The sequence below is a fragment of the Chelonia mydas genome, chromosome 1 (assembly GCF_015237465.2).
Source record: "Chelonia mydas isolate rCheMyd1 chromosome 1, rCheMyd1.pri.v2, whole genome shotgun sequence".
Lineage (NCBI taxonomy): Eukaryota > Metazoa > Chordata > Testudines > Cheloniidae > Chelonia > Chelonia mydas.
This window is the reverse complement of record NC_057849.1, coordinates 195,592,505-195,836,297: the sequence shown is the minus strand read 5'-3', so window position 1 is coordinate 195,836,297 and position 243,793 is coordinate 195,592,505. Positions and strand designations below refer to the sequence as shown.

The window sequence follows — 243,793 nt, the reverse complement described above, 5'->3', positions numbered from 1 at the left end:
ATATAATAATGATATTCTGCAATTTCCACAGTATGCATCCGATGAAGTGAGCTGTAGCTCATGAAAGCTCATGCTCAAACAAATTGGTTAGTCTCTAAGGTGCCACAAGTCCTCCTGTTCTTTTTGCGGACCCAGGTTAGGCGTGATCTAGGTCTCCATGGAAACCGGGACACGCAGAATTCTCGTCTATTTTCTCACGATACTTCAGCCCGCCCTCTCATTGTTGCTTAGGCAACGGAATAGCGAGACAAGTTTGGCCCTTTTGACCCGCCGTCTTCAGCGCTGGGCTCTACGGGTGAGTGAGGGGAACTGCGGCTGGTCGCTGCTACCATGGCAACGCGAGTCGCCGCGGGCTCCCGGCACCGTGCGCAGGCGAGAGAGGGGCCGAGGGGAGGGGGCGGGGCGCAGGGTGTGGCGCCCGAGGCACGGGGCGGTGATGAGGCGGGCTGCGGGCGGGAGCCGGAGCCGGAGCCGGGCGCAGAACCCTGGAGTCCTGGCTCCTATTGCGCGGAGTAGAGCCGCCCCCCGAGCTGCCTGGAGCCAGCCCGACCCCAAAGGTCAGACCGGGGAACCTGCCGCCTCCGGCCCCTGCGAGCTGCTGCTGGGCCCCGCGCCCGCTCGCTGATCGGAGCGTGGCGGGCTAGCGGGTGCCCTGGCGATGCAGGGCGGCTTCGCTCCAAGCCCGCGCCGCGACCCGGCCGCGCGGTCCAGCCCTTGGGATGGGCCCTTGCGCTGGCCCCTAATGCGCTTAGCCGCGGGGCAGAACTAAGCGGCTTATCTCCGACGCGGGGGGGGGGGGGTGACTGGCTCCTTTGCAGCGTGAACATTCATACGGTGGAGAAAGGTACGTTGGACAGCCCCGCGGGGGCTCCCAGCACAGGGCTGGAGTCTGCTGGAGGTGACTGAGGTCCCTGCTTGGCTTTGCATTGCTACTCATGCCCTGGGCAAGCCCCTGTCTGCGCTCCGTGCCTCAGTTTCCCCACATAGGTAAAATGGAGTTGGTAGTATTACTCTACTTCGCAGGGGGGAATACTTGCTCTTAATTTGTTAATGAATTTGTTGCACGTTGCAATAGCTTGGGAGGAAGGTGTTATAAACATAGTGTCTTGTGATTTTATTTCTAGGAGCTAGAAAAAAATGTCTGAGAGGCAGACTGGAAGTGTTCTGTCCAGAGCATTACAGACTTTACAACTGCTTTGTATTAATGAGGCAAATAAGTTAGCAAAGTCTACCAAAGGGTTAGTCTCATGAACTTAATGCAAAATTATGGTAATGATTAGTCTTCCCTCTACACCCTTTTGTTCATACAGAGTAATCTTTTTGTTAAGACCATAACTTTTTTGTTTTGTGTACTCTGTGTGAAATGTGATAGAGTTTAGGTCGTGCTTCGAACTTTGCAACTTTATAAATGTTGAATTTCTTTCTTTTTGTGCATGTCAAGTCCCTGCCATGATTTTATTTTTATTTCTTAATTGGATTACGGTGCTAAGCAGTGTACAAACATATAACAAGACAGCCAGTAATCTGAAGACCTTACCATCTAAAGCCTCGTCTATTCACAAAACTTTTGCCAGTATGTCTATATTGGTGAGAAGAATAAGTTATACTGCCAAAAGCACACTTTTGCTTCTATAGCTGAGTCATAAAAAAAAATCACACCTGTAACAGGCATAACTAAGCCAGCAAAACTTTTAAATATAGACCTGGCCTAAGTGGAGAGCTTTTACAGCTGAATATGGTGGTCTGTGTATAACTTTTTTGTTTTTTTTTTAATGATTATTATCCAACAAAATAAAAACAGTTTTATTTACTTTACTATGCTGATTGAGGATTACAGTACAATAGAGACAGAGAAGTCTCACTAGATAATCCAGTTCACTCCTGTGCAAGGGCAGGGTACTAGCTAACTGCACTTGAGGGAGAGATCCTTAGCTGGTGTAAGTCAGCCTAACTCTAGTGAAAGTCAGTGGAGCTATGCCGATTTACATCACATGATGGAGAAGAATAGAACATATTGAATGAGTAGTGCACTGTTTTTATTTGTTCTGTTTCTTAATTTCTCAAGCCGTTTTTGTCCAAGTATAATAAAGCACCATACGTAATTTGGGACCGCTTAGCTCTCAAAGTTCCTTCCCATCCTGTCTCTGATATCCTAGTTCTACTAACCCATGCTCTTTTCATGTGTACCAGCTAGTTTACAAAGTACTTCTACCCTATGTTGGGGTCCATAACTCATGAATATGCAATTTGTAATAAGATGTTAACATGAAATATTGGGTTAGAAGTTTAATGGTAAACCCAGGATGGGCAGGGATGGTGTCCCTAACCTCTGTTTGCCAGACCTGTTCTGTTCATTCCCCCTGGGGCACTGGCATTGGCAACTGTCAGAAGAAAGGATACTGGGCTAGATGGACCTTTGGTCTGATCCAGTATAGCTGTTCTTCAATATGAGACTATGACTAAGAATTAACTTATAGTTGAATATTATTACTTTGGTTGTACTTACCTAGTAAATGTAAAATTACCCAGAATAAAATATATAGTAGTAAAGCAGTATTTCTGGTTATTAGGAATAGAAAGTTGAACTTAATAATGAATTAGTGAAGTTTATTAAGTATATAATCAAAATTTGTGTGATAACATTCCAATATTTAAAGCAGAAATAGATAAATTCCTTTTTGGAAAAATTTTTGAGTAAACAATGAATATTGAACTCCAGAATTAAAACTTTAAGAAAGCTGCACCAACATATCACAGAATGTGAAAGGACTATTATAACTATATATAACTTTATGAGAAGAATAAACAACACAGTTACTAAAAAGACTTTAAATTGATTCTGTTGATGAGTCAATGACTTGAGAAAGGACTGAAAGATAGACTTTTGCCAGACCACAACGCCCTCTCCTGGGCAAACACAAATAGGGCAGCTCTTCCTGACCTGTCATTGAAAAGACAGATTTCCAGCAATGTGATCAGCACGTTGCTCCCCCAAAATTTGCAACTATTCAGTGGGAAGGTGAACTATCAGATCTGACCATTTTTGGATAGGAATCCCCTGCATCCATATATTTCAATGGGAAACAATACCTATAAAATAATTGGACCTATGCCAGCCAACGGTAGCTGTAACTGTACCAGCAAGGGTACCATCTGCCTACCAAAAATCAATGCTCCTACTATAAAGAAGCTGCCTGGTCCCATGAACTGTTGTCACTTCTAGCTGAAGTGAGTCATCTTAGGGTAAGTCTAACATTTCATCTCCTGAGAGAGATGTACTCTTTTTAATTGAGTCTTTCATGGATAACATCCTTGGGGAATATTCGGTCCCAGGCATACATTTCTACCAGAAACCAACCTTAGGAAGGAGGTTGCCTTCCTAAAGAAATAGACATCACAAAAATCCATCTTGCTCAAGAGCTATCAGTCTCCACACTGAATGGTGAGATAAAACAATCCTGCTTCAGTACAGAGACTGGGGTAATCACTGTTTTCCCGTCAGCAAACCCATAGGTGAACTCTGGGCTCTGAAGGAAGACCAGAAGTTCCTTGGGGAAAGAACTATGTTGCTTTCCTATATAATCAACCAATTGGACCAAATTCCCGTGTTGCATAATTCCAGGTTTAAAACTTCCATTGGAATATTGCCAAACTATTCTGTTCCAATAACTGAAAGACAGATTGTGAATAAATCCAAAGAACAAGAAGCTTACTGCGGTCAGCATAATAGAAACCTAAATTCCTTTCCATGCTAACAACCAAAAACTAGGTTCTTAGAATTGTGAGAGATAAGCTTTGCTATAGCACCTAAAGCACTGTTTTAACTAGCACTGTATTAATGCACAGATACGGTTGTATTCTTATTCTTTTAAGGCTGATTTAATCATTGCCCATGCTTATTAAAAATATGTTGGCTACTCTTTAAAGATGTTAACAAGGTGAAACTATAAGCATTTGGTTATATGCTTTAAACTCAGCCTTTGCTGTGTTACTAGTCTGCTGCCTTTTATTCCAGTTTGAACTGCTTTAAAGGCTTAACTACTTAAACCCCTACTCTGACTGCCTTTATGTCTATTTCCCTTTCATGCCTATTTTGCCAAACTAACAGGCACTGCTGTTGCCTGTATCTGTTTGAGTGAGCAAGTGACAGGTAATTTCTGTTTCACCCTCCTGCTTCAAAATCTGCTGTTCATGCCGCTGTGTGTGCAGAGAGAGAGAGAGAGAATAACTTTTCATACTCTCCATTTCATTTAAACTGTAGTGTAGTCTGGACAAACTGTAGTTTGTCTATACTTGTACTGTTAAAAAATGGCCCTATCAGAATTCATTCTAAAATTATGAAAACCTACTAATTGCTGTCTTTGTTTTAGTTTGAGAGAAACCTCAGACTGTGAATGAAATTTCTTTGTCTAACTGAAGCTCTGAGAGCAAGTTGAATTTTGATATTCCTTTTGTGTCTTAAATTTCCAGCATTCACTCTAGACTTAAACATTTTCACAAAACATCATCTTCCTTTAGATAAATTAACTGGGACTGCATTGTTGCATCCAACATTGCCTCTTAAAGACACCTTACTTCACCATTCTTGACTTAAGTCTTAACTTTACACTGCTGCATTTCATGGTAACTATATCTTTTATGCCTTTCATCATCTCCTAATTAACTCAGCTTAATCCTTATGCTATTGTAACTATTCTATTTTGCTATTGAAATGTTTTGTGAAAATTGTAACAGTAATTATGCATGTGCGTACACTAAATATTAATGTTGTGCTTACAGTGGTCATATCATTTGAAGTTATTCTCTTGACTCTCCCAGTCAGTTTTAAAAGCATTTTCCTGAGAGTATTCAAAAGAAGTTACTACTTGGCTTTACTAAAGCTTGTTTAATTTAAAATGCTAAAATTATATTGCATTGTTTTATTCAATTCCTAATTCAGTTTAAAGACTGTGATATAGCTCAAGTATGTTAGTTCATAGAAACCTGGTGGTGTGAAGTGCATTTGCCTGCATTTATTTTGTGCTTCAGTTGCCTCACTCAAATCTGTATGTACCCATAAAGTACTGTTTCTTTAATATGATTTTGAGTTATATTAAGGATTTGTAGTGCTGCCTTTTTCAGTCATGCTGTACTCTTTTAGTTGATTTTTCAAAGTGGTATTGTATCCTAAATGACTAATGGAATGACACAGATGTTTAATTGTGGTTATTTGTTCAACTTATACTTGCTTTGTAGTATTGTTTCCTTTGACCTAGTTGATGCTTTGATTTTTTTTATGTAGTTCTAGAATGTATACTCTATTTTAATATGGTTTCTTTTGTGTAGTTAACGTATTGTATCACTCATTTATTTACTTTTTATGTAATCCTTACCTGCTCATTATTTTTGAATAGTAATATTTTCTTTTATTTTTACTTCCATTACTAATTTTAATAAAAACTTTTCATTTATTTTAAAGTTGTTTCTTTGGTTGGTTAGTTGGCATTTTTTAATGCATGAGAAAAGAGTTCTTGGTGGTAGAATGTGGGACAAATTAATAGCTCTCAATAATTCTATTTTTGGCTTTTGTATTCCCTGAACTACTCAGATGAGAAACAATTAGTTAATAATTCCATCCAATTGTTTCTCTCAATTATCAATTTTGATAGTTTGGTAATCAATTTTAAAATTACCTCATGCTCAACTCTTTGAAAGACATGTTTTTACTCCCACACCTAAATCCTGTTGTTTAAGCTGGAAATGGAGGCATTTCTAAATACATATTTTAAATGGAACCAGTTATTTAGAGTTTGATTCTACAACTGCTTTGGATTTAGGACTCTCACTGGTTCCAGTCAAGTGTCTGATGTATCAGGCTCTTCTTGTTTTGAATACTCTGCTCTATGGGAAGCTATGAAAGGTCTCTTCTAGGACATTGTGCGCCCCAGTTTGTTGCTGTGTTGGCTTTAACCTGTGAGAATTGTTTCAGTACCTTCTTTGAATGAACTAGTGGTGCCTATGCTGGTAACATGTTAAGGGAATAAATATATTGCCACTGCCACGGGCAGGATTGCCCTCCCCAGTATGTATTGTTATAATAAATGAAACATCTCCGCTGCTGTTTTTATAGCTATTGAGAGAGAGAGAACAACAAAAAAAAACTGGAATGGAAGCAGTAGGAGAGATGTTATCTGGTACCAGCACTGTAGGTATACTGCAAAATTGGTCTAATGGTTAAAGAATAGGGACTAGAAGTTAGGAGATCATGGGTTCTCTTCCTACCTCTGCCAATGATGTTCTTTAAGACTGTGGATGAGTCAGCTTACTTCTCAGTGCCTCAGATCCCCATTTTACAGGTGGGAATGAAAATATCTCCCTACTTCACGGGTTGAAAGGCTAAATCCATTCATAATGGAAACCCCATTGGGAGCCTCTCTTGTAAGGTGCTATAGAAATACAGTAGCTAGGTGGTGGTATTGTCCACCACTTTACCTATATGCCACAGGTATCAACAGTATATTGTTGTGTGTCAATAAAAATCTTATGAAAATAAGGATATTTTCCCCTCTTGTAGCATTGCTGTAACACAAAGCCAAAATGAGTGACAAGAAAGACACTAATGACTTAAGAGAGGCTGGTGATTCAACAGAAAGTGCAGAATATGAGGATGATTTTGAAAAGGATCTTGAGTGGTTTATTAATGAAGAAAAAGAAGATGACGATGACCCTGGGGAAACAGAGGTATTTGATTAGGAAAATGCTAATTATTTTACAATAGACTTGCAGATTTTTAACAACTTGAACCCCACATACGATCAATGCAAAGTTTGATTTGAAATATGTATGTAATTGTAAACATGCTGATATTTAACTAGGAAAAGGGTATTCAGGATTCTAGTTGAAAGAGATGCGGTGTACATGGCTTTTCCAGTTACTCAGATCATTCCGGTCTTTAAAATAGAAAAGCCAATATTCCCTATAGGGACAAAGAGAATGTGCTTGGATCAAAAGTACTTTTTCCATTTCCTAGCTGGTGGTCTTGAAGCATTTGTGCAACTCCCATTATGAATTTTTTATGTTGCCTCATACCACTTTGCTACTCAAACTTTGGTTCATTCCAAATTACATGAAGATGAGAATATGGAGGGATGCAGTGAGAGAGGAATTAGTGCCAAAATGGAAACTGATTATGAAATTCATTATTTGATAGGCTGTGTTTGGTACTGCCCTCCTACCACTCTTGTTATTCTTCTCTCCTTCCTGGCCTCTGTTGAGTGGAGGGACTGAAAGACCCTCCCCAATGGGACGCTAACAATAGAAATGAGCGCCATATCCTCTAGTTCAAGTGTAAAACCACATGGGATAGAACTCCCAAGTCCTACTGTTGCTGGGCCTTTTGGAGACCACAGCTTTCACATCATCACCTCTGGAGGCATGCAATCAGTTCTAATAGAAGGCTGAGCTCATAAGAGTAGGGCCTTTTTCCTGTAGCTTGCATCTCATCTGTGTGGTATATTTTAGCTATCTGACTGTTTTCTGTGTACTGCACCTTTGAATCTCTAAGGATGGCTATTTTGTATTCAGTTCAATGCAGACTGTAATAGGTGGGGGAGACTGTGCTCTCTCATAGCGACTTTACTTTCGTTCTTTCTTTTTTTGTTTAAGTTAACAGATCAGACTGAGAGCAAATGGTTGCTTTTTGTGTATGGAAAACGGGTTTGTGTTGCCCTCCTCTTGGCCCTTTGTAGCATAGCTACATAACATATGCTATGCTTTAGGTCTGTAATCGAGTGACGCAATTGATTCAGTCTCCCTGGCCACTCGATTACAGGCCTAAAAGTGGCAATACTACAACAAAAAAAACTTCAAAAACAGACTCCAACGAGAAACTGCTGAATTGGAATTAATTTGCAAACTGGACACCATTAAATTAGGCTTGAATGAAGACTGGGAGTGGATGGGTCATTACACTAAGTAAAACTATTTCCCCATGCTTATTTTTTCCCCTTACTGTTATTCATACCTTCTTGTCAGCTGTTGGAAATGGGCCATCTTGATTACCGCTACAAAAGGTGGGGTTTTTTTTTGTTTTTTTTCCCCCTCCTGCTGATAATAGCTCACGTTAACTGATCACTCTCATTATAGTGGGTATGGCAACACCCATTTTTTCATGTTCTCTGTGTTTGTGTGTGTATGTATATACGTATGTGCGTATATCTATATCTTCCTATTGTATTTTCCACTGCATGCATCCGATGAAGTGGGCTTTAGCCCACAAAAGCTTATACCAAATAAATTTGTTAGCGTCTAAGGTGCCACAAGTACTCCTCGTTCTTTTTGCTGATACAGACTAACATGGCTACCACTCTGAATGATACAGACTAACATGGCTACCACTCTGAAACTTGGCACAAACTGGTCTCTGGCGCAATTTGCTACTTTTCTGTTCCTGAACTTGCTTAAGCAGTCTGAGCATGCTCAGTAACATCTGCTGAAGCCTCTGCCCTTACTCTGCTCTCACTTGGAATCATGATGTGTGCTGCCTTCTTTTCATATGGACTAAAAAGGTGCAGACGGGGCACACTGGAGAGGAGGGATAGGCTGAATTTGTGCAGGAGAAAAAACTGAATACACAGGGGGGTAAAACAGACAGAATATGGGGCAGAGAGTTAAAATCAGGGATGGGGTAGAAGTGAGGTTAAGAAAGGAGTAGAGGCACTGCCAAACAGTGGCAAAGGGGAAAAACACCAGAATAGCGAGGGGCAGAGAGGATGAAAGTTACCCCAAATGGGGTGAGCAATCTGTAGTGTTTGCAGAATTAGGATATAGTTGGCAGATGGGCTTCCCCACCCCTATCCCCAGCAGGAAAGCAGATCTCATCTGCTTCTCAGGGCCAGCCAGAAAGGATAAGGAGTGGGGTGGGGGTGGCAGGGGCTCCTGGGAAGGAATGGTAGAGAGGTCCCTTGAGACCTGAAGTTCCTGACCATGACACAGAAGTTCCTAAAATACCTAAAGTAGCAGTTACAGTAACTGGTTTTCAAATATCAGTAATGTGACATTTTTTCCCCTTTTTAAAATTATTAATTATTGCATGAACATGGCAAAAATCTGTTTTGTTTGTGCTACAGAGTAACAGGTATGTCTACACTGCCCATGTTACAGTGCGGCTGTGGTAGAGCTGTGACATGGGCAGCGTAGTCACACTTTATTGCCAGCTGAGAGCTCTGCCAGTGATAAAAAAAATAACTACCCCAAACGAGGGGTGGTAGCTTGATAGCCAGGAGCACAGCTGTCTATACTGGTGCTTTTCAGTGCTAAAACTTTTGTCGCTGAGGGGTGTGTTTTTTCCACAACCCTGACTGACTAAAGTTTTGGCGCTGAAAGTAGCAGTGTAGATACAGCCTAAATATAAGAATCTTGAACAGAAGTGTTTAGCAACACTTCACAACTTAATTAATTAAGTTGTGATCAGCTCTGCTAGAAGTAGAATGCTTGAGACCTGCTTCCAGCTGAATGGTCCACTATTGGCGCAATACTGCACAATAATACAGGTCTTTAAAACTCCCTGGACACACATTTACATGATACCGTTGTAGTAGGTCCCGTCAGAACTAGGCATTTTCTGAAGTCCTTAAATACACGTTTACATAATCCATACTTTAAGCAGTCCTGGAATACTTATTTACACAGTCGAGTGCGATCTCTCAAAAAAGCAACTGCAATCAATTGTCTACTCTCCCACAGTTCTGAGAGGGGTTTGCCTCTTTTTAAATAGCAAAGTGTAAGTTTTCCCAAGGACAAAAATGTAGTCCTCAGTGGAGTTTGTAGCCTGCTCAGCACAAAGAAAGTTTAGAGGGAATGTTGGCCACAGTCTTGTCGCTGACAGGATCTCTCTCTCTCTCTCTCTCTCTCTCTCTCTCTCTCTCTCTCTCTCTCACACACACACACACACACACACACACACACACACACACACACACACACACACACACACACACACACACACACACACACACACACACACACACACACACACACACACACACACACACACACACACACCCCCCTCCCGTTTGGAAAAGCAGCAAAGGAGTTTGTTATGCAGAACAGCAGGAACATATGAAGATGTTTGAATTTTACTTAAGATCACGTAAGAGATGAATAAGGCATTCAGAGTGCCTTTTCATTAGACTCTACCAGGACTTATGGAGGTGAGCTTCTGTACGGTACCAGTAGTGTTAGAGGGGATAGTTATCTATGTAGCACTTTGTCTTCAAAGTGGGGTATAGACATTAACTATATGGTGTTGGTTTATTACTATATAGCTGTGTTTTCCCTCTGACCCCCTTTCTACTCATATTGGTTCTGAAGTGTACCATGCAACAGAGAAGCCAGCCATCAGTCAGCCAGCCCTTTCCCAATCATCGTCCTACCTCTACTTCCTTTCCTCTTTTCTCCTGTTTTGTCAAACTGCAATCCTGTTGATTTAAAAATGTCTTAAAACTCATGCATCTTATGTTTAATTAAAAACTTAAGCCACATTTTTCTATAAGTGGTACATATACAGAGAAATATGATTCCAGAGGTCCCTCATTTGTGTAAATAAGATCACAACCCTAGAAGTCATGTGCTCTGTGCAGAAACAGAGAAACAACTGAATGTTATTACCTGGGATTATTTCTCCATTCAATTGAACATGTCACATATAATATGTATTCAAGGTTTGATTGTTATGCCATTAACATTCAGACATTCAGAATTATGTTTACCACACCAGCCTTAAAGATACCAATAAAATAAGGCATATGTCCTATATTTTTTAAAAAATTCTTCACTTGTATTACAAAATACCTTTGATAAATTTCAACTGAAGTAATTAAAAAAAATCCAAGTTAATTAGTTCCCCAGTTTGTTTGCTTTTTACATTTCTCTTAGTTTGAAACGTAAGGATGATTAGTCTGGTTCACTTTTGTTTGTACTATCATCCACTTCCAGTGAACTTTAGCTTCTAGATTTTGGGCATCACCACATTACTGCAATGTTTGGGTTGCAACCACTGCAGGGGATTTTTTCTCCTGTAAACTACTTAAATTAGAAGAAGAAACTTCAGCTTTAGTCAGTCTTTTATTTTCTTCTCTTGATGAGGTAGTTGTACCAGCCTCATCTTCATATCCTGATGAGTTTAAATCCTTTCATGAATTGCTGAAGAGCATTGCTGACTCCGTTCAAATTCCATTAGAGGAATTACAGAGGACTCATGACAAATGGGTACTAGAAATTGTTACCGCCTTTCATAAAATACTAATTCACACTTTTATCTCCTACAGTCATTTCCTTGTCCATTTTTAGGAACTCCTCTACTGAGAGGTTTCTTCTACAAGACATAGAATTTCTCTGTTACAGTTGGGGATAGTAGAAACAGTATCCCCTCAACACAGAGGAGGAGAGGCTTTTATTCCAGATACGTCCTTATTTCACAGGAGGATGAAGACCCGTTTTAGATCTCAGACAGCTAAACTCCTCAGTTTGTCATTTAAGAATCAGAATGATCAGCTTAGTCTCAATAATTCCATTGCTAGTTCAAGGAGATTGTTCTCGAACTCAAAGATGCTTATTTTCACCTAGATGAAAGCACACAAGAGGCTCCTAAGATTTATCATCAATCCAGATTGCTACCAACACAGAGTGCTTCCGTTTGGCTTATCAACAGCCCCAGAGTATTCATGAAGATGTTAGTAGTAATATCTGTGTCAAAAAGGGATAAGTCTAGTCATATCTAGATGACTGGCTAGTCAAACGGAGATCTTATTGAAAAGCTCAAGAGTCAGTGCCCAGTCCTCTTCATCTCTTCCAAAATATGGGGTTCAGAATAAGAACAATGCAAAGTACAGAGTTTGTAGGAGTGAGATTGGACTCTAGGGTAGTCAAAGCTCATTGGCCTTGTGAGAGGTTTCAGACCATGTCCATTGAATAAATCAACTGCAGTCAAGTCCTTGAATAACCGTAGGATATTGTAGCTGTCTGCCAGGTCACATTGCATTATGTACCTACATAACACCACATGACAAACTCCATCTTTGTTGTTTGTATCTTTGTTTGGATGGGAAGCCCATCTAGATGGGCCCCTAGTGCAAAGAACCTGGATTCCACAAGAATCTTGGTTTACATCAACATACTTGAACTCAGAGCAGTTTACAATGCATGCAATCAATTTCTGCCAATTATTCCAAATCAGTCCATTTAAATTATGTTAGACAACACAACAGCAGTATATTACATAAGCAAACAGGGAGAAGGATATTCTTCCCTCCTGTGAAAAGAAGTAATAAGACTCTGGAATTGGTGCACATGCCATCAGATCACTCTGTCAGCAGTTCATTTACTGGGTGTACAGAACACTAGCAGGTAATCTCAGCAGGCATTTTTTCAGGGATCATGAATGACTGCTTTTTGACTAGGCGGTACAAGCCGTCTTTAGCTGTTGAGGTCAGCCAGCAGTAAATCTGTTTGTAACGGACACAAACAAGAAATGTCAGAAGTTCCGTGCAAGAAAAGAACAGAGTCCAGGTTCTCTGATGGATTGTCTTTCAATTTCAGTGGTGAGAAACCCTAATGTACACATTCCTGCCAATTCCTCTTCTTCCAAGGGTACTGAGAACAATCAAAGCAAAAGTTATTTTGGTAGCTTTGAGATCGCCACGATTATCTTGGCTTTCAGAGCTGCTTCATTTTTCCATCCGTCCTATGATTTGTCTGCCTCTAACATCTAACAGCCAGTACGTCCTTCGGCCTGTGCCGCTTCCAGCAGCTCCCGTTAGCCTGGAGCAGCAAACTGCGGCCACTGGGAGCCGCGATAGGCTGAACCTGCAGACGCGGCAGGTAAACAGCCCGGCCCGCCAGAGGCTTTCCCTGCACAAGCAGGGGAACAAGTTTGGGAACCGCTGCTCTAGACAAAGGAACAGTTGGCCTTCATGATCCATCCACCCTTCACCTGGCAGTTTGGTATTTAGATAGATGTCTGAGTTAGAGAGATCATGTTTGTCTGAAGTCCAAGTAATCCTAATCAGTAGTAGGAAATGTTCTACAAGAAAATCTTATGATGCACAGTGGAAGAGGTTTGTATCTGACTGATGTCAACTCTTACCCTTTTAGTCTAGTATATCAGAGATTTTTGGATTACATTAGATTGTTAAAAACCTGGGATATTTCACTCAGTTCTCTTAGGGTGCATCTAGTGGCCATTAGTGTATTCCATCCATCTACAGACAATTCTACTGTATTTTTTTTCACCTTAACACATCTAGATGACTGAAAGGCTAGGGAGAGTATTTCCTCCAGTGTTTAAACGTATGCTTATGTGGGACCTCAACCTAGTTTTGTCAGTCTTAATGAGACCACACTTCCTTGCTTTACCGGCGGTTTGGGAGTCACCTGCAGTGGAATACATATAGGGACAAGCACTCAAGAAACAAAAGTTACTTACCTTACAGTAAATGTCATTCTTTGAGGCGTGTTGTCCCTATGTGTATTCCAGTACCCACCCTCCTTTCTGTCTGCTTCAGATAACTTTTAAACTATGTGGATTCATGGTAGAGAAGGAACTAGAATGTTGGTTGATCCTGCACTGCCCTATATATCACTGGTACTGGGCAATAGGAGAGGTAGGGCACATACATGGGTCAGACAGGCACTGCTAGTAAGATTTGTCCGATGTCAGAGACACGGAGCACGTGCATTAACAGTAGAATATAGATTCATAGATATTAAGGTCAGAAGGGACCATTATGATCCTCTAGTCTGACCTCCTGCACAATGCAGGCCACAGAATCTCATCCACCTACTCCTGCGATAAACCTCTCACCTATGTCTGAGCTATTGAAGTCCTCAAATCGTGGATTAAAGACTTCAAGGAGCAGAGAATCCTCCAGCAAGTGACCCGTGCCCCATGCTACAGAGGAAGGTGAAAAACCTCCAGGGCCTCTTCCAATCTGCCCTGGAGGAAAATTCCTTCCCGCCCCCAAATATGGCGATCAGCTGAACCCTGAGCATATGGGCAAGATTCACCAGCCAGATACTCAAGAAAGAATTCTCTGTAGTAACTCAGATCCCATCCCATCACAGGCCATTGGGCCTATTTACTATGAATATTTAAAGATCAATTAATTGCCAAAATTATGTTATCCAATCATACCTTCTCCTCCATAAACTTACCGAGTTTAATCTTAAAGCCAGATATGTCTTTTGTCCCCACTGCTTCCCTTGGAAGGCTATTTCAAAACTTCACTCCTCTGATGGTTAGAAACCTTTGTCTAATTTCAAATTTAAACTTCCCGCTGACTAGTTTATATCCATTTGTTCTCGTGTCCACATTGGTACTGAGCTTAAATAATTCCTCTCCCTCTCTGGTATTTATCCCTCTGATATATTTATAGAGCGCAATCATATCTCCCCTCAACCTTCTTTTAGTTAGGCTAAACAAGCCAAGCTCCTTGAGTCTCCTTTCATAAGACAGGTTTTCCATTCCTCGGATCGTCCTAGTAGCCCTTCTCTGTACCTGTTCCAGTTTGAATTCATCCTTCTTAAACATGGGAGACCAGAACTGCACACAGTATTCCAGGTGAGGTCTCACCAGTGCCTTGTATAACGGTACTAAAACCTCCTTATCTCTACTGGAAATACCTCACCTGATGCATCCCAAGACTGCATTAGCTTTTTTCACGGCCAAATCACATTGGCGGCTCATAGTCATCCTATGATCAACCAATACTCCAAGGTCCTTCTCCTCCTCCGTTACTTCTAATTGATGCATCCCCAGCTTATAACTAAAATTCTTGTTATTAATCCCTAAATGCATAACCTTACACTTCTCACTATTAAATTTCATCCTATTACTATAGTTTACCAGGTCATCCAGATCCTCCTGTATGATATCCTGGTCTCTCTCTAAATTGGCAGTACCTCCCAGCTTTGTATCATCCGCAGACTTTATTAGCACACTCCCACTTTTTGTGCCGAGGTCAGTAATAAAAGGAGTGGTCCCAAAACCGATCCCTGAGGAACCCCACTGGTAACCTCCCTCCAGCCTGACATAGGGACAATGCATCTCGAAGAATTCCAGGTACTGTGAGATAGCAATTCTTTTCTGAGTTATAGGAATCCAAAAAGGCTTAGAGAAATCTGCAAAAATGGGACATGTCAATAAACCTGGAGCTCAAAAAAGCATTTGTGTTCAAATCCTCAAATATTTCTCCTTACAACTAGGACTTTTCAGACAAAATGAGCTATTTTTAACAAATATACATGGGGGTCAAAAAATAAGGAGAGCTGCTTGCAACTTTAAAAGCTGAGCCATGAACATGGCTTAAAAGTACTGATAAATCATTTTTCTTGATAACCATGAATGCATGTACAAAGTATTTTGTATTCCTTTATATTTAATCCTGTGCATTAGATCTTGACAGATACATCCAGTAAACTGAGTTTTATCTCTTTCCATTTTTATGCTACATAGTGACAAAACTGAACTTTTGAACACTACTAACACCTATATTTTAATGACTCACTTCTGAGCGCTGTCCTGTTTAAGCATGGTTGAAAAATTGTGCCTTGGTCACATACTTCATATACCAAGTCTGAAGCTGATACTGGATTTTTTTATGGATTTTATGAGGGAGCGAAAATCAAGCGTCATGAAAACTGAGTTATAACCTTATTATGTGATCATGTACTAAAAGATCCTCTTCTGATGAATATTTGCAGAGGCTGGAAGGGGGCAGTGCGCTGTGAGAGAAGCAAAGCCCTGATTAGGGGGTGGGGCTTCTCTGATTGGCGGCTTGTTAAGGCAACAAAGGAGCCAGAAGCACAGGAGCCAGCCAACAGAGCCAAAAACGGTGGAGTCTGAGTGGGAGTTCAGTGGGAGGGGGCAAGCCCCTGTTACTAAGGGACTGAGAGTGAGTTCTTGTGTTTTTGGGTGTGTCTGTGTGCATGTGTGTGTTTTCCAAATTGTGGAGGCTGGTAAGGGGTAGTGCGCTGTGAGAGACTCTGATTAGGGGGTGGGGCTTCCCTGATAGAGGGCCAGAAAGACAGTGAATGGGCCAGCCAGCGGCACAGGAGCCAGCACAACCAGCTGAAAACAGGGGAGTTTATAAGGGAAGTTTGTGTAAGTGGGTGTGTGGTATTTGGTTTTTTCTGTTCCTTGACAGAACCTTGGGAGGGAAGGCTATGACAAATACAAAGGCAGCAGTGGTAGTGACCCAAGGAATGGAAGAGACAATGAAGATGACCGGATGCTATGGGAGTATATTATTCTAGAGCAGGTACCCAAAAAGAGCTTTGTTTGTATGAAGTGCTGCCTAATAGAGCTGATGGAAGAGAAGATCTGAGGTTTGGAGATGCAAGTGGAAACTATGGTTGAATTTCGAGAGGGGTTTCGAGCAGATGATTGTGGGAAGGCACGAGGCTTAAAGGAAAAGTCAAGATTCACAGATGCAAGATGAAGTGGTAGACTGGGTATGGAAAGTGGTTAGTGGAACCATGTGACTATGAGAACTAGATAGAGGAGAAGGCTAGTGAGGGAGAAATAGAGCTCAGGAACAGGTTTGCTGAGTTGGAAAATGAAGAAGGGGCACAGCAGGCAGTAACAAGGTGGGAGGGCAAGGAAGAAAAGATTGGCTAGTTCTGTAAGAAGAGGGGAAGAGTCAGTGGAGATAGCCTGAGTTCAACGCCCCGGGAGGATGCAGGAGGACTTGCAGAAGATTGCAAGGGAGAACAAAAGACAAGAGGACTTGCTGCCAGAAGGAATAGGAGGAGGGCCAAAGATTCACTCCAACACCAGGAAGAGGCAGGTCTATGTGACTGGTGACTCCCTACTACGAAGAACCGACAGGCATGTTGCCAGAGCTGATCCAGAGAACAGAGGGGTGTGCTGTCCGCTGGGAGCAAAGATAATGGATGTGGACCTGAGGCTGAAAAGGATCCTAATAGGGGCAGGAACGAATCCACTGATTTGTCCTTCATGTGGGAACAACTAATCTTGCTAGATTCTTTCCGGAATGCATTAAGGGAGACTATGCCAGGCTGGGGAAGACGCTTAAAGAAATAGAGGGTCAGGTGATCTTCAGTGGGATTCTTCCTGTTCATGGAGGATGAGAATGAAGATGAGACAAGATTATGATGATCAACTGATGGCTCAGGAAGTGGTGGAAGGCTTTGGTATGTTTGACCACTGGGAGGCATTCATGAACAGAGGGCTGTTCTCATGGGATGGACTCCATCCGAGTAGGGAGAGAAATAGACTTCTGGGATGGAGGTTGGCACAACTGATTGAAAGAGCTTTAAACTAGGAGCTTGAGGAAGACACTTATGTAATCTCCATGCCTGATTCTAATGACCAGGATGAAAATCAAGGAAGAGAATACATCAGTGGAGAAAGGAACAGCAGTGGGTAGGATAATGGACATTAAGAGGAGAGAGAGTTGTTGTTAGTGCTGTGGCGCGTTGCTGTTCTCGGAGCTCCAGTGTCAGCTGCACTAGCAGACAGTGCAGCACGTTAATTCAGCAGACCTCAGTGTTGTTCATAAGAGAGACCACAGGCTCGGTTCAGTGGCACAAGGCCCTTGGACAGGCTTATTGTCAACAAAGCATGGTACTAGTGCCCCATAAGAGCTACAGGTACACTAACACATGTATGCCCATGACAAGGTACCCCCTCAGTCAGTACACCAGGATGCTGTCCCCTTGGTGATTACAAAGTTGCCCCTCCTATGACTTCTCCTTTTATACATTAATACAAACATGTTACGTATTATACTCCAGACATTGTTAGTTGCCACCTTTATCCTTGTTCCTGCTAGTTTGAACAAAACATTCTTATCCATTGTCCTGTCCATCATATCCTTGTCTTATGAGGGGTCAATGTGTTCTTGTACTATTTCTCTGGGATGCGTTTAGGTAGTTTTTTGAGAGATCTGTGTTTTTTATACCATTCTCTCCAGTCAGGAATGTGCTTACTTGGTGTTAGTTGATACCTAGTGTGTTGTTTTGCCAAGGCCAAGCCTACTCTGGTTCACAGCCTTTGGCTCACACTGCTAGTTATGCCTACGGCTCCAGCAAGGCGTACAGTAGTGTCAGTACCAATGAAGCCAACAGTCAGGTAGGCAGTACTGGCAGTAGAATGACTACCCAATTGGGTGAGGAATCTGGGCAAAGCCAAGCAGAAACAACTAAGATATTTGTATACCAGTGCAAGGAGCCTGGGTAACAAAATGGAGGAATTAGAACTACTGGTGAAGGAAGTGAAACCAGATATTATAGGGATAACAAACATGGTGGAATAGTAATCATGACTGGAGTCCAGGTATTGAAGGGTACGTGTTGTTCAGGAAAGACAGAAGTAAAGGTGGTGGAGTAGCATTGTATATTAATGATGAGGTAGACTGTAAAGAAATTAGAAATGATGGAATGGATAAAACAGTCTGTGTCAATATCACTTTCGGGAAGAAAACTACCAGAGGTTCCCCTGGGATAGTGCTTCGGGTATGCTATGGACCCCCAGGATCTGATTTAGATATGGATAGAGACCTCTTTAATGTTTTTAATTAAACAAAGACTACCGGCAATTGTGTTATTAGGGGAGACTTTAGCTTTCCAGATATAGATTGGAGGACAAGTGCTACTAATAATAGTAGGGCCCAGATTTTTCTGCATGTGATAGCCGACATGTTTCTTCACCAAATAGTTAGTGAACCGAAAAGAGGTGAGGCCATTTTAGATTTGCTGTTGGTGAGTAGTGAGGACCTCATAGAAGATCTGATTGTAGGAGGCAGCCTTGGTTCAAGTGATCATGAGCTAATTCAGTTTGAACAAAAATAGATCTGCAACTAGGGTCCTTGATTTCAGAAGGGCAAACCTTAAAAAATTAAGGGAATTAGTTAGGGAAGTGGACTGGACTGAAGAACTCAAGGAACTGAATGCGGAGGACACTTGGAATTATTTAAGTCAAAGTTGCAAAAACTATCTGAAGCCTGTATCCCAAGTAAGGGGAAAAAAATTGTAGGGAAGGGTTGCAGACCAAGCTGGATGAGCAAACATCTCAAACAGGTGGTTAAGAGAAAACAGAGAGCCTACAAGCAATGGAAGATGGGATGGATCAGCAAGGAAAGCTACCTCTTGAAGGTCAGAAAGTGCAGGGAAAAAGTGAGAACTACCAAAAGCCAAGCAGAGTTGTACCTTGCAAAGGAGATTAAAATTAATAGTAAAAGGTTCTATAGCCATATAAACAAAAAGAAAGAAAACAAATAGTGGGAACACTAAACACTGAGGATGGGGTGGAGATTAAAGATAATCTAGGCATAGCCCAACACCTAAACAAATACTTTACCCTTATTAAAAACTGAGCCAATGAGAAGGTTAGATACAATGGCAGGGTGGGTAATGAGGATACGGAATTAGAAATAACCACACCCAAGGTGAAAGTCAAACTTGAACAATCTAATGGGACTAAATCGGGGGGGCATCCAAGAATATTAAAGGAACTGGCAAATGAAATTGCAAGGATTTTAATCGATCTATGAATTTAAGACTGGATAATTGCTGCAATACTACCTATTTTTAAGAAAGGAAAAAAGTGATCTAGTAAACTACAGGCCTGTTAGTTTGACCTCAGTTGTATGCAAGGTCTTTGAACAAATGTTGAAAGAGAAAGTAAAGGATATAGAGGTAAACAGTAATTGGGATAAAATACAACATGGTTTTACAAAAGGTAGATTGTGCCAGACCAACCTGATCTCCTTTGAGAAGATACCTGTTTTTTAGACAAAGGAAATGCAGTAGATCTGATCTATCTAGATTTCAGCAAGGCATTTGATACAGTTCCACATGGGAAAGTTAGTTAAATTGGAGAAGATGGGGATTAATTGAGAATTGAAAGGTGGATAAGGAACTGGCTAACAGGGAGACTACAATGGGGATCTTACTGAAAGGTGAACTGTCAGGCTGGAGCGGGGAGGTTACTAGTGGAGCTCCTCAGGGATTGGTCTTGGGACCTATCTTCATTAACATTTTTATTAATGACCTTGACACTAAAAATGGGAGTGTGCTAATAAAATTTGAGGAAGTCACAATGTTGGGAGGTATTGCCAATATGGAGGAGGACCAGAATATCATGCAAGAAGATCCGGATGACCTTGTAAACTGGAGTAATAAAAATGGGATGAAATTTAATAGTGCAAAATGCAAGGTCATGCACTTAGGGACTAACAAGAATTTTTGCTATAATGTGGGGACTTATCAGTTGGAGGCAACAGAGGAGAAAGAGCTGGGTATATTGGTTGATCACAGGATGATATGAGCCGCCAATGTGATGTGTGTGAAAAAAGCTAATGCAGTCCTAGGATGCATCAGGCAAGGTATTTCCAGGAAGTGTTAGTACCATTATACAATGCACTGGTGAGACTGCATTTGGCATACTGTGTGCAATTCTGGTCTCCCACATTTAAGAAAGATGACTTCAAACTGGAACAGGTTTAGAAAAGGGCTACGAGGCTGATCAGAAGAGTAATGTACCTTATGAGACGTTATAACGTACCTTGGCTTGTTTAGCCTAACCAAAAGAAGGCTGAGGGGAGATATGATTGCTCTGTATAAATACATCAGAGGGATAAATACAAGAGAGAGAGAGAGGAGTTATTTAAGTTAAGCACAAATATTGATACAAGAACAAATGTATATGAACTGGCCATCAATAAGTTTACGCTTGAAATTAGACAGATTTCTAACCATCAGAGGAGTGACGTTCTGGAACAGCCTTCCAAGGGAAATAGTGAGGGCAACAAACCTAACGTTTATCTAGACTGAACTTGATAAGTTTATGGAGGGGATGGTATGATGAGAATGCCTACAATGGCATGTAACCAATGTGTGACTGCTAGCAACAAATATCTCCAACCACCGGTGATGGGACACTACTTGGGGAGAGGTTTGAGTTACTACAGAGAATTATTTCCCAGGTATCTGGCTGTTGGGTCTTGCCCACATGCTCAGGGTCTAACTGATTGCCATATTTGGGGGCAGGAAAATTTTTTCTTGGGGGTCAGGTTGGCAGACACTCTGGGGGTTTTTCAGCTTTCTCTGCGGGATAGGGTACGGGTCACTTGCAGGCTTCAAGTACTGTAAATGGTGGATTCTCTGTAACTTGAAACCTTTATCATGATGTGAGGACTTCAGTAACTCAGCCAGAAGTTATTGGTATGTTACAAGAGTGGGTGTAGTCTGCAATGTTCAGGAGGTCAGACTAGACAATGATGATGGTCCCTTCTGGCCTTAAAGGCTGAGTAATATGCTCAAAGGGGCATATTCAGTTCTTTGCCATGGGAGCTTAAACTGTAAATTTCCTGATTTCTGTGGTTTTAGAGTCCCAACCTCAATGATATATTATGCATGTATAAACTACCCAGTGTTAATTTTTAACTTATTAGAGAGGTTATTTCTTATACAATTTAAAAAGGAGGACTCTCTTTCTTTTTAAAATCCTGATCAGAATGAAGAGGATGTAGAGGCAAATATTGACGAAGACAATGAGGAAAGAGAAGAATGTGTAGAGCAGCTTCCTCAGCCTGATGCAGATCTGGAGGAGAGTCCACCAAATGAAGAAAAACCTGTATCCGTACCCGAAGTTAAACCATTGGATCATACATCTGATACTGACAGTGAAAGCTCCATCCAGGAGTCCAAGCTGGAAAACCAGCAGGAACTGGATGAGGAAGATGATGAAGAAATAAAGCGCTACATTTTGGAAAAGATCGAAGAAGCCAACAAGCTGCTGGAGAACCAAGAACCTCTGGATGAGAATAGAGAAAGGAAACTAAAATTCAAAGATAAATTGGTAGATCTGGAAGTTCCCCCTCTAGAAGATACGGAAGCTTATAAAAATGATCCTGACAGTGAAGAGGCTGTTTCAAGTAGGCTGTCTCAACTGCATATTTCTAATGAGCCAGGACTGGAAAGCATGTCTTTTTCACTTAATGGTGGCAAGGATGAGGAACACAAGGATGGCAAGATCCTAGTAGAGAAAGATGGGAAGTTTGAACTCTTGAGTTTACGTGATATTGAAAGCCATGGCTTTTTGCCCCCGATAAGTGTTTCTTTCACTGACATTGAAGCTCAACCTATTTCTCCTAAGTTTTCCCATTCCATTATTTTTGGCACTCCCAGTCTAAGAAAGGAAGAGCCTTTAGTGCAGCAAGGGGTAAATGCTTTCTTTCCCATTGGAGAAGAGTTTGTCTGTTCCCCTAAGCCTCCACCTAACCCTAAGTATCGCCCAAACTCAGCTATCAACATTGCAAGAAGTGGGGGAATGGGAAGAACTCCCCGCAGGGTGCAGTCTGCAAATGTTCCTTTGAGAAGCTCCACCTACGGTCTTTCACCGAAACAAAAAGAGATGCAAAAACAGATGCAACAAAGGAAAGAGAAACTAAGGAAAGAGGTGAGGGTACAAAGGAAATAACCAGAACATAGTGATCACCAGACCTTCTGTGTTTCTCAAACTTAATGGGAAATATTGCTTCTCAAAAGCCATTCAGTTGATCATTTCTTCCATTTCCCCAATGATATAATAATACTTTGCACTTATAAACCAAATCCACAAAAAACCCTCTTTTTCATTAAAAACTAGTTAAGGCAATGCTCATGCATGGAAAGCAAGGAAACGTCCATTTAATATATCCATAAACATGCCTACCCCCATCCCATTCACCATTTTCACTGACACGCTTCCTTTCTGTTCATAAGTCCCATACATCTCCATGTACAGTAACTGAGTACACACACATGCCCCACGTGCCATCACATTTCAATCCAAAACCTTAACTCTGATCTCTGTGACATTTGTTAGAATCTGTATGCTGAATAAGTATGTGATATATGGTTTTCCCATGGGGACCTGTTTGGGAGTTAAAGGTTTGCATTGAAGTATGATTGTAAGGAATGTGGTGTGTGTAGTGTGTTGATGTATATGTTGGCAGTATATGGAACTTATTTAAAGAGCGGCAGAGTCTGTTGGCGAATGTGGTGTGCGGGGGTGAAAGTATGCTAAAGAAGGCTACTGTAACTGGACACTTCCTTGCTTTTAAAGGTTTGTGTGGGTGAGTGTTGCCCTCAAGCAACCTCAAAGGTTTCCTTTGTGGGAATTACTTGCGTTTTTTATGTAGGGGTTCAATGGAAAACAACTCAAGTACTCAACTCTCAACACTGTTATGTAGGACAGCAATTTCAAACAAGACATAGGGCTTGTCTACACTTGAAATGTTGCAGTGCCACTGCTGCAGCAGCGCTTCACTGAAGGCACTCACTGCCTACACTGATGGGAGGTCTTCTCCTATCGCCATAATTAATCCACCTCCCCAAGAGGCGGCAGCTAATTCTCCTGTCGACCTAGTGTTGTCTACGCTGGGGGTTAGGTCGGTTTAACTGCATCTTTCGGGGGAGGTAGATTTTTTTTTTTTTTTCCACACCCCTGAGTGATGTAGTTCTACTGATCAAATTCCATTGTGTAGAACGGGCCTTAGACAGACCTATTTTAGTAGGCTAGATCAGTGCCTTTATTTTATAATCATGTACTAAAGAGAAGAAACTGTACTAGGAGTTCTCTTGGCTCTCAGGAAAATAATATGTAGTAGGAAAAGTAAGTTTCTGAAAGATTAAATGTGTAGCAGAGACCTCAAAAATGTGTAACAATTGTCAGTTTTTGAAGACAATTGCTAAAAGATTTCAGGGAAAAAGATATTTGGACTTCAAAGGAGTGGTATTTTGTAACGAATTTTGAAAACAGGTCAGTGAAACTTATTTTAAACCACTTAGAGCCGTAGGGTAGATCTGGTTTAAAGTGTCCTGATCCACTTCTACTGAACCTCCAGTGATTTGAGACAAAGCATGGAAGGCTTCTGGAAATTGAGGTTGTAATAATAAGGGTTAGAATGAAAGACTCCAAATATAACCTTAATCATAGAGGTGCTCAAGGCCAGTTTTCTCCTCAAGTTAGTATTGACTTGATGTGTCCGTTGATTATTCCCATTTCTCTCAGTATGTTTTAGGGCAAGTAATTCAGACTATTTGTGGTGTTTGCTCTGACGCTGAACCCCTTTGCATGTGTCAGACTAACACCTTTCTTGTAAGATATTACTCAATCCTTAATTTCACACAAGGAAGCAGCACAAAGAAAACAACAGGAAGAAGAAAAGAAGAGAGAGAATGACATGGTCTTTAGAGCTTGGTTGCAGAAGAAAAAAGAACAAGTGCAGGAACAGAAGCGAATTCAGCGTGCAAAGGAACTAGAAGGCTCAAATAGTAGAGTAAGTTAAGACCTCTCCATCCCATACACGTTAAGTGTGCTGTAGGTATTCAGAAAAATTGAAATTTACACCTATTTTGCTCAGCTCAGCATTATAAAAATGAACATAGCAAGGAATATTCCATGTTTGCCACACTGTTTTCTCTTAAAAGTGCTAGAACTGCTCACACATCAGAATTTTCCAGTTTTAACAGGATGAACTTGAATCATGCAACAAGCTGTACTCATGTGACCTTTATGGTCCTAGGATCACTTATGAGAAATGTTACTATATTGCATTTTAATATGATGATGATTTAGCTTTGCCCTATGGTGAATCACAACCAGGAACTAATGTTTGTGAAGTGTCTCCATTAGCATTTATTTACAGTTGTGTTAGCAAGCAATTTACACGCGTTACAACGCAGCCAAAAACTCTAGTCTTAGAACCAGGGCTTTGTGTCTCAGGTTCTAAAATGGGGGCAATAATACTTAGTAAGGTTGTGAGGCTAAATTCAACATTGTTTATAAAGTATGTTTCATAACCTGGGATGGAAGATGCTAGAGAAGTTCAAAGTAGTACTGTTATATTAATTTCAAAGACAAACAGCATATTTAATTGTGTGTGTGTGTATGTATGTGCGTGCGCTTTATATAGCAGGAGAACAGAGATCCAGAGGAAGCTTTCAGGTTATGGCTTAAAAAAAAGCACCAAGATCAAATGAAAGAAAAACAAATGGAAATCCTTAAACGCCAGGAAGAGTGCCTGTACTTCCTTCCAAGAACAGAGGAATGTGACAGAGCCTTTAAACAGTAAGTCTATGGCTCTTATTTTCTATGGAGCAAGGAAATCTGAATGTTGTGTCTTTCAGCAACTTAAATTATAAAATTTATTTTATAATGCAACTTTATTTGTTAAGCATCTGTTATGAAAGCTTCATTTCAAAATGTTTGAAAGGGAAGCAACATATTTTGAATGAAGTGAATTATAGTGGCTGGGGAAAGAAATGGAGGTTTTCAGCAAAGATTTGAGAACTACCCTCCCCTTTGTTCCTATGGGTGTAAGAGCTTTCTCCTGTGTTGTTCCTAACATCTGGTACAGCCTCACTCTTTCTGCCTCATTGATGCTCACTCTTCTTTCAAATTTCTCCTTAAAACCTCTCAATTTCTTTTTCCCTGTCATTATTTAATGCAAGTATTTTGGGATGCTGGTTGTATGAAAAATCTACAAAATAAGGCTGTTTTATACTATATGCCTCTAGCCAAGGTGCACAACCCAGTGCTGAGTGACTTTCACCTAGTAAAGAAAGTCCAGCTAATGTTTAAAGCAATTAAAATATCTAGATCTGATGCTGGCTGAAAATCCCTTTACTATTTTAGTTTCTCTAAACCAGAAAGCAAGATGTTGTGAAAAACATAGCTTACTGTCTAATTTTTAACCTTTGTAAAGTATGTGGGGGACATTCTTCCTCAGAATTGAAGGCAGAACTGGCCTATCAGATGTGCCATCCTTTGAACACAGAAATGGAGTCCTTTACATTCTTCACAGACGATGAAAACTACATCCCTTTTAAGCCCTGATGTTTTGGGGGGCCTGCAGTCTGAATATCCACAGATGCCTAGGGCCAGTCCTGACTAGTCTGGTGAACTCACTTTCAGTTCCTCTGACCCTCCTCCCAACCTTATTGTACTCCTCCCATTGAAGCTTTCAGCCAGTGCCCTCCCCAGCCCCCTCCCAACATCACCAACTCCTGCTGGTTCCCAGCCTGCTGATCAAGGTGCGACCCCATAGTAAGAAGTTGTATTAGGAACATAGGCTGTAGATCAGTAAAGGTTTCTGGAAACGGGACTGCATTTGCTTCAGGCAAAGGTCCCACTCTTCCTTCTCACTGCTGACACTCTTGTAGATCTGTCCCACTAGTTTCCCTGATGTGCTTTGACCCTAGAAAACAATTAATTCCTGGATGTAGCCTGTTTGCTAAGTGATGCAGTGGCTTTAGTTAACTCTCCCCATTAAGAGAACAGTTGTCTGCTTTGAATACAGCCAGAAGTGATGGCCAGTGAGTGGTCAAAAGCTTTTTTTAATCACTATCAGTGCTTCCAAACTTGTTTTTCTCCACAGATGGCTAAAAAGAAAGAGAGAGGAAAAGCGAGCAGAGGAACTGGCTGCCAAAGAGCGATCGAGGCAACTTAGGCTAGAAGCCAGAAGAGCAAAACAAATCCAGAATATCCTCTGCACCATTTCTGAACCTAAATCCTTCCGCTTCACAGACCATTACAGCTGAAGGTTTGATGTGTCTCAAATATTAGTGTCAGCTGACATACCTATTATGGCTAGAGCTGCAGTTCTTGACAGCCAGTGCCCTTTTATGGTGTTTGAAAATCTTTAAATAATGGTTTAAAAATTTTCTCTTAACTGACAATGCATTTACTACTTACCATTTATTTATTTATTTAGAATTTGAAATGACAAACCTGATTCTGTTGTGTGTATGACTCAGCAGTGCTCTCAATCCCACTGAGCCAAAGTGAGAATAAATATCCATATAGCTGTGGCAAGTTTGCTTTGCTTTAGTTGTTTGGTATGTTCATGCAGGGGACAGTGTACCCTATATTTATCTTCGAAGAGACCACAATGGACAAAGTGACATCTCAAAGAAGAGTCACTATTTCATTCTTCTGTTTCTGGGCTAACACCTCACTCGTATAGCTCAGATTACATTCTGAGCTATATCTTCTTAATGAACCCTTCCAAATTGTACTTACTGACAGGAAGTAAAAGAGGAGTTCTTTCCTTGCCACCCATCCTGGTAAAGGGCAGGGGAGAACATTCTATATCAGGGCTTGTTAATTTGAGAGTTTTGCAAGGGTGCTTTAATTTGTTCCATGGCTGGTTATGCAAGAGGTTCAGACTACATTGATCAGTGTTCCTTCTCTTCTACCTTTAGAATCTATTAATCTAATTCCGGGGTGGCCAGCCTGAGAAGGGGCCAGAATTTACCAATGTACATTGCTAAAGAGCCACAGTAATATGTCAGCAGCCCCTCATCAGCTCCCCCCCTGCTCCCAGGACCTCCTGCCTACTGGCAGCCCTGCTGATCAGCACCTCCTGATCAGCTGTTTTGTAGCATGCAGGAGGCTCTGGAGGGGAGGGGAGAAGAGCGAGGGGATGAGAAGGGGTGGAGTGGGGGCAGGGCCTGTGGCAGAACCAGGGGTTGAGCAGTGAGCATCGGAAAGTTGGCACCTGTAGCTCCAGCCTGGGAGTTGGTGTCTATTCAAGGAGCTGCATATTAACTTCTGAAGAGCAACACGTGGCTCCGGAGCCACAGGTTGGCCACCCCGATCTAATTGTTAAAGCAGACCAAGCTGGAACAACTTTGGCTCTAATTTCTGTGTCCCTGTCTTGATAATCTAAAAGTCATGCTGTTCATTCCACCATCGATGTAGGAATGGCTGTATTTGTTTTTTTAAAGAGTAAATATGAACCATTTTTCAAACAGTTTCAACTGATTTCATTCGAGTTCTTTGCCCACACCTTTAGTGAGCACATAAGTATTCATGCTCACAAGTGGTATGGGCTTTACAGTTTTTAGCCTGGTCTACACTACGCTATTTAATGTAACCTACTATTAACTGGCTGCCTCTAAACATGGTGTGTATCCATACCCAATACAGTTAACTCTTAATAACAGTGTTTCAAGCCTTGCATACACGGAACATGGGTCTTTCTGCAACCAAGTCATAGCTGTCCTGTTGAGTAGACGGGTTTCCTCTACACACACTAACTATGTCTTTATAACCTGTTTCACTGGTCTGTCTTCCTTTAAGCCACCTAGAGTGCAGTTGAGTGCTCTGACTGAGGAATTATAGGATGATCATCTAGATTTTCAAAAATGGACTGCTGCATGTGTGGCTAGGAAGTATAGTTGGTTTGAGACACATGTTGAAGACCTGTTTAGTAGACACAATGCAACTGTGTGTTAACTAATTAAAACAAAGTTATTGTTAAAGCCTTTAGGTGTGTCTACCATAATACAGGAAAAGTTCCTAAAGCACCATTTAATTTGCTATACTAGCTAAGACTTAATGGGAGTTGATTATTCCACTGGGAAAAAAGTTAGGCTTATTCTTTTCCTGCTTAAAATGCGAGGCTTCAAAGTGTAACTGACTTATGCAGCTTTAAAATTGTTTGAGTGGTAGGGGAAGAGTTAAAGAATCTAACAGTTCGTTTAATGATGGTGAAAAATGCCATAGTGATAGAACTAGAGCCTCCTTTCACAAAGGTAATTCATACTCCCTGTCCACGTTCCCTTCCTTCTCAGTATTAGTGACAGACTTGGACCTGAGGAGCTAGTGGAAGGAACTGAGGCAGTCTGCATGCCATGCTTCCTTTTTATTGCGGGGAGGAGAACAGGGCATAAGAGCATTTGAATGGGCACTGCTATTAGAAGGTTCTGCTGTTCTAAGCTGCACCACTGGCACATCACAAAAGTGTGACTGTGCAGAGGTCATCTTGAACTCTGGTTACAAGTGACCAACCTTTGTTTATTCTCCCCACTGCGATACGCTGACAAATTAATATCTGTTTGAGTGTTTTCCCAATCTGCAAGGGGCGGAGAGAGGAATTTCTATCCCCATGAGGTTCACCAGGGCACAAAAGCTAATGCCCATCAGTTAGCTTTCTTGTAACTCCTGCAGAGTTCAATCTTTTATTTCTTACGCTATGTCCACACTACCGCGGTAAGTTGACCTACTCTACACAACTCCAGCTACATGAATAATGTAGCTGGAGTCTACGTACCTTAGGTCAAGTTACCCAGGGTCTACGGGAGAAAATCTCCTGTCGACTTACCTTACTCTTCTCATTGGGAGTGGAGTACAGGGGTCAACTGTAAAGCGATCTGCACTCAGTTTGGTTGGTCTTTACTAGACCTGCTAAATTGACTGCTGCTGGATCGATCTCAGAGCGTCAGTCCTGGCTGTAGTGTAGACTTGCCCTTAGATTCTGCAAAGAATGTGTGGAATCAAAGACTGTCACAAGTATACAAAATCCAAACCTTCATTCATGATAAAAGTAGGTAGAGAATGTTTATTGTAACATATTAATTGCAGAGGCCAAAGCATGGCCAAGAGTAACAGTCAAAAAACTTATGCCTTTTATACCTGGTATACAGTACTAGATTTACCAAAAAAAGTGTTAGTGACTGGTTTAGAGACCTTTTCCTTAATTACATAGCATGGCTATGCATACTGTGTCTGTTGGGGGTGGCAGGATACTGGTGTGCTGCAAGATACCAGCATGATTTTTCTATGAATGACTTTTGTTCAAAAAGAGCTCAAAAGCTCACTAACATATGGTAGAAGACTCATATCCTGTCTAACTTGTAAATAAGCAAGCAGAGAAGAACCCTGCAAGCTGTCTTCTTGGGCTGTATTCGGCAGGCTGGTTACTAGTACATACTTTGAATTTGTCTCATTAACCTAATAAAGCCAGATGAGTAAAAATATAGTATGCTCTGTCACTACTTATGCATACATAGTATTTGATGATGCAGGCCCTTCCACGGGTATAATACCTATGAAAGATTTTCATGTGTAGTATCTTGCCTCTAAGCATAGGGTAAGTTTGTTTTTAAAACTATGCACTAAAGGAGCTACATCAATCTTTGCTGCATCAGCTAGGCAGCAGCTTGGTTCTAGGAGTTAAAATGCTTCTAATCCACTTGTTTCAACCTCATGTACACACAGAAATAACTGTCATGCACATTAGGTTCCATACTCCATTCAGCACCAACACCTTTCAATTTCATTCAAGTTTCTTCTTAAAGAGGCTTCTCTACCCTTTTCCATCAAGGTAAGGGCCCTGCTGCCCCCTTCTGAACTTGAAGACCCACAATGTTAATTGCATCTGATCCTTTAACTTAATTAGGACTATAAATACTTGACCATAGCACCACAGCAAACTGAGTAACACTACACAGAAAAATTAAACCACATAGAAATGATTGTGCTTTCTATTGCCCTTTTTAAAATGAAAATACTTAAATAATAAATCAACCTTTCTCACTTTAGCATTTATTTCAACTCCCTTTTAAAGGAAGCACTATTCAGAGGTTTCAAGTGGATGCATCACTTGTCTATGTTCCTAAATAGTTTCATGGTTTTGTCTTCCCCTGAGCAGAAATCCATTAAGGTTTCATAATATTATTACAAATCCTACATATCTAAGGAGCTATTTACACTATAAATTGTGTAAATTTATGTTGTAACATTTTGGTCTTGCCCTTGTAGATGGGAGCATTAACCATATTCCAGCCTTGTAGAAGCTATGATCTCACCACAGATTGTAGATGGTCCCTAAGCATGAGAGGTATAGGAAGTAAAAAGTACATTGTTTCTAGCGTAACAAACCCCCAGGAAGATAATAGCAAAGAAGGAAATCCAAATGGATAAATCACTAGTGTCATTCAGCAAAAAGTTAGCATATCTACAGACACACTGGCTTTTTGTCTTCAGCACAATGATTTTAAAGGGCTATCAGTTCTCCCTGGCAATGATTGCAGCAGTTGAAAGTTATATTTTCATATCTGGTGTATGGGTGAAACCGACCAATGTTCTTCTTTGTAGAAAGGAAGGAGGGTGGGGAAGGCTCAGAAAAGGGAACTTCTGGTGATGCTTCAGTACAGGCAACTGGATCCAACACTCGCAGCACCTAAAAGAGAACTTTAGTATCAGACATGAACTGGATTTTATTTAATCCAAGATGCTTTATCCCTAACTTGAATTTACATACAATTGGTGGCTGCTGTTGAGGTGAATGGTAAATTTTATCAATCCTCATACCTTGGTCAGTTTTTACCTTGAACTGTAATTCTTAACATTGAGTAACTTCATATTGCAATGAATATAGATTCACAAATTTGGAATCCCTTCATCAGAACTAAAGTAATTTTTTTTAAAAGGCTATAATTAAATTCATTACAAAAAGGGAAGATTAGAGGTTCAGAAAAAAGTGACCTCTGAACTAATCAAAGATATTTGCAAACATGCTTGAGTCCAGCAATATGCCACCACTATGTGCACAGTGCTTTGTGCCTTCAGCTGCTTGATAAGCGTACTGATAGGCACCTAGTACACTCCCAGGGGTGGTTCAGTTCTAGTGGAGGATAGCTTAGTTTTAAAATAAGTATTTTGGGGCAGTTTTATGCATGGGATACTTCTATAGAAATGGTTCATACTACAATGATGATCAAACACTAAAGGGAAAGGTTAAATACTTTCTCTACTACTTTTATTATCTTCCCCAATTTTCCTTCCGCCTGTACTTACAGTAATTGGATTTTTTTTTTGGAGGGGGGGAAGCTTGCTTTGAAAATGGTATGGATTTTGCCTCCCTGTCCCACCTCCCTTGTCTTCCTCATCCTTTCCCCTCTCCCTCCTACTTCTCAAGTTGAGGCTCCCTGGTTAGTTCCCTAGCCTAAAATTAAATGTTGTCCCAATCACTTCTGGAGTGCAGCAGGTAGGCTGGGCAGGGAAGTAGTACTTTCCCTTTAAAGTCTTCCTGCTGGTTATTCCAGCCCAGCTGCTCATTGTCTCTGGAGAATTCGCTCATCTACATCTTCATTAAAACTCTACTGTACTGACCATTTATTAGGTCATTTGTTTCAGTCTTAATGTTCTAATCTCCTTGCCCTAATATAAAGCCATTTATTTTGAAATTGAATCCCCAGTCTTCAGGTATGCCCCAAAATTATAGCTGGCAGGGATACAGTCTCAAGTCCAGACTATATACTGGGGGAAAAAAAATCTATTATAGCCAAAGTCTAAGAGAAAAGGAGGGAGAAAAAAAAATCTTACTGCAGTTTCCTGGAACATGAGGAAGACAAAGAACAGAGTCCTCTATGCATGATCACCGTGCAGCTCTAAATAAGTGGTACAGAGATTAGACACTATACTAAGGGGTGCTACTGAACAGATATACAGTGGTGGTGTAGGCTACCTCTGGTGCTCTGGGGAAAGTGTGGGGACGTGAGTTTTTCCAGTTTTTAAATATTTGCTTAGGGAATAGTCTTTTAGATCAGATGTACCGAAAAAGCTCTCTATTGCCCATGCACTTTACTCTCACTCTAGATTGTAATTAGTTCTCATGCACCAGAAAGTTGCCTTTCCTGGAAGTGAACTGGAAGCTGCACCTATGCAGCGCTGATAGTGGCACAAACTGGGAGCAATAGTAAGGGTTTTACCATTTCAGCCATTTTCTCAGCAGGAGTGTTGCAGAACTCTGTTGGTGGGGAAGCCTTTTTTGGAGTGTTAGTGCCAACATTTCCAAGAAGGTGGGAGCTCACTGCTTTAGCCAGTTTATGGTTCACTGCTGCTAGCTCTGCTGTAGTGTGGGGTTGAGCACTAGGATAATAAGTCTGCTGCCTCCCCCACTGTAGAGAAACCAGCAGCTCTTCTAACAATCTGTTCAGGGGAAAATTGAATTGTTATAGTAATGAGTAAATTATACAGTGCAATCAATGTGCATGGTGCTGTACAAATAGGTCATCTTGCCCCAAGGAACTTACGATTCAAATCAGACAAGGGATATAAAAACATTCAAGGAAATATACAAATAAGAATTAAATATTGAAACAAGATTAGGACACATGGCCATTCACCAGACTGTAGCACAATAATAAAATACAAGGCTTGAGGAGCCCATCATGATTAGAGTATTTGGTGACAAGTGGTGGACTCAGTCAGGAAGACTGCGGTCCCCTACATTATCTTTTGCTGACCGATAAATCTCGAACCCTCACCTAGGGCTAACAACTCTTTTGGGTGAAGTGTGAAGTTCAGCTGATGGTTCCTTCAATCCTCAACCCTTCTGCTGAGAGACAGGGCTCCATGCATAGCAACAAAAGGGCTCCATGCATAGCAATCACAACAATGGTTTTTGTAAATACTTATCTACCAGGAATAGTGTTGAGAATTGATTCTAGGTCAGAAGACTACCTAACTGAGACCACAGTAATAAAAAATGCACAGAACATTTAGGGCAGGAAAACAAAAAGAATGTAAAGAGTAATCATACTTCTGTGTATCAATCATTTCTTGACGGAACTGGTCACGTTCACTCAACAGATCCTGAATTGCACTCTGTGCATCCCGGGTTTGGCGCTGAAGAATTGCTCTGGCATTGGTTAGCTCATCAGCCATGACTCTGCAAAAGAGGAAATCCCCAAATAAATCAGCTACTTTTAACAGGCAATTTAGAAATCCAAGAGTTAGTCTTCACTTTTGGTTCTGTTGCAGATATAGTTTTAGCAGATCAAATATTTCAAGGATTAAGAGCAGTCAATTAAAACTGATGCATACCTGGCTTTTATTTTTTTTAAACTAGGAATAGGAAATGTTTTGTAATAAGGAGGCCTTTTGGGGCTCATAGGGGAAGCCACATGGCACACTAGATGATATGAGCAAGGTTGTAAGGATCAAACCAACACAAATATCAGAAAAAAGGACCATCAGCAAGGCACAGTTGCTTCCTTCCCTCTACTCTCAACTGTGGGATCAAGAAATGCAGTTGTTTTCTTACCAGGGCTTAGTCAGGAAGAGGAGATGAAGATAAGAATGGTCATACTGAGTCAAACCAATGGTCCATCTAGCCCAATATCCTGTCTGAGAGTGCCCAGTGCTGGGTGATTCCAGCAATTGGAGGTTGAGGGACACACTTTTGCATCCCTGACCCTATTGGCTAATATCCATTGATGGACTTATACTCCAGGAATTTATCTAATTTTTTTTTTTAAACACATTTATACTTTGGGCCTTCACAACATCCCATGGCAACAAATTCCACTGGCTGACTGCGTGTTGTGTGAAGAAATACTTGCTTTGGTTTGTTTTAACAATGCTTGCTGCCTATTAAATTCATTGGGTGCCCCTTGGTGGTTGTATTATGTGAAGGGGTAAATAACACTTCCTTATTCACTTTCTCCACACCATCCACAATTTTATAGACCTATCATATCTGCCTTAGTCCTCTCTTCTAAGCTGAACAGTGCCAACTTTTTGGATCTCTTCTTGTATGGAAGTTGTTCCATCCCCCTAATCATTTTTATTGCCCTTCTCTGCACCTTTTCCAATTCTAATATATTTTTTTTTTTACATAGAGCGACCAGAACGACAAACACTATTCGAGTAGGAGCACCATGGATTTATATAGTGGCATTGAATTTTGTTTTATTATCTATGCTCTATAATAATCTAGAAAGAGATTTTTGGGGGGGGGGGGGGAAGCTATGGAAGGCACCATGGAAAATGCTCCCTGAGTGAATCCCAAAGGCTAAATTAAGTGATTTTTTTTGGACCTTTTTGTTGTTGCATAAATTCACTTGTTATTTTGAGTTGGATATACATTTGATTGTTGCTTGAAAAAAGGGCATTTCCGGGAGCTGAGACTTTATTTTATTAGAATTTGTTACAGACCACTCTGAATAAATGCAATCCAGGAAGAGGGATTCTTGTGTTAGCCAGTGCAGATTATTTTTAGTTTCTATTTGTTGGGCACAACCCTCGAGCCTCTTACATGTCTCTAATACAGAATGTGCAGATTCATAGTAAGTGATTGTTTAAACTCAGTCTCAAAACGCCCAGTGTGTGTTGTTTGATTAAAAAGTATCTATTAAAATTTTTTTAAAAAATGTGTTTTGGGACAAGTTAATGCTGTTGACAAATGTCATAAGTAACAGCACTGGAGAATAAAGTCTTCTTTTACCAAAGAGCAGGTAAAGCAAGGAGCAGCGACTGCACAGGCTGCCTCACTAATATGCCTCAAGCATGGCCTAGGGGAAGTCATCTCTGGGAAATAAATCAAGGGGGATATCAGGTGCATTCAGTTTCTTGCTCATTTATTTAGTTGCCTCTCTGCTGAGACTAACAAAGGTGTGACTGGATGATCTAGACACAGATCCCTTAGAAACATACTAATAGCTATCAGATCCCAACCACTTTTGGACACTCCCAACTACCAATTTAGAGGAAAGAGATTGTCTCTAATCCCTCAGACATAACTGAATTAAGAATATGGAAATCATGGTACATAGGTCCCCACCACCTAAATTTATAGTAACACCTTTCAGTTACTAATGACCTGAGCTGGATTCAGACTGGCAACCTCAGGTAAAAGGCTCTATATTCCATCGCTGATCCTGAGTCTCTGTTGAATGTGCTTTGTTAAATGTAGCCAACTTGTGTTTAGTCATATATATTCTGCATTCAATAGTAGATTAAATATAAATCCTAGAGCACGGCATTTGTAAAGCCTTTAATTTGGTCATACCTGGTATGCCACAGATCCTCTGTCTACTCTATTCTTAAGTCTAAATTCCATTTGTGAAAATTGTATTCAACAGACCTGCTCCTGTGTATTTTACTGTACATCTGGGATCTTGACAAGTAAAAAGCAACATATCTTAATTAAAATCTCCAAAATAGATAACACTAAGCCTCCCCTTCACTGGAGTGTCAACCCAGTCTAAAAACAAACACACACCCTCTCCAGCAATGGTCCATTACAAACGCTTGACAGATAAAAGGTGCCCTGCACCATGCTCAGAAGCTCAGCAAACTATCTTCTTTTAATCCTTTTCTGTCCCAATAAATGTTATCTTCATATAAATCGGAACCCTGATTTACTAGCAGCACGAACCCCTTTTCAGCTTGTCATATGCACAGCTAAAAAAATAAAATGTAAAGTTTATGGTATTACAATTTTAGGTGAGGACACTGAAGATACACAAGTGTATATAGGGATGAATAATTATTCAAAACTATACAGACAGTGGCTGGAAACTTAAGAAAGCAGGGCTGTGGTCGTTTAAGTTTTGCAGATCTCACAGTAGATTTCCAGTTCAGAGTAGGTATTCCTACAGCTGTTCCCTTGCATATATGTAATTTCAAAAGGGTCTTTCATTATACTAATTTACTAAGGGAGCCCTGAGACAATAGTGACACAGACTACTGTAAAACCATACCTGCTTGCTAGGAATTTGCTGCGCCACACATCACACTGTATAGACATCCGCTCTAACTGTTCAGACAGCTGAGATGTATTCCGGCCTAGGGCCTCATTTTCTAGGATCAACTGATTTTTCTCACGAGCCATGCGTTCAAAGTGATATTGCAGGTCATCCCCAACAGAAGCAATAAGTAACTTCTTCAGCTCTCGATTCACCTAGAATAGGCCAAGGGTAGAACAGCTAGCATAAGTCATATTTCTAATCAGTGTGCTTCTAGACAGCACATTAGCTAACAAAGCTTCAGACTGATTTCCCAATATGCCAGGCTTTTGTATGGAATAATTACAAGACACTTTAAGAACTGCAACTAGGGCAGATACATGTCCTTTTGGGAATTTGAAGGCCAAGTGATTTAAGCCTCATGTTTACTAAAGTGGTCAAGACATGCAACTTATTTGCTATAACTGTAATTGCTTAAATAAGCCTGTATAACTGATGTCTGAAAGAATAAGCACATTCATCTACTACAGAGAGAAGAATGCAGGCTTAATTTACAGGAGGAGTAGCCATTTAGATCTGCAGTTTATATTAGGTAGGACATGCACTCATCCGTGCCAGGGCATAACCCAACCACTAACTAAAAGGGGGTATGAAGAAACTTGCCCTATGGGTGATTTATTTGATAGTCACCACTCTGGGGCTTCTTCCACCTTCCTCTGAAGCATCTGGTAGATGCATCAGGCCATTGTGTTAGAAAGGATACTAGACTAGGTAGACCACTGGTACTCTCTGTATAGCAATTTCTATGTTCAGTAGGGAAAAATTATTTTTGTAACTGAGTTTATGGTGTTGCTCTCTGCAGAGTACTTTATACAGTGCAGCGGGCCAATTTTTCTATATTTGCATGCTCCCGCCATCTTTGTTAATGATATCAAAAAGATGCCCTTTGATTACATTTTTAAAATAATGAATGTTTCTGCTGTCTAAAACAGCAGAAACAAAATGTAGTGGGTTTTAGAGAACAAATGGTTGGAAGATAAAGCTAGACAAATTCAGAAAAAGGTAAATATTTTTGAGTGAGTAACTAACTAGTGGAACAATTTACCTAGGGAAGTGGTGGATTCTCCATTATTTGAACTCTTTAAATCACAACTGGATATTTAAGTTTGCCAGATCTCATGGTAGATTTCCAGTTCAGAGTAGGGATTCCTACAGTTGTTCCCTTTCATACATGTAATTTCAAAAGGGTCTTTCATTATACTAATTTACTAAGGGAGCCCTAAGACAGTAGTGACACAGACTACTGTAAAACCATACCTGCTTGCTAGGAATTTGCTGTGCCACATGATTAAGATATATTCTATAGCTCAAGAAGTTATGGGTTTGATGCAGAGATTACTTGGCAAGCTTCTCTGGCCTGCCTTGTGCGGAAGGTCAGACTATACCATCATACTGGTCTCCTCAGGCTTCCCAAACAAAATATAGTTACAAATCTATTGTCACAAGAACAATCCTCAATGTCTTACCTCTGTCTGTACACGTAACTGGTTGGAAAGACCTTCTTTATCCTGTAGCAATCTCCTTTCTGAATTCTTGAGCTTTTCTACTGCATTTTTTAGATCCAACAGCTCTTTCTTGGGTTCTATGACTCCATCTGACTGGCTGAAATCCTCTCCTTTATGGTGTCCCAGGGATTTAGACACCTTAGCATTTTTGGTAGGAACAACATGAGTTATAGCAGCTTTGGGAACCAGTATTCGAACAGCTTCAATCTCCACTGACTTATCACTATGTATTTTCCCGAGTTGGAGAACTCCGGGACTCAGGGAAGAGATAGCTTTCTTGTGTGGACTGTGATGGGCATGACGACTTGCATTGTGGGCTCCAGCAATTACTTCCACAGTTTTAGGTGGCTGCTCAGTTTCCATGCCATCTCCAGGTCCACGGATGGGTGACGAGGCACAGTCGGCTAATTTGGAGACAATGGGAAGATAATATATTTATTTTATTACGCCATTGAGAGTTACAGAAATTCAAAGAGCATGGCAACAACTCTGGAAGGACCTTGGTTTTACAATGCAGCTGCAAAGCAGCATAGTGCTGGGGCATTGATTCAGTTAGGATTCAGAAGGGAAAGAGAGCACCTACTCATATCAGTAAGGTCAGTAATACAAAACCCTGCCATCTAGTTTCATTTATATTTACATGCGCATTGCACAAACAAGACTATATAGATAAAAAGGTCAACAGCAGCCACTTTGCAGAAAATCTATATGAACTCACTACATTAGCCACTGAACTTTGAATTCAAAGCCAAGACGATTTCACTCCTTCACCGTTGAAAAGCATTAGATTGCTTCACAACAACTTTAAAGAGATACTGTCAGTATAATACATTCACAAGTTTTTTTCCCCCTTAACTGTGTCTAGTAATAACTTAGCTGTAAATCTTGGAAAAATTTAGAAAAAAAAATTTACTTTTCACTATTTGTGCTGTTTTACTTCATTGTCTAAAGTGAGTGTGGGGGGAGAATGGAAAGAGGAATTAACTTATCACTTCCTGTTTCTCCCGTACTCCTCTCCCCATAGTGCTGGCACGTTTGGGTTTCCAACACTGCAGAGCAATGTTTAATAAAAATTTCTGTTGATGCTGGATTTTATTAAACTGTACACAACCCTAAACTGGTTGTAAAATTTTCACTGTGTCAGACTTCCAGCCTAGAAAACAAGAACTTCAAGTACTACCACACTGCAGAGACATGGAATGGTTGATCTTCAATGATATTTTCCATTTCTAACGTGTATGATTCTAAATTGGTGAAAGATGCTTCAGGACACCGAAGACTGATGTTTGATCTTTATATCATATGACCCAATTTATGTTGTCACACTTCAGAGGAACTGCACCCTCTCCCTTGTCCACCAAGGGCACCCACTTTTAGGCTTCCACCTCTCAAACATTACCTCTGTTGGGTGAAAACCTGTGTTTCTCTCCCTTCTGACCAAGATTTTTCCAGGCTCACAGTTCTCTGCCTACACTATGGTATTCCCAGCAAGTCAGACCTGCCTAAGCAGGCCAGCATCTGTGCATTGCTTTCTCTCTGAAAGCTTATGAGCAGTTTAATTGCCAGCAGTTAAAAGTTACCATACAGCCTTTTATAAGCAAGCACATTTATTCCTAAGATAAAAGCAATGCAGTAAAAAACAATGAGTTCCTGTATGCATGCTAAAAGCTTACTACACCTCTAGTGTGATATAACACGGTCCTCAGGAACCAAAAAATCTTACCGTCTTATAGGTGAGACCGTGTTATAGCAGGGTAGGGAGAGGAACCACTCCCCGCTGCAGCTCACCTCCACTCTGCCTCCGCCTCCTCCCCTGAGCGTGCTGCCGCTGCTTCGCTTCTCCCCCCTCCCTCTCTCCCTCCAAGGCTTGCTGCGAAACAGCTGTTTGGCGTGGCAAGCCTGGGAGGGAGGGCAGGGGGAGAAGCGGAGCGGCAGCACACTCATGGGAGGAGGCGGAGGTGAGTTGGGGCAGGGGGCACAGAGGAACCGCTTGTAGTAACATGAATTCAGATATAACGAGGTAAAGCAGCCCCGCTCCTCAGAGTGCTGCTTTACTGCATTATATTGGACCGCGTTGTATCGGGGTAGAGGTGTAGGTCACCCATTTGTTTTATAGGGCCTCAGTTGGCCAAAGTCCTTCCAACCTTCCCAGGCCTCCCTTGGACAGAAGGTCCTGTCCATTTGCTGGATCAGAAAGAAGGCCCTGAGTCAGTTTAAACTCAGGCTATTTATCCATAGGACCTTTCTTTGTCTGTTGGTCTCTGGAGAATCCAGTTTGAACCAGCATATGTGAACCTCTCCAGGTGGTGGTATGTCTCTGGCAGTGTTACAACCTCAATGAATTTGCCTAATAAACGCCCCCCCCCCCCAGCACCATACACCCCCCTTCTTAATTCCTGGAGGAGCTGTGGTCACCCGCCCCCATGGAATTACATACAATCCTTGGCCCACAATGATACATAAATTTAATACAGTAAGATCTCCCAAAGATATTGCAGGAAATTGCCATATCTGTCACATATGTAAACCCAGAAATAACTCAAGAGCTCAGCTAGTTAACAGATAATAGAGAAGAGCTTTTTAGAATTTAGTTTTTTTCAAATCTAGTCAAAAAATCTGTTTGATAGAAAATTGATTTCTTGCTACTGTAAAACAATAACTGAACCGGTATCCTTTGCCTCACACAGTTAGTAAAACAGGATCTGTTGTGTTCTTCCTCTCCAATGCTAATCTCTCCCTGGTTATTAATGCCTGCCTAAACCAACACTGAGAAAAGGAGGGACTAAGAAAAAAAATATCTTCAGAGAATAAAATTCTTAGGGATTTAGAGTATTCCCAGCAAACCATGTCCATTAAGGTGCAAAAGAGTTTGACTTCTTACCATTGTTGCACAATAGGCAGGTCCAAGAACAGACCATATACATTTTGCTGTGCCTCACCACTACAGTGTGACATAAGGACAGAGTAAGAATCCTTAATTTTGAATTTCCTAGTTTTTGCAGATTTAGGTACTTTGCCTGTAAATTGATTTATGCCAACACAAAAGTCTACTTGTGCAGGTCTGTTTGCAGAAGTGGGGTCTTAATGCTTAATTCGTTATTCTACTGTAATAAAAACAAGAGAGCCAAGTAAATGCTAGACACCTATCTGCTAGGAACTAGATGAAGATCATCATCTCAGGGCACCAAAAAGCCATCAAAGGGTAATAACTTTCAGTTGTTACTGCCCTGGCCTGATCTGAACTAGGGATCCAAAGGTAAAAGAAAACATTTCATTACCACTTCCACCCAGGCTCTTTACTGTATCTCTGCTTTTCACTGCAACAACAAAGATTCCCACAACCTTTCCCCCCTGAGATACACTATAACATCTAACATACACTGTAGCTCTGTTCTGTAATTAAACACCTCTAAAGTACATACAGAATTACCAGAATGTAGATATTTTTGAGTAAAGGAAGAGTACTTACTTTTCTTCCCTAGAGATGTCATTTTTTTTTCCTTTGGCTGATGCAGCTGTATGGGAGAGAGGACGACCAAATTTAAAAAAGTTAAACACTCAGGGTGAAACAATAATTAGTACTTTAAAATGTGCCTGCTAATTTTGCTGATGTTTCTTCGGAACTCTTTATTTTGTCTCTCTGTGACATGGAGCAGTAACTCCACTGCCCTGCTCTTCTGGACAGGACCCGAGCGCTCTGTGTCTGGAAAGGCCTAGCACATTTTGGGAGCTATCACCCTCTCAATAACACCAATAACCTGATCAGAAGGCCGCCCCTACGCTCAGTTATGAGGCAGCTTGTTTTTCTTTTTGACACTGTTTGCTCCGGAAGCCCCGCAGAGATGCGACAGGCACTGCCCGGGGGAGAGGGGTGGGGCCAGGCCTGGGCCAAAGTCCCCTCTCCCGGCAGCAGCTGGACACAGGCCGGTATGAGAGCTGCCAACCCTCCAGGTTTGGCCTGGAGTCGCCAAGCGGCAAAGATTTGTGTCACGTGATTAAGTCTCCCGGAACACCGGCCGCCCCCGCCAGCACATCACGCCCACGCTCGACAGGCGGGGAACACCGGAGGGGAGGGGGCGCGCGAGGCCGAGCCCCGGAGGGGAGGGGAGGGGAGGGGGGGGAAGGAGGGGGCGTGTCGGACTCCGGCAGCACTGAGGTCCTGGAGCCGTCCCCGCCGGTAACTGCGCCCCTCCCGCGGGGCCGCGAGTCCCGGGCCCAGAGCCGGGAACCCCCAGCGACGCCCCGGCCGGGCGGCGGGCTAAAAACAAGCCCCGCGCGCAGGGTCCCCGGCGGCGGCGTCACCCAGGGGCCGCTCGGACGACGTCGAGCCCGCAAGACGCAGAGCGACCGGCCCCGCCCTCCCCGCGAGGGTGCGTGACACACTCACCGGGCCGCCACGCGCCGGGTCTGCCTGTCAGCCCGCAGAAAGCGCTTCTCGAGCCCCCTCCCCTCCCAGCAACTGACGCTCCCTCCCCGCCCCTCCCCTCCGCCACTTCCGCCACCTCTTCCGAGGCACTTCCGGGTTACGCGCGGGGGTGGAGCTTCGGTTGCCAGGAAGCGGCTTGGGCAGCGGAGGCGTCTCGCTGAGTTTACGCTGTAGGCAGCTGCACCCGAGGTCGGGAGCGGAGGGGACGGTACCATGGTGAGTGGGGGGCGGTGGCTCTTCTTGGGATGGACGTTACAACACCCCCCTCCCCGCTTCTTCCTGTAGCCTGGACCGCCCCGACCCCATGGAGCGGAGGTGGGGCGGGGGGGAGTCCTCTGCCCCTGCGGTCCCGCTCCGCTCCCTGGCACGGCTGGGCTGGGCGGGGGGTGTCTCCGCTCTGGGGAGCGGCCGGGCCGCCTGTAACGGGCCGGCTGGTCAGCGCGTGCCCTGCGGCTCCCGCAGCGGCCGGGGGCTGTTCTCGTTTTTGGCGCATCCTCTCTTGTCGTAACGTCCAGCAGCGGTCCCCGGCCCCGTGGTGCTAGGTGCTGTACAAACCCAATGCAGAAGGACGCGCTGGCCTCAGACCGCGGACCCTGTGGCCCAGCCCCTTTCTCCCTCTGGGCCTGGCTGCAGACGCGGGGTGAGGGGCCCGGGCGGGGTGTTGGCAGCAGAACTAGCCCACTGCAAACCACTCCCAGGGGGGCATGTGGCTTGTGGGTGCTGGGCAGGCCCCACCCCGGTCTCCATCCTTCCACCATCTCGGGTGAATCAGGAGCCTTGGCATCAAGTCCTGTCTTGAGCTTTGGTTTACTACTTCTCAAGTATCCTCTTCCAAGGCAGAAGAGTCGTGTTGTGCATCTGCACTGGTAAAGTTAGTACCTGTAGTTCAACAATTGCCAGCCACCAGGCAGCTGTCCCAGCCTTAAGCTGCTGGCTTGGCATGGTAGTAAAAATGCTCCAGCCCTTTCTACAGCAGAGTTGATATTGTTGCTACAACTGTGGCTGCTGCACGTTTGGTGTCACTTGCTCTAATATGAGCACCGATTTTCCTGTTGTTGACAAAGTAATTGAGGCCCAATTTTAGCCTTTAAAATGTAAGGTATGGGGTGTGCCACAAAATAAAGAAGAGGAAAAAGCAAGAAATAGTATGGCGTTAGTAATCCTGGTGTAACTCCACTGAGATCTGTTATTTCTATTGCTAATCCTGGATTTCATAGATTCTGAGGCCAGAAGAGACCATTGTGATCATCTAGTCAGACCTTCTGTATACCTTGCTCCGTGACCTTAGACAAAATTGCATCCACTTCTGTGGCTTAATTTCTCCATTGGTCTTACTTCTCTACCTCCCAGGGATATTGTGAGGCTTAATCTATTAGTGGTTATAAATTATGTTCAAATTGTCCAATAAATGGTGCTAGGAAATTGCAAAATATTATTGGGTACCTAACTGGGTAAATTTCTTGGGGTTGTGAGTAGACCTGTTGTTAATGCTTTATTGGTCTTTTAACGCAGGGCTGACCTTAAGCACAAGTAATTGGAGTTCCATACAGACTAGAAACTCGTGAGACAGTGCAAACCCCCTCTCCAAGGTGGAGGCAATTAACGGATTAAAAAAAGAAACTATTGCACTTTGATTCCATTAGTGCCTGGCGCATGTTTAATAATTCAAACAAAACTATAGAATGCTTTTTGAGGGACTTTGATGAACAAGTGTCTGAAGATTATAAAATGCTGAATCTCACTGTCTAAAAAGGAACACAAGACTGATACTGATAAGACACTTTAGACCCAATTTTGTCCTCAAATATGTATGCAAAATTCCTATTTATGTCAATGAGAGCTCTGTTTATGTATCTTAGGGCATAATTTGGCCTTTAAAGCCTACTTAAAACAGCTCCAGTTTCTCTTGTGGTCCCCCATCCTAGTCAGAAGCTTTGTTTATAAACTAAAATGCAGAACATAATGTAGGATCAGTTTTCCCCACTTCAGTATCAAAGTCATTGTCAATCTTCAAATAAATGGTTGAAATTCTGTTGGGTCATCCCAGGAGAAACATGAATAAATAAATTGTCAGCAACAGTCCTGTTACATCAATCAACATAGAAACCCGCCCTTTTGTAGCAATCTGTAATTGTTATGACTGTGGTGTGCTTCCAGGCATCCCTTTATTTGTAAGGTGGAATCAGGTAGACACACATTGTTTTTAAGAAACATGTTTTTTTTTTTTTTTAACTGTTTCCTGTAACAAAAGACCAGTTTCTCACTGCAGTCCATATTTGTTCCCAGAAGCAGAGTTACTCTGTTTACATCATAATGCTTATAAGCAAGGCCCTTGTATTATGTGCGACATTAGCCCTAGATTTTGTGTCAAGTTATGTGGGAGAACAGCACTGAATTCCATGACAATGTTAATTGATTACAAAACAATTTTGTTAAATTGGGTGACTACTAAAATGAAGGAGTCATGGGGTAGGCAGTGGCAGAAGGAGACAGAGTGCTGTATAGGGGGACAAGGAGGAAAGAGGCTCCTAAGCAGTGCCAGTGCAGAGTTGTACTCTTGTGAGTCTTAGAAGATGTACAGTAGGGGAGATGTCTGTCATGCTGAGCTCCTAAACTCTGTGGGAGAAGAGTTTAATAGCTATGCATCTGAGGAAGGTGCCTGCTGTGGTGAGCTCCTAATCCCTCTATGAGCAGAACTCCACTGTGTAGAAGGAGGGATGTTCTAATGAATAGGACACTGGACTAGTGGTTCAGTTCCCCGCTCAACCAGATTTCCTGTGCAACCTTGGGCCAATTTACTCTGTACCTCAGTTCCCCATCTATAAATTGGGGATAATACTTGCCTATCTTGGTGGGGTGTTGTGAGGACAAAAAATCCATTAATGATTGTGTGGTGCTCAGATACTATCGTGATGAAGGCTGTATAAATAGGTAGAAGCTTATATAAGCCTCCCGCAACCCTTTCCCCTTTCCAGGAGAATATTTAAATTCTTTCTGTCCCTCATAGTCCTGTATGTTACCAGCCACTCAAATACATAGTCTCCTCCTGCAGTGGTCCTGAAATAGTGTGAGGACAAGCTAAGAAACTAGATGATGTGAAAATAGCCATTTTAAGAAAGTATCAGCATTATTTGAAATTCATGCAGTGTCTTAGCAGAAAGGTAAATTGAGTGGCAGTTGTACACCTTGTAACTCATTATACACCTGGTCCTGCTTAAAAAGTGAATGTTCTGTCTGAACATCAGAAGGATGTTAATAACGGCAACTTTCATTTAAAAACAGCTTGTTTCAAGAATATTGAATTAAAAATAAAATGCTCCTTCCTGTACGTTCAGATCTTATACTCTAAACCTAAATTCATCCTGAATGTAATTATTATATCCTGAAAATCTCATAGAAAGTCGGACAGACCCTTTACTACAGAATTGCTCCCAGACAGCAGTATAAACTAAGAATTATGATAGAGACAAGGTGAGTGAGGTAATATGTTTTATTGGACCAACTTCTGAAGAAGAGCTGTCTGTAAGCTCGAAAGCTTGTCTCTCATCAACAGAAGTTGGTCCAATAACAGACATTACCTCACCCACCTTGTCTCTCTAATATCCTGGGACCAGCATAACTGCAACAAAACTGTATATAGGAATTATGATGGCATTCATTAAAACATGTATAGAACTCCCTGAAGAGAAACTATTACAAATCACACTGTCGCTGTGGAACCATGAAAATTAAAATCTTAACTGAATCAGTTTCATACTGGTTTTATTTATGATGCAAAAATATTCAGAGTATATATTGGGCCCAGTACTGCAGTCCTTTCTAGCAGTACATTAGGATTTGTGTCTTTATAAATTGTAGAATTGGGCCTATAATTTTGGTGTGAACAAAGGGAAGTGGAGGAGCTCTGAAATATTCTTTAAATACATACCTTTCTATGCTAATGCATTGGTTTAGAGATCAGCTAATATCAATAAACAGTTTGAAACATTGCCATCCAGTGGCAAAGAGAAGTAAGTCAGTTACATCGGGGGATTTCATTGTCTACATGTGTGATCTGCACCTGTAGTAAATTGTACAGTGGTGAACACCCTAAAGGAATCGTCTTGTGCGTCAGCAGAAGGTTTGAATATGGTGTTTGCTTGACTGTTTTAAATAAATGTTTTTAATAGAAATTATACGTTTTGATATAATCTCATACAAGGATGGGTAGGAATATTAAATGCCTCTTAAAAATATAAATGTCTTTTTAACAATGTCTCTGTCACACTGTGTGACTCTAGAAAGCAAATACAGATGCAGTAGCATGCCATTCAGTAGGAGCAATTGGTTTACTCCCTGATCCTGCAAGTGACTGCATGTGACACAGTCGTTTGACATCAATGGACCTATTGTTGGGTGCAGTAGTTTGCTTGCATGCAGTCACTTGGAGGACTGGGGCCTTCATTTTCTTTACTCCTTAAAATAATAGTTCTTAGTGCTTGTCAGTTTCAAAGTTCATTGCAAACAATCTTTGCAACACTCAGGTAGGCAGATATTATCCCCATTTGATAAATGAGGAAACTGAGGTACACAGAGGCAAAGTGACTTGTCCAGTAGTACACAGCAAGCCCTCCATCCTGTTAACACTTACAGGCTTAATATTAAGCCTATGAGTAGTCTCATTAAGTTCAATGGAAGTTGGGTGCCAGCTTCCTCAGGTTCCTTTGAATATCACAACCTGGTTCTATATGACATAAAGCACAGAGATGTCAGAGTTTACTGTCTTGTCATTCTGATTATCATCTTGCTTCTTTTTTTTTTACTCTTGTAGTTCTGACTTGATTTTAACTGCAGTGATCTTGAAAATTTCTTAAGCTAGATGCCAATGTGTTACAGCAACAGTAAACTTGGAATTCCAGCTGTTGCAGAAGTCTCCAGATGGTGTAAATTGACATAGCTCTACTGAGGATCTGGCCATTTGTTTGCATCTTTAAAAGCAGTCAAGATTATTTGCATCCTACAGAACCTGTAAAAACTCTTTGTGTGACAAGGGCCAGCTTTTCTATAATAGACTTTACTCAACATTGTTCTCAGCTCTGTGTGCTTTTGTTGTGGAGCAGCCAGCTGTAATTTAAAAGGATGGCATTTTCTTTTTCAAAGAGGCTTCTTGAAAAAGGTATGAAAAGAAAAGGTGCTCTTCTGTTGCCTGATCAAGGTTTGCATCTGTGGGCTCAGCATGACTGATGTACCAGAGAAGGATCCCAATACTAACAGTAGTGTAGATATGTGAGCCGTGGCCTCTGACTCCTCCAGTTCTCAGTTAGAAAACTCTGTGACTAAATGAGCCACAAAGAGGAGTTTCCTAACTCATTGGTTTCATGACTACTCCTGTCTGCAGCATTTCAGTGCAAATGAAAATAAAGTGATATGTGCAATATGCTAAAAAAGCCATTACAGACAAAGAAAATGCCATAATTGTGGGCCTTAATTAGCTCATTGGCTGGTAAATCTTCAGATAAACAACAAGGAGAGTTTATTGGGGTCCATGCTGAACTAATGTACTCTAGTATTGCTAAGTTACCCTTTGGGCAGACAGGCCTTGTACTCTGTAGAAGATATGGCTGCTAATATCCTGGAATTTTTGGGCTGTGTAATTAGAAAATAAACTGATACAAAGATAGAGACTCCTGCCCTTGGCATCCATGCAGTTAAAAAGACAGGTGCAGGAATGCAAAAAACAAACAAACAAACAAAAAAAATGTTGTCCCATTATGTTTGTCTGATTGACCCACAGAAAACTTGTTTCAATTACTCATTTTGGGTCAATACTGCCACCCCTATGGGACTACAGTACACGTCAAGTAAAGTACTACTCTGCCTCTGTAAAGGTGGCAAAATCAGGACCCTGTGTGATGTGCAAATAACTTACTGGATGAGCCAAATCGTAGCTCAGTTTTGCAGAAGTTGCTACCCTCAAAAAAAAAAAATACATGCAAAGTTATGGCTCATCTGAATGATGTGGGTAAAGTAATTGCCATCACAGGAGACAAAGTAGACATCTGCTAAGGTTAAATCCTGTATTAACCATTGCATCACTTATAAGTTGTCTTTTGGGAGCACTGACTCCTGATGCAGTTCCTTATTTGTAATAAATTTGTCAGATCATTTTTATTCCTTTAAATCCATTTCAAGTGTTGCTATGAAGAGAAAGAGATCCAGGATTTATTGGGTGAGCCATCACTGAAAGTAAAAGAAGCTTATGGAGTTTATTAATTGGCAGTGCAAAGTCTAGACTGACTAGTTATTTTAACCTAAGGTCTGATGCCAAAGCCAAATGACTACCAAATGACAATCAGGTGTTAACAACGTTTTAATTACTGCTCTATACCCTGAAATTATCAAACCCCTGAGCAATCCACTCTCTTGTTTATTTCCCTGTTTAAGATCTGATTATCTTTACACAAAAATCAACTCTCTTCCAAAGCAGTCTCCTAACATGCTTCCTCCCTAGTAGCCTTTCACACTATGTTCATTGTGCTGAAAGTGACTTATCCCTGCTTTCATTTCTGAAGAATTGTACAAATCCTTTGGGGCTCACTGAAGGAGATCCTTGTGGACTGGAAACACCCTGTCTCTAATTTACACTAGGGAAAACCCAAGGAGGTATGTAAATAGGTCAGGCCACAGTGGTCAAGAAGGTACAGCTCTTCCTTCCCTTCACAGCTTGCTTGGGCTGAGGGAAGGCAGCTGTATTTTTGCCCCAGTCAGTTTAAGCATGTGGACTTTATTACCCTGATTAGGAGATATAAAGGGCTGGTGAGACAAAGGGCGCAACCCTGGAAGAACTGAACAGAAAGATTTCTGCTAACCGAGCCTGCTCAGGAGGGTATTAACTTAAATTTCTGTTTAATTAGCCTACTTTTGTTCAAATGTGCCTTCTCATGGAAATAAGCATTGTACCTAGTGGTATTTGCAGGACTGGGCTCTGTGATTCTGTGCTTTTGTTTTAGTGACCACTGCATAAGTGATACAAGTACTGGAGTGTTTGGGTTGCAATTTTTTATATACTGATTGGAATTTTGTGACTTGAGATCCTTTCTATATTTTACACAACTGCTTTCCCCCAGCTGCCCCCCACCTCCAAAACTTCTCAGTTGTTTTAGTCATCCCTCCTTATCCCCATCTTAATGTATAGTGTATAAACTGGGTTGGCTTGTGTTCTTTCTTGGATGAAAGACCTTCATAAATAGCAGTTGTGTGGACGGTATGAAGATTTAGAAAACCGGTGAGTGGGATGCCCCAAATCAAAGGGGAAAGAGCAATGTTATCCTAATTATGCACTGTGACTATCAACTCTCTGGATACTTACAAACTTTAAACTCATATGCACATAATTGGTCCTGCAGCTAAAAGGAACTTGGAAATAAAATAACCCTCACCTACAGACAGTGCAATTCCATATGGCTCCCAGAAAAACTAACTTTAGTCCCTTGAATGGTAGTACTAAAAAAGGCACTACTGAAAGTGATCCCTTTGGGTTGTGTACTGTGAGTTGTATAATTAGAGATGGGCGCAGGCCTCAAAACGTTGGTTACAGGAATGGTTTCTGTTATGATTGTGTGTTTAAAAACTGTTAAGGAGCATAAAAAAAAGGGATATACACGCTCCTTTTAATGGATGCATGTATAAGTCTAAGTATACATAATTCTGTCTTTTAAACACTCGAGAACTTGAGGATGTTCAGGCACATCTGTGCTTTTAACACTTGTGCCTAGATGCCTTGCTGGTTAGCACCTTTAAAATAGCTTCCTTTTAGAATAATTTTTATTTAGAACAGTTTTTATTTTTATATGGTAGTGTTGTTAATACTTTGAACTTGTGTGGTGACTTCTGAAGTACAAGCACCTCTCAGTAAAGCTTTTGTTTGTTAAATGGGGAAACTGAGGTAAAAGTGTTTAAGTGACTTGCCCATGGTAACCCAGAAAGTCCATGGAAGATGCAGGAATGAAATCCAGTAGTCCTGGCGTAGCCAATGAAATTGAAAGGTGTCAAATTAAAAACTGGCAAAAGGAAATAGTTTTAAAAGGAACTATAATTGACACATGGGACTCAGGGCCACATGACATAATTAAGGATGGGAGCTTAGCAGATATTAATATGGATAATAAGAACATCCACACTTTCATTACACAGGATAAATGTATACAAAAAGTCAAAATCATTCTGTTCCAGAACTCATGATAACTGTTATATACCTGGAGTAAGAAAGAAATTTCCCTTATCGGTTGGTTACTCCAAAACTAATCATTTCTCGCATCTTCCTCTGAAGCATGTGGTACTGGCACTTTTGGAGACAAGATATAAAGACTCAACCACATCCCCTGTGTTTCAAACGTTTTCTGGGTAAAGAGGACTTGACTGCCTGGACACCCCAGTCCATGCCACTTATAATTTCTAGAATGCTTGTGTACATTGCACGTCTAAATGTTGGCTTTATAAAGCCTTCATCTTTGACTTTCTCCTATTAACTCATTATTTTTCTAAGTATAGTTTACTATACAATGTTTGCTACTACTCACATGCTAAATATGTCTTAAATAAAGTAATAGGAAATTGGATAACACCTCTAATTTGACAATATTTAAATGAAGCATTCAGCCCCACTATGAACACTAGATGGCACTCCTTTATTTGCAGAGACATAGCTTTGATAAGGTTTGTTCAAGATATGGGTCTGTTGCCCAGTTGTATATTATGAGTTCTGTGTACACTGTCTCTATTAATTTTAACCACTTCATTTTGAAAGAATCCACTTCCCACCAAGTACTATGAAATTGTGTAAAAACAGTACTAGGTGCAACCTTGTTGAACAGGATTATCGTGCCGTTTTGCTATGCTGAAGGTAGCATGGCTCTGCCCCCATTGAGGACAAGGCCAGTTAGTTGCTGGTGATCAGAACCAAGGGAGAAACCTTTTTCTAAAGAAAAGGTTGGAGACTAGAAATGATGGGTGAAAGCTGCAAAGCTTGGTTCTAGAGCGTAACTTCCCTAGAGTTTGGGGGTGGGCACATGTGGGGTTTTATTTTAGCATGATATAGAGGAGACATCAGCCTCGTTCAAATCTGTGTCTCAGTGCACTCCAGTTTTGTGATTTTGATGGGAGGAGGGTAATTTGGCTCTGGGGCTGAGATCAGATTTGGATGGGTGAGTGTTATTAAGTTGTGGGTGATAGGTTTTTGTTTTGAGTGAGCCTGACAGATTCAATGGAAATTGAGTTGGTAATGGTTTCATTGATATAAGGGAAGAAAATTGATTGAAGAGTGCAGGGGGAGAGATTCAGAGAGGTGGGGACTCTTGCTCAGACAGGAAATGAGTTCTGTGATGGGCTTCATACAGAGGGTGATGGTGGGTGTGGGATTGTCTGGCAGGGGATTTTATTTTTAAAGGCCTGGAAGAAAGGTGTGCTGGGGAGGAAGTATGCAGAGGCAATGCTTGGCTTGAACTGAGCATGCTCAGTAATACAGCTGAAGCCGGCTGCCCTCACTCTGCCTCCCGTGATCGACAGACACGGGTTGTCTCTGGAAATGTGTATATATAGCTGCAATCCTGTGCCAAACTTTAACGCCAGTATTCATTAAATTATGTTTTGCCCTTCTATATCACTTCATTCTCATTACTAGGCTGAACCAATTCCCCCAATCTGAACATCCCCAAACTATGTGGAAGTTTGGTTCTGGAGCCCATCTTTGCAGCTTGAACACATTTCTACTCTCAAATCTATCTTTCCTCAACAACCTTCTAGAACCTTCTAGTAGTTTTCAAGCTGTGGTCCACTGAGTGCATGCTGGTCAAATAGTTCTGTTTTTAACTTGTTTCTAGCTGCTTCTACAGGTATCTAGTTCTATCATTGGAAAGAAGCTCATGGAGGCTTGTAAACAACAGCTGGCAATGAGGATGAGCCAGCCTAGCAGCTTCTATTATTATTATTTGTATTTCTGTAGTACCTTGAAGCCCCAGTCATGGACCAGGACCCTGTTGTGCTAAGCACTGTAAAACACAGAACAAAAAAGATGGTCCCCTGCCCCAAAGAGCTTACTGTCAAAGTATAAGAGAAGAGACAGTAGATAAATATAGACAGGAGTAGAAAGGAGTCACTACCAGTCAGCATGATGGGCAGTGGTCTCTCATGGTTAAACAGAGTCTTAAGCAGGTAGTTGAAGAAGGACCATGTAGCTTTGCTTGTGTTTATGGGGAGCTCTTCCCAAGCATGAGGCAGCATAGGAGAAAGCATGAAGGTGCTTGTTTTAACGCTTAACAAATAGATGAAGGTGGCTGGCATTGTGGGCTGATTGGAGGCAGAAGGCAAGAGCTCAGTAGCAAATGAAAGATGATAGTGGAGTGGGGGCCTGGAAAGTGAAGACAGACAGCTTGTTTTAGATGCAATAGAGAATGGGGAGCCAGTGAACAGATTCACGGAGAGAGGTAACACAGTCCTAGGGATGGGCTAGGACAGGAGTAGGCAACCTTTCAAAGAAGAAGAGCCATTTTTTTGTTTTTGTCGTTGACCAAAATCTTTCGAGAGCCACATCACATGCAAAGCTACTTGTAGAGTTAGAATTTATCAACTAATAATAATTGAATGTATTAAAGTTATTACTACTCACCACTACTTTTTAATGTGACTTCTGACGTTTGAATATAAACAGGAAGGGGCTCTGGGCTGGGGCAGGGGACTAAGGTACAGGAGGGGGTGCGAGGTCTGGGAGGGAGTTTGGGTGGAGAAGGGGGTTCTGATCTGGGGCAGGGGGTTGGGAGGTGGGAGGTGCAGGCTCTGACAGGGGGGCACTTACCACAGGCAGCTCCTGGCCAGCAGTGCAGCAGAGCTCAGGCAGGCTGCCTGCCTGCATGCCGTGGCCCCACGCCGCTCCCGGAAGCGGCTGGCTGCTGGCATGTCTCTGCATGCCTCTGACGGGGGCGAGGCAGCTCTGCGCGCTGCCCTGGCTCCGGCCCCAGCACCATCCTCACAGCTCCCATTGGACGGGAGCCAGCCAATGGGAGCTGCGGCTGCGGTGTTTGCGGGTGCGGCAGCGCACGGAGACCCGCTGCCTTCCCTCCCCCCCTCCCATCGAGGGGCACGCAGAGATGTACCAGCAGCTTCCAGGAGTGGCGTGGGGCCAGAGCCCTGCTGCGCCGCTGGCCGGGAGCTGCCTGTGGTAAGCGCTTCCTGGCCAGAGCCTATACCTTGCACCCCATCAAAAAACCCCCAAAAAACAGCTGCCTACAAGGGGGCAGCCAAAGAACTGCATGCGGCTCCGGAGCTGTAGCTTGCTGACCCCTAGGCTAGGAGAATGGTCTTTGGAGCAGCATTGTGAGTGGATATGAGCAGGGTAAGATGGCATTTGTCAAGGCCAGAGAGAAGGATGTTACAGTAATCAAGATATAAGACGATAAGAGGCTGGATGAAAGCTTTGGTTGGGGATGGATAGGAAAGGCTGCATCTTAGAAATGTTATGCAGAAAGAATTGGCAACATTTAAACATAGACTTAATGTGAGATTCTCGAGAGGTCTGGGTCAAAGATGATGCCCAGGTTGTGGGCCTGAGTGACAGGCAGGATGGTAATCTTGTCCTGAGAGAGGAGGTTGTAGGGAGGGCTTTGGGAGGATTTATGTATGGTCACAACAGGGTCTTAGGATCCATCGACACTCAATAAAAGACTTAAAAGTGGCAATTCTTCAACAAAAAAACTTCAAAAACAGTCTCCAACGAGAAACTGCAGAACTGGATTAATTTGCAAACTGGACACCATCAAATTAGAATAATAGAATATTAGGGTTGGAAGAGACCTCAGGAGGTCATCTAGTCCAACCCCCTGCTCAAAGCAGGACCAACATGAACTAAATCATCCCAGCCAAGCCTTTGTCAAGCCGGGCCTTAAAAACCTCTAAGGATGGAGATTCCACTACCTCCCTAAGTAACCCATTCCAATTCTTCACCCCCCTCCTAGTGAAGTAGTGTTTCCTAATATCCAACCTACACCTCTCCCACTGCAATTTGAGACCATTGCTTCTTGTTCTGTTATCTGCCACCACTGAAAACAGCCTAGCTCCATCCTCTTTGGAACCCCCCTTCAGGTAATTGAAGGCTGCTATCAAATCCCCCCTCACTCCTCTCTTCTGCAGACTAAATAACCCCAGTTCCGCGTAAATCATGTGCCCCAGTCCCCTAATCATTTTCGTTGCCCTCCGCTGCACTCTCTCCAATTTGTCCACATCCCTTCTGTAGTGGGGGGACCAAAACTGGACGCAATACTCCAGGTGTGGCCTCACCAATGTCGAATAGAGGGGAATAATCACTTCCCTCGATCTGCTGGCAATGCTCCTACTAATACAGCCCAGTATGCCATTGACCTTCTTGGCAACAAGGGCACACTGCTGACTCATATCCAGCTTCTCATCCACTGTAATCCCGATGTCCTTTTCTGCAGAACTGCTTAGCCAGTTGGTCCCCAGCCTGTAGTGGTACCTGAATAAAGATGGGAGTGGATGGGTCCCTACAAAAACTAATTTTCCCCCTGCTGATACTCTCACCTTCTTGTCAACTATTTGAAATGGGCCACCTTGATTACACTGAACTCATTAGCACTACAGAAGTGATTTTTCCCCCTTTCTTGTCACCTTGTCAACTGTTCACAATAGCCCACTACTACTTTAATTGAATTGGCTCATTAGCACTGACCCCCACTTGGTAAGGCAACTCCCATCTTTTCATATGCTGTGTATTTATACCTCTTTACTGCGTTTTCCACTCCATGCATCTGATGAAGTGGGTTTTAGCCCATGAAAGCTTATGCCCAGATAAATTTCTTAGTTTCTAAGGTGCCACAAGGACTCCTCGTTGTTTTTGCTGATGCAGACTAACACGACTACCACTCTGAAACCAAGTACTTCATAAATATTCACTAATTATGCCTTACAATCCCTCTGAAGTAGGTCAGTATTAGTACCCCCATTTTACACATTGAGATACTGAGGCACAAATAACCTGATTTTTTTTTTTCCAGAGGCGCTGAGCATTAAATCGCCGTTTGAATTCAAGTGGAGCTGTCTGTGCTCAGTTCTTCGGAAAATAACCCTTGGCAACTTGCCCAAGGTCACCCAGGAAGTTGATGGCAGAGTTCTGTTGCCCAGTCCCCTCCGGTAACCACTAGAAAACACCCTTCCTTAATTGAGAGGGGAAATAGTCTAGTATGAACTGTCTTAAGTTCTAGGAGGCAAGTGAATGTATTAAATCATTTTAAAAAGAAATCTTAATAAAATTAGCCTTTGAGCTGATTAGGATTAGTAAGGTTTAATAGTGTTTTTGTAATTCCATTTAACTTCCTTCTTTTTTTCCCTGAAGTAATTTACTTATCTTACAACCTGATAATGGGAAAATGCTGAACAGGTTTCATCATAAGAAATCCATTTCAAATTTAACTTGTGGTCCATCTGTCTTTATAATAAAGCAGTATTTCTCAAGCTGGTGGTTGTGACCGTCAGGGGAGTTGTGGGATGGGTTTAGGGGGGTCGCAAATGCAGGGTTGGTGTTAGGGGGTGGCAAACAGGGCAGTTGCCCTGGGCTCCACACCACAGGGGGCCCCGCAAAGCTAAATTATATGCCTCAGCTCGAGGTGGTGGGGCTCGTGTTTGAACCCCAGGTGGTGGGGCTTGAGGCTGAAGCATGTAACTTAGCTTTGTGGGGCCCTGGGAAATTGCCCTGCTTGCCTCCCCGTAATGTCGGCCCTGAGTATTATTCATAATTTACTTAATGATATCTAAGGTAAGGGGTCCCAATTTTTTCAGGTCTTGGGGGGGGGGCAATTATTTTTAAGTCCAAAGGGGGGGTCGCCAGCACTAAAAAGGTTGAGAGAAGATTTATGGCTGCAGAGTAGTCTACAGAATGTGGTCTGTGCTGGCTAAAATCTGGATTTAGCTAAACTACATTCAAGTTAATGTTTAACACAACTGGAGGTAAAATGAGTATTTTTAACTTTATCAAGCTTTGGGAGGAGCCCATTTGGTTAAACAGTAGTGCAGAATAAGTGCTTGCTCAATATGCCCACAGTGGTGAATAAGAGAAGTGTTGGCAACGTTGTTTGGGTAATAAATGTTTAATAGGCCATTATATACTCAGAATGTTCAAGGTAAATGCAGAATGTGTGCTCTTTGGAACCTTCATGCAAACTACTTGGTAGTAGCACTCTCTGGAATCAGCTGGCTGAAGGTCACTGTTTGCCTTGCCTCTGGTTCCAAGTAGGGCAATTCTTGCTAAAATATCTTGCAAAAGATTATTAAGAGCTGGGATAAACTGAAGAAATTTTAAATATCATATTGGACTTTAATTATAGCTTGGAACACTGTTGACAGCTATAGTTCAGGATTTGTGAATGTTTCCTTTCAAAGACTGTTTTTTCAGTTGTTGGTAACTTTCTGAAATTTTCCAAACTCGGCCTCTACTGGAGGGTGAATATTTAGTGACAAGTTTGAGTAAATATGGGGCTGTTACTTTTGAAAGTAAGGATAGTAGGGGGGAAAATACACGGTTCCCAGCATTAAAAAAAGAAAGTCTTTCAGAGTTGTTTTGAACAGCTTTAGTGCTGAAATAGTGGGAGGCTGAATGCTGAAATTTGACCGAGAATTTATAGAAGAGGAGTTCCTTTCAGGGTTACCATGAACACTAGTTTTGATTTGGCCAAGTTTTGAGCTTTGGAAATAGTTACATGCATAGTAAGTGCCCAATCCCTCAATGAAATTCACAGGGGTGCCACATAGGCTCGAGGGTCTGCCTGCAATCATCACATTCCAGAATTAGTACCTAAATGTTTAACAATGAATGACAGCAGTATTTTTAACTCTGCCCCTTTGACTCTGATTTTGAAAAGCACAAAAGCCATGTGCTCAACTTTAATCATGTGAGTAGCCCAAGTCATGGGATGAGTCATGTTTAAAGTTAAGCATGTGTTTTAAGTGCTTTGCTGGATCAGAGCTTAGCTATACTTCCACTGAAATTAATGGTAAAACTCTACTTGACTTCAGTTGAAGCAGAGTTAGGCCAGTGCTGAGCACTTTTGAAAATCTTCCTGTAGTCTTTCATTATATCATCAAATTTAGTTTTTTTCAAGTGATACGTTATAGTGTAACTTTTTTCTACAGCCTTGTAAGATGCGTCTTGTAATGTGTACAGTGAATGAGGTAGGGCTCCTGTAAAGACCTTGCCTCACTGGTGTATACAGAGCAGTGCACTGGTACAGGTTGAACCTCTCTAGTCCGGCACTCTCTGGTCTGGCAACATCAGTGGTCCGGCATGATTTTAGTTCGCTAAATGTCCGCCTATCGGGGGGCAAGTTTCCCGCTGTCCGGCAAAGTCCCGCCAATCCTGGCTCTCAGTGTTCTGTGCTGTTATTTAGCTCTAATTTACCCCTAAATATGTCTTCTAAGAGACCAGCAAGCAGTGGAAGTGTTGGTAATGCTGCTAAGCATAAGCATGTATCAATATCCATATAGCAAAAGGTGTAATTGTTGCAGAAATTGGAAAAAGGCACATCGGTACGTGCCTTGTGTGAGTTTTACAATGTAGGGTCATCTATAGTGTATGATTTGAAGAAGTTAAAAGAATCAAATCCTTAAGCTTTTTGCCAAAAGAGACAGTAAAAAAAAAAAAAGTATGAGTGTTTGTAAGATATTGAAGGAGGGGGGAAGCAGCAATTTAGATAGTGCTCTTATATATGGGTACAAGCTTCATAGGAACGAAGGTGTTAGCATTTCAGGTGAGATGATGATGGTACAAGCAAAAATATTCCACAAAGAACTTAACCTGCAGCATGAGTTTGACTATGCACAAGGATGGCTTCAGAAATTTAAAAACAGGCATGGCATTCGTCTACATTGTGTGTGCGGTGAAAAAAAAAGTGCAGATATGGAAGCTGCCGCTAAGTACGTTGACAGATTTGCACAGTTAGTTGCAAATGGGTAGTTCTCCCCAGAGCAGGTATAAAATGCCGATGAAACTTCTCTCTATTGACATTGTATGCCTAGAAAAAACATTGGCTACTGATGCAGAGGGGCCAACATCTGGTACGAAGGAGTTGAAGGACAGGGTAACTGTCCTTGGTTGTAGCAATGCAGCAGGCATGCACAAATGCAAACTCATGGTTATTGGGAAAAATGTGAACCCAAGGGCATTCAAAGGGGTGAAAATATTCCCAGTGATATACCATGGCAACAAAAAGGGATGGATAACGACAAATCTATGTCTTGAGTGGTTTGAGAAATATTTTTAATGTAGGCAAGAGCCTATTGCACCTCAGTAGGTCTGGATCCAAAGCGCCAAATTGTGCTGATTCTCGACAATTGCTCTGCCTACCATAAAGCAGAGCTGCTAGTCAAAGGTCATGTGGTGGGGTTGTATTTACCCCCAAACTGTACCTTACTGATTCAGCCTTGTGATCAGGGTATCTTACAATCCCTTAAGTGTATGTACAAGTCCGAGTTTATGCACCAATTGCTGGTATCACTTAATGATGGGAAGAGTTTGACAACATTTAGGAAAGAATTTAACCTCAAGGATATGATTTGGACACTAGTTAGAGCCTGGGAAAGAGTAACTCCATCTACTCTGAAGAATGGAAGGCACAAATTGTGACAAGCACTAATGTTCGAGGACAGTCCTGACGTCAATGATGAGTCCGAGGTTCACTGGATTTCAGTATCTGAAAACCAAAAAATTGTTAGTGTGTTAATGGAGTATGCCAGCAGTATGTCCCACCCTGTAGTGCTTGAGCTGCCCAAGGATTTGGGAGAGGAAAACTTCTAGACTGGATGGAAGTCGACAAAGATGCACAAATTGCTAGTCAAATGACGGATGAAGAAATTGTGCAAATGGTACAGCAGGGAGAAAACGAAGATAATGAAGAAGCCAGTGATGATGATGATGATGATGAGGATGTTGCACAAAAAATTTCTATATTCAGTTGGCAACAAATTTAATAGAAGGATTGGAGCAAAAACATTTCATTTCTGAGCAAGAGATCATGTCTCTCTACATGATACGAGAAAAATTCATTAAAGAAAAACCAAAATACATGAGACAAGACAAGCTGGAAGATTGGTTAAAGATAGTGAAGAGGAGCGGTGAGCAGCACTATAGAGTCAAAAATCCTGTTGCCTCCACTTCATCTACCCTGGATATATCTACAGCAGAGACCCCAGATGTAACTCAAATGTAATTTGAGTTCGCAGTTCTTGTCACATCACTTTGGAAGCAGAATTCAGGCATCATTTTAAGTGAGTAAATTATAGATTTACCTGTATTATTATCTCTTTCTTTTTCATATTTTATGTTTTTTTATGCTTTATCTACTTATTTTCTTGTGCCAATACAGTAAAATTGTGTAACAACACTAACACTTTGTTAGGAAGAGAGTCGGTAAACCTTGGCTAGGCGGCGTTGCAAGCGTTGTTCTGTTCCCCTTGGTGAGATAAAAATAAAGAGACCTGCTTGCTACAATATTGATCACCTGTGGTTCGGCACCAGTCAGGTCCAGAGGGTGCTGGACTAGAATGGTTCAACCTGTACAAGATCAATCATAGGACTGGAAGGGACCTCAAGAGGTCATCTAGTCCAGTTCCCTGCACTCATGGCAGGACTAAGTATTATCTAGGCCATCCCTGACAGGTGTTTGTCTAACCTGCTCTTAAAAATCTCCAATGATGGAGATTCCACAAGCTCCCTAGGCAATGTATTCCAGTGCTTAACCACCCTGACAGGAAGTTTTTCCTAATGTCCAACCTAAACCACCCTTGTTGCAATTTAAGCCCATTGCTTCTGAGGATAGGACAAGAGGTTAAGAAGAACAATTTTTCTCCTTTCTCCTTGTAACAACCTTTTATGCACTTGAAAACTGTTATCATGTCCCCTCTCGGTCTTCTTTTCTCCAAACTAAAGAAACCCTTTTTTTTTTTTTTCCCAATCTTTCCTCAGAGGTCATGTTTTCTAGACCTTTAATCATTTTTTAAAAAAGAATGAGGCATACTTGTGGCACCTTAGAGACTAACAAATTTATTTGAGCATAAGCTTTCGTGGGCTAAAACCCACTTCATCAGATGCATGCAGTGGAAAATACAGTAGGAAGATATATACACACAGAGAACATGGAAAAATGGGTGTTGCCATACACACTATAATGAGAGTGATCAATTAAGGTGAGCTATTATGGGTTTTTTTTTTTCTCCTGCTGATAATAGCTCACCTTAATTGATCGCTCTCATTGTAGTGTGTATGGCAATATCCATTTTTTCATGTTCTCTGTGTGTGTGTGTGTGTGTGTATGTATATATATATATATATATATATATATATATATCTGTATATATGTGTGTGTATATATATATATATCTTCCTACTGTATTTTCCACTGCATGCGTCTGATGAAGTGGGTTTTAGCCACGAAAGCTTATGCTTAGATAAATTTGTTAGTCTCTAAGGTGCCACAAGTACTCCTCATTCTTTTTGCTGATTCAGACTAACACGGCTACCACTCTGAAACCTTAATAATTTTTGTTTCTCTTCTCTGGACTTTCTCCAATTTGTCCACGTTTCCTGAAATGTGGCACCCAGAACTGGACACAGTACTCCAGTTGAGTCTTAATTAGCACGGAGTAGAGTGGAAGAATTACTTCTCCTGCCTTACTTACAACACTCCTGCTACTACATCCTAGAATGATGTTTGCTTTTTTTGCAACAGTGTTATACTGTTGACTCATATTTAGCTTGTGATCCACTATGACCCCCAGATCCCTTTCCACAGTATTCCTTCCTAGGCAGTCATTTCCCATTTTTTGTGTGTGCAACTGATTGTTCCTTCTTAAGTGGAGTACTTGCCTTTGGCCTCATGTGTAATCGAAATCTGAGGAAAAAATTGCATTATATATAGTGTGTGATCCTATAACTAGACTTCTTTGTAATGCGTGCATACAAAGGGGCAGAGGTAAGGTTCTACATACAACTTTGAGGTTTCCTGACCTCTTTGTGTCTAACTGCACAAACCGAATGCTCTTTTAAAATGAGATTTTTAAAAAACGAAACAATGTATTGTAGAGACTGTTCATAAATGCTTCATATCGGAAGTTCTGTTTGCTGTCAATTTTACAAACATATTTTCTTAACTATAGCAGATTGACACAAAAGCCGGGTAACTTGTTTAAAATAAATTGGGACGACCTGTCTTGCCAGTTGTGGAGAAAGTTGTAGGCTTCAAACGTCCTATTGGGCTCTGCACATCTGTAGTGCCTTTCATGTTAGGGTTCCAGAGAGCTAGGATAAGTGTTTGTACAGAACCCCAGCAGAATAGGTACTACCTCTACTTTTAGATGGGGAAACTGTGGCACGGGGGTGTGAAGTTGATCAGCAAATCAGTGAAATAGCTGAAAACAAACTTCAGGAGTCCTGGCCCCCATCCCCACTTCCTGTCTTTGATTAATCATTTTATTTAGCAAACCAGGATGTTTAACAGACGACTAAGTTTCTTGTCTGTTTTTGCTGAAAATTGACTATAGGGGTGTCATAAATATAAAGGGAAGGGTAACTACCTTTGTGTATACAGAACTATAAAATCCCTCCTGGCCAGAGGCAAAACCCTTTCACCTGTAAAGGGTTAAGAAGCTAGGATAAACTTGCTGGCACCTGACCAGAATGACCAATGAGGAGACGAGATACTTTCAAAGCTGGAAGCGGGGTGGGGGGACAAAGGGTCGGTCGGTCTGTCTGTCTGTCTGTGTGATGCTTTTGCTGGGACCAGGTCGGGAACGCTCTTCAGAACTTCTGTTAAGTTAGTAAGTAAGCTAGCTAGAAATGCATTAGATGTTCTTTTGTTTAATGGCTGGTAAAATAACTGTGCTGAATGGAATGTATATTCCTGTTTTTGTGTCTTTTTGTAACTTAAGGTTTTGCCTAGAGGGATTCTTTATGTTTTGAATCTGATTACCCTGTAAGGTAGTTAGCATCCTGATTTTACAGAGGTGTTTCTTTTACTTTTTCTTTAATTAAAACTCTTCTTTTAAGATCCTGATTGCTTTTTTCTTGTTCTTAAGATCCAAGGGTTTGGGTCTGTGTTCACCTATGCCAATTGGTGAGGATTTTTATCAAGCTTTCCCCAGGAAAGGGGGTGTAGGGCTTTTGGGGGGAAGATGTCTCCAAGTGGGCTCTTTCCCTATTCTTTGTTTAACACGCTTGGTGGTGGCAGCATAGGGTTCAAGGACAAAGCAAAGTTTGTACCTTGAGGAAGTTTTAACTTAAGCTGTTAAGAATAAGCTTAGGGGGTCTTTCATGCAGGTCCCCACATCTGTACCCTAGAATTCAGAGTGGGGAAGGAACCTTGACAAAGGGTAGAAGAGGAACACTTATTCCCAGGTGGTGCTTTGGCATTTTTTAAAGTAGCTTAACTTGACATGTTCTGTTTCTATTCTTTGCTTTATTATTTTCCATGCCATTTTTTAAAGATTCCAAGTCCTGGTATTTTATATAATTTTGCTGTCTCTTCAACTTTGTAGGATAGCCACCTGGGATTCTGATTGCCTCATTTATTGTGATTTATTATTATTATTTGCATTACTGTAGTGCCTAGGGCTCCCAGTCATAGACCAGGACTCATTGTGCTAGACACTGTACAAACAGAGAACAGAAAGACAGTCCCTGTCCCAGAGTTTGCATCTAAGGGCATGTCTATATGGAGACTTAATGTGTGGCAAGCTGGGGTGTAAATCTACAGCTCTCTAGCTTGCCATGCCCTAAGTCCCCCATGTGCACCTTGCTGTTGTTTGAAACAGCAGTAGATCAAATCATGCTGCGGAACTTTTAGTGTGTGGTATCAAGGTCCACATGGTCAGTCACTGTGCAGGAGCTAGTGTACTGTACATTTCCACCCCAGCTTGGACTAACTCTCTGTATAGACAAGTCCTTGTCATAAGATGAGATGACAGACGGATACAGACAGATAGGGGAGTACAAGGAAACAATGGAAGAAAAACCTAACAAGTGGGTGATGGAGACTGGCATCAAAGGCCAACTGGAGGTGGAAGTCAACAGCTCAGTAGCAAATGAAAGATGATAGGTTGAGTGGGGATAGAATGTGAAAGTGAACACGAGCAGCTTGTTTTTGATGCAATAGGGAAGGGGGAGACTGGACAGATTCAAATAAGGCGTGACATGGTCAAAGCAATGGGGTAGGAGAATGATTTTTGTAGCAGCATTGTGAATGGATATGAGCAGGGCAAGATTGTGTATGTCAAGGCCAGAGAGAAGGATGTTGCGGTAATTGAGTTGTGGGATGATGAGAGTTTTAGCTGTGTGGATGGATACGAAAGGTGGTATCTTAAAAATGTTGTTAAAAAAGAATTGGCAACACTTAGACACACCTTGAATGTGAGGCTCTCGAAAGAGAGGTCTGAGTCAAAGATGATACCCAGGTTATGGGCCTGTAGTCTTAGCATATGTGCAGTGTGCCTCAGGTGGCACGTGACCAAGATTTATCACCAAATTTGGTCCACTGGCTGGATCATTAGTTTCCCCAGTTTGGGCTGGCTGGGACAGTTAAAATGGTGGTGTCCACAGTGATTGAGAGAAAAGGTAGTGGGGTGGTTTAGGGGGGGAAAATGAGCTGTTTTGGCTGTGCTGAGCGAGCAGTAATGGCTAGACATCACAAGATGTCCGAGACTGGCCGAGAGTTCAGTTTGGTCCAAAAAGACAGGTCTCGAGAAGATATATTGGTAGATCTGTGAATCATAAGCGTAAAGATGGTGGCTGACTTTGTGTTTCTGGATGAGAATATCCAGAGACAAGATGTAGCATGAGAAAAGAACGGGATCAAGGACCGAGTCCTGTGGAACATGCAGAGAAGGTTGGAAGGTGGCTGAGGACGATCCGCTGAAGGAGCAATTAGAGAGGAAGGAGAACCTGGAGAGGTCAGAGTTTCAGAAGGCAAGGGAGGACAACATTTGAAGAATAGCCTGGTCGATGGTGTCAAAAGCAGATGGCAAGTTAAGGAGGGTGAAGCTGGAGTACTGGTGTGAGCTTTAGCTAGGAGGAGGACATTAGAGACTTTGGGAAGAGTGGTTTCAGTTGAATGCAAGGGGCTGGAAGCATCATTGGAAAAGGTATAGGATGGAATTGGAGGAGAGGAGCTCCAAACAGCACATTTAATGAGCTTAGAGATGAAAGGGAGCGGGGAGATCAGATGATAGTTAGAGACACAAGTGGGGTCAAGGATGGGTATTTTTAAGATGGGAGAGATTAAAGCATTCTTGTTTTGGGAAGGGAAGGAGCCAGAAGAGAGTGAAAGGTTAAGGAGAAGAGTAAGGGAGGGAATGAGTGTGGGTCCCAGGGAGATCAGGAGGTAGGGTGGGATCATTGGTGCAAGTGGGAGGCTAGAGGAGGAGAGCAGATGTGAAACTTTTGCATCTGTGACAGGAAGAGGAAGCAAGAATTGTAAGAGGTGAAGGGAGGGCAGGCTGAAGGGAGGGGGAAGTTCATGTCCTATTTTGTCAGTTTGTCATTAAACAGAGGGGAAACGCTCCTAGATCTATGGTTAAATGTGACCGCCTTTAATAGCCAATTAAAAGCCTATATTTTATTCCAGTGTTCTAAATTCTTACACACAACAAAATAATGAAGCAAGTAACCTGCAATGTTGGGCCTGCAATACCCCAAATAGAGAGATGGTGTTTATGATGACCTAATGCGTTGCTCTAAAAATTATTAGAATATCCAAAGTTGAGATTTGACTTCAGACTTTGCAGTGAGAACTAGGGACGTGATGAATATTTTATTAATATTACCTTTGTATGCATGTAGAGCAGGGGTAGGCAACCTATGGCACGCGTGCCAAAGGCGGCACGCAAGCTGATTTTCAGTGGCACTCACATTGCCCGGGTCCTGGCCACTGGTCCGGGGGGCTCTGCATTTTAATTTAATTTTAAATGAAGCTTCTTAAACATTTTAAAAACCTTATTTACTTTACATACAACAATAGTTTAGTTATACATTGTAGACTTATAGAAAGAGACCTTCTAAAAACGTTAACATGTACTACTGGCACATAAAACCTTAAATTAGAGTGAATAAATGAAGACTCGGCACACCGCTTCGGAAAGGTTGCCAACCCCTGATGTAGAGAGTCAGTATGGTCTAGCAGTGAGGGCTGGGAATGAGTGGAATTAGCACCCCTAGGTTCTGTTCCTTTGCTTTCCCACTGACGTCTTGCACGTCTCCTTTGAGTTCACTTCACCTGGCTGCAAGAGGGCAGAAGGCTGTTGAGCTTACTGTTTCTGGGACTGTGGGACTGGCCTGCTCAACATTACTAAAAGGCAAGGCAGATGGCACCCTGCTGGAGAAGAGCCATGGAGAAAGGCTAGTAACACCTCTGCTTCCAGCGGTCCAAGGCTATTGCTTGTGGGTCTTGCTAGAAGGGTGATCGTGGACCCTCTGGGGGAAGGATGAGCTTTACTCCTGGGGCATGCTTGGGAAGAGTATGCATGAATGATGCTACTTTTGGGGAAGGTGGTTTTAGCTCTGCCTTTGGGTCATGAACATTCTTCAGGAGGCTGTAGGTAATATGTCAGCAACCTTCTCTTCCCGGCGCTGAAGCACCGTAGTAGGAGGGGCCTGATCTGAATTGGTAGTTGACTCATAGATGTTTCATTAGGTGATGAATTTCAATTGGTTAATATACTAGGCATTTTTAGAGAATTAATACTTTGTGATTTCCCAGTTGGAGGAATGGTTCTTTGTCATTCACAGGAAGGCTTATAGGCAGTAGTGTTGTAGCTGTGTTGGTCACAGGATTTTGGAGAGAAAAGGAGGGTGAGGTAAAAAAAATTTTTTTATTGGACCAACTTCTGTTGGTGAGAGAGAAGCTTTCGAGGTTCTTCAGAGCTCTTTGTAAGCTCGAAGGTGTGTCTCTCTCACCAGCAGAAGTTGGTCCAATAAAACAGTGGTTCTCAACCAGAGGTACACATACCCCTGGAGGTATGCAGCGGTCTTCTAAGGGGTATATCAGTTCATCTAGATATTTGCCTAGTTTTACAACAGGCTACAGAAAAAGCACTAACGAAGTCAGTATAAACTCAAATTTCATGCAGACAGTGACTTGTTTATACTACTTATACTTGTTTATACCATACACTGAAATGTAAGTACAATATTTACATTCCAGTTGATTTATTTTATAATTATATGGTAAAAATGAGAAAGTCAGCAATTTTTCCGTAATAATGTGCTGTAATGCTTTGATATTTTTATGTCTGATTTTTTTAAGGTGAAACTTGGGGTACACAAGACCAATCAGACTCCTGAAAAGGGTACAGTAATCTGGAAAGATTGAGAGCCACTGCAATAAAAGATATTACCTCATCCGCTTTGTCTCTCTACTACGAAGACTTAGTCATCTTTTAGAGGCTGAAAACACATCCACAAAAAGATCCATTTAGGCTGATACTGAGTAATAATGCTTTCAAAGAAGGGTCCTTCACTTCAGCCTTCTGTTTGGAGAGCAGTATAATATGCTCAACCTAAAGCATCTCTGTTCAAAACAACAACACATTCTTTTTTATCATGATGATTTTATTTTATTATGAAGTGGTTATGTTCTCTGTTTTGATCTGTTATAGGTAGGCTTAGCGGCATTCAATTTTTATTTTTGTTTGATTTTGATTTGTAATACCAATTTTGACTATTAAGCATTTTTTCTATTTTTATCAATTTAAGTTTTCACAGTTGCTGGAAATTATGGGAGATGTCAGACAATTATTTAATGACAGTAGATGCTGAGATTTAAAATGCTAAAGCTGTATATAACCCATTAAAATACAAATTGTCAACTTCACAGGTAAAAATATACAAAGTAAATATCTTTAAATCAACAAATCATACCTGGTTGCACTATTCGTCTGCTAATCTATTTTTAACAAGCCTAATTCAAAAGTATAAATCATTGGAATTTTACTCTAAGTTCTCAAGCAGCATTTTCCTTACTCTGCCTATCTGTATATTTAGATTATTGATGGAAATATTTTTGTTGGTTTGTGTATGTGCAGTGAAATTGATGTTTACCAACATCTGCCAATTAAAAAAAAGAAATCCTTCCAAGCCTGATACAGGGTCTGATCCTGTAGACAGAAGTGATGATGAGCTGAGGAATCTATTTATTTATTATCCTATTTAAACAATACTCTATTAATAAACTGTTGCCAAGGAAGGAGGCAAGGGGACATGAGACTTACATTTTTTGGAAGTGTTTGTTTTGTTCCTGAAATATACACCATGTATATATTGATAGTGTAGCATGATCCTTACTTTGTGTAAACTGAAAAAGAGGAGGTGAGTGGAGACCTTTTAGGAGAGCCTAGAGGTATCTTCCCAGGGGAAATTAAAGGAGGAAGAAAAGTATCAAAAGGCAAAAGATACAATCTCATCTATTTCAAAGGCAATAGTACTGCTCTTCTGAAGTATTTTTATTTTGCCCCAAGAACAAGTTGTCTGGCATGGCTTGGGGACTAGGGTAGGAATTCCATCAGAGGTGAGGAAACCTTCCCTTTAATTTGTGGGAAGAATTTTAACAAGTGGATTCCAGGAAGCCCCCTTCAGCAGTTTTTTCTGTGTGTATTATCCATGTTCCAAGATCAGTCAAGATTGAACATTAAATTAATAACAACAACAAGGATATCCCACTGTGAATGAGAAATTTGAGATTGCATGTGTCTATGCCAAATATTTTTTTCAAAATTGTTTGCAGGCAAAATTCTACATCCTGGCTGCTTCTCATCTCATCACATATTTAGGCAGTATATATTTTGAAAAGGTCAGGCTCCATTGACACATTATTCAAGTCAAGTTTGAAATACTGTATTGATGATTATAAGTCATGTTGTTATAAGTAATTCCAAACGGGAGCATTCCCTTAATTGCAAATTGCTTATACTATTTAGAAAGGTATGAAACTTTGCATTTGGGAATTGAATTTCTCTTCATTTAAAAAATAGAACACTTCTACAGTGGGAGACTTGTCCCCTGCTCTTGGGGTGCTGCTGCTGCACATAGCAATTTCCAAGAAGCAGCTGATTTCTATGTCTGTACTTTTATGCTCAGGGCTTTCCCACAGCAGAGAGTAAAAGAAATACAGCCATCAGAACATTAAAATGGAGATTTTGGACCTAATCCAGTTTCCACTGAAGTCTATGGGAATCTTTCCATTGCTTCAATGAGAGTTAAATCAAGCCTTTTGATTCCTTTTAACGCTGTCCCTATTTGAAGATAACTGGATAAGGGGGTTTGGGGAGCAAGAGACAAAAATCACTCTCTTATAACCTAATAGTATTCTCTTGACTGCCAAACGGATAAATATAGGTAGAAGAGAGAATGGACTGGTGTCAAATATTTCACACAAGGTGAAGTTCCAGGTAACCAATACGAACAGAAAAGAGACTGGAAATGTAATAAAACTGGAAGATACACTCACTGCAGTGTTACATAGTACTGCACTCTTTTCCAATATTGAGAAACTTTCTGATAGTGTCCCACATGAGATAGTTGCTAAGCCGGAATTGAAGGGGTCATAGTACATGGAGACTGATAAGTAGCGAAAGTAGAGATAACTGTTCCCACCAATGCAGTTGTGAATCACAAAGGTTACTGCGCAAAGCATTATATTTTTTGTGATCTATAAACCATCAGGACAAGAAACAGTAACCTTATATTTGCTGATGGGACAGAATTGTCTGTTTAATGGACAAAGAGCAAGGGACATAAAAGATAAGATCTTAGAAGCAAAGCTGTATTGTCAATATTATAAGAAGGGGATTGTATGCATTTTTCCTCTGTTAGCCTGTGATAAGCCCAAGAGCGCATGTGCCTTCAGGAAACAGGGATCAGGGACTGGGAAATCCAGTATTTTGTTTTTCCCATTTTGAAAGAACATTTCTCACTGCTACAGCCTAATAAAGGAGAGGAGCAATAGCATCTAGTAAGCACACTTGGAAATGTTTTTATATAGCGCCTGAAAAATATACTGAGTATGTTGATAGTATAGCTCAGAGCTCAGCTTTTGTAGCTTGAAGGGCATGTGGTGGTTTGAGGTATCTTCATGTGGGAAAATATCTGTTACTTGGGGCATTGTGGCTCATTCCAAAGGCAAAAAAATGCTCTCTGTCAGTGGGTTTGAGAGCCCCAGGGATAAATCATTCCTCCCAGAGATGATTTAACACTAGTCTGAGAGGGATCAATTCCATCACAGGTTGGAAAATCACCCCTCCTTTCTATTCAGTTTGGTGGTGACATTTTAATAAGGGGCTCCAAGGAATGCAGGAGATTATGAATCAGGAGATCTGATTTCTATTCCCAACTCTACCACTGACTTGCTGTGTGACCCTGGACAGGTCACTTAAGGCCTGATACTATTCCCAGTGAGAGTTGGACCAAGCACTTAACCTCTTTGGGCTTCAGTTTCTCCATCTATAAAATGGGTATAATACATCCCAGAGGTGTTGTCAGGGATAATGTATTAATGTTATAAAGCTTGAGAGCCTTGTTTTTCAGGTGTTATAGATGGACAAAGTATAATAAAAATGACATTCAATGGTAATGAATTTGGCAACATAGCATTTACAAAGGCAAAGTAATACCTGTTGGGCCAATTAAGTTGGTCTGTATTTGCACTGATGCTTTTGAAACCAAAATCTGTCCCATTCTGTCCCATGCAATACCAGGGCACAAGATAAAGGTGAACAGGATCTGCAGAGTAGCGTTACTCCTAAAGATGAACCCAAGAAATACTGAGGTGATGCTGGTATAAAGAATAAAGTGCTTTGTGGAACCTGCCCCCAGTGTAACATCCCCCATAATGGATCATATGTGCTCTTGGAGCAAAGCAACAATTCACAGCCATGGCATCATTTTGGACACATTAATGATGCTGGACACCCAAATGGCCATGATGGCAAGGAATGCTTTCCTCTGACTGGCTACAAGATTGTGGCCCATTGTGAACATAACCTCCTGGTACTCAACTCTCTGTACTGGCTTCACAGGGAATGCAGAGCCCTATCCTAATCTGGAAAGCCCTCTTTGGGATTGGTCCTCACTACCTCTTTGTCTGTGACCGTGACCTTCCATGATAATTGCATTTCACTGGGATGATGAGACTTTCAACCAGTCAGTGCAAGAAATAGAACTTTCACAAGAGATGAACCTAGACTGTGCAAGTTAGTCCCACTCAAGCTAACAATGACCATTGGCTTCACCACTCTGAGAACTAAGTGCAAGATTTGTATTTTTAATTTTATATTTCTCTCAATAAATTCATCATGTGTGCACACAGTCACACAACAAACCCATCCTCTCTCTCTCACTTACACGTACGTAAATATAAACAAGTAAAACCTATCAACTAAACAAGTGAATTTTCCTACAGAGTGGGAAAAAATAAATCTTTTTCTTTGTCTTTAAATACCATGGGTGAAATCCTGGCACCATTGAGGCCAGTGGTAAAACTTCCATTGACTTCAATGAGGCCAGGATTTTGTCTTTGGAAGGCCTTTGGATATTAAGAGGAGAGGGCAGTTTAAGTACCTTAATAGATACAGAGAACCTAAGACTATTAGTATGCAATTGTAAAGCACCTACACAATTTTGTTGTCTTAACTATAACAAGGTTTCACTGATGGGAAAATTATGAGTAGTAGTCTTCATTGTACCATTGGGTTTTACTGGTGAATTACAAAAGGGTGGTAACAGATGTTATAAAAATATAATTTTTTTTGCAATGGTGTGTGTTTGGAATGTGGAGTAGAAATTATTAAAAGGGCTAAAAAAAGTGAGAATTTTGTTTTGAGAAGTAGAGAGAAATATGTAGGGTTACCTGAATAGTTTTTACTTGAACTGTTCACAACTAATTGATGTCACTTTTTACCTAAATCATTTAAAATATTTCATAGGATAACTGCATGGCTTTAGGGATTGGTTAAAAGCTATGAAACCTTTTGTGTATAGGACACCAAGTCAAATCTAATCCAGATCAGTAGTGACTTAAAGTTACTGCTATCTGTTAGAAGTTTGGAGGGCTGTGTGAAATAAATTGGTGTTTGTCTCTGTCTAATCCCTTTGAGACGAGTGTTCACATAAATTAACCCCCTTTTGGGGAATCCCGACAGAAGCTAAGGATTGGCTATGAATGGTGAACACTCCTTTCATCTCTACAGGATCTCCTCCAGGTCAGGGTTTGAAGCACATTGATGGGACTGTTGCGGAGCAGGTGGCCCACGCTGTACTTGCTCTGTAGATAGAGGATTTCAGTCTTCAGAACAATCATAGGACTGGAAGGGACCTCGAGAGGTCATCTAGTCCAGTCCCCTGCACTCATGGCAGGACTAAGTATTCTCTAGACCAGTGATTCTCAACCAGAGGTACACATATCCCTGGGGGTACATAGATGTCATCCAGGGACTACATCAACTGAAGTTTGCCTAGTTTTACAACAAGCTCCATAAAATGCACTAGTGAAATCAGTACAAACTAAAATTTCATAGGGACAATGATTTGTTTATACTACTCTCTACACTGAAATGTAAGCACAATATGTATATTCCAATTGACTTACTTTCTCATTTTTAGCATATATTATAAAGAAAGCAATTTTTCAGTAATAGTGTGCTGTGACACTTCTATATTTTTGTCTGATTTTGTAAGCAAGTAGTTTTTGGGTGAGGTGAAACTTGGAGGTACGCAAAACAAATCAGACTCCTGGTTGAGAGCCACTGATCTGAACCATCCCTGACAGGTGTTTGTCTAATCTTAAAAACCTCCAATGATGGAGTTTCCACAACCTCCCTAGGCAATTTATTCCAGTGCTTAACCACCCTGACAGGGAGTTTTTTCTAATGTCCAACCTAAACTGCCCTTGCTGCAATTTAAGCCCCTTGCTTCTTGTCCTTATCCTTGGAGGTTAAGGAGAACAATTTCGCTCCCTCCTTGTAACAACGTATTATGTAGTTGAAAACTTTTAGCATGTCCCCTCTTCTCTTCTCCAGACTAAACAAACCCAGTTTCCTTCATAGGTCATGTTTTCTAGACCTTTAATCGTTTTTGTTGCTCTTCTCTGGACTTTCCCCAGTTTGTCCACATTCTTCCTGAAATGTGGCGCCCAGAACTGGATACAATACTCCAGCTGAGGCCTAATCAGCACGGTGCACGAAGTAGAGCAAAAGAATTACTTCTCATGTCTGGCTTACAACACTCCTGCTAATACATTCCAGAATGATGTTTGCTTAGTTTTTTTGCAACAGTGTTACACTGTTCACTCGCATTTAGCTTGTGATTCACTATGACACCCAGATCCCTTTCTGCAGTACTCCTTCCTGGACAGTCATTTCCTATTTTGTATGTGTGCAACTGATTTGTTCCTTCCTAAGTGGAGTACTTTGCATTTGTCCTTTATTGAATTTCATCCTGTTTACTTTAGAGCATTTCTCCAGTTAGTCCAGATCATTTTGAATTTTAATCCTATCCTCCAAAGCACTTGCAACCCCTTTCAGCTTGGCATTGTCAGCAAACTTTAGAAGTGTATTCTATGCTATTAGCTAAATCAGGGGCGGGCAAACTTTTTGGCCTGAGGGCCACATCGGGTTTCTGAAATTGTATGGAGGGCCGGTTAGGGGAGGCTGTGCCTCTCCAAACAGCCAGGCATGGCCCGGCTCCTGCCCCCTATCTAACCCCCATTGTCTTCTTCATGACCATTTTATGTGTAGTATGCTCAGAAGCAATTGTAATCCTGACCGCTGATAAAGCTTCGTTATTTCCATTTTGTTATTTTAGGGAGCTGTTAGCTCTTACTGTTTCCTATCCTTAAAATAATGTTAATTCTTTCAAATTGTTCTTTACCCTGTGCTTCCTAAACTTGTGAATGAGTCTCTTTTGTGAAGGAGTGCTTGTGATTTTTTTCAAACCAAAATTACTTTTTTACCTTGCCGTGGGCACCGTGTTAAAGATGCATGCTGAGGGATAGTCATTTTTGCCATTCAGCTGAACAACCAATGATGGCCTGCAATAAATATCTGCTGAATAATAAATATAAATGATTAATAGACAACCTGTTCAAAATCTTATACAATTTACTTGAGGCATTTTAAAATCAATATCATGTTGAAATGGCTTGCAGAATTCTCATTTAAAGTGACCAGTCCAGGCAAAAAGTTGATTTGCTCAACTTTCCCATGAAGATGCTGATGACTATAATGAAAAATCTATTTTGTTTATTTTTTTATTTTCTTGTTAAAAACTCATTTGCCTGAGGAAACTTGAGGTGGAAATTTTCAGGGTTGTAGTAAAATGAAAACTGGCAGCATATCTCTAGTGACTAATTTATTTTACAGACCTGCAGTAATGAAAAATACAGCTATGTGCAGTATTAATACAAAGATGGCTCTGATTAACAACCATGTGACTTTACTGTTTGTTCTTATTCATAGATCATTATTCAGCTGTTAAAACTGGCACTGTTTGTTTAAGAATCAAAACAACATGGTAAAGGATGTTCAAAGAAGGCCACATGGAAATTCACTGCAACCTAAACTATAAAGTGACTTGTCCTGCTTCGCAATATGAGTCACTGCTAGGCAAATAACTCAAGCAAATTACTCGAGCAATTTTATTTGTTCTCTTTTCAGCATCACTATAGAGTGTTAAAGGGTTAATAAATAATACCTAGTTCTTATATGGCACTTTTCATCAGTAGAGCACAAAGTACTTTACAGAGGCGATCTGTATCATTAACCCCATTTTCCAGGTGGGGAAACTGAGCCATAGAGAGGTGAGATGAGTGCTCAAGGTCACTCAGCAGTTAGTGTCAGAGCTGGGAACACAATTCAGGCCTCCTGAGTCCCAGTCCAGGGCTCTCTCTGTTAGACAACACGGTCTACAATACTACACTCCTCATATGTTTTTGAAAACAAAGCTGCAAACTCGATAATGTAGTTCAGTTGTGGAATTATTCTTCATTATTTCATTCTTTCCCATTGCTTCTCATATTAGGACCTGATTCAGTAAAGTGCTGAGGTTCATCTTTAAATCCCATTGAATTCGCTGGGATTTAAACCTCTGCTTAAATGGCTTGCTGAATTGAGGCCTTAGGTCAGGGGTTCTCAAGACAATTTTTTTGGTGGCCTCAGAGTGTGGCCAACAACTCTTGCTGGTGGCCACACTCTCACTTTTTCCTAAAATAGTTAATCAGCTTTAGGAAAAACACAAATGTGCACATATACACGTTCAAATCATTGTAATGTATTTATTGCTAGCTCGTAAGTCTGCTGTGAAAAGTATTACTAACATACAAGTATTACTTTTCACAGCAGATTTACTCAGTCCTGCCAAGCCTGGGGACAAATTTTAAGCCCTGGATGGGGGTAGGGTGACAAGTGGGGGAGGCAGTGCGGGGCTGGAGCCTGAAGCCCTGCATCTGGAGCCTGGGGCCTGCCACTGCGCAGCTGGAGCCTGGGGATCGAGCCTGAAACCTCTCGGCCAGAGCCTGCCACCCCACCACCCCAGGGCTGAAGCCCAAAGCCAGAGCCCCACTGCCCCTGGGAAGGTGGGAACTCACCAGCTGCCTGGTCCTTCCGCATTGTGCCCCAGGTGTCAGCACCAAGGTAGGGCATCCAGGAGCGACAGGGAGCGGGAATGGCTGCTACTTTGCCTCTTCCTCCCCACAATCACAGCCCAGGAGGCTGTGGCTACAAGAAAAGCCCCTGGTGGCACTCATGTGGCCATGGTGGCCGCATTTGAGAGACGCTGCCTTAGATCCTAGTAATGTTTTTTGTGTCTAGCTGTACATATACTGCCATTGGCCAGCTTCTAAAGTGCTAGCTTTGTTGTCTGGATTGTATTTTCAGTATCTAACACTTAGTAGCATTAGCAGTGATGTCCCAGTAGGGACATCACATCATGCTGTCTTGGGAGCAGGAGGGGAAAAAGATATAAATGCAGCAAATTGCCTACCAGTGATCATTTTATTTAATGCTGATAGTTTCTGGCCCACATGCAGCAGTCTAATGACCTTCCTCTTGGGACAATTTATCCTTAACTTAAGTAGAAGTAGGAGCAGGAGCAGGACCAGACCCTTCACGCTTCTGCACTCTCTAGAAGCTGATATGCATTTGTTCTGTTCTGCTACTTAGCGGGCAGTGTTTGACACAACTGAAATGCCACTGTTTTCCAAAATTTGAAAGTTAAGTCCTACTTAGTGCCAACTTGAAAATCTTAATCTTTTATATGATATATATGTGTGTTAGACTTCAAAAAGTGTATAAAAGTGAAAGGGGATGGCCTGTTTGAGCTTTCTAGAGGGGTGGGATCCTTGAAACATGCTCCCCCTTCTCCCAGAAGTAGAGGCCGAAAAGGAATAGTGATGAACTAAATGAGAGACATTAAAAACAAAGGCATAGGGCTGTCGAAAGGAAAACACAAACGTGCCTGTGGGGGGAGTGAGAAGTGCAGGCTCGACAGCCTTGGAGTTGGAAGACCTCTGTTCCATGGAGCGACAATCACACAAGCAGTGGCAGTGTGTGCAAGTTTTCCTCTAACATGCCTCAACCTTAAAGTAGAGGGACTACTCTAATGGTGAGAAGGGAGTGCAGTTCATGTGTTTTCTACTGAGAATGCAAATGAGGGAGACAGTTAGTGGACATCTGTCCACTTGGAACCGGAGTAAAACTGACAACTTATTTCACAGGGAATACGGACACACATCAGATGGTAATGACATTAAGTTACCCATCCTCTTATATTGGCAATTTAGAAGCACTTGTTTTTTGTTCAAACCGGTTGACTAGGAAGAGCTTTCCTCTGAAGGCTGGATGTAATATGAGACACAATGACGCATACATAACACATTTTGCAGCAGTGGGAAATGACTTGCACTAGGCTACTTTGTTTGAATACCATCAGCTGTTTCAGTGTGCTGACTGTTTAAAGGACATGTTCTTTTACCAGTATCAACTGAGCAACAGTAGAACTGTTGCTTCTTATCGATGTAGAAAGTTCAAAAAGGTTGGAATGGGGCTCAGGGGCGGGTTGGGGGAGAGGGGCAGGGATGGGGGTGAGTACTTGGGGGGGGAGGGATCAGTTTATTGTAGTTCTGAATTTCTATTTATTGTAAATATTTGCATTGTTCAGAGATTGGACTGAGTTGCAATGTTCTTATCCAATTATGCACAGAGTTTGGAAGCATTTATGTTAGAGAGCAATGGTTGAGACCCAGAATCTAGACCTGAATTTCCCCAAAGATCAGGGGTGTATAGCTCTCGGGTTTTAATTCAGGTCTGTCTCTAGCAGTGTTGAATTGAAACTGTATAACTAATCAAACAGCATCCAACACCCCCTGCAATTCCAAATGTTTGTTAAAAATACTTTATTTATGAAGTAAAAATAAAATAATCATTTGAAGAAGCATATGAAATGCCTGCAGGTTTCTCTTTGTTTCCCCCCCGGTAGTAGCAAACTGATTATCTTATTACCGTTGTTGGACTACAGAACTGGTCAACAGTTGTGACGAAGTGTTACCACTTACCGTAGGGTGGCCTCTACATATTTCCACTTGTAGCATGTGTCCACCAGCACGAGAACTCTGAAACTTTTGGAAAGCAGCATCCTTTGGTATTGCCCTTTCATAGTACTAAACACTCAGAGCTGAGGTTATAAAATATGCGTGCAATCCAAAGCACCTCAGTTTCTTCCTTTTGGCAGCCAGCTATGGACGTAGGAACCTGTCTGTCTCTGGAGTTAGGTTTTAAACCAGACTTCTTGCCAATTTTTTATCTGTAAATAGTTCTTGGTAGTTTAGGTAGTTTAGGTTCTTTTGAGACTCTTCCCACATCATTGTGCAGTTTGAATCCCAAACTGGCGTTGTCTTTGTTCTGGGCTTTACAGCAAACCCACAGGCCAAGATCTGAGGTGTGCATTTTGTCTTTCCTTTTTACTGGAGTCTGTGCACAGCTAGTGCCTCGTGCCTGGCAATGCCATTCTTCTTGCTCATTCTCCTGATTTGCGGTCAGATTTTTACACCCTGAGTCAGTATAGAAATACAAACCTGGCTCCAAGCCTTCTTAATGAAGGAGGGTCTTTCACTTCTAAACCTCCTCAGTGAGCAAATCAAACCTTCAATGCCAGATTCAACCTAAGGCACCCTTCTGGACCCACTTTTGGTGAGGCTGCCACATTGAGCCAGTCAGGTGCTAGAGGGACAGTCATTGCCACCTCTGAAAATCATCTAGTGCCAACATCTCAAAATTGAGGTCTACCTATGTTCTGGAAAACGTTCAAGACTCTTTTCCTTTCTCCAGTGCCTTTGGATCCAAGGGCTCAAATGGGTAAGATTGTGAGCAGTGATGAAGTCCCGCACATCCAGCTAAATTTGGTTAATTTCAGAAATGTTGTAACCCTGCTATCCCTGCCCACTCATAGGAAATTAGTTATAGATGGGGCTGAGGTGCACAGGCCTCTTACAGATAGTAAGAGATTAAGTTATAGATTACACTAATATTTCCCTAGCCTGAGTGAATTTATCTTTGTATTATAAGGTGTCGTTCATTGTCACCACCACCAAGAGAAGGATATGTTTTCCTCTGGGCTATGTTGTGAAATTTGGAAAGGTTCTGTGGTTAGCTGTCAGCAGATAAACATTTTATAGCAATTGAAAGTGGGCAAAGTAGCAGGCCCAGATGAGTTTGACCTCAGAAAATTGAGAGGGTGAAATTGCCTCCCTAACGGTTCCATCGTGCATTGTAGGTGGGACTGAACTCGAATTTGACGGTAGCTGTGTTGTAACTGGACCCCTCAACATGATTGATTTTTTGTAGTGTAGGCAAGACTAGAACAATATGTTTTGATCATACTTATTTAGAAGGCCAACTCCACGTTTCTAAGAGGCTTCCTTTGAGATCAAAGTCGATTCAGAAGTTAAATGATGCTGTCACCCTTGGTGAGCAGATAGTAGTGCTCTTATTCACAATGCTGAAGCATGTTCACTAGTGTGTTTTCATTTGGGAAATAAATTTAATGCAATGATTCTGTGTATGACTGCTTCTTTTCCAGAGTCAAGACGACAGATTTGCTTTCATTGCAGAATGGTATGACCCAAATGCTTCACTCTTTCGACGTTACGAACTGTTGTATTATCCGAAAGATGGGTCAGTTGAAATGGTAAAAACTTTTTATATTCTCATAAGCATACTTTTCAGCTACGCAGTTTGGAAGTTGGCAAGCCGCAGCCCATAGTATGGTTTTAATTTGGAAATGGAAAATTTAGAGATTTTTTTAATTTGTTTGCTCTGTTTCTAAAATTAAACAAACTCAGGGGAACCTAGGGAGTAACCTCCTTATTTATTGATTTATTTTGTAAAGCTTGCATAGTTGCCAGCATTTGAAAATGTATCCAGAGAGAATTGTCCTAATAGGCCTGGGGTGACAATAACCTTTCCTGTGGATGCTGGTGAAATTAGGTTAACTGTATAGAAATATTTGGTCTCTAAACTGAAAATTTCCAAAATGTTTTAAATCATCTTAGCTCTTAGTGCACCCAACAGCCACACAGTTCTGCATTTTGACAACTTGTCAGTACTTGATGATAACTTGACACAGACACGCATGTCAGAGTGGGTGCTCAACTGGCCATCTGTACTGGAACTGGGGAAGCAAAAATGCCCATATATAACCTATGGTGGGAGAAGTTGTGTGTGACCTGGGATCCCAGTGGGGGCCAGCTGAGGTCACTCAGGGTGAACTACAAGGAATGGGGCAGTCAATCCTCAAGGCTGGTGGATATTTCAATACTTAAATTTACCAAGCCAGCAGAATACAGCTTCTTTATTACCTCACCGGATGCCCAGAAACCAACAACACAGTTCCCTTAAAGTAACCCAGCCTCAGGCCTTCATCCAGGTACCCAAGTCAAATATGATGAAGATTTCTGAAAATCTTATTTCATCATATAAAAGAAAAGGTTCTACCAATCCCAAAGGATCGGACACATTACCTCCCAGGTTAATGAATATTCCAGATTTTACCCAAAATCACGCTACAGCCAATTCTTATTAACTAAATTAAAATTTATTAAAAAAGAAAAGGGAGAGAGTATGGTTAAAAGATCAATATATATACAGACATGAGTTCAATTCTTGAGGTTGAGATTCATAGCAGAGACTCTTTGTAGTTGCAAAGAGTTCTTTTAGAATTTAGTCCATAGGTTATAGTCCAATGTCCAGTATCATATCCAGGGTGTACCAACTTAACTGGGATCTCATCTTGCTACTCAAACTTCCCCTGATGAAGCTTAAGCAGATTTGAGATAAACAGGATCAGGACCCAGGGATCTTTTATACAATTTCAAGCCGCCTTTGACAAATCGCAGTACCTTGGGGAACAATAGGTAATTAGGACAACTTTGAAGCGGTTCCATCACCGGTACTTAGCTATACCAATTAACATAAGGCAACTGCCTGTTTTTCCACCTTTCACAGATAATTTGCTATACATTTCAAAGAGAGATGAATACAGTGATATCCTGCGTTTACAATTCATTTAAATGCTAGGATGTTCTTTTGATCTCTGAATTATCAGAATACAGCATAGACAGGGACTGTTGATTACATTGTTGACCACTATCCATATATATGTAAATACACAAAAACACAAACATTCTCTCCCCACACGTCTTTAACGGTTGAATTTGAGTAATTTTGTTTTACAGGATGTTTAACGCTTTCTGGCTATGTGTCACACTCTGCTGTTCAGATTTTGGGATCAATTTGGACAGGTGTTGTGATGGGGTGTATGGACCTCTTGCTGATGAGAAAGGTGCCAGAGAGGCCCTGGGGGCAGGGCTTTCCCCACCCCTCCGGCTTTGTCAATTACTCATGATAGGCAGGAGGCCTGTAAAAGGGAGGAAACTGCAGTCAGGTGAGGGGAAGGAGCATGTTTGCAAAGCAGTAGACTGCTGGCCTGACTCCTGGAGCCACAGGGGGAACTCTCATCCAGGAGATCTTCACCCCAACCCTACGGGAAGTGCCGCAAACTGCCAGAGAGAGACTTAAGAAGGCCGCAAGGGATAGAGGTCCCTTGTAAGAAGCAAGGAACTAGGATCTGTGCCGGAGGCACACAATGCAAGTAACTGGGTGTGGACATGTTCTCCAATCATTGAAGAGACAAACCTTAGGGGACTCCTTTACAACTGTCTTAAAATTTGGATGCTCTTCTGAATTTATATAAATCCCAACTATGTCCAGTACCAATCCCCACTGAATCACCTCTTCTGTCAATGGGCTCTGCCTCATCTCTACCTACTGTTGTCTTTCTGAGGAAGTGGATGGTTTCTTGTTATTCCCTTGGACATATCTGGAGAGAGGATAGGTGTCAACTAGTAGGCAAATTTCCTTTTGGAGGTGATGAATGATTTGACCTTTTCATCCCTCCCTGTAAGGATTCCCCCCACCAACCTCTCCTTAACCACCCCTATGCCATGTGTGGGGCTGAAGCTGCTGAGGGCTTATTGTGGGTAAATGAGGCCTTCTAGTTCTCAGCTTTCCTTCCCTCCATTTCCTTACTATGCTATGCTTCTTGGCTGTTCCTGGGGAAAAGGGGGAAACTGGTAGAGGAAGCAGTGAAAATATTGGAGAGGCAGCTACATAGCAGGAGGAGTGGCCTCTATTGGCTGTGGGAGAGTTTGGCAGGATTTTTTTGTTTCTTCTCCCAGTAGCCCACAACAGAAAAGGGTACCAGGGAGTGCTGTGAGCAAATTGGATCTGTTGGCAAATATTCATGCTTGTTTCTCAGAATTTGACATCATTTGAAACCTTGCAGGTTAATCCTTAACAATTTATTGCTTGGAATAGTAGTTATGTAGATGACTGCCTTAATAAGAGAAGGCTTATAACTTTTAAAAAAAAAAAAAAAACCACACAAGAAAACATAGATTGTTAGCAGACATTATTTCATTTCCGCTAAACTTGCTTCTTCAGGCAAAGTATGCGTGTGGAGAGAGAGAGAGAAAACTGCAAGCTGTATTTACCAAATCTAAGTAATGTTGATCTATTGTTTACCCACTTTGTGGCTCGTCATTTTTTTTAAAATAGGGTTTATAAATATATCCAGGCATCCATGCCAAAAAATAAACCACAAACAGGTAGATGAGGAAATATCATCTTCAGGCTTTTTTCATCCATGTCACGTCGATGACTTGGAAAGGAGTGCAAAATAACTGGAACACATTTTTGCCTCTGCTAGGGTTGAACTGGGCTAGGAAATATGCAAGTGTCAGGGTTTTGAAGATTATTGATTTACATCTGAAAATACAACTCTTGAACAAGTCAGGCAATACTATACAGCAGAATTCAAGGGACTGTTTTATTATTTTACCATCTCATCAACTATTAGAATATAGGATGTCAACTAATGCAAAGGACTAAGAAGGGTTTCATTCTGAATAGTGATGAGGAACCTCAAAAAGTTCAGAGTGAGGTAGCCCACCCAATCCTCACCAAAATGAGTGCTTCTCAGAACTATTCTGACCTTTTAAGTATGCAGAATTGGCCTGTGAATTTCACAAGAGCAGGCTGTCCTGTGAGACTTCTATTGATTCCAGTCAGAATCTGGAAACGGGAGAGAGATTCATAGATACTAAGGTCAGAAGGGACCATGATGATCATCTAGTCCGATCTCCTGCACAATGCAGGCCACAGAATCTCACCCACCCACTCCTGCGAAAAACCTCTCACCTATGTCTGAGCTACTGAAGTCCTCAAATCGTGGTTTAAAGACTTCAAGGAACAGAGAATCCTCCAGCAAGTGACCCGTGCCCCATGCCACAGAGGAAGGCGAAAAACCTCCAGGGCCTCTTCCAATCTGCCCTGGAGGAAAATTCCTTCCCGACCCCAAATATGGCGATCAGCTAAACCCTGAGCGTATGGGCAAGATTCACCAGTCAGATACTACAGAAAATTCTTTTCTGGGTAACTCAGATGCCACCCCATCTAACATCCCATCACAGGCCATTAGGCCTATTTACCATGAATATTTAAAGATCAATTAATTACTAAAATCATGTTATCCCATCATACCATCTCCTCCATAAACGTATCGAGTTTAATCTTAAAGCCAGATAGATCTTTTGCCCCCACTGCTTCCCTTGGAAGGCTATTCCAAAAGTTCATTCCTCTGACGGTTAGAATCCTTTGTCTAATTTCAAGTCTAAACTTCCCAAACACTTCAGATTATCAAAAAGATTCAGTTTGGTTCTAAAAATGGGCAAAAGTTTCACAAAATCTGATGGTTGGTATAGCATTGTCGTGGAGGGTGGCACATGGTATATAAGGGTGGGAAGGGGCAGTTTTGGCTGAGGACAGCAGGCCAGACCCTTACTGTTACAGAAGTGCCTTGGGATTTTTAATATCTGCACGCAGCTGAAAGGAAACTGTTGCTTTTAAGATCTCCTCTGATGCTTTGACAGCTCACCCAGTAAACTTCATGGAACTTACTGCATTTTCCTCAGAAACATTAAATCCTGAGTTGACATTACTAGGATTTTGTACATGGTACCTTACATGACACTTTGACACCAGTATGTTGGGGGCAATGAGCATGTCAGGCCAGATGTGAGTTACAGTATGTTATGCCCCCCGCCAGCTGGTATTGAGGGGACTCCCAGTGTCACCGGCTGACAGTTAAAATGGAACAAATGTATAACAGTTGGCTTCATCTCATGACCTTCTCTATTGTACAAGCAAACTCAAAGGGTTAGAAATTCAGTGAATCTAGCAACCTCACTGGATCCCATAATACTTTTTAGGCTGTTCTAAAATTGAATAGAATTTATTTTTAATTTGCTCATTGTTTAACCACTCTCTTTAACTGCTTGGTGATCTTCCTTCTCTTTGCAGTATGATGTGAAGAACCATCGCACCTTTCTGAAACGCACAAAATATGATGACTTACACCTAGAAGATTTGTTTATAGGCAACAAAGTTACTGTCTTTTCACGTCACCTTTCCCTAGTAGACTATGGGGATCAATACACAGCCCGCAAGTTGGGTAGCCGCAAAGAAAGGTAAGAGGATGTGGTCTCTGAAGTTCCTTTGGTATTTGCTATCCACAAAACTGTTTATGCAAGTGAGTTTATCAAACTAATTGTCTTTCTCAGGAGGGATCAGAGAGGGTTTCTACAGCTGATGGGGTGGGATGATGGGAGGGTATATCTGTTGGTTTGCATCTTGGGAAAGGAGATTTGGCAAGAGAAAGCAATCCATCCGCCTGTCATCAAACCTATGATTTTTCCTGTTTGTTGTTACACCCTCCAGATCACACCTTCCCATATATGTAAACTGCTCCCCACTCCAATTCTGGAGCACAGTTCAGCTTTTGTTACAGCTGTGTAACCCCACCGATGTGCACTAATGTTGATTTCAGTGGGTAGCTTGGGGAAGAATTTCAACCTTGGTATGTGCTGGGCTTATAGGGAATGAACTTTGCAAAAGTCATTGACTGTGTCTTGCAGGGACAAAGCACAGGCCTTGTGATCCAACAGCAACTCGTTACCAAGTGATGAGTTTTATATATCAGCTTTTAGTAGCTTTTTATTGTTTTTAATCCATCCTCCACTGCTTTTCGTGCAGTAAAGGAGAAGCTGGAACATTTCAAAGAAAAATTCCAAGCCTGGGTGATGGTGGGGGCAAGAAAACTTATAGGGCTGGATCCTCAGCTGGTGAAAATTGGAGCTATGCTAATTTACACCATCTGAGGATCAGGCTCATAAGCTCCTTTCAGTTGAGGCTGCATGACAGGAGAGGTTTGCTTTGGAGAACAAATCTGGAAAAAGCCCCATGGACCAAATTCTGCTCTTAGTTATGCTGCTACATACACGGATTGACTTCTGTGGAGTTACTCTCTGAATGTGCACCAGTATCACTGAGACCAGAGTTTAGCCCAATATCATTAAGAAAAACACTCAGTACCCTTTCTAGATTGCTGTTCTTAACACTGGTAACCCAGCTACCCAGCTGGTAACCCAAACTAGTCCTGTTTTTCTGTGTTGTTTTTAAAGAGCTATAGGTGGGATTTTAAAACATATATTTTAAAACGTATATTTTAATCAAAATAACACTAAAAAGACACTGATAAGGTTGAAAAGTTGAACATTTACCATTCCGTACCCCCTAAAAAATGTTGCCATTGAGATGAATACAGTAACAACCTTCCAAAATAAGGTCTCTGGGCATGTTGCCTATCGGTTGGAATTGGAGTAGTGGGAGGGAGGGTATGAAAGAGAGAGATTGTGTTTCAGGACTTTTGGGTTATATTTAGAGTCCTGTGACATTCCTTTTTTGTTTTATTTTTCAGGAATTTCGTGTTTCATTTTATCAATTTTATCCACTCGGGGGGGGGGGGAGGGTTGGGTTGGGTCCTGCCTTGGGGGGGGGAGGGGTAATCCTCCCACTGGAAGGCTTGGGGAGGAAGTTTACAGAGTGAAACCCCCCCCCCCCCCCCCCCCCCCCCCCCCCCCCCCCCCCCCCCACCCTGCACTCACCCCATAGTGGCAGCTGCTTTGCTGCAGATGTTCAGGCTTGGCCCAGTTACTTTTCTGTCATCATGACAGAGGGGCAGCTGGGCCAGAGTTGAGTGAGCAGCATTTTATCTAGTTTTATACATTGTTTTTTGGTTTTTGTGGTGTTTTGCATTTACAAAAAACATGAGGCTCTATTTATGTTCCTGGTTCTATGAATCAACTCTGTGTTGGGCAAGTCACTTAGGCCTGGCCTACATACAACTTTTATACCAGTGTAAACTTTTTGGTTAGAGGTGTAAATTTTTACTGATGTACGATACTTGAATAAGCCCTAGTGTGGGTGCAATTACAGCAGTATAAAGGTGCCCTATAAGGGAATTGTTTATTCCACTTCTCATATAGGAATAGCTACACTGGTATAAAACACCTTTGTACCAATGTGGATGCAGTTTATACTAGGAGGATTGTACTGCTTTATATTCTTACATAATTAAAACATATTTATAGTCTTACATATTAAAACAGTACAAATGTTGTGCCTTTTAATCTCTCATTTCCCCATCTGTAAAATGGGGTTAATAATACTTGCCATGCCCATCTTTAGCTGTAGAAGAGACAGTGTTATTCAGAATGACCAAATGGCATCCATTGAAATCTACCTTAGGCAATCACCAAAGGGACCAGCAAAATCCAGTTTCCAAGCAGAGGTTGGCTTTCAGTGGTCACACAAGATTATGTTGCACGGGGGCAAGTGGCTGGTTATGGGGAGTTGCCTGTTAGGGATAGTTCTTAGTGCAGGTTTCATGACAGTGACAGAAGAGGAAAAAGAGGAGTTTTGCAAGAGAGGATGAAATGAGCATCACCAAAGATAAAGAACGTGCAACTGGACAATTTTGCTGTTGATGCACGAGGCAGAATAACCTTCACCTTGTTCTGTAATAGTCCTGCATGGCCCATACATCTAACAGAAGGAAACACTTAGACTCAAGTTCGGAAAACTTGCACATACTTTGGTCACTAGAGAAGCATGTTCAAAATTGAGTACTCCAGGCTAGACTGGCATCTGCACATCAAGCATTTTGCACTTTCTGAAACTGAGGCCTTTGTTTTTGTCAGTAAAATGAGCCAGTGTGACTCCAGACACATACAGGGAATTAATCTGCTGTGTGGGGAGAAAAACGGCTGATTTTTATATAGTCCTTCTTCTGATTTATAGTTGCACGTAAAGTTAAAACTTTCCCGTGCGGACAGTCAACTTAAGATCTATCCAGTTCCAAAAAGTACTTGAAAGTAGTTTCAGGTTCTCCACTTGCCTTTGAGTCCCCCAGCCAATTTATTTATTGGCTTTACAGCCACGTTTGTATGTTTAAATGCTTTTTTTCTTTTTCCCCCTTTCCACTGTTAACTGAAAGACCCATGCAAACAAGGAAACTGACTAGGGAACTTAGCTAAACACACAGTGCTGTCAAATGCACAAAGTAAATAAAATGGAAAAAATAGAGAATTTTCCCTCCTAATCTTTCACTTGTAGTGATCTTAGATGGCGCTTAACACTAGTTTAGTTAAACGTTTTTCAGACTAATTTATTTATTTATTTTAATTTAATTTAATTTTATTTTTAAAGAGGACCGTGTGTCTTTCAATGTTACCATTGAATCATAACTGGTTTAAAAAAAATTATTAGAATGCTCATGACAAACCAGAAATACCAGATTATTTTACTGATTTGGTAATTCATTAATGTGCTTCCAGTCATTTATCATATTTAACATTTCCTCCCCTCCACAGCATTAGATTTTGTACTTGTAATAGTCCTTCTATTAAAAATAAATACCAGCTTTAGCCACAGCATACATTGTGTTTTATGCACCAGATACCCTTCTTATGATCACTTACTATCTTTCTTTCAATAACCACAAGAGAGTCATATTCAGATTTACTGTGTGATACAAAGTAACTGAGTCTAGTTTTTAATTCTTTTCCCTTTGTTCCCAGATGTAATTGCTCCCTAATGCACTTGTGTGAACTCACATGTCAGACCCCTAAAACATAATGCTAATTAAAACTACAACTAGATCACATGTATCCAAAATCCAATCTCAGGAACAGCCCTCAGCATGCTGGATCATCGTACTTTCTATCCTGCACACCTCCATAAAAAACACACTGAAAATACTATTACAACCCACTCCCGACAGATGCTTATTTCAGCTAGTACTGAAGATAATGGGTTCACCATATCCTATTTCACTGCATGTTGCTAGCAATTAAGGATCTCCTATCAAAGTCTGAAATCAGCAAAGTAAAAGACAGATTATTCTAGGATTAAACCCCTCCTCTCTGATAGTCTATATAACTACAACAACACAAATAAAAAACAACCCTAGACAAACATGCTGAAGGGAAATACTAGCTTCAAACTGAATTGAAATTCCTGGTTAAACAACTTGATCCTTTCTATCATCTTAACCAATCAATCTTTTCTGCACCATCGCACTGTTTCCAGTAGACATGCACCTTAATCAGATCCACAGATCTGAGCATCCTGATCTTTGGGGAAGTTCACATTCGACTGTGAATTTTGCAGCTTAGGTCTATCCCTTCCTCTGCCCCACCAGGAGTGTGAGATTAATTTCCACCTCTCTTCTAACATTTCCTGTGTCCAATCTCTGTAAAAGCCTAGAGTGTCATGTTTTCCCCCACAACATCTGCAACTTTGATATCTTTTAGTGATCAGAGCAAATGGAATGGCACTTTGTCAATTTCCCCTAATTTAAGCATGTTATTTCCAGTTAGAACAAATTGTAGCGAACACAGAAGCTGTCTTCTCCAGTATGCTGGGAAATAAAACAGGCAAACTGGCAGCATCTGTCTTTTCTGTATAGATGCACTGCTATAAAGGAAACATTCAGTCTTGAATATCTTCCATTGCTGGAGATGGTGTAAGAGACAGAAGAGCCCCACTGGACTTTCAGATTCCAGGCAGTTTCTGGTACAGGCGGTAAAATAAATCATCTGTTGATTTGTAAGCTTGAGCACATTTGATGCTGACTCACTGTGAGACTAAATAATGGAAGCACACAGTGTCATTTTACAGAGTTCCTGTTATGCTGCTTATTATTTATGATTAATAATGAATTTAGTACTGACAGTGCACTTGGTGCTGTACAAAACAGAATGATGAAAAGAATCCTGGCTCCCAAGTGCTTAGAGTCTAAAAGATAATTGCAGAGAAGACAGGATGAACAGGATAGCTTAGAGGTTTTTGTTTTGATTTCTCTCATAATATAGTTCTTATCCATAAAATAGAGATAATGTTTCCTTTATTCTGCCTTTTTAGATTATTCGCTCTTTGGAAGAGAGCCCCTGTCTTTGTACAGTACCTAGCATGATGGGACCTCTAGGTATTACTATAATACAAATAATAAATAAGGATCTCGCTTTTTTTTTTTTTTTTTTTTACAAGCTTTATGCAAGAAGCACAATTTTTATGGAAGGATTTGAATAGGAAGAGCGTAGCTGCTTGTTGATCAGGGGAGGTCACTCTATGCATAAAGAGCAGTGTGAATAAACAGGCAGAAATGGAAGAGGGAAAAGGGAACAAATGGGATGTTAAAGCTTGCTTTGTTGGAGTGTGATGGGGTGGGAGGACATGATGGAAAAATATTTCAACCTCCAGCATGAAATAGTTTCACTTTATAAATCAAATAAATATATTATTTGCACTTCTATAGCCCCTTCTATCTAAGGATCTCAATATGCTGTGCATTCACCAGAAAATTAGGCTTTCACATTCTCAGCAGTAACCACATTCAGGACAGCCTCCCAAAGGTACATGGACTTTTGGTTATAAAGGATTGCCCTATTGTGAGACTTAGCATAGCTTTATGCTACCATATCTGAAGTTAGACATTTTAGATGACACAGAGATCCCATATGTACTGCTGACCATGACACAGGCAAATATTCTTCTTCTTCGAGTGCTTGCTCATGTAGATTCCATTCTAGGTGTGTGCGTGCCCATGTGCACAGTCGTCAGAGATTTTTGCCATAGCAGTACCCATAGGGTCGACTGTAGCGCCCTCTTGAGTGGTGTGCTCATGTGCTGGTATATTAGGCACTGCTGACTCTACGCTCTGTCAGTTCCTTCTTACCGCCTGTGACGGTTGGTTGGTCACAAGAGCATTAGCAGTTCTTACAGTCTATTGTGTTAGTTGTTAGGTACATAAATCTTTAAGTTGTGTGTTAGGGTAGTTGTTTAGGCGTTAAGAGTCTTGGCTGGGACTTTGTGTCAAAGCGGGACATGCCCCGTTCCCCAGGCTTTAAGCCGTGCTCAATGTGAACTAGTGACCCCCACGAGAGCTATTTAAAGTGTTTGGGGCAGTCCCACAGAAAGGACAAATGCAGGATCTGCAAAAATTTCGCCCTCGAACTCAAAGGGAGCAGGGTATCCACTTGAGGGCTTTCCTCATGAAGGCTGCACTTTGTCCTACCTTGGAGCCATCCCAATCAGACTCCATGCCCGGCACCTTGGCGTCGGCACGCAGTGCACCACTGGCACCCTCCCAGCACTGTTCCCCCTCCCTGGTGCCTAAGAAGTAGTTGAAGTCAGTGAGCCCACCGGCACCACAGAAAAAGGGGGCTTCGGGCAAAGGACCTATGTCAGGCCACGTACCTGCACCGGAGCTGCTCAGGGGTACTGCTGCGGTCAGACCTCCTAGTCCAGCCAGGGACCCACGTCTGACTCCTGGGAGCGGCATGGGGTCCCATCCCCTAGTAGGGTCATCTGTGCCTGGAGTGGGCCCGGTGGCCAAAGAGGATGTAGGCCAGCCACCATCACAGACACCAAGCCATGCGACGGAACCAACCAAAGCCCCAGCATCTATGGGCAAGCCAGTTATGGGACTGCCCCCTAAAGCAGCAGCGCATCCCTGGTCCATAGACGTTGATCCCCATCACCGTGGCCTGGGTCCCCAGTTAGAAGACACAGGTCCCTGCTGCCAAGATCTCCGCCTGCAAGGCATGGAACACCTGAGTCACAACGCCGATCCCCGTACCCATCGTACCGTCTGGCTTCCGGCCAGAGTTCACCATGGTGCAGATCTCTACTTAGTGGTCCGGCACATATGGCTCTGCTTCAGGCCCCTGCAGGCATGGCTGGTGTCAGTCTACGTCCCCAACCGACACAGTGTGGACCATGTGGTCAGGGTCCCAGACCATGGAATGTCATCACTCGGTGGTGGAATCCTGCATCAGTGTTGGAGGAGGTTCCCTTCATGGCTCCGTCCCTGTCCCTGACCCTCGTCTCTGATGCCTTGGACCTGGGGAGGCGAGCCCACCTGGGCGATCTCAGCACATCAGGTCGTTGGTCGAGTCACGATTGCTCCCTACAGATCAACATCAGGGAGCTCAAAGTGGTTCTCCTGGCCTGTCAAGCCTTCCTACCTCACATAAAAAGCAGGGTGGTCCAGGTCCTAACGGACAATACAGTGACTATGTTCTGTATCAACAAGCAAGGTGGGGAAAGGTTGTCTGCCCTTTGTCAGGAAGCCCTCAGGCTTTGGGACTTCTGTGTATAACACGATATCCATCTTGTAGCCTCACACCTCCCCGAGGTCCAGGAACACTTTGACAGATCGCCTCAGCAGGACCTTCTCGTCTCGCCATGAATGGTCTCTCCATCTGAAAGTGGCCAACTTCCCCACCTCTGGAAGATGAACTCCCTAGGTGGACCTGTTCACATCCTGGCAGAACAGGAAATGCCATGTTTTCTGCTTGATTTGGGGGATAAACAGTGGCTCCCTGTCAGACGCTTTTCTGCTCCCATGGTCGGGGGCTCTATTGTACGTCTTCCCTCTGGTGCTGCTGATTCACAGAGTCCTCGTCAAAATCAGGCAGGACAGGGCGAAGGTGATCCTCATAGCACCAGCTTGACTGTGCAGGCACTAGTTCAGCACGCTGCCTGACCTCTCATTGGTTGCTCTGTTACAGCTGCTGCTCAGGCCGGACCTGCTGTCCCAAAACCACGGCAGTCTTCTTCATCCAAACCTGGCAGTACTGCACCTGACACCTTGGCTGATGCATGGTTAAATGCGGAGGAGCCAGAGTGCTCAGCTGCTGTCCAGCAGGACTTATTGGGTAGCAGAAAGCCCTCTACCAGAGAGTCCCACCTAGCCAAATGGAAGTGGTTCGCTTATCGGACCTTGGATAAAGGCATTCGGGCTGAGCGGGCCTCGCAGCAGTTGATCATGGACTATCTTCTGCATCTCAAGTTCTAAGGCCTGTCCCTTTCATCTGTCAAGGTCCACTTGGCTGCTATTTCGGCCTTCCATCCGCCGCTGGAGGGTAGGTCCGTTTTTGCCCGGGATATGACTGCCAGGTCTTCAAGGGCCTCAAGTGTCTCTACCCACATGTCAGGTACCCCGTTCCTCCCTGGGACCTGAATGTTGTGCTGTCACGGCTCACAGGACCCCGCTTCGGGCCTCTGGCTTCCTGCTCTCTCCTTCTCCTGTCCTGGAAGATAGCGTTCCTAGTTGTGATAACATCCACCTACCGGGTCTCAGAGATTAGAGCGCTTACCTCGAAACCACCCTATACAGTCTTCTACAAAGACAAGGTCCAGCTGCAGCCACACCCAGCTTTCCTGCCCAAGGTGGTCTCGCAGTTTCATATGGGCTAGGACATTTACTTACCTGTCTTTTCCAAAGCCGCATAAATCGGAGGAGGAGTGTAGATTGCATTCTCTAGATGTCATGAGGGTGCTAGCCTTCTACATTGAAAGAACCAAGCCATTCTGCAGATTGATGCAATTCATTTTGGTGGCCGACAGGATGAAAGGTCGTCCAGTGTCTGCTCAAAGAATTTCTTCTTGGATCACTGCTTGCATTCACTGGTGTTACGATCAGGTGAAGGAGCCACCTTCGGCGATTGTCACCACCCACTCAACCAGGGCGCAAGCCTCTTTGGCAGTTTTCCTAGCCCAAGTGCCTATCCAGGACATCTGTAGTGTGGCCACCTGGTCATCCGTCCACATGTTCACGTCCCATTATGCACTTACCCACTATGCCCAAGCCGCTAAATTGTGAACTCTGAGCCCACTTCTGAGGATACTACTTGTGAGTCACCTAGAATGGAATAGACTTGAGCAAGCACTTGAAGAAAAACCGGTTACCTACCTTTTCATAACTGTTCTTTGAGATGTGTTGCTCATGTCCATTCCATTACCTGCCCTCCTGCTCTTCTGTCAGAGTTGCCAGCAAGAAGGAACTGAGAAGGCATAGGGTCGGCATCGCCTAATATACAAGCGCATGAGCGCGGCACTCAAGAGGGCACTACAGCCTACCCTACGGGTACCGCTAAGGCAAAAATCTCCAAGGACTGTGCACATGAGCATGCACGCAGCTAGAATGGAATGGACATGAGCAACGCATCTCAAAGAACAACAGTTACGAAAAGGTAGATAACCATATTTTTAAGGTTTTAATGCCTCCATCGTACATGAAAGATATGCCTGTGCTGGTTGGAAGGTCAGTAAGGACTGAGGTAAAATTGTTGGATGACTGTAACTGTGCATTTCTGTATTTCCTTTTGTGAGGCTTTTTTCTTAAGTGTAACTTTAACTTTGTCTTTTCCTAAAGAATGAAAATGCCAAATTTTTTTTGTTCTGCTTTTTCAGAACACTGGCTTTGATTAAACCTGATGCAGTACCCAAGATTGGAGACCTAATTGATATCATCATTAATGCTGGGTTAACAATAACTAAAGCCAAAATGATGGTACTTTCACGGTAAGGCTCTATTAAGATTCCCTGTAGGATTTGATTATTTTGTACCGAAGTGTATCCTCACAGTTATTCCATGTTGTTCAGAACATTAGATCTATTCCACTGAGTAGCAAAGAAAATAATCTGTTTCATAATCATATCTAGGTTTCTCACATGATGCATAATTCAGGATGTTTGTTGGGCTTAACCTGCAGCAGAGCCTGTCTCTAGGCAATCCAGTGAATGCAGCTGGCTCTGATAGAAGCTGTCTGATTGAGCCATCTGATTGACTGAAGGAGTGAACAGACTGATACTTACACTCAGTAGCAGTTCAGTTGCTGCTCAACGCATTCTTAGCCCGTAGCTGTGTTTGTTCCTGCCCTTGCCTCCACTTTCTCTAGCCTTGTTCCTGTTCTAGCCCCAGGCTGCTCCTGTTCCACCCCACAGCTCCTTCTTGACTTCTGATTCCCAGCTCAGAGCCTCGATTCCACCTTCTGTCTGTAAATCTGGTTGACCCTTAGGCTTTGGACTCTGACACCTGGCTATGATCCTTGACTTCACTCCTGGAACTGCTCTGTCTGGATTCAGCTCAAACTGGTATGCCAGAGTCATGCTGCAACCACTAGGCAAGACTGCCCACAACTCAGTCACTGATAGTATGAGGAACCCAAAAGATTGAACAAGGGTGGGTAAGTGGCTGGACTGCCCTTCAGATGGATTCCTCAGAAGCAGTCATCCCCCTGCAGGATGTTTTGGGAATCCTGCAGACCCTATGGTCCCAGGTTAATGTCTTGCAGTACAAACTGCAGCGCTACAGGCTCAAGCTGTCCCACCCATATCTGTTGCCCTGGCTTCTAGGGAGTTGGAGATTTTAATGCAGGATAAGTTTGATGGGGACCATAACAAGTTCCATGGTTTCATGAGCTAGTGCTGCCTCCTGTTCTTGCTTTGGCCCCAGTCATTCTCCTCTGACCAGACCCAAGTAGGACTTCTTATTAGTCTGCTAATTTGGGAGTCCCTGGCCTGGACATCTCCCCTCCTGGAGATTTCTAGCCCCCATTGGGACAGTTCGAAGAGTTCCATGTGTCCCTCTGAAACCGTATGTGGAAAATCCCTTTCCCAGACATTCTGCTCCACCACCACCTCCCACAGGCGCCCAGGCCAAAAGGAGCATGAGGAATGGGAAATCCAAGTCTCCAAGAGAACATGAGGCAAACTCAGACCCTTGGCTCCACCTTTTCACTGTGACTCCAGTTGACCATTCAGCTTAGGCTTTGGCCTCTGGCCTCCCGGCTACAACCCTGGGCTTTGCTCCTGGAACCACCCGGTCTGGATTCAGCTCTAACTGTTAGGCCAGACTCTTGATCCAATGACTAGGCCAGACTGACCATGACTCAATTACTGACAATGTCTGAGTAATACAAAAATGTTGTATACAAATGTTATTGGTGTTACTGTAAGTAACTATAGTGTATGCCTTTTATAAAACTGAAATCAATATCATGGATTTAAAACTCAGATAATGTTTCTTTGCCCCTAACCTGAATTACCTGACTTCATAATGCAAGCTGAGCTGCTGATTGTTGTATAATTCTATAAAGGTGGTTGGGTTATTGCCTTGCAATAAATCCATATTCTTAAAATCATAGGACTGGAAGGGACCTCAACTTTAACCACCCTGACAGTTAGGAAGTTTTTCCTAATGTCCAACCTAAACCTCTCTTGCTGAAATTTAAGCCCATTTCTTCTTGTCCTATCCTCCGAGACTAACAAGAACAATTTACCTCCCTTCCTCCTTGTAACAAACTTTTATGTATGTGAAAATTGTTATCATGTCCCTCCTCAGTCTTCTCTTCTCCAGACTAAACAAACCCAATTTTTTCAATCTTCCCATGGGTCATGTTTTCTAGACCTTTAATCATTTTTGTTCGTGTTCTCTGAACTTTCTCCAATTTGTCCACATCTTTCTTGAAATGTGGGGCCCAGAACTGGACACACTACTCCAGTTGAGACCTAATCAGCACAGAGTGGAGCAGAAGAATTACTTCTCGTGTTTTGCGTACCACACTCCTGCTAGTACATCCCAGAATGATGGGGTTTTTGTTTTTGTTTTTTTCCAGCAGTGTTACACTGTTGACTCATATTTAGCTTGTGATCCACTATGACCCTCCGATCCCTTTCTATCATATTCCTTCCTAGGCAGTCATTTCACATTTTGTATGTGTGCAACTGATTGTTCCTTTCTAAGTGGAGTACTTTGCATTTGTTCTTATTGAATTTCATCCTATTTACATCAGACCATTTCTCCAGTTTGTCCAGATCATTTTAAATTTTAATCCTATCCTCCAAAGCACTTGCAACCCCTCACAGCTTGATATCATCTGCAAAGTGTATTCTCTATGCCATTATCTAAATCATTGATGAAGATATTGAACAGAACCGGACCCAGAACTGATCCCTATGGCACCCCACTCAGTATGTCTTTCCAGTTTGACTGTGAACCACTATTGATTACTCTCTGGGAATGGTTTTCCAACCAGTTATGCACTCATCTTGTAGTAGTTCCATCTACGTTGTATTTGCCTACTTTGTTTATGAGAAGGTCATGCGAGACAGTATCAAAAGCCTTACTAAAGTCAAGTTATAAAGTCAAGATTTGGCTTTAGGAACACAGAGGCTTGCTCCTTCTACCATGGCTGTGGAGCTCCCCAGACACACCACAACCTGTGGGGCACAAGTCAGGACAGAGCCAGGACCAGGCCCAGCACCAGCCCATGCGTGGATTTTGAACCCTCTACCTTGTGTCCCCCCCATGTTCCTGAGCAGCAAAATTTGGAGAAGAGGGCATGCTGGGGAAAAAAGAAAGGTAGAGTTGGTAGATCTACCGTGAAGGATTTCCCCAAAGTCACTGCACTGCTCGTCAGCTACAGCTGTGTCATACCTCTCTACTCAACATCTCTTTGAGAGAAAAAATCATTCTCACAGGATTCTTACTCTTGCATCTTGTGGTTCCAGTACAAGACAGGGAGGAATTCCATTATCTTGTCTGCCCTCTGAGGTAGAGGTAGGACAGTGCTAGACCACTCCTCCAGTAGTCACATATTGCTGTCTGTGACTATGCCAGTCCCCAGAACCTGCCACACAGTTCCAGTTCTTGAATGCAGCCCTCTCAACCCTCCAGTCTTCTCTTAATATGAACCATTTTGTGGCCTGACTTACTTCTGCTGTCTTGGCATGTTGCTCCTCGAGCGCTGGGTGCTTCCTTGTGTGTCAGTTTCTCTGATAACTGAATCTCTGTTGAACCACTTTATATATTTTGGATTTAGCTTACGTTGAGGAAAAGAAATCCAAGCAGTTTATATGAGATGTACATTTTTATTACCTTTCGTTTAGAAAAGTTCCTTGCCTGCCCTGCAAAATTATTATTAATGAAACCATAATTGGACAGTGATGTGGGATGAATCTAAAATGGTGGCTGGGTATTTGTGGCTTTCACAAGACCCTGTACTTTTGTCCCTTGGACTTGCGCCGTATTTTTAGTGATAACATATAGTAATGTCAAAGTCCCAATCCCAAATATCCCTCTAGGATGGCTTGTCCAGATCAGCTTCAGCTTCTGTTTCCCCCTGCACCCCCCCCCCTTTTTTTTTAAAAAGGGGCTTATTGCTGCCATTTGCTTGGCAGGCCCTGTTAACTTGATTCACAGCTTTTGCAAAACCCATTGCTTAGATATGAAATCAAGGGCAGACGCCTGCTTTGATAAGTCAGTTCTCCAATCTTTTCAGCTAATCACTTCTCAAATCAGCTCATTGTCCAAGATGAATGCAACTTTCCATGTTCTACAAGTAGGGATCTGATGACAGAGAATGGGAACTAGGGTTATAGCTAGCAAGATTGGTTTTATATTTATTTAATGCCATACGAGATTTTTGACTAAGCAGTAGGGCTGAGCAAATATTTTGAAAAAATATCCACAAATATTTGTTCAGATTTATACATTATGTAGCTTAGGCTGGGTTCATGCCCCATTTCTATACACTTTCCATGAATATTCTAGTGAATTAGCTTACTGGTAGGAATTACTGCCATAATAGGGAATTTTAAGCAAATACTTAGAATATTTGTGGAAAATAGTTTTTGATTTGACATAATGAGTATTCACATGAAAAGCTTCCTCCTGAAAACTTCACTCCTCCAATCAATAAACAGAAACATACCACAAGACCTGTCCAATTAAAATGGCTCAAATTTTGAATGTCAGATACTTGCAGTGAACTATAAGCTACAGACCTGAAATTTGACTAATGTATAAATTGGAGAAAATCATGAACTGCGAAGAGTGAGAAATTAAATTCTTCAAATAAAGTCTTCATTAGAAATTATTCACCCACTTGGAGTAAGGACTGCAGGATCGGGCCCAGTGACTGTAACTGTAGTTCTTGTTTCAGAGTAACAGCCGTGTTAGTCTGTATTCGCAAAAAGAAAAGGAGTACTTGTGGCACCTTAGAGACTAACCAATTTATTTGAGCATAAGCTTTCATGAGCTACAGCTCACTTCATCGGATGCGTACTGTGGAAGCTGCAGAAGACATTATATACACACAGAGATCATGAAACAATACCTCCTCCCACCCCACTGTCCTGCTGGTAATAGCTTATCTAAAGTGATCATCAAGTTGGGCCATTTCCAGCGTCTCACATTTCTCTTTTTTCCCTCCTTGTCTTCATAGAAGTTAGTTTAAACACTGATGTACTGAAAAATGAGTGGACATGGGAAGTCATTTTAAAGATGTTACCACACTGTGCATTTGTGCAGTCTTGGTTTCTGTGTTCTAAAAATTGTGGTGATAACACAGCAATATGAGTGGAGTCATGGAGTCCAAAAATTCACAGAACTGTCTTTGTTTACAAAGACAATGTTTCAAGATGGGTAGTTAATAGAGAAGTACACAACAGCATGGTTTCCTCCAGTGCTATTTCAAGCTCCTGTCACTGGTATTTGCCTTGTCCACGAGCGTCACTGCAACTTCACTCCTCATCTTAATAGTGAACTCCTGACTTAGCCTGTGGTCTGAGCATTGTTGTTCAGCCATTGCCTGTCTTCAGTTGTGCTAGCTCTAATCCCCAAGAGAATTTGGATTTTGCCACATCATAGCCTCAGAATCTGGTGCTCTCCAGAATTCAGAATAAAGAAAGACCCATTATGGATTAGAGCGTGCACTTTTGAATTGGAGTTAAGAAGCTGCCCAGCATCTAGGCTGGACTTAGAGACCCTGCATGAATTCTTTAGCCACTCCACATGCAGAAATCCCAGTAGAGCCAACAGGAGTTACACAAATGGAGCAGCTACAGAATATAGCCCTAAAGTAGGGAGGAGAGGAGGTTGCTAATCGCAGGTGAGGATGTGATGAGAAAGTCACTGGCTGGTACAACTGAGATCTTAGTCTGGTAAACTGGTTCAATTGCATGACAAGGTTGAAAACCACTGCATTACAGCACCTCAGTCAAGTGGCAAGGAAGCAGTATGTGGCAGTTGGTGTGTACCTACAGGAAAACACAAAGCTGTAGTGAGTTTCCAAAAGTGGGGAATTCCTGGGGGGAACACTTTCTCCATGTTAAAAAAAACCAAACCAAGCAAACAAACAAAAGTCCTCCTGAAATCTGGAGAGCGCTGTGATATTTTGTGTCCTGGAACAACACTTGCAAACATTAGGTAGAAACCAGTTTATGAAAAATCCTATTGTCTGGCATTCCAGGACAACAAAAAGTCCAGTCTGGGTAAGTAAACCAGTTAGAGTGAGGCAAATTAGCTGCTGTTCTGCCTGGATGAATAGATTGACAGGCATGTCCAATCTGAGGTTGAATATGAAAACTGTAAAATAGCAAATGGTAGAAGGAAGGTGGCTATGGTGCTCCTATTTGCCCTTCGTCATAATACAAAAACATAGCTACAGTTAGAGAGTTTGAGAAGCAACACATTTAAAACTACTGGAAGGGAATGCTCTTACACACCATGTGTTGTGAACTGTAGAACTCAATCCTACACGATTCCATAGAAGACAAGAGCTTAGTAGAATTCGAAAGAGGACCCGGAGGATTATCAATTTTTCTGGGTAAAAGGAATATTCAGAGTTGCACTTGTTACGATAAAAATGTATGAGGTATGTTAATCCTGATGCTTTAGGGCATAAGCCACCCATGAACTACCTGGTATTGGGAAGAAACTTCCCACATAGGCACATTATTATATAATTGTTCATTAATGGTTCATGCAGGGTTTTTTAAAATCTTTTCTAGGAAAGAAGCAATGGATCTCCATGTAGACCATCAATCAAAGCCCTTTTACAAGTATGTACATACTTTTGAGGTTATGTTCACTTACTGTGCAGGAAAAGATTGTCCTGGAGAAATTTCTTTACCGTGCATGGCATTCATTTCACATGCCTGTGACACTACAAGAATGTGGTAAAAACAGAACTGGGCTTAAGTTTCAAGGGAGCCTATGCAAAGTTTTGTGTGGGGACCCCATCCAACTTCCTCCTAAGATGGGCCTAGATGTCCGGTGCCCAGTTCCACAATCCCATGCCCCATCGAGCACCAATGAATGCATCCACCCTGTGAGATGTGAAAATGACCCTAGCTAAAAAGAAGCATGAGAAGGAGACTCTCCAGATACAGAATATGGCTTGCAATCAGTGAGAATTGCAGAGTACCATCCAGTCGTGGATACCCTTCTGGTAGCAAATATGCAAAAGCACAAGTATTTCAAAAAGTGTGGCACCTGGGGCACATATCTTATATATGGCTGGTCTTGGACAAGATACAGAACTCTGTGTGGCTCTGCTGTTTCATATTGCATGAAACTATGAAATACTTGATCTCTCCATAAAGGCTGGATGAAAATATTTATATATTTGTGTGTATGTAGCTGTATAAGATCTTCCAGTTTCCTCATGCATCAAGTTTAATTAGGATGCATGTAGCGAAGCGACAATTCATCGGTGTGGCGCCTCCTGCTGGTCGTCTGGGAATTTACCTCTTTTCCAGCTTACGGTGCGCCCTCTGTAGGCCAATGTCTCGCCTACTACTGGCCCCGTGTTCCTCCTGGACCCCGGTGCCCTTTACCCTGGGGTTCTGCCCCAGCAGTACCCCCACACTCTGGGTCTCCCCTCCCAGTGGAACCCCCAACCCTCTAAACCCACCTTGCCTCAGTGGCTACTGCCAGTCATCGTCTAGCTCCTGTTCAGTGGGGCAGACTGCAGTCTGTAATGGCCACTCACCATTGGCAAGAGGTTAGGACCAGCTGCCTCTGCCTATTCCCAGGCTGCACCTCTATAGCCCCAGTACCTTTTGTAGGCCTTCAGCAAGGCCTGCAGCCTGGGGGTTTACCAGGCTGGAGCTTCCCAGCTCCCTTTGCCCTTCCCCAGCACTGCTCCGCTTCAGGTACCTTGCTCCCACAGCAGTGAGAGTCTCTCAGCTCCTGGCCCGCAGTCCTCTTATAAGGGCCAACTGGGCCCTGACTGAGCTGGCTACAGCTGTGGTCAGCTACTCACTCAGCTTCCCCCAGCCTCTCCTCCTCTTTCCCCAGCTGCTTCCTCTCCTGGGCTGCTTTTACTATCGGCTTCGGAGGGCAGCCCTCTACCAGGGCTGTTTTAACCCCTTCAGGGCCGGAGCAGGGTGAACACCCCGCTACAGTGCATAATGGATAAATGCTATTTGTTATTTACACATAGGCTTTATCTGATTAGCAAAGAAGGTGGGGTAGCTAATATATTCCTGAGTCTGGACCCAGGTTAACAGCTCTTATCACAGTGTAATTGGTTCAGGTCAACCCTAGTTAGGGCTTGTCTACACTGCCACTTACAGCACTGAAACGTTCCTCGCTCGGGGTGTGAAAAAACACCCCTCTGAGAGATGCAAGTTTCAGCGCTGTAAAATGGCAGTGTAGGTAGTGCTGGGAGCCATTCCCCTCACGGACGTGGGTTGGTTTTTTTTACAGCCACCTTTTTTACAGCCACTCTCTGCCGCGACTACACAGCCACGTTAAAGCACTGCTGCGGCAGTCCTTTAACGTCCGCTGTGTAGACATGCTTATGTTTTTGGTCATGCAGAACAAGAAATTGCAACTGACAGAGAGCCAAGTGCAGCACTGTCAAGAGGTTCCTGAGCATTGGGAATATAGAAATTGTCACCTAATTCTAGGAGCAGCAATCGGTTTCTGTAGGTGGAGGTTGTTTTCTTCTGTCCACTGTAGAGAAATGACCCTACGAAATGTCAGACTATAGTATAGATCCTAGGAAAACAAAGAGTTGTCATTTTTTCTTGGCTGAACAAGTCTGCTTCAATAAGTTTATAAATGAACAAGAATTCTGTCTGCAGTGTTATTTTATGGATTGCTAAACTAGCAGCAGGCTGAGAAACTGTAAGCCCTCTATTCACTATGATGTACTCTGTCTGCCATCCAGCAAAACCTGATATCTGTTGCATGGAATTTTACTACAGTAAGTGAACCAAAAAAGCATCCTCATGCTGATAAAATGTAAATTCTCATACCCAATTACATATAGCATTTTATTAGAGGTTTATTATAGTGTTTCATAAACTGGACTTTCAGATTTAATTGAAAAGATATGTAGTTAATGAAGGTTTACTGAATAGCAGAGAAAAGTAGCTATTAACTTTTTGGGGATTAAATGTTAAGAATGTTAAATTTCATATTTTACATATGTATTAAAGTAAATGGATTGCACAGTAGTTTTTTAAAGAAATATGGAGCTTTTCAGAAATTATTTTTTGTCCGTCTGTATTTGTCTATAAGCCATAAAAAATATAACCATAACAATAACTGAATTAAAAAAAAACCTCGCACAACTTTTTCATTCATTGTGCAGCATCCAGCCTTCAAACTGAATGAGGTGGGTTGCTGCAGAGATGATAGTATGCGACTGTGAACTGAAACCTATATCATGATGTATGTGTTCAAGGGAGAAGAATTAAGGTTACATGTATTCAGACTTAACTTTGGGATTTCCTAGTTTTTGATTCTTTAACCATGCATTCCTTATGTTTTCCTCACATCACCTTCTCTTTATTCAAATCTTCCCCCAATATCTGATGACTTCCATGATACCAAGAAATTGTGAGTTTGCAATACAAAAAGCAGCAAACAACTTTCTTTTCCCTGCTCTGTATTTCCCAGTATATATTGACTTCTCAGTCTGTCTCTTTCAATGGAAAGACTGCAGCAGTCTGCAAGGAAGGGATTGTCTTTATCTCTGTGGCTTGTACAGCACTGAGTGCATTGCCTGTGGTAAACAAATAAATTATAGTTATAAAATTACATACAGTATATTTTCGTCTTATCTTACTTTTTACCTTAATCACAGATGATTAGCAAGGCTAAGAGGGACCACTTTCACTAGAATTCAGTTTCCCATTTTAGTGAGGGGCAGAGATTAGAGTCCCCTCCATGTCTCACAGGGAAGAAGCACATGGTGGAGTGAATATTTTGAGGTAACACACATTTTTGATGCAAGGCCTCTCTCAGATGTGAGGGAGCAGGTACAGGTTGAGTGTGTCCCCCTCTGTGAGAGAGAATCTAATTGTCAGGATGGCAAGTACTGGATAAGAGGATTTAGAGGTGTGTAGAGGTGGATGAAGAAGGCGGAGGTCTCTAATAGGAGTGCTCATGTTGCTTTAATGAGGAAAAATGTACAGGCTGTGTAGAGTCTGTTAGAAGGACACCAATGTGTCACAAGGTGGAAGGAGCACAACTGGAAAGAAGGAATGGCTCACCAGTGGTCTTCTGCCTCCGCTGTCCCTGCCTTATCCCACACAGTATTCCTCCAGAGCCTGTGGGCTGTGCTGTGGACTGCTATCCTTTTCTATGACACTAGTGAGAGTTGAGAACCAGTCTGTAGATTTTTGTTGTTCTCTGTATAGTGAATTCCCTGCCTGCTCTATGTCTGTTTTGCAGTGAGCTTCTCCTGTTTATTACAAGTGGTCCTACTGTTGCCATGGAGATTTTAGGAGATGATGCCGTGTCTGAATGGAAGAAGTTACTGGGACCTGCAAACTCTGGCGTGGCTCGTTCTGATGCCCCGGGCAGCATTAGAGCAATGTTTGGAACAGATGGCATAAGAAATGCAGCTCATGGTCCTGACTCTTTTGCTTCTGCTGCTCAAGTAAGTTTTTTAATATATTTATTCATTATGTTCATTTGCGAAGCTGTATTTTTACTTAATCTAATGATCAGTCTGCAATCAGTACAGAAATCCCATTTATTTTTTTCATTTGAATTTAGTGCTGATTTGAATGTTCTACAGTGACACGTTTGTAGACAGTCTTTATCCACAGTGCAAATAGCAACTGTGCAAGCTATACTGCCTTTATACTTCCACACTGGCCTGGAGGGACTAACCTTGGAAAATTTGGCCAAGGACACTGAGGCTAACCCATCTGCCACATTCTGTACCACTTTCTGGCAGAATTCGATTATTATTTTTTTATAATTTCAGCAGATATTGATGTTTGTAAGATTTTTATTATTATTATTATTATTTTATTTTAGATTTTTATCGATTTAAATATTCACAGCTGCAGGAAACTATGGGGAGGCAGTCAGGCAATTCTTTAATGACAGTAGACATTGAGGTTCAAAAGGTTAAAGCTTTATAAACTGTAAAAACTCAAACTGTCATCATCACATGTCAAAATAGACCGTAAAATATCCTTAAATGAACTAATACCTGCTCTTGCTATTAATTCGTTAGTCCATTTGTAACCAGCCTGATTCAAAAATCGAAATCGCTGGATTTGACCCATAAAGTCTTACTTTGCATATGTGTAAATTTTGATTATTATCAAAGAAAATATTTTTGTTGGTATGTGTGTTTATACTAAAATCAACATTTGCTGATTAAAATGTAATCCTTTCAAGCCTATATATAATACAGATGTTTTAATTTTGCGTTAATTATATAGACTGCATGGCTGAGCAATGTAAATTCTAAAAAGCAAGGAAATAAGCAGCTAAATCATTCAACAGGCCAGCAACATTCCACTCATCCCTTCCCAACCATAATTACTTCCTTTCCGCCGCCCACATATCTCAACCATCTTCCTGAACAATCAGCAAGCACCCTGGAATTCCAACCATGTTGAGTGCTTATAGTCCTGTGTTTTGATGGTTAATATGAGTAAGAGTGACTTTCATTAATTTCATTGTACGTGGCTTTGGACTGCTGTGTTTAAGTGAGGTAAAATGTAATTTTGCAATCACTGTTTGCAATCTGTTTTTCTGTAATGTTTAGGAAAAGCCGCAGGATTGGGTGACCTCTTACAAATATTTACGTAGAAGTTAGAGTTGAAATTTGTGAGTGCATGTTGGTATTACAGATGTGTGGTTGCATATTGATCAGTATGAGTGTGTGCTGTGAAGTGAAATAAATGGGGTGTTTGAATGGCTTAACACAAACTGAAATACAGCAATAAACAGTGGCTGCACTATGTAGCTGAACAACCTTAACTCAAAGTTCACAAAGGTTTTGTGTGGAAATTTCCCATGTTTTAATAAGCTTATATCAATGTTAGCAGTTAATCATGTAGATGGCTCTCTCCCCTTTATATCCCCCACAGATACCCAGATTGTTACTCTTCTGTGCATATCCTGAATTGCCCCCAGGCTTCACCTTGCATAACCCTGCTCACCCTTAACCATCCCCACTGCCAGCTGCACCACATGCTCCCCCATACTTTGTTCCCTAACATGCCCCTCTTCATTCCTACCATGCTCAGCTTGTAAAAGTTTATATGTGTCAACATTTCTGTATATACATATTGTTACATATTATCATTGGCAGATTAAACATTGCCATAGCTTAAAAATATTGATATGCATGTGTTAGTTGAAAGAAAAGGAGGACTTGTGGCACCTTAGAGACTAACCAATTTATTTGAGCGTAAGCTTTCATGAGCTACAGCTCACTGCATCGGATGCATTCAGTGGAAAATACAGTGGGGATATTTATATACACAGAGAAAGTCTGAGGAACAGCGGGGGGAGGATCGTGTGGTGTGGTCTGGCTGAAAGCTGGAGGCATGTAGGTAGGTACAGCGGTCAGTACGTTTCCGGTATAGGGTGGTGGCCATGTGACCTATGCTACCAGCACTCCCAGCTATCTTCGAGACACCACTGACTTCCTGAGGAAACTATAATCCATTGGTGATCTTCCTGAAACCACCATCCTAGCCAATATGGATGTAGAAGCCTCTACACCAACATTCCACACAAAGATGGATTACAAGCTGTCAGGAACAGTATCCCCGATAATGTCACGGCAAACCTGGTGGCTGAACTTTGTGACTTTTGTCCTCACCCTTAACAATTTCACATTTGGGGACAATGTATACCTTCAGATCAGCAGCACTGCTATGGGTACCCGCATGGCCCCACAGTATGGCAACATTTTTATGGCTGACTTAGAACAACGCTTCCTCAGCTCTCGTCCCCTAACGCCCCTACTCTACTTGCGCTACATTGATAACATCTTCATCATCTGGACCCATGGAAAAGAAGCTCTTGAGGAATTCCACCATGATTTCAACAGTTTCCATCCCACCATCAACCTCAGCCTGGACCAGTCCACACAAGAGATCCACTTCCTGGACACGACAGTGCTAATAAGCGATGGTCACATAAACATCATCCTATACCGGAAACCTACTGACCGCTATGCTTATCTACATGCCTCCAGCTTTCATCCAGACCACACCACACGATCCATTGTCTACAGCCAAGCTCTACGATACAACCGCATTTGCTCCAACCCCTCAGACAGAGACAAACACCTACAAGATCTCTATCAAGTGTTCTTACAACTATAATACCCACCTGCTGAAGTGAAGAAACAGATTGACAGAGCCAGAAGAGTACCCAGAAGTTACCTACTACAGGACAGGCCCAACAAAGAAAATAACAGAACGCCACTAACCATCACCTTCAGCCCCAACTAAAACCTCTCCAATGCATCATCAAGGATCTACAACCTATCCTGAAGGACGACCCATCACTCTCACAGATCTTGGGAGACAGGCCAGTCCTTGCTTACAGACAGCCTCCCAACCTGAAGCAAATACTCACCAGCAACCACACAACAAAACCACTAACCCAGGAACCTGTCCTTGCAACAAAGCCCGTTGCCAACTGTGTCCCCATATCTATTCTCAGGGGACACCATCATAGGGCCTAATCACATCAGCCACGCTATCAGAGGCTCGTTCACCTGCACATCTACCAATGTGATATATGCCATCATGTGCTAGCAACGCCCCTCTGCCATGTACGTTGGCCAAACTGGACAGTCTCTACGTAAAAGAATAAATGGACACAAATCAGACGTCAAGAATTATAACATTCAAAAACCAGTCGGAGAACACTTCAATCTCTTTAGTCACTCGATTGCAGACCTAAAAGTGACAATTCTTCAACAAAAAAACTTCAAAACCAGACTCCAACGAGAGACTACTGAATTGGAATTAATTTGCAAACTGGATACAATTAACTTAGGCTTGAATAAAGACTGGGCGTGGATGGGTCATTACACAAAGTAAAACTATTTCCCCATGTTTATCCCCGTTTCCCCTGCTACCCCCCCTGCCCCCAGCTGTTCCTCAGACGTTCTTTTCAACTGCTGGAAATGGCCCACCTTGATTATCACTACAAAAGGTTTTTTCCCCCCGCTCTCCTGCTGGTAATAGCTCACCTTACCTGATCACTTTCGTTACAGTGTGTATGGTAACACCCATTTTTTCATGTTCTCTGTGTATATAAATCTCCCCACTGTATTTTCCACTGAATGCATCCGATGAAGTGAGCTGTAGCTCACGAAAGCTTATGCTCAAATAAATTTGTTAGTCTCTAAGGTGCCACAAGTACTCCTTTTCTTTTTCCGGATACAGACTAACACGGCTGCTACTCTGAAACGTGTTAGTTGAGTATAGGAGCATGGTGGTGGAGGCATGCTTAAGGAGCAGGGCTCTGATAAGTGACACGTTGGGAGCTCTGGGTGCTCTGGGAGGGGCAAGTGTATGAGGTGGGGTCTGGGTGGGAACTTGTGGAGGGACATGGGGAAAATCTGTGGGATAGTGGCACTGTAAGTGAGTGAGCGAGACTGTTGAGGGCACAGGGAAACTTGGGTTGCATATGATAGGTTTGGAGGAGACGTGGAATTTGGGCTTGGAGGGGCCGAGGAAAGGGAGTAGTGAGAGTGCGTGTCATGTTCTGGGGTCCAATCCAGACCAGTCGGGTTGTGGCACCACCTGCCCTCTTACCCTGGGTGCCTTAAATGCTCTGCTGCTGTGGCTCTCAGCCTGGACACCAGCAATCAGCAGACAAGCATTCACTGAGTATCTCTGTCTTAAGCAGCTGTGGTTTAGCAACTCAGATTTCAGCAACCTGCTTGTTATACCCCAGTCATACTCTGGTATCCACCAGCCATAGTTACTATTAGCCAACTGACTCAACACACTCCCAGCCCCAAATTTTCCCCAAACTGTGTGGTCTGCAATGTCCAGCTCTTTCCTTGACCAGTCAGAGGAATAAGAAGATTTGTTTGCTCCTCTAAGGAAACAGAGTTCACAGCTTATCACACTGTGATGGTTTAGATTAAAAGTAAAACAAGTTGATTTAAAACCCTATCTCCTTTTGTTAGTAAGTCCAGGTATGATGGATAGAGCTGGAATGGTTACAGAGCAAATCAAAGTGAAAAAACTCTTTGTAGAGGCTAAGACTTAAGAAACATACCGTCTTGGTTCAAGTCAGATTCTTACCACGCTACCTTCCAGCAAGATGGCTGATCACCCTGTTTGGTCAGGATCTCCCACACAAAGACAAAGTGCTCAGCTCCTTTGTCGTCTTAAGGTGAAGGATCACTTGGGGGTTCTTTGCCCCTCTCTTTTATTGAACTTTTGAAAATGAATCCTCCTTAAAGTTAATTGCCTCTGCTGTGAGGAAAGGGGTCATGGAGTCTGATGGAGAAGGTTCCTGACTGGTGTAATCTACAATGCAAACTGATCTGTTTCCTGCAATCTCTTCCCCCTGCCATGATGCTGAGTAGTTATCTTCTCCCCTTGATGCTGTTAAAGAAAAGGAGTACTTATGGCACCTTAGAGACTAACGCCACAAGTACTCCTTTTCTTTTTGCGAATACAGACTAACACAGCTGCTACTCTGAAACCTTGATGCTGTTGTTTCCCTCTTATGTAAATACATTCCCATTGTTTCTTAATGTACCTTGGAAGTACTTATAAGGCAGTGAAACCACATTCCTTTGTCTAGGGTGGGGGTAACTTCGATGCTGCCTGGCAAACACTTTAAGAATGTAACTTCCAATATGTTTATAATTTTGCATTAGTCCACCACATATACACCACACAATAATATTAATGATCAATGTGTTGTTAGCTTTCTATTGATATCTTACATAACACTTTTTAGGCACAGGTTACGATCTTAGCGAGGTGGGTACACTGAACTGGTCAGGCCAGCTGAAACTCACTATCAGATACTAGTAAGCCCCTTGCCCTCTTGCATTGAGATGCTGTTCGGGTCACAGTGGTTATTTGTGCTCATGGGTTGAGTCTGTAAGATTGAAAGATCCAGATGCCTTCACTTGGAAAGGTAAGAGTCAAAGTGTGGTCTGGTCTCCGCCTAAAAATTAGGTCGACCTAGCTATGTCACTTGGGGGAGTGAAAAATTCACACTCCTGAGAGACGTAGTTATGTCAACCTATGCCCTAGTGTAGACACAACTAGGTTGAGGGAAGAATTTATTACTGTGATGGAAAAACCCCTTCCATCTCTGTAGCAAGTGTCTGTTATAATGGCGTAGCTGCAGTTGTGCTGCTGTAGCCCTTGTACTGTAACTATACCCTGTATTTCTGCTCTGGCATACTGCCAGCATAGCTGAATAGCAGCTTCTGAAGAAAGAGGCTATGGAAAAAAAATCTGTTAACACAGGATTTTAGTTAGAGAAATAAGTGTGTGTTTTCTGTTGATAAGATTGTTGCTTTACTATACTTGCATTTCATTATTTTAAAATGCTGTTTTTTTGTAATATTATGGTAATTACTTTTGAAAGGCTAGCTAATTTTTACTCGTCCTATGACTGTAAATGTTTAGCTCACTATTTTGGTAGACTTGAAGATATATTTATATATCTTTCGGGGGGGGGGGGGGTTCTCTTTACCTTGTGAGTACTGGAGTTTATCTCTGATACAGCAATTGGAATTATGAATTCAATGGGCAGGTGCCATACAATGGTAGGTGGCTACATACCAGATGCCAAAGAAATTAATAATGTGCAGCTTTTAGAAACTTTCCTGGGAGGAAAGAAAAGTCAGCTAAAGCATACTGGGAAAAATCTTTTGAAAGGGAAACAAAGTTCTGGGCTCCTTTGATGATGGTTGAATTGTTCTTCTCACAGAATGAATTGCAGATCAAGTTGAGGGTTTGTCTTCTAGGCTATCCAGGGATAACATCTCTGTTTTTACAGGCCAAATTTGGGGTAATCTTAATTTAAGCATATAGGTAGGGACAAGGTTCTTGGTTTTTAGAATTCCACATAGTTTTAGTTTGGTATTCCTGTATCTGAAATGTTGGTTCTTTAAGTCATTTCTCTTACTGTTCTTTTAGGAATCTGTTTTGTATATTGCCAGTTACACGTGTTACACTTGTAAATATTTTATCTTATTTTGTTTTTTCCTGGTGTTTTGGGGACTACTTTGTTTATTTAAAGTTAACAGTAGTCAATGGCAACAGACCAGAATAGAATAGTCTTTGAAACATGCTCTTCATTATCTATAAAAGGATCCAGGAAGTTGACCCTTTGCCTCAGATAGGTGTAAATACTTAAAATAAGGGTACATTTGGTAGCAGCAAAAACAGAAGTAATTTCTTCTTTTCTATTGAAAGAGCCCCTAAATTGCATTGTTTAGCTCATTGTTTAGATAGGGATCACAAGTCATGACAGGGACAAGAGCGATGGAGTGGGAAAATCTAAGTTCAGCTTAATTCCTTCTGAAATACAGTACTAAATAGCTGAGGCCTTGTCCACACTATGAGGGGAGATCGATCTAAGTTATGCAACTTCAGCTACATGAATAACGTAGCTGAAGTCAATGTCTTAGATCTACTTATCCCGGGGTCCATACTACGTGATGTCGATGGGAGATGCTCTCCTGCTGACTCCTCTTGCGCTTCTCATTCAGGTGGAGTACAGGAGTTGACGGGAGAGCAATCTGTGGTCGATTTAGCGAGTCTTCACTAGACCCACTAAATTGACCACCAATGCATCGATCATTTGCGTGTCAATCCCCCGGTAAGTGTAGACAAGCCCTCATAGGGAACTCAAGGAGATAAGCTTTATCCTGAGCCTGTTATACAAGGAAGAATCAGATGAATTTAGTGGTAACATCTCCAGGTTATTATTTCCTTTAAAAGGAAATTAATCAAATTGACTAATGCATCTTATTGGAGGCCACGTTCAGGGCGATTAGCTAATGTTCATTGGCTGGCTGTTCTGAGCACAATGAATGAATAGCATGGAAGGAAGGCATGGAGTTGGCGGTGAGCAAAGGAAACAAAAGGAGCAATTGGAAAAGAGGCTTGATCAGAATATGTGTGACAAGAAGTCAGGTTCGTAGGGTGCTGCATTTTGGTGCAGAGCAATTCTGCTTACTCACCCTGGCAGCCAGAACAGATGGGTCTCATTAGCCCACATTCAGGAACATAAAAGGTAGTGTCTTTAAGGCAAGAAAAGGGTTTACAGAAGGCAGACAAGAAGTTCAGGCTAAAGTTTGTTGTTTATTTGTTTAAGGATAATCCCAAAATGAGTGGGAAGGAGGTCTGTTTGGACTCTAGCCTTGTGTCTTTGTGTGCCGTATTGAGAACTGAGTGGGGATTCCAACCATTCCCACAGGCAAAGGGATGGAATGTGGGAGGAGGGGGAATGAGATCAGAGATATAAATAAGGGAGAGGATTTGTGGAGTAATTTTTGTGGTGGGAGTGAAAAAGCTTGACCTGAAGGCAGAAAACTAGGAAGAAACGATTTTGGGAGAGGAGATTATGGCAGCAACATTTTGAACAGACTGAATGCGAATAGATGGAAGTGGGAAAGTGAAGAAGAAATGCTTACAGCAGCCAAGGTGGGAGATACAATGATTAGCCATGCCCTGGGTATCAATGATGCTAGAGAGAGAAGTATAAATATAGGTGTTCTTATAGCACTATCTAAATAAATGAGGCTGTGGATATCCCCGAACAATACTGTGTGTGCTAAAGATCTGAGACATGCAACTGTGTAACACTAAAATATTTTCAATTTCAATTACACCCAGGAACTGGAGTTGTTCTTTCCCTCAAGTGGAGGCCGTGGTCCAGCCAATAGTGCAAAATTTACAGACTGTACTTGTTGCATTATTAAGCCTCATGCTGTTAATGAAGGTGAGTAACATGGGCCTGATCACACTGACATTACTAATTTGGTAGAATAAAAGTTTGCAGGGTCAGGGTGTGTGTTTCACTACTGACTCAGAAGTGCTGTATAGCACAGTCGTGGCCTTTTAGATGGTTTTCTGCTGTGATTTCCATCCTCAAAAAGCAAATCATGTACATTGTTTGGATAAATTATATTTCAGAATAAGGAAAACAAAAACCAAATACAAATCTTAATGAAAGAGTGTCACTCATTCTGTAACAGCCATCTCAAATTGCCTCAAAGTCTTCATCTGAGGAGAAGGGTGCATTACACAGGAAACAGACTTATAATATTTCTCCTATATCTACTTGACATAACTATGGTATATGTAGTTTACAGTTCTTCCACTGTTTGTGTTTTATACTTTAATGGCAGTAGTTATGAAATTTGAATCCTATGGGAGAAGATATAGCCCCTGTTGAACAAAAAATACTTTATATTGTTCTTTGTAGCTCAATGAAAGCACATTGTGCCATCTGTGTTAGGGAATGCTATGTCTTTTCATCATATTCTTATTAGAAAAGCTTGATGTCCACACATAACCACAGATAGACAATTCCATATCATTCCCTAGCCTTCAAATGCAGGAGCAATGTTTATAGTATAATAATGCAGTGTTTTGGCTCTAAGGCCTATGTATGAAGAACTAATATGTGGGATATAGCAGAGATTTTCCCCAAGCAGTCTGCCGGGCACTGCAGTGTTTTAGGTAGCTCCTTTGTGAAAGTTGAAAGACACAGAGGAGGGGGCAGAAGTGGTCTCCAGGTCTCTCACTCAAGTGGGATAGCTGGAGAGCTTGCTGCAAACAATGGCTTTCCCAAGAAAGTATCTTGAAATTGCTGCTGCTAACTTCTTGCCCTTTATCTCTGTGAGGCCTTGCATAGCATCTGCTATTGAAAGCTTTGCTGTGCAGCCAAGACAGAGCAATTTGGCACCAGCAGCAGCCTGGGCTTTGATCATAGATAAGTTGGCACATTTACTATGGTAAATGTTTCAATGATGGCGAATAAAGTACATGGGAAAATTGTCAGACATCTGAAATTGAGTTTGAAATTACAAAATGAAGGGCCTGAACTGGGCTTTTTTAACTTTCACGCACAACTGTTATTTCCTAAAGTCATTCAAAACTATCTTTTAATGAGACATCAGGAGTCCCTTTCCAGCCCTCTTTTGAGTTGCTGTATCTCTTTCATAAATCTCCGCCCAGGTCCTTTTGCCCCGTTTCTTAGTCTCCATTCAGGCCTTTCTCTGTCGCTACTGGACAAATCTTGCCCCCATTTTCACCAATGTACAGGGCTCCATAAGCACTAGAATTGGGGTGGTTCCACTGGGTGTGGGTGGCAGGGAGGTATTTTGGGGTTGTACAGGATGAGTATGCACTTTAGTGTGAGTTGGAACCCAACTTTGCAGCCTGAAAGATACAAGGATTAGGCTACGGTTGAGCCAGTAGATCCATTCAACTTCTTTAGTCCTTTCCTTCCCATCATGAATGTTGGTAAGGCAGAAGCATAGCTGCTATACAGCTAAATTGAACAGCCTAAGAATATCTTCTCTGTGACTTCTCACCCATCCCTATGCGCTGGATTAGATAAATGGAATTACTTGACTTTAGACCAGGAAAACATATGAAAATGGTGGGATTTAATAACTATCTCCTTTGTAGCCTACTTAGGCTTTCCATTTCCTTTCTGTTCTCTCCTGTGTCACTTAGTGGTGCAAAAACCATAGATACTACAACCTAGAAAGTCATGAGATTTTAGAGGCAGGTTTGGGAAACCATCCAGAAGTTTAGGATTAGGCAGAAATTTGGACACGGCGGAGGGATGAGTTGCTCGTGCCATGGCGGAGCCACCTTATACGTTGAGTTTGGAATAGCTGAGCCAAAGCAACTCTGCTTCCATTGTGCAGCCTGAGAAGGAAGGAATCTTTCCTCACATGGCCCACGGGAACTCGCCCGCGCTCAGTCCACTTAACTGGGCCCATAGATGACTCGTGCCTCCTGATAGTGGGGGGCACAATCTAAAGAGGAGGGTATGTGACCGCCCCACATGTCTCTGCGCAGCGACCCCCTGCACCCAGCCCGGGGCCACCGCACCTGTTACGTCTGGGGGGAGGTGCCCTGTCCTCCTCCTGCTGTGCCTCCACACTGGCACATGTGGCTGCTTTCCCCTAGCAATTGGGCCTGGGCAGGGAATGAGACAAAGCCACTTCTCACACGCTGAAGCTGGCTGCTCTGGGTCGTTGACTCTGTGTGGTGCATTGGCTCCCTGAGAGAGAGCCCAGCTGGGGAGGTGGCGGCAATGGGCTTCCCCCTGTCCAGGTCCTGCTGCCAGGCTTAGTGGCCAAGCGAGCCGCAATCCCTTCTCCCATCAGCATGTTCCCAGCTTGCTCGGTCCCTGTTCCTGGCAGCTGGGCTCAGATGGGGGGGGGTGGCCCGCCACCACCACCTCCCCAGCCAGGATGTGTCTCAGGCAGCTGCAGCGCTGCACAGATTGGCGACCTGAAGCAGCCAGCATGAGAAGTGGCTGGTCCTGCCCCTTCTGCTCCCCACCTGGGAGTGGCTGTGGGGGGGAAGGCGCAGTGGGAGAAGGACAGAGTCAAGCAGAAATCTCAGGGGTGGGGAGAGGGCATTTGACCCCGCATGCTCCCCTATGTGTTGCCTATGACTGGTCCTGTGCCAGGCTGGACCCCCTGGGATGTCACCTGATGTGCTGGGACACCACTGAGTCAGACTATTCTGCCAGCCTGGGCCCCCTTTTACCTGGTCTTGCTGGGCTAGGCTCCCCAGCCTTTTCCAGCCAAGCACACAGGCAGGGCCACCCCCAGCTGCACAGAGAGACAGAGCTCTGCTCTGAGAAGGCTCAATTTAACGAGCTTGCCACAGCACCCAGATGTCCACCCCCTTTGGAGTAGAAGCCCAAAATTATAGGAAATTTGCCTCTTCACTCGATGTGGAGGAGAGTATGCACAACTTCTCCCTCCCCCCACACCCCTCATTAGAAATCACATCAACTGGGTTATACTGTAAATCAGAAATAAATGTATTAACTATTACAGGTGTATTTTAAGTAGTTAAGGAGGTAGAAGACAGAACAAGGCAGATTACTAAGAACATAAAACAGAGCATGCAAACTACACTTAATACATTAAAGAAACTGGTACCATGAAAGTTCTCACCCTAAATGTTGTTCTAATAATTTTCTTCACAGGCCAGACGCCCCTTCTAACGTGGGTCCAGTTCTTTACCCCAGTTCAGTCTTAGTTGTTTCTAACAGTCATCTTGGGTGGGGTAGCGGGGGGAGAACTGATGGCTTGGATTACCTCACTCCCCACCCTTAAATAGGATCTGCATAAGGCGGGAGTCCTTTGTTTCATAGTTTTACTCCCCCCACCACAGCTTCTCATGGAAAAGTACAGAATTCAAGATGGGTTTCAGTATCAGGTGACATGGTCACATACCTCTCTAGGGCCCCGTAGCCATTCTTCACAGGACGCTCAAGTTTACAGGAAGCCTAAGCTCTTTTACAATCCATTGTCTCTTGCCGCTGGGCCATCAGCACTGTCGGGCTTTTTCATTGTTGTACCTGAAGTGTAAGCAGGGGGCATCACTCAAAGTAATATAGTTGAAATATAGATACAGAGTAAATATTCCTAACTTCAGATACAGAAATGATACAGGCATACAATTGGATAATCACATTCAATAAATCATAACCTTTCCAATGATATCTCACAAGACCCATCTTGCATAAAGTATATCTGAGTTATGTCCTATTCATATCATATCATATAAGCATATTTTCATAAAGAATATGGAATGACATGTCAGAGGCCAAATCTCTGGGGAGCAGATTTAATTCTTCTAGGCCTGTCCTTTTATAGGCCTCCTTCCCCCTCCTCATGCAACCTTTCTTAGACGCTTTCTAGTCTTGGGTCTCGTTTCAAATAATACCAATATCACAGTGGCATCTCAGTTACCTTATATGCACAGACATAGTGTTTTGTATTACCTTGTATACTGTGATGAAAGAGCCTATTGTAAAGGGCTATGTGCCAGCACTAACGTTGCTATTGGGAGCCTTAACTCTGACTTTCCTGACTTCATTTTGCAATTAAGCTCTCAGCTTGAAAGTTGCATGAACTTTGGTTCCTAATAATTTTGCTGCTGTTAGATTAGCACGTTATCATGCTTTGTGATCTTCACTATCCCTTCAGTGTCTAAACATTTCCCCACTCACGCTATCACAGCAATGGGCTGGGAGAAGAGGGGGCAAGCAAACCACTGAAAGGGTTACTAGCAGGGCCGTCCCTACCCATACACAAAGTACGCAGCTGTGTAGGGCACCAAGAAATTTGGGGCACCAAATTTCCTGGTGCCTTACACAGCTGCATGATGCTCTAGCCCCTGCTCTGCCTCTTCCCCATGGCCCCTTCCCCTGAGGACTGCAGCAGGGGTCAGGCTCCCTGCACTCACCGGCGGGGGTAAGTAGAGCGACCCGGCCCCAGCCTCCTCCGCTCCCCTGGCTCCCAACTGCGCTGCTACCCCCCAAGCCTGGGAGCCAAGCAGGCTGGGGCCGGGTCACTCCACTTCCCACAGGAAGTGGCCAGCCCCCCCACGGAGGTCTGGGGCCCCACACAGACCCCCTCCCTTCCCATGGGGTATCAGAGCAGCAGAAGCTTTCAGACAGCAGTGAAAGATTGGATTTTGAGTTGTACAAGTTTTTAATCTAGAGCAACTAAAAATAAACCTTTTCAGTTTCCAGGCTTTGAACATGATTATCTAATTTCCATTAACATAATCAGCTCATTACATGTGTATAATTATGTGCAGTTGTACTAAAACACTTAAGTGCTTGAGCTTACAGAGAGCTTTCCATCTTCCCTTCCCCCGCGATCTTTGACTGAATTTATTATTTAAGATACGCTTTCTGATCCTATTTCCAATTGATTTTTTTTCTGCAGACTCCATATCATGATAGATCATTGCAGAAAAATGGCACACTTAGCCCTGTGCTGGAAGACACAGCCTAGTTTAACCATGACTGAGCCAGGGAGCTTTTCTGTGAGCTAAGTGGCTATCCGAGTCCTGAATCTAATCTCTAGTTTGCACCCAGTTAATTTTAGGACACAGTCCTTTTTTAGAAGCGGACTCTGATTACAGTAGATCATTTATAGGGCTCCTATCCAATGACAAAGCAGTGGAAAATCACTGTTGCTTTTATCTCCGGACTCACTGATCCACTCCTGACTGGAATAAAGAAACATCTGTTGCTAGGCAGCCAAAGCACCAGAACTTAGCAACAGTAGTACCTGCAGCAGGAACATGACGCAGTGATCAAAGGCATGTGATATGTAGTGCGAGTGAGAGCTCTGTAAATGTCTGCCAGGATGGAGAGAAACCCTAGGGGCCAGATAAAGGGATGACTGGGAGCTAGCTGAAGTTTAACTTCAGCCGGCAAGAGTGATAGAAACATATAACACTTGGAGTGTGGAGTAGAGATGTGGGTTTGGGGGATAGTATCATGATCCACAAAAGGATGAGTGTATCATGACATGTCTTTTAAAAAAGCAAAATACTCACTAGTTTCAGTCTACTGTCAGCAGAATACTCTGCCTGATATAGGATCAGAGCTCGGGTCCCTGGGCTCCCAGTTTGGGAGTGCCTTGAAGGCAGTGTATTCTGGCCTTGGAGGACAGAGAGTGCCTTGCATCATTCTAGCAACCCCCTACCCCTGGCTGAAGCAAAGAACTACTTTGGCTAATGGGGTGAACTGGAGGGTTGGAAGGACCATCACCATGATTCAGTGTTTTGAGAGAGATGGTGAGGTGGTGGTGGTGTGTTTGGATTCTGCAGAGGGCTTATAGAAACATCCCATTTTCTCCTCATAGAAGTGAGGCTAGAGGAAGGACAGAGTACATGGTGGCTTTCTAGGAAGCTATGTTGTTTATGTAATTGTGCCAGCATAGGAAATAGCCATTTCAATGGGGCAATAGGGATTCCGAGAGATTCACCATCCTCTAAAGTCCCAAAGATTTCTCCATTCTTTTAAAATATGTCCTGCCTTCTCCCCAGGCCGCCTCCTCAGCCAGACGGATGGTAATTAGTATAAATTCTTCAATCTCCTGGTTAGGATTATGGGGCACTGTTTAACGATAAGGTGTTTCTTGCATGTGTCTTTCCCCGTCTCCACTCTGTGCTTGGAGCCTCTGCCAGTTCAGGCATGAGAGAACAAGTGACAAACACTAGCTCAAGTTTCTCCTGCTCAGAAGTTCCCCAGTGTCATGAGATATCAGTGTGGTCCTGACAAAGCTGATGAAAGTTCCTTTTGAGCCACTGGATTTCCTGAGTGAGCTCAGATTTCTTATATGGAAGATCATTTCCTGGTGGCAGTTTTTTATTGTATAGAGTAAGTTTCAGGTTCCACCTTCTACCAAATTTTACAAAGATAAGATAGTGCCACAGGCTTGGCCAAGTTTCATTCCAAAAGTAGTGGCAGTTTTCCACCTTAATACAATACGTGTTCTGCCAATGCTTTTTCTCATGCCTCATGGCCATTCCTTTTCTTCACACTTCATGTGGAACGGCTTTCATCCGGAAGGGATTAAAGCTCTTTAGAGGCTATCTCCTCTCTGAAGCCAAAGTGGGTTCCTCTAGTTCTGACTTGACACACATTGGCAGGAGATAGTGTGTGGGAAGATTCACTATTACTGGCCATGCTGTACTTCAACAGTGATGAAAGAGCCCTTCAGTTTTCAGGGTTGTTGATGCATCAGCTTTTATCTACACACTGGAAAATTAAAAATGAAAAGTTCATGAAGATAAGAGACCAAATTTGTACAATGTCTTCTATAGTTAAAGAACAAGTTATTAAGAAATACAAAATTTAATCAGGAGTCAGTCAGGGCTAAGAAGCAAGGGAAAAATGTTGTGTTGAAAATACTTCCTCTGTTCTATGGAATGGTACACAAACAACAATCTGTGTAGGGATCCACCAGGGAGTTTGTTAGACAGAACTGTGGCAGTGTCGGGAAGTAACATTAATCACCATTTAAGTAGAGGCCAAGACAATTGGGATCAAAGCCTGGAAATGTTGCATAAATGATAGATATGTCATGATGTTCCAGGAACAGAACTGGATGAAAATGCATGGCCAAGTTCTTTAAAGAATTGTTAAATTTGATTATGATTGCAGGAAAGTTGTATTATTAATACTTAGTGGATGTTAAAAGTAAATGCAATCTCCTAGGCACTTTCCAAATGTCCAGGAAGGATGGTCCTTGCTTCAAGAAGCTCTCAAGCTAAGCATGGATAGAATAGATAAAGGTTAGGGGGGAAGAGCAAATAAGTCCCAGTAGAAAAATCAATTAATGCCCCCCAACTAAGAGCTTTGGTTTTTGTAGTGCCATGATATCGACTTTCAAGGAAGTATATAATCTTGAACCTTGGCCAAAAAGGTGTAACAGCAGCACCTAAGCCAGTGCAATCAGTAAAAAGCAGGATTCTGAATGTTGCTGTTCTGAATGGGTTCGGGGTGGGGTGGGGAGGGGGAGTGAATTGAAAGATCAGGGTTTTATAGCTACTGTAACTTAGCCATATTTCTGATAGGAATAGTGCTGTGTATATTACTGTATAATAGAGTAGACTTGAATTTTTTTCATGTATTTTGTGAAATGTAGCCTAGTTATATTTTGCTATAGGAACCAGAATTTGGAATTTTCTTACTGTCCTTGTTAAAAAATCTTATGCTTACTATTTCATAAACACAATATTTTTAATCTAACTTCTTTGCAAAGGGACAAGAAAAAAAAAGATAGTGAGAAAATAAAAACTTAAATTTGGTGGTTAAAATGTTGCTGATTTTATTTGACTATGTAAGTCAATTCAAGTTTTGCATACTCTGGGCTGGTCAATACTAACACTAAGTCAACCTAAGTTACGCTACTTCAGTAAATTATGTAACTGAAGTCAGTGTAATTTAGGTTGACTTATAGTGGTGTCTACACCACGCTATGTCGATGATTGACGATCTCCTGTCAACATAGTTTCAACGTCTCGGGGAGGTGGAGTGCAGACATCAACGGGAGTGCTCATCCATCAGCTTAGCGTGTCTTCACCAGACCTGCTAAATCGACACCGCTGCATTGATCGCAGCAGTGCCAATTTAGCCAGTAGTGTAGACATGGCCTCAGATTCCAAGGCCAGAGGGAACCACTTGGGCAATGCTTCAGACTGCAGTGTCTAACAGACACCAAGGAGAAACTCCTGCCCCCTTTTAGTCAAACCATGGCTCCATTGAAGTCAATGGTGTTTTGTCTTTGACTTCTTTGGGGTTAGGATTTCAGCCCAGAACTTTAAACCCAGAAATGCCAAGGGTTTAGAAAATCATTCAATCATACAAATGTACGACTGGAAGGGACTTTGACAGATCATCTAGTCCAGTCCCCTGCACTAAGGCAGGACTAAGTATTGTCTACACCAGTGTGTCTCAACCTTTCCAGACTACTGTACCCCTGTCAATAGTCTGATTTGTCTTGTGTACCCACAAGTTTCACCTCACTTAAAAACTTACAAAATCAGACATAAAAATACAAAAGTGTCACAGCACAAATTACTGAAAAAATGCTTGTTTTCTCATTTTTACCATATAATTGTAAAATAAATCAATTGGAATATAAATATTGTACTTACATTTCAGTATATAGAGTGGTATAAATAAATCATTGCCTATGAAACTTTAGTTTGCTAGTGCTTTTTATGTAGCCTGTTGTAAAACCAGGCAAATATCTAGAGGAGTTGATTTTCCCCTTGGAAGACCTCTCAGTACCCCCAGGGGTACACGTATCCCTGGTTGAGAACTACTGGTCTATACCATCCTTGACAAGTGTTTGTTCAACCTGTTCTTAAAAGCCTCCAGTGACTGAGATTCCACAATCTCCCTACATAATTTGTTCTAGTACTTAACTACCCTGATGGTTAGGAATTTTTCCCTAATGTCTGACCTAAATCTCTCTTGCTGCAATTTAAGCCCATTGCTTCTTGTCCTGTCCTAAGTGGTTAAGGAGAACAGTTTATCACTGCGACGGGTTTCCACAGAGTGCAACCTGGAACTGGGGTGCCACTAAGCCCTCGGTCTGTCTAGCCTGGGCTCCCTCTCACACTGTGCTACTGTGACAAGCTGCAAAACCCTCTAAGCTTTCACTTTCAGTAGCATTCACACAGGCACAGACACACCCAGCTGCAATTATGTGCAGGCTTTGGCCCGCCACTGCATGAACCAACAAGGAATGCTTAACCGGTGGGGGATAAGCTTCTCCTAAAGCCTATTTTTTTTCCTAATAGTCCATAACCTTGAATAGGCCCTACACAGCCCACCATCCAGACTGGAAGCATTTTGTCTCGTGGGTGTCACCCAGGTGTGACTACATGTGAAATACAGATACATAGTCAATATTCATAAATTCAGATAAAAAAAGAAGCATGCATACAAATAGGATCATCATATTCAACAAATCATAACTTTTCCAATGACACCTCACATGACCCATCTTGTACAAAATGCATCATCATTATGCCATAACTATATCATCATAATATTACTATGAAAAATATGGGGTGCAGTGTCACAATCACTTTCCTCTTTATAACAACCTTTTACATACGTAAAGATTGTTGTCATGTCCCCCCTCAGTCTTCTCTTCTCCAGGCTAAACAAACCCAATTTTTTTTTCAGTCTTTCTTTGTAGGTCATGTTTTCTAGACCTCTACTCATTTTTCTTGTTCTCCTCTGGAACTTCTCCAGTATGTCCACGTCGTACATGAAGTGTGCTGCTCAGAACTGGACAGTATTCCAGCTGAGGTCTTATCAGTACTCTGTAGAGCGGAAGAATTACTTCTCGTGCCTTGCTTACAACACTCCTGCTAATACATCCCAGAATTATGTTTGCTTTTTTCTTAATGGTATCTCATTTTTGACTCCTTTTTAGTATGTGATCCTCTGTAACCCCCAGGTCCTTTTCTGCAGTACTTCTTTCTTGGCAGTCACTTACCATTTTGTATTTGTGCAATTGATTATTCCTTCCTATGTGTAGTATTTTGCATTAATCCTTATTGAATTTCAGCCTATTAATTTCAGACCATTTCTCCAGTTTGTCAAGATCACTTTGAATTCTAACCCTGTTCTCCAAACCACTTGCTACCCCCTCCCAGCTTGGTATCATCTGCAAACTTTATAAGTGTACTCTCTAGATCAGTGGTTCTCAACTAGGGGTCCGGGGCCCACTGGGGGACCGCAAGCAGGTTTTAGGGGGTCCGCCAAGCAGGGCTGACATTAGACCTGCTTGGGCCCAGGGCAGAAAGCCAAAGCCCCCACAACCTGGGGCTGAAGCCCGGAGCTCTAAGTCCCGCCACCCAGCCGAAGCTGAAGCCTGAGCAACTTAGCTTCGTAGGACCCCCTGTGGCATTGGGCACCGGGCAGTTGCCCTGCTTCCTAACCCCTAACGCTGGCCCTGGCTTTTATATGCAGAAAAACAGTTGTTGTGGCACAGGTGGGCTGTGGAGTTTTTATAGCATGGTGGGGCGGGCCTCAGAAAGAAAAAGATTGAAAACCCCTGCTCTACACCATTATCTAAATATTTAATGAAGATATTGAACAAAACTCGATAGATCATCAAACCAGCTCGTTTCCTGATGGAACTAGGGATTTCATGGGACCTATCCAAATGAATGGCTTGAATAAGGGGTGAATCTACAGGGGTGAAAGCCATAGAGTAGTGAAGGTCCAGAGCTCTAAAGGACTATCTGAAGTTTGAGTGGGAAGCCACATAGAGCCGAGCTCCCATACTTATATCAGATTTTGTTCTTTAAAAAAAAAAAAAAAAAAAGAGGAAAAGAGCAGGAAATTCTTGTTTGTTTCCTATATTAATTAACCCCTGTCCTTTGTCTGTGTGCATAACAATAGGTCTTTTATAGCATGATTATGCAATGCTGGGCACGGGAATGATGTGGATCACTTGCTAAGCTGTGTGGAAGAAAACAATATACATTTTAATCTGACTAAATGTAAAGTGATGTGTAGGCCATACTTACAGGATCTGGGACCCTATCCTGGGAAGCAGTGACTCTGAAAAAGATTTGGCGTCATGCTTGATAATCAGCTGACATGAGCTCTCAGTGTGATAATGCAATCTTTGGATGTACAAACGGGGGAATCTTGAGTAGTGGTAGGGAGATTATATTACCTCTGTATTTGGTACTGGTGCGACAACTCCTGGAATACGTTGTCTAGTTCTGGTGTCCGCAGTTAACGAATGATGTTGATAAATAGGAGAGGATTCAGAGGAGAGCCGCAAGAATGATTAAGGGATTGAAAAATATGCCTTATAGTGTTAAACTCAAAAAGCTCAATCTGTTAAATTTAACAAAATGACAGTTAAGAAGTGACCTGATCAGTCTAAAAGTATCTAAATGCAGAACAAAAAATTGATAATAAAGGACTTTTTAGTCTAGCAGACAAAGTTCTAAAGATCCAGTGGTTAGAAGTTGAACCTAGACCTATTCAGATTAGAAATAAAGTGCAAGTTTTTAACAGTGAGGATAATAAACCACTGGAACAATTTACAGGAAGTGGTGGATTCTCCATCAGTGGCAATTTTTAAATCAATTTTAAAATCTGTTTTTCAAACAGATATGCTTTAGTTCAACAACAGCTATTAGACTTGAAGCAATAATTAATTCAGGGAAGTCTATGGCCTATGTTATAGAGGTCAGACTAGATGATCACAATGGTTCCTTGTGGCTTTATAATCTATGAGGTAGTCTTCAACTAAGAATGCAATCTAATAGAAAACAAAGCGAGCAGAATCTCTCTCCCACATTGCAGAAGATGCTCTGTAATAAGGTGACATCAGTTCACCTTTGGTCTATTTTGAATAGACAATAAATCATAAGAGGGACATCAACAAAACGTTCTCACTTAATTTTATGTATTAAATAATTACTTAATGTTTTACACATTTATAGCACTGTATATTAAGTAATCTTGCTAACACAGTGAGGCAGGTAAACGTTATCGTCATTTAATAGATGGGCAAACTTAAGCAGAAAGTGCTTTTTATTTTTATTTTGAGTAGTTCGCTACTACTAAGACAAGTATAACTCAGATAGAAACAACACAGAGGACAACAACTGAATCTCAAGCATGTGCAGAAATATGGTCTGTGAAGGAAGCGTAGAGAGGGGTTCGCAAATGAAGTAAAAAGAACAATGGGTGTTAGCATACACACTGTAACAAGAGTGATCAGGTAAGGTGAGCTATTACCAGCAGGATGCGGGGGTGGGGGGGACAAAAAAACCCCAACCTTTTGTAGTGATAATCAAGGTGGGCCATTTCCAGCAGTTGACAAGAACATGTGAGGAACACTAGGAGGTGCTGTCATCATCATGAATAGGTCGGAATATGAACAAGAGGCTGCTAGGCAGCTCTCCAACACCACTTTCTACAAGCCATTACCCTCTGATCCCACAGAGGGTTACCAAACGAAACTACACCATCTGTTCAAGAAACTCCTTGAAAAAGCGCAAGAGCAAATCCGCACAGACACACCCCTAGAACCCCGACCAGGGGTATTCTGTCTGCTACCCAAGATTCATAAACCTGGAAATCCTGGACGCCCCATCATCTCAGGCATTGGCACCCTGACAGAAGGATTGTCTGGCTATGTAGACTCCCTCCTCTGGCCCTATGCTACCAGCACTCCCAGCTATCTTTGAGACACCACTGACTTCCTAAGGAAACTACAATCCTTCGGTGATCTTCCTGAAAACACCATCCTCGCCAATATGGATGTAGAAGCCCTCTACACCAACATTCCACACAAAGATGGACTACAAACCATCAGAAACAGTATCCCGAATAATGTCACGGCAAACCTGGTGGCTGAACTTTGTGACTTTGTCTTCACCCATAACTATTTCACATTTGGGGGACAATGTATACCTTCAAATAAGCGGCACTGCTATAGGTACCCGCATGGCCCCACAGTATGCCAACATTTTTATGGCTGACCTAGAACAATGCTTCCTCAGCTCTCGTCCCCTAATGCCCCTACTCTACTTGCGCTATATTGATGACATCTTCATCATCTGGACCCATGGAAAAGAAGCCCTTGAGGAATTCCACCATGATTTCAACAATTTCCATCCCACCATCAACCTCAGCCTGGACCAGTCCACACAAGAGATCCACTTCCTGGACACTACAGTGGTAATAAGCGATGGTCACACAAACACCACCCTATACCAGAAACCTACTGACCGCTATGCTTACCTACATGCCGCCAGCTTTCACCCTGACCACACCACACGATCCATTGTCTACAGCCAAGCTCTACGATACAACCGCATTTGCTCCAACCCCTCAGACAGAGACAAACACCTACAAGATCTCTATCAAGTGTTCTTACAACTACAATACCCACCTGCTGAAGTGAAGAAACAGATTGACAGAGCCAGAAGAATACCCAGAAGTTACTTACTACAGGACAGGCCCAACAAAGAAAATAACAGAACGCCACTAACCATCACCTTCAGCCCCCAACTAAAAGCTCTCCAACGCGTCATCAAGGATCTACAACCTATCCTGAAGGACGACCCATCACTCTCACAGATCTTGGGAGACAGGCCAGTCCTTGCTTACAGACAGCCTCCCAACCTGAAGCAAATGCTCACCAGCAACCACACACCACACAACAAAACCACTAACCCAGGAACCTGTCCTTGCAACAAAGCCCATTGCCAACTGTGTCCCCATATCTATTCAGGGGACACCATCATAGGGCCTAATCACATCAGCTACGCTATCAGAGGCTCGTTCACCTGCACATCTACCAATGTGATATATGCCATCATGTGCCAGCAATGCCCCTCTGTACATGTACATTGGTCAAACTGGACAGTCTCTACATAAAAGAATAAATGGACACAAATCAGACGTCAAGAATTATAACATTCAAAAACCAGTTGGAGAACACTTCAGTCTCTTTGGTCACTCGATTGCAGACCTAAAAGTGACAATACTTCAACAAAAAAACTTCAAAACCAGACTCCAATGAGAGACTGCTGAATTGGAATTAATTTGCAAACTGGACACAATTAACTTAGGCTTGAGTAAAGGCTGGGCATGGATGGGTCATTGCACAACGTAAAACTATTTCCCCACGTTTATTCCCCCTCCCCCCCGTTCCCCACATGTTCTTGTCAACTGCTGGAAATGGCCCACCTTGATTATCACTACAAAGGGCGGTGGGTCATCCCTCCCCCCCCCCCCGGCTGGTAATAGCTCACCTTACCTGATCACTCTTGTTACAGTGTGTATGGTAACACCCATTGTTTCATGTTCTCTGTGTATATAAAATCTCCCCACTGTATTTTCTACTGCATGCATCCGATGAAGTGAGCTGTAGCTCACGAAAGCTTATGCTCAAATAAATTTGTTAGCTCTAAGGTGCCACAAGTACTCCTTTTCTTTTTGCGGATACAGACTAACACGGCTGCTACTCTGAAACCAGCAAATGAAGTAGGTTTTTAAAGAGGATTTTGGAGGATGAGAGAGGGGCACTTAATCTGTTACAGTGCTTGTCAAGGTTCCTTCCCCACTCTGAACTCTAGGGTACAGATGTGGGGACCTGCATGAAAACCTCCTAAGCTTACTTTTACCAGCTTAGGTTAAAACTTCCCCAAGGTACAAACTATTTTACCTTTTGCCCTTGGACTTTATCGCTGCCACCACCAAAAGTCTAACAAGTATATAATTGGGAAAGAGCCCATTTGGAAACGTCTTTCCCCCCAAAATTCTCCCAACCCTTACACTCCCTTTCCTGGGGAAGACTTGATAAAAATCCTCACCAATTTGCATAGGTGACCACAGACCCAAACCTTTGGATCTTAAGAACAATGAAAAAGCAATCAGATTCTTAAAAGAAGAATTTTAATAGAAGAAAAAGTAAAAAGAATCACCTCTGTAAAATCAGGATGGTAAATACCTTACAGGGTAATCAGATTCAAAACATAGAGAATCCCTCTAGGCAAAACCTTAAGTTACCAAAAGACACAAAAACAGGAATCTATATTCCATTCAGCACAGCTTATTTTCTCAGCCATTTAAAGGAATCAGAATCTAACACATATCTAGCTAGATTACTTACTAAATTCTAAGACTCCATTCCTGTTCTGTCCCCTGCAAAAGCATCACACAGACAGAGAGAGAGGCCTTGTTTCTCCCTCCCCCCAGCTTTTGAAGTATCTTGTCTCCTCATTGGTCATTTTGGTCAGGTGCCAGCGAGGTTATCCTAGCTTCTTAACCCTTTACAGGTGAAAGGGTTTTTCCTCTGGCCAGGAGGGATTTTAAAGGTGTTTACCCTTCACTTTATATTTATGACAGTGCTGTATCAAAATGAGAGCAAGATTGTACACTTGACTGCAAGGAAATATGCAGTAATCTCGTCATATTTCATAGATGTGTCATATATTGAAAAAGAGATAAGCCACCACTGCGAAAATATCCAATTTTCATTGGCTTGTGACAATTCTGCCTTTATTAACATAGTAGAAATAAAATGGCTTGCATAATTGGTCAAAGGAAAATGAAGATGCAATTGGAAAGGATATTCCTATGACTATACAGAGAACCAAGCCTCAGTACGTTTTCGCCCAAGGAAAAAATGCTGCAATAATGTGAGAGCATTGTATGCTATTTCAAAACTGTTTTTCTTCAAAGAAGGAAAACCATGCAGTCCTCATTAGGATTAGGTATATGCCAAATTAAAAAAGCTTTTTGAGTTTTCAGTGTGAGAAAATGTGTCTGGAAAATATTTTTAAATAAGCACTTTTTAAAAAAATATTCAGATAACTCAAAACTGGCTGAATGGATTGTTCTGAAATTTTTTCTGCCACCCAAGAAAAAAAATCATTTCTGGATTCAGACTAAGTGCAAGAAATTTTCTGCCCAGAATATATTTTCCACAAATAAGTGTGTATTATGAATAGGTCAGTGGCAACTACATTGTGAACTGATCTAATCCTAGAAACCTAGGTGCTATGATAATCTTAATAATAACAATAATAATCAGAGTCAGAATTCCTGTACTGTGTGGCTTAAGCCATGTAGATGGGAGTGTATGGAAAGGTCCGTGAGGAACTCAAAGTATTCAGCAATTTAAAAATCAAGAAATATTTGTTGGAAAATAGCAACCGAAAGAAAATGGAAGTGGGATTAATACAAATCCGTGCAGGTGTTGTAAATCAGTACCTCAGGTAATTTGAGACTTGCCTGTAGATATTTCCACTTTCAAGACAGGACAGTGCTGCTGAGTTTTTGAAGCCATCTAGAAAAGCTGTGCTGTTTAGGGTCTTGTAAGTGACCCCTCACAGATCTGAACATTTATGTCCAAGTCTGTGAAAGAGATGAGCCATCTCAATTGCTTCAGTCCCTTTTTTCTGCAGTTACCTGTGGACATAAGGATCCATTGCTCTATGCTTGGAGTATTTTGTTTGGCTTTTAGGCCAAACCTGTGTTCTTTCTAGATTACTTGTTTTAGTAATTTAGTCTTAATAGCTCAGGGTAGATGTTCATTATTAGGTTGGTTCTGAAGGACAAGAGTTACTGATGAGCAACCCTTCTCTTCTTTTTCTAAATACTAAGTGAGCCAGACATTAGAGCAAAGAATTCAATCTGCGCTTCTCTCTAAGTTTTTACAGCTTTTTTGAGTGGGCAGAGGGAGGAGGAATTTGGAAGGCAGATATATTTCAAAGCATTGTAACTGATCTTGCGGTCTTAGCCACTCCTTGCTGAAACTCAAAATATCCATATTCTGGCATAATATGGCATAATAAAGTGCCATTTATCGTCAAGGTTTTGATTATAATTGACCTAATGTAATGTAGAGAATACTGGTTTCATCCTCAGTGAAGATTAATGTCTTTAGTATATGTGAGGGAAAAAGTCTTTAAAATAAAAATCTTTTAAGCCGGGACATTGAGAATGAATTAATGTTTATATAGCACTTTGGGATTTTCAGGTGCAAGACATTAGAGAAGAGGACATGTAGCTCTTTTTAAACAGAGGTGCCAAGAGTGATCCTGGGAATTACAGACTAGTGAGCCTTACTTCATTACCAGCAAAACTGATTGAAACAATTTTAAAAAAACCAAACACCTAGATGATCAGAACATGATCAAGACTAACCCCTGTGACTTCTGCTAAGGAAAATTTTGCTTCATTCATCTATTAAATCCTTTAAATATGCCTCTTGTGAAGGTGAATAAAACAGAACCAGCTGACATAATTCATCAGCACTTCCAAAAACACTGGGACAAAGTCCTTCTCAAGAGGCTACTAGGCCGCTTGGTTTAGCGAAGCATGGCATGTGCTTAAATCTATGCTTGTGTTTAGTTTAACTGCTTTGCTGGAAAATAATGGACTTAAGTGTGTATTTTACATTAAGTATCCGCTTTAACTGGCTTTTTCTAATCTGGGCCAAAATTACGGGGTGAGAGGCAAAATATTGGATTAGAAATTGGCTAAGAGACAGAAAGCAAAGACTATGGATAAAGTGTTAATTTTTACCATAGCAAGAGATGAACAGGTGTGTCACAAGGATCTCTACTAAGAGCAGTGTTTATAATATATTTATTAATGATCTGGAAAAATGGGTGAACAATGAGCTGGCAAAATTTGCAGAGGATACAAAAGTATTTAGGGCAGTGAAGACCAGAAAAACCTGTGAGGAACTTCAGCGAGACCTAACAAAGCTAGGTCAATTGACAGCACAACAGCTGATGAGATTCATTATTGACAAATGCAAAGTAATACATTGAATAAAGTAAGGTGAATGAGTAATTCAAATTATTCCTTCCAATGTGTAACCTGTGGGAAGATACTTGGGTTTCATTTTGTGCACAGCTCAATGAAGTTCTCTGTTCAGTGAGCAGTAGCATTCAAATCTGCAAATAAAATGTTAGGATGCATAAAGAATAGGATGAAAAATAATATATGTATATATAATATTGACTGTATTAGAATACCATTATATACACTAATAGTGTATCCTCACCTTGAATACTGTGTTCAGTTCTGTTCACCCTATCTCAAAAAAGTTATCACAAAAGAGATTGAAAAGATTGGGACTATTTACTTTAGAGAGGAGTAAGAAGGAACATCATAAAGGTACACATATGAATGAATGGCAGAGAGAAGGTAGACCAGGCTTTTCTGTCCCACTTTCTCCTAATACAAGAACAAGGGCATGTTCAATGAAAAGGAAACCCAGAAATCGCAGTCTGTCTCTCTGGCATTTCCTTGTTGGGGTCCGTAGTTGTCAGTGCAAGTTCAGCATGGCTAAAACACAGCTCTCAGTTTTCCCCCTCCAAGTGTCCCCCCATGTCCTTTCTCAATCAATGTGGACAACATCACCATCCTGCTGGTAACTCAGGCCCATAACCTGGGCATCCTCTACACACACATCTGCAAATCTACCTCATTATCCTCCTTCAGATCCCTCCTCAAAACTTTCCTTTTCTATGATGCTTACAAAAAAACTTGACAATGGTTAGGTCACTGGTGTGTTGAGATCACTGGCGCTCATCCTGACCAGTATTGTCTCATTGTTGCCTTATACTCTGCATTCAGTAAGTCCGTATCTATCTGTTGCCTCTAGTCTTATACTTTAGATTGTAAGCTCTTTGGTGCAGGGACGATCCTTGTTTTGTGTTTGCACAGTGAGCACAGTGGAATCCTGATCCATGAGTGGGGCTTCTAGACTCTACAGCAATATAAATAATAATAAAGGAAATACTTTCATACAATATACAATTAGCCTGTGGAATTCATAGCCTCAGGTAAGCATTGAGGCCAAGATCTTAGCAAGAGTAAGAAAAAAGTGTATATTTATAATAATAAGACGACTATGCAGTTATATTAGTAAGAATTAAGGAAACATCCAGAAGTTTGGAAGGGATAGAAAACCTCAGTCTTCAGGATAGAAACTGACCACAGCTGATATGAGTTAGGAAGAAATGTCCCTGTCATGGGGTCCATTCACTGCAGGTGGCATTGCCTCCTGGAAGTTCTGGGCATTAGCTCTGCCAGGCCAGTGCCCTCCTCTGGTGGTGTCTCCCCTGTCATCTTCTCGCTCCAGGAAACGCAGCCTCCTCTTTGTGACTCTGCCCTCTTGTCAGATCACTCACCATTCCCCCCCTTCTGGGGTACAGTCTGTCAAAGTCTCCGTCACTCCCACAGCGACCCAAGCAGTCTTCCAGTTCACTGCCCCGCCAGTGCCACTTCCTCAGTGGCAGGTAGGGGAACTCAGGCCTGCCCTCTACTCTGGGTTCCAACCCAGGGATCCTACAATACACAGTCAACGTCTGTGCAGTCCCCAGCCTTGCTGCTTATCCCTGGGCTACTTCCTACCCCGCGTGCAACAGGCTCTCTTCTCCACCCAGCTCTCTTCAGGGTACACCCTTCCCGAAGGGCCAGGCCTCCAGGGTCCTACACTTTCCCCAGGTTCCCTCCTTCCCTCTCTACTAATCAGAGGGTGACTACAAACTTCTTTCTGGCCACCCTTGCTGCTGCCAGCTTCCTGGGTTTATACTAGACCAGCCCACCTCTGCTCAGGTGAGCTTCCTCCTAATGAGGGTTTTCTTTCCACCCTTCATTCCTCCCCCCCCACCCCTTACAGCCTAATTGGTTGATTGGGCCTACTTGAGCCCTCTCAGAGCCAGTATGAGGACTACACCCCATCACAGTCCCCATGAGCATGTTAGCCCGTAACTCGCTTCCTACTGCAGGGTTTCTTGTACCTTGCTCTGAAGCATAGAGCTGGTTGGAACACCTTCACCAAAATGTTCTGTTTTGTTGAAGATGTATTGTCTTTGGGAGATCCAGTTCTAGGCCCTGCTCTGTGATGTGATGTGAGCTGGGATGAAAAGTGCTGCTCTGAATCAGGTAAAGCAGGGGCTTGATCCTGGGTCTCCCACATCCCGGGCGAGCACCCTAACTGCCAGGCAAAAAGAAGAAAGAGACAGACAGATGTACACCCATCCCCTCTCCGCAAACACAATTCTGTTTGCACAAAAACATTCAAAAGGTTTTACTTTCATTCCACTGCCGAATGAAAACAAAACAAGCAGAATTTCAAAAGTTGCAGTGAAATGGAATTGTCATCCTCCAGTCATTTCTCCTGAATCCTCCGACACTTGAGATTGGATTAGATCAGTGGTTTTCAAACTGTGGGTTGCAACCCAGTACTGGATCACGGAATGGAAGGCACTGGGTCGTGGCGGCTCTGGTCAGCACTGCTGATCGGGCGTTAAAAATGCCGTCGGCAGTGCTGCCCGGATAAGGCAGGCTAGTTCTTACCTGTTCTGACACTGGCACTGCACCCCAGAAGCGGCCAGCAGCAGGTCCAGCTCCGAGGTGGTGGGGCCACAGGACTCTGTGTGCTGCCCCTGCCCTGAGCACCGGCTTCACATTCCCATTGGCCGGTTCTTGGCCATTGGGGGCTCGGGGGGTCAGTGCCTGCGGCCGAGAGCTGTGTGCGTGCCTCCGCCTAGGAACCAGACCTGCTGCTGGCTGCTTCCAGGGCGCAACACGGTCCACGGTGCCAGGACAGGCAGGAAGCCTGCCTTAGCCCCCCCCTCTGCGCTGCTGACTGGGAGCCGCCCGAGGTAAGCCCGTGCCCCAACCCCCTACTTCAGCCATGAGCCCCCTCAAACCCGGAGCCCTTTCCTGCAGCCCAAACCCCTCATCCCCCCACCTCCACCCCAGAGCCCTGACTCTCTCCCGCACCCCAACCCTCTGTCCCAGCCCTGAGCCCCTCCCAAACCCCTCATCCCCAGCTCCACTGGGTCACGGACATTAACAATTTTCTTCAACCGGGTTGCCAGAAAGAAAGTTCGAAAATCACTGGATTAGATGGACCATTGTTTGAGCCAATTTGGCAATTTTCATGTTCCTGTGGAGAAACTATTTTTTCCCTTTAAAAGAGAGACACTGCAGGAGTGAAATGTGTTTAACTGGGGGCAGAACATTATGCAGATGAATTAATAGAGAAAGGAGAAGGGAAGTCAGTGTTCTGACTTATCTAGATGACACACACTCCCCAACTGTTGACTGGCACTCTGTGAAAAGCTCAAGTGGGATGGCAAATCCAAGAAGAAGTGAAGGGAACATAGCATCTCTACCCATGATTGTCCAGAGTTGGGCTACTGGCTAGTAGATCTGGGAATTGACAAATCAACTATTAGATGAACATGTGGCATCTGTAAACCAGGCATGTTACTCCAGTCAATTGTTTTGCAAACATTTGTATCATCTTATAAAGTCTGATGTTCTCCACTACTCCTTTATTATATATGATTGAAAAATTATCCTTTTATGCTACAAGGTAGCAAATTGTTGAAAACCACTGCAACTAATGAGATCTAATGCCTCATCTGTTCATCTGATTAAAATGTGCTGGAAGATTATCTGTCCAGTGTTAGTGCCTAGTAACCTAATGCTGTCTAGGAGACACAAAGCTTTCTCTCTCAGTTTTTATGCCGAAGGTTATTTGTTATGCATATTTGCTAGGATTAGTGTTAAATTCCCCCAGTTGTATTTAGTAAGACTGTGATTTCTTTTGTATGTTGTCTCTGAAAATTAATCCTGACTAACCCCTAATCTGCAGCTTTGATTTGATTTGGCTTCTTACTGCACTTAAATATGTACTGTCCCTGTTTGGAGAGTCTTTAAGAAGTAGCTCGTTTCACTATTTCACTTGGATTTTAAAGTGGTTACTCTTTTAAAAAAAAGTCATAAATTTTTGTAAGCCGCTGAAATGACTGTCTAATTAATTCTTCTTTCCTACCCCATATACTCAGAAATGTGAGCACATAACCCCTTCCACTACTGCAGTTGGCTGAAACCATGGTCCTGAACAGTGGGAGTTTGCCACTCTATTGCTCTAGGGTTGCCATCTATTTGGGTTTTTTTCTGTATTGCTCCATTTATATTCTGCAAGTGCATTGTTGTTAGGAAAAGGGCATCTGTCTATTGGTTAAAGCAGGGCAGTGGGAGCCAGCACTCCGGGGTTCTAGTCCCCACTCTGCCACTGATTTGCTATCAGGCTTTTGGCAAAAAACTTATCCACTCTGGGCCTCAGTTTCCACTGCTGGGAAGTGGAGATGACAATCCCCCCATTAGAGATGTGGCGTGTGGCTTAATATCTGTTTGTGAAGTGCTCTGATGAGATGAGTTGTTATATAAGCACAGTGGTGGTGGTGGTGGTAACAGTAGGTTATTCTGCTGAGATTTTAAACTGGCCATGTCCATGGTGGATGCGAGGTCATGCAGGCGGAGTGGAGCAGCGAACTCTTCAAAATAGCACCCTCCATCCTGTTCAGCATGATACCAGACAAAACCATGACCGGTTTTATATCTGTACTGGCCAGGACAGACCTTGAAAAAACAGGACTATCCAACTTAAAAGTGGATGAATGGCCTGCCTAGCCAGATTTATAAATTTGCCCATTGGCCTTTTCAGTGGGGGACAATCCTCACCCTCTTACTCTGAATAGTTGAGGAAGCTTATCATGAGGAGGTTTTTTGGGGGGAATTCTTCTCCCAGACATTTTGCTATGGGAGAGGATGACATGGGCCAGTGAAATTAATTCCATTAGTTCAGCTTTTGAAATGCTGTAGTAATGAGTGATCTTTCTGGAATCACAAGAAATTCTGCAGCTAGGATGAAATCAGGAAGTGCCATGGGAGAAAAAAGAAAAAGAGTACTTGTGGCACCTTAGAGACTAACAAATTTATTTGAGCATAAGCTTTCGTGAGCTACAGCTCACTTCATCGGATGCATTCAGTGGGAGAAAACTACATATTGCTAGATCTGTCATGGTTCATTATTTAAAGAACTTTGTGCCAAAGGAACTGGGTTAAAGTGTTCCAAACATGTCTGAGCCCTTCTCACTAAGTAGTCTTCTTCTCCCCCACAGATGAACAAAATCTTAATAACCTTAGTAAAGAAGAAACACAAAGTTGAATGGTAGAATTCCAGTATCCTTTATTCCTCTACAACATAGATTTTACTAACTGCATTTAAAACTGGTGAGGATAAAAGTCCAGTAGAAAGCAGGTCTATGTTACCCTCAGGCCCAGATACATGATGAATATTTAAACAAACAGTGTGCATGTGCCAACCAGATAGACTGGTGAATGGCTAACTTATTTATTGATAAAGTTTAAAAACCGACATCTTCAGCCAATGGTATAACTGCTATTTCACAAGTAGTTCAGCCTTTGCTATTCCTCTGCTTCTTCCCTTTCTTCCTTGGCTCCTCCCAAAAATGTGGCTGTTGGTTGCAGGAATTTAGAGGATGGAGGATCCCTTCGTCTTTTCCCTCTGCAGCTGTCCTGTAATCCCTTAACTGTTGAAGGTAGAATGGTGACAATTCCCTACTCTGCCACAGATTTCCTGAATGACCTTGGGCAAGTCATTTAGTCTGAGTCTACACTGCAAAGCAATAGGGCTCAAACCCTGGGTCTGATCTTGACTAGGTCTTGAACCCTTCACCCCCACGGTGTCCTGGGATCCTAGGTCTGAGTCAGTCTGAGAGATTTGTTTGTAGATGGAAAGGGGGTTTGAGCTCAAGTCTGAATCTGAGCCTGTTCTCACATTGCAATGTAGACATACCCATTATATCTCTGTGCCTCGGTCACCCCCTCTGTATAATGGGGATAATATCAACCTACCTACAGGGGTGTTGTGAGGTTAAATACATGAAAAATTAGGAGGTGCTTAGATACTGTAGTAAGGGAGGGGCATATGAGTAATTAAGAGAGATTGCCAGACAGCTTCCAGACATCTGGGTTCTCTTTCTGACTCTACCTCAGGTTTCTTGTGTGACCTTGAGCACATTCATCTCTCTGTGCCTCAGTCCCCATAGGGTAGATGTTATCCCAATTTTGCCAATCTCACAGGAGTATTGTGGTGATGCATTTATTAATGTTTGTGAGGCACCATATCAAAACATACCTTGACACCAAAAACACTCTCTCCACTCATTTCTAAATGCCAAAATTCCAAACAGCTGTCCCCTAGCCAGATGCCAGAACCTCCAGCTTTCCCTCAATAACAAAAATAGGTCACATTTTGAAAATGGGAAATTTTGGGGAAATCCTGTGAACACAAGTCCCATCCCACCCCACTTCAGTGGGTTTGTTCATTGGTAGATATACTCAATAGTAAGTATTTACAAGAACGGGCTCCAGAATGGCGTGGGACCATATTTTTCTCTGTTGTAACTCCATGGAAGTCCATGAAGGTACATCAGAGATGAGCTTTTGTACACATTTAATTAATCATGTTTGTTACAGTTGTGCCTAGGGACTAACCAAAAATGGGGCCTCATTGTGCTGTACTTACGCAGAATGGTAGACCGTCCCTATCCTGAGGAGCTTGCAATCTAAATAATATTTTAAATGGCTGTTTATATAAATGGAGTTTTGGGTGAAAATATAGAGTGAAGTCAATGGCAGTTTTGCCATTGACTTCAGTCTGGCCAGGATTTCACCAATCACATTATTCATACATTGCTGCAAAAAGTTATTTCAACAACTGAATGAAAACTCATTTGGAGAATCACCTAAAAAGGATGGCTTCAAAAAGGTTATGATATCTGAGTTCTGCTCTGCTGCATATTTCAGCTTTACAGAGATAACATAAATGCTGTGTTTTGACAAGAAAACAGGTAGTATATGAAGTAACTGCTATATCTATATACCGTGAATTTCTTTAATTGTTTTGTGAATGTGTGTGTTTGTATCTCCATAGGGCTAACTGGAAAGATTATAAATGCCATCCTTGATGGGGGATTTGAAATCTCAGCTTTGCAATTGGTAAGTATCCTCATGCATTTTATATGTTTCTGTTTTCCATTTTAACTGGATCTAGAGCAAAGTTGCGTGATTGCCATTTTCTTTAATTAAAAAAAATCTCAACATAGGAACGTGGGCTGTCAAATTAAAGACTGTATTGGGTAGAATGTTGGAAGCTGGCACTTCCATGTACTTCATGTACTTCTGCATCATGTGATGCAGAATGAGTCTCTGTCTTAAAGGTTTTATACTGCTGCCCCTCATTGTAGTGTATGAGTGCCTTCCACATAAAATCAACAGCAATAACAGAGTCCGTAGTGGACTTCATTGAGTCTCTGGTGCCTCTCCCTTTTTTAGGATCAGAACTTTTGGGGGGTATGTTTTTGTTTGTTTCTTTGACTGGGTGATATGGTCATTGGAGGGTTGTTTTCATTTTGTGTTTATATTTTTTTGGGGGGGACAGTTATTTTTGTAGATGGGGTGTCAAGGTTGTCAACATTAGGATTTTTTTTTTCTTTTAAATTTATGGCTGGTGTATCGCTGATGGGTGATCTTGAACAAGTCCAAGTCACTTTGCCTCTCTGTGGCTCAGTTTCCCCATATGTATAATGGCAGTAATGATACTGACCTCTTTTACAAAGCACTTTGAGATCTACTCATGAAAAGTGCTAGGTATTAATAATAATAATCTGCTTAAAGTTTTTTTTATAAAACATTTAGTGTGAATTTAAGATAGGATTTTCCAAGTTGCCTAAGGGATTTTGAAAATCTCACCCTTAACACTTGTGAACACCTTTGAGACTGAAATCATCTATTTGGCCACAGAGCAGTTTCAGCATGGGAAGAATCAAAGCAAACGTTTCCCCCACATAACCACCACTAATATGCCTCAATCTTGATCTGGAAGGACAGACTCTAGAGTTCAGAAGGTAGTTCAGCCTCCTTGGTCTATTTGCGTGCTCATTGAGACACAATTAACAGAATCAGTTAGTGCAAGCTGAGGTGCTGGGCTTTCTAATTGAATTTGGAATTTAGAGTACAGTTATGGTCAGAAAAGGAACCGTGTAAAAATGGTCTTATTGAATCCATCCTGCTCCCGATTTATCTTTAAGTGGCATCTGCCAACTTCATGGAGAAAATACAATATTTATTGCTTAGCTATACCGGCTTGCTGGGCTGTTGAAGAATGATCTGGAACCTATCTGCCCCATGCATCATCAGCAAAAGAGTCCTTCAAAGCCTTCCTTCCTATCACAGGGGAAATCATCAAAATACTTTACGGTGTAAATAAAGAGTATGCTAAATGCTTGCTGGCTTTTTCTCCTGAGACAGTTTAGCTAACATTTTCACCCTTTTCCTTTGCATAGTTCAACATGGAACGTGCGAATGTGGAAGAGTTCTATGAGATTTACAAAGGTGTTGTTGCTGAATACACTGTAAGTATCAACTAGAAAAGAATCTACTAAAAAATAAGACAGCAATTAAGAAGAAGTGGTCATCGCTCTCTGTACTTAGAATTCTAGTCACAATCCTATCTGGCTTCTGATTTTGATCACTCCCTGAGTTGGTCCAGAATGAACTAATCCATCTGAAATTCCTCATGTATACTCCTGAGTCAGGAGAATTTTTTGTGGGAAAAGTGGAGGACCATTGGGCCAAGATATTTATGGAATAGATCAGATTGGAAAAACAGAACTGAGCTATTTCACTTTGGTAGAGCTGATGTAATGTCTAGTTTTATATTGTTGTTGAATGTCCTATTTCAAAAGTGGTTTGGCCTAGAAACTCTGTATGTATTTATTCCTTTGTCCTCAGTGGGTCCTGGGGCGTTTGAGTATTTTTATGATGGTTGGGCGGTTAATGTCATATATAAGTTAATCTGTCTTTTGAATCTCTGTGAAATCGGTGTGGTCCAGTAGGTATATTGTAACCTCAGTGGGGACTGATGTCTGTGTACATTGTAATGCCTTTGAGCACTGGCACTGAAGGCTTTCTGGGTGCAGGTGGACCAACGGGAATATAATAAGGTGACTTGTATTTCTGCAACACCCTCCCTCTGAGGATTTCAGTTCACTGTGAAAACAATAGTGAAAAGAGACTTACAATGTCCCTGTGAAGTTGTAGCTGTGTTAGTTTGTATCAGCAAAAACAATGAGGAGTCCTTGTGGCACCTTAGAGACTAACAAATTTATTTGGGCAGAAGCTTTTGCGGGCTAAAACCCACTTCATCAGATGCATGGAGTGAAAAATACAGTAAGCAGTATGTATATTACAGCACATGAAAAGATGGGAGTTGCCTTACCAAGTGGTGGGTCAGTGCTAACAAGGCCAATTCAATTAAGGTAGAAGTGGACTAGTTCTCAACAGTTGACAAGAAGGGGTGAATATCGGGAGAGGGAAAATTATCCCCACTTGGTAAGGCAACTCCCATCTTTTCATGTGCTGTAATATATATACTGCTTACTGTATTTTTCACTCCATATGTCTGATGAAGTAGGCTGTAGCCCACGAAAGCTTATGCCCAAATAAATTTGTTAGTCTCTAAGGTGCCACAAGGACTCCTCGTTGTTTTTTCCTGTGAAGTATGTAAGTTATCCCTATTTTAAAGATGGATTAAGGTACCAGCACTCCAAAGGGATCTGGCCATTTGACTTTTATGCCTCAGGGAGTACAAGAAGTGTGTAAGGGTACCTCAGGTTGATCACTTTGGAAGATCAGGACTGTAGTGACACAAGAGTTTGGTGGCAAAATAGGGAATGTTAACCAGGTCTCATCTCCCAGACCTGAGCCTTAGAACTAGGACAAAGGAGGATCTGACAAGATAGGAGAACTGAATGTACCATAGCTCAAATGTGAGCATATCTATATGGTCTGATGCAGATATCGTATACTCTGCAGTTGTTCTAATCTCCAGAGAAGTCCCTGTGGTTGCATCAAACTACAACTGCTATTCCATCTCTGCACCTCTTTCATACATTCTGTACCCCAAAATATTTGGCATGGATAAATAATTCAATATGAGAGTTGACCAGAAGGGAGAGGGAGATTTGAGAGATCAGGACAAGAAAGAAGAGATTTTGTTTAGAGTCTATTTGAAGCTAAATTTATGAGTCAAGACCTCCTTCAAGCCCTCTATGCCTGGAGCACTCAAGTGAAGGAAATGGGATTTCCCCAGGTGCAGGTCTGGTCTTCTCTGAGGTAGAGAGATATAGGAAATCTAGTCTAGCTAGATTCTAGTGTAAGAGAAGGCACTTGCACCAAGAGCAGTGAGATAGTGCCAGTGCTAGGCAACTGAAAAGGAGCAAGGAGGGAAGAAGGAGGAGCACCTAAGTCAGGATCTGTCCTCCATATATGTGACTCAGATCTCTAGGACTTTCCATCCTGTTGTGTGGGGGGTTTTTTTTTATGACTTAAAAATAATCATCATGATGTGTGAAATTTCAGGGCAGAAGTTGTTTCATATTTAAATGCCAGCTTCCTTTTCAAGGGTCTTGTCCTCATTTCCTAGGGATCATCATCGGTTATTCAGACATGGGCTTAGCATCTAACTATAAAATGGTCCTTCATGAAAGGAGAAATTGAAATAATTGCCAAAGATTCCAGCTTTGCTGGTGTTTCGTCCAACTGCCTAGGGCAGGAGTCCTTAGATAACTGTTAGAAAAAAACAAACCACAGATGATCGCTTTGTAAACACAGTTACACGTTTTGAGATGTGCCATTATGCTGAGTACTGCTAGAGCAGGGATCCCCAAACCGTGGTAGGTGAGCTTGATGTTCCATCACAGCCATTGTTTAAGAAGGTGGTATATGAACCAATGAACTTTGGAAGCAGCTGCACTAGAGCTTGTTTCATAGTAATAATACCATCTAGCATTGCACTGTAGCTGAAGGCATCTGGTCTTCAGCCTTGTGCCTCATAACGCAACCTAGGAATTTGGAATAATCTCACCCCTTGTTGAGTGCTTGTCTTCCTGTGAACTCCCTATAATCAAAGTTCTGGGGTGAAATCCTGGCCCCATTAATGTCAAAGGGAGCATGCTATTGACTTCAGTGGGGCAGGATTTCATGAGTGATCTCAAAAGGGATCTCATTGGGAAGTTGCTCTCATTCTGGAAACATAGCATTTGAATTTAATTCTCTTTGCATTTAATGTTAATTCTTACATGCTAGGGATAGGCATGATCCAGGTTTTTCTGCCACATGCCTCATCTCCTTGTTACCCTTTACTTTCTTGTTCTCTGCTTGCCACCGGGTTGACCTATGAGCAGCTCATTGCTGAGTGCTAGAATGGTGACATCTTAGCCTGTTCTCACCAGCTTCGCCCATTTCCTGTTCCTGTCTTCCCTTTTCCCCATCAGTTGCAATTCCTTTCTTTTGTTTTGTTTTAAAAGTTTCTGCTCAGAACTCTAGGTGCGCACACACTCTACAGTCTGTGTTATGCGGGAGGTCAGACTAAATGATCATAAGAACCCCTATTAATCTTGTTAGCAAACTACAAATTGGCACCAGCGGCTATAGTTAAAACTCACCTCCCCAAATTAAAACTCTCCTTAAAGAAAGAGGCAGTGTCTAAGGGAGGTAGGACTTAAAGCATGATGTAAGTTTATCAGCTAAAACGGACAACTTAGTTTATATTGACTACGTAGGTGAGGTGTTACGTGTCCCCTTTGGGAAATGCTGCTAAGTAAATAGGTCGCTCCATTCTGAACCAGCTGAAGATTCTAAGGCTATGTCTACACTATGTACCTTACGATGGTGAGGTGCACTATGTGGTTGCTCTTTGTTGCTGGGAGAGAGCTCTCCCACCTCCAACGAGGGGTGGTAGCTTCATCACCAGACGTAGCCTAAATGTTCTTCAGGTTTAAACCCAAGTACAGCAAATCGCAGTAACTTAGTCTGAAGGTGACAAAGCTATGGCTTTCTGTAGCAAGATCCATATGAGGAATGAAGAGGTTGCAACCTCAGGCTAAATGCAGAGAAATAAACATATTTTGGCAACTGCTGGTACTTGGGCATCCTGAAGAAGTTAGGGATCCAACTTACCCTCCATGTTGTGAACCTGAATAACAAAATATGGGTAAATTATCTCAACTAAGGATGCTGATTATACCTTTTGCCATTTCTTCCTGCTGTTTTCCCCAACATTTCCTAATAATTTCTTCTTGTTTGTGTTTGGATCCAACTTTTATGTGAAATACAACTCTTGGTAACACACTAACAAACTGACATTTGTTTTCATCTTTTCCTCTTCCAGGAGATGGTTACAGAACTGTGCTCAGGGCCTTGCATAGCACTAGAGATCAGGCAGCTTGATCCTCAAAAAGTATTCAGAGACTTCTGTGGGCCTTCTGATCCTGTAAGTTACTTGTTTAAAGAGAAATATTTGAAAGGCGATATTCTATATGTCAAACTTAAACATTACAGCATTGCTCTGTTACTGTATGTGTTTTATCACTTCCTTTGAAACATTTAGCCATTGGACACTGCTTGATTGAAGCTGGATGCTAGACTAGGTGGATCAGTGGTCTGAACCTGTAGGTAATCCACCGATCCTAGGTAAACAAAGTAATAAAATTACCAAAAGAATACTTATGTGAAAATACAGTGTCAAGATAAAAGTTATCTTGGTAATTGTTTTCATCAATTTTCACTGGACTGCAAAGCACTACAACAGTTAATCAAAAACAAATGGGCTGATTCTCTTTTCAGGCCAGAGTAAATCAGTGTTACTCCACTGAAGTCTGTGGCTATCCCCTGGTGTCCAACTGGTGAGAAGAAACTCTCAGGGTATGTCTACACTGCAAAGTAAGCCCATGCTTGAGCCCTCCTTGTGTCTATACTGCAATTGCGCTAATCCAGGGCTTGGACTCAGGGTCCCAGGTCCCTGGAGGGCCCAAGCTCGAGTTAAGCCGGGACCCAAGTCTGAGCCCTTTTGCTTTGCATTGTAGATGCGGCCCTGCTTGATTCAGGTCCCTGGTGTCAGCCAGAAGAATCCCACAGTTCTGTGGAACAACTTCCTTAGTTCTCTCTGTTCAAGCAATCTGCAATCCACTCTACTGAAAACGGAAGCCCTTTGCAAATGGCAGCAGCTTAGGTCAGCATTAACCCATTCTCTTCTGATCACTGATCTGCAAGCACACTATCAGAGAACCTCCTGGGTTGCAATGGAGAGTGAACTGATCGAGCCTTTTGCAAAGAGTGTTGCTTCCTGGTAATGTGCAGGGCAGGCAGTAAAGTTTTCCGACAGTGCACCACGGTCCTAGGGCTAGAGTGACCATATTTTGGGGGAAAGGGAGGATGCTGGAATGTGGTTATTTTGACTTGGGTCTGTGCACTGCAGTGTGGATGTCAGAGCCCAAGGTTGTAGCACAAGTTAGAAAACTCTTAACATAGGGTTAAAATACAATGTAGATGTTCAAGCCTAGAGTTCCCTAATACAGATCAGCTGACTCGAGTCCCACTAAGTCTGGGCTCATAGGAGATGAGTATCGGGGAGGCATGCTGGGTCAAATGCCCCCGCCCGATTTCTGCTTGGCCTGGAGGGCAGAGGGGTGGAGGGAGAGGAGCTCTGTCCTTCTCCCACTGCTCCTGTCCTTCAGCACACTCAGCCCTCGACCCTGGCAGTCAGGCCTGTGCGGGGAGTGGAAGGGGCAGGACCAGCCACTTCTCACACCGTCCGCTCTGGGTCGCTGCTCTGTGCAGCGCAGCAGCTGCCTGAGAGAGAGCCTGGCTGGGGAGGTGGCAGCAGTGAGCCACCCTGCCCGCCTAGGCCTGGCTGCCAGGAACAGGGGCCGAGTGAGCTGGAAACATGCCGGGGGGAGAGGGGACTCCAGCTTACTCGGCCCCTGTCCCCGGCAGCCAGGCCAGGGGTGTGGGGGTGGCTCACCGCTGCCACCTCCTCAGGCAGCCACTGCGCTGCACAGAGTTAGCAACCCAGAGCAGCCAGCTTCAGCACGTGAGAAGTGGCTCCATCCCATTTCCTGCCCGGTCCCAACTGCCAGGGAGAGCAGCCAAATGTGCCAGGGTGGAGGCGCAGCAGGAGAAGGGGAGAGCCCCTCCCACCCACAGGTAACTGGGGGTCAGGAAAAGCGCGGTGGCCCTGGGCTGGGCGTAGGGCGGGTCGCTGGGCAGAGGAGACGTGCGGGACAATCACATGTCCTCCCCCTTTAGATTGTTCCCCTCAGTATCAGGAGGTAGGAGTCGTCTATGCCTGGGCTTACATTACATTGTAGACATACCCCCAGTCCCCATGTTCATTGTAGGAAACAAAAAGCTTGCATTCTGTAGCCCTGCTTGTAATATGATTATTTTATAGGCTTTATTATGTATTTATTTGAGTGCCATCAATGTACATGATGCTGTACAGAACAGAGAGGTAGAGACAGTCCCTATCCCAAAGATCTTGCCATTTTTGACTAACCAGACAATAAGGTGCAGACAAAAATACACCAGATTGCATCCAGAAGACAAAATGACAATCTCTAGGCAATGCAATCAGGGCTTTGTATTTTAATATTATGGTAGGATGTTTTAGTTGTAATTTGGAAGTTTCCAATGCCCAGTATTTTATAGATTTACACTTGAAGAAGAGAACAACTTCTTTAGAGTTTATTGCTCTGTAGATTCACATTTAACATTAGAGAAGGCAAATATTGGGGGAATTATTCAAATATTTTTGCTAATTTCTAACTCTTTTTCCATTTGGCCATGTTAAATGTTCTGTTTCATGTACTCTGTTACTCTAATGTGAGCAGAGCATAACCCCAGTTATTTGACCTATATTTAAATGAAGGTCAGTCACCTCTCTCAATAGCAGTTCACATAGTACACTGCTCCTTTGGTTATCCCAAATGCCATTAATGGAAGGTTTCTAAACACTTGAACTCTTTGAAAGATTGGGGTTGTCACTTTATTTCGTTTTTGTTTTTCATGTTTATGCTGGTTTTGTTTAATCCTTGGCATGATACTGCTGATACTGGAAGGTGTCCACAAACTAGCAGTCTTAAAGTTATTAAAGATAAATCCAACATGCTCATAACACTTGTAGTTCTGTATGATGATAATGGTTATAATTTAATCTCCTGTTTCAGGGCTTCCAGCAGAGATTAGGAAGGAATTTTTTGCCCCAGTGCACAATTATAATCTCTGCATTTTGAATTTTGTTGGGTCTTTTTTCATTCTCCTTCCTCTGAAGCATCAGAGATTTGCCATGGCTAGTGAGGGTGGGCTAGGCCAGTAGTATAAGGCAGTACAGAAAATCCTTTGTTTTAGATGCCTTGCTGGTGTTTCTTGCTCACATGCTCAGGATCTAACTAATTGCCAGATTTGGGATCAGAAACGAATTTTTCCAGGTTAGATTGTCAGGGACCTTGGCTGTATTTCATCTTCCTCTGCAATGTGGGTTGTGAATTGCCTGCTAGAATCATCTCGGTATAGGGTATATCTCATCTACTCAATTCCTGGCCATCACAGGGCCTTGGTTGTGCCTCAGTCTTTCCTATTCTCTGCCTGTGGTACACCTCAGTATATTCTCCTGAGGAGTAAAATGTTTTGGTTTAACTGAAGTCATTAGGCTCAGTTTAGGTGGAATTTAATTTCATGTGATATACAGGAGGTCAGACTAGATGATCTAATGATCTCTTCTGGCCTGAAGCTCTATGAAGCTATTTATCTAAGGTCTTCACATAGCTTCCATTACCATAGTATCTGAGTGAGTCACAATCTTTAATGTATTCAGCCTCACAACACTCCTGTGAGGTAGGGAAGGGTTGTTATCCCCATTTTACAGATGAGGAAGTAAGGCATAGAGAGACTAGTTGATTTCCCCAGAGACACACCAGAAACTTGTAGCTGAGCAGGGAATTGAACCCTAGTGTCCGGAGTCCCAAGCTAGTGCTCTAACCACTGGGTCATCTTGGATATTTGTTTGTATGGTTCCTTTTTACCTGGTAGCAAAACTATGTGTAGAGTGAAAATAAGCATGATTTTACATGTATTAGAAACAGATGTCTTAGGTTTTGGACATTGGCTTCATATTGCTTGCTTTAATGGTATGTTAGAAGTACACAACATATCTATCTCCACTGTTTGATTTAAGGTGATTCTTACAATAATTCCTTATCCACATACAGGATAAATGCACAGGGGTAGAACTGCTTTCAGGAGTGTCTTTGCTTGCAATTTATCTGTTTAGTTAGGTAATGTTTGCAGCTTGTCCTTGACAAAACGTGGTTAAAGTATCAGATTTTTTATCATCCCTAATCTACATAGTCAGGGAAGCTATCAACTAAACATTGTGGTTGCAATGTCTGCCTCTGGTAGTGGTAGCAGAAACCAGAAAAGCAATTTCCTGTCTAACAAGGTTATGTACAGAGTCTTAGAGCTTCATGAGCTGATATTTTAGTGCTTAAAGAGAGGGAAAATATTTAGTGTCCCATAAATAGTACATTGTCATTCAGAGATCTGAATTCGTGTGTGTGTGTGTGTGTGTGTGTGTAAAATAAAAAAAATCTGTTTTTGTCCTATACAGTTCAATTATCTTGAACAATTAGTTTCAAGCTTCATTACTTTTAGATTTAGTTTTCTGCTCAGTGTGGGGTTTCAGTTTTGATGTGAAAATAACATTTTTTTTATTTTAACATTTGTTGACTGGGAAAGATTTAAGTGTTTTTCTTATTCTCTCATATAAATGCACCTTTTCACATTTAGTTATTATGTTTCTGATCAATGAGGTGTTTTTTGTTTAAGCTTACTGTGGTAACTTTCAATCAGCATTGCTGTCCAGGAGATAAAATCCTGGAGCAATTCTAAAATCCTGGGGCAGTGCCAATGTCCTTTGACATCCTCGGGATAGGAGGACCTAAATTGACTCTGATTTATGAAGTCTAGTGACCTTCACATGTGTGAAGAAGTTTGGTATATAAATACCAAAGTTTAAAGGCATCTGAGAACAGCCAATCAAGCATTTATGGAGCATGTTCTTAACTACTAATGTTAACAATGCGCTGTGGCATGTTGTGCACTCGTGTTCATATCTGATGCACTGCTTCCTGATATAAAAATACAACCTGCTATAGACCAAGACAAGGGCAAAGTCTGGAATTACAGCACAAAACACAAAGTTCCAGCTTGTGCCACCCTTGCTCATGTTGAATAGTCCCTTACTCCACTAGTTGTCTCGTTTGAAGTCAGTGGGATGGCTCTTGAAGTAAGGTGCTACTCAAAGCGAGTAAAGACACTGGACTCTGACCTATATGGATGTCACCTTAGTTTATCGGTGGCAAATTGTCTCTCTGATATGTAACTAATGTAATAATTACTACAAATGTGGCAATTCACATTGTTAAAGTGGGTCTTAAAGACCCTAATGATAACATCTGCCTGAGCCTGGCGTAAGCATCCAGAATGGTGTCCAGCCACGCACATTCTCTGCCAGTGGCATATAATAGTCTAGTCTTCTGTGGGCTGTAATATTTAGGTCTCATTTTGGTTGCTGGGTTTAGAGTACAGGTGCTGTGTGGAGTCGGTGGCCGGTGAGATCAGACTACTGGCCTTGAAATTCTATGATGTCAGTAAAGTTGGACAAAAACACATGAGGCCTGGGTTTCACATAATCAAAATGAGATTGTTGTTTGGACCTCACTCTCATTTTATCTGAGCCCCCAAACTCTGGGGGTGAGGAGGAGTGAGGACAAGTGATTAACTTTCAGTGGTCCCCAAAATGGAGACGGTAGGAACAGCTCTAAGTGCACAAAACCAGTAATTAGTGCACAGTGCTAAAACTGGAATGAAATGTGTGCCATTTGCTGCGACTGGATTATTTTTGGTGGCACTTCAAGTGAGTAAACTTCTGCAAAGGAAAGACTCTCTCATTGTAAAAGGAATATCTTGTTGCCATCGGGGAAGATTTCAGACAGAAAACGTGCTGTTTTGTTGTTGTATACGAGCGTAGTCTGTATGCTGGGACAGCATTGCCAAAGATTTTAGTGGATTTTGTGATATAGGTATTTGTTTACAAGGAACTGGGCTAAGACCAACCCACAGTTAAAAATACTGTAACTGACCTAACTGTAGGGATCACTGGGAGTGTAGTGGTACAACAGTCCCTTGTAAATATTTGGTAGTGTGGAGGGAAATGCAGTTACAGGGCATGAAGTACAGTCTGCACTCCAGGCACTAGGTTCTACAGATTTTTGCCCTCTGCTGGGTTTTTATTAAAGACTCACACATGTCCGGTAAATAACCAGTGAGTCGTTGCTAGAGCTGGCAAAGGGAAAAAGGTGCAGATACCCTTGTTACAATGTCTTAGACAAATGACAATTAAAAATTATCACACTAGTTTGTAAATCCACCTGTAGGAGGCAATCAAGTAGAGAGGCACAAGGATATCCTCTCCCCTTTCAGACCTAGTATTTAGGGTGCTCCTGCTAGCCCATTCATCTGTTAGAGGGCAATTAATTATTGACCTGTGGAACCCACTGGCCAGTTCCCTCATCTGTGGTCTCGTTAGGGGCCTTTCCTTGTTCTCCTGTCAGCCAGCTACAGTGGTTGCCTCTCATTGTCTACGTTGGGTTTTCCTTCACAGCCAATTGCCAGTATATTGCCTGCAACCAGCTGCTGTCACAGTCCAACCCTCTGTCTGTCTCCTTGAGCCTGATCTTCTGTCACGCCTTGGTCACGCTAGGTAACAGGTGGATACTGAAAGGTGTTTCTACAACTCCGAGAATGACAGATAGCCCAATCTTTTCGCTTCTGTTTGTTCTAGGGGGCTAGTGAGTTGCCCAATCAGAGGCCAGCAGGTTCAGTACAATGCCAATTTTAATATTTTTTTCTTCATGCTATTAAAATTATAACCCAGATTTTCAAAGACAGATGCATAAATTTGGGAACCAAGTCCATATTTGGGCATCTAAATAAAAATCTTGATTTTTTTTTTCCCAGAGGTGCTCAGAACCCATTGAATTTGTTGGAAGTTTGGACTTTGAGCACGTATGAAAAATAAAGCACTTTTATGTAGGTGCCTGAATATGAATTATGGATGGGATTTTCAGAAGTGTATGGGTGACTTGAAAGCACAAGTCCCTAAATCACATAGGCACTTTAAAAACTCCGCCTCTTAACTTTAGACACCCAAATTTGAAAATTATTTTTTATAATCCTGGCTGTAATTATACCATTTCATTTATCTGTTACTGTGGTTCTGATGCACAAAGAATAGTACTTTGGAGGCAGATTAGGGTAGACCCTAACTTTGTCCTCTTGCCACTGGTACCAATAGAATACATTGATTATGCAGCCATGTCACTTTCCTGAATCTTGTTTCCATTCGATTATATATAGTATATAGTGTCTCTGAAATGCTGTACTAGCTGAGTTAACCCATCATGTCTCAGACTGTAATAAACAACCAATCTGCAAAAAGAAAACAGAATTTAACAGTTGACTTGCAGAACATTTTCTCTTTGCAAGTGACTGTCAAACACTATTATAACTTTGTAGTTTATATTGAACTGGTCAGCCACTGTAAAGATTTTTTTTCCCCCCAGGTCTATTTGCACCCCTCATTTCCTCTTCCCACATTACTCTATCTCACAGCCACCATACACAGTGACTTCAAAGGCCCCACAAAATTCCCCAAGTCAGCTGGGAGCATTGGAGGCAGCATGCAGGATTCTTTTGTAAAATCCCTTTGTTTGGCTTCTGCAGACCTAGAAAGCTATACCCTAAAAAAGAAGGTAAGTTAACCACCAAGGCCTTTTCTCAGAAGTGTGTTGATATTAATAACATTATAGAAACATAGAAATGTAGGGCTGCAGGGGATCTCAAGAGGTCATTTAGTCCAGTCTCCTGTGCTGAGGTAGGACCAAGTATACCTAGACCATCCTTGACAGCTATTTGTCCAACCTGTTCTTAAAAACCTCCTATGATGGGGATTCCACCACCTCTCTTGAAGCCTTTCCAGTGCTTACCTACCCTTATAGTTAGGAAAAACTTTCCAACTCTCCCTTGCTGTAGATTAAACCCATTACTACTTGTCCTGCCTTCAGTGGACATGGAGAAGAATTCATCACAGTCCTCTCTATAACAGTCCTTAAAATATTTGAAGACTATCCTGTCCCTCCTCAGTCGTCTTTTCCTTAGATTAAAAATGCCCAGTTTTTTTAATCTTTCCACATAGGCTAGAAAACTTTTTATCATTTTTGTTGTTCTTTTCTGGACTTTTTTCAATTTGTCCACATCTTTCCTATAGCGTGTGGGAACTAGACACAGTAGTCCAGCTCAGGCCTCACCAGTGCTGAGTAGAGAGGGACAATTACCTCCCATATGTTACATGCGAAACTCTCTTATTAATACATCCAAGAATATTACCCTTTTTTGCAATCACACCATATTGTTGGCTCATAATTACTTTGTGATCCGCTGTAGCCCACAGATCATTTTCAGCAATACTACCAGCTAGCCAGTTATTCCCCATTTTGTGTTTGTGCATTTTACTTTTCCTTCCTAAGTGAAGCACTCGGCACTTATCTTTATTGAATTTCATCTTGTTGATTTCAGACCGATTCTCCAATTTGTCAGGGTTATTTCAAATTCGAAACCAGGTCACAATGCCATACGTTCGCTGAAATTTGGCCTGGCTGCCCTTCTGTCATGCCAGGAGGCATGCCAGCCTCCATCCCCATTTAAAAAGTAGAGGAGAAACTATCCTTTGGTCCGTTTTCCCTCCCTCCCTCCCCCCCAGCACCTATAGTGGTAAGTGCTCAAAATGTTATATAAATGAGAGAAGGCTTTGTGATTGTGGTGCATGTAACTGTGTAACTTGTGATTTTGTTTCCCATGTACTGCACCTTTAAATATTTGTCATGCAAGACAACTGCCACTCTAGGATACTGAGTTGATGCAGCATGTTGCACCAAATATACATACCAGGCTTTCATGGAGGCTTTTGTTTTGGTCTTTTTTTCTGTTTTTCTTAATCTAAAATAATCCATTTGTGCTGAAACTACTATATATGGCTGTCCTACGTTTATGGAAAAACATCGTGAATAGAGACAGTACATCACAGAGGAGTTAAGTGACAGCAAGTCCATGACAGAGCTGGGAGTAGAACCCCAGATTACCTGACTCATTTCCTTGCTTTGATAGCATGAAAATTCCCCCAGATTGAGCATAAATAACCTCAGAACATGGGGATGGAACTGTAACAGGAAGCAGCTAAAGAGACATTGCCAACCACAGGAATTTAACAGATACATAGTTCTTAATTTCTGCTGGTCATGAAGTCACAGGGACTGGTCTATGCCCCGGTCTATACCCAATCTCCTGGGAATCACCCCTTTAGTGTTCCAGGCCCCACAGACCTTCACAGTTCCACAGAGGCAGGCCGCTGGCCTCCAAGACTCCAGCGCCAACAATCCCTGTTTCTCACCATGGCTCCCTGCAGTGAATCCAGCTGAATCAGACTCCTGCGGGAGGCTAGTACTACATCCATTCAGGGCACAATGTTCTCAGTGAGTATTTGCAATGACACAGGCAGTCTTTTCAAAACAAGGTAACAATTTATTAGTCACCTGGGTACAGAATCTGAAAGTCCATAGGTTAGCACAGGGAGGCAGAAATTAAGCCATAATCCATCCTGGCCAACCCAATGCCATGATGAGCCAGACATGTTTTGACGGACTCCAACTCCAGCTCTCTCCCCCTGCCCCCTTTTGTCTCCTCTGGTCTGGGCTCCTGAATCCCTCCAAAAATACCCCTCTTCTTCCATTCACCTGACACCTTGTTCTCCAGCTCAGTTCACAAATCCCGCTTGCTGGGGTTTCCTGCTGCTAGGTGTTGATTGTTCAGTGGTTGGGGCATCTCTTTGTCTTGCTGGACCTTCTGTTTTCAGCCAGTTTTTTAATGACTCTACTCATTCCCCGCCCCCCAGACAGCCAGGTGACACAGATGACACCTCTGGTCTCCTGCCCTGTTCCAAGAGCAGTGTTAACCTTTTTGCACCCACGGGGTAGCAATGCAATGTACAGAGGGAAATTGAGGCATGCCTAGGATTCATAAAAATGTTACAGAAACACTGTGTCACCCTGCTCTTGACCCTTTGAAACTCTCTTCAAAAGCAACAGTTTCCCCTTACTAGTTTTGGTTTGTCTATGTCAGTTCCACCCCAAGGAGCACAAACTTCCATAGCTTTTTTGCTGGTCATAAACATAAAGGAAAGATATGAAGACTAGTAAGAGTCCAATATGGCTCCATCAGGAGCTCTTTAATTACCTGAACATCATAAAAGAATCTTACAAAAAGTGGAAACATGGACAAATTTGGCCTGTTTGGGTTTCTTGCCCTTCTCCCACTCCCCTCCTTTTGCAGTCCTTCTGGTGCCCTTGCTTACCATAGATATTTATTAATTGTACTATGGTATTGTCAAGATGACTCAATGAAGATCAGGACTCTGTTAAACTGAGTACTGTACGTACGTGTAGTAAGAAATGGTTCCTGCCCCCAAAGAGTTTACAGTCTAAATAGACAATACAGACAAATGGTGGGACAAAGGAAATATTATTCCCATTTTACAGGTGGGAAACCGAGTCACCAAGAGATTAAATGGCTTGTCCAAGGTTGCACAGGAGGTCTGTGGTAGAGCTTGGATATGGACCCACATCTCTCAAATCTCTGTCCAGTGTGTCTTAACCCCAAGACCATCTTTCCTCTCTAATATTTATAGATTTCCATGCTTTTGTCTCCTCTAGTCTGGACTACTGTATATGTTTTGCTTAGAACTGCCCTTGAAAACCACCTGGAAGCTTCAGCTTGTGCAGGATATTGCTGCCTGTTTCCTAAGTGTGCTGGGTCACCATGAGCATATAACACTTGTGCTTTGCACTGGCTCATGTGGTTTCTCAGTGCAATTCAAGGTGTCAGTTGTGTTCTCTAAAGCCCTAAATGGTCAGAGGGACAGCTTCCTGAGAGTCTGCATCTCCTCTTATGTCCCATCATGAATGGTTAAGAATGGCTGGGGAATTCTTACTTTTGGCCCCTGTGCATAAACTCTAGAGGACAGCCAGCATACTTAGCTGAATGCCCACATCTGTGAAACTTGCTACTTCTGACCTTTTTCAGCACCTGAGTTTGGAAGACTTCAGGGTACACTACAAGGAGTAGTCATGTAACCAATCCTTTTGTGCCTAGAGGAGTCAGTGCTGAGGATTTGATTTGGTGGTGGGTGGCCAGTGGTTTTCTGGTTGCTTTGTTGTTCAACTGAATCATCATAGAAGAGAATCAGACTGACTATAATAACTGTACAGCAATGCCTTTCTAAAAGGACATTTGTGAAATGATTAGGCCTCATTGTCTACAAGAGAAAAACATGCAGAGGAAGATCTATACCAGAAAAAAAGAAATTTCAATGTATTTGAGCACTTTCCAAAATCAGGAAGTGTAGTTACTTCTTAAAAGGTCTTATTTTCAACAATAGAATGTCAGTTACATGGTTCCGTTTTCCAAAGCAAGAAATGTTGTTTTTTTTAAAGTCTGATATAAAAATTTAGGTTTTATCATATCATGTAAAGATATGTATTAGGAAGATATTCATAAATTGAGTAAAGTTTAAAAAGAAATTCAACATTCGTATTTCAGAAAAGTAGGAAGAGGCCCATGACTATTCAACAAGGCATGGTTAAAGGATTAGAAAGCATGCCTTATAGCCAGTGGCGGATTAGCCACGGGGCCAGCAGGGCCCATGCCCAGGGGCTCCTGCCAATTGGGGGGACCCGGAAAAATGGGTGCCCCCACACCCTGACCGGCTCTGCCCACCCAGCTCTCTTGCCAGGAAGTGGGGTTGAGGCTTGGGGGCTTACTGAGCTTGCCCTGCTCTGCCCACTCACCCGGCACTCCAGCTGGGGATTGGGGTCGGGGCGCAGGTGGCTTGCCAGGTTTTCCCCGCTCTGGCCACCTGCCCAGCACTCCAGCCAGGGAGCGGGGTCAGCATGCGGGGGCTTCCCTTGCGGGGGCAGGAGTACTGGGTGCATAGAGCAGGATAAGCGCCCATGCCCTAACTCTGCTCCCCGGCAAGAGTGCCAGGTGGGCAGAGCAGGACAAGCCCCTGTGCCCCAACCCCGCTTGGCGTGCCAAGCCCCCGTGCCCTGACCCCATTTTCCTGGCAGAAGTGTGCGGGGGGACTGCAGGTGGAAGGGGTGGGGAGGGGCCCCCACTTGCTCTGGCCCAGGGCCCCACAAAACCCCAATACACCCCTGCTTATAGCAATAGACTCAAAGAGCTCAATCTATTTAGTTTAACAAAGAGAAGGTTAAGGGGTGACTTGATTATATTTTATAAGTATTAGGGATGTAAATATCCATTAAAAAAGTTAACCGTTTAAATAATTAACATTATGTCATTTAAATGGGTAACCGATTAAAGGGAGAGGGGCTGGGGCTGCTTGGGCCGACTGGGGCTGCTCCGGCCAGCCGGCCTACGTGGGCTGGGAGCTAACGGTTCGGGTCAGTTAACTGGTAAGATTAATGCTTACCAGTTAACCGTTTAGTATTTTACATCCCTAATAAGTATCTACATAGGGAACAGAAATTTAATAATGGGCTCTTCAGTCTATAAGAGTAACATGATCTAATGGCTAGAAGTTGAAGCTAGACAAATTCAGAATGGAAATAAGGCATAAATGTTTAATGTTGGGAGTAATTAACCATTCTCCATAACTGACAAATTTTTAAATCAAGATAGAGTGCTTTTCTAAGAGATAGGGTCTGAGAATTATTTTGGGGAAGTTCTATGACCTGTGTTGTACTGGAGGTCAGACTTAGATGATCATGATGGTTCTTTGTGGCCTTAGAATCTATGAATCTGTGAACAAAATCAATGAAATGTAACAGCAGCAAAGAGGTAGCTACTCTACAGAGTTAGAAGGATGGGTTAAAATGTTAATAAACATGCTGATTTAGACAGAATACAAAGCATGGATCTACAGCCTCGATGTCAGCTAGAAAGGAAAAAGAAACTATACAGCTAACCTGTCACCCAAATTTTTAATTAAAAAATACGTACACATTTGCTCATGGGAAATTATAGTACTTTGATAAGGTACTTGATATTTTCTCAGTAAAGCTGTTCTGTTTAAGTACTCAAGGATCAGTCTTGGGATCAATCTTATTCAATATTTTTATTAATGACCTTGGCACAAAACATAGCAATGTGCTAATGAAATTTGCTAATGGTACAAAGGTGGGAGGCATCGTCAATAGAGGAGGATCAGAATATTTTACTGGAAGATCTGGGTGACCTTGAAGACTAGAGCGACAGAAATCAGATGAAATTTAACATTACGAATTGTTTTTGTAGATTGGAAGAGCTTGGATTGTTTAATCTTGGGGGGGAAAAGAAGACTGAGCGGGGTATGATTGGTCTCTGTAAATAAATTAGGGTGGTAAATACCAGGGAGGGTGAAGAGTATTTAAGCTAACGGACAATATTTTCGTAAGAACAAATGAATGCAAACTGGCTATGAACAAATTCAGGCTGGAAATTAGAAGGTTTCTAGCCATCAAAAGGGTGAGGTTCCGGAACAGCTGTGTTGTTTCCCCCCACAACAGCCAAGTGCTAAGAGAGAACTGGGCAAATATATGAGTGCACTCATGTGACAGGATTGCTTGTGATGCTAGAGGGCAAGGCTCAACAGCCCTGGAGCTCACTTCTAGTTTATATCTTATTTTCCTAAACCTTGTGCTTCAGAGTTTCAGTGAGCCAGTGGCAGGACTCAGGAAGGGGACACCCCCCACCATGTATTCAAGGAGGCTTTTTTTCTTTCCTTTCAAGCATCAGGCATGGCCACAACTGGAGATGGGGCAGTGTGGGCTGGTGCTCTGAGGTGGCACCGCTTATTCGCTCTCTCAGGTGCTTCACTGGCTGGTTCTTGCTCACATGCTCAGGGTCTAACTTATTGCCATATGTGAGGTTCGGAAGGAATTCTCCCCCAGGTGAGATGGGCAGGGACCTTGGGGTTTTTTCGTCTTCCTGTGCAGCGTGGGGGTGCGGGTCACTTGCCAGGATTATCCAGGTATATCTCAATCATTTCCCTGCCATTGCAGGGGCCTCTGGCACTAGGCACCTTTGTCCCTTCTATTCTCTGCCCGTGGCACATAGTCTAGTCTCCTGAGGGCTCATTTACTTTGGTCTCATTTTGGTCGTTGCGTTTAGTGTGTGGGTGTTGGTCGCCTGGGATATACAGGAGGTCAGGCTAGATGATATAATGGTCCCTTCTGCCCTTAAACTCTATTACTCTTAACAACTGAAAGGGAGGATAGTCCTTATGGTTTAAAACACAGGATTGGGAGTCAGGAGATTTGACTTCTGTTTTCTCTGACCTCTGTGTAACCTTGGGCAAATTGCCTAGTCTGTGCCTCACATTTCCACATCTGTTGAATGGGAACAATGACATGACCCACCTGCCAGGGTTGGGAGCATCTCTGTGGCAGATACTATGAAAGTGCAAAGAATTATTAGATATATTTGAGGGCTAAATACTTATGTACTTTTATACTGTCTTATAACTGAATTGCCTGTGTGACATTTTTATGTGATGTGAAAGATGACCATATAAAAATTAGAATATATAATCATATAATGTACAATGACTCCTTCAAGCAGCTAAGCTTGTTGTCTTCCTTGTCTAGTGTCAACTAAGCTTGTTGTCTTCCTTTGCCTAATGATCACTGCTTACGCATCTACAGAGAGACACATTAACATGTATGAAAGGCAAGTATAACTCTTTGACAAAGAAGAAATTTATATAATCAGTTACCCCTTGAAACAGCACAAGTTAAATTAAAAAAAAAAAAATTTCATTCAGCCACAGACCATTGTCGGCGAGAGTAGCAAACAGATCAATAACAGGCAGCAGTTACTATGTCATGCTGTCTATGGAGGCCTGTAATGGAAAGGACATGATTGAATTGCTTAAATGTTATTTAGAGTCAAATATCTGACTCTGTCCTTTCAATTTTAATTGTGCATATGAGCAATTGCAGATCTAATGAAAAATCTGGTACAGACTGTCCCAAGGCCTATTAGCTAGGTGGTTTAATGATTTCCTTATAAGGGTAAGCTTCCAGAGTCAGATTCTTCTGATATTGCCTCTTTGTGATGATCTGATAGTACAACAGACCCATAAAGTCTACAGATTTAGCCAGTTCAGGATTCCCTTCTACCTTTAACACCTCCCTATGCTACTGTCTGCCTGGCCCCTAGTGTAGGGGGCTCATTAGGGGAAGTACCTACAAGGAGCAGGATATGACCAGCGCTCCATTGTGCTCTCTGAGTTTGCTCTAAACTACACAGTCACCAGTGTTGTGCAGAACTGCCAAAACTGTGTCCAGTGTGTATTGGGTACTGCTGAGAATCTAGACCCCAATCTCTAAGGCCTGGTCTACAGTACACGATTATGTCGAATTTAGCCACGTTAGGTCAAATTAAAACTAAATCCATCCACCCAACCAACCCAGTTTTGTCGACTTAAAGGGCTCTTAAAACCGGTTTCTGTACTCCACCTTGGCAAGGGGAGTAGTGCTAACATCGACATCGCTGTTCTGGATTTGAAGTACTGTGGACGCAATTCGATGGTATTGGCCTCTGGGAGCTATCCCAGAATGCTTCATTGTGACAACACTTTCAACTCAGATGCACTAGCCAGGTAGTCAGGAAAAGCCCCAGGAACTTCTGAATTTCATTTCCTGTTTGGCCAGCATGGCGAGCTCATCAGCATGGACGGAACGGGAGGTACTGGATCTGATCGCTGTATGGGGAGAAGAATCCGTGCAGGCAGAACTCCATTCCAAAAGACGAAATGCCAATGTCAAAATCTCCAAGGGCATGGACAGAACCCTGGGCTGGCTGAGCGGGGCCGGCGGCCAGGACCCCGGCTGGCAGGGGCCGGTGGCCGGAACCCCAGACCGACAATGGGCTGAGCCCGCTGCTGGTCTGGGGTTCCAGCCGCCGGCCCCGCTCAGCCCACTGCCAGCCTGGGTGAACGGAACAAAAATCAGCACGTGTGCTGCAGGTTGCCGACCCCTGCATTAAATGAGCGTGATGTGAGGAGGTAGGAGCGCGATGAGAGGAGGCAGGATGCAATGCTGAGGCTAATGGGGGAGCAAACTGACATGCTCAGGCGACTGATGGACCTGCAGGAAAGACAGCAGGAGCACAGACTGCCGCTGTAGCCCCTGTATAACCGCCTGCCCTCCTCCCCAAGTTCCATATCCTCCTCACCCAGACGCCCAAGAACGCGGCGGGGGGACGCTACGGGCACCAAGCCACTCCACCCCAGAGGATTGCCCAAGCAACAGAAGGCTGGTATTCAATAAGTTTTGAACTGTAGTGTGGCCTTGTCCTTCCCTCTTCCCCTCATCCAACACCCCACCTGGTGCTTCCCTCCTCACCCACCCCTCCCGGGCTACCTTGCGAGTTTTCCCCCTATTTGTGTGATGAATTAGTAAACAATGCATGATTTTGAAACAATAATGACTTTATTGCCTCTGAAAGCGGTGATCGAAGGGGGGAGGGCGGTTCGCTTACAGGGAAGTAGGGTCAACCAACGGTTTTCGTCAAGGAGAAACAAACAGAACTGTCACACTGTAGCCTGGCCAGTCATGAAACTGGTTTTCAAAACTTCTCTGATGCTCAGCGCGCCCTGCTGTGCTCTTCTAATCCCCATGGTGTCTGGCTGTGTGTAATCGGCCGCCAGGCGATTTGCCTCAACCTCCCACCCCGCCTTAAACGTCTTCCCCCTTACTCTCACGGAGACTGTGGAGCGCACAGCAAGCAGCAATGACAATTGGAATACTGGTTTCGCTGACTTTTCCTTTCACTTTTTAACCATGGTCCTTGATTCTTACACAGAGTAAGAGATGGAGAGAAGGGAGGTAAAGAAAGTGGGGGAAGGGGACAGAGCAGGAAAAAGGAGTGGGAAAACACCGGAAGCTTCTTGTATAGCACTAGGGGCTCAGAGTGAAAGTTCCCCAGGGGTGAAGGGCTCTCAACCTGCCCCTGCTGAATCCTTGGTCTAGGACTTGCTATAACAATGTCCAGCTCTTTGAGACCTAGTCAGGAAAGACAACTCTTTCTGCAGCCCCTGAGATTGGAGATTGGGATCCCTGCCCCCTACTGCAGGCTTTAGATCCTGTTCTGCTCTCCTCTGATCACCGCTACACCATCCCCAGCGGCTTCTCACATTGAACAGCTGCTGGGTCCATGCTTTGAGAGAAGTCTGTGTCCATGTCCCCATCACTATCGTGATCGCGCTATCGTCGCCTCCTCACCTGCTTTTGCAGGTTCTGCACATACTGCAGGATAATACGCGAGGTGTTTACAATGCTCACAACTGCAGCGGTGATCTGAGCAGGCTCCATGCTTGCTATGCTATGGTGTCTGTGTGAGCAATCCAGGAAAAAGAGCGCAAAATGATTGTCTGCCGTTGCTTTCACGGAGGGAGGGAGGGGTGACTGACGACATGTACCCAGAACCACCTGCAACAATGTTTTTGTCCCATCAGGCATTGGGAGCTCAACCCAGAATTCCAGTGGGCAGTGGAGACTGCGGGAACTGTGGGATAGCTACCCACAGTGCACTGCTCTGAAAGTCGACGCTAGCCACGGTGCTGTGGACGCACTCCGCTGACTTCATGCGCTTAGGGGACACACACAATCGATTGTATAAAATCGCTTCCTAAAAAATCGACTTCTGTGAAATCGACCTAATTTCGTAGTGTAGACATTCCCTCAGTCTAATAGGCATGTATTCAATGTTCATAATGTTAATTCTGTGACATATTCTACATGCTTCTGAATGTATCTTCATAAAACCCAGCCAACCAAACAAAAAAAGATAAGTAAGTTGATTTTTACCTTATGGCTATGCTGCTCATATGGCAGACCTCCACCATCTGTGGGATGGCCTGCTCAGTTATCTTTTTTCATATTGACTTTCCAAAATCATCCAGGACAGGCAACAGAATTTACTATACTAGAACAAGGGGCTTTTAATTAAAAGGTCTCAATTTCAGCCACTGCCACTTGAAAATATTTTCTTGTGTAGATTAGAACAATTAGGGAATTAGTGATGGGATATGGATCCTTTCAATTTCAACTGCTGGTTTAAATGTGCTGTGCCATAGTTTGGTAGCACCCAAGAGATTTTGCCATGTGATAGCTGTTCAGGGAAATGAGTTGGTGGTCTCAGTTGTCTTCCTAATAGGCAGGTGTCCACATGTGCAAAATCACCACTCTATTGGGGATTTGTTGGCAGTCCCAGCAGAGAGGCCAAAGACTGGTCATGGACAGTGAACTCTACTCTAAATCCTAGAGGTGGATCTTCCAAGTCATGGCTAAGGCACGTTGGCAAGGTCACAGTGTAGGGACAGCTGGCAGTGCCTCTTTCTGTGCTGTGCTTGTCTCATGGATAGAGACTTATATTCTCCAGAACATTCAGGCCAGAACCTTTCAGGAGCACTAAATCCTCTACATAAATCAATCCTGCATGGGATAGTCATTGAACTAGGTTCATTAGTCATAAAACTGCCGCAATTAGGTACAAAACAGGTATTGCATTGTGCTAAGTGTTAAACCCAACTGAGAAGAGCTGATATTAAGCATATTGTCTGCAGTGAGGGATGAGAGCTCAGAAAACTCTGCTTCCTTGTCTCCCTTAAGAATCTCTGGTGACTTATGGAGGGGAGACTGAAAATGGGGTCCATCCCCTTTTCTGCTGCAAGAATTTTTTTTGTCCTTCCCCCAGTTGCTGAAACACCTAACTAATCTATTTATTTTTCCTATACCGTCCATCACCATGATGAGCATTGTAGCATCCCCACAATAAGGGCCCTGATCCATCCAGCTTCCAAACACTCCTAATGTTGAGTACATTTAAGTAGGTTAGAGAAGTCTGCCTGAGGTCTCACAAGCCCCCTCAAAAACCTGGCACCACCTCGGGAAGCTGACTGTGCCAACAGATAGAGAACCTCGTGATCCCTACCTGTCTGTCTCAGCTGCTGGCCTTTCTCACTCATCTCCACATCACTGGATGCCATGACAGCAGGACTAGCCACTCAAGTACATACCCAGGGTCCCGGGCAGGCTTGTACCGGTTGTTCTGGTGCCCATGCTGCCATGGCTTCACTGTTATTGTAATCCAAGCTAGCTAGGTCTAAACTAGCATGTGTATGTCTACATGTGCTGCAGTCTCACCTCTGATTGCAATGTAGACATACCCAAAGAGGCTGGCTGAGATGACCAATATCCTAGATACTCCCTTTACACTCAAAATGATGATACAAAAGCAGCACATTCTTTACCTGTGTGGAATGAAATACACAGTGTTTTAAGCTCTCTGTAGCTAATATAGATCTTTCTAAAATTGTATCATTTGTATAGAATTGTACGGTTTGAGTGCTCGGCCTCAAAAAGGTTAACTATTTTTGGTAGCCTATCTTGATCTTTAACTCTGCAGCTCCAGAGCTTACTATGCATAAATGGGTTTGTCCAGCCTGGGAAGATTAGGTCATGTTTCACAATTTGCTAGCTAAGATGATGTTAAACAATATTATGCACTTTGTGTAGACACGGCAAATTGTATTTAAAAATATGGTGAATGGTTGTGGTCGACCCTTTGCTTCCCCCGCTAGATGACAACAACCAACTAATGAATTTAACGCCACTTACTTTGTCTAATCTTGGTGCAAAGTCTTTTAAAAATCGTGTTAGCTAAACGCTTTTTGAAACACAGCGTCTTTTTACTAGTGTAAACATGGTCTCGGAAGGATTAGAGAAGCAGTTGGTTTTTTTGGCCACATCTACAATAGGGACAAAGTTGTGTTTTTAACACATTAGCTAAATGCATGTTAACATCCTAGAGTAGACAAGGCAAGTTGTAGTTTAAAACTTGTTAGCACTAGCTCCGGGGTCTCAAACTCGTGGGCCATCTGTAGCCCGCGAACCTCCCCAATGTGGCCTGCAGGGCTCCAGGCCGGGTCTCTCCTTTGGCACCACCTGCCGCCCCCAGGTGATTTACAATGGCCCAGGGCCCCAGCAGCTCAGCAGAGCTGAGCGGCGTCTGCCTGCTTGCTCCGTGTGTCTGCCTGCCCTGGGGCGGACTGGAGCTGTGCCTCCGCACGCTGCGCCTGCCCCGAGTACCCCTGTGGCCAATGGGAAGCTGTGGGGGCGGTGTCTGTGGCCCCCCCAGCCCACCCCACCTTGGAGCCCCAGGTAAGCACCACACCCTCCGACCCCCTCCCAGAGCCTGCACTCTTCCTCCCTCCCAGAGCCTGCACCCCAATCCCCTACCCCAGACCTCCTCCCCGAGCCAAACTCCCTCCCAGAGCCTTAGGCAGGTTGGGGGGTGAAGTTGGGGGGGGGCGGAGTTTTGGGGGTTGGGTTCTGGGCGGCATGAGTGACATTATTGGCCAGCTGGGAGGACTTGAGGACTGGCACTGGCCCTGAGGTAAAAGGAGTTTGAGACCCCTGCGCTAGCTCCTTCTCGGGTTGACCCCTGCCAGCTAACATGTTAAAATACTGCTTTCCCTCTCTATGCTAGGGTTTTAACAAGCTTTAAAGCCACATCTTTTTTCCCAGTGAAGACATGGCTTTCGAGGGTAAGGCACAGGACTAGGAGTCAGGAGACCTGTGTTCTATTCTGTTCCTGGCTCTACCCACAGACTCACTGTTTGATTTGGACAAATATATCAATCTCTCTATCATAGATTCCCCATCTGTAAAATAAGGCTTTCCTGTCTATCAGTGGTGTTTCTGAGGCTAAATTCATTAGTATCTATACAGCATTATGAGAGATCCATTTATAGAATGTGCTTTAGAAGTGCACTCAGTATCTGGGTTAATTTCTGTCTAAGATGTTTGTTTCTTTGCTTGGCTTGGCTTGTGTTGAATTTTGGAGACATACGGGGAAGCTATGTTCTATGAGCCCAAACCCTGAGAGAGCATTTTACCAAAACAAAGTCTCTTGTGATACCAGTCCTCCCACAGAGAAAGGGAGCACTGTTTTTCAGAAGATAAGGGAAGTGCTGAGGTCACAGTGTCTAGAAGGGGGAAGGATATTGCAACAGCAGTGAACTAGTGTCTCCCTTCTCTTCAGTTCCTCAGCTAAGGATAGATGGCTGGTCACAATGACCTTGCGTTTACATAGCAACTTTCATCTAAATAGATTCCAAAGCTCCTCACAATCTTCTGATTCTGTAATTTGTTTGCAAACAGAAATGGCTTTATTCATCACTGAAATGCTCCCAGCTCTGAGTTGGAACACAGCAGTTGTGCAGTGTTGCTGTGTTGTTTAGGTGAGGAAGTGAAGAGGAATATCTAGCTGAAACTGCAAGGAGAGTTTAAGAGAGCAGAATGTAATTAACCAAGCTAGAACTCTGTTAGGACACTAGGGCTAGCTGCCTTATCTTTGCAGAAGTGCCACAGGAGATCTGTCTGTGCATAAGAGTCAATTATGATTGCCCCAAAAAGTTTCATACAGGAAGCTCACAGTGATTTATCTCGGTCAGTCACTTACTAATAATTTTGTTCTTACAGGGCTCAGTCCTGGAATGTATTGAGCATTTTCTTTCCAACATCCTTGAAATCAATAGGAGTAGAGTGTGGCATGATCAGGTGCATATAACACCTTTCACATTTGTCATTTGTGTTGCTCAGAATCTGTTGGGGTTTTTTCCAGAACAGTGCCCTGGTTACTGTAAGATGCTGAGTTGCAGTTAACACTCAGAATGTCTGTTGACAGTGAGGAATACTGTTTGCTTAGGGCAGGTCTTCACTACCCACCGGATCGGCGGATAGTGACTGATCTATCGCATCTCATCTAGACGCGATAAATCGATCCCTAAACGTGCTCCCTGTTGACTCCAGAACTCCAGCTCGCAAGAGGCAGAAGCGGAGTCGATGGGGGACCTGCCATCGTCCTCACTGCCAGGTAAGTCAACATAAGATACGCCGACTTCAGCTACGCTATTTGCATAGCTGAAGTTGCGTATCTTGGGTCAATCCCCCTCCCAGTGTAGACCGGGGGTGTCGTCGACTGTTATTATTTATTATGTGTAGCTTGTAAGCACCCCAACCATGGACCAGGATCCAATTGTGCTAGGTGCTGTATAAACACAAAACAAAAAGACAGTCCCTGCCCCAAAGAGCTTGCAATCGAAGTATAAGCAAGAGACAACAGATGGATACAGACAGACAAGAGTACGAGTAAACAATGAGACAGTACTGGTCAGCATGATAGGCAGTCGTCTCTGCAACTAGCATCCTAGCCGTTGTCAAGTTTTTTTGCAAGCATCACAGAAAAGAAGAGCTGTACAGAGGGATTTGAAGGAGAATAATGAGGTAGCTTTGCAGATGTTTCTGCAGAGCACCTCGCAAGTGTGAGGGGCAGTATGGGAAAAAGCACAAATGTGCTTGTTTGAAAATTTAACGAGTGGATGACAGAGCAGCTGATAGCCATGCAGAAGAGGGGTTGCAGATCACAGCCTTCTTCATATACCCTTTGTTAGTGTGGATTTGAAGTACACCGAAGAGGCAGGTCTGTGAGGAACTGTCACTCGTGCCGCAGACTCCTCTAGGGGGAACTCACCCACTCTGAATAGGACTTCCAGCTGCAGTGGAACCACAAGAACTGGCTAGGATATGGAATGCGATTTAGAATCAATCTACACAGGTTCCTTGGAAGCTGCAGCTGGCTTCCTAGACAGCTGCTTGTGACCTGACTCTGTGCTTGCATCGTTTAAAGGCATGATGGGATTGTCCCCAGTGGAAGAATTGGGACAGAGAGAATACATATGGGCTGAGAGTTTCCGCAGTGGAGCTCGCATACCACATTGTGCCATTGTAATAACACAAGAAATGCATACTACTGCTGTCAGAGAATCTCTCCAGTTTTTTCTGCTTAGGTTACATCATCAGTGGTTTAGAAGGGCAGAAATATGTTCCAAGCTGAGCCAGCTACCCTTCTGTATCAGAAAGAAGCAGGTGATCTCTGTTTTTCAATCCTTCACCTCTGCTGTAACTGGCAGCTGCAATACCAGGTTTCACTCTGTAGCATCAGTCTCATTATCTCTGAAACCATCAAACAAAGACATTTAAAAAACTGGATATAAAATGAGTGACTCAATAAACACGCTGTCGATGAATAATTTAGGGTGTTTCTTGCTGCTCTGCTCTTCTTTCTACTGCAAGGCAACCTGAGCAGAATTTTTAGCAGTTTCGTTTACTTATAGTCTGAGAAAATGCACGGTAACCAAACACCGGATTGTTTTTTAAAAACTGAAATGGTTGAGTGCAAGAGAACGGCATTGTGATAGGGAGCAAGGGAGGGAAAGCCCACACAAAGCCCCTCTGTGCAGATTCTGGATGGAATGGTTTTGGAAGATGCCCAGATGGAATTGAGGGGCTCTCTTTGCAGGGGAGGGGACTAGGCAGATACCTGATCTGAAATCTGCTCAGGAATTAAAGGAACATTAACCCAAAGAGCAAGGACGGTTGAGGAACTGGGCAGGGATTTAGGAGATCTAGGCTCATTTTCCAGCTTTGTCACACATCCCTGTGTAACCTTGGGCAAGTTACTTAATCTCCCTGTGCCTCAGTTCTCGCTCTGAAAATGGAGATGATACTCTTTTCTCCCACCCTTTTTCTGTTGTGTCAAGATGGGTTGTAAGATCTTAAGGCAAGGACCGTCTCTTAATATACATGTACAGAACCTAACACAATGGGACCCTGATCTATTACAAACAGTAATATTTCCTCCCAATAGCTTCTACTCCTCTTTCAGAAAGGGGCAGTGCTCTGCTATGTGGAAAGCAGCCAATATCTTCATTGTTCCAAAGGAAGACTTATTGCTGGATAGGAGGAGAAGGGGATCTCTGGGCGTGGCCCAGAATCAGTGAGATGGATCTCTGGCATCTCCAGGATATGTTCATTGCGCACCTCAACAAGGCTGCAAACTCCTTTTGAAGGGAGCAAGATGGCTTAGCTAGGTGAATCTTATAGAATTTTCTAGTAGTTCTTTCCTCTTCTGCATTTCTTTTTCTGTGTGTGCACGTGTGTGTGATGGGAGGATCGAAGCCAGAAATGACCAGACTTTACTTTCATCATCTTGGACCCTGCTATCTTTGTACACTAGGCAAACTCTGAATTTTCCCAGCAAGAGTAAAGTTTGTGGTGATTTCAGGAACAGCTTCTTTGAACTTTATGCACATACACGTGTGTATGTACAGTGAAGCAGTTTTATCAGAACTGTTTGTGTGAGTGTAAAATTTTGCTTTTCTCTCTTTCTCCTAAAATTCAGAAGGAAGAAATACCTGCCTATATTAGAAAAGGAGGACTTGTGGCACCATAGAGACTGACCAATTTATTTGAGCATAAGCTTTCGTGAGCTACAGCTCCCTTCATCGGATGCATTGCATAAGCTTTCGTGAGCTACAGCTCACTTCATCACTTATGCTCTAATAAATTTGTTAGTCTCTAAAGTGCCACAAATCCTCCTTTTCTTTTTGCGAATACAGACTAACACGGCTGCTACTCTGAAACCTGCCTATATTAGTTCTGCTGGGGTAATAGTCAGTCAGAATGCTTGCAGACTAATATTGTGTTTCAGCTGTATAGCTCCTTTTATCTGAGGACCTCCAAGTGCTTTACAAGCATTAATCAGTAAAACCCCATAATGTCCCCTGATACATAGGCAAGTATCGTTATTCATGTTTTACAGGTGGATAAATAAACCCACAGGGTGAAATCCTGGTTCCATTGAAGTGAATGGCAAAACTACCACTGTCTTCACTAAGGCCAGAATTCACCGATAGAGTTCAAGTGGCTTGCTTAAAGTCATTGTTGTATGCAATGTTATAGCCCTGTTGATCCTAAGATATTAGAGAGACAAGGTGGGTGAGGTAATATCTTTTATTCGACCAACTTCTGTTGGTCAGAGAGACAAGCTTATGAGTTGACACAGAGTTCTTCGTCAGATCTCAGGACCCAGACCTGAAGAAGAGCTCTTTGTAAGCTCGAAAGCTTATCTCTTTCACCAACAGAATAAAAAAAGATTACCTACCCCATCTTGTCTTGCTTACTGTCATACATTGAGTCAAAACAGATCTGAGAATGGAACTCAAATAAAGTAACTAATCAATTTTTTGAAGACTGAGTACATGAGGCTTGGCTACCTCTTATTTTTCTTACACCCTCATATTAGTTGCTGTTTGCTGCACACTCCCCTTTCACCTGTCAGCGTGTAATTTACACACCGTTTGCAGACCTACTGAATTCCAAATCATTGAGTTATTTTACCATTTACATCCATATTCTGACCACTTACATCTCATACAGAACTTTTCATTTACATCACCACTGAATTTAGCCCAGCAACTTGCATAAGAATTACACCTGTTTACTCCAGATCTGAATTTGGCCATTGTTTATGGCAAATGCATTCCTAAATAATACAATGGAATAACTTTGTGAGAAGTCATTTAGGAGCCAGCATTGGAATTGCTCAAGTGTAGACCAGAAAAGTCCAGGACAAGTAGAAACGCTGTCTGGGCTAGTAAGTATGTCAAGTTTCCTGCCCACAGAACAGGAAGTCTGTGGGCGGATTGAGTTATATCAGGCCTGCAGCACCATTAGGCTGCTAGTCAGAGAGAAGGTTGGCTGGAGGGAATGAGTGAGAGTGAAGCAAAGAGAACTGAACTGCCTGAGGGAAGAGGAAGGATAATAGGCTGTGTAGCAATTTTTCAGAGACTTGCAAGCTTAGGCAGCAGCTGCTGAGGTTACAATACAGAGCATGGTTTGATTTTAAGTGGGCGAATATAGCTCGCAAAAGGGACGTGGCTTTAATCCGAGTTCAAAGGCTTTCATTTTTTACCAGCAAGGCAAGCAATACTTGAATTTGTCAACCAAGTCAGAGCAGACTTTGTAAGAAAATAAACTACAGTTTGATTACTTGCTCCTACTGCTGCCAAACACAATCTGATACATTTTTCACAGCCTTGCAATTGCATACTTGACTGCTGCTCCCTGGGCCAGCCAATTTAAATTGCAAATCAATCCTTGACTCTCACACTGCTTTAAACACACAACTATGTGTGCACAGAGTTGGTTGATTTAAAAAAATGAAAAATGTCTGGAACACGTCAAACCACCCTAGTTAAAAAATTAACCTGAATCAGCAGAGGGCAATACTGAGGGCCTAAGGCCAAGTAAGTTTAATACACACAGGACAGAAGATTATGCTAAAGAATATAAGGAATTTAGATATAAACTCTCATTCCAGAATTTATGATAATCTACATATCAGTTGGCTACATGTCCGAACGATTAAAAGTTTTTAGTGGAATTTTCAGAAAGCACAGGAAGTTTTCTGGTAAGACTTGGCAGTGGGTATTAGATCTTTATTATTGATTCCCTACATGTATTTGACCTCTCTGCTGCTCATGTGGAGTGCATGTAAACAGAAAATGCATCACTTTGTCAACAAGAAGCTCCTATTACTAATTGCTCCATAAAATAGAGGAAGAGAACCAAGTGTTTAACATGGAGCCTGGTTTCAGTTTTTCAGATTTTTGAAATACTCTTCAACTGGCAGGCCAGAGCTGAAGCATCTTGGAACACCTATGCTAACACCCAACCAGATGAAAGACTTCGTAAAGACAACAAATTAGTCTCCTTGGGAAGTATCTCAGGAATACAAACAGAAAGGTTATCACTGCAGTTGCTGATGGCTAAACTGATGTCAGATCTATGCAGATTGGGAAACCGTAGCAGACTTAGATGGTGTAACCCTGTGGGATAAAAACCAGTTTAGGCATTATAGTGATTATAATAGAAGAGCATATCTCAAAACTGGTTGACCTGAATTTAGAAGGAGCAGAGGTGGATATGGGCTGCTCACATGGTGTGCAGGCCAAGTTCAGACAAACTGCTCCTCATGGTGTTGTGCACTGCATCAGTCGTAACCATTAACTTGGTATTCTGCGACTTGGAAAGGATTATCTTTATCTTAAAATGTGACCTTATTTTCAAAGACATTTCAAGTTGTTCTATTTAAGTCCCAAAAGATGACCGGAACGTCAAGCTCTTTCATAGATTGAGGCCAAAAGACACCACTGTGATCATCTCGTCTGACCTGAAGTATAATACGTGAATTAATTCTATCCCTTGCTGAGACTTCTGAGGCAACAAGGAGTAGTGTCCAGAGCAATGAAGACTATGATCAAAATTATCATTTGGATTATATGGCAGAACTAAGTCAGGATGTTGCCACTTGACGTAGAGCCATTCTTAAAGAGATCAAGAGAGGTATATTGTGGTCATGGTGGTTTTCATGATGGCCTCAATCACCACTAATATTGAAGTCACTTGCTTTTCAAGGAGATGATCTCTTGGGTTTTTAAACTTTACAAAAGCTTGAAAGTCTATTCTGGAGCTCATGGCAGTGAAAGACAATCGTGGTCATTGTGTCTTCTTAATTATCCTTGTGAATGGCAAATTTGAAGGGGCAAACATTTCTGTATTAGGGGCAAAGCAGCAAAAAATTAGATCTATAAGTAAGCTTGGATTAGATTTTTTAGTAAATGTCAGTAAACGTTAATTTCACTGTACACATACAAACCAATGACAAATATTTCTATCGATGATAGAAATGTACAGATAGGCAAAGTAGGATAAATGCTGCTTGAGAACGTCTTAGTTTGATTTCGGGTATTTATTTTGTATATTTTGCATAAGATATTGGCAATTTGTGTTTTAATGGCTATAAAGCTTTAATGTTTTGAATCTTGACATTAAATAATTGCCTGCCCCCCCATTTCCTACAACTGTGAAAATTTAAAACAATCAAAATAGAAAAAATGCTTAAATATAAATGTTTATCTGTCAAACCTTTTTTAAAAATTCAAATAGAATTCTGCCCATCTTATCTGTAAGCTTGAAATTGACATTGAACAAATCGGTGCTCGATTCATTAGGGTATTGGAACCACCATTCACCTGGAGTGAAACCACATGGTGGCCTGATTATTTTAAAAAAAGGACCTGTTGTGGATAGACCACTTTATATAGATCTTGAATGAGAAGGAAAAGATAAGTGCCTGATGTCAGTGGCTGCCTCTAGAATTACACTTAACTAGAATCTCATGTCCACAACAAATGACAATATGCATGCATGTTTAACAACGCTTTTAACCACCTGCCTTTCTGGCCATATGGGGCTAGCTCATCTGTACTGAATGCTTAATCTACTTGGGAATCTGTATTTATGGCTGGAAGACTTTATCTGACACTTGTTACAATTCTGAATTTAAAAAAAAATACTTCCTGCATTCTTAACTACAAAGCCATTTAACCTGAAGTGTTGAAGCAAAAGTAACCAGCCCTCTCATCATAAAGATGTTTGTTGTTTTCAGCCTGTTTTTGACAATTATCACTACTAAAGGCAAGAGGAAAAATGCAAAATCTGCCCTCTGTAACTCCCCGTCTCATCTAGGAGAAATGAGTCCATAGAATTTGCAAATTATTTCACACGGGCAAGGTTATTCCTGCACAGTGAAAAGACATGTGTATATATAATGGAGAGAATATGAAAATAGGTATATATAGCATGTAAAATATAAACTCTGAGAACTGGAATAAATAGAATACTTTTTGGTTTTCTTAATTAAAAATAAAAGAGGACCATACACTTGAGTGTCTCTCTTGGTATTAAAGAGGCAATAGAAATGTATTGTATATGTAACAATAAACATAGGAAGCAATAAGCATATACCTTAAGATCTGCACTAAGGACTGTGGCTATGTCTGCGCTACAGCTTATGTTGGCATTACCCATGTCATGGAGGGTTGTGAATAATCCATCCCCTTGAGCAATATAATTTACACCGACATAGCACTGCCCACACCGGCGCTTATGTCCGTGGGAGAGCTTCTCCCACCGACATAGCTACCACCCCTTGCGGGAGCTGGAGTAACAAAGCTGACGGGAGAATTCTCTCCCATTGGCTTAGAATGTCTGCACTAGCTACACTACACAGCTGCATCGGTGCAGCCGTGCCACCGTAAGCTCTGTAGTGTAGCTGCAGCTTGAATTCTGTGAGCAATGCCCCGTCGGAAATGACCACTTAGGAAGCATCCTCAAGATTTCCAATACTTTTTTTAATGTTTAACTAAAGATCAGCTGTTTTTGTGTTGTTTCTTTGTACTGTGCCTAGTATACTGGGTTCCTGATCCCAGAGGTGAGTTCTTCGGTGTTACTACAATAGAATGAAGAACTAATAATTAAAAGGGAACTGATTTTTTGTTGGTCCCTTGTTTGGTCACTTAGTGCAAATTGTCTTCTCTCTGGTCACATATATTAACTGAAGGCAATAGGAATCTATTTAGATTGCTCAAGAAGTAGTATTATTATTTTACACTAAACATACAAGCTGACACAAAACTTGACTCAGTGAACTATGATCTAATGCAGGCACAGGAAAATTAGACTTAGTACAATGACAGGTTTCAGAGTAACAGCCGTGTTAGTCTGTATTCGCAAAAAGAAAAGGAGTACTTGGGGCACCTTAGAGACAAACCAATTTATCTGAGCATAAGCTTTCGTGAGCTACAGCTCACTTCATTGGATGCCATGAGTACAATAGGTGCCATGAGTTCGTGAGAAAGATGAGATGAGAGATGTATTGCAAGCAGCCACTGTGGAAAGGCTTCCTGGAGGAAGTTTGGAGAAGGATTGGGACGTCTCAGGGTGCTAAAGAAAAACCAGACTTCCAAGCATAAGAGGCAGTATGGGAGAAGGACAGATGCGGGGCACTTAGAAGGGAGGCGTGGGAAGTGGAGTAGGAAGAAAAAAGAGCTGAGGTGTAGGCTACAGCAAGACTCTGCAGGGATGTAAAAGTGAGGACAAGGAGATTGAATTTGATGAGAAAATTGAGGGGAAAGTGCTGAAGGAATTCAGAGAAAGAAGGGACATGTTTGGAACAGTGGGAGAGGAAAATTATTTTAGAAGCAGTATTTTAGATAAGCTGGAGGGGGAAAGGTGTGAACATGAAACTTTGACTTTCAGGTCTGCCTCTGAGCTAATTCTTGCTGAAGTGGTAGCTAACATTTTATGGCTACCGAAATATTTGTAATGTCTTTCTGTCTTTTCAAGTAAAGTTAAAAAGCCTGGGGCTCTCTTCAAGCTTCTAGCAGTCAAATTGTTGTTGCTCTCTGCCAACTGGGATCAACAGTCATTTCAAGCCAGGCTTCACTTAAGTACAAAGCAGATGCAGTAAACTCACATGTGATTTTTGTTCCCTCATCAATCTCAGGTTATTGGCAATCCCAAAACGTGATCGGGTTTAGGAGGTTTTTTTTCTTAAGAGAATCTCTTGGACTTTACTCATAGGTGTAGTTTGACATCTTTGTTTGGGCGGGGCAGCTCCAGTCAGGCCAATGGGGCTGCGTTTGGGGGGGGCAAATTCTGCACCTGCCCAAGACTTACAGTTTGCAGGGGGGAGGGCAATGCCCATGACTTTATTAGGAAGCAAAACCTTGTAAATGCCATTGAGATGAAGAGTGTCTTCATCATGTGTGCTCCTGTGTCCACAGCTAAAGAGTAAAGCAATAACTACAAAGTAACCAGTAACCTAACACTGGCATACACACAGTAACAATGGGAAAATGAAGCTTCTCATCAGAAAGTGGTTTGAGCCAGATTCAATCTAGCTATAATATGGTTTAATTGCTTTTCAAATGGGTACCTGTTAACTAAATTACCATTCATATTAATATTTCAGAAGTATGTGCAGGCCTCAGTCAGGTTGGGGTTTGTTGTGCTGAATGCCATCCCTGCCTCAATCTTAGTTTAAGACAAGAAATAACAGGTGGGTGAAACTGTAGTGTGGAAAGCCAGAGTAAGAGTAGTATGAGCATGTTTTTTCAGAGACTAGCTGTGTGCACAGTTGATTGGTATGTGTATATTTTGTTAAGACAAATCAGCCATTCAGTAGCAATAGTCTCAGCTCATCAGCTACCTGACCCCTCTCAGCTGGTGGTGTTCTGTAGTCATCAAGGTGGAGGACAGGGCAGTGGCATTATGGTGGCTTTTTCAGGGAATATATTCCATGCCTAAGGGATGGAATGGAAGGAAGCTCAAAGGTGTTTGTGGGAGAGGCAGACAAGTGGGTGGTCGATCCTGCATTGTTGGCAGAGCAATAAAATAATAGAGCAGGTAGGTATGGCTGGGCTACATTGTGAGAGGCCTTGAAGGTAACGGCAAGAAACTTTTATTTGGCATGGTTGAGACAGGATTCATATGAGGTGGGGGGATTGACATGGTCACAATGATGGGACAGGTAGATGATCTCAGCAGCAATGCTTTGATTGGACTAGAATGGGGCAAGGTTGCAGTAGCCATGATGTGAGATGAGCACCTTGGGGTGGGGACAGAGAGGAAAGGTGGAACTCTGAAATGTTATGAGGGAAGAAAGGGCAAGATTTAGATATAGCCTGAATATGTTGATGCCTGAGGTTATGGGGTTGAATGATTGGGAGGAAGCTAGATGGTGGTGTCCACAGTGACCGAGAAAAGAGGATGGGGGAGGAAGGGGCTTGAGGGTGGATCAGGAGCTCAGTTTTGACAATGTCAAATTTAAAGTGAAAATCTGCTTCCTTCAGGCTGGAGGAGAGCTAGTGTAGCACTCTGCATTAGCTAAGTGTGTATGATCTTTTCATCTCTAGTGACTCGTCCATGTAGTGGATAAGAGCTTGCTACTTATGCACAGCTAATTCCATTAGTTCATGTGTTAGGTGCTTATGCATATATTGTGGAAGGTCCTGAGTTCTGTCCCTGCTGACAATCCCTGGTGGTTTCATAGTGATAGACTCAAGGAGCTCAGTCTATTTAGCTTAACAAACAGAAAGTTAAGGGGTGCCTTGATTATAATCTAGGAATATCTACCTGTAGAATAGATATTTAATAATGTGCTCTTCAGTCTATCAGAGAATGGTATAACATCATCCAATGGTTGAAAGTTGAAGCTAAACAAATTCAGATTGGGAATAAGGAATAATTTTTTAACAGTGACAGTAATTCACCATTGGGTCATGGTGGATTCTCCATCACAATTTTTGAATCAAGATTGGATGGTTTTTCTAAAAGAAATAATTTAGGAATTATTTTTGAAAGTTCTGTAACTTGCGTTATACAGGAGGTCAGATTAGATGGTCCTTTCTGGTCTTGGAATCTATGAATTACAATAGGTTCATGTCAGACTGTTTTCACCCTTCGGTTCCCATCCTAGTCATGGCTTTTCAGTCACATGCATACATGAAGTCCAAGTTGGAACTTAACTCTTAATTTTCATTTTTGATATACTGTACATATTATTAATCAACATACAATGAATTCTTTACTTGATACGTGTTTGTACTGTCTATGATGTAACATGACTATAAGGTTCACACAGTGTTAATATTTATATATTCAATAGGAAATAGCCCGTCACCTCCGACCTGGAACCCTGCGTGCCATCTTTGGTAAAAACAAGATTCAGAATGCTGTCCACTGTACAGATCTACCAGAGGATGGACTTTTGGAGGTAAGGTTCAACAATTCTACACACCCTTTTTATAACCGGGTTTTTTAAAATTAGAAAATAAACGTAACCATTTCTGGAGCTATTTAAAATGTGTTGTGTTTAGAGTAATAGTACGGGAATCTAGTGATAAGTTAAAAATAAAACAGCTGATGACTTTATTAAGAGAAATTAATTCAACTACACGAGCAAGCTGGAGGCAGCATTCTAGTTCATTATGTTGCTTGAGAACTCCACCCGTACAGTTTTCTCAGGATGTTTCTGAGCAAAGTAGTGAACCAATGTCAGAAGCATTATATCATCAGGACCCTCTCATTGGCTGGACCTATCCTGAGGTCACGTCTAGCAGTGACAAGTGCATAGGGTTGCAAAAACTCCTCTTGGTGATCAGCTTTGTTTTAGACAAAGGGGGTTCGGGAGCGGCAGGGGGCTCAAGGCAGGGGGTTAGGGGGCTCAGGGCAGAGGGCTGGAGTTCAGGAGGGGTTTGGGGTGCAGGCTATGGCTCGACACCGCTTACCTCGAGCGGCCCTAGGGTGGCAGCAGCATGCAGCAGGGCTAAGGCAGGCTCCCTTCCTGCCCTGGCCCCACGCTGCTCCCAGAAGTGGCCAGCATGTCTGGCAGTGGCCCCGGGGTGAGTGGGGAGAGCAGGTGGCTCTGCCGCGCGCTGCCCTCACCTGTGGGTACCATCCCCGAAGCTCCCATTGGCCACGGTTCCCTGTTCCCGGCCAATGGGAGCTGCAGGGGTCGGTGCCTGCAGGCGAGGGCAGTGCATGGAGCCCTCTGCCCCCCTCCTTCTTCCCCCAGGGGCCACAGGGAAGTGGTGCCGGCCACTTTCGGGAGCAGCATGGGGCCAGGGCAGGCAGGGAGCCTGCCTTAGCCCCGCTGTGCCATGCAACTGGCAATCCCGTGGGCTTGATTGAAAGCCCTGATGGGCCGGATCCAGCCTGTGAGCCGTAGTTTGCCCTCCCCTCCTTTAGATGATCAGCAGAGAAAGGGTTTAATCCCTGAAGATAAACCACCCAGAGCTGACAGGCATTTCAATATATCTAGGAGACTTACATGTATATTGTTAAACAATATGGGCCAGATTCACCAATGCACCCTTGCTGCTTTTCATGAAACAAGTGGCACAAAGAAGCTAGAGTATACTAGTGAATATGGCCCTGCTTCTCCTCAATGAATTTTAAGGCTGAAGTTCTATCTCAGTGTTCTGATTGCATGAACTCAGATGTCACTGTCATGGTTCATGATGTCCTCTGAATCCACAGTGCATTCACAGACTTAAGCATATTATTTCATAGCATGTTCATTCTTATTTTAAGCATGTGCTTTGCAGTCCATACACATTCCTCTTTTTCTAAATTACTTTTTTATCATTGGCGCATTTGCCCCCACAACATGGCTTTGCAGCTGTCAATTGTTTCTCCAATGATAGTTTGAGCTAAAGCAACAATAATGAAGACCATCAATCCAATGTGCATTTTTAATGTAACGAAACAGTGAATACTGCATTGTTTCTTTGGCAAGTGGACATTGTTTTATAAATTACTAGAGCTTTTCAATTCCTAGAATGCATACATTTCTAACTCTTCTTTTTAATCTCAGTTTTGTAATTAACTGAAAACCCAGCTAAGCAGAGATAAAAAAGAACCTCTGAAGGGTTTTATGGTCCTGGTACATACAACCACTTCATTGTCGTACCTGATGAAATGGTAGTGATGTAATATGCATTCGTGTGATCCTAGGGAAGGATTGCACTGAAAAGCTTATTGAGGATGAGATGGAGAGGGTTCGTACAAATTTCCTCATAGCAAATCCCCAAAGTCTCGGTCTTTGAATAGCATAGACTAGACCTTTATTTCTGTAATAATAATAGTAATGTACCACCTTTCATCTCAAAGTGCTTTAAATCTCTCTATATACTGTACAACTGCATTGAAGTGCAGCCACTGCTGGAGTGGAGTATAGCAACCAAATGAACACAAGCAGGAGGAAATTTTGGTCAAGACTCTGAGGCAAACCACTGATCTTACGAAAAGTGCTATGGTAATGGGTTTTTTGTGTGTGGATAATTTAGCATTTTAATAATACATTGAATTCAAAATATCAAATATTTTGGGCCTCAGACTAGGTGAACTTCAGAGACAGTGAATTCACTCTCCAATAGGAGACAAATTTGTGCGTCCCACTCATGGTTCCCCATCACTATATAGTGGAGCTGGCAGGATCTAGTCAGTTTCATACGTTTCGATGGAAAATTTGCTCACTCTGCCACTATTATGATGCTGCAGATGTTGCTGCCATGAAACCTTGGTGTGCCATTGCTGGATACTTGATTAGCTGAGAGAGACTGGACTAAATTCATCATTGGTATAACTCCACTGACTTTTATGGCGTTATGCCAGAGATAAATTTGGCCTATTGTGTTTTCATGCCAATATGAGAACAATCCCTTGTAATGCCCAAAAGGAGGAGAAACTTGACCCTAGTAGTCACTTTTCTACCTGAATAAAAGCCAGACCTTTTGGTGTAGAATTATTTCTGCACTGCATCACATCCCTGGGATACTTGTTTAGAAAATGAGCTCCCCAAATGCATCCCCCTCTACTCTGGCCACCAACAAGGCCCTGGCTTCTACAATCTGACAGTATGCAAATCCCTGCACTCCAGCCAGCTGAGAGAGGTGTGCTGGAGTGATCTGGGTACAGACATGGGAACTCCTGAGTTTCACCTCCACGTCTGTCTGTCTGTCTCTCGGCTGAGTCACTTCCAGAAATTTTGTGTAAAAATCTTGTGGCAAAGTTTTCTGCTACATTTTTGGCAAAAAGTGAAATGTTAAGTGCAACCAAGACTTTGCAAAACAAACCATAAAATTAGTGTTAAAAATAATGGTGGGAAAACTTATGAGCTTTTACTTTATTTTTTTGCCCTGCTCTATATAACTGCATTTTGGTTTGTGTTGAATAGCACATGGACTCATTTCACCTCCTGGGTCGGAACATAGGCTGCAAGCCCAGAGGCAGTAAGTCTGCCTGGAATGAGTTGCCTGTAGCCCTTGGTCTGTCAGAGTGGTGGTCTGGAGCCAGCTGTTGCTGCCCCAAAAGAAGGCAGGGCCAAATTGAGAGCATATGTGCTCATTCATTGCATAGCCCAGGCAGCCTCTAACCCAGGGCTCCTTGGTAATCGTATTTGTTACACCTCACTTGCCCTTCCCTGACGAATCCCACTTCTGGTGCAAATATCCTGTGTGCACAAGGGACACAGAGAGTGGCCTTCTGCTCTGGGGAGAATAAATTTGTCCCAGTATGTTTGTAAAAGGAAAACTTTAATCCTATGTGTTATTGACCAAAGCAGCAGGAGGAGGATTATTCATTGGTTGTATTATCCTGGTACTTAGAGGGCCCAGTCAAGACTGGGGCCCCGGTGTGCTAGGCATTGTACAGGTACATAGTGAGAGACAATCCATGCCCCAAAAACCTTACATTCTAAATAGACAAGATGGTCAGAGGGAGTATTGTGGTTCCCATTTTGCAGATGGGAAACTGAGGATGGGGCAATCCCCAAAGCCTAATACAGACTTGTGACATTTGCCCTTGTATAGCCAAACTGAGACTGAGAAGGGGCATCTGATTACCTTGTCACCGTGTCCTTAGGCATGTATGGTCAGTATTTGCTGAGTGGAAGAAGGAAGGAGACTGCTTTAGGCTGGGAGAGAGAAGAAGAACTTTTCAGCCTTGTGACAGACTCTTCAACTGATTTTTGAGTGCTGTTTAGTAGCAGGCTACCCCTGATTTCCATAGGATTCATTTAGGTATTCCTGTTTCTACGTGCTGGTTATTTTAAGATCTCTCTCTCTCTCTCTCTCTCTCTCTGGCATCTGCAAAATTACTAATAACCTCTGGTTAAAGATCGACCTGAACTGGATTTAGAGAGTGTTATTTGGGGCAGTTGCTGTTCAGCTTGCCCACAGATAGAACAAAGTACTTCAACCTCTTAAAAGAGAGAGAGATAGTAGGTAACTGAGGGCGGCCAGATCTCAGGTCATTGAAGTTGATAGCTAATCTCTCACTGACCTGGATAGTGCAGGATCCTGACTTAGTCCAACGCTGCTGGGATGGAGCAGACTGTGGCCTTCCTCCCACAAATAGCATCCCAGAGTTACAGGTGTGGACCATTGTGAGTACAGGGAAAGCTGAAATGAACTAGATCCCAGGTGTTGCAACAAACATTATTATAAAATAACTTTTAGTCAAGTTTGTTAATTCTGCACACTAACTTTTCATTGCTGCCTGGTAGTACTCTGTCTGTCAGGCTGAAAAATGAGAAAGCAGCTTAAAAAAACCCAGTTCATTGTCACTGGCTCCCTATAGTCGACCCTGACCTCTTGGCTTTGTTCTGCAAACTACTCCACATTTTAGCTAGTCACTAAGCACTTCAGAGTTAATGATTAACTCTGGTGACTGAGTCAGGAGGGTGGAGTTGCAGTTTAGCCTGAAGCATTGGCTGTAATGACAGAGAGCACATTTTCATTCATAAAATTATAACTTCTGTTTTTATTTCTGGTATAATTTGGGTGATGGGAAAAAGAAAAGGAGTACTTGTGGCACCTTAGAGACTAACCAATTTATTTGAGCATAAGCTTTCGTGAGCTACAGCTCACTTCATCGGATGCATCACGAAAGCTTATGCTCAAATAAATTGGTTAGTCTCTAAGGTGCCACAAGTACTCCTTTTCTTTTTGCGAATACAGACTAACACGGCTGCTACTCTGAAACCTGTCACTGGGTGTGCAGTTAAATCTATCTAAAGTGCTCTTCACCTTGCTGGATCAGGACCTTAATTATTCCTCTGTATATGTGTTTACATCCTTGCATGTTTGCATCAGTATATATTAATGGTGATAACATGAAGCTTATGCCCAAATAAATTTGTTAGTCTCTAAGGTGCCACAAGGACTCCTCGTTGTTTATACAGCAAGAAGTGGCTCAAAAGGTTGACCTTAAAATAAATAAATAAATAAATAAAAATTAAAAAAACCTAGACCCAATTTTGCTGTCCATTACCTGTTTGAAGTCAAGGGGTAGCACCAATGTAACTGAGGGACATGGTGCACTTATGTGGTAATGTGCTAACCAGGGAATTTTTTGACAGGTAAAAAAGCTGAAACTAAATCTTGTTTTCCATACAGTAATAATCTAAATTTTCATCTCAATTTGCTTGGCGAGCTTATGTGATATACAGCTTTGAGGACATTCCCAGGCAAAAAACTTTGCTTACTTAAAATTAAGGTTACTAAACTGTAAAACAGTTACAAAAAAATACATACCAAGACTGTACAACTAATAAAACCTAAGTGTTTAAATGTATGTTAATACTCAGTTAGGGTGGTGTAGATAAGAATGTAACTTTTAAGGTTCATACAGTCTTAAAGAAATCTAGACATGCCAACAATCAAGTATTCAGAAATATCCAGCAACCCTTAACTCTGCCCCCTCATGAGAAGGAGAGAGCCATCGACAAACATATCACATAACTTTAAGAGTTACCAGGCCCGGCTCCAGGCACCAGCGAAGGAAGCAGGTGCCTGGGGCGGCCAACAGAAAGGGGCGGCATGTCTGGGTCTTCGGCGGCAGTCCCTCTCTTCCTCTTTGGCGGCACTTCGGCGGCAGCTCAACCAGGCTTGGCTTTTGTTTTGTTTTTTCCCTTCGTTGCTTGGGGCGGCAAAAGAGCTGGATCCAGCCCTGAGAGTTGCACAAAGTCCATGACTTAAGTATTTTAGTTTGAGGTGGGAGTGAACAGAAGCGCTAGGATCTAGACGGAGACCGGGATCAACCTTTCAAAAAGTTCAGGGAGAATTTAGGATCTTGGTGAAGGTTTGGGTTCAGATAGGAAGTTTGGATCCTGATATGAATTGAAATGCAAAGCACAGGCCTGCATTTTGAGAGCATTCAGACTCACAGTTTGGGTTTGAGCCCTTCTACACACACTGAGTAATATTTTCAAAAACATTTAACTCCCATTTTCAGAAATGTAGTTATGGAGAGCCAGATTTTCAAACGTATTTAGGAACTTAAAGAAGCAGATAAGTGCCTAGCAGGATTTTCAAAAGGGCCTTGGTGCCTAACTCCTATTAAAATCATTGGGAGTTAAGTGCCTAGGTGCTTTTGAAAATCCCACTAGGCATCTATCTGCTTCTATAAGTGCCTAAATACCTTTGAAAATCTGGCCCTTAATTTGTCTATAATCAGCGTAACAGCAAACTACATGAACAGTGCACTCTAAAGTCTACTCTACTACACATTTGATCTGAGAAACAGTAGCATTTTTGGTCCTGATTCTATAAGGTGATTCTGATTTTGAGTGTCCTCTGCTCCCACTGCCTTCAGTGGGGGTCAGGAATGCTCACCACTTTGCTTAATTGGGCCCTTAATTGTCAAGTTACACAACCATTATCCAAATATACTTTGCTATTTAATATTTGTACATAAATAAGAGATATCTTCAACTTTGTAAAAGGCCAGATTCTGCTTTCATATTCAATGAACCCCTGAAATTTGAGTTATTTTGTAATTTTTAACATTCATTAAAGCTTTTGCCACAAACGCAACTTGCGTAAAATCCTCTTACATGAATAGCTATGATATGAATAGTACTATTCAATACCTAACTTTTCCCAAAACATATATTCCCCAGAGTCTTTACAGAGGGTAAAGAGCTAAGCTTTCTAAAGGGGGTTTGCTCAGGAGTCTGTATAATTAGCAATCTTTTTGAAAACCTGCTGTGTTAGACCTGCAGACCAGCACGGCAGCTTTTATTTCTCACGCTGTCACCGGTACAGTACAAGTAGTTTATGCAAATGTTCATAAAGTATTAAGGATTTTTGTAAAGCACGTCTCTCTGGAGCTGGTTCGTGCAAATCTGGGGCCATCGGCCATTCCATTGCGCCTCGCGCTTTTGTGTCAGAGCATCTCTCCACCACCTGCTCTAAACTCCTATCCATGACATCTGAAGGGATTCAGCTTCTTGGGGCTTGTCCGTGCTAGGAAAATCACTAGCCATATTAGAGACACTGCTAGCAATGATGCAGCTATGTCTATGCTAAGACATGCCTCAGAGCAGGTTGTCAGGGTCTGAGTAAAAACATCTCAACCTTGTGTAGAAAAATTAGTTTATAATCTGTTGCTACCACTGACAGGAGCAGCTTCTGTAATAAGGCTACTGATTTTTCTAGTGTAAACATGTGGACAGGACCCTGGTGGTGGTGAGAGTATGCTTAGAAGTGGTCTGAGTGTGGAGGAAGCTTCCAGTTTCTTCCAGGAAGAAGAAGGGTGGAATCTGTGGTATGCTGCAGCAGTGCTATGATTAAAAGACAGATGTCCTTATTCATCATGGGGTTCCAGGCATCTCAGAGCTCTGCCAGCATGAAAGAGCTCATACCACACAATATTGGAGTGTGATCAGTAAACACCACACTAGCATTGGTGTCCCCACTGTCCATAATTTTGGTTCTCCTGTAGCTGCAGGTTTGGTAACATAATCTGAAGCAGCCTGGCAGCCTCTTTGTTAGTGTTTGTAGGAGCATTAGCTGAATAGTATCACAGTTACCATTCCTCTCCATGTCGAGTTTACATTTTTCCAAATGTACATTTTTCCAGCTTCAGAGCTGCCTAAAGTGGGGATTGTATTGGCTTCCTCCACACCCTCCCATTCACCCTCTCTCCACCTCACTCCATTCACAGTTAACTCATCAGAGAGTTAATTGTGTTTCTCCTTGTGATCATCCTGCTCTCTGTTTCTCTTGGGTAGGAAGAAATGGGATTTTTCATTGTCTCAGGCAGGATTTCAGCCTGGATTTGAACAGAGCCTCCTCAATCCCTGTCTGCGCCTCTGTTCCTCGCTGTCCTTACCCCACACTTAACGTATCTTGCAGGCATGTACATGACCTCTTGAAGTGGGATGCCCTTCATTTGTCCACTGAGAGAGCCATTCATTACAGTGTTTTCTATTTTTTTTGTTTGTTTGTTTGTTTTAAATTTCAAGTATGCCCTGAGATCCCCAGTTGTGGGGCTGTGTATTGACAATCTACATGAGTCTTTGCTACTGACAAATAACCTTTCTTTCTCTTGCCCAGCATCCTAGCAATGAAACTAAATGACTTGGTTAAATGGCTTAGAAACCATAAGTAACACCATTTAGTTGTACAAATTGCTTACAATTGCTTGATAGACAGTGGGATACACAGATACAATTGTTATCAAGGTTCAGACAACAGAAATTCAGGTAATTGGGATCCAACTTTATAGAAATGGAAGGCACCACCTTTTACTGTGATCATCTCATAAGCTGAGGGGTGTCAGGCTGGACAGGTACTTCAAGGATGTTCCATAAATGACTCTCATCAAGTAGGTCCTACAGGTCATGTTGTTGGATATTCAAAGGAAGCATTGATCCCTTGGAGTCAATACTTAAACTACTCATAATTCTTAGTAGCCATCATGTACATATGTCACACAAGAGTATTAATGATCAGTAAGTTATTAGTATTCAGATGGTACCTCACAAGGCATATTTTGTACAAAGGTAATTACAATAGTGTATAGGGTGTGACTACAGGGGTGCTTAGTGTCACAATGGTTTTCAGAGCTGCTGTGCAGCTGGAGATCATGCCAGTGGTGCATATAATTGTTCGACTGAGTTTTTGATGTATTTTGCACTTGTAATTTGTAGGAGTCTGCTCTCCATAGGGGCTGCTGCCAATCTGTGATGCAGAGTTGTCACACAGGGTCCAGAGGAGGCTGCACACGTTGTGCTTTCTCAGAGTTTTATTTTTGTTCTTTCTTGTTCTGTTGTTTCTCTTGATCTAAAATAAGTCATTCAGAGTAATGGTGTGTGGCTGCTCTTTGAGGGTGGAAAAACATAACATTGCCCGTGTGGTGTCATTAAATATCTAATGGCAATTTTCACAAGGGGAGGTGTGTTTGATGCAGTGTCTTGGTGAATGCCAACTTGAATTTTCAATGTGACATTTCTCTTCCTATCTTAAACCATTGCATAGGGACTCTGGTGTGCTGTCAAATGGCTGTCCCATTCCACCCCAGAGGAGGTTGATTTTAGTGATGGATGAGTCGGTTGCTGTGTATGGTTTATGTAACAGTGCGGGATGAAAGACCTTATATGAGTGTTTGATTATTTGTTATTTCATGCTATTTGGCAACAGTACACCACGCAATAAGAAGTAGTAAAACTAGAGTTCTTTGTTAAAGGATGCAAATGTTAAAAGTAATCTTTTTGGTACATCAAACTTAGCATGACAAACACGCTAATAAAGTATGTGAATGAATAACTCTGGAAAGCATAGAGATGCTAAGAGTACATTTTCTTAGTGTGAAATTTCAGTGTGTCACATTCTGAACAAAGGTCTCCTGCATTGTTTGTTACATATTAACTTCTCTGGCATGCAAGCAGCCTCTAGCCTCTGAGAACTAACTCTTACTATTCACAAGGTGATGCAATTTGTAAAACATTACACAGCAGAAGCGCAGAATGTGGCAATGAAACTTTCAGTAAGGGTGTTTCATTTGTACAGCATTTCTTTTCAAGAGTCTTTAAATTGTTAATAAAGAAGCCATTGTTTCCCAGTCAGATGGCAATCTTGCAATGAAGTCTTTTACTTGGGGCCTGTACTGAGCCGCATAATCCATAGTAAAATGGTTTTAATAATCTCAAATGAAAAGGGAAAAATGTTTTGAACTTTTCATAAAAACAATAGGCAGTTTGAAAGACTGAAATTTGCATCTGACTGTCCCGCTTGATCAAAATTAATTTTCAGAGAGATTTGTGAGATGATAAAGATTGTGATTTAAGTCTTCTACCACTTTGACTTTTGGATACCTGCTATCCAGGAGGTGTGGGAGCGGAATAGAAAGAATCTGGAATGCAGGACAATCTTTTGTATCTAATTCGGTGGTGGTTACGCACATGTTCACTAGCACTGGAATTTTGTCTCAAAATATTTCCTGATGCTGTGTACATAGTTGGTACCAACAGGTGACTCAGCACAAAGAATGAAGAGGACTTGTGCATGGAAAAGAAATTAAAAAGAAAATAGTAGGCCTAATGTAGATATATTATTTTTAGTTCTGTTGATGCTTTATCTTTCCTCTGTAAAGCCTCAAGTATTGTTAATTCACTTGCTGCCTACCTTCGAACCTGGTGAGTAAAATGGTTATGCCTGCCCTAGACTGGCCAAACAAACTGTGCTGAAACTGTGTTTCAACAATCTTTAGAAACAGTTCAGCTAACATGCTTTCACTGCCAGGGAAGATGAGGCCCAAATGCCACCTATTCTGCCAAGTTAGGGTATTTCTAAGCACTAGAGGAGAGAGGTTAACAAGCTGGGAGCGGATCAGACAACAAGCTCTGTTCCTTTCACCTTATCCCAGAGGTCATCTCTGTCGCTGGTTCTCAACCAGGGGTATGTGTACCCCTGGGGGTACACAGAGGTCTTCCAGGGGGTACATCAGCTCATCTAGATATTTGCCTAGTTTTACAACAGGCTACATAAAAAGCATTAGCAAAGTCAGTACAAACTCAAATTTCATACAATGACTTGTTTATACTGCTCTATATACCATACACTGAAATGTAAGTGCAATATTTATATTCCAATCGATTTATTTTATGACTATATAGTAAATATGAGAAAGTCAGCAATTTTTCAGTAATAGTGTGCTGTGACGCTTTTGTATTTTTTATGTCTGATTTTGTAAGCAGGTAGTTTAAGTGAGGTGAAACAGGGGGTACACAAGACAAATCGGATTCCTGAAAGGGGCACAGTAGTCTGGAAAGAGTGATAGCCATTGATTTATGTGATAAATGGGCTTTTAAGATATATATACACACAGAAAGAGAGGTTGTGCTGAGCTAGAAAATTTTTGATTTTTTTTGTATATTTTGACCTCTCAGTAGCCTGACTGGTCTGCTTTCTTGGCCTGGCTTCTGTCTCAGATTACATCTGAAACAGTGGGCGCATTCTAATGGGACAGCTGGCCCCTCCTCCTGCTCATGCTGCTGCAACTGCACTTCTATTTTTAGCTCACTAACTCAATCAGAACTAGCACGGGTATGTCTAGTGAAACTGGAAATTACACCTCCCAGCTCCAGTGTAGGCAGACATACCCTGTGGTGTATAGAGCTGTGTGACTGTAAGGCTGTTTTCTGTCCACTAATACACCTTTAGGAACACACTGAAATATTACTATTCACTTGTCCAAATAGCATCCTTCCCAGAACTCCCCTAGGCAAATTATTAAGTATACCTGTACTGTGTAGGGCCTCACTCTTCTCTTATCAGTTTAACTCCATTGACTTCATTGGAACTACTCCTAATGTACATTGGTGTGATTAAATTAGGTCAATAAGTTTTCGTGTGTGTGTGTGTGTGTATATATATATATATATATATATACACACACACACACACACACACATATATATATGATCACACAAAACACTGTTTAACATGGAGTGAGGGCTGCTAATATCCATTCCTAGCTAGCACAATCACTACAAATGCAGGAAATCCTGAACTAAGGTTCTTTCACAAGCTTTAGAAATCACTTCCCCTGTCATGCGTAATATTTCCCAAATACACACCCCAGGTAGGACCAGGATCCCGCTGTGCTAGGCACTGCACAAAGACAGAACACAATGAGGGTATCTGACCTAAAGAGCCTACAATCTAGGTAATACAAAGGAAACTTGAATGAAATCCTGACCTTGCTGAAATCATTAGGAATTTTACTACTGACGTCAGTGGGACAGGAGTTCACTTCTTAACTCTGGCTAGGTATTCATTTATATGTACTGAGTAAGTGTCGAGTAGATGCACTTTTATAAATTAAATATAAAACAAGAAGTTATTTCCCCATATATATGTGTGTGTGTGTGTATTTGATTTTAAGCAGAGCTTGTTGAGTGGTTAGTGCAGGAGACTGCCATTGACTTGTGGGACTTTGGGCAAGTCTCACCATCTTGCTGTGCCTCAGTTTTTCCATCTACTGATGTAAACAGTGGTGATAGCACTGACCCATTCCACAGGGGAGTAGAAGTCCTGTGGCTTAATTAGATTGTAAAGCACTTTGAGTGCCACAGATGTGTAAAATAATCATATAGTGAGAGATCTCTTGGGCTGCAGTGAGTTGAATAGCACAGACACTCAAAATCTCAGAATAACCCACTTGAAAGAGGAAGTTACTTGTGACGAATAAAATGTTACCAACCGTTTTCTTGTGTGTGAAATAATCCTTCTTGCGCCACGAACTGTAGCATATATGGTCCCCTAGCAGGGCCTTTTGGATAGGTGTTACTTTGCATCTATGCCATGCTGTTTAGGGATAGCTTGTTAGCTGTACAGCTCTCAGTGACTTTATTTTCCTCTTGATGTATCATTTTAACTTCTAATGGGAGTGATCTCACCTTATTGCCCTTTACTAACTTCTTCCTTCTCAGGTACTTTAATATAGATGTTTACCTGCTACCGTGAACAGTATGCAAATCTCTAAATCACTGATGTGGTGACTTCACTCTGAACAGACTCTCCCATTCTCCATGTTCCAGTTCCGCTCTCATTTGCTCTGGGCGGTGTACACTTGTGAGTTGTTGGCAGCCCAGTCAGTTACAGTGTGGAAACCTCCCAGGCTGTGTCTCCTTCTTTCTCACCTGTGTCTCACCTGCAGGGAGCTCTGGATTTTTGGAAGTGCTGAGCACCCAGAACTACATTTGGAGTCAATGTGAATGCCCCACCCCTCTGAAAATGAGGCCCTCTGCTTTTTATTGATAGCCATTTTACAGCTATTCAAATAAGGTCCTTAAAACTATTTTTGCCTGCAGCCTTGTGCTATGATTCTTTTAGTGCTTGCTCAGACTAAACAGGGACATACTGAGTCAGTATGTGGATGAGTCCTCTAAAATATGCCTAGATGTTGCAAGAAGTGGTGGTTTGAGTTGATACTGAATCAATATCCCAGCGTGATGCTGGGAACTGGATGCTGTGGTCTTTAAAATGAGTTGTGAATTTAAGAGTTGCCAGATCAAAGGCCTGTCTAGTCCAATGTCCTGTCTCTAACAGTGGCCAATACCAGGTGCTTCAGAGAGAGAAGCAGAACCCAGACTGGACAATTATGAAATAACATGCTTACGGGAGTAGTTTCTTCTAGGGCTGTTAAACAATTTTAAAAAAAATTGTGATTAATCCCAGCTTTAATCGCACTGTTAAACAATAATAGAATACCAGTTTACATTTACTATAAATATTTTTGGCTCTTTTTCTACATTTTCAAATATATTGATTTCAGTTACAACACAGAATGCAAAGGGTACAGTGCTCACTTTATATTGTTTTTATTACAAATATTTGCTCTGGAAAAAGATAAACAAAAGAAATAGTATTTTTCAATTCAACTCATACAAGTACTGTATGTAATATAAAAGTGCAACTTACAAATATAGAATTTTTTTCATAACTGCACTCAAAAACAAAACAATGTGAAACTTTAGAGCCTACAAGCATGAAGAGGCATACGAATGTTAGGCATATCTGGCACACAAATACCTTGCAATGCCGGCTACAAAAGTGCCATGCAAACACCCATTCTCACTTTCAGGTGACATTGTAAATAAGAAGTGGGCAACACTATCTCCTGTAAATGTAAACAAACTTGTTTGCCTTAGTGATTGGCTAAACAAGAAGTAGGAGTGAGTGGACTTGTGGGCTCTAAAGCTTTACATTGTTTGTTTGTTTTTATTGCAGTTATGGGAAAAAATTCTACATTTGTAAATGTCTGAACTCCTCTTGAATTCAATAACTTGTGTCAGTGAATTCCACTGGTTAGCTATGTACTGTTATATCCATTTTAAATTTACTTTTTAATTTCATTGACTATATCCCCTTGTTGTTGTACTATTAAAGAGAGTAAATTAGCAGCCCCAATTTACCTTTACTGTAGCCTTCATTTTTTTTTCATGTATCACTATCATGTCCCTTCTTATGTCTTTCCCATCTAAGATGTCGACCTAATCTTTTTAATCTGTCCTAGTGTTAAAATTATTAAGACATGGGAAAAGTACCGTTGTCCTTCTTTAAACCTTTTTTTTTACTTTAGCTATAACTTTTTGAGATGGGCTAATCATAGCTGAACACGCATTTGAGATGATGCCACCAACATTACACCAACACCAATGCCACCAACATTACAATATTTTTAATGTTATTCTCTATTGCTTAAAGTGGAGTACCCTCTTGTTTGTTTTTTTCATCATGATCATGCATTGAAAAGAGCTGTTCATTGAGCTCTCTGCCACGAAGCCCAGGTCTTTTATGTCAGTGGTTAAAGTTGGTTTAGAACCTGCCAGTATGTGTGAATAGTTCAAACTGGCCCTTCCTGATCAGTTTTGTTCCTTACAAATTCCTTGGCACTTTGGTAAGAAGGAAAGGGGTGCAACCTTGGTGTCCTGACCAAAGCCCAACAGGGAACCAAATTCTCTCTGCAGTTTCATCTCGAAGAGCTATTCCTCACTTCTTTGTTGGTTGAGTGGTATTGCTGTGAACTGTTAAATAGCTGCTGGGTCTCACCCCAGAGGTGACTGCATGTGAGTGGTGGGTAAAACGTCTCCCTTGTTTGTACCTCAGTTTGTTTATAAAACCCTTTGGGATGGGAGGTGTTGTAAAAATGCAATATTTTTTTTTGAGTGTTTTAATCCATGCTGCTGTGTTAATACTGCAGTGACTCAACAGCGTCTAAAACAGAACTCAGACTTAGCCATCAAAAAGTGCAGTCAGGTCTCAGCAAGGTTTATACTGATGTAGAGAGCAGCTTTAATGGCCAAAATGGTATTTGAGTTCCCATTAGTGATTTAAAATTAAGATATTCCTATAGCGTTATAAAACCTGAGTGCCATGGGTCAGTAAAAGTCACATGGATCACATTATCACCTGGACCTTGTTCCTGGAGCCCTGTCACTGGTTCAGTGGGGGTACAGTGTCAAAATGGTTTCAGAGAGATAGCATTGATGAATTGCATGCATTTCTCTCAGCCAGCTGGAGGAGGACTGGCTGGCTCTGAATTAATAACAGACTATGGAGCCTTCCATCTCTTGGCTGATGATTCTAATTCAGCACAGGTTAGAAATGACTGAAAATTACTGTCACCCTTTTGGTGACATTTGTGAAATGAGTTAGGGGTCTTAGACTAGTTTCCATTGGGAAAGAGTCTACATTGCTAAAACCACCACTACCAAAACTGACACTGACTGGTCCCCTGCGCTTAGCAGTTTCAGACTGAGAGGCCAAGGATGAATGGACCATGAATAACAAAGTACCCTTTCAACTCGAGGGCAGGGTTGAGGCATTCTGCCGAGCCAGTGGCAGATTAACACATGGGCCCATGGGGTCCTGGCCAATTTGGGGGCCCTGCAAGAGCGCTGGAAGCTGTGTAGAAGTGGGGGACCCTCTGGTGCCAGAACTGTGGCCCTGCCCTCTGGCCAGGCAAGAAGCCGGAGCTGGGCTGTGGTAAGAGCCACCCAGGGAGCCTGGGCTGCTGTGGGGAGCCCTGGACCTTCCACCTGCCCTGGGCAGGGGCTACGCTTCACGGGCTGGGGGGAGGGGGGATCACCTTACCAGCTCCCCCACTGTGAAGCGCAGTCCTTGCCGCCACCACCACTGCTCCATACCTGCCTGAGGCTACTATGCCCATGTTAAAAAGTAGGGGGGCCATGGCCTGCCTGGACTCCCTGGTTCCGGTGCCCCATGGCCTGCGAGACATGGGGGGGCCAAATGTTCTTTGTGCCCAATGCCCCAATAAGTCATCATCCGCCTCTGTGCCAAGGTATACTGCTACTGCCCATTCTGTAGGTATACTGTAGGTATAGGTATCCGCCTGTAGGTATACTGTAGGTATAGGTATCCGCCTCTGTGCCAAGGTATACTGCTACTGCCCATTCTTATTCCATGGTTAAACCGAGAACATTGGTCTCTAAGGCTGTCTAGCTAGCTGGCACCTTGCATTAGCATTAAACTCCTCTTTATTTTTTAAGGGGAGTTTCCATTTCTTCGGAATATCCTCACTTGTGAATTTCTCTACTTTTTCACTTTGAAATCCTCTGCTGTGTCCTACACCTAAGAGACCTTTCTCTTTCCTTGGGATGCTTGGTTGGTTGGTTGGTTTGCTTTCCTTTTTAATTTTCTGTCTAACCTCTCCTTGTTTTTAGGATGCACATTGTTGAAAAGAGAAGTGTTTGCATGAGTGATACAATCAGGACGTTGTTGGATTTTATTATTGCCTGCACAACTGTGGAAACTCCTGAAACTGCTAGACCAGGGGTGAACAAACATTTTGGCCTGAGGGCCACATCGGGGGTGCGAAACTGTATGGAGGGCCGGGTAGCACAGGCTGTGCCTTCCCAAACAGCCTGGGCCCTCCCCCCTATCCTCCCCCCTCCCACTTCCCGCCCCCTGACTGCCCCCCTCAGAACCTCCGATCCATCCAACCCCCCCTGCTCCTTGTCCCCTGACTGCCCCCCCCGGGACCCCTTGCCCCTAACTGCCACCCCAGGACCCCATGCCCTATCCAACCTGCCCTGCTCCCTATTCCCTGACTGCCCCGACCCCTATCCACACCCCTGCCCCCGACAGGCCCCCGGGACTTCCACGCATATCCAACCACTCCCTGTCCCCTGACTGTCCCCCGGGATCCCCTGCCCCTTATCCAACCCCCGCTTGCTGCTCAGAGCACCAGGACCAGCAGCTGTGCTGCCCGGCAGGAGCTCGCAGCCCTGCCACCCACAGCACTGGCAGAACGGCTTGGTGAGGCTGTGGGGGAGGGGGGACAGCAGAGGAGGAGCCAGGGGCTAGCCTCCCTGGCTGGGAGCTCAATGGCCAGGCAGGACGGTCCCGCGGCCCACAGGCTGTGGTTTGCCCACCTCTGTGCTAGAGGGTAGAAAGTTTGGAAACGGCTATTTTATTCTGCACTTTAAGAGATGGAATTATCATCTTCGCTAGTCCTAGGATTGCAGTGAGTTTGTGTCCATTGTGGAATGCAGCAGTTTTAGAGCTCTCCCTGTGAGGTCATTGGTCTTGTTGGAGTCAGAGGGTTGCAGTTTTTTTCCATGTTACATAGGAGCAGGAAGAGGAGTGGGCTTATCTTCTGTTTATAACCCAGTTTTCCTTGGAGGTTGGGTGGCTGCTGAGATTAGTAATGGGATACAGAGCCTTTCACCTTCTCCTTCAAACCCATCCCAAGGGAGGAGTGAGCGTAACTGAAATGTACCACCATTTAAAGGCCATTGGGTGGCCTATGCAAAATGAGTTTGGCTGGTTGGTCTCACTGTTGTCCTTGGAGGACAAATGTCCACAGACAAAAATCATTACTGTCTTTGGCACTGATTGGCCCCCTTGTTGATAGCAAAGGGGCCAAAGTTTTGAATAGACTATAGAGACTGTATTTCCCTTTCCGGGTCAAGATTGAGGCACATTCGTGTTGTGCAGGGGAAGCTTTTTCTCCTGCTGTTCGTGCTGTCCTAGGGTTCTGAGTAAAGAGTGACTGCAGCTCAGTGATCTAGTGATCTGTCTACCTCCATCTTTGGATGCCCCATTAGAGGTATCTTAAAGGGGCCTGTTTCTCCGGTGGCATGGGTCAGCGCTTTCTGAAAATTGGGCCACTCCAAAGGGCCTAGAACAGAGGCACCCAAAATCACTAGTTATCTTTGACAACCTTGGCCTCACTCTACAGCTAGCAATGCACCATCTTTCACAAGCGCTAATTCATTAAACAGATTATGGTAATTGGGGAAATAGATGGGCACTGTTTGCTACTGATTACCCAGAGCCACATTTATCATTGTAGCATCTTGCCCAGCAATGCACAGCTCCTGAGAGTAAGTCTTTAGAAAGGCAGATCCTTCCTCTGTACTATATACATGTAAATTGTTAACAGATTTTACAGTGAGTCTATGGCAGCTAATCCACATAATTGTATTTAGAAAGAACATAATGGCACATAGTTTGTAGGTTATACAGTACCTATTGTGCTTGTTCTGCCTTTGAAGTTTGTCAGAACGTTCTGTATGGGTTTTAGACAATGCAATAAAAGCTATTTTAAAAGAGAGAGAGATTCTCCAAACCAGGGGTGAGTCATTAGTGTGAGAGAGTTCCCTTCCAGAGAGGCCATGCAGGTGGAGACCCAGGCTGCAATAAACAGGGCACCTGTAGTTAACACTCTTTATTAGTACTAGTCATGTAGATTTTAAGTGTGAAATTCATCTAGACACATCAAAGCATTTTACAATCATTAATGAAGTATTATTCACATTTAACGAATTGGGAAACAGCACCAGAGAGATGACGTGATTTTTGCCCAAGACGTCACAGCAAGTCAGCGGCAGAGCTATACCTTTCGAATCCCCAAGTTACCTATATTCCACCCACATTTGGTGTCTTTTTCCCTTTATTGTTGAAAATTAGTTAAATGAGAAATGCATAATCATGTGACCAAGGTAAAACAGAGTTATTTACACTGAAGGAATAGATCCCATGCATTTTAATTTTCCTGCTTTTTGTCCCCCTCATTTTGGTTCTCTGACACACGTTGTGTTCCACATTTATACCTTCGCAAGTTGAGAGGATTGGGTAGAGATGGGAAAAGAACCCCGACATTCTAAGGCTTAAACTAACTCTGTTCTGATCGGGGGTCTAGAACACCTTAATGACGTTATGTATATTCATAAGATTGCTTGTTCTCAAATTCAACTATTATGAGTTTGCCTTTAAGTGTCTCTCTGTATTTCTTAGGTGTTTTTAATGTGCCTGTCACTCTGGAATCCAGGAGCCTATCTCACCAAGAGCAGAGAGAGAAATCATTTTATTGTAAAAAATTACACTTGAGTCAATCTGGCAGCATGAACAGAGTGTTTAGCTAGACAGCTGATAATATACCATGTAAGCAATAAGGAAGTAGCAGCTCTACTGAGTGCAATGGAAGCTTTTACAAAGTCACAACTGTACAAACAAACCACCCTGAAATTTGAAGTTGATGGCAGATAGGCCGCTCCATAAGTCAACCTGAAGTCAAAATTCTTTAGACAAGTTACACAATGCTGATAAAATTTTACAAAGACACAGACCTGGACTATTTGTGAAAAGTAGGTCTAGTACATTAAAACCCTAGTCCTGGACCAGCTACTGGGCACTGTACAAGCATATGACAGTAAGATGGCCCCTGCCCCCGAAGAACTGACAATTAGAGATGGTCAACAAAATTCAGCAAAACAGTTTCCCATTGAAATATGCAGCTTTGTCAACATCAAAACATTTAATGGGAAAGTACCGATTTTTTTGATCATTTTAAAATGGAAAAAAGTGTAAACTTTTTTGACAGCATGGAAATGTTTTTACTTATACACATAATATCAAATATACGGTTATAATATTAGTGTTAATTTAATGTTATCAATTTAATATAAAAGTTAAAATGAAATAAGTCCAAACAAAATGACCACCTTTTGAAATGTTCTGACGCTATTGAATTGAAATGTTTCAGTGGTCCCAAATCGAAACATTTTGGAATTTTAATTTTGTGGGACATTTTAAAATGTTGGCTGTTTGTTCTCAACTGGGACCTTGCTTTTAAATGTCGGAATTTCCCATGGAACAGAAATTCCAAACAGCTCTGTTACAATCTAAGTATCCAGTATCCTGTCAGGCTTCATAGTCATTTTTGGGGTTTTTATCCCATCTCCATCGGTCATTCTTGTTCACCTCTGACTCCAGCTATGTCTATGCTCTGAGCTAGGAAGTGTGATTCCCGTATGTGGACACATACTCGCACTAGGGCAATATCTACCAGTGTTCGGTGGGGTTGTCTTTTGCACGGCTCAGCCACGCTTTCACTGCCACTACCACGGCAGCTGTACAGCTCTTCTCACTAGCTCGCCGAGAGCTAGCACAAGTGTGTGTACATGAGCCGGGGGAATCACACCCCTAGCTCGTAGTGTAGACATAGGAAGAAACGTGCCCAAGGCTATGTGATGCTATCTCTGCCCTTTGTTTTTCTCAGGATTTTTTAATGGAAAGTCTCTATCAAGTATGATCGATTGGAGGACTTGTATTTCTGACAGTGGAGCAGAAAATGTCTCTCTATCTCTGTCTCCTTTGCAACACTGATTCACAAGTCACATCTAGGGTCTCCCAGTTTCTTCCTTTAATTTTTGGTCACTGATTCTGTTTTACACATCTGTACTCTTATGTATCTACTGGTATGAAGATTCTGTGTATGATTCTCCAAAAGTCCAGCTGGTTTTTGGTCTTTTTTTCCCCCCACAATGCATGTCTGCATGCAGTGTAGATTCTGGGGCAGTGTTTTTTGAGTACTATTTGGTTCTCAGGGCTAGTGTACATGTAGTATTTGTTTGCAGAAATGGAAGTGCAGGATTTCAAGAGTGGGTTTTTCTCCCAACTCCTATACTTAGTGTAGTGCAACTGAATCTAAAGAGCAAAATTTGGGAACCAATTTACAATGTTATATTATTTTAATATTAATTATATTGGATTGCATTTGTACATTGGATGGCATTTTTGGTATAGAATTTAGTGACTGAAATCCTCTGAATTTACTGTGGGACCCAGATATCAAACAAAAATATAATTTATTGTTCATTTTGGGGGGGGGGGGAGAGGGGGAAGGAATTTTGTTTTGTTTTTCCTGAAGTTTACATATAGAGCCTATGGGTGAAATCTTGACCCCACTGAAGTCAATGGCAAAACTTCCCTTGAGTTCAGTGAAGCCAGCCTTTCACCCTGTGGCTTGTAGCATGTTCTTAATAAACGTACATACCTTTGGCGAGAGTCTGATCAGATGATTTTCACAGAGCAGACATTTTATCTCCATTGTTCAGTGGGTGACCTAATTGGGTATTGGTGTATACACATAGCTGGACAAGGTAGGGACGGCCTCTGTTGTACAGGACCAACACAATGGAGCGCGAGTCATGACTGGAGACTGTGTGTCCCTACAACTACCTGTTAATATTAACATTTGATTATATTGAAAAGGGAGGGCTGGGGTTTTCATGGTCTCTCATGCTTTCTTGTTGGGAGTATTTTTTCTGGGGCATGGTACATTGGTAAATGCCTTCCCACCAATTTCCTCTAGTATACTTTGATTCTCTTTTAAAAGGATAGCATAAACTGAAAAAAACAAACTCAGTGCCCTGTTAGAAGCATTATCCCTCTATTCATCAAATAGGACTGTTTGGCTCTTACAGAGGGCAGTTCAGGGCAGCAGTATGGTTGGTGGGCAGTCCCTAAATTAAAACTGGTTTCTTAGGGGTCTTGTTTGTAAAGACTCATGTTCCATTGTGTCACTCACTGACTTCAGAAGTGGGTTGAATGCAGCAAGGGGCACAGGTCACTTGTGGGTTTAAACTAGTGTAAATGGTGGATTCTCTGTAACTCAAGTGTCTTTAAACCATGATTTGAGGACTTCGGTAACTCAGCCAGAAGTTTGGGGTCTATTAAAGGAGTAGAGAGTGAGGTTCTGGCCTGCAACGTGCAGGTCAGACTAGATGAGCATATCGGTCCCTTCTGATCTTAAAGTCTGAGTCTGTAAGTGACAGCATAAGAAAATGGACTGTTCTACTTAACCATGCTGCTTTTGCCTTTCTTCTAATCCTTTTGCCCTAGGGGTGAAATCCTGGCCTCACTGAAGTCAGTGGAAAAATTCATTGACTTCACTGGGGTTAGGATTTTACGCAGTGACTCTGAGAGCGTTCTCTCTGACCAATGATTGTCTTGCTGTTTTACTGAGGATATGGGAATACTACTCATTTTAAGTACCAGGTCATACCAGGCAAAATGAGGGCCTGACCCTAGTTGCAAGTTTCTGCTTTCCAGACTTCTCATTGGGGATGATTTTTTGGATGCAGAAGAGCTTCCTGTTGGGATCGTTTTAGATGATGTTGATGTGCCCTTTCTTAAAATGCTTTTTGGGCAGTTTCTATCTACTCAGTGATGATTTTTCAAGGGAACCGCATTTTGCTATGCCACACGTGATGAAATATACAGAAAGATACTTTCCTGGTCATGAAAGTCTAATCCAATCCATTGGATTCTGCCAGTTGCAAATACTTTATATTGGGGGGAGGGGCATGTTTGTGGTGGTAACTTGAGTGAGTTGGAAAATCAGTGCAGTCCAGGTTTGAGAGGCTCCACATCTGGTTTTACAGGAGCATCAAGGTAAGTAGTGTGACACAGACAATCAAACTGGGAGTTAGACCTGGATTCTGTTCCTACTTCTGGGTGTCTTCCTTTCCTAACTGTGAGATGGGGACAGGAGTACCACCTTCAGCTTTCTACAGGTAACCCACTGTGAAAATGCTGATTGATTAGAGAGGCTTCTTTCTGCTAACACTTTCCATGTCTTTTTTTTTTTCCTTCTCAGATGGGAACATGCCCTTTTAATCATTGCAATTTTCTTTAGTGCCATAAGTCTTTAAACACCTGTGACTATCATAATTGAATCAAGTCTGTTACCTTTTTACTGATATGCCTCAGTCATGGGTCTAGTCTGATGTCTATGTTAAGGAATGCATAGAAAAGCAGGAGAAATTGTGTAGAAGCTCTGTGGTGTGTGAAGCTACGGTGCTGTTCTATTAACACGTAATGTACCTTTTTAAAGTCTGTCATGAATTGCAAAATGGCACACAATCCTAATTAGGTTTGTGGTAGGAGCTCCTTTTTTACCACAGTAAAGGTTCTTCAAGCAGCTGTGCCTAAAGTGAGCGAAAGGCATGCTTTCATTTTTTCAGGCTAGTGGTGTTCACAAAACTTCTGTAGCTGTTAGATGCAGCGTTGAAAGACTGGCTCTTGCTTGTAAGGGGACAGCACCAGTTAAGGCTGCATTTCTTCAAACTGCTGCTGGAGATGGAAATTCTCTCATTGAAAATTAATGCCTATGCCAACCTCTTCCCCCACCAAAATCACTGGAGCTACCATGCATGACTGACATACACTGAGCTCCCTAAGAACCCTTTACAAGTGAATGACCCTTAACAGTTGGAACCATATTTGTGAACACATGTGAATAACTCAATTACTGGGCCTTTGAAGTACATTCTCATTAAAAGGAGGTTTCTGGTGATTATGATTTTGTATAAACTACACTGTTTGTGATCAGTTTTGTCTGGCCTGAAGCTGCCAGTGATGTCCAATTTTTAAGGTCTCAGCCACATTTTTAGAAGGGTGTTAGACTGTCAACTCAGCCTTAAAGGTGCATTAGGTGCTAAGGAAGTTGGAGTACAGGTTTGTTGGTCAGTAAGCACTACATTTACATTTCAGCTACTCCTGTTAGATTAGTGCACAACCCCTGCTGCTCTGTTAATATGGTCTAAAACAGTTGATGTACGCACAGCATACAATATGTAGGAGCCCTTACCTTTCCTAAACTCAAAAGTTTTTGACCTGTTTGAGAGAGGAACCTGCAGGCCTACATTTTGAAATGTAACTTAAAAATGGCACTGAGATCCTAGAAGTAAAATAAATAGGCTTGGAAGGATATGATTGTCAGTAAATGTTAATTTCATCACACAGAGAAGAAAAGTGCTGCTTTAGAACTTAATTTAAGGATATTTACTTTTGATAGGATGTTGACTTGGATTTTAAAGCTAACTTTTTGAATATCAACATCTTATTTTTACTGTTGCAAGGGAATTATGGAAAGACCAGAGTGCTAAAACCAATCACTTCCGATTAAAGTTATAGAAAAATAGTACTTGACTTGGCTATAGCTGTATTTACTAACTGCAGGAACATTCAGGGTTTTTACCCCCTAAATACAGCCAAGATTTTTTTCTTGCAAACCAAGTACAGTTGATTTGTTTCAGAGTTCCAGCTGGATTCACACTGATGCTATTGTTAACGTGTGTCTTTTACAGGTCCAGTACTTTTTCAAGATTCTGGACAACTGACAGCAGAACATGGAACTATCTTGGGTTCCTGAACGAAAGACTGACACGAGGAGAGATGTGTTCATTCATTTATTGTCCAATGTTTTAACCTGACTGAAATACAAGAGCAAGAGCACTGTGCTCCTGGCTATTTATTACATATGTTAGAACAGAGTTTTACACTTTAGACAACATTTAACACCATTCTATGGGGTACGGCATTGCTTTTTATAAAGTTCAAAATAAAGATTTATTTTCAAACAAGTGACTTTGGTTTTTCATACATTACACTTCCTTGCAGAAAAAATAAAATTGTACAACTGCATAAATATAAAATCTTCCACCATGAAAATGGTTAAAACATTCAATAAAGACATTAGCACCACATGGTGTGATGCTGCCAGCAGGAGGGGGAAAAAAAAGTATACACAAAGCAAATAATCATCAGTCATCACTGGTGGGGCTAGCCTGACTCAGGTCTCTCACAACATAGTGGAGGATGAGGGTGGAAAGAGCATTCACTACGGAGCACAGTACACAATCACCTTTTTTATTTAGTCATGAACTCAAATTAGTTTCCCCTGCCACCCCTCCAAATAAAATACCCTTACACCACAGGAAAATAAAAAGGATCTATGGAGTGCTGTTAAATAATCTCACAGGTGGGCCTTTATCTTTAAACGGAAAAAATAAAGTACCATGCCAGTTCTAGTCCCATTGAGTATTTACACCTCAGGCAGCAAAAATCTTTGCTCACGGAAGTAGAAAACAGATACAATACATGGCTTGAAAAATGACCAGAGTATGTACCTATAGTACTGTACACTAAATAAAATACACAAGGCAGCAATACTTAGGGGCCAGAAACACTGCTTACTACAAGTCAGTTATGGAATCATAATTTACAGTAAAAATGGGCACATCCCAAGGCTCAATTTTTTTTGTCATTTACAGTAGAATAAATATTTTGTCACTATTGCTACACTTGAAGTTTACATTCTAACCTAGTAATGCAGAAAGCTAGTGTAAAGCATATAGATTATGTGTAGGTCCCATACGTATGACAGTTTGTTCAAGACTAGTAGGTTTTTTACTTTTTAAATGGCTAGGAGGGGAGAAAAGAAAATTGTGCTTATGATCAGCTGCTCTTTATGTCAAATTTCACTTCAAAACGTCCCTGAAAACGGTCTTTGTCACTGTAATGGATGTTCTCACCATAGACCTTGCACTCCACACGCACTTCCATGTCTAAGGTCAGGTTAGTGAATTGCACTGCCAGGAGAGGCTGGAGATACTGTGGCTGGAGCAGCTTGCCGTAGTATGGATAATATTGTAGAGGAAAGCCAGCATAGCCAGCCATCCCATAATATTCAACGGTGCCAACTTTGTCAACATCTTCCTCTTTCTAAAGAAAGGGGGAAAAAAACCACTTGTCCAAACCCCATTTTGTAAATATTCCCCACTATTATATACCCCCATCCAACCTGATTATCTGAACCCTCCTTGGCCATCACCATGTGACTTCTGTGCTGGGTAGTGCAATAAAGTTACCTTCATTCATTCCAACCAATTCAGTATCGCTAAGGACAGCTACACAGTAGTAGAATGTGGGCAATTAAATAAATCAATGAACATAATCCAATCCTATTTACCTTTAATAAGGGAAATAGTTCCACAAAAACACTCAAATTATGTCACCACAGAACTTCAAGTTGTTTTCCAGCTGCTTGGTAAGATCAGCATTATTGTTCCCTGGCCACTCATTGTTATCTACAGCAGAGGGTACAGGAAAATCCTGAATTCTAATAATTCCCTCTTAGAACTGGCCCAAAAATTGGCAAAGCTTGCTGTGCCTCTGGCAGTTCAATTTAAAATTTTTGGACAGATTTAAATAAAAAATTCTGCCTTTTTCAGTTAGCATTATTCTCCACAAATTTCCTGCTTGAGTAAATGAATTACCCCAGGGGGAGGATACTGCTATTTGGAAGAGACCTTGCTTTTGGGGAATAGATGGCTGAAAGGATTTGGGGGGGGGGGGGGGGGGGGGAGAAGAGGAGGAGTGCCTTTTAGGCATTTCTAGATCACCTTTCCCAGAGATCAGGTCAATGACAACATTCAGTCATTATTAGTTGTTCACTGACCTTTGTGAAATGAGTTGCCTCAATCCAATTCCTAATGGGAAGATATCCTTGTCAAAAGGAATGGCAAGGTGGGGGGAGCATCATTTGTCAGCAGAAAGCTCAAGGAGCGAATGAGCATTAAGACTTGACTCCTGTCTCAGGATTGAAGCATGCTCACTTTTTAAAATATCCTTTTTAAGTCAATCTGCACCAATCTAAGCCCAGGTCTACACTGAGAGGGGGCGGAGAGGGGAGAGGAAGAGTCGATGTAAGGTACACAACTTCAGCTATAAGCATAGCTTAGCTGAAGTCAATGTACCTAGATCGACTTGCTGCGGTGAGTCGACTGTCACCGCTCCCCCGTCAACTCTGCTTGTGCCTCTCGCAGTGCTGGAGTTCCGGAGTTGACAGGAGAGCACTCAGGGATCAATTTATCGCATCTAGACTAGATGCGATATATCAGGTGTCAATTTATCGATCGCTACTCACTGATCCAGCAGGTAGTGTAGACCTACCCTAAGAGAACTGGGGCCAGAGAAAGAAGCTCCTGGATAACAAACAGCATCACTGAATGTACATGTCCTCCCACGGCCATGGCTTAGAAGCACGAGTCTCTGCTTATACAAAACTGGCATGGTGTATATTATGGTTTTGGCTTGCTCTGCCCTTTCATGGCCCGAGTTCATTGCACATTCACAAAATTTTACTTTTAGGCTTTGGAGGAAATTTGATTCCTGACACGTGATCAGTCTCTTGTGTGAAAGGCATGGACACACTTTCCCACTTACCTTGGCAAAGCAATGAATAGGGATGACATATGGATTGTATTTTCCCATCATCTCGGGAGGGAGGCTGTCGTTTAGTGGAGGCTAAAAGAAACCCAGAACAAGCAAGTGTTACATTTCACACTGGACAATCTCTTTGCTCTTCAGACTCACTCCATTGAAAACACGCACATTGATTAGTTTCCAGCATGTCTTCCTGAAATTCAGAACTGTGCCAACAAATGGCCTCATCCTTGTGTGTAAAAGTCCCAGGGGACATGGGGAGGGAGGACGACTATTGGCAGGAGCCAGATTTGCTTCTAGATCACAGTTTCAAAGCCAGCTCAGGCTGGCAATGATTTTAAGTCATTACTGTGAGCAAGTGACCATGGAAGCCACCAATTCACCAGCAATAATCTGAATCTGCCAACAAGAGAAGCTTTACAGACAACTTCCTGAGGGGGGCAGGGTAGTTGCAGTTCAGATGCAGTTAAAAAAAAAAATTCCTCTTAGTGAATTTAGTAGTAGATTAAGCTTGACAGCCTGAGAGAACACCCCTCCCCCAATAAATGCTTGTGGTCAAAGGGCAAAGCAAATCTCCTAAAGGTATTGTGGAAAGCGTACGTATCACAGATAATGGAGGAATGGCACAGAGCCCACATGGGAGTTTGCTTTCTGGTACAGTGCCAGAGAGTCAGCCTAGAACTTGAGTGGTTGAACTGGGGAAGGCAACTGGCAGTCCTGAACCAAGGTGATGCATCAAGAGACTCGATTTGCAATGTGCTTCCATAGCACCTATCATTGAAGGCTCTTACAGCACTTTCCACGAATTATTTAAGCCTCGCGTCCACCCTGCAAGGTAGACATTAATATCTCCATTTTATAGAGAAGAGTCCGGAGTAAATAGCTTTTCCAAGACCAGTCCCCTGCTCCTGCTATGAAATCACTTCCCCCAAATTACTAGGAAGAGAAAAGAAGCACTTGCCTTTGGTTTGAAGCCTAGAATTCTGTTGAGCTTGGCGACAACACATGGTTTTCCATCTTTGTATCCATAGCTGGTATCAAGTATTCCGGAGCAGTTTTCCAGCCACTCACGTTTGAACCTGCAGACTTTTTTCTGACCCTGGCCATTATTAAATGCTCCTCGGTCGATGTAGTCTTCAGGTTTTTCTGGGGGGAGGGGCAGAAAGCCAACACACTTACATGCAGCATGAACTCATGCTTGAAAGCTTTGAGAAGAAAAGCAACATTCCTGTGAGCATTTCCCTGGGATTGGAATCCCTTTCCTCCCCCCTGGTCTAGTAGTAATCAAAACTAAACAGACACCACCTTCTACAGACTGACTTCATGGATCTGCACCAAGCCATTCAGTGACAAGTGCTCTACTGAACATGGCAAGTCTATTTTCTACTGGGTGTTTTTCCTCGAATGAGTGTGTGCATGGGCTGCTTCTAATTTTTTTGGGTGAGGTTTTGGGTCACAGGAGGGATTCGGTCAGAAATATATTCTCTCCAACACACACATCTCCCTTCAAGTCAACACTACATGCAGTCCATTACAGGTGCTTTGCTGAATTACGTTAGGAGAAAAGGCTCCCCTTTAAGCGATCAGGGCTCTCTCCCCTACAAGAGTTGATATCACACTTAAAAAAGAACAGGGAGATGCATTTAGAGCAATGCTTTAGGTGTTAGCTGAAGCCATCAACTGCAGAAGGGAAGGAAGCTCAAAACATTCTGACTCTGACCCGAGGGACAGGTGATCAGTGGCATTATGCCAGTTTACAGCTGCTGAAGTCCATGCAGCTGGTGTAAATCTGCATAGCTCCATGATCTGGCCCCGAAAATTAGACTGCAAAGGACACTGAGATGTGGATTCTATAATTGAGATGTTCTGGTAGAGGGTGGGGATCTGAAACAACTTACAAGCATTTTAAGCCCACTTTAAAAACAAACCTACCGACAATCTGTGACCTGTTCCATTTATGACAATGGAAAGACAATGATGGGAGTTTTAGGCCTTTGGACTTACAGAAAAATACACGTGGGCTAGTGTTACTGGAAAGGCTACTTGCTATGTATTTGAGCCTAGTGATCTGGTTTGGGTCAAGACCCAGAGCAGCCACCACACTCTCTCTACTTAGAGAAAATATTCTGCTGGTGTCAGGATTTAAATGGCTTCCAGGTAATGACCTCTCCCCTGGCTGGCTGTTGGAGCAGAGGAGGAGGAGCAAGTCTAGAAGAAATGCTTTAAATACAGATTTCCCTTCAGACCATGTAGAGAAGGAAAGAGATTCAACAGTGCTTTCAGCGTTTTTTTTAAGTTTGTTAGTACACCCCAGGGGCCATGGAAAGGGACACTTCCCCACACTAATAGCTTTTGGAGACGAGGATTTGAATTCTTAATTTGATTTGGGCACATAGGGTGGAACTGTCAAATTTGCTAAGCACTGGCCTACCCCTGCTCCTACTGAAGACAGCAGTAAAACCCTTTATTGTCTCTGAGGGGAGCAGAGGTTGGCCAGTGCTCAGTGCTTTCACAATCCCACCCATAAGCTTGTCAGAGCTGGACAGCAAAGCTCACTGTCTCATGCATTCTACTTGGACAACAGGCAGTCATGAGCAACTTCAAGACCAGCTAATTAGCTGGAGAGTCTAAAGTTAACCATCATGCTGTTGGTCGCTACGAAAGATATTCTACAGGGCTTATACCAACACCATCAACAATGGCCAGTATTATCTGGATTCTTTGATGGATGCATTTAGGAGAGGGGTGGCTAATAGAGCCTTCAGCTACGTGAAAACAATCAGAACTTCATATCCAGGAGTCTGCTTACCAGGGCAATCGTCAAATATCATATTGTTGGCTTGTTGATCATTGTTGTAGGCATTCAAGAATTCGTTAAGGCCTGCCACATACGCTTCATAAGTTTTGGGATCAGAAATACTAAAGGAAATTTCTGTCTTTAGTACTCGGGGGATTACGGTCAGTCCTAAGGAGCAAGAAGGAGAAAAAAAAATTATAAACACCCAAAAGTCACATGATCAAGGCAACATGTATAGTGCATGAAAGAGTCTGTTCTTCTAGAAACTGCTACATGACTCAGATTTCAGAGTCTGCACAACCAACAGACACTGAAGTTCTTCAGATTTTAGCTCACTTGGAGGTGTTGTGTTTAAGACACAGCTCAGTCATTGCTTCCAACAATGGCCCAAAACACCATCCCGACAATAGTGGCAGGGGCAGCGTTTTGGGCCACTGCACAAGTTGTTTTTTTAAATATACTCAACATTCCAGCATGCAGTACACAGCCTACTAGCCTACAGCTTCATTGGTATCTGGCACTGTTACTTCCCCACCAGTTGTGTACACTCTAATCCAGCACAGACCTGGGTCAACTGTACAAGATGGAGGCTGGACACAGCCTGATGTGGATTAGCGTACAGCAGAACAAGAGCGGACGGTGCACAGCCCAAGCGTGCTGGCTCAAGACACCTCCCAAACACTCCAACTCAGGAAAGCATTCGGAGTAAGTATGTGCTTAGGTGCTTTCCTGAACTGGGCCTTAAGGTAAGTAAGGAGGAGCACAGAGTTGTCCTAGGCTCCGAGATACCTCAAATGGATTCTAGACAAGTTTCCAAAAGTGCCTAAATGAGCTAGGAGCCAAAGTCCCACTGAGTTTCAATGTCATTTAGGTATTTTTGAGAATTCTACTCAATGGTTACAATGCTCTGGCGGACAGAACAATTCAAGGCTTGGAAGATGGTGAGGTTTCTAAGAAAATGTCTAGAATCCACTAGGAAAAAACATAGACTTAGGAAATAACGCAGGTTAGTGAGTAGTGCTAGCAGTCCAAAGCCAAGATTTTCGGAAGCAACTAGTGATTTGGGGGTGCCTCTGCTAACAGACTGAGACATGGGCCAAAGTTCAGATACTACCTGAGGGAACTGAAGAACCCACTACTCTGCTTCTGCCCTTCAAGAACAGCTCCAGAGCCTGGAGATAGAGGAGTGCATTTTCAAAATGACACACCCTTGGCTTTTGGGTTACGGCCTTCGGAAACTCTGGCCCAGGAGAGGTAGAGCAAAGAAGATTGATCATTGTCCTCTCACATCTAGCAAGAAAGAAAAAAAATGGTCTGGGTGTAACTGCTCTCGAACCTCAGCTCAAAATGCTACCAAGATTTCACACTTCCCTGGCACACTCCTAATTCATGAAGAGGGATGTGGACTGCAGCCTTGAATTAAACCAGACCGGGAAGATCTATTTTGACATCAGGACAAAGTCTCCCTCCCATGGTGAATGATGGAGCACAGGAGGAAAATCTGTACCAGATAAGGCTCCATTCTTTGGTTAAGTAGAAATTTCATTTTTACAAGCCTGAAATGGTAACGTTCCACGACTAAGCATTGGTTTACTCTTAAAACTAAGATCGACCTGGCTATGTCGCTGAGGGCTTCGAAGGTTTTGCACCCCGAGTACCAAGGTTAGGTTGAACCAAGCCCCAGTGTAGAGGCAGCTAGGCTGACAGAAGCAACAACACTGGAGTGCTGGGGCTGGAAGTTAGGCTACGCCAAACTGCAAGCCTGCTGTGATCCCAGCAACAAGAATTGTTCAGACATATCACTAAGACCACACAGTTGTCTGCCCTCTGATCCTACACTATGTGGAAGTGGGGGCACAACTGATCATCCACCAGGCATCCAGAACACTTCTCCAGCCCCACATGGCCTCTGCACTTTATAACCCTCCCCTCCTATGCTGTGCAGGAATTACCACGCTAGCCAAGTGACATTTACTCGCATCATGAGCTCAGAGCAGAGTCAAATCATTATCTGGGCTTTCTAGAAAGCATTGTGTTTTCCCTCTTACTGATCTCTTCCGGGCTTTCTGCACAGAAACAGCGCTGATTGCCTCTTTGGTCAGACACATTTCATTGAATGGGGTAAATGGGAACATCATCCCTTGGTTAGAACACTGCCTTGGGGGCCAGAATTCTGGATTCCATAACCAGCTCTGCTCTGTCTATTACCCAAAGGGCAAGGATATTGGGGGGGGAGAAGAGGGGAATTAATATACGGAAGTTACCCACACAGTCAAAGGGAAAACCATTCCCTTAGTCATTACAAAACTCTATTAAATATTTGCACTCGCATGAGGTCCAGGTCACATTTTAATTGAATGCCTTGATGCGTGACTAATGTTGAAGTTTAAAATAATGGGAACTAGAGTTCACGCTGCTTTTGTGGTGCCCTCTGCTGCAAACCCTGCGATCATTAGGATTCCTGGTTGCATTCAGTCCACTGCCTTCGCTTTAGTGAGCACAGCATAGCAGCAAAGTGGCATCTGCTTTGAGAACTTTCAAACAAATGTTTTGCCAACAACAATAATTTCCTCCAATGCAGGCTGAAGCTACTCTGCTGCCTACATGGGCTCACAATTCTATCAGGTCTTTCAAAGCCAGTTGAGTACTACTGCTTAGTGTCCCCCATCCCCTCCTCCCAAAGTTGGAATTTGTAACCTAGGAGACAAAGATTTGCTTTGTTTCCCTGAGGGCAGCCCCTAGCAGCCAAAGATAGGTAGACAGCCAGTGAGCAGAGCTCATGGTTTCAAGTTTTATTTCAGGAAGAAGTTCTAACCTTCTCTCTTAGTTCTCCCTTTCATATATTTTGCCCGGGGTTGGGTTATGTTGCAAATTGAGAACTAAAGTTACCTTCCCCACTGGCAGAATTAAATCCTATCAAAATTACAATTGCTTGTATAAGAGTCTGACAATCATTTGTTTTTTAGGAACCTTTAACTTTGGTATCCACACAAAACCCTCGTTGCTAAATATAGTGTGTGACAGCAAGTAGCTTTTAACCCCCTCCCTCCCAGTCCTCCTCCTCATCAGCTGGTGAAACACACTAGTTATTTAAGAAGAAAAGGAGTACTTGTGGCACCTTAGAGACTAACAGATGTATTGAGCATAAGCTTTCATGAGCTACAGCTCACTTCATCAGATGCATGCATCATGTAGCTCACGAAAGCTTATGCTCAAGTAAATTCGTTAGTCTAAGGTGCCACAAGTACTCCTTTTCTTTTTGCGAATACAGACTAACATGGCTGCTACTCTGAAACCTAGTTATTTAAGGTGGCCCTCTGTATGTGGGCTTCAGGCAACACCATTAGCTTCTCAACTGATTTAAGCTTGGAGAGAAGTCACTCACCCCCTTCCTCCCCTCACCCAGGGAACTGAGAACACAAATGAAGCATAGCAGAATATTGTGAAACGCCTTTGTATAGAAGCTGTAAAGTACACGCTACAGTCTGTCGTTAGACCATTCAAGCTATACTTTATTTAGGGCACATGACTCACAGAAAACTCTACTGCTGAAGCAAAAAAACAAGAAAAAGCAAAAACCCCACCACCCAATATCAAGCTAAAGCCACTAAACAAAGGGATAACAATGTAGCTGCACACTAGTGGTCAGTTAAGCCCACCATTCAAGCTCACTTTTGACATGTGAGAAAAATGGTTATAATTATATAGCAAAAATAAAAGCAAGCAATTTCTCAGTCACAGTGTGCTATGACACTTGTCCTCCTAAGGAGGACTTGTGGCACCTTAGAGACTAATCAATTTATTTGAGCATAAGCTTTCGTGAGCTACAACTCACTGCTTCGGATGCAGTGAGCTGTAGCTCACGAAAGCTTATGCGCAAATAAATTGGTTAGTCTCTAAGGTGCCACAAGTCCTCCTTTTCTTTTTGTGGATACAGACTAACACGGCTGCTACTCTGAAACTTGTCTTTTTATGTTGATGTTGTAAGCAAGCAGCTTTTAAGGTGAGGGTTTTAAGTGAGGTACACAAGACAAATCAGACTCCTGAAAGGGAGACAGTAGTCCGGAAAGGTTGAGAGCTGTTGCCCTACATCAGAAAGATGCCATTGGCTCTTCTGTCCAACTTCCAATATTTAATTGGCACCTAGTGGCTAGTACACTAGGAAGGATAGGAGACCAGAAATTATTCCTAATGGCTCATCCTGTGGCCTTGGCTCAAGTCATTAAGGCCCCAGTTCAGCAAAGCACTTAAGCACGTTTACACTCCTGGGGAAATTCTGCACCACTGCACAATGGTGGAGAATTTCCCTCCCTCCCTCCCCCCCGAAATGGGCTGCAGAGATACTGGCCACCAATAGGGGCCGATGGACCCGGAAGAGCTCAGTTCACAAATAGAAGACAAGACCAGGGGAAGGAACTGGAGGGTTCCCAGCAGCTTTAGTTCCCAGCACACCCCGAAGGAAGGGGGCAATGGCACACAGAAAACTCTGTGCAAACCTGGGACCAAGCATCAGGCTATTTCTCCCTCTGGATCCCTGGGGGGTAAGAGGGTGAGAGTGTCTGGGCAAGGGGTCCCGTCCCGTCCCCCACAAGGCTGGCTTCTGGAGGGAGGGAATGTGATTGTCTGGGCTGGGGGGAAGGGGGCCTGAAGCTTGCCTCTGGGGGGATAGGAGGTGAGCGTCTGGCCCCCCCGGCTGGGCTCTGGGAGGTGTAGGGGGCAGAGAAACAGGAACTGGGTTGTCATAGGGTTTCTTTAACTCTACTCCTGGGGGAATTTGTGTGTGTGTCTGTATTTTTAGAGACATACTTGCTTACAGGCATTTTTAAATAAATTACCAAAATAACTGAAACTGGCATGATTATATAGTGTTATTTTGGCAAAGAAAATTTGCAGAATTTTAAAGTGCACAAAATTTTTTTTTTTTTTAGTAGAATTCCCCTGAAGAAGAAATTCCTAAGTCACACTCATTTCATCAGCACTTAAGCCTGTGTTTAAGGAGAAGCATGTGCTTATGTGACTTGGGACTTTAATCTATCTTGTGCATCATTTTACCTATTTGAGGAACAGGAATACTACTGTTAATTTCACTGGGATAATGTGAGGATTCTTTAAATCACTGGTTTTCCCCCTCCCCATCTCACCTGTGTTACAGACAGTGTTGAGGCCCAACCTTAAGACCTACCGCTTCTCACTGTGTCTGCCATCCCTCTAATTTTTGCAAGCCTACAACCACCCAAAATAAATGCTTCAATCCTCTTAAAGAGCGGGCAGTGCAGCCAGCAGCCCATGAACATCCCTGTAAGAGCAGTGTGCACACCTGGGATGGGAAGCAAAATTAAAGGCAAGGGAAGAAAAGCAGCATGTCTGAAGTGCTGGCCTTTCCCCTGCAGAACAACTCAAGAAGGAAACGCTGTAGTTTGGAAATAAGGCTTTAAATGAGGAACTTTGACTAAGTAGTGTTGCTTCATAATACAGCGCTATTTCCAGTTAAAGACAATCATGGGCTTAGAGGGCACATTTTTAAGTGCTGATGGATGTTGCATACACAGATTCACAAGACAGTCCCACAGTCATTCTTAGCAAGCTACCACCCTCAAGATCCTGTTAGTTTAGTAAGCTTAAACCCCACACCAAGATGGAACGAATTTAAAACCCTGATGTGCTGGTGTCACACTAGTCTTCTATCCACTCCCACTGAGGAAAACATGAGCACTTTCTCAAACTGCAATGATATGTGCTGCATCGCTGAGTGACCAGGTGCCCTCTGCAGTTTGGACTTCACAGATTCCACTCTTAAGAGATAAGAGGCAGAGGGAAAAGATGTTACTTGCCTCCTGCAGAGAGCTGCCCCCAGGACAGTTGCAGACTCACCACCTAAAATACACTGACCTCTATTTAATTTACTGCTGCTATGTAAGCTAAGTGAGCCAATCAATCACTATGTACCAGAACAGCCTTTTCCATTACACCACCTCACAGGCACAGGAGGGAGCCATTTAAAGGGGCAGGAACCATTTTTAAACACTATGATCTGACAGAAGAGTCCTTTCCTCCAGTTTCTGAAGAGGGTCTTTTCTCTGTGAGGTGTGGAGTGGCCTTCCCCCCACCCCTGCCCCCTGCAGCCAGGATCAAACAGCAAGAACAGAAATACATGACTCAACTGATAATATTTTTACAGCACACTACACTGAGGTTTAAGACAAAACGTCCTATTCCATCACACAGATATCAGAATTTCTAACCAAATACCATGCTTAAACAGGGCTTAGAATTCCACATACATTTTCCTTGTTGTACTTTTAAAGTGAATCGGTGTTTGCTGTAGTTGCAATGTTGAACGCCTTTGATTCCACCACAACCCCCTAGAAAAGCAGTATTTTATGGAGAGGTACGAAACTGTAATTTAGCCTCTGAGTGAGCAGAATATCCCTGCTGTGTTAAATGCAAGCAGTAACTAGCATATTAATGCCATCTGGTAAAGAAATGGAGCTATTCCCACATCAGTATCACCCAGTAAGGGGCAGCATGACTTCCGATTTCACAACAGCAATAGCATTTCTGCTAGAGCAATGAGGCTAATGCACAACAGTTATTTAGCATTTTCTTCTGAACTTTTCTGAAGTGCTTTAGAAGGACAAGTTTTATTTCTCCCTCCCCAATCTGCAAAATAGCACAAAGAGGTTATGTGATTTGCCCAAGGGGTCACAGCCAGAGACTGCGACAGAAGTCTGGTTTTGCTAGCTCCCAGTCCTGTAACCCTGCCATTGTACTGGATTACAAGTACATTTAATAGTTATAGTTGCTGGGGCCCTGTCACTTTGTACCACTCCCCCCACATATCTGGGCACAAATCAATATTCCCCAGTGAACAGCACGTATTTTATGTAGCCAATAGTCTACAGTGGTTCCAATGAGAGGCAATTTCTATTCTCCCTCTCTCTAACACACAAAATTCCACTTGTCCACTTTCCTGTTTGACAGGAATCCATTTTATTCATCACCACTGTGATAAGATCCAGTGAGATTTTGTGCCTGGGCTGGTCAACTTTCATGGCCATTTTGCAAAGCTGATGAGATATAAACTCATACACTTCCATAACTGAAAAGGTATATTCAGAGGTCAGACTAGTGGCTATTATGAGGGCTGAGGCTGAGAGCTACACTATTTCTAGGCTGGCATGAGGATGGAAAAGCTTCAGGCATAGGTACATTCACTCCCTACCAATGTGTAAGTGACCTCTACTGTCCAGTCAAGGAACAGCAAATATCAACTGGTTCCAAGAGACAGAAGGATGCTTGCCCCCAATTCAGGGGCTTTAACGCTAGTGCACTGAATGGTTTACAAGTCTTGGGCTTGAAACACCCATAGTAGGGGGTGGAAAAGGAAGTAATATACAGATTTATAGGATATTCCATTTTGACTGTGAAGCAAAATGTTGTCATGTTGGACCCACTGCATACCCAGGGAGTCTAGTCTGCATGCTCAAATTCCCAGGTCTTCAGAAAATCAATGCCTGCAACCTGTTTCTAGAAATCAAAGTGGATTTATTTTTAATGACACACATTAAAATGGTGTCTTGAAACCAACCCACCTTCCAATTCTTTTATTTTTGAAGGTCAATTTGCACAACATCCAGTCAACATTTTTAAAAACTAGTCAATGCTCTCTAGATTAAGGTTTTATGAAAAAATTTCAGCTCACAATTAATCTCAATTCAGAAGTAGATCTCCAAAATTACTATTAAAGTGAAGACACTGGCAAAAGTTTAGCTACAACAAGTAGATCATGCGATATCAGATCATTCAGCAAGTCAATATGGATGCAGCCTGAAAATCAAACTCTCTGTGCATCAAAATTTCTCCTCCACCTTGTATTTTTCCCATGTAGTTTCATGGGGCAAACATTTTTCTTCTTTAAAAGCAGATTCCTCCACCAAAAATAATGCATATGGTATGTAGTGCCTGCTCTATCTTAATTATCCTAGTAGCCATGCTTAATGCTACACTATCCATTTTCCCCTCTGGTGCCCTATCAAAAAAGAAAGGGCTGCTAATATTGACCAAAGCAACCAGTTCTCTCTTGCAGATGTCAACGCCAGATGGGTTCAGGCCAAGGTTTCAGCACCTGGTGCAACGTTTACGCCTTCTGAGGCATCATAAAAATACAGCTGGTTTCTAGCTCTTGTTCCAAGTTTCATCCTTTGAAAACACTTCCTTTAAAATGTTGGCGGTGAGGTTTCTGGAAGATCTGCCTTTTGATTTTTGCTTGGAGTGATATTGTATAGGCTAGAACAGTAGCTCTCAACCTTTCTAGACTACTGTGTCCCTTTCACGAGTCTGATTCTTCTTGTGTACCCCCAAGTTTCACCACACTTAAAAACTACTTCCTTACAAAATCAGACACAAAAATACAGAAGTGTCGCAGCACATTGTTACTGAGAAATGGCTTTTACTTTCTCATTTTTACCATACAATTATAAAATAAATATTGTACTTCCATTTCAGTTGTAGAATGTATAGAGCAATACAAAACAAGTCACTGTATGAAATTTTAGTTTGTATGGACTTTGCTAGTGCTTTTTATGTAGTCTGTTGTAAAACTAGGCAAATCTCTAGATTAGCTGAAGTACCCCCTGGAAGACCTCAGGGTACATGTACCCCCTGGGCTAGAATGATAGTCCTTGCTTAGCTAGAATATAGCGTAGCCACATAGTTTACCACTGCACTGCTAACCCCCTGGTGAGGCTGCAGCATGCTCTCTGACACCAGAGCTTTGCGCCTTGCCAGCAGCCTCAAAATTATCACTTAAATACTACTGTTATTAAAAGCTTCTGAGCTGTTTTTCAGAGCAAGCAGTGAGAGACAGAGACAAATCGTTACCATCCCCAATGCCAAGCAGCCTCAAGGTCATTTATAATGTGGGAAAGCAGAAAGTTGCAAGACTCCTCCCCCTACACTCTCATGGCCTACCAGTCACTGACTCTTAACAAGAGCCAGACAGCATAATAGACTGGATATGACAAAGCAGGGAATCTGCTGCATTGCCAAGGCATTCTCTCTGCTTTTACCTCATGCAAACTGTTCAGAGATGCTGCCTAACTGATTTTTCTCTTTTTAAACTCCGGCTGTATTTCATCCAGTACCGACAGGCTGTTCATTCAAACAAGAGATCTCTCTCACACACACACTCCCCTTTTCCACCCCCAGATTTCCAAGAATCTATGAGCAGTAGTTATATAAGCCTCTAAAAACCTCAGAGATTGGTATTATTTCCCCCATTTCACAGAAAAGAGTTAAAGAGACAAAGGTGGAGCAAATTGTCCATGGTCACCACTGGATATCAGGTGGCAGAGATGAAAACAGAACCCAGGAGTACTGACAGCCGTAACATCTAAACCACATTACATTAATTGGTTTTATATTAAAACCAATCATGCACACTCAGATCTCACTTCAGAAAATGTTATAGGTGATGCAACATTTAATTCTCATTAAGACTCAATAGAAAAACAACAATGCTGTAAACATAGGTTGAGAACATACCCACCACTTTTAGACATGCTTGATTGATAGTCACGATAAGGCACCAGTCCATTTTAGCTGCGTGCCACAGCAATGGAACAGCATTCCATCATCACGCCGAGTAATAAAATTATTGTTCTTGAAATGATTTGTAAAGTCAGGCATGGGCCTGTGATTTAAATTACCTGGGGGTGCCACTCGATCCTGATATTTGGGTTCGAATTCACTGATAGTGAGCAACATCACTTGAATGGTCCCAATGAATATACCTGCCAGGCAGCCATAGAAGATCAGGTAGAAGAGAAAGATCTTAACTGCAAGAGAACAGAGAAACAATCAAGCCCTTGACGCAGCCATGTTTAAGCACAAAACTTCATCCTTTTCTACCACTGAAGGAAAACCCAGCACGCTTAAGTGTGACACTGAAATTGCCCAAGAGGACTGAGCTAGGGATCATGGTCATGACAGTTAGCAAGTGGCACGTGGTTTTTGTATGGTTTATTTGTATCCCAGTAGCGTCTGGGTGTCCTAGTCATGGACCAGAACCCTATTGTGCTAGGTGCTGTACAAACACAAAGCAATTTTCTGATTTTATTCACATCACATTCCAACATATTGATACTATGAGCCAACTTTTTCATTTAAAAACAAAAACAAAAAAACAAAAAAAAAAACCACCATGTGAAGGTTAAAGCTTGGGACTTATTTCCTGGTGGATCCAGTAACATCACTCTGTGCTGCATTATAAGGGACTGATTTTCAGTGAAGCAAGCCTGCGTGGTAGTAAAGGACATCCTTAAAGTGCCTGTCCTTAGGATGCTCAGCACTTCCACAACGCCCACGGACATCAGCTGCTCGCTAGCATTGAGCCTTGGAGCTGGAAATTTCAAAGAATTCACAGTTCAAACCCAACTGAATTCCACTGGGAATTGGGTACCTAATTCTTTTAGGATCCTTTGACAACCCCAATCTTCAACTGTGGGCCTAATTCCACACACAGGACAATGAGAGGTTGCTAGGAGCAAAATTAGGCTTCATATTGGCTATTGTCTGGTTGGTTCCAGGTGCTGAAAGCCACCTGTATTACTGTGGTTTGACAATTCCTATATAAATAAAAACCTCCCAGCATTACCACATCATCCAGCTGAAGCAGCCAATTATATAACCAGATCTTTGGTCTAAAGGAAAGGGGGACTGAAATAACCACACAAGAAAATAAAAAGGAACACAACACTACTCGGAATCTGGATATCAGTTACTGGTTTACAAGGATTATCTCAAATAATATTAACTGCATAGTAACATGCTGTACTAGGCATCACCAGGCAGCCTACAGAAAGGATAAACCAGCCCATGCCAAGCCATTGTATGCTAATAAAGGGAACAGTAACAAGCACAAGTAACAGGTTTCAGAGTAGCAGCCCTGTTAGTCTGTATCCGCAAAAAGAACAGGAGTATTTGTGGCACCTTAGAGACCAACAAATTTATTTGAGCATAGGCTTTTAGCTCACTTCATCAGATGCACAAGTAAGTGAACTAGAGTTAGAGGCAACAGATGATTTGAGAAGAGACCTATTTGACTTCAGAATGTCCTAATCAGATGTCACTCTAAGCAGATGTTGCAGCTTACGGTGCTGTGGCTTGTGTAGTCAGCGCTGTGCCTTGTGTAATCTCATGTGTAGTCAGCGCTGTGCCTTGTGTAATCGTGGCCCAGCGCTATAAAAAAAAACCCCACCTCCCCACAAGGGGAATAGCTCCCAGCACTGGAACACTGTCTACACTGCCTCTTTACAGCACTGAAACTTGCAGTGCTCCAGAGCTGTAAAGTGCCATTGTAGACAGGCCCTAAAAACAAAGACTCTCTGAACCCTCTGGAGTGGGGGAAGGAAGGACAAAGTGCAAGAGAAGAAAGCTTTCTTCCTGTACTCAATTACCATAGAAAAGCAGCCCAATTCAAATACAATTCTCTTCTCTTTGGCTTTAATTATTTTCAGTCTCTTAAAGTAAGAACAGCAGGAATGGGTGGGACAAACAACGGAAAAAACTAAGATAGTTGGGCCTTGTCCTCAAACTTCCTCCTTCCTCACTGGGGTAGGGTAGCAGGAAGTTCATGAAATTGAACTCAGCAGCACTATGTTTTGGCACACTCAGAGTTAATCACACTCTTTGGTATCCAGGCAGCTCTAGGCAAACGGTTGTGATGTCAGAGAGATTTGGAAATTTTTTCCAGACCAGTCAAAGGAGGTGCTGTTGTAATACACCAAACAAGAGCGCTGCTGTCTGCAATGTGCTTGCTTGCCTTTGATTTTTTTTTTTTTCCTGGATCACATCAAATGGGCAGTACCAGGAGGTAGTATTGACAACATCCTGGTTGGAGATATGTTGAACAGCATAAAAAGATCTCTACAAGGTACACAGCCTGGGTTCTAGGAAATATCAAGCAAATGCACTGACAAAGCACAAGGGCTTACATGAGAAACAGGTGCCTGCTACAGGTTGGTGTGTAATACATGGGCCAGATTCTCAGCTAATGTACACTTGTCATAGCTTTGTCTGATTTTAAGGGAGCTACACCAATGGGGATCTGGCCCTAGATATTTAGGTATAAGTTCTTTGTGGCAGGGACCCCATCCTACACATCTGTAAAGCCCCACACAGTAAACGTATTTAAATTCTCTGCTTACGCATAAGCATATAGTGAAAGCCTCCTACACGGTGTCCTAATGCTTCTGTCTGCCAAATCTAAAGATGGCAACCCCACATCCGGTTTATCAGTCAACAGGGGCTGACTTTAACAATGAGGGTGGCAGGCCAGCTTTGGTTGGCAGCAACTGTAAAACTGACTAAGGCTTTTAAAATTCATATATAGACAGACAACTCTCCAAGTACTATTTGTATAGTACAATATGTAATCAGTACATTAAACATGATACTTCTTGCTTATACAGCTATATTGAGGTAGTGTAAAAAAAACATTTTTTCCCCCAGGTTCTGATGTAAACTCAGCTTCCTTAAACCACCCAAAAAAGGAAGAATGGAAAGGGTGGATAAAAAGTCTTTCCAGTTCTACAGTTTCACTATTCATAAACAGAGCCCAGGTTTGCTGATTAAAACGCAGCTAGGTAAAAATGAGCCCGCAGCTAGGTAAAAATGAGCCCAAGGGCAAAATGCCCTCTCCCCAAGGACAACCATGCCTAGCGCTTCAGTTCTGAGAGATGTATTCCTTGTTTAAGACAAAAGAGGTGTCACCGCCATCTTTGATGCTTGGTTGTTTAAAAGAAAACAAAAAACAGTGGACTGAAATATTTTAAACAGTATTTTTTTGTAACTTTGACTGGGAAGTGGGAAAGAAACACAGTGACTAACAGCCACATGCTAGGTCAAGCTGGAACCAAACACACCATTTCTCAAATTATAGATCACTGCGTATTTCGTGTTTTGTTTTATTGTACAGAAATAGAGCTGCTTTCCTCCAGGGTCAACTTAAAATGAACTAGAGCTTGCAGACTATTAGAATCCAAAAGCAAACAGATATGGTTGTATAGAGAACTGAGCGAGAGAGAGGAGCCAAAAAGATGGAGGGAGGAAAAACTGGGAAGTGATGCCCTAGATCTTCACAGAGCCCCTTGTATCTGTCTGGTTAGTGAAATGCAGCCTGTGATGCACCTAGAAGTGGGGGTCCTTCTTGCCTCTGACTTAGGAGGAAGAGTGGGGAGAAACACAGCAAGGAGAAGGGAAGGAGGCGGCAATAGATTTGAGCCATTGTACACCTCATGGTCTCACTCAAGTTACATTTTGTTGCTAGGAGACCGGCTTCAAGGACTTACTCATTCCTGAGTCTCCCCTGCTTCCTCCCCACCCAGCCCTTTCCTCTCTTCCATTCCCCCCACACACACACCAGTTCAGGCAGGCTATTCCTCCAAATGGAGACAGGGAGGGGAAAGTAAATAAAACCCAAGAGGACCATCCACACATCCAGGAAAACCAAACCCCAATGTCCTACTACTGGATGACCTTGCCCAGAGAGCCCAGTGCCTCTGGTTACCTCCTGCTTTGAGGTGTCACCTTGACTAACCTTGAGCTCTGATGCATTATTAACCCTTTGCTTCCCCAGCCAAGCAGCCCCACCGAGCTAGCTAGATTCCAGGGAGTCTCTCTTTGTAACACAAAAGCCTCTACCCTCAATTTCAGAGGCCATCCCTGTAAAACCTTTAAACAGAGCCCCTTTTCCTGACTCTCTCCACAATCTGCCCTCCTCCAAAGACACCATGCCAGCCGCATTGGCTCCTCTACAAAGGGTCTGATGCAGAGGAGAATGGTGGGAAACAGCGAGAGGTATGCATGTGTAGGGTTGTTCGCCCCCGCACACACAGCCGCCCACCCCACCCCTACCGCAGTCACGACTCAGATTTAACTACATCAGTGCCCTTCAGCATGACCTTTTGCAGGAAAAGACAAACACCCAAGCAGCTTTCTCCAGCGGGGAAGGAGCTCAGCCTTTCAGATTTCAAACATCCCTGACAAATCTAGGCAACAGGCTGGACAACAGGGTGTGGGCAAGATCAAAAGACGAGGCAAGGTTCCTCCTCTACATCAGACACCACCACACACAATCGCTTTCCGCCTGGAACAATAAGCGCTGTATCTCCCCCAAGCGATACAGCATCTCTTCCAGAAAGGAAGGAAGGAAACCAGCCGCCCCAAAATCAGCTAACAGCTCAAGGTAACACAGCAAGGAACCTGAAATTAAATCCACTCCGGCGTAATCAAGTCTCGGTTGTTGATGATGATGATGATGATTTAAAAAAAAAACATCATCATCATCTAAGCAGCATTTCAGACCAGTGAAGAAAGTTCGGGGTGTGTTTTTTAATCCGGATGCGAGAGGGATGGTCTCTAGTTTGCTCTAAACCGATTACCATTAACAAGGGAATCAATTCCTTGCCCCCACCACCTTTCTATCTCGAGTTATTGCGGGGCCGCGTTAGCAGGGGACCGGCAGCCTCCTTCCACGCACCCACCCACCCGAGACCCGCAGCCCGCTCTGGGGGTGGGGGGAGGGCTCGGCTCCGGCAGCTGCCCCTGCGGCAGGGGCCGGCGCACACGGAGACGGGGCCCGGGAAGCACTTACACCAGCTGCCGCCGGTCCTGCCCAGAAACTCCTTCTTCTCCGAGTTCCAGATGAATTTCTTCCAGTTGCCATCGCCTTCCTTCGCCTTGCCGCGAGCCATGGGGGAGGGAGCGGCCCCGCCTGGGCGCGGAGGTGACACGGGAAAATCCCACTGGCCCCCTGACAGCGGAGGCTCTGCCCTGCCGGCAGGTTCCCGCGCACGCCCCGGCCGCGGCTTTGCAGGCGGAGAGGGCTGCGGGCCGGTGCCGGCCGCGGGGCAGGTCGGACGCAAGCGGGCCGCCGGCTCCCAGCCACGCTCACAGAACCGCGCCGGCCGGGGACACGAGCTCGGCCGGAGCCTCGCCTCGCGACGCGCTATATGGCCCGGCTCCCGGGGGCTGGCTCCGCCCACCGAACGCCCGCAGCCAATGAAAGCGGGATTGGGGGAGGGGGCGTGGCTTGGAGGGGGGAGGGGGAAGCACGTGGCTGGCCTGCAAGGCGGCTCCGGTTGTAGCCTCCCCTCCCCCCCCCACCCCCCGGCGCACCTGCAAGGGAGAGCGGGCGCGAGGGGAGACCCCACCTGTAATGGGGGGGCGGGGCCCTGCTGGGGGCGCCAGGCCAGAGCCTCGCAGACCCCGGGGGTGGGGGAGGGAGCGGTGGCTCTAGCAGCCGCCAGGCGGAGCGGAAGGCGATGGGGGCGGGGAGATCGAAAGCGGCCAGGGGGCCCCTGCCGCTCAGCGGGGCGGGGTGTGGCTGCAGCCCGGAGGCTGGCAGGGGAAGGCGGGGGTGAGAGACCAGAGCAGGGTGAGGGCCATTTAAGGAGGCGGCGTGGCACAGGCTGCTAGACAAAGGGAGGCGGAGGCCTGAGACAAGGGGGGGGCGAGGGCTGGCGCCAGCCGCACACCTGAGCCCTCGCATGTAAAGGGGGAGGAGGAGGAGGAGCTGGGAGAGGGATAAGGGGTCAAGGGCGTGTGGCGCTGCAGACGGGAGCTTCGCTGCGAAGGGGGATGGGAGAGGGAGAAATGCCCTTCATACCATCTCCACACCTCCCCCAGCACTACCATCTGTAAACTTGACAGCGGACAACCCTGCCATGGCCTAAAAGTGCCTGACCCCCCCGACCTCCCCTTCTTGTGGGCCCCACATGCCTCCAACACATTCTCGCAGCCCTTCGGCTCCCAACCGCTGCCTGCCCACAGCTACCATGCACAGTAGCTGCCCGAGAAGTCCCTTCTGGCCACAGCTGCAACCTCCTGCCTTGGGAATCCCCCCATGAATATCCAACACAGGACAGCAGCCCACTCGGCTGGAAGGAGAAAAGGGTACTACCCCCTGATTCTATGCCAGGAACACCAAGGCTTAGGTGTTTCAATAGTGCCTGTCACTGGGGGATCTCAGCTATGACTCATTAGGCGGGCAAGGGGGAGGACAACATGCTGGACATCCTTCCTCTTCGTCTTTGGCAGCAGCTGCAGCCTGGTCTGGGTTTAGGAGAAGGCCGAAGAGGGGTGTTATCTGGTGACAGCAGGAAGAGAAATGCCCTCACCCTTTAAAATCATTTTCTCTTTGCTATGCAGCCTCCTCTGCATGAGCCTCTACTTCTGCAGCAGCCCTGCTGCTGAGCAGCGAGTGTAGTAGAGCAAAGATATGCTGGGTACCCTTCTTGCGGTTTCTCCTCCCATCTTTCTTTCCTACCCTCCATTCTAAATCACACTGCGCTGCAGCTCATTCAAGGGTAAACACAGCTATTGCATATTTAATGCAAATAACATGCCCCATGCTGTGTTTGTGCTGGGAACACCTGTTAAGAGGAGGAGAGAAAGGCAGAGTCTGCCCTCCAGGTGGGGGATGCGTCCCTGCTTGGGGAGGGGGAGGGGGAGAAAGGGACTGTGCCATCCACAATGTCTGCAACAGGATGGTAGGTATGACAGGGGGTAGAGTCTGCAATGAACAGACCAGACCAACCGGTGGTAGTGATCAGGAAGAGATTGGGGAAGGGGATGCCATCTGAGGGGTGAGAGAAAGCAGCAAGGACCAGGCTAGAGTATTTTCTCCCAGTTTAACCTTCAGGAACATATGCGCTATTTTCCTCTCTTTCCCCTCAGGGACACTGGAGAGCACATGGTCAAACTAAGCACAGCCAGGGAGAAGGAAGAGCTGCCCACAACTACTGACAAGATTGTTTTTCAAAGCCATATCTCAGCTTGCTGGGTCCATGTAAGCGGAGACTGGATCAATACTGCACACAGAACCATCACTATGGAGCAGGTGTGGGCCAGCAATCACTGCCCATATCCCAATGCTAGGCCAATTGCCCTATGTATCCATACTCAGCAATAACCATTGGCTCACCTGTAGCCTATCCCACCCTACCATTTACTGACCACTACCACACTCCTGCCACCTATCTTCCCTTGCTAATTGGCCCAGTACTCAATATTGCCAGGTCCCCCACCAAAACCTAAGCAGCAATTTCTGGCCCATCACTCTAGGTACTCATGCCTTTACTGTATTACCAATAGCTAACACCACCACTTAGCTGTATATAAGAGCTTTTCATCCTGGGGCTTCAAAATGCTTTACAAAGGAGGTGAGTCTCATTGTGGCCATTTTACAGATGGGGAAACAAAGGCACAAAAAGATGAAGTGACTCACCCAGTGGCCGACGCAGAAACAGGACACAAGTCCCCGGAGTCTCAAGTCAGTATTCTGTGCTTCATATCATGTTGCCTCAATAACATAGCACCCACTCAACCAACGTAGCACCTGCTCCAACCAACTTTTACTCTGCCCTCTAGTGATGCTGTTCAGGGAGGGGCGGGGGAGTATAAACCAAAATTAAATGTGTCATTAAAAATCAATTTAATCTTATTAAATACTAATAGGCCTTAATCATAAACATGGTTATCGCATGGTGTCATTGTGGAGCAGAGTTAAGGTGGTATGAAATGTACATGTAAGACACTCAAACCTTAACATGTTTGGATTTCTTCTAAATAACCTTAACTCTGAATTTCCTGTGTTTGTAATGTTTGGGTTTGGGTAATTACAGCATCCCCTGTTACAGCATATCTGGCCTACTGGTTAGAGCACTGGACTAGGATTCAAGATACTTGGGTTCCATTCCCAAATTAAGCCACAGGCCTGCTGAGTGACCTTGGACAAGTCACTTCACTTACCCATGCGTCAGTTTCCCCATCTGTAAAGCGCTTTGAAATCTGCTGCTGAAAAATGCTATACAAGAGCAAGGCTTTATTACTCCTACAAGGAAAAGCTTTGTTGGTTTAGCAGCATCAAGAAGGGCTGTAGAAACCATAACCACATATCCCAAACCTAGAACGAAAGGGAAACAAAACTACTCAGAATGCATTGCAAAAGGCCAGGTGGGTGAGGAATCTTGTATTGGACCAAATTCTATTGGTAAGAGACAAGCAGACCTTAAGAACTGTTTCAGAGTAATAGCCGTGTTAGTCTGTATTCGCAAAAAGAAAAGGAGTACTTGTGGCACCTTAGAGACTAACCAATTTATTTGAGCATAAGCTTTCGTGAGCTACAGCTCACTTGCATCCGATGAAGTGAGCTGTAGCTCACGAAAGCTTATGCTCAAATAAATTGGTTAGTCTCTAAGGTGTCACAAGTACTCCTTTTCTTCTTAAGAACTGTGTGCCTCAAAAGCTTGTCTTTCCCCAATATCCTGGGGCCAACACTGCATAATTTCAAAAGGCACATACCTAACTTTCACTCCAAGGCCCCTAATCCTGCAAACACTTATGCACATGCTTAAGTTTATATCCATGAATGGTTCCATTGGATTCAGTATCACTGTTGTGTAAAGTTAAGCAGCTGCTTCCATGTTTGCAGAATGGGGACCCAAGTTAGAAAATTACAGGTTACAAATTCACCTGTCCCCTGCCTGGCCACTCAGCTATTCCCCAGTCTGAGCACACAACTATATGATCTGATTTTCAAAAGAGTAAGAGCCTACAGTGACCTTTGAAAATGCTGAGGATAAAATGTGCAAAGATATCCACCATGTCTACAGGTTTAGCTGCAGGAGGAAGGAGTTATGGAAACCCACTTCCACACTACCTAGGGAAGAATGATTTAGCAGGATGGGATTTTGTTAGGATTTACTCTGAGTTTCATAAGGATTTGTTTCTTATGCGAATGGGGTGAAGGGAGAAGGCTGAAGTGAGCCATCTTCTTGCAGTGGGAGAGAAGAAGGGATTCAAGAGTTGTTCTCACTTGAAGAGATGGTGCAGCAAGAGGTGGGAGTGGAGAGACGCAGGGTTATTCCCCAGAGAGGTGATTATTCTGCCCTTTGGGCAGGAAAAGTGCCTTGCTGTCAGTGAGGGAGCAATGTGGATTTTACTGCTGGGAGAAAAGGGTAGTTTTGCCACCTGGCTGACTCCCGCCCACAGAAACCCAAGTAACTTGCACTGAAATGAGGCTGGTGAGGTAATAGCTTTGGCCCAACTTTTGTTGTGAAAGAGACAAGCTTTCAAGCTTACATAGAGCTAGGGTGACCAGACAGCAAGCGTGAAAAATCAGAACAGGGGGTTGGGGGGGGGGGGTAATAGGAGCCAATATAAGAAAAAACCCAAAAATCGGGACTGTCCCTATAAAATTGGGACATCTGGTCACCCTACACAGAGCTCTTCTCCGGGTCTGCAAATAATTTACATTACACTCCAAGTCTGAAAGGACTGAGGGGAGAGGGGAGCAGGCTCGGGTGGAACCTCAAACTGCTAGAAGGAGCACTACTTAGAAGATGAAAGTGTGCAAAATGCCCTTAAGTAGTTACCATTCATGGGCTGCTGCCGCAAACAGGCAGGGCTGGGTCTCATCTGTCTGGCAGGCCTAGAGCAGGAAGGGGCAGCTGCTCAGAAGACTGGCACCATGCCCACACCACACAAAGCAGGTAAGAGAAAAACCAAAGGGGGCCAATCAGAGCCACCACAGTGCAAAAGGCCACAAGCTATGTGTGCTCTGTTCAGTCTCCCAGGAAAAGTTAGGGAGACACAGGACCTGATTCTCAGTGACACTGGGGCATTTTACACCACTCCGACAGCGTAATGTAGAAATGCCCCCCCACCCCAAGAATATCCCTTGCACCCCAGTCAGTGTAAAGCTAACATATGGGCTCTACATCAGTCCTATGTGTAAGGAGCATCATGTCTGCAGCACACTGCACTGTGACTGTTCCCGGATTCTCTGCCTCCTGGACCCAGAAGGGTCCATGAGAAGCAGAGCATGTGTTTTGGAGCAGGACAGAAGCTGCTCTAAATTACACCAGGGAACAGGCAGGTCTGCATAGCCCCAGAATACAGAGTGCGCAAAAGTGCCTTTAAAAACAATCTTTGCTCCCCATTCCTGTCCCAAACACAGGAGCGGCATATCTGAGAACCAGGCCCACAGACATATGCATTTGGTTCTCTGAGCACAGAGTTTTTATTTATGTAGGTTTATTAAAAATGCCTATCCAAGCTCCAGGCATCAAAGCAGGGAGGTGGCGGCAACGAGTAATTAGATCAGCAGAAAACCACCAAGGAACCCAGTTCTCCTCTTGCTTATGCCAGTTTTACACCTATGTAATCCAGTGGACTTACTCCTAGCTTATGCCAGTCTCAGCAGAGTCAGGTGTATTGGCTCAGCTGGGCAGAACTGTTCAGGCTTCAGTTTCCAATTCAGCACAGAACAGCTGGATAGGTGCAGGATTCACAGCTCCAGAAGGTCTGAGTCTGTGGTGGGTGGGCAGACAGGATGTTGGGGATGTAACAGGAGAGAGATCACTGTTGGATGTTAAATACCCAGGCTAGGTCACTGGGACTGGGTACTGTTCCTTTGGCTGAATGCGCACACAACCATTAGTAGCAGAAACCCGAACAACATTCTGATCAATGCAATAGAAAACTATGATGTAGTAAGCAAGCCATTTCTCCAGACCCATTCTTTTTTTGACTATGCAGGAAAATAAGATTTTTGCGTCCTCACTGAAAATAGTTAGATAAAAATATAGGAAACCCACCCCATTGGCTTGGCCCATCAGAAAGTGAACATCCCTCAGGGGAAAAAGCACGTCTCCCAAGGAATAAAGTATGAAATTGGGGAAAATACAATGTGTTTCATGACAGCTGGCATTCTGGAGCCTCTGTGAGGATGGCAGCCAACGTAGTCATTGCTTATCAATCACCACGTGAACTATGAAAGTAATGGCAAGGAGGCTGAAGAAAGAGCCTTTCACTTCTAGTGCATTGGTTCAAATTCGTCGCAGAAACCGTGCCATCTGAAGTCTGTGTGGCATGTGTTTGGTGGCTCTCAGTTCCATTCCTACAGGATAAAAGTCTGTGCCACAAACACAACTGCAGACACTAATTAGCCTCCAGGCATAGGTGCTGGAAATAGGAGTGCAGGGGGTGCTGCTACACCCTCTGGCTTGAAGTGGTTTCCATTATATACAGGGTTTACAGCAGAGGTGGGCAAACTACAGCCCACAGGCCACATCTGGCCCACGGAACTACCCTGCCCCGTCCTTGAGCTCCCGGCCAGGGAGGCTGGCCCCCTCCCCCGCAGCCATGCCACCGCACGGGGAGCCCGGCTTGTGCCCACCCACCTCCCAGGCTTTCCAATAAGCCAGTCCTGCCACTCTGAGTGGCATGGTAAGGGGGCTGGGGGCAGTTTGATAGGTGTGGGAAATCCGGGGGGCGGGGGTGTGGTCCCAGGGAGCAGCTAGGGGTGGTGGTGGGGGTCCCGGGAGGGGGCGGTCAGGGAACAAGGAGCAGGGGGGTTTGGATGGGTAGGAGGTTCTGAGGGGAGCAGTCAGGGGGCGGGAAGTGGAAGAGGGCGGGGGGCCAGCCTGTTTGGGGAGGCAGAGCCTTCCCTAGCTGGACCTCCATGCAGTTTTGCAACCCCGATGTGGCCCTCGGGCGAAAAAGCTTGCCCACCCTGGTTTACCGTTTGGTTCAATGGCTCTCAGCACCCTCACTATACAAAATTGTTCCAGCTCCCCTGCCTCCATGTTAGTTGTCCCAGCAGCAAAAATCAAGAACTGGCTGGCACATGGAGACTAAACTCCATGCTTACTCCTAAAGGTGTGTAGTGGTGCACACCAGCAGCAGAAAGCATAGAGGAAGCTTGCCATGCTGCTGCCTATTCTGTTATGTACAGAAGACTCCAGTCTCCAGGGACCAACAATCTATCAGACTCCTTTCACCAGCATTAAACCACTTAAATTTGGGAACTAAACTCAAATCTCTGAAACCTGATCTAACAGAGGTTTAAAAAAAGGGGGGGGGGGGGTTTTCTGTCATTAGCTATCAGGCGCTGACTTATCCAAGCAGCCCACACGGACTGGGGATGGAAGGGGTAAACCAGGGCACAACTTGTCTCTCAAACTCTTGTAATTGTTCAGTCAGGAGCACAGTAGGATGGCAATGTGATTTACAAACCCTTTCAGAGACTTTTCCTCCCAGCAGGCTGGACACCAGCAGCAGGAGGTTAAAAAGAATGCCAATTATAGTTAAAAAGCTTTATTTTCAGTTCTACCCATGGTAAGAAAGAAGAGCTCCCAGTTCTTAGCTTGTGAACTCTGAGAATGCTGCAGAACAGAAGGCTGGCTTTGACTCTTTGTTGGTCTCGTTAGCCTGATTCCCATGCCATTCTTTAGTGATCTGAGTTGCTCGACACCCTGGCGGTGGAGCTGGAGGTGGGGTGGGTAAGATTTGACTGGACTACCTGCCAGTTGAGATATCATCTAGTTTCCATAGGGCAATATGTCTGACATCTCATGCTGCCACCAAGAGGCTTCTGTCTCGGAGCATGTCTAGACTGCAATCATGGGGTCCGACTGCAGCTCAGGTAGACATACCTGAGCTAGCTTTAAATTTTGCTAGCTCAGGTACCAGACTGGAGAAGCTGCAGCAGCACGCACTTCAACTCAGGCTAGGCCTGCAAGTAATTACCCAGGGTTCTAGGTGGGCTTGTGCAGCCTGTACTGAAGCGTGCATTGCTGCGGCTTCACTCCTCTGGGACCTGAGCTAAGGAGATTAAAGCTAGCTCAGGTAGGTCTGCTCGAGCTGCAGTTGCACCCCTGCTTGCACTGTGAACATAGGCTTGGCTATGTTTCTCTGACGTAGGTTTGGTGTTGACAGGAGGTGCTGAGGTGACAGGCCTGTGGATTGAAGTTCTCTCTGCACCATGGCTCAGGCAGTGGTAGCTTCCCCACATACAACACCTGCTGACAAGTGGCCTCATCTCCGTTCTGAAGGAGTTTGTATGGGATATGCAAATAGGCCCAGATTTTCAAAGATACTGAGGCACCTAGAGATACAGGTTGGTGCCTGGTGGGATTTTCAAAAGCATCAAAGCAGGTTAGGTACCTAATCCCACTTGGCACTATCTTCAGGGGCTTCAATATATGTATCAATATATCTTTAGGTGCTTCAATACCTTTGAAAACTTGGCCCATAGTCTCTGTGGTCCATTCCGTTCCTCCTTGGCCTCTCTGCTGAGACAGCCAGCAACAGAACCAATTAGTGCCAGTTGCATGGTGGTGGGCTTTTCTTTACCTGATACCTGCCCACTAGGAATTGGCCTGAGACCACGTCATTTCACAGGGGTCACCATGTGGCCATGGGGATGACTTTCAGGCACTCCCAACCAGAGCTGAATAAGAACCAATAACCTAGAAGCAGAAGGAACTATATCCTATTAATAAACCCTTCAGTCATGAGTTTAATGAGGACGCAGCAGAGGAATCAAGCAAATGGTATTGACCTGCTGCTGTCATTTACATGGGACATGCCCTGCAGTCATTCACTTGCAGTGGCACCTGGAGGCCTCAGCCAGATCAGTGCCATTGTGCTGGGCAAATTCTATTCTTGCATTTAATATTTTCTATTTGAAACTTGGTTTCTTATATTTATCCAATGGAGGGTGTAGTGTGTGGACCAGGACTAGGATTGAACTAAATGATAATTTTTTATGTTATTTTGCTTTCAGGAAGGAGGCTGGGGGTGAACTACCAAATGCAAATCAGTTCTGCTGCATGCTGAAGCAGAGGCTAGGCAGTTGTAATTGAGGGCTTGCTCAACTCCATGCAGGGGGACTTGAGAGATTCCTTACTTTTTTCTAAATCCCTTCAGGGAAAGCAGCTGTTATCTGTAATCAGATACTAGTTGTCCTTACAAAGCTACAACTGCTACCTGAAGCTCAGAGCACTTTAAACAAACAACTTCAAAATATCCCTGGCTAATCCTTATTATAATACTAATTTTGTAGTTGGTAAACTGAGGCACTGAGCAATTAAATGACTTTCCCCAAGGCTACCTAGTAAGTCAGTGGCAGAGCACATTAGAATCTCCTGCTTTAACCACTGACTACACTTCTACATTTATGCAATAAATTCATCTACAGTTACTGATTGAAAGTACACTTTGACCCATGATTTTCCATCAGTGCAGCTCCACTGGTGATAGTGTAAGCCGGTCTCAGATTTTTTTTTAAAATCACCATGCAATGAGATGAGTGTGTTAAAAGCCTTTACACCTTGTCTACACTACAGCTTTCACCTTTCCTTCTCCTGGCAGAGCCACACTGCTAGTGACCGACTCAAGCACCCAATGCAACGTATATCCCACTTTTATGAGTGCCAGCACTCATCCAGAATGTTACCATCTCCATTTTGGGAGCTACAACAAGCACATAGCTGGGATGCCTTATTTGTTGGGTGTGGCACTCTATCTAGGCTTCCATACCACACCTATCAGCATGGTATTTGAGCACTTGTCCCTGTGTTAACAGCAACATTAAATAATGCATACTAACCAATGTAATGTTAGATGTCTACTAGAGACTGTGGCATATACATGACACCCATATGGCACAGAAGGGACCCTTTTGCTACCAGGCTGGTGTGATCCATAGTGTGAGAGCTCAATAAAATCCAAACACTTTTGTAGAACAACTTTCCTCAGCTCTGTTGGCGAGAGAAAACTGAGAAATTAAGATGCATTTTTTTTTTCTTTTTGAGGGAAGACTTAAGACCTGGTAAATGTTTGGCCACTTGGATGGTTTTAGATGCTGCATTCTTGTGTTGAATAGCTGGCCATATTTCCTATATAAATTGAAGTTAACCATTTTCCAAGTGGTTCTCTCAACTAACTTTAGCCAGCCTCCTGGAAAACACATGTTCAGCAGGTCTCCCTCTTTGACTCCACTCTGTCTAGCTATTAAAATAGCTTCTCACTCCAGCCCTGGCCCAAGTCCACTGGGTGTCTATGACTTAGAATAAATGTGTTTATACTGAGAGATTTGCATCACGTATGGGTAGGGAGCCTCTGACCACTTCTGACTGGAAAAAAAAAAAACAAAACAACTCGAGCACCAGAAAAAAAAAAAAAAAATCAGTTAGTTCAGTTCTGTGCTTATCTCTCAGAGATCAAGTTCCCAAGCATCTGCCAAAGCTTGTTTCAGTTCCTGTTACACCCAGAGGTTGTACTGACACTGGGAAACCACCCAGATCTGTTTACAATATACTTAGACATTTCAAAGTGCTTTTAAAAGGTGGATAAAAGATATTGTCCTTTTTGAATTGATATGGGAACTGAGGGACATAGCAAAATGGTGGACGCAATGGGAACAGAAGCCACAGTTCACTCACAGGCCTGTTCATGGTAGTGTGTCACCAGATGAGACTTGCCACATGATTCTTGGGAGGCAGCAGAAAACAGAGCTTCAGCCAGAGCCACACAGCTGACTGCAGCTGGCTGAATGGTGCTGCTACAAGATCCAGAAATGGCAGGAAGGAGAAGAGGAGAGGTAAATAGATAGTTTTGTTCCTCTTTAGTGCCTTCCATCCAAGGTACCAAAGCACTTAATATTAGTTAAGTCAGTCTCCCAACCCCACCACTGTAACGTGGGGAGGTATTATCTCCACATTATCAGTGGGAGAAACAGACCCACAAAAGGGGCATGACTTATGTAGGGTCATACATGATCATAAAATGCAGGTCTGGAAGGGACCTCAAAAGGTCATCAAGTCCAGCCCCTCCCCCCCATTCTGAAGCAGGACAAAGTAAACCTAGACCATCCCTGACAGATGTTTGTCCAACCTGTTCTTAAAAATCTCCAAGGATGAGGATTGCACAAACTCCCTGGAAGCCTATTCCAGACAGGGCTCTCCCTTGATATTGTAGTGCTTTACACAGCCCCCCCGTGGGAGGAGTGGGGGCTGGTCCCAGGCCTCCAGAGGGAAAGGGGTGCAGCCAAGGTCTGTGGGGGGCAGGGGGAAACTGCTCCCCAGCACAAGCCGGCAGAGCGGAGCAGGTTGGGGCCGGGTCGCTCTGCTTCCTGCCGCCCGATGATTGGAGGCGGGCCCGACCTTGCACTCATGGGGCAATGGGAAGTGGAGTGACCCGACCCCAGCCTGCTCTGCTCCCTGGCTCCCAGCCTTGGGGGGCAGGGGGGAGCTGCCCCCCAGCACTCACTGGCAGCACGGAGCAGGCTGGGTTGCTCCACTTCCCTCCACCTGGTGAGTACAGGGCGCGCCTGACCCTTGCTGCAGTCCCCTAGGACATAGCTCAAGGGAAGGGGCGGGGTGGGGGCAGGGCTGGGGCGGAGCAGGGGGGGCAAGAGGCGGGGTGGGGGCAGAGGCTATGGGGAAGGGGTGGAGTGGGCGTGGGACAGGAGCAGCGGCAGCTTTCCCGGCTGGCTCAGCTGGCCGGGGGATCAGGCTGGCTGGTGGAGCAGCACGCAGCAGCATAGGGCACCAGGAAATTTGGGGCAATTTGGCAAGGCCCTGATTCGAGAGTTTAACCACCCTTCGTCGTTAGAAAGATTTTCCTAATATGTAACCTAAAGTCTCTCTTGCTGCAGGTTAAGTCCATTATTACTTCTCCTATCTTCAGTGGACATGGAGAACAATTGATACCCGTCTTCTTTATAACAGCTCTTAATATATTTGTCAACTTATCAGGTCACCCCCTCAGTCTTCTTTTCTCAAGACTAAAAAGGCCCAGTTATTTTAACCTTTCCTCATAGTTCAGCTTTGTAAACCTTTTATCACTTTTGTTGCTCTCCTCTGGATGCTCTCCAATTTGTCCACATCTCTCCTATAAGTGTGGCACCCAGAACTGGACACAATGATCCAGAGGCGGCCTCACCAGTGCCAAGTAGAGTAGGACAATTACCTCCTGTATCTGACATTTGACACTCCTGTTAATACACCCCCAGAATGATAGACTCTTTTGCAGCTGCATCACATTGTTGATTTGTATTCAGTTTGTGATCCACCATAGCCCTCCGGATCCTTTCCTGCAGTGCTACCATCTAGCCAGTTACACCCCATGTTGTAGTTGGGAATTTGCTTTTTTCTTTCTAAGTATAGATTTTCACTTTATTGAATTTCATCTTGTTGATTTCAGACCAATTCTCCAATTGGTCAAGGTCATTTTGAATTCTAATCCTGACCTCCAAAGTGTCTGCAACTTCTCCCAGCTTGGTGTCACATCTGCAGATTTTATATGCACGCTCCATTCCATTATCTAAGTCACTCATGAAACTATTGACCCAGGACTGACCCGTGGGACCCCACTAGATACACACTTCCAGTTTGACAGTGAACCATTGAAAACTACTTTTTGAGCATGGTCTTTCAACCAGTTGTGGTCTAAATGAAATTACTATAAGGCGTGTACACATTTCCCTAGTTTGCTCATGAGACGGTCACATGGGACTCCATCAAAAGCCTTACTAAAAATCACGATGTCTCATGGTTACTGCTCCCCCCTCCCCACTTCCAGTAGGCCAATAACCCTGTCAAAGAAGGAAATTAGGTTGGTTTGGCATGATTTGTTATGGCAAATCCATGCTGGCTATTCCTTATAACCCTATTATTCTCCAGGTGCTTGCAAATTCATTGTTTAATTATTTGTTTCAGAATCTTTCCAGGTATTGAAGTTAGGTTGACCAGTCTATAATTCCCCAGGTCCTCTTTGTTCCCCTTTTTAATGGCAGATACAATGTTTGCCCTTCTCCAGTCCTCTGGGACTTCACCCATCCTCCATAAGTTATTAAAGATAATTGGTAAAAGTTCCAGGATTACTTCAGCTAGTTCCTGAAGTACCCTAAAATAAATGTCATCAGGCCCTGAGGACTGGAATACATCTAACTTAGCTAAATATTCTTTAACCAGTTCTTTCCCTGTTTTGGATTGAATTCCTTTTGCCTTGTTAATATTAATTGTGTGGAGTATCTAGTCACCATTAACCTTTTTAGTGAAGACAAAAGCAAAATATGCATTAAACATCCCAGCCTCCTTAACGTCATCAGCTCTCCTTTCCAGCTAGTACAGGACCTGCACTCTCCGTCATCTTTCTCTTGCCCCTAATGCATTTTGAGAACTTCTTCATATTGCCCTTTATATCCTTTGGCAGGTGCCTTAGCCTTTCTGATTTTGTCCTTACATGCTTGTGCTATTCTGTTGTACTCCTCCTTAGCAATTTTTCCATTATTTCCACTTTTTGTGGGACTCCCTTTTGATTTTCAGGTCATGAAAGAGCTCTTGATGAGCCATACTGACCTCATACTAGTCTTCCTATCTCTTTCACATCAGGATAGTTTGCAGTTGTGCCTTTAATACTGTCTGCTTGAGAAACTGCCAGCTCTCCTGAACTCCTTTTTCCCCATCGTTTTTCTTCCCACCGGACCTTACCTACCAGTTCTGTTAAAGTCTGCCTTAGTGAAGTCTATTATCCTTATTCTGCTGCTCTCACACCTGCCTTTTCTTAGAAAGTAATGATAGATTTCATGATTATCTCTTCACACAATTTACCTTCCACCTTCAGATTTTCTGCCACTTTGAGACAAAAAGTTGTTCCCAATACATCACATTCTACTGGAATGTTTGCGTTTTCCTGCATTATTTCTCTGAAAGATGTCTGGATAGTTAAAGTCCAGCATTACTACCAGGTCTTGTTTTCAATATTTCTGTTGTGTATTCTCAAAATGGCTCATCCACAGCCTCTTTGATTTGGTGGTCTTTGGTAAACTTCTACCATGACATCACTTCTATTTTTTTGCCATTTTTATTTTTACCCAGAGACTTTCAACTGGTCTGCCTCTCACCTCCTCTGAGATAGTGGAAGGGACAGGAATAGAACCCAGGAGTCCTGCGTCCCAACAGTGCTTTAGACTATTCTTCTCCCCATGTGCCATGGACCCTGGGGGAATCTTAGTTCCCAAGTACTTCAGATTGTGTCATGACTCCACTCCACCTCAGGTCCCGTCTACACTATAGTTATAACCAGGGAAGTCATGTTTATGATACAGAGAGCCTATGGCCTTAGCCTGGTTAGGACAACATAATGAGGAACACTACACTACATTATTGCTTATAACCGGGTTGTGGACTATAGCTTATAACCAGGGCATCTGATGGTTATATTTACACTGCAGACAGGGCCTCAGCCTACATGTACAGCACACATGGACAGGGACTCAGAGCTGAAGACTTTTTTTGGTTCTATGGGTGGTGACTATGTTTTTTGTGGCTGCAGCCTCACTATAATCTTCATTCGCCCTCTCCCACCACACTTTGCAACAGACAAGAATATTGTACAAGGAAATAAGAAAATAAGAATCAGCTATTGAACACAATCAACCAAATAGCACGACTTGGAAGCTAACTGTAGCACACGAAAGCTTATGCTCTAATAAATTTGTTAGTCTCTAAAGTGCCACAAGTCCTCCTGTTCTTTTTGTAAGCCCTATGCTGCCATCTTGCCTGCTGTGCACTCCCCACTCCACAACAGGGATCTGCCTGCCTTGGTATCACAGAATGGTTATCTAAGTGACAGTAGCCCCCCAGATCCCTAATCAGAGAGAGGGGAAAAAGTAGCTAGACAACCCCTTTGGCCAGTGCAGGACTGTACCCTACATTCTATTCACCATTGTCATGAACCTCCAGCTGATACTTGTGTGCCAGGGAAAAGAAGAAAATCTGAAAAACGGAGGCAGGGAAGGAAGGGGAAGTGAGTGGGTGTATTAAGGTGACCAGATGTCCTGATTTTATAGGGACAGTCCCGATATTTGGGAGTTTTTCTTATATAGGCACCTATTACCCCACCCCCTGTCCTGATTTTTCACATTTGCCATCTGGTCACCCTAGGGTGTATTGTCCAGCACAAATACAGTTCCATGAAAAGCTCTCAGAAGAATCAGATTTTAAAGTCAGAAGGGACCATTAGATCATCTAATCTGACCTGTGTAACACAGGCCATAGAATTTCACCCAGCTACTCCTGCAGCGAGCTCAGTAACTTGCGTGGGACTAAAACACATAATCAAGATTTGTTGCAATCTAATTGCCCTTCACATGTTATTTGTTTGTGTTTTCTATAGATACTAAGCTTTCATTTAATAAAACTGACTTTTCTAGCCTTTTCCCCTTGTACAGGCAGACTCTGTTGTTTATACAGAGGCACTGCTGCCTTGTTAACCTAGCTTTGGAGATGCTCATCATCAGCATCTAGAAACAAAGAAAGGAGCTGTGCTCCATTCCTCCCCACTGGGTTTTAGCATATCAATCCCAATGCAAATACGAAATTGCTCCTCGACACACACACTTTGATCCCCTATCACCATGGTATCTAGGTACTTGATGTATTAACTATGGCACTGCTTGTCTACCTTGCCCTGCAAATAATGTTACTGAAACTTCAAAGCCCAGGAATATTACAGGGGAACCAGACAAACAAACACTGGACTGGAGTCAAAACAATGACCTGATGGACCGCTTCAATGCTGTTATATCGTTAATGAATTTGGCTCAGGATGGGGAGTTTGGTGTTGGGGAGTCCTGAGACTTTCAGATAACAACATAGAATTAAGCATAAAAAAACCAACCAGAAGAATTTAAAAAACAAATTAGATAAGGGTTATCTAGCAGCAGTTGGTTTAACAGCTGCACACAGAAAATGGGTTGGGTGCCATGGATAGTTCATTCTTATAAATGTTTTGCTCCTTTATCAGAGAAAACTTAGCATTTTGCATCTTCAGAACTCTTTGTGAACACCAGTAATACCTAGAATTTATACAGAGTTTTTTCGACTATAGATCTCAACCCTTTACAAAGGAAAAATATTTACTACATTTTACCGATGCAGAACCTGAATCACAGAGGAGCAGTAACATCCAAGGTCACAGGGTTGGTTTTTTTTTTGTTTGTTTGTTTGTTTTTTTTAAAAAAAACACACCTTGTATTAGCTAAAATTCTGGAGTGGCCAAGGCAGTTGTCCTTTTAACATGTGTTAGCGGGTCAAACTGAAGATAAAGTCAGAGTCAGTGGCAGAACAAGGATTAGAATCCAAGTCTTCTGATTCCCACCCACCCTGTGCTCCTATCTGTTTCACAACCAGCTGAGAGAAAAGTAATTATTATTATTCTAAGAAAGGTTAAGGCAGTAAAATGTGGGTCTGGATGCTAAAGTTTAGAAGTGTTTGGATCCAGTATCTGTGATAGAGATTGGAGCCATTTGCAAAATTTGAATCCAAATCTTGGACTAAATTTTAAACACCTCTGGAGTCCAGGGATGTTCACATCAAGGGTCTGGGTTTTGACCGATTTTGCTTCCCCATTTTTAAAATGGGAGAACTAGGACAGAGACGAAGACTAACATTTTAAAAAGAGAGGACTCTGATTTTGGGTGCCTTCATTTGTGAATGTCTAACTTGAGACACCAAGGACTTGATTGTCAGAGCACACACAACTCCTGCTGCCATTACCTGGAGCTGTGGCTGCTCAGCATTGCTGAAAATCCAGGTCAAGATCGGCACCCAAAATACATGGACACTTTTAACCTAAGGTCAGTCAGTAACAGAGGCGGATGTGACTCTGGCAGACTAGGTGACAGCTCTTGCCAAGGCTTTAGGCGTCAGCCAAATACTGACAAACTCATTGCTGGAAACCAGTTGATTTCATCTGATATGTTAGGATAGTTAAGATAGGTATTGTACTTATAACACTGTGTTTAGACTTTATGAGATGCTTCTAAGTTGTTGCATGCATTAATCTCAAATATAATTTCTTTATCACATGCTATACGGTAATATTTAATGTTTTGCTGTATAACTGTAAAAAATGTTTGCTCGGAAATTGTGAGCTCAGTCAGGAGAGATTGTCTCCTGCCCACCAAGAAGGGTTATTAAAAATAAGTGAGCCATTGTGGGACTCCACAATACAAAGACTTGGTTAATTGCCCCCTTGCACCCATGAAGAGGCTTGAGTTCAGGAAGAAGGAAATAAAAACAGCTAACAAGAAATGTTTTCATCTTTTTTGCGGTTTGGACTCACAGGACTGAGGAGCTATGCAACAGAAGCAAAGATCCCAGGGTCAACCTGAGTTAGGCCTAAAAGGCATTCAGAGCCGACAGATTACTACAATACCTTTTGAAACCTATAGACTAACTCATTTGTGTATAGATGCTTGCCTGCTTTAGCTTTGTAATACCTCACTTCTTTTCTTAGTTAATAAATCTGTAGATAGTTTACTATAGGATTGGCTACAAGAGTTCTCTTTGGTGTGAGATCTCAGGTACAAACTGATCTGGGGTAAGTGGCTGGTCTCCTGAACTGGGAGTAACCTGAATATTTTGTGATCTTTGGTGTATAGCAACCAATTATCACTAGGTCCAGCTTGCTTGCCTGGGTGACAAGATAGTCCCCTTGGGTATTCCAGTCTGTTACAGTGCTTCAGGAGTTCACATTTATTACCGGGTTGGTAAAATCTAATCATAGAACATACAGCCAGTTTGGGGTCTCTGCCCTGCGGTAGGCACTCACGGTCATAAGCCACTCCAGACAGCGTGACACTGTAAACACATCCATGACTGGACTATGTCCTCTGAAAGCACAGGCCGCCCCCAAATTCTCAAAAACACTTTAGTGGGAGTGGGACCTAACTGGACATACATGATCTGTATGAGGACCACTATATTACCCCCCCTCCCCCAAATCTGCTACATTCCACCCCCTGGTAATACTACACAAAGCTGAAAAGCCCCATAAAAACAATGTTGGGAGTCATTAATACATCAGGACCATATCCTATGCCTCTACTCCGGCACTCTACTTGCCGGGAATTTTCACTGGCAAATAAAGTAAGTCACAGAGTAGGAAATTCAACCCAAGTCTCTGACAGATGTGTTGCAATTGTTCTATTCTCTCATTTGCCAAGGGAGAGGGCTGGGTTTTGTTGGACAGATAAGGAAAATATCATTAGTTTGTCATCAGTGTCATGCAGGAAGGGTGGTAGCAGAGATTCTGACAAATATTGATGACACTCGGCAAAGCTGGGCCTTCAGCTCAAACAGCCAAATACTAAAATAAACTTGAGGGTGCAACGTGCTACACTCAGATAGAATAGAGGTTTCAGACCTGCTTCTACCAGCCTTGATAGAACTAGGATATGAAGAACTTCAAAACAACTCTTAGCGTTACCCACGGGCCTGATCCACAAGTTACAGAGTTAAATCAGAGTTTTCCCCAGTGTTTGGGGGGAGGGCTGTTTTGCTCTGGGGTTGTAACATATTACAGAGATGGGGGTGATGTAATGTAAAACCAACAACTGATACTTTAAAATTAAGGGCTTGTCTAATATAGACAATTTGTATTTATTTAATTAAATACATTTAAAATGGATCTAGTTGCACAAGTGCAAACCCCTAGATGCACTAAAGCCAGGTTAAGCCTAATTTAAAATTGGTTTAGCTTAATTCAGTAACTTGTTTTACACTGATTTCATTGTGCAATCTCTCTCGTATGGACCAGGCCTCAATGTTCCTCCATGTTCCTCCAGTTTTCAGCATGTGTATGCATTTAAAATCCTTCACAAAATAATAAAAAATGAAGGGTTTATCATTATATACTTAGTTATTAATAATCCCTCATACTGGGGCTAAGAACTTAGTTAATAGATGCCAATAAAGTACTTTGAGATCCCTGTGCTAGGGAAATGTGTTAACACTAAAGCAAATTGTGTAGCTGCAGAAATTTAAGTATTGTACCTTTAAAACCATTACTGCCAATATTCAAAGTGAGAAGGGAATATGCTCCAGGCTAGAACTGAGCTGGGGAACAGTGCACAGGTGGCATGCAGGATGAGTGATGGGAAAGCTAAAGCAACCACCATGGAGCAGTTCTGATCAGACCCTTAATATGCTGTCCTATTTCTTTTCATCTTTTATTGCATTCTCTGTCTTTGCATCATATTTTTCCTGTTCTAAGATATTTATACAGCGCCAATCACCAAATCATGAACTGCTGCGCTTGCCTCTTTCCCCTGACTCCCATGGGAATGCTGGGCACCATCATGTGCTCAGTGTTTTACAAACATAAAAGGCAACACAGTCCTTGACCCAAGAAGTTGACAACCTAAGTTGGGCCTAGATCAGATGTATATAATACACCAGATGGAAGGTCAAGCTTTCTGGGGCGGAGGTATTTTTGATAGAATTTTTTTTTTTTAAATTCAGAAGAAATAGTGGCCATGAGATCCTGATAAAGAAAACAAGACCCAGACCTCAGGCCCTGGCCCCATGAGCACTGAATGTAGCCAATCTCTAGCCAAAGAAGCCTGATCAAGACTTCCTTCCACCACCACCAATAAATGGCCCCATCAATCTCAATCACAACAGACATGTGATCCAGTTATAACATTTGCCCATCTTGTTAGCATAGACAGGACCTTAACTGTGTTCCCTAACTGGACTAAAAAACTTGGACATAACCAAGCCTGGATTTTGTGACAGAGGCACTTTTCCACTGGGAACTGGACTGAGATCACCAAACTGTTTTCACATAGGCTAAACTGCAGTCAGATGGTTACAGCTTTCAGTCACTACCATCCTGGAGAGTATACCCCATTTCTTCTCTAGGTTTATATCCCCATTATAAAATACTCTGAGCCAGCCAGTCCTAGGAGCATATTTGGCCAAAATTACAGCATCTAATAGTCAGTGTTCATAGATCGCAACATTTAGTTTTGCACCAGCTCTTGGTGGTTGGAAGATGTGTCAAAATTTTCATGAATGGACAGCTTTGAGTGCTGGTCCTGTTGTCAGAACTTTGGGAACATTAGTTGAAGGTTACACTTGTATGTTCCCACTCAGCAGAATCATATGGAGTGGTGCTCGCAACATTGGGATCATGACCAGAAGTCACTGCTGCTGACTCAACTGAATGCAGAGCTAACATGGGAGTGGGCAAAACAGCAAGTCCACTCAACATAGATGTGGATCTGTGGATCCACTTACTCGTGTTAATGATACTAAGTTAAGTACAACTGATCTATCCTCCTTCAGCGTCACCTTCATTAAACATATGCATGTCCCAAGACTAATTCTTAAACTGGAGCTGAGAATGACTGGTTTCACAATGAATCCCTAGTTTTTAATTAAACATGAGCCAATGTGTCTGCAGATCTGAATGAAAAGTGCAGAGCAGGAGGCGATAAAGCAAAGATATTATTAAAACTAATCATTAATTCTTACCACTTCTGATTTCAGACTAAGGTTTCCACTTTATGTCTGTGACCCTTTGATAATTCCACTTTAATTTGTCACTGTTGGTTTAGTTAGAAAATAACTGAAGAGGCAATTTTCTGCCAGCCATCATGTATTCTTTTAAAAAACAATACAAGATAAAGGTCAAGGAGTCCTAAGCCCATATTTAGCCTCCCAAATAAGCAGCCTGATTTTCAAGAAATTGAGCAGCCCAGTATCTCCCATTGCTTTTAATAGGTGAGAATGGGAGCTCAGCACTTTTGAAAGTCAAGTCACCTATTGAGGTGCCTAAATATGGACCTAGGAGCCTAACTTTAGGTACCATTTTGTGTGTGAATATATTGGCCTCAAGCCTTCAATGAGCCAAACTTTGGACCAATTCGACCAAATTGGACCAGCCCTTTCCTCATGGTTTCTATTCACGCAGGGATCAGAAATGCTCTAGCAGCAGCCATGATTAAGTGATTGGTAGCAGGATTCTAACGCTGTTTCCCTTACCATTGTGGAGAAGGATACAGGTTTATACTCCTTTCCTTTGACTACATGTACACTGCAGTCTCAAGGTGTGATTGTAGCGGTGTAGAAACAGCCACTCTAGCTTGGGTACCAGAGCAACAAAGCCACAGCAGCATGGGCAGCTAACCCACACTGAAGCCTATGGTGCTGTGGCTTCACTGCTTCAGTAGTCACGATGATTAGATTAAAGCTAGCTCAGGTATATCTACATGACCTGCAGTGACACCCCGTGACGGCGATGTAGACATCCCCCTAAGCACTGAACTAGTGGGATTGTTTGATGGGCCCAATCTAGTATATTTCTCTCAACCGGTCCCCACTATTGCTCACTCCAGTTCAGCTCCACCAGTGTTAACAACTCCAGTGTAGACAGCCGGGGCAGACCCCAATGTAGTCACAATGCACTGGCACAACCCAGGGCTTTCCAGATGCAGCATAGGTCTCTGTTACTGAATTAGCTGCACAAGGTGTCTCACCACTTTGCACCAGTGCATTAGGACGAGATCAGTTGTTGGAGCTGGTAGAGCTACATCAATGGAGTTACCCCAGCGTGACTCTCCTTGATGTGGAAAGGGCCTACGTGGGAAGATATTTGTGCTGTTTCTTTAAAGTAGCTTTAGGAACAATCCTGCTTTCCCTTGGGCTTGTGTCACGGGGCGCTCTACTCACCTCTGGGTGGCACTCCCTTTGGGCAATTCTGAGGAATAGCTCTGTCCAGTTCAGCACCCCCTTTCTTCTTTTCCGCCAACCGCAGCGCTCCACCCTCTCACAGCATTGCAGCACAGTTGCTTTGTGACTCAGCCCTCCAGCTAGGTCACACTGTGATTCCCCTCCCGGCAGCAGGTAGGAGTCCTTCAAAGTCTTTCTGCTCAAGCAGCATCATGCAGTCCTCCATCCTGCTGCCCTGACCCCATCACTCTTGCAGTGACCCAAGCAGTCTTCTAGTTCACTGCCCCAAGCAGTACCACTCTGCAGTGATTGGTAGGGGAACCCAGGCCCACCCTCTATTCAGGGTTCCAGTCCAGGGCCCTGTGGCAAGCACTTAAAGTTCACAGCTGCACTCACCTTACTGCTCTAGTCCCTAGACTCCTTCCTACTGTGTTTCTCCAGGCCTGCTAATCTCAGGTGACCAAATGTCCCAATTTTATAGGGACAATCCCAATTTTTGGGTCTTTTTCTTATATAGGCTTCTATTGCCCCCCACCCCCATCCCAATTTTTCACATTTGCTGACTGGTCACCCTATGCTAGTTAGCTCACGCCTACTAGGTCCCAGCATTTCCTATCCCCAACTACTTCCTTCTCCCTTACTCCAAGGAGAGAGACTACAAGCTTCTTCCCCCACCCCCTACTATTTACCAGCCTCCTGGCTTTATAGAAGTTCCCACCTGTTCTCTCAGAGATGAGCTGCTTCAAAAAAAAATCAAGGCTCTCCCTCATTTAGTGCTTAATTGGCTCATTGGGCCCACCTGGCCTAATTTAGCTCTCTGAGGGTCAGTGTGGGGAGTACATCCCATCACAGCTTGTCTACACACAAAAGTTGTACCGCTTTGACTATACTGGTATAGTTAAACCAATACAACTCCCATAGAGTGGATGCAGTTATACTGGTGAAAAGGGTGCTTAGACTGCTATAGCTATTATTATATGGGAATTTGAATAAGTGGTACCAGTATAAGACCCCTTTATACAGGTATAGCTGCATTCACACTAAGGGCATGGCTACACTGGAAACTTCAAAGCTCTGTCACGGGAGCACTCTAGGACTGTAACATAGTTAGGGGGCTACTATGCTGTAACACGATCCCCTAGCATTGTAGCTATGTCTGTTTGAATGGGTCTTTTGGTATTATAAACAGAGAGGATGGATGATCTACTGGTTAAGACATTAGCTTGGGATTTGGGAGACCCGAGTTTAACTCCCAGCTCTGCCACAGATTTTGTGTGTGACTTTGGGCAAGTCACTTAGTCTTTCTGTGCCTCAGTTCCCCATCTGGACAATGGAGGTAATAGCACTGCCCTACTTCACAGGGGTGCTGCAAGGATAAATATATTAAAGATTGTGAGGTGCTCAGGTACTACCCTCACAGGGGCCAGATGAGTACCTGAAGACACGTCTTCACTTAGAGCGGAGCGTGGCGTACACACACTGCACGCACAGCCGGCAAGGGTAAACATGGCAGTGTAGGCGGTGAGCAGAGTGCCCTACACGCCTGAACCCTTAGGGTATATACCCTACCCGGGTGTCTACATGCTGAAGTAGTGCCTCCCATGTCCACACTGCAATTTTTACCAACGTAGCGTCCCTCTGCCTGTTCACTGCCGGAGCCTTTCCCTGCCTCAGTGAAAAGCTCCAGCAGCGGGGATAGTCTCCGAAAGCGCCCCGCTGCCAGAGCCTTTCACTGCCACACATAGCTACACCCTGCCGTGACAAGTGTGGACACATCCTGACTTTCACGGCAGCCTGTAGCACCTGTACTCTAGACACCACTGCCAGTGTAGACACGGCATTAGACAAGGTGCCTGACTTACAGCTCTAGAAACAAGTTCCTCTCTTGATACATACAGCAGACAAAACTTTCCTCACCCTGTCCTACCATGTCTCCACTACGGGTCAGAGGACTGTTCAGTCTCTGTGGCCCATTCAGTCCTTGCTATGGTGAACCCCCGTGCATTAGAAACTATACTGAAGTCACTGAATGATAGCCCCTTGAATCCACTACCAGTCTGGTTAATTTGAACCAGTGAGCAATGGGTCCCAAGCTTTGTTGGTTCACATACCATCTTCTTAAAAAACGGTTGTGAAGTGAATGGCTGGAACATCGAACTTCTGTACCATAGTGTGGGAACGGCTAATCTAGAGGCTCCATCTCCCATTCCCAGTCCTGTCCCAGTCAGTATTTTAACTATCTTGTGAGCAGCCCTGAATCAGACATGCAGTATAATGGTGAAGATTACTGACATCCATACAGGGCTTCATTTTCTCACCAGGAATAGAGACTTTGTCTCACAAAACTTATTCAAATGATGATATAAATGCGCATTACAGAACAGCCAGCTAACCCCCAGCCACTACTATTGTTTTATTCCCCTCTGAGCCTCGGGGAGCCACTCTATCACCAGACACAGAAAGGCTGTTTAGGTTCCTTTTACAGCTTAGGAACTAAAAAGTCATCAACTCCAGACTATTATAACGGCGATGGTTGAAGTTCTAATGGTGCTATTTGACCAGGCTTCCCCCATTGTTCCCTTTGTTCAACCAATCATCCACCATTTATTGCACTTGCTAGCCAGCTTTGCCAATATGAATAAGCAATCAAGATGCCTTTAATTAAAAAGGTTTCAGAGTAGCAGCCATGTTAGTCTGTATTCGCAAAAGAACAGGAGTACTTGTGGCACCTTAGAGACTAACCAATGTATTTGAGCATAAGCTTTCATGAGCTACAGCTCACTTCATCGGATACATCCACTGAATGCATCCGATGAAGGGAGCTCTAGCTCACGAAAGCTTATGCTCAAATACATTTGTTAGTCTCTAAGGTGCCACAAGTACTCCTGTTCTTTTAATTAAAAAGACACCTATAATTCAAATAAAAGTGGATCTATATGAGCTGAAGGCAGGTAGTGGGGAATCATTAAAAACTTAGCAGAAAGAGATTGGGGGGGAACTTCCAAGAAATTTATCTGCACAGCAAAGTAATTAAACTTGAATAACATGTAAACTCATTCAAAAAGAAAATGAAGACCAAGATGAGCTGAAGCTAACAACCAGCTGTCTGGCTCTTTGAGAGTCAAATCCATTAGCTCAGAAAGAAAGAGGCTTAAGAAAGGTAGATCTTAAAACAGGAATGAAATCCTCACCAACTGGTATAGCGTAAAACCTTCACTTCATTTCCATTGCATTGACAGTTTCCTTCACTCAAGGGGATGCCCCTCCAGGTGGCAGTTAAAAACATGGGCTTTGCTCCCTGAAATTAAAAAGCCAAATGCTACCCTAACCAGAAGCTAGCGGGCACTTCCTTTCCAAAAAGAACCCTACCAAGGCAGGACAGGACTCCTCAAGGTGAGCTGTCACAGGGCACTGCTGTTTGGGACATTTTGGTGCCAAGTGTGTGCTGATCTGTTGATGTTTATACACAACTGGGGTGAGCGGGAAGCAGGCCATCTTGGCTGGGGTGGGGGGGCAGGGAAGAGGAGAGTAGACAAGGGGGTATTGTGCTTGGATACTTCACAAGCAAGAAGTAGCTCTTTCCACCCTCTTTCCCTCACCCCAGCACATGAAAGGGAAAGATTCAGCCCACCTCTAATATTGGTTTAAGATGATTTTCAAAGGCATCTAAAAGAATTAGGCTCTCAGTTTTCACTAATCTTCAGCGGGAGTTGTGTGCCTAATCAGTCTAGAGCTTGTGTACATTTAAAAGGATTTGCTGATATAGAGGTACCGGTGGAGCTATCTTGGCACACCCTCTTAGTGGAGACACAATTTATATCAGCAAGAGTGCTTTTGCTAGCGTAACTTAAACCAGTCCCCCAAATGGAATAAACTATACCAGCGAAAGGACTTTTTTGCCAGTGTAACTTCATGTACACTAGGGCTTTTGCTGTCATAACTATGTCAGTTAGGGTTGGGATTTTCTTCATACTTCTAATCAATATAGC

At 42.9% G+C, this 243,793-nt stretch overlaps 4 protein-coding genes and 1 long non-coding RNA gene across 22 annotated transcripts; 2 read left to right on the top strand and 3 right to left on the bottom strand.

The window, feature by feature from the left end:
- Window positions 1-207: 207 nt before the first annotated feature.
- Window positions 208-26,856, top strand: CCDC181 (coiled-coil domain containing 181). Of its 10 annotated transcripts, none has more exons than XM_043538617.1 (7): window positions 296-372; window positions 4,109-4,150; window positions 6,554-6,720; window positions 21,515-22,459; window positions 24,177-24,323; window positions 24,960-25,114; window positions 26,424-26,856. In XM_043538617.1, exons 3-7 carry the CDS (start codon window positions 6,577-6,579, stop codon window positions 26,584-26,586), a joined length of 1,554 nt encoding a protein of 517 aa, XP_043394552.1. In that variant the 5' UTR covers window positions 296-372; window positions 4,109-4,150; window positions 6,554-6,576; the 3' UTR covers window positions 26,587-26,856. The 10 variants fall into 10 exon arrangements, with proteins under 10 accessions (XP_037764615.1, XP_043394555.1, XP_037764608.1 ...); XM_043538616.1 differs by lacking the exon at window positions 296-372 and adding an exon at window positions 409-844; XM_037908687.2 differs by lacking the exons at window positions 296-372; window positions 4,109-4,150 and adding an exon at window positions 208-295.
- Window positions 26,857-29,363: 2,507 nt separating this feature from the next.
- On the bottom strand, window positions 29,364-42,407 carry BLZF1 (basic leucine zipper nuclear factor 1). 3 transcript variants are annotated; one of them, XM_037908741.2, is made up of 7 exons: window positions 42,259-42,407; window positions 41,341-41,386; window positions 37,833-38,275; window positions 36,322-36,521; window positions 33,378-33,506; window positions 32,545-32,764; window positions 29,364-31,013 (listed from the first exon to the last, which is right to left on the bottom strand). In XM_037908741.2, exons 2-7 carry the CDS (start codon window positions 41,360-41,362, stop codon window positions 30,828-30,830), a joined length of 1,200 nt encoding a protein of 399 aa, XP_037764669.1. In that variant the 5' UTR covers window positions 41,363-41,386; window positions 42,259-42,407; the 3' UTR covers window positions 29,364-30,827. The 3 variants fall into 3 exon arrangements, with proteins under 3 accessions (XP_037764669.1, XP_043394558.1, XP_043394557.1); XM_043538623.1 differs by lacking the exon at window positions 42,259-42,407 and adding an exon at window positions 41,630-42,194; XM_043538622.1 differs by lacking the exon at window positions 42,259-42,407 and having other exon boundaries at window positions 41,341-42,238.
- Window positions 42,399-198,322, top strand: NME7 (NME/NM23 family member 7). 7 transcript variants are annotated; one of them, XM_037908779.2, is made up of 13 exons: window positions 42,400-42,513; window positions 55,338-55,473; window positions 78,440-78,547; window positions 83,278-83,444; window positions 92,575-92,685; window positions 98,959-99,009; window positions 102,638-102,845; window positions 111,058-111,163; window positions 136,068-136,132; window positions 137,479-137,547; window positions 141,366-141,467; window positions 173,627-173,734; window positions 197,714-198,322. In XM_037908779.2, the coding sequence occupies exons 3-13, from the start codon at window positions 78,545-78,547 to the stop codon at window positions 197,744-197,746; spliced, it is 1,023 nt and encodes a 340-aa protein (XP_037764707.1). In that variant the 5' UTR covers window positions 42,400-42,513; window positions 55,338-55,473; window positions 78,440-78,544; the 3' UTR covers window positions 197,747-198,322. The 7 variants fall into 7 exon arrangements, with proteins under 7 accessions (XP_037764696.1, XP_043394561.1, XP_037764707.1 ...); XM_037908768.2 differs by lacking the exon at window positions 55,338-55,473 and having other exon boundaries at window positions 42,399-42,513; XM_037908751.2 differs by lacking the exons at window positions 42,400-42,513; window positions 55,338-55,473 and adding an exon at window positions 76,310-76,396.
- Window positions 197,803-218,478, bottom strand: ATP1B1 (ATPase Na+/K+ transporting subunit beta 1). Its single transcript, XM_037908800.2, has 6 exons — window positions 218,084-218,478; window positions 213,138-213,266; window positions 203,443-203,598; window positions 201,595-201,779; window positions 200,634-200,714; window positions 197,803-199,130 (listed from the first exon to the last, which is right to left on the bottom strand). Exons 1-6 carry the CDS (start codon window positions 218,181-218,183, stop codon window positions 198,864-198,866), a joined length of 918 nt encoding a protein of 305 aa, XP_037764728.1. The 5' UTR covers window positions 218,184-218,478; the 3' UTR covers window positions 197,803-198,863.
- Window positions 206,285-207,290, bottom strand: LOC122464165. The gene is made up of 2 exons (XR_006288087.1): window positions 206,727-207,290; window positions 206,285-206,512 (listed from the first exon to the last, which is right to left on the bottom strand). It is a non-coding gene; the product is annotated as an uncharacterized LOC122464165 (long non-coding RNA).
- Window positions 218,479-243,793: the final 25,315 nt, after the last annotated feature.

Excerpts from the sequence above, each read along its gene's own strand:
- BLZF1 (XM_037908741.2), bottom strand. The coding sequence starts at position 41,362 with ATGACATCTCTAGGGAAGAAAA. Across the intron at positions 38,276-41,340 it reads GACATCTCTAGGGAAGAAAA|CCGACTGTGCCTCGTCACCC; the intron begins GTAAGTACTCTT and ends TCTCCAAATTAG. Across the intron at positions 32,765-33,377 it reads GAAATGATTGATACACAGAA|ATTGTTAGAAGAGCTGCTGG; the intron begins GTATGATTACTC and ends TCCCCTGAACAG.
- NME7 (XM_037908751.2), top strand. The coding sequence starts at position 76,325 with ATGTTCTTTTACCAGTATCAACTGAGCAACAGTAGAACTGTTGCTTCT. Across the intron at positions 99,010-102,637 it reads CAATCAAAGCCCTTTTACAA|TGAGCTTCTCCTGTTTATTA; the intron begins GTATGTACATAC and ends TCTGTTTTGCAG. Across the intron at positions 136,133-137,478 it reads AAATCTCAGCTTTGCAATTG|TTCAACATGGAACGTGCGAA; the intron begins GTAAGTATCCTC and ends TCCTTTGCATAG.
- CCDC181 (XM_037908687.2), top strand. The coding sequence starts at position 6,577 with ATGAGTGACAAGAAAGACACTAATGACTTAAGAGAGGCTGGTGATTCA. Across the intron at positions 22,460-24,176 it reads AAGAGAAACTAAGGAAAGAG|GAAGCAGCACAAAGAAAACA; the intron begins GTGAGGGTACAA and ends ATTTCACACAAG. Across the intron at positions 24,324-24,959 it reads TAGAAGGCTCAAATAGTAGA|CAGGAGAACAGAGATCCAGA; the intron begins GTAAGTTAAGAC and ends CGCTTTATATAG.
- ATP1B1 (XM_037908800.2), bottom strand. The coding sequence starts at position 218,183 with ATGGCTCGCGGCAAGGCGAAGGAAGGCGATGGCAACTGGAAGAAATTC. Across the intron at positions 213,267-218,083 it reads CAGGACCGGCGGCAGCTGGT|TTAAGATCTTTCTCTTCTAC; the intron begins GTAAGTGCTTCC and ends GTTCTCTTGCAG. Across the intron at positions 200,715-201,594 it reads TTCTAGGCTTCAAACCAAAG|CCTCCACTAAACGACAGCCT; the intron begins GCAAGTGCTTCT and ends GGTTTCTTTTAG.